Source organism: Centrocercus urophasianus, unplaced genomic scaffold (genome assembly GCF_019232065.1).
Source record: "Centrocercus urophasianus isolate 14NV4802_14NV808 unplaced genomic scaffold, USGS_Curo_1.0 seq_15, whole genome shotgun sequence".
Taxonomy (NCBI): domain Eukaryota; kingdom Metazoa; phylum Chordata; class Aves; order Galliformes; family Phasianidae; genus Centrocercus; species Centrocercus urophasianus.
In genome coordinates, this window is record NW_024884697.1 from 40,587,656 (window position 1) to 40,841,970 (window position 254,315).

At 35.4% G+C, this 254,315-nt stretch overlaps 4 protein-coding genes and 2 long non-coding RNA genes across 13 annotated transcripts in view; 3 read left to right on the forward strand and 3 right to left on the reverse strand.

The window, feature by feature from the left end:
• Positions 1-48,163: 48,163 nt before the first annotated feature.
• Positions 48,164-138,760, reverse strand: LOC122158846. Of its 2 annotated transcripts, none has more exons than XR_006168312.1 (3): positions 138,571-138,760; positions 73,046-73,206; positions 48,164-48,550 (listed from the first exon to the last, which is right to left on the reverse strand). It is a non-coding gene; the product is annotated as an uncharacterized LOC122158846 (long non-coding RNA). The 2 variants fall into 2 exon arrangements; XR_006168311.1 differs by having other exon boundaries at positions 48,164-48,988.
• Positions 138,761-146,826: 8,066 nt separating this feature from the next.
• CUNH12orf50 (chromosome unknown C12orf50 homolog) lies at positions 146,827-163,101 on the reverse strand (the record flags this gene model as incomplete). Its single annotated transcript, XM_042815878.1, has 11 exons — positions 146,827-149,587; positions 150,835-150,926; positions 152,852-153,055; positions 153,283-153,390; positions 153,788-153,892; positions 155,505-155,624; positions 155,917-156,036; positions 156,195-156,272; positions 157,587-157,763; positions 159,650-159,773; positions 162,988-163,101. Coding segments are annotated over 11 exons (1,281 nt in total), but the record flags the coding sequence as incomplete, so codon positions are not given.
• A 152-nt stretch (positions 163,102-163,253) lies between these two features.
• On the forward strand, positions 163,254-169,448 carry CUNH12orf29 (chromosome unknown C12orf29 homolog). The gene is made up of 7 exons (XM_042816311.1): positions 163,254-163,369; positions 164,561-164,678; positions 165,215-165,310; positions 165,667-165,783; positions 166,154-166,348; positions 167,785-167,954; positions 168,502-169,448. The coding sequence occupies exons 1-7, from the start codon at positions 163,280-163,282 to the stop codon at positions 168,688-168,690; spliced, it is 975 nt and encodes a 324-aa protein (XP_042672245.1). The 5' UTR covers positions 163,254-163,279; the 3' UTR covers positions 168,691-169,448.
• On the reverse strand, positions 169,446-221,421 carry CEP290 (centrosomal protein 290). Of its 5 annotated transcripts, none has more exons than XM_042816306.1 (55): positions 221,230-221,308; positions 220,390-220,459; positions 219,252-219,308; positions 218,558-218,680; positions 218,340-218,417; positions 217,546-217,615; positions 217,299-217,345; positions 216,775-216,918; positions 216,499-216,552; positions 215,471-215,623; positions 214,919-215,101; positions 214,484-214,573; positions 214,286-214,408; positions 211,655-211,778; positions 210,276-210,448; positions 209,015-209,177; positions 208,300-208,400; positions 208,128-208,215; positions 207,542-207,654; positions 206,341-206,425; positions 204,896-205,038; positions 204,224-204,388; positions 203,194-203,343; positions 202,333-202,448; positions 200,491-200,593; positions 199,281-199,511; positions 198,610-198,783; positions 197,861-197,972; positions 196,615-196,820; positions 194,521-194,672; positions 193,702-193,813; positions 192,510-192,965; positions 191,533-191,697; positions 191,199-191,306; positions 190,977-191,111; positions 190,179-190,445; positions 188,992-189,099; positions 188,255-188,454; positions 187,206-187,419; positions 186,863-187,000; positions 186,540-186,761; positions 185,864-185,980; positions 184,373-184,518; positions 183,294-183,449; positions 182,283-182,406; positions 179,883-180,017; positions 179,535-179,621; positions 177,772-177,936; positions 177,337-177,459; positions 176,801-176,973; positions 173,289-173,430; positions 171,650-171,723; positions 171,411-171,514; positions 170,481-170,587; positions 169,446-170,221 (listed from the first exon to the last, which is right to left on the reverse strand). In XM_042816306.1, exons 4-55 carry the CDS (start codon positions 218,657-218,659, stop codon positions 170,033-170,035), a joined length of 7,410 nt encoding a protein of 2,469 aa, XP_042672240.1. In that variant the 5' UTR covers positions 218,660-218,680; positions 219,252-219,308; positions 220,390-220,459; positions 221,230-221,308; the 3' UTR covers positions 169,446-170,032. The 5 variants fall into 5 exon arrangements, with proteins under 5 accessions (XP_042672240.1, XP_042672241.1, XP_042672243.1 ...); XM_042816307.1 differs by lacking the exon at positions 221,230-221,308 and adding an exon at positions 221,035-221,051; XM_042816309.1 differs by lacking the exons at positions 220,390-220,459; positions 221,230-221,308 and adding an exon at positions 221,364-221,421.
• On the forward strand, positions 177,308-217,069 carry LOC122159109. Of its 3 annotated transcripts, XR_006168385.1 has the most exons (6): positions 177,308-178,693; positions 181,095-181,181; positions 188,322-188,506; positions 210,420-210,556; positions 210,947-211,049; positions 216,859-217,069. It is a non-coding gene; the product is annotated as an uncharacterized LOC122159109 (long non-coding RNA). The 3 variants fall into 3 exon arrangements; XR_006168384.1 differs by lacking the exons at positions 210,947-211,049; positions 216,859-217,069 and having other exon boundaries at positions 210,420-210,684; XR_006168386.1 differs by lacking the exons at positions 188,322-188,506; positions 210,947-211,049; positions 216,859-217,069 and having other exon boundaries at positions 210,420-210,684.
• Positions 221,422-233,228: 11,807 nt separating the features above from the next.
• Positions 233,229-254,315, forward strand: part of TMTC3 (transmembrane O-mannosyltransferase targeting cadherins 3) — a 25,372-nt gene continuing 4,285 nt past the window's right edge. The window contains 11 exon segments of the mRNA XM_042815654.1: positions 233,229-233,429; positions 234,746-234,964; positions 238,928-239,027; positions 239,722-239,837; positions 241,431-241,603; positions 242,929-243,181; positions 247,860-248,008; positions 250,908-251,028; positions 251,684-251,795; positions 252,515-252,618; positions 253,725-253,894. Coding sequence (XP_042671588.1) covers positions 233,241-233,429; positions 234,746-234,964; positions 238,928-239,027; positions 239,722-239,837; positions 241,431-241,603; positions 242,929-243,181; positions 247,860-248,008; positions 250,908-251,028; positions 251,684-251,795; positions 252,515-252,618; positions 253,725-253,894 — 1,706 coding nt within the window. The 5' untranslated portion in view covers positions 233,229-233,240.

Below are 254,315 nucleotides of genomic sequence, written 5' to 3' on the forward strand. Positions count from 1 at the left end.
TTTTTTTTTTTTTTTTTTTTTTTTTTTTTTTTTTTTTTTTTTTTTTAGAAATAGCAAGACCACCTCCATTATTTCACTACCAATTCTTTTGTTAAAGTCCTGAAATATACCAGGGATAGAAAGACAACTGTGCTAGCTGTACAGCAGCAGCTCTGCAGTATTTTATGCTCACAGATAAGCTTAAAAACAGGCAATGAAGTCTACGTTTTGTCTATACAGCAATGATCATATATTGATGTGATAACTTATAAGGCGAATTACCATTCAGAATTAGTGAGATTTTAGTGAATGAAGTTAAAACTGGTCAGTCTTATTAGCAGTACCATCATAGTCATTTCTGATTTCCTGATACATGTATTTTTTGCAACTCCACAAACACTTATATAAGAAATGCTTAATAACCAAGTAAAATAAAGAGAAGATTCAGAGAGATTCACTGTGAGTTAGTCACAAATTATGCTACATTTATGAAAAATAGTTATTGCCAGAAAGGAACTAAGAAATGACAAGTATAATTAAAATCTTTGTTTTGAAGTGCATCTGCGAATGAATCTGGTGTGACAAGTGAATCCTATTAGGCAGCATATCTTCAAAATAAAGGCCAGAGAAAAATGACTGATTGCTAATTGTCAGGAAGACGGATGGTTTTGATTTATTTATCTTCTAAAAAATTTCCTTTCATGTCGTTTTTTCAGATGAAAATCCAAACTGTCTGAAGTCCACCCTCTGAGATATGACAGGGAACAGGAACAAACCTTGTCCAAGATTAATGTCTAGGTCATATTTGGATGTTTTCGGTTGTTGTAAAAAGATCGTAGACCAAATGATCTAGAAATAGAGAAAGAGCTAATAAACCTGTATAATTTATATATGTGTAGCCCAGGTGTACTTTATTACAGTGAATGTAGCCATACTCAAACACTCAAGAATAAAGTCACTTTAAAACCTCATTTTGTTGTTTGATCGAGATATGTAGGGCAAAATATGCCTGCACCCTCTGTGTTATGCTGCTCATGTTTTAAGCATTCTGAGAATGTCAGAAAAAAGAAAAGGCAGAATTTTTCGTTGGTCTATAGACTTGAAAGTCCCACTGAAACTGAAAATACTTTTCTGTATTCAAGTGATATTACATAGAAATGTAGGCTCGATCTCTTCAATATCTTTTATCAACAGCAGAAGGATAGAGTGCACCCTCAGCAAGTTTGCAGATGACACCAAGCTGACTGTTGCAGTTGATATTACAGAAGCAAGGGATGTTATCAAATGGAATTTGGACAAGATTGAGAGGTGGGCCCACGAGAAATTTACCAGAGAGAATACTATCTGAAGCCCTGACTATAAACTTCAGAGCTCAGTAGAATTTTATTAAGGTGGTAGGATGAGTCTCCAACTAAGAAACCAATCAGATGTCATGTATATCCCCTCCAGCCCACACTCAATCTTCCATTTCTGGATGTCATGTTGGATATACATAAATGCTATGTACAGACTAAGATGGCCTTACTTCACAAGATAGATTTTCAGTGCTCCAGTAGTAGATAAGTTCTTAATAAGTTTGTGCATTACACAGCATTAATTTTCTTGTATAAGTCTAGGTAATATTGTATTCTAGTATGTATTTGTTGAAGTAATGACTGTCACGTATACTGTTCTCTGCATTACTAATAGTTCTTTATTTATACTCTCATGTAAATCATTTTCAACTTAATTTCTGAGACTGTATGAAGTATAGTGTTAAAGGATTGTCATGCAGACATTTTTAAGGTGACTGAATTCTACTGCTGTTTTTTTTTTTTCTTAGTTTAAGAAAAAAAAAATCTGAAAAGAGTGGTGATTAATAATACATTCTTATCTCTAAATAAAAGCAGGCATATTGGAACAGAAACAAGCAACATAATTTAGAAAAGGAATTTCTTTTCAAGGAATTGATGTATGCTGTGCACATACTCATTTCTGCCCAAAGCCATAGGATGAAAGACTGAGTTAAATTTGACCTATTTAGCTAAGCCTCCCCCCTGTCTTAAAAATAAAAAAATAAAAAAAATCACTTTTTCAAAGCAAAACTCCTTGAGGAAAAAGATTATATAGTTTCCTCCACACAAAACCCTCCATTGCTTTTCAATATGCCTTACTTTCATTAGAAATCATCATCACTTTTTCCAATATTTTACCTGATTTACTTTCTACTTTCCTTGAGAAACTAAATACGATGTAAAGAACTATCTATGTGTATATATATATATATATGCCAATAAAAAAAAATAAATAGTTATCAAGAGTACTTAGAAAAAAACACAAAAGAATTACAAAAAAAGCTGTATAGCAGAACTGTATAATCAAGCAAAACCTATTTTATCCCCTATTTCTGGTTACAAGATAACATATCTCGGCGAGGAAAACTTGAAAGGAATAATTTAATTGTTCTTTATACCCCCAAGAACATAAGAAATGCCATATTATGAGGGACGAGTTGGAATTTTGTATTAGATGCTATTGGTCTTCAAGAAAAGATGAAGAAGTATATACTGAGAGCACAAATACATTATTTTCAGAAGCAGTATCTACACTAGTGAACACAACAAATGAAGTAGAAGACTAGCTGTCCAGCATTCATTTATTCAGACTTCAAAAAAGCAATCTTAGGTTTGATATGGATTGTTCAAAGCCTACAGCTTTTAAAATAAAAACGCTGCTGCAGAACGTTTTAAACAGAGTACTGATAAATGAGAGATAGGTAAAATAGTCTCAACTAACAAATTTTAAACATAAAAAAAAATGATACTGTGAAGTATTTTTACATTTGACAGGATTTTTTTTTTTTTTTATAAGTGAATTATAAATGCACCATCAATATTAAGTAACTGGGACGCTAACTTGAAGTATGAATAGTGCCAATGATTAGATTCAACAGTTTACTACGTATTTTTCCCAGAGAGTAATAACAGTGCTAATCCCTTGTAACAAAATAAATGAGTTTGATATCAATGTTAAAGTCTTCATTCCTGTATGCTATACTATCACACAGTTTTCCTGGAAATATAGACGTATGCCACAGGCTTTACTTGGCTTCTCGTTGCTTTTCTTCATCTATTTATTAAATTGTATAAATTAAAACAGCAATGCCTGCAATAATCTCATCTATATACGTAAAGATATAAGCTCAGAAAACAAAAATCATAATAACTAAACTCTGTCAGGCTATTTTCCAAATTACTGAAGAGAAAAAATTACTTATTCACTTACAATTTTCAAGTCAGAATGTTATAGCATCATCATAAATCTAGAAGAAAATTGACATTTTCTTAAAACATATTGTGTCCAGAGAAGACTTATGACTTCTTCAGTAACTCATAAGAAATTATATATACTTCGCATGCATCTATGTACATTTATACACACAAAGCCCCTAACTTGTTCTGTCTTTTACAGCAGTTAGTAAAAATATAACTACATAGTTCTCAAGGAATTGCTAGTAAGGATTCAGAAGGAAGTATTAGTAAATTCATAAGGCTAGTCAATCTGACTAAGACTACCGTCTGATCTGTGTATCTGTATTTGCTACAATCCAGCTCGCGTTACATGGTTCAGATTTTTCTTGTTCACAGCAGAACATACTATTTTTCTTTCTGTAGGACTATCATATGGCTGAATCTGTTCGTCTTTCCAGTAAAGTGAATAAGACTATTTATTTTAATTTCAACCATGCTGAATGGGCCAGAACATCTCTCTTTTTGTGCTATAAAACGTCAGCAGAGCTGTAATCTGTGCTCAGAGCTATTGTCATTACATCTGATAGCAATGTGTATGTTCTATTATGCTAACAATTAGAAATGCACCAAAACAAGGCCTGTAAATAAGTCTAATTGCAAGAAATTTTATAGCACTTTTTTTAATTCAATGTACACATACCACACAAAATTTAACAAATTTACATTTCATGAAATGATTCACAGAAATGTAAATGAATACACACCTATAAAATTGTTTTCTTACTCTTTACACATAAAAGTTTATTCCTATTCATTTCTCACTCAAGTCTTACCAGCCAGTGATACTTAAAAGGAAAGATTATGAAAAAAAGGGGAGAGGGACTTTGCATTACCTTCTAGAAGTCAGCAGTCTTTGGAAAGATCAGAAAAAAATAAGCATCCAGAACTGAAGATCTTCCATTTCAAAAGATTATGCGCTTAGTAAAAGCCCTTCTATTTAACACAGAAGGATGTTTCAGACATACTACAGCTATCACATAGTTACGCCTGTTTTCCCTTTACCTTATCACACCCTGCTGTTATAAACATGAAACCAAATGATACTTGCACCCATCTTCGCTTTTTGGTGTGCAAACATTGTACTTATAATTTTTTTGGTGTTGTTGTACAACTCCAATTCTGCAATACTTAAGAGTCTATCTGAACTTCCATTAGAATCCTTTGGTATATATTACATTATTGTAGTTATGCCTTAATTGAGGAGAAATCATTTAAATGAGGGTAAATTGATTCAGATCAAACCATGGATTTTTGCCATTAGTGCTAGAGCACCTCCCACACACAAATAGCTTGAGCCATCTTGTGATGGGCAGGGTATCATTTGGAATTTTAAATATAAACTGAACAGTGAAGAAAAGCACATGATTCGAAGTGGATACAGCACATATCACGCATATGTTATGCAATTCTTCTCAATAAAACTGAAAATCTTTACTGTTGGAAGTGCAGTAATTTAACAAATTTTAATTAGCAGACCAGTGATTTACCAGTGATCTAAAAAAAAAAAAAAAAGAAAAAAAATCGCCCACCCCTGCACAATTTACATAGTATCCAGCCTACTCCTTAAAAGACAACTTTCCCAATGAAGAAACTTTAACCGTTTGAATTCTAATTTGGTTAGCTACCTATAGGTCTGAATAATTTACCAAACACTTGAATGACGTGAAATTGCTAAATGACTTCAAAATTATCATCTGTCTGAGAACACAGATCACATTTGCCAAAAATCTCGATGATATATGCGTCTCTCTCTGTCAGTGCTAATACATTCAGGGACTTAACAGACCCCTCTGAGTCTACATTGCCTTCTTTTTAGGCTTGAGAAACTTCACAACAAAGAGTAGACAGACTCTGGGGATGGGTCACTCCACAAGCCTTACAGAGCACAGATAGAAAAGTACCCCATCAGTTATATAACACTGCATTATTTTTTCACATAATCCAGTGTATGTGATTTCATGAATTTATCAAGAGTTATTTTCTTGCTTAAAAATTTGATTATAAGCCCCCCCCCCTTTTTTTTTTTTTTTTAAATGTTTGAAGTATTCAAATCACCTTTATCACAGACTCAACATCTCAAAGCACGCTGAAAATAATACCCACATAATAATAAATAACACACACAGAAATGACAAGATTTTTCTTCTGTTTCAATGCTCACAGTTTTAGCATGGATACAAACCAAGTTGTACAATCAATGAACATACAGATGATACAGTATATCCAAGAACTTAGCTTATGTAGTTATTATACTAGAGCAGAAAAGAAGGACACTTACCCCATCCTGGGCCCTCACAGGAAACTCCAGTAGAGCAGATCTCCAGAAGAGATCCTTCCCCACTGGTAGTCGGCTCCTAAATGGGTCTAAGAGAGGTGGAGCCAGGCTCCACCCCTTCCAGCAGCACAGGTGAATTACCTTCACCTGTGCTCCCATGACTGACCCATTGCTTGCCTCAGGTGATCAATCAGAGGTTCAGGCCATGATTCAGCAGTCCCCATACACAAGTATAAATGTAATACCAATATTTCTTCATGTCTCTAAAGTCAAATCTTTTGGAGTACTTAGACTACATTCTAATCTAATCTAATTCTAGTCCTCTTTCACTCACATATACATAAAATTGCTAAATGTACTCTTTATGATGGATAATAAGTTCCATGTTGCAGAAACAGTAAGATATACAACTTTTTCTGACTTATCTATGCAATGTGTTGAATCTTTTCTCATTCATAATAACATAATTGTGTAGCAGTCTAATTGCGTGCATCAGAATGAAAAATAAAATTTTATCTAAAAAGGGACCTCTACTTCTAGGAAGAGTGATAAGCAGAGTTAAAAATAAAATACAAAGTGAAATAAAAATGACCTTGACAGAAGTATTAATATCTAATAATGTAGGAACAAAGAACTAAAAATTATTTAGCATCAATCTAACAAATTTCAAAATGCATCCACTACGTATACCTAAGAGAGGAGTTAGTCTTCAAGTGAAGCCTTCCCACTTAGAGTTTTGCAAAATAAAATGGAAAAATAAATGCTCTAATTTCAACACTTTTGAATTACTGTATAATTAGGTAATATGCAAAAAAACTAACAATACCTTCATTATTTCATCATCATATTTTTTTTTTTTTGCATCTAAACAGCATGAATTATGTAAAAACATTCAGTGCAGAATGAACATCTTACTGCCAAAATAACCTACTACATCACTGTTTGAAAGACAAAGATGTCTGCAAATGCAACAGCATAGCCCAGTTAATTTATCTCTGAAACTGTAAAGTTGTTTCAGTGGCCAAGAGTCACTCCATGTAAAAAGAAATTACAGCATTCTTTCTTTTCTTTTTGACAAGTAATACTCTATGGTGTCATGCTTCTCAGTAGATCACTAGAACTGGTGCTTTTTTGTCCTTTAAAATTCACCACTCTCAAGAATGTCTTGAGACAACAAGATTGGTTTTATGCATATCTAAATCTGCAATTTTTATGACGAGAGATTTAATCTACAAGTAAAATATTTAATCCAGAAAAAAATTGAAATTATGTACCAAGCAAACATTGAAGTATCTTGAAAACACTTTTTTTTTTTTTTTTTTAACATTTTTATTTTATTCATTCAATTTAGAAGGATGAGAATAAGTAGCAAGGAGTGAGGCAAAGAACATGGACAGTACTTGGGTGTCAGACGCAACTAAAAGTCAGTGATGTCAGGTATTAAAGAAACTGGCAGACCTACAGGATTAAAAGCCAAATTTCTGAAGAGGCAATGGGATGAAATGATTTCATCAGAAAAAAAATATAAATCTTTCTCCCCTGCATACTTACTAATCCTGGAGAGGACTTAAAATTCCATGCTGTTTAGGGCAGTGTTCTGTATTCACAAAACATAACAGCTCCAGACTGTCTAGTGTCAGTATATGACTAAAACTTTGCTTTTCATGCAGAAGCATCAATTTCTGTTCCTCATCATAAAACACTATTTTTTTTTTTTTGCACTAGATTCCTTCCAGTTTTCCATTCTGAAGCAGTGAGTTTATTTAGGGATAAAGAAGCCCTAGTACCAGCAGTGGAAAAGGAGAAAGCACTTATAGCTACAGTTGGACATGCACCAGCGACAAAAAATAGAGAGCTGCTCAAACTGATTCAGTCCATGCTGAAGTCATTTTAACTGTGGTAGTCAAAATACTATAAAATTTAAGAAAAAGTTGATGCTTCCTTTGTTAGTGGAAGGTGTGGGTTGGACTTGTTCTCTAGAGGTCCTTTCTAATCCCTGCAGTTCTGTGATTCTGTGAATTCATATCACATATTACTGAAATTCAAGGAAAGCCATTGATTTCTGGGTCAAAGTCCACTTAAATAGTATGAACTTTGAGTGTTCACATGCAAGTCTAAAAACATCTATTACATCTGTATCACAGAAAGATATGTATTTTCTTTATAGACAGAGATACCTATTCAGAAGAAGAAAAAAGAATTGCAGAATTGTGGAGATTATAAGACCTCTCTGGGGACAGTGTAGTGCAGCACCCCTGCTTGAAGCTGGGTTACCTGGAACAAGTTGCTATGTTTAGTGTATGTGACAAGGTTTTGTTAACAGGTATAAGACACCAAGAGCTGTCCAGCATCAAATCAGAGCCTGCTCCAGTTGCCCCAGCAACAACAACATGGAGAGAGGAGTAACAGAAAAAGCCCTGCTGACACCAAGATCAGTGCAGAAGGAAGGCTGGAGGCACTCCAGGCATGGAGCAGATGTTCCCTGCAGCCTACAGAGGAGAAAGCTGCCTCCCTCATGTTGTAGTACATCAGAGCACATGTGTTAGCTGCAGAGAATGGAGAACCCTAGGCCAGGACAAATGAATGCAACATAAAGGAAGCTGAAGACTGTGACAAGCCCATGAAGGAGCAAGCACTGTCAGGAACTGCGGGAAGAACCCACAATGGTCTGGGAAAAGAAGTGGAAGACAGATCAGTGGAGTTACATGGATTGATTACAGCCCCCATTACTCCTTTCCTCCATGTCGCTATAGAAGTGGTTGAAGAAGAAAACAGATGGAAGGAAGGTGTTTGCAGTTTGCTTTTAGTTCTCAGTAATCTGCTGCTTTAATTGGCAATGAAATTATTGTTTTTCGAGAAGATTTAGTTTTGGCTGTGACAGTAATTGGTGAAAGATTTTCCTGTCTATATATTAGTCAAGTCATTTTATCATATTTCCCCCCCTCTCTCACTCAGTCACATTCAGCAGCAAGCATACATTTCCCCTTCTTTTTGCTATTCATGTACTTCTGTGGTCTCTTCTTGTTGCTCTTCACATACCTTTCCAGATTTAACTCCAGGTCGGCCATGGCTTTCCTATTCCCACACCTTCCATGCTCCATCCCGTCACAACCATTTTAGTCAGAGCTAAAATGAATTCCACATTCCTGAAACAATCCTTCCTATAAGTAGTAAGTCCAGTAGAACCTGTCTCCTTGTTTGATCCTCAGTCAGTACTAGGAAGCTGTCATCAGTGTACTCCTAGAACTTCCTGAGTACCTCATGCTATGGTGAGTTGTCTTTCTGGTGGAGAGCAGCACTGATAGGAATCTTTGGCTGAAGCTGGAATTTTAACTTTGGCTGTTGCTACGGTTTTAGATCTCAGTCAGTACCTTTCCATGGATTAAAAGATGGGTAACTATTTTGACTAGACATTCTGGTAAAATTTTGATGCTGAGGACAAATATGAACAGTGGAATAGATAGCTGTGTTACAGAGTGCATCACACATTCCTGCAATTTTTAACGTGCCAGTGATCCTTAATATATGGTATGTAGGTCACCCCAAAAGTAACAGCTCCTATTTACTTCATTAAAACTGCAACAACAGCACAGTAATTCTATTTGATAGAGCAAGTCTTCAGCTTCAAAACACATTTTTACCATGGTCACCTCCATTAGCTGTGCATTTCCACCACTAGTGAACAAAAGCCTGCAAGTTGTGCTTGTAAAAATCTGTACCAGGTGAGGTGACCCACTGTCTCTGCACCACTATCATCCATCACTGTGGTCACATTCATTGTTCTGCCTCCATCAATGTTCAGAGGGTTACGAATGAATGTCAAGAGGTGCCATTTTCTCCACAGGGAGAAATTCAAGACACACCTGTGCTTCATACTCACTTTCACAAATGACACCATTTTTTCCCTCTGCTGCCATCTGTTGTACAGAAACAAAACGTAAAGCAATACTGATGCAAAGGTTCAGCTCCAACTGCCATACCACTAACAACTGCCTCTTAACTGCCAGTGTAATAAAGAAGGAGGCATTACTCTCAGAGCAGCCCTAGTATTCATGATACTTTCAATTAAAAAAAAAAAAAAAAAAAAAAAAAAGCCCTCAATTTTCTGCCAAAAGTACTGAAAAGATTAATAAATATTTTACTGCCTGACTCACGCTGCCAGGAACAAACTTTAATGAATTATATTTTAATGCTGTAATCCAAGCATTAAGCTGTCAAACATGATTAATAGAGTTGCATTCTAATAAATTAAAAATAACTCTATAAGGGAAGAGGATTTTGTTCATCATTACTATGACAGTGGTGTGATAAGAGTATTGCATCATCAAATATTTTGCTATAGTACAAGTTCTGAAGAATTATGGAGAAAGTGGACCTTATGGAAATGTATTTGAATTACATACTTTTTAGAAGTAGCTATAACAATGACTACTGCATTAGTATTGCCACTTTAATAGTACGGAGTAGAAAATGATATCAGCATTAAGATCATGAAGAGCTACTTATTGAACAAAATACCAAATTTAGGATCAAACTGAACTGTGTTAAAGTTATTTCAAGAAAATTAAAATATTTAATTCTTGTTTCAGCATGAAAACCAGTTTGATCTGACCATTTCCACAATTATTTCGTTCAGTTAATGAATCAAAAAAATCCTTTAGCCTTGTTTTGGTGGTTCTTGTCATACTTCATTGGTCTTTGGGAGACTAAATAGTATAATTACCTGGAGAGAATAATATACCATCAAACTCAAATAAAAGTTCTCAAACTAACACATATATTTATATACACATATTAACACATAGAATGTATATTAACAAAGAACTCTTATGCCTTACAGAAGCATTTACGGATACGTGACATGATACATATTGTCCAAGTTATTTTCCTTTTCTTCACTAATAGACACTTCAGAAAGATCTAAGAAAAGGCAAGCTACATTCCATCTCTATGTCCATAATTATTTCCACAGTATTAATCAAATATTGATGCTTTATTTATGGTTCTTAGGAAGAATGGAAGCATAGGAGTGAGATTTTGGAGTATTTCATCATACAAAAGTAAAAGATTTTGCCCAGGTTGGAAATCTGACTTCAGATTTGTTCAAGATACACTTGAGCAAATTCTGCTCATATGAGAGTTGCTAATACTCATCTCCCATGCACTTATGCATAATTTGGTGCTCTGGTATGAATCATCTTGCCATGAGACACATTGGCATAGAAAACAGGTATAGACTTATGCACACATACAGACACATGAATTTTAAATTCTATTCACTTAATCTATAAGTAATGTAATCCTAATTTACTTACCAGTGAAAGATAACACTTGTTATTCTACTAAAGAGCACAGTGATAAAATGAAATGAAATGACTTTTTCCCCTTGAGAAGTTGAGGAAAGTCCTGTTAAAAATAACTAACATTATTGTTTCTGCAACCATTAATGAAAAATAATATAAATAGAGATAAATCTTTGATTAAAGTAGTTCATTTAGAAATGTATTTCTATTTTTTCAAAAGCACCAAGGTCTGAACCAAACTCATTGGGTTAGATTTTTCCTGTACATTATTATAATTAGCAAGCCCACAAACTACTTGTAGAATATACTTTATATTTAAAAAAACAAACAAACAAACAAACAATGCCACAAAGACTCTTTGTGAAATTTAACAATGAACTGGGCATCCATTTGTCTTTAGAATCATAGAATCATAGAATCACCAAGGTTGGAAAAGACCTAAAAGATCACCCAGTCCAACCGTTCACCTATTCCCAATAGCTCCCACTAAACCATGTCCCTCAACACAACATCCAGCCTTTCCTTGAACACCCCCAGGCTCGGTGACTCCACCACCTCCCTGGGCAGTCCGTTCCAGTGCCTGACCACCCTTTCTGAAAAGTAATACTTCCTCATGTCCAGCCTGAATCTCCCCTGCCGTAGCTTGAAGCCATTCCCCCTGGTCCTATCACTAATGACACGAGAGAAGAGGCCGACCCCCAGCTCACTACAACCTCCCTTCAGGAAGTTATAGAGAGCAATGAGGTCTCCCCTGAGCCTCCTCTTCTCCAGGCTGAACATTCCCAGCTCCTTCAGCCTCTCCTCATATGGCCTGTGTTCCAGACCCCTCACCAGCTTTGTTGCCCTCCTTTGAACATGTTCCAGAGCCTCAATATCTTTCTTGCAGTGAGGGGCCCAAAACTGGACACAGTACTTGAGGTGCGGCCTCACCAGTGCTGAATACAAGGGAACAATCACCTCTCTGCTCCTGCTTGCAACACTGTTTCTGATACAAGCCAGGATGCCATTGGCCTTCTTGGCCACCTGGGCACACTGTCGGCTCATATTCAGCCGAGCATCAATCAATACCCCCAGGTCCATTTCCTCTATGCAGTCCTCCAGCCACACCGCCCCAAGCCTGTAGCGTCGCCTGGGGTTGTTGCGGCTGAAGTGCAGGACCCGGCATTTGGCCTTGTTGAAACTCATCCCATTGGCTTCAGCCCAGCTCTCCAGCCTGTCCAGATCCCTCTGTAGGGCCTCGCTACCCCCAGGCAGATCCACACTTCCAGCCAATTTGGTGTCATCTGCAAACTTACTGAGGGTGCACTCGATGCCCTCATCGAGGTCATCAATAAAGATATTGAAGAGGACAGGCCCCAGCACCGACCCCTGGGGAACACCACTCACGACCGGTCGCCAGCTGGATTTGACTCCATTTACCACCACTCTCTGTGCCCGGCCCTCCAACCAGCTCCTTACTCAGCCAAGAGTGTATCCATCCAAGCCTCTGGATGCCAGCTTCTGCAGGAGAATGCTGTGGGAGACAGTGTCAAAGGCTTTGCTGAAGTCTAGGTAGACCACATCAACAGCCTTTCCCTCATCCACCAGATGGGTCACTAGATCATAGAAGGAGATCAGGTTGGTCAAGCAGGACCTGCCCTTCATGAACCCATGCTGGCTAGGCCTGATCCCCCGGTCACCCCACACATGCCGCATGATCTCCCTCAAGACGATCTGCTCCATAACCTTCCCTGGCACCGAGGTCAGGCTAACAGGCCTGTAGTTCCCCGGATCCTCCTTACGACCTTTCTTATAAATGGGAGTCACATTGGCAAGCCTCCAGTCATCTGGGACCTCACCGGTCAACAAGGAGCGTTGACAGATGATGGAAAGCGGCTCGGCTATCACCTCCGCCAGTTCCCTCAGCACTCTTGGGTGGATCTCATCTGGCCCCATCGACTTGTGGCAGTCCAGTTGGAGCAGTAGGTCTCTGACTGTTTCCTCCAGAATCACAGGGGGGTTAGTGTGCTCCCCAGCCGAGATTACCAGGTCAGAGAGAGGAGTATCCTGAGGATAACTGGTCTGACTTTTAAAGACAGACGTAAAGAAGGCATTCAGAACCTCTGCCTTTTCCTTATCCTCAGTAGTCACATTCCCAGCCTCATCCAGCAAAGAGTGGATATTCTCCTTTGTCCTCCTCTTACTGTTAATGTATTTATAAGAGTTTTTTATTCCTTTTCACGCCAGTGGCTAGGTTAAATTCAAGCTGGGCTTTTGCCTTTCTGATTTCACCTCTACACATCCTAACAACTTCCTTGTATTCATTTTGAGTGGCCTGTCCCTCTTTCCACAGGCGGTAGATTCTCTTTTTCTCCCGGAGCCTCAGGAATAGTTCCCTATTCATCCACACCGGTCTTCTTCCCCGCTGGCTCATTTTGCAGCTCAGGGGGACTGCCTGCTCCTGCGCCCTTAAGACTTCCTTCTTGAAGAGCAACCAGCTCTCTTGGACCCCTTTACTCGCTAAGACTGAATGCCAGGGGACTCCCCCTATTAGTCCCTTGAACAATTCAAAGTCCGCCCTCCTGAAGTCCAAGGTAGCAGTTTTACTATTCCCCCTCCAGGCTCCACCATGAATCACGAAGTCTATCATTTCATGATCACTCTGCCCAAGACAGCCTCCAACCTCCACATCTCCCACCAAACCTTCCCTGTTTGTGAACAGCAGGTCTAGTGGGGCAGTTCCTCTCGTGGGCGAGAACAAGGAAGGAGTAAATGTTTGGACTTAGGAGAAGATAACAAATAATTATTTGGCCTTAGTTACCATGTAACAAGTGCTTGAATTTAAAATTGGTGAGGACAGAAGGAAAACTGCCACAAAAGCTTCAAATCTAGATATAGTGAGAGCAGAATTCAGGCTGCTCAGGGATCTAGTTATTAAGTTCTCTAGGGAAGCTGCTTTTGAAGGTATAAGGATCCACCAATATTGGTTGCTCTTTAAGTATCACCTCATAGGAGCACAAGAGCAGGCAATTCCAAAGTGTCAAGCAGATGAGGCAGAAGGTTGGCTTAGCTGAACAGGGATCTTAACTAATCTAGAGCTTAGGCAGAAAAAGAAAGCATATAGCCACTGGAAGAAAGATCAGGTGCTACAGAAAGACTACAGGAATGCTATTAACCTTTGTAAGGAAAAAAGGTATTCAAACACCAGTTTAAGCTGTGACCTACAGCTCCCCTACAGTATTGTTGGAAGGAACAGGAAGGTGATGTTTTTCTTAATTTCCTTATGTGACCATGTTACCCATTTAGTTGACCAAGGGAAGCCACTGCATGTTATCTCCTTGAATTTTGAAGCTTTCAATACTATTTCTCACAACATCCTTTTTGACAAAACATCCAGCATATGATGATACGAAAATGGGTAATGGGTGAGCAATTGGCTGCTGGGTCAAGCCCAAAGGATTATAGTAATTGGGGTTACATTGAGGTTGGTTGTCAGTCACTAGTGGTGTTCCCCCAGGGCTCTATTTTAGGGTTAATTCTCTTTAATATTTTCATAAATGACTTGGATGTAAGACTAGAAGGAGTTTTGAGCAAGTTTGCTGATGATAACGAATTAGGATGAGCTGCCAACTTCATTGAGGGTAGAGAGGCCTTGCAGAGAGATTTAGACAAATTAAAAGATCTAGAGAAGCATCAACTCAATGAAGTTTTACAAAAGAAAGTGTAAGATTCTGCATCTGGGAAAGGGCAGTCCTAGCTATACACACATACTGAGGGATGAGATGCAGCAGAGCAGCCCTGCTGAAACAGATTTGGAGGCTTTGATAGGTGGCAAGTTGAACATGAGGAAACAGTGTGCCCAGGAGTCAGGAAAGCCAATCATATCCTAAGGAACATCACGTACTGCATTGCTAGCCAGTCAAGGGAAGTTACTGTCCTACTCTACACTCCACTAGTGTGGTTTCACCTCAAATATTGTGTGCAGTTTGGTGCACAACAGTACAAAAAGGGCATAAAATTACTAAAGGGCGTTCAAAGGAGGGCTACAAAGACAGTGAAGGGTTGGAGGGAAAGACATATGAGGAGCAGCTGAAGTGCCTTGATTTCTTCTGCTTGGAGAAGAGGAGAGTGAGAAAAGACACATCGTATGTTGGGAGTGACCCACGTACAAGTTTTGTCTCTCTGTTTTTTTGTCATCCTGTACGAGTAAAGACAGTACCAAATATAGTAGAAGTAGGACCTCTATGCCTTCAATGAATATAAAAGGTGTCCAAGAGGGCCAATGGCATCCTGGCCTGCATTAGAAACAGTGTGGCCAGCAGGAGCAGGGAGGTGATCGTCCCCCTCTGCTCAGCACTGCTGAGGCTGCATCTTGAGTACTGTGTTCAGTTTTGGGCCCCTCAGTACAGGAAAGATGTTGAGGTCCTGGAGCGTGTTCAGAGAAGGGCAACAAAACTGGTGAGGGGTCTGGAGCACAAGTCTTATGAGGAGTGGCTGAGGGAGCTGGGATTGTTCAGTCTGGAGAAGAGGAGGCTCAGGGGAGACCTCATTGCACTCTAGAACTTCCTGAAGGGAGGTTGTGATGAAGAGGGATTTGGCCTCATCTCCCAGGCAACGAGAAGGGCACGGGGCAATGGCCGCAAGTTGTATCAGAGGAGGTTTAGATTGGACATAAGAAAGAACTTTTTTTCTCAGAGTGTGGTCAAGCACTGGAATGGCTGCCCAGGGAGGTGGTGGAGTCGCCGTCCCTGGCAGTGTTCAAGAGGCGTCTGGATGATGTGCTGTGTGATATGGTTTAGTGCTTGTGGTGGCAATGGTGATGAGGAGACTAGATGATCTTATAGGTCGTTTCCAACCTTATGATTCTATGATTCTATGAAAAGCATTGTACCATTTTCTTACCCTTCACCTCACTTCTGCTAAGTCTTTGACTACTGGATATGACATCCCAGAAAAAAACAGGATGGAAATCAGATCCAGTCCTGTACTTCTACATCTAGGCTACATGTGTGCTAGATATCTTAACTTCCATGGAGACCACTCACATCAGCAGACACTGGATAGCTCATCAGTTGTGTAACAATATTTTTGAAGCCATGCAGTGTTTGATGTATGATAAGCAAAACAGAAAATATCTACTTTCCTCTTTGGCAAGGCAAGATCTCTGGGGACACTACAGCATCCAAGATGAGGTGAATTACCTTCTGCCTCCACTTATCAGATCTTCACTGATAAGTGCTGATATTTAGGAACCACATAGAAATAGATACATGTAAATACTTGAGCAAACAAACCTGACATACCAGCTAAATTGAACTGTAGATGTTAACAATAGTTAAAGAGTCTGAAAAATTTTGTTTTCAGACAACATAGTATCTGATTAACTCATCATTGAGGGGTAAACATCATACAAAAGGCAGCCAAAGATACATAGGATACTTTTTAGATTGCTGAATATTACTGAATAAATAAACAAATAAACAAATAATTAAAAGCATTTTAGTACACTGAACTAGTTAGTTGTATTTTTTCTTACCTCTTATACAGGAAGTTTTAAACAGAGCCAAACTACTCAAATTATAATAGAATCATAGAATGCTAGGTTGTGATATTAAAACTTTCATATATTCTTTTCTTTTTTTTTTAAAACGAAGCCTAGTTACTGAACTCTTTACAAGCAAAAATGTATAATATATGTTAATTTCTAAGTATGTTGATCTTGAAATATAATTAGGCATTACTGTAGAGCATTACAGAGCTTAGGGATTTTAAAGAAAGTGTAAATATTTTGAAACTGTTTCCTTCATAGATAAAAGCTCCTACTAAGGATAAGATATAGAAGACATAAAATATTTGTATGCAGTAGAGAGAGCTAATATAACAATCACATATCTACCACTATCTAAAGGTGAAATTAACTGTCATAAAACAGACACACATACACAAAAAAATCAGTATATAACAAACAAACATTTATTTCAGAGGCCCAAAGTTGGAAGACTTTTTTTCTCCATTTAGAAATCCAGCGGGCTTTAGGAAATGAACTGAACATGCAGAACTGAAATCTCTTCTTCATCTTAAGAAGTTTTAAGTAAATGTCTTATCTTTCTAGTGAAAAATAAAAATTGCAGGAAATAGAGCAGTATTGACAGTATTGACAGTATTGACAGTGTCTATGTAACAGCAATGTTAAATCTAGTAAGTATAACTCCTATGTTCATCTGTATCATCTGACTTTCTGGATTTAGTTACTTTTAGCAATTTTAAGAACCAAGATCTCACTGTTTTAGTCTTCATCTTCACCTTTTCATGTCTGTAAAATGTAATTTCTGTAACAGTATGTGAAAGCTTTCAATTTCCAATTATTCTACCTGTCATACTCTGAAAAAAATAAATCTATTATGATCAAGATGGTAGATACATTTCCTGAAATCAAAGAGAATATTTCAATATTTTTTCTTCACCTACCTGAAGGGATTTGACAAGTATTCCATTTTAGAATCAAAATAAAAAATCTTGGTTCCAAGAGAAAGTATGAACTCACTGTTGAAATTAAATCTAATTTAAATATAAAGCAATTACAAACAAACAAATAAATAAATAAAGATATGCTGTTCCACCAACGACTTTCTGTGTAACCTTAGTGAAATTGGACAACAAAGTACCCAGTAAAGTAAAACATGTATGACTGGAACTTAAACAAGAAGCATGGAAGCTGTAATGGTCAATGATTTATATTTTACTTTATAAGTCAATGAAATATTTGTGTACAGCATCTTGCAAAACATATCGTAAGAGGAAATAAATATTTGTAAACTTTCTGAGATACTAGAAATGTGTGAGAATTATGAATAGTACATAAAAAACTGGACTATTATTGAAACTAAAATGGGAAAGCTTCTGAAAAGATCATATTGTTTGAATTCATTTGAAGATCTAACTACAGCTTGTCAGCTTGAGAGAGGAGATGGAGTTTACGATAGAAATAAGGATCTGTAAATTCTTATTTTAGGATTTACAAAAACTGAAAAAAACTGAGCAATTATCAAACTATTCAAAACAGTATGTTACTGCAGTGCACTTAAATGCTTGGATGAAAGAGAAGAAAGGATAAGAACCATGCTTCATGACATGTAGCATCATTCATCTCTCTATGGAAAGGAAGATATCCAGCATTAACAAATAACAGGATAAGAAAAAAAGAAAAAGCATTATTTTTTTATTTTTGAAAATATGTACATTGAATATGAAAAGATATTCCAAGTAACAAGTTGCTAGTTTTTGGTAGCATTTCAAAAGTCCAACAGTTGACTTCCACAATGAAAAACTGCATGCCTATTATGTTAGACCATTACTTCAAAGTCAACTGAACTCTGCAGAGTATATGCTATTTCACGAAGAAATCAGAGACAGGTAAAATTCTCCTTTCCTCTATATCTTAAGAAAAAAGAAAAATCAACTAAAACTGATAAATTGTAATTGTTAAGGCAATTATTTTAACAGATTTTCAACTGATATCTGGAACAGATTCTATTGAACAGGAAATACAGCTGAATGGGCCAAGGACTGCACCTTTAAGAAAAAGTTTTACAATATTTAGGAATTTGAAAAAGACTACAAACTATATTTTGTAAATCAGCTCGCCTTAGTGATAAACTTCTTCCATGGTCTATCGTAGAGCAGGGGTTTTGAAGGCTAGTATGCTAAGTAACAAATCCTGGGCTGAAGTGTGTTCAACATTTTTTAGAACTTATTAGAGAAACAGAGCATTACAAAATTCAGTAAAGACTGGCATGGTTGTCCTGAATGCATTTTGGAGCAGCAGTCAGCACTGAGATCAGCCTGATAGGTTGGGCCAACACATAGGAGCTGGGACAAAGAATTCAGCAGTCCTTTCAGGAAGCACATTATGGAAGGGAGAGGAAAGAATACTGGCATGCTCCTGCAGTTCTTACAGAATCTTCCTTCAGTGATCAAAATCTCACTAGCTAATACTTCCAGCATAAGAACAATGTTATAAAGAATAACAAGAATAAACATTTATAGCTCATAATAGCACTGCAGAACTCAAATCTACCAAGTAATCAGGCAACACAGTGATGAGCCTTACTGAGAACATCTGTGAAGAGTTAAGTTAACCTTTAGAACCAACTTCCTCATTCCACAGAAGAACATTTCTGTGTCATGATGCTAGCAATCATGAATGGAGCAAAGATCTGTATTTTGAAATTAGACGTCTGTATATTATAGATTTATTTTCCACTCTTTTTCCTTGTGGAAACAGTAAATATAACTCAATGTTATTTAATAAAGCAATGGAATTGCTTTGAATAGAAAAGAATATTGCAGCTTCATAGTAGTTGACTGGAAAAATTCTTGTTTGCGAGTTAGAAAAGCCTACAAAATAAATACTTATAACACTAGTACATGGATAATAAACAATAAAAACTACAGTTACTGCTAAACACCCATAATAATTGCTAGCATGTTGCATAATATCATGGAATAAAGATGATTTTCCAGGATAAGGAGAACTTTTGTTACCCACAAAGGACATTTGAAGCTATATATAATGAGATTAAGTTAAAAATGAAAGAGCATGATTTATTTTTATTTCTTAAGCTGGACAACATAGCTCCGAATTATGCTGCTGTGTTTTTTTTTGTGTGTGTGTGTTTTGTTTTGTTTTATGTTTGTTTGTTTGTTTGTTTGTTTTTAACTAAAAAGACATAAAGGCTCTATCTAACAAGTTCCTGCTTGTAGCCAGGACTGTAATTTAGTGCTGCAAAGAGAAAGACATAAAAAAGAAAAATAATTAGAGCTAACAATATTGAAACCTAGCTGTGTGTGCCTTGTTTACTTCAAAGAAATTGTGAATCATCACAGTAAAGAGGGGGAGAAAAGAGATTACAGTCTGCCATTGTTCTATTGGGTGACAGCATTCTAGTCTGGAAAAATGTTACTATTATTCAAGCAAATTTGACAACAGGAAAATCAGGCTATAACCCTTTCTCTCAGTAACAGATACGTGTGCCATCACAGGATCATAACCATACTCACATTAACAAAAAATGTATTTCTGATTCATAAATTCAAAGATCACTATAAAATGTTTTTATTTTGGGAAGCACCTTGAACTACATTTCTTCTGAAAGTATTTTGAAACAGAAATGTTGTGCTTCAAATGTCTTTTGAAAAATTGTGATTTTTTTCTACTACTTAATTTTCTAAGTCTTTTAAACTCCTGAAAAAGTCTCTCATGTCCAGATAATATATTAGTGAGAAAACATAATAAATCTGTAATTAACAACAGCATCAGAAGAAAAGAAAGGCCAAGACAATGAAATGGAATGTTTTCTTTCTCAGAGTTTTGATTATCTGCACTGAGAAGCAGCAGATGCTGGGGCTCCTATTTTCACTTCAACTTAAAAATGATTATCCCTTACAGCTCCACCTCCTTTGGAGACAGGAAGAATTTGCAATTCAGAATGCTATCCAATCTATTTTGCATCACGCCATGAAATGAAAGATGCTGAATACGATCAACTAGCGTACGAGGAGGACTACATCTTGTAAAGAGGATTTTAAGCAGACAGAAAACTAAGTGAAAAGAGATTGAGCATTTTAGAGTTGCATAGGTCAGCTGCAGAAGAGTAGGACATCCAAGAAAAGAGGGATGAAGAGAGAATTTAAAAAGAGAGAGAAAATCCACACATCTCAAAATCTTCAAAACTTCCTGCTTACCTTTTCTTTCTAGAAACCTGTTTTCCTGAATCCCTGAATATCACTTGTAGCCTTCTTTTATCCCCAGACAAGCTTTTATCTGTTTCTAATAGAAAATCTTATCTAATCTAAACAAATTAATACGAGTCATGAAAATACACATTGTTTCCATTATCATATTCTCTAAAATGTGAAGAAGGACCAGAATAACGTTCAGAGGAGCAGTGTATCATGTGCACCTGTGCTCGTGATCTGATGTGTGTGATACTAGACAATCGTTGTGGATTTTAGTATCATTTTGCCTGTTTAGAATGAAGATACTTGGGGCAGAGGCTATTGCTAATGTTCGAAAAGCAAGCAAACTGAGAAATGGAATATACTCAGATGACTTTTTTTTGTTGTTTTAATATTATGTGCTACAAGCTTTTATTCATATATCTCTATGCTATCAGCTTCTAATACTACATATTTCTATTCACAACATTAATGGGAAATATAAAAGAAATTAGAGAAATATTAACCTAATTGCAGTAAGTTTAATTATGTACTTCAAGGCATCAGAAGTGCCTAAGACAAAACATTTGTATCTAATAATATATTTCTTAAAATATAAAGAAGCGATGTCTGGAAAAGAAAAAAATAGAAAAAAACCACAAGTGAACCAATATTAAAAACATAGTTTGACTTTCCTGGCAAAAAAAGAAAGGCCAATTTCTACAAGTTTTGTTAAATATTTCCATATACTTTTGATTTAATTGGATTTTGAAAATCTTGCATATAGCATTAGAGAAATATGCTAAAACATTTTGATTGACATTTCATTTCCTTAGCTGTTTTCTGCATAGTCTTCTTAGATCAGTAGGTCAATCTAAGTCAGTCCTAACGGGCCCAATACATTACAAATAGTCTTTGAAATTATTACAGAACAGACTTTAAATAGTTTTATGTGATAACTTATGCTTGCATTTCACAGAAACACAGAATCGTAGGGGTTGGAAGGGACCTCCAGAGATCATTGATTAGAACCCCCCTGCTAAAGCAGGTTCCCTACAGCAGGTCGCACAGGTAGGCATCCAGGTGGGTCTTGAACATCTCCAAAGAAGGAGACTCCACGACCTCCCTGGGCAGCCTGTTCCAGTGCTCCGTCACCCTCACTGTAAAGAAGTTCTTGCGCACATTGGTGCAGAACTTCCTATGCTGCAGTTTCCGGCCGTTTCCCCTTGTCCTGTCTCCACACACTGCTGAAAAGAGTCTGGCCTCGCCATTCTGCCCCCCACACCTTAGATATTTATAGACCTGGATCAGGTCCCCTCTCAGTCTTCTTTTCTCAAGGCTGAACAGATCCAGTTCACTCAGCCTTTCTTCATCGGAGAGATGCTCCAGGCCCTTCACCATCTTTGTGGCCCTCCGCTGGACTCTTTCCAGGAGATCCCTGTCTTTTTTGTACTGGGGAGCCCAGAACTGGACACAGTACTCCAGATGAGGCCTTACCAGAGCAGAGTAGTGGGGGAGGATCACTTCCCTTGACCTGCTGGCCACACTCTTTTTAATACACCCCAGAATGCCATTGGCCTTTTTGGCCACAAGGGCACACTGCTGGCTCATGGCCAACCTGTCATCCACCAGGACACCCAGGTCCCTCTCTGCAGAGCTCCTCTCCAGCAGCTCATCTCCCAACCTGTACCGGCACATGCAATTATTCCTCCCTAGATGTAAGACTCTGCATTTGTTTTTGTTAAAAGCAAGTTTTTTGTCCATAAATACCAAGGATACTTTACAAAGAATCGTTTTTTTTTCTTCCTGATTCTGTTATATGTTTCAGTCGTCTAATTATATTATATAATTTAATGAACAAACTGCATATTTTAGTAATCAACCAGTACACACCTATGATTACGCACCTATGATTTTTTTTTATTTTACTATTTAAGAACTTAGATGTTTTATTGATTGAGTTGTACAGTTAACTGATACAGTGCATACTGATACAATGATCTTTGTTTACTTTAGATATTAATTAGATTAAAAATGCTGTAATTTTTGACAGTTTGTCTGGCAGTCCAAAGCATTCTATGCTGTGTTGCCAAGGTACTTGTTCCCCTGCAAGATGGCTCAAAAGCAGCTCAGGAAAAGGTTTTCTACTTTTTTTTTTTTGTGATCACAATCTTGTCGACCTTTTCCCCAAGTATCTGAATAAGTATAAATTAAACAAAGTGTTATGAGAAACCATGACACTAACTGTTACCTGTAAAGAGAGAACGGAAGCAGTTATCTGCACAATTTCCCTGGAATGGTAATGTAACAAGGGGTCTTTTTAAGAACAGGTTTATAAATTGACTTTTCTCTGGGCATTTGCATATATTAAATACTTAGAAGATGCTGAAAGGAGAACTAGGAGAAAGATCAACTCCATATTACTAATTAAACATATTAAGACAGAAGGAACTGAAAAGTTTTTGAAGTACCATCTTCATGAAATTGCTGACTGGCTTCTCCCACGAAGGAAAAGGATACTTAGCATCTTCAAAAATAATTTTAAAAAAAGTATTACTGTCCTACAAATTCGGAAGTAGATAGGAAAGTATGGGCCAAGAAGAAGGCTAGGGAAAAGCATCTTTCCCATGAAGGATCAGAAGAACTCATTGCAGGGAAGATTAATAAGAGACTCCAGGAAAAATTCTGGAGTAACTTGTAGAGTTACTAAGGTATAGTTTAGAAGATGAAAATATTAGGGCAAAAAAGAGGATTTTGTGTTGGGATTTTAAGATTACTTTTTTGGAGTGAATGACTTTACACAATAGAGTTTTAACTCCAAATGTTTCTGATCATGTGCTGGAAGAAACGTTAATGAAAATGTTGCAGCTATTTTTTTGCCATACAACACTCATAATGATGGGTTAAATGGAAATTACATTCTGTAATTCTGCATCTTAGTTTATAGTCCTTGAATTATATAATTTGAATCCTACTTTCTTATAATATATTTCAAACTATTGATTTACCATGCTTTGGGTAGTATGCTTATGGAAATAGCTGCACTTTATTTCTACTACTGCTGAGCTGCTACAGTTAATTTGTTGTTTCTGTACAAAATGTTTCTGTACAAAACATTTCTACTCACACACACACTTATATGTGTATATCTAGCTCAAAAGAATCACGTAGGTACTTTTTTGCATTTAAACTCTCCATCATTCTTGACACAGTATTTCTGTGCTTTTATAACAGCTTTGTCAGAGTCCAAAAATACATTGCCAGTGCCCATTAGGCAAGAAACATTCCTGTTCACTTTGTTATTCAGTAGGTTAAAATTTAATCTATTACTATCTATTACCATAACACTAAAAAGAATGTTGAGCAAGTTACTCTGTGTGAATAAAGTATTGGAATCAGGCCCTATGGGAAAGCTCGGATTTAATGGTTATATGCATAAGATTGATACACTTCCTTACACATAGAATTCAAGAGAATAGGATCTAGGCTGGTAGTTTCTGAAGTGGTACTTCAGTTGAAGTAAAACAGAAAGTGGCATCTCTTTTATGATCCCTACATTTGCTCTCATGGGAGGAAATCTTATTTTTGAGGTAAATATTCTTTAATTCAGTTGGACAGTTAAAAACTCAGTTATTAATCTCTGCTCATAATAATCTGCAAATGTGTAAGAGAAAAGGAAAACCATTCTTTAATTTCTTTACTTCTTTATAATCAAGTATTATTTTGAAATTTTAAGATATAAATATTTTTAAATTAATTATTTTCAAAGAAACAGTTTGGTGACAAGAGTAACCTGTAGCACTAGGCATAGAAATTGGAAATGGAAATTGAAGAAATTAAATTTGTTTAAAGTTCCACTATTGGGTTTTGCATACAGAGGAAGATTCTTTTCTATAAAAGAACTGAGAACTCTATCATACTTATCAAACTTGTGGAAATGAGGTGATATTGACTATTCAATACAGGGGAGTTGGATTTGATGGCCCCCAGAGGTCTCTTCCAACTCTAAAGATGCTATGAATCTATGATATTATGATTATGTAACTGACCATGAGTCATTATACATCTGTAGGAAACAGTCCTTTATTCAGCATAGGTCTTCCATTAGCACACATGTAAATATGCCTTTACATTATTTCAATTTTAAATCTTTTTGTATGAAGTCATCACTCTCTTTCCCGTTTTGTTGCCCTATTGTAAGAAGAACTGATAAAAGAGGCCAAATATTTCCTTATAAAGATTTCATTAAGAACTACTTTTGATATACAAGCCTGTTCTGCTCTAGCATTTGGCTAGTCAAAATTAATGGAAAAAAGCACTGTCTGGAGGAAAAAAGAGAATTTTAAGAATACCTCCGAATCCTAATAATACATTCTGGGGAAAAAAATAATAATAAATTAAATGCTCTAAAAATAGAGGTCTCTATTTACTAAGTCAAAGAAGGTACCGCCACTTGTTTAAGCATTGACAGAATTATTTATTTTCTAGTTATTACACAGTGGTGATTCAGAAATAATTCTAATATCCTTATGGAAGAGGAAAGAAAGCATCTGTGCTGTATTTTTATACTGAAGTCACATAATGATTAGTGAATACAAAGTTCAGATCAAAATAACAGTGAAGGACAGGAGGTATGCTAGATCATCACTCTTCTTTCATTTTACATTATAGGTATTTTCTGAATAAGTTTCAATTAAATAAAGGTAAGGATAAATTAAATGTGTTTAACAATGCATGATAATCACATAAAACTACTGGTTTTATGCATTTTTAGTTTTATATATTTGTTTTGTATCATAAAAGCAAAAATCTTGACTATAGTAAGGAATCTCCTGTAATTAAAAATGAAAGAGTTTGGGGTTATGTTTTTTATTGATGCAACTTTGATAAGTTGAAGTTACAAAAGACAAGGGCTCTTATTCTATGATTATTTTACTTTCTTATATCCACTTTTAAAAATTGCAGTTTCATTCAAATATGAATGACTTTGCTAGGACAATAACAAGTATAATTGAAAACTCAAAGAGCAATATGAGAAGCTCAATTAAGAGACAGTTTTAAACTGCCCTGTATAAACAAGATCTATTTCCTATTTACTTTTCATTTATATGCAAAGAAAGAAAGGGAAGGACTGTTATCAAAGACTGTTCCAACTTGTGATATTATCTATCTCAGCTGGAATTGCAAGAATCAAAGAAGAACGCATACATTTTGACATAAAAAAGCTACTAATTGCAAAGTATCCAACTGTTTTGTCTACTTTGACTGCATGTAATATACTAATTCACATTTGTTTATAGATGGAAATCAGCAATTATATAAACTGCTCCGAGACGAATGATATGCAGTCTCCTCTTAAATAACCTTTCCTTTCCAATGTTTCAGTTTTTTTATATCTGAACCAGTGAGTAAGGTTCGTGAAAAACGTTTAATGTAGATAAAGAGGACACAACATTTAGACATTACCTCAAAATGAAAAAGGCTTTTATCCAATATTATAGATGAGTTTTCAGTTACGGCATATTACAGATATTGCACATCACTATAAACTATCTCTTTAAACCTTTCTAAAATTGAATATATAATAGAAAGATATCAAAAACTATTGTCCATTTTAGTATCATTAAAATTATTGCTCATCATTCCAGTAGGTACACACTGAAAAAGCATGCTATACAAAGAAATTCCTGGAGAAACAAAACTAACTGGTCTAATTTCTTCCCAGCTGCTAGAGAAAAGGGATCGTCTTCCAGGCTCAGCTTGGAATATTATTATTTTGCTCCATAGTTAAATAAATATTCCAGTGTTAGCAAGAAACCATATGGCAATAAGTTATATGAGTCTTGAATCAGACTTACCTTTGATAAATTATAAACACCCATGAGCTTCCAGTCAGAAGGCTGATGATGACGTGCTCCTGAGAAGCTGTTTCTAGCCCACAGTTCTCTCTCCACTGATGTGCCAGTACTTCACAGTAACTACAATGCCATGACCAAGCATAGCCTCAGTCAGTGCAATCAATGATAATAGAATATAATATCTAAGCCCGATCTAATTGTACATAGCATTTTATTTTTTTTTTAATGGCAACTCAGTATGATTGAATACTTTCCTTGATGGCTTAAGCTACAGAATACTCAAAGATGAAAAAAAAAAAAACCAGTTTCCAGACCATTGCAGCCACACTAAGATGGGCAGCAACTCATCTCATTCTATCTTTGACTTAAGATCTGTAGCACATTAACAAGGGTGTTCAACAAAACCTCTGCAGTCATGAGGTAAGTCAACTATGAAAATACCTTGTGTTTATGTTAGCAGCAATAAATGTTAAAATCACAAGATTCTTGGAAAACTTGCAGGCACATCATTTTGCCAAAAGATACCCTACAATGACTCAAAATCTGTAAAACATAGATGAGCTGAGATAATGAGGGAATTATTGAATGCTAATACCATCACTTCTCACAATGTCTCAATTCTAGAGCAAGTAATAAATATGAATAGTAATATATATATGTGTATGTTTTTAAACAAACAAAAATCAGAATGATGTAATTTAAAATATATTTATAAGTAAATCTCTTTTATTCTTACCCTGTGGCTCCCCATTTACCCTTTCCTTATTTGTATATCATATGTTTTTTACTACCTTCCAGACCTTCTTTATGTAATTCCTAAAAAAACCTGAAGATTCAGGCATGCTCATAAATAAAGATAGTTAGGGATTCAAATTGATTTTTACACAGACACACACAAATAAATAAACTTAAAAACTGTTCAGTTGTGTAAATAAACGAAAAACACATCATTCATGAAGACCTGGGAAAATAAAGGAAAAGTCATGAAAAAAAAGATTAATTCTAAACCAAAGAACAAATGGTTGTCTTTCTCATCTCATTGCTATTTTTGGTTATTCACAACTCAGTACAGAGTCTGCATTTCCTAACAGGTTCTTGAATAGGAAAAAAACCTCCTTCATGAAGCCCTTTGTCTTAACTTTTCAGATTTAGAGATTTATTAATTTCCTATGCCCTGATCTTCAAAATTGTAAAATAAATATTTGACATTTGGTTAGTAAAGAAAATGTCTAGACAATACAATATGCAACATTATGACCATTCCATGGCTTGAGCATCCTAGTCCTTACATGTTTTATATAATCAAATTCAGAATGTCCTGAGGGATCTGTGGAGTTTATTCTTTGGGAAAACTTCCAAATTCTTTATCACAGCAGAAAAATTGTAAATGGCATGGGAAACAAGAAATACTTTTCCCCTAGAAGTCACATCTCCTCCAGTGGTTGGGGTTGAAGTGTGAGCCTTCTATTATTACTATTGTATGTGATTTAAAAGGAAAGCATTTATCACTCTGAGTAATATTATTTCATCAGTGGAGGTTAAAGGAGCACTTCTGTAGGGTACTGCATGCATTTGGAATGAGGTTGCCTAATAGCACTATAAGAAGCCTCTAAATTGTTTATTTTCCAAAAAATACAGATAGTTACGACATCAGCTTCATGTATGAAAAGAGAACTATAATCTTGTTAGTAAGATTGAACCTATGTGTAACTGAAAGGAAAGGAAGGAAAGATGATAGAAGCTACAATGAAGGGACAATAATTCTAACATAGTTAATATAAGCAACTTATGACTTTTATATTGTACTACAATGATCTGTACCCAACCCTGAAACCCATCATTTTCTTCCCAGTATTCAGACCCCTGGTCCTGTATCATGACTTTTTTCTTTTTTCTGTTGGGCACTTTCTGAGAAACAGAAGAGTGAAAGAGTATTTTGTAAGCTGTCTGTGGTAAGGTCTTTTTATTCTTTATTAGCATATTATCTGACGTATTGGGCCTCTTGCCTATGAATACAAGTTTGTAGATGTTATGTCTGTAGAATACTGAGTAAAAGAGGAACTGATAACTTTGTAGTTACTTCAATTTCAATTCTAGTGATTTTTGATCTCCTGCATTTTTTCCTTCTTGCATGAGGGAAGATATCTAAGCCATAGAACAAACAATCCCATAATAACCTTCGTTGAGAGCCATTTTGAGCACAGTCAACATTAAAATATATTAAACACTTTACCGAAACTCATTGTGGTGGCTTTCAAGTTCTTTCTTAGTTTTCTTGAGACGTGAATCTCTTTGGGGTAAAACAGGAACTATGTGCGTTATCAAGACACATTTATGAGATGTAAGAGTTGTCCAGATAGAAATAATTCATTCAATAGTTTATAAACTCACTCCTCAAAATGTTTATATGTAGCAATTAGCCTTATGAATTAGTATATTTTTACAGTATCCAAAGAATGTCTGGAGAAATAAATGCAACTTGAAGCATTTACTTATAAAAATCTGTCTTTGTAGACATTTATAAAACACTGAAAGTGAATCCATAATACCAACATGTATTTATCCTCACACAAGAAAATGATTGCTTGTCCCTTGAAAGACATACAATCATTTCAGATTCTATTTCAGCAACCTCCTTTAAAATTTTGAGTCCTAATCCAAAATTCAGAACTCTTTTCTAGAGACACATATGTGTGGGAATATTAATGGTTTTGTTTTCTTTTTTTTATTATTATTTTTTAATAAAAATAAGGTCCTGTATTTAATCTTATTCTCTGTTTTTCATACAGATCCCTGTATTAGGTCTATTCTATTAGATGTGCAATAAAAATAATTTAAATTGAGTGTTTTCAAATCACAGATATTTAAAAATTCCAAAATGAATGCTTCATTGAAATTGTTGTTGATTCAGTATTCTATAACTTGCATATGAGAACAGCTATAAAGAACACTATGTTCATCTTTCCTCTCTTAGTATTATTATTATGAAGATGTTTTAGAGATATTTTATGATGCTGCATATTTTATGATAAAATTTAAAGACTAACACACAGAAGGTTTATCCAGTATATTACATTTTGTTCTGTAAAATGCAGTTAGAAAAGCTGCAGTGGAATATGTTAAATACAGAGTCAAAGATCTAGGTTATCCTGCTACACCTTCTGATTTTGTTAGTAGTATGGCACTGAAACAAAGTACATTCAGAACAGTTTTACTACTTTAGGCAGTTTAACCATGAAGTTGTTTTCAGGTTAGCTTCTGTCTATAGACTAGAAACGAGTGAAGTACTTGAAGAAACATTAAAAAAAAAATTCCAAAGCCAGAAAAATACAAATTAATACAAAAAAATACAAATCTGGAGTAATCTCCATATAGATTTAGAATGCTGCAGGTTTGTGTGAAGAGTTAATGTACTTGCTTCAGAAACATGCATCATAAAATATGAATAAAGTAAGTGAAATAGTTTGGGTTCAGTATTGCATAGGGAAACATTGTTATTATTAGTCACAATTTTTTTAAAAAAAATCAGGACATTTAAACTGAAATGATTGTTTGCAACAATAATTTTAGATAGTGCTCTTCTGGGAAACCATCCAAAGGATATGTATTAGATGAAAGAGTCTGCAAGCACACTAAAAGGAGACAAAAACTGCAGCACTTAATGCAAAAAAAAAAAAAAAATCCCTGAAACTAGAATCAGTATATAGCTGCAGTTACAAAAGGACAAAATATTCTGTTAACAGGACTGAAATGCATGAAGAGACATTAAAACCAAATAAAATTTTGTTGAAAATAACCTCCTCCAACTTGTAAACACTAAAACAGACAACTGAAAACAACATGAAGATCTTGCTTTCCTTCAAACATATGCCTTCAATAACACAGTACTAGACAAGGCCACTAAAATCAAACAAAGGTCTGAATTAACTTTGTCAGACAGATACTGTTGTTACAGTAATTTCTATAATGGAAACCATATGAAAATAAATATTTTCTAATTTCATGGCTGCAGAAAAAATGATTTTACAATAGTATAAATGATATTTATTTCAAAAAAAAAAAAATTGTGAAAATGTTACTCTAACAGTCATTGATGTTTAAGGAGTTCTGTTTTTGAATATTTAAAATTAATGAAATACTGATTGAGAACAAACAAAATTTTCTGACAGCAAGATTTCAGAATAATCTATCAACTAAAGGTAAAATCATAATGATCTTTCTTTCCAGTCTAGTTTTAGTAAAAGTTATAAAAATATAACGAGAAAAATAAGCAACTTTGTAGATACACTTACCAAGCATCCTCTTTTTGATCCCTACTGTATTTAAATGAGGTGTGTATTACTTATGCCTACTCCTGAGTTAGGACATATATTGCTTTGATATATTTCACCCTATTATAGACTTCTTAATATTCTATTGCACTCTTCTGTAAACACATACATTCTTCATGTTCTTCAAAAAACAGTCATTCCAACCATGTACACACCTTCCATGAGCTTTCCCCAAGGCCATATATTCCATTTTGCAACACATTTGGTACGGATTCTATAGGGAATTTTATTACTATTCTGAGATAGTAGAATAAATTTGTTTAAGGAAGGAGGAACTCACATTTCAGATAGTTTTTGAGTTACCTACCACTCCTAAGAGGCTTTTCTTGCCCTATCTTGCTGGAGTATTTACAGAGAATGTCTGAAAAAAAAAAAGCCTGGAGGACTCCATAGTATCAGAAGGCCACCACAAAACAATGAGTAGTATCAGAGAACATCTTCATCAGACTAATTTTGATAGCTCCTGGAAAGCTATTGCAACATATTGTTACTCCCTGAAGCTTCTCAATTTCCAGGAGAACAGTTATCCCTTAAAAAAGTATACTAGATGGGTTGACATGGTTTATTGTCGATAAATCCATGCAGTGTACTTTAATTATCAAATTATGCCATAGAGTCATTCAAAATTCAAAATAATTTTTATTGATTGAAGTCAAGGTTTAAAATGCACAGGAGTTCTAAATCTCCACTCCAACCACTTATATTGCTTGCACATAGACTGACTACAAATTGCTTACAGACAGGCTAGAAGTCAAAGTTCTTGACAATAGTATTCTTAGGATGTTCTGATAGAATTCACAAATACAGGTTAAATATCTTTAAAAATACACAAAATTACTGACATTGGCAATTAAAATGGAGAGTTATTATACTTGGAATAAGTATAAATACATATATAATATTATATATATTATATTACATGTATAGTATTATGTATGTGTATATAAATATTGGAAACAATATAACAGTTATGGCTAGTTGGAGATCTTGTTGGAGACACAGATCTACTGAAAAGAGTAGCAGAGAGCCATGAAGATGGTGAAGAAAGTGGAGCATCTCTCCAGTGAGGAAAGACTAAGAGAGCTAGAAATATTTAGCTCAGGGGAGAGACAAGAACAAAATATTCTGAACAGTTATTCTGAGTAATGCAGTCCCTTGACACACAAGCTTCAGATAAAAGCATTTGTTACTCTGCTACAATTTCCATTAATAGTTAAATGATATTATTCATTCAAATGCAGGAGTTAAAATTCTTATTTTGTTATGAAATTTTATTAATAGATAAGGTTATTAGTGCAGGTTGGCCTTTGAACCCTTTTACAATTTGGGAAATAGAAGTGCTGTTGGGTTTGAAGGATTTAGCTGCCATCACATATAAATGATAGGGGGGGAATATTAGACAAGTCACTTAATGTCCATTGATATGATTTGTATTTAGTCAAAAATACTGTTTCTATACTCAGTCTGCTAATTCCTTGGATTTTTACTTAATCTCCTATTCTATTTCATTGATTTGGAAATCAATGATAGATTCGTAACACTAAGCTAGAGAGTAGGTGCATACTTATGAAATACGTGCTTTCAAACAGATGGTTTGTTTATCTCATTCTCAGAATTCCCTATTCCCTATTCTAGGAATGAGTGACCAGTCTTCTTAAAATCTAATCATTAAAAAAATGACCAAATATTTTTAGTACATCACATTTCTTCAAAGAAAGGTCAAGAAACTTCCTGTAGTTTCTTTTTTGTTTGATTATTTCTGTCATACTTATCCAAAACTTATTTTCTGTTAATAGGTAACATAGTCTTTTACTATCTAACCTCCTTCCTAAAAGTTTCTTTTATCCCACACACTGACAATTACAGGACAAGATTTCCATATCTCAAAGGCATTATTTTCAAGTCTCAAACACGGTATAATATTTCTGAAAGACTCAGGCATTGCAATTTCAGATGGAAAATCATCACAAATGATATAAAACAATGTTCAAAATTGTGCCTAAAATTAATGCACCATAGTGCTGTGACTTAGACAGTAGAATTGGATAAAAAATAATGAAATTGTCAGAAGAGCAATATTTAAAGCAACAAAGAAAATGAAACTTTTAAAAAGAAGTAACCATATAAGAACACATTGGAGAAATTCACTTGTAAAAACGAAAAGGAAGCACTTGTCAATTAATCAGTGGTTGGCTACAAAATCAAGTCTTGTATGGAGATTTTAGGAGACAAAATTTTGTTGTTATTATACTGAGTTCACATATCTAGGCTGTAGAATGGTTTCTCTATGTGACAGAATATTTTTTGGATGTAATACTTCTCGAACAAAAATACAGAGGCGCTGGCTGTCATCAGAAACATTTTCTCAGGCAGCTCAGAGTAATTGTATTTTGTGACTGTCAAAACAACAAAAGCAACTGCTTTTTATTTATAATGAAAAACTAAAGTAACAAGTGGCATGGATTAGCTTTTTCAAATCTGTCCACTAAATCAAATGAATATGATTTAAATTTCAAATCCTGACCAGTAATTACAAAAGACTCCATGATGGTTCAGTTTGTCCTTTTTGCTTGCCTTGGCAAGCAAAGAGTAGTTAGTTTCAGTCCTTTGGTTGGATTCCAGTTTAGCAATTAATTGGTTTCCGTCCACTTAAGTAATCTTAGAAGCTTCAGGAGGATGTCACTCCTCCCTTGTTCCCTAAATGTAACATATTGCCACTTTCTACTGTTCAAATACCAAAATCATTTTATCCCAAGGCCACGTTTGAGTAAAGAGAAGGAGTTCTTAAAGAAATTGCTTTACAGAGAGTGCTTGGGGATTTCTTTTGAAGACAATGTTCTAGACATTGTATATGAAATTGTTATCTTTTGAAAATAGAAAGGCATTTTGATAAACTTCTTGTTAGGTATGTTCCAGCTGTCTGATAAAATATTTTTTCTTGCTTATTAAATGTAAGAAAACGTAAGTATGGCAAAATTTAAATTATTATTATTTCTAACGTTGCTTAATTGTCTTTTCTCTTTACAAAATCATAAGCTAATAGAAATACAGATGAACATTATTTCACCTGAAAACATTTGTTTCTGGAAAGCATTGCCAGATTTTGGTCAGTTATGAGAAAGGAATCTCTGGACATCACTAATCTGAGGATGATTTAAAGTTTGGTGAAGGAAATTGAAATGAACATCAAAACAGACATTCAATGAAATTTTATTTTCTTTTTCTCCTTTCTATGGCTTCTTTTGGAACTTCAAGAATCCTGTCCTACACTGAGATAAGTTGCCTTCTAGATGCCAAATGCTAAACATCTCAAAGTATTCCCAATATTGAAAAATGAATTATATTCTTTTCATCAATGGGAAGAGCATCTTTTATTACTAGGGCATCTTGAAACATATTTCTCAAGAGCACGAAGTTCAATAAACAAAAAATATATTTTCACAGGTCAGTGGGACTCAGACTCAGTTACTTGAGCATTGCAATCAACTCCTTTCTCACTTTGAGTCTTTCCTACTACTTTTTCCCAGAAAAGTTCCAAAACAGTTAGCTATAGTCTAGTCTGAGTTTATAGGACATAACTCAATTTTCACCCAGCGAAACCATGTAACCATGTAGAATTCAAAATTAGGCTTGTGAGGAAAAGGATCATTACCTTCTAGCACAACGTTTGTTCACAGTGGCAAGGTTCCAGGATTTTGATTACTTGAGCTATTTGCCACTGTGTAGTATTTGCAAATTTTCTTTGGTTTCTGAACTAATATTTCTGTGCGGAAACCACACAATTCCAAACCTTCACATCGAATCAGGTAAGCACTGACTTTAGTTAGGGCAAGCCGTGGCCAATAAGCCAGTGGTGTTGCAGCATGAAACACCTTGATGTCTCAGTAGGTCTAAGTTTCAATGACTAAAACTCAAGAGTAAGATTAGATTTTCACCAAATGAAAGTATAATCAGGATAGCAAACAGGCTGCATTATGAAGAGTGTTGCCCAATATGTTGAGGGAGCTGATCTTTCCCCTGTATTAAGTACTACTGACGCTGCAACTGGATTACTGTATTAATTTCTGAACTTCACAGATCAGTACAGAAGTGGAGATACTGCAAAGGGCCATGAAAACGGTGAAAGACCAGAAATATTTTTCCAGTGAGGAAAGAAAGAGAGAGTTGTTTAGCATAGACAACAGGGGCTCAGGGGAACACTCTCAATCTTTATAAATACCTGGAGGGAGGGTGCAAGGAGGATGCAGACAGGCTCTTTCTAGTGTCTTCCTATGACAGGGCTAGAGGCAATGAGCACAAACTGAAGTAAAAGATATCCTGTCTGAATATCAGGAGGTGTTTCTTTACTGTGTGGGTAACAGCGCACTGCCACAGACTGCCCAGAAAAGTTGGGGAACCTCCTCCTTGAAGATCATCAAAAGTTGCCTGGACATGAGCCTGAGCAACCTGTTTTGTGGGGATGGCCTCCAGAGCTCCCTATCAACCTTAGGTATTCTGTGATTCTGTGTAAAATTACATGTTGCTTAAAAATACTGTATACCTTCCCCTTTTGATATTTCAAGAAACTCATCACTAGATTTCTTCAAACATTGCTTATACAATTTTTATGGGACTCAGAAAACATTTCTAAAACTTATAAAATTATTAGACGCATTATATATCTCAATGTAATCAACACCAATACCATATTGTAGCCAATCTCAAATACAACATGAGGAAATGCACCTGAAAATATATTTTCAATTGTTCTGAACACTTACCTTTATTAATAGTAATAAAAAATGCTATTCAGATTCCTGTAGCTTTAATGTTAATCCATAGAACTCCTGTTGGGTACTAGCTACATTACTATTTAATGACATTAAAACACAAAGGAATGCTCCTTGTAAATTATACAGAGGTAAATTCTTCTCTCTCCCACATTTCTTTTTACTCATTATGTACAATGCTCTTTCATCCTTATCTCTTTCCCTTTTCTGTTAGTCAGTTTTCATTTCTCACTTTTTCAGTACAAAATTGTTTCAAGTTATTTCTTTTTCCTTTATGTTCTCAAACACTTGACAGAAAGAAAGAGCTGAGCTACATGTTTGTTCATCTGAAATATGACATTTTATTTTTAGAAAGTGGAATCGTTGCTCTTTTTTATAGTCTTAAATGCTTTTAGACACAAACTTTAATTGGTTCTTGGCACATATTCAACTTAATAACCTATATAAAATGAATGAAAGACTAGTGTTACAATTTCCACGCAACTTCATCTCCTTTTCTTTGCCACATATTGAAACATCTCAGAATGCATACATATTTCTGTACTATCCACAAGATTCTTTAAATCATCTTTTTTTTTTTTTTAATGCTGAGATATACTCATTTCATCCAAGAACACCTTTCTATTAGTTTTAATCCCACTATTAAACATTTGAAAAACAACTCAGACAATACTCTCTCATGCAATGTTATCAAACAAAACAGATGTCCACCCAGTCTTCTCTACTCAAAAGGCATTTTTCTTGTTCAGCTGATCCTCCTTTCTACCTATTTTCCACACTGTTTCCCCAGGGTTCTGCTCAGCTGAATATTTTTATCACACAAACTTTACATGGTCTTTTCTGTTTTTGTACCAAGATAGGAATCAAATAAGGTATGTATGTGCTGAGCAGTGGATGTAATGCAAAACAGATACCACAACGGAAGGTTTATGATGGGTGAGACCTTCTGCTGCATGAGCTAATAGGGAAGAAGAATGTGTTCAGACAAGCAGAGAAGATAAAATACATCAGATTTGTTCAAGGATGAAGTGGTACCAAATGACTTTGCATTAACAGAATTGAAGCTGCTGAGAATGAAGTAGAGTGATTGGGCAAAGGAACCAAACCAGAGGAGATTAAAGACATTTTTACCAAGAAAAAATAAAAATCAAGAGGATTTTTTTTTTTTTTAGAGTCTCATCTACAAACCTCACTGAATTTGACATTTAAGAAGAATTACTAAAACCCATGTCTTCATTTTCACTATATGATCATTCTCATATCTTTAGGAAGATTAAGTAGAAACTTGGACTACATGTTTATACCAAATATTACCACTTTTTTTTTTTTTTTTTCCTAAGTATTACCACCTTGATATTCAGTGTATTTTATATAAACTGTACAGTTAAAAAAAGAAACAATTGACCTGGTTTGTTTTGATATGTCATTAAAGCTGACAGGTTCATTAACATGCTTTATCCTTAACAATACCAAAGTTCAACAGCTGAAACTCATTGTGATTCTGTTCTGAATTTGCTTCTGCAAGGTCTGCGAAAGCTCTGTCCCTTCTGCTAGATGGCTTCATACCAAACAAAAGTCAGTGGGGTTTTTTGTTTGTTTTTTTGTTTGTTTGCTTGTTTGGCTAATTTCAGTATGTGCTACAGAGTTGGATTTACTAACTCAGTGCCACATTAGAATAGTAGCATAGCTGTTTCATTTGTGATTGATTCAAAGCTTGCTTGTGTCTGTGTAGGTGAAAACTTAATGACAGCACACATATAGGCTAAAGGCTATGAAAACTGCAAGTATCCCTTTCAAAGTAGCTAAGTCTTCTGCCTTCATCCACAATTTGTAATATTTAATTTTTTTCTGCATCCTGGGAGGTCAACTAAAATTAAACTTTTCATAGTGTTTCATAGAACAGGCCAACATAAGATATGCCAAATAATAATGCTAAGAGAAATATAGTCAAAGGAAGTGACAATATCATAGGAGATTTCTTTGGCTAGAAATACATAAGGTCAGTAAAATCTCAGACAAATTAAAAAAAAAGAAAAAGAAAAATCTACCTTGGCTGCAGAATAAAAGTTTGATAAAACTGCTGTATTTACATTGCTACTGTCTAACATGTATATTCAGATACTGATTTTTGATGTTTGAAATGTATTCCTCTAATCTGACTACATATCAAAGTTGAAATCTCAACCTGTATGTATAAATTGTACATTTAATGTAGTCTGGAAAAATGAAATAAACCTTGTGCATTTGTACTTCTTAAAACAATTGAAAATTTAGACGTAAAGTTTTCTTTTTCAATTTTCACAGTCGCTGTAATGCATACATTGACATGTGCACCATGTGGTGTTAGTATAGCTTGCTGCATTTCTAAGATTTCCAATACATTTATTTTAAACATACATTTTTTCTGAAACACTTAAGTTGTTCTGGGACATACTTCATGAACATCTCTTCAGCTTCAGAATGAAAAGAGAAGACAAGTCAACAGTTTTTAAAATATCCATGTATCTTTTCAGATTTAATTTGGGTGAGGGGAATAGTGATCTATTTTTAGCTGCCTCTTAGAGCTAAGATCACATATCAGGGTACTATGCAGATGGAAAAGCTTTGCCATCAGTGCTTCTCTTTTGGCCAGTGTAACTACTGTGAGAAAGCTTATTTGGCTGGGGGGAAAAAAAGGAAGAAATTAAAAAAGAAAATGTGATTCTAAAACTTATAGCTGAAAAGATAACTGTGGAAACTTTTTGAATATAACAGATCTGAAAGAGGAGAGATTTTCAATGGCAGATCTTTCTCGAAAGGCTTCTTGGTTAAACACCTTAGAAAACAAATTAAGTAAGAATCTTAAAAAGAGAGTGTTATAACCTGATATTGTTTCTCTGTAAACAATTAAGTAAAAAACAAAGATTTCTAACTAACAATAGATGCGTTACTGTCGCTGGTAAAAAATACAGATAACAGGAACTTTTGTTCCCCAGCCACTGAATCTTTTTCACTTGACAGAGTGATTAACTCTGCGAAGTCCTTTTTAGTGTGGTGGAAAATGTTTATAACTCAGTTGAATCTTAGTAAAAAAAAAAATTATCTCAATTTTTAGTTTATTCTGAAGTAAAATGCAGATGCTCTTTAGATGAAGAGAGTCCAGAGATACCTTTCTATCTGTTCTATGTGAGGCTATACATGTGGTACATGTTGACTTTTCCTAGGAGCACTAGAAAGGATTTCACCTCTACATTCAGAAACATGCCATCTCTTGAGCAGCACCAGTACCTTTACATTGAAAGCAGGAGCATACATTCTGATGTTTTTTCCTCTGCATTTGAGAGTATAAGAACCATTATGAGTGCCAGTTTGGGTTGTCATCACCAAGTTTTCCTGAGTTTCCTAAGCCAGAGGCAATGAAAGATAATCCCTATTCTTGTTCTTAATTATAAGAAAGGCTAAGACGGACTCCAATAATCTTTCTTTCCAATGCAGTCCTCTCAATATCTCCCTCTGTAGATTGTCTTTACTGCTATAAGATCCTCAGATTGGCCCAAAGTATTAGCTCCATGACCTCAGTATCCTAAAGAAGATGTTTTGTTAAGTTCCCTTACAAATCTGCTCCACAGCCAGCTTAAATGCAGTGCAGTCTTGTTTATTCTAAGCAACAGAAGCATTAGTTATGGCAGTTACTGATTATCTACAATACATGCTGTAATGAAAGTGAGTGGAAAGAATAAAACACCACATGGTTCAATTAACGCAGCAGCAGAAGCAGAGAGCCTCTGTCCTGAGATCAAAGAAGTGGAATAGTAAAAGGAATTATCCTCATAAAAAAGCTGGGAGACTCTTCTGAAGAAATTACAGCCAAAAAGTTAATGATAGGACCATTAAGACTGGTGAAGTTGCCAAACATCTTATCCAATCTTGCAAAACAAAACAAAACAAAACTATAAAAGCGAATGAAGTGGGTTTTTACAATATTTCAGCTGAAAACAAATGGGTCATGGTAATAGCAAAATTTAACTGAAGAATCTAGCTGTAAGTATCAAAGAAGATTTATGTTTTGGATTTTAAATCTTATTTATTCTGTATTAAATTTTGTTAAATTTTCTGCTGGGATAGAGGCTTCATCCAAAGATAATTTCAGCATGCTTGGGGTCAAAAGATTCACTATTAAATTACTATTAAATTAAAATGGACATATTTTGAGAAGATTTCCATGGCTATCCATAATACTTCACTCACAAATTCTTGGACATTGCCTTTGGCTCATACTGGACTAAGAGAAGCACTTGGTTATACTCAGTCATGGCTTCAGAGATTACTTAGAGATTTGCTTAATTATACGACTTGATTAAGAAATAAAACTTTTATCTGCACTGATTCAAGTGTGCTCTCAATTGTCATCATGACTGTGCATCTGCATCAATGGTGCTTCCTTTCCACCATTTGTTTTCAACAGTGCCAATAAATGAACTGGATTTCTACCTGATATTTGCTCATAGATTTAGCAATATTGTATCGTTTTCATAGCATGACTTACTACAGGACTTGCAGTAAAAAATAACTGTATTCCTCATATGTAATTTGAGCTACTTCTCTCAGTTTTGGGGTTTTTTTGGAAAGAGATCTTTTCCTAATTTTAGTCTTTTGACCTGTAATGAAAGTAACACTGAGTCAATAGTTTTAAATGGTGAAAAATCTAACGGAGTCAAACCAATATGCATCATTCAGGAAAAAGCATGAATGAAATAGCTTGACAATGCCTGATAAAATATTTGAATGTTACATTTTAACATCTCCACCATAAATGTGTCAGCTCAAACTAAAAATGCATTATATAATGCTACACTGGAAGCACAGCAAAACTGAATCCATCTTCATTTTTATTGTCCAAATGTGCAATTAAGCCCTGCTGATGTGGTAAATGTAAAGCTGTTTTGTTGCTTCAATGTGAGGTTGATTATTACATGGAAAATGCCTAGTTTGAGTTTAAATGTGAAATCAAACTGATTAGCATATAATTAGAGATAAATAAGCAGGCTCATATAAAAATCTAACCTCATGCTAGCATTGTCTGTTCAGTTAAGCAGGTCTCAAACTGAGCTTTCCATTTATAAACTTAAATTGGACTTAGAAAGCTGAAAATTGCTCTGTCTCCTGGCTTTTCAGTGATATGATTCAACATATTTTATACTCTGTCATTGTATACTGACATTTAGAACAGTGAATACCAATATGAGAAAGTCTGCTGAACTTTACATTTGTAATTCAGGTTAAAGCCTTTTGTCTAGTGGTATAAGAAGAAATGATGACTTAATGGATAAAATACTAACCTTTCTAAGCCCATTTTTTCATCAATAATCCCACGAGAAGGGGATATTGTCCTCAACCCTATAGAAGAAAGACACTTCATTCCATATAATCAACAATTGTTATTCAAAGAAGACAAGGAACGTTTACATAACGTGCCTGTAGGACTACACTAAAGGAACATAATACTTTATTGTGTCATATATTTTTCTCAACTATAAACTTAAGTGTGTGGGGAACAAGAAAAAAAAAAAAAAAAAAAAAACAGGAAGATTTTAAACTCCAAAAGTAATGTCTCCTGTACTATTGCATTGGCTCACATCATCAGAGGCAGATGTTTGTGATATGGCAGTAGAAGATGAACTTTCCTGTCAATATTCTGTTTCATTTTGTGCCCATGTGACAGATGGCAGCAGAGGGTCAGTCTTACAACATGACATCTGATATGGAAGTGCTTGTGAAGAAATAGTGTGTCAATGAATTCCTCCACACATCAAAAATAGTACCCACTGACATTCACTGATACTTGCTGAATATTTATGGAGCTGAAACAGTGGATATGAGCACAATGAGGTGGTGGGTGGGGTGTTTCAGAAGTGGTGACAGTGGCATGAAATACAAGCCACATTTTGGAAGACCAGGCAGAATTTTACAACCACAGCATGCAAGCTCTTGTTCATTGCTGGTGAAAATTCACAGTGGTGGAAATTCATAGTGGTGGTGACAATGTTGAAAAATAGTGTTTTGTAGCTGAGAATTTGCTCTGTCAAACAATGTTGTTGTGCTCTTGTGCTGTTGTTTCCACGGAAGTAAATAGGAGGCATTTCTTTCAGATCAACCTACGTTTTTATGAATTTGGAAGACACAAGTAAAAGTGACCATGAAAGTTGCTTTTTTTTACAATATCTAAACAGCATGAAAATTACTTTATTTCAAACCAAAATGTAAAATATAATTGCTGATTCTTAGTTGGGTCCCATGAGAATTGAAGAACCTATACAGTGCCTTTATAAACCTACAAATGGGCAAGTGGGTCATTCAATATTTTAACACAACTACTATAACTGCTTACAATAAATGAATAATTTTTATTATACTAATAACTAGGAAATTCACTAAGCTGTTCAAATTTTTCCTTGAAGAATCTACATACTATATACTTAGTCATAATCAAACACCTTTCTTGAAAATTGAGTTGAAATTTCCATGAAAAAAATAAGAATTATAAGGAACTTGCAGAAATTTCTCTGCAAGAATTATACATGAGAAACTAAAAAAAAGAAAAAGGATTTCACAAATGAAAATAAGCCTTAAGACTGATATAAACTGAAGATCCTTTGCCAAAAAGATTTTATATCCAACACAGATTTCACCCAAATGGTTCTTGTTTTGCAACAGATTATTCTGCATCTGCATAAAACATTTATCCCTTAGTGCCCCAAAAGATTTTCCCAGAGAAGTTATGAAGATTGCATCCTTAGATATTTTAAACATTATGAAGTCATTCCTTTCTGCCTAAGTTATCCTGTCTTCTTATGAGGAGGGCAATTTAAAATAGTAAGTAAATGAATATATTTTTTAAAAAGGTACATGTCTTGTGCCTAGAATTTGAAAGTTATCTATCAAAATGCTTGGACTCAACATTTTCAGAATAAGCAAGATTTTTCATTAATATTTCTATTAGACTGTAAATAATTTTTATAGATCATTATTGGCTGGGAAAAACAAAAAAACCTACTCAATTATCTCCCAATATTTAAAACATACATGTAAAATGAACCACACACACACACATGTCATAAGGAGTTTAACATTTATTTTTCATTTGATAATTGCTTTCCAGCATAGTGAAGTACCTGACAACTTCTTGCTTTATAATCTAGAAAACATTGTGTTGGTGCTGTCTATCATAATTGGGCAGACTGACCTTTTAAGCCGGCTAAAAAGGCCAAACAAGCCAGATTCACTTCAGTATCCTCTAAAATGACAGTGAGTTGCCTGTGAGATCTCTTATATTAGCCTACATTTAAACAGAGAAATGCTGGCCTTTCAGTAGTTTTCATAGTAAGAAAAAGACAAACATTCCCTCACCTTCCAATTATTCAAAGCTGAAGACTTCACAAGATCTGCATAAATTCAGGTCTATGTAGCAAATAATAGGGCAATAAAAGGACTTTATTCAGGACATAGTGCAGGCAGGGGAAGCTAGTGAATCAATCAGAGTAAGATCCAATTGCCATAGGCACACTCATACTTTTCTCTATGAATTTTTGTAAACATTTTTTTTTTCCCCCGAAAAAATGTCAGTATTTTATAAAAATACGAGAGAATATACAAAAATATTTTTCTGTACTCTGAAGATACTGTTGAGGAATTTCTTAGTACAGAAACACTTTTTGAATCATAACTGAATTTAAAATGTCTGAATGACTTATAATGACTTACGCAATGGTATTATAAAAAATGAACTCTGGATACGGAGAGGATAAGAAAATTCAAAAAAAATCTTTTCCACAAAACTAAGGAGAGATTGTTTCTATCTTTTCAGAAAATACAGATAATAATGTTTATACCTGTAGCTGCTGTAAATGCAGAAGTGATAACAGATTGCTGGAAAAAGTGGATGAATATGACTTTAAAGTCAGATAGAGTATCCTTCCTGAATTCTGTCCAGGATTCCATTCCATTTCTTTCTAGGTTTTGTAGAGAAATGCAAATGGAGGCCCAAGGAATTGGGAAATAAGAAATAGTTGCAGTTTCAAACCACTAAAACTAACAGCTTGGAGAAACAAACAAACAAACAAACAAACAGACAGACAGACAAATAAATAGCCTATTTATAGAATGAAATGAAATAAGAAAAGTATCCCTTTGTGAAAGTGTTGTTTGTTTCTTGCTCACTGCAAAATTTTCAGAAAAGGGCAGGTAACACCAAGGGAAAAAGCTGTCATGTCTGAAACTCATGAAAATAATCTCATCGGGAGAAAGTCAGAAAATAACAGCAGACTACTTTGTGACATTTTGCTCACTACCTTCAAAGATAATTTAGATTCCATAGGACCCTTTTGTAGTAGAAAATGCTGTGCAACACAAAAGGAAAACCCAGCAGAAGGCCTGTATTTGAAAGGGCAGAGGATGTCTGTATCATGGTGAAAAATAATCTAGGATAAGTCTGAAGAGTACTATTATAAAATTAGCGTATAGCCATGCTCAACCTAACAATTCCTGCTGAGCTCAGTGTGGTTGCAGAATCCTGACTATAGGGCTAACAAGCTTGATGCTAGAGCATCCACTCAGTTATCAGATGTTCATATGACTAAAATGTTATTTAGATTTCTTCTAGACAAACCCCTAAAATACAAATATAATTATCTATTTATTTCTTTTGCAAGTAGAGCTAAAAAACAGAGATTCCACTTGCACAGCTTCTGAGAATCTTCAAAATGAAATATATTTCCTAGTATCTAATAATTATGTGTGTTTTAAAATATTCTGTTGCAGCTGTGGATGAGGTGTTGATGCTAAAAGGAAAAAATGCTAAATTTTTTTGCTAATTTTTAAGTGCTTACTTTTACTGCTTACTTTTACCTTAGCAATTAATTCGTTAGTGAAGCATTTGATGGAAGGTGGTTCTGTTTTGTTTCGCTTTTTTTTTTCCCTATAACTTTCATTTTAACCAGTATTTATCCTATTAGCTAGTTATTACTACATAGATACTGCATAACATTTTTTTCCTCATAATGTGTACCTTAAAATTTCAGATTTTTATTTAATAAGAATAACTGACCTCAGAAGGACATAGTATTTGCTGTCAAATGCAATGAAATTGAGTATCTACACACTCAGTAATAGTTTCTCCATTTCAGCTGCATCAGATACAAGAAACGGTATAAGTGATTTCAAAATTGGTTAATTCAAGGCCCTTCTCTCTCAGTTTTGAAATCTATTTCTATTTCCTCATCAGGGAAAAGATAAAGCAATTCAAGCTGAGCTGGTATTCTAATTATACTTCAGTGCAGTAACAGATTTAGCTAAAGTTGGAAAATAAATTTCAAAAGCTTTAAAATAATTTCTAAGAAGTGCTGCTGTATGTCATCTGTTATACAGCTTGTTTGTTTTACTTGAAAAATATGGAGTGATAATAAAAGAATAAATTACAGTTAAGGACTCATTTCTTATTTCAGTGAAAAGTGATTACTTGTCACAAGTGGTTTTGAGACCTCTCTCTCCCCAACCCACCAACAGTTTTCTGTTTCAAGAGAATACATTCTGACAGGATACAGAGCTCAAAAGATTGTGTTTTGGTGGAGTTCTGTTGTGTTTCAGTCATTATTGAAGTGAGAAAAAGCAAAACAAACATATTGTTGTCATGTCTATTTTTCATCAGTTATTTCAGAATCCCAGAACTGAAACCAGATGTGCTTTGATTTTCTTCTTCAAGTCCTGTTTGAAAAGGCCGAATAATATAGCTGTAAAATGCTTGTCTCTACTATGTTGTAGTCAAAAGCTTAACAAAAGTCAGCAATCTTATGACACTCATGACATCTGAGTAATTGCTGCAGACTTTAGGAAAGCACTTGCAGTATTTTCATATTCTTAAAAAATAAAAATAAAAATAGTCTATTCCTGAAGCAATTCCATGCCACTCATTATTTCACAGCCTTTGATATCATGTCCTTACATTCATATGCAGAGTACAAAGAAGTGAAGCAGTGATAGTCTTCATAGCAATTAACTACAGTGCATTGTGCTATTAATCTGCTTGAAAATGTGCGACCTCTGTCCATGTATTTACACGCAGTTATGTTTGGAGTTAAATTACTTAAATCTGGGGTGCAAGTATAATTTTCAACCACACAAGTATAAAGACAAACTAGGTGTTATAGTTTTTTATGGATTTCCAAAAGACATTTGACAGAGGAAACTAATGAATACTAGCACATTTGAAGAATAGAGATCCTTGCATACCTAAATAACTTGTATAAAGACAGGAAACAGGTGACAGGAGTATATTTTACTCTCTTCATAATCGGTCAAGAAATGTCATCAGAAGAGCTCTGTTGAAGTCTTAGCTGTGATCTCTACTAATCCACATAGCCCAGAGTAACAACAAAACATGTAGCTATCTTACATTAAAGTCAAAGGCAGACTTTGAAGACTTGTAGTAAGACATTGCTAGATAGTCTCAGCAAGAAAATGTCATATGAAGCTCTATGTAGACATACATAAAGTGACACATATGAAATAATCATGGCTTCACATATTATCTTCATGGCAGACATTGAAATGACTGTTATTAAGCAAGGACAAGTTTGCAGCAGGGCAAATTGAAGTAGACACTTCTGTGAAACTAGCAGCTCCATAGCAGAAGCCCATTTATAACATTTCATTTTAATATTTATTTGAGTTCGAACAAAGAGTCAAAGAGAATCTTCATCTTCTACTGTAAAGATCCATGAGTTCCTCACACTTTGAAGCAGTTATTCTCCTTCGTTTACGAAAATGATATAGTATAATTAGATGTAACTTTTTTTAAAAAGAGCAATAAAGATGATCAGTGGTACAGAACAGTATCAATACACCAAAATAGGTGGTCAAGGACTTCGCATCTTTGAAAAATGATGATTTACAGTGGATGTGATAGAGAACTAGAAATCACATAAAGCATGATGAGGGTGAGTTAAAACTGCCTGCTTTTGTGTACTCCAACAACTAAAAGCAGTCAAGTAAAGTCAGTTGGAGTAAATCTCAGTGTAAACAGAGGACATGCTTCATAGAATAGGTTGAAAAACAGAAAAACCCTTTAGCAAATAGGACATTAGTCTCAGTCAGTGCTCACTCAAGGACCATCTTTACTAAATAGTTTTCAGTTCTTTTAATTACACATGTTCAAATATTTAAAAAGCCAAACAACCAAACAAACAAACAAACAAAAAAACAGACTAGTATTTATAGGAAACAATGTAATTTTATTCTTCTTTGATCCTTCACCAGGGCATCAGGGAAAGTTTAGGGATTGTTCATTACAGAAAGAGACATAATTAAAGGGTGTAAACAGAAGCCAGAGGGTTCTAGAACCAAAAATCAGAAAAGAACATCAAAAGTCATTCTACTATATTTATCATCACTGTAAAAATATAGATTTTTTTTTCCCTAGTGGACTTTGGAAAAGTAGGCAGAATGTTATGTACTGAACTACCTCCTGTGGGAGGAAATCATATTGGATAGGAAAGAATTTAGTGTCAGAAGTTTTGAGGGAAAAGAAAATCGGACTTTGTGTACTATATATTTCAGAGACAATTGGAATACAATTTTCAAAAAGGATTTGGGGAATAATTTTATTTCAAGTTGTTTTTTGTTTGGTTGGATTTTTTTATTTGGTTGTTTTAATTTACTGTACTACTATTCTGTGCTGGAGCCCTTAATGTAACTACATCTAGAGTTGTATTTTCTTATATTTTCTTTCTTATAATTCTCTCTTTTTTTGAAAGGGTTTTCAAGGAATACTGATGCACATGAAACATGAGGGAATGGGTGAGTAACACAGACATAACTGAAAAATTTATGTCTTTGTTTCCTTCTGCTAAATCATTTTATGTATCTCAGTAGAGTGGTACATTTACCTTTTCATGCATAAAAGTGTATCCCATCATATTCCTTCATTCAAACATATTTATTAAAACATTACAGGCAGCTGCTACACAATAAAGACTAGAAATTTCTATTTTGTTTTCTGCTTACCATACTTTCAAGATTTCTACAGAGACAGGTATAATTTATGACTTCCCGTGCAGCTTAGGCAGGAGATCGGTTCCAAACAGATTAGCACTGTCAAAATTTCAACTATCTATTTATGCTTAGCAGCAGAAAATTAGATATCTGTGTGACTTTGCTAGAAGAAATTTACGTGCTCAAGGAATCGAGCTGCTTTCACAGTAGACAAGGATTCCGAAGGTCTGTATTTTAGATGTTATTTAAATCTTCTTATAAATCTAGACATAATGTTACACTGCCACAGTGCCACTAAGATTACAGAATAAAAATATATCAATCCAAAACTTCCCTCATCTTCAAAATACTAAACAAACTGCACATCTAAATATGAAAGTGTATATCAGCAAAGTTTTTAAAAAGCAATAAATTGGTATCGCTGGCAATGTATGCTATAGTACTGTTTTGCTCCAATTTATAGGAGGGAGAGGAGGTTCTTTTATTACCTATATACTGCCTCGCTCCAATTTATAGGAGGGAGATGAGGTTCTTTAATATCTGTATACCCGGTGTGAGATTAAGAAACAACGGTTCATATGTTGTTGCATCCAGTTTATTACTAAGACCTAATCAGGGAGACGGGGAAGGGAAGGAGTGCGATAGAAAAGATGGAAAAGAAGCAGGAGTTGCGTAAAGCGGGGAGAGTCACCAGCAGGATCCAGCAGCGGTCCCATTGCACGGTGTTTGAAGGTCCCAGGCAGACGCAGCAGAAGACGGGGAGCAGCAGCGTGGCCGGCCTTGGGCAGCAGGCAGGTAGACAAAGAAGTCGAGGAGCCAATTCTTGAAGCAGCAACAGCGGTCAGGCAGCAGGCTCAGGAGAGTTCGACAGTATGCAGGAATCACCTCAATCTTCAGGAATCCCTCTTCTTCTTCATGAGGAATCTGTTGTCAGAACCCTCCGTTCTTCATGAGGAATCTGTTGTCAGAACCCTCCATTCTTCATGAGGAAATTTCTGGCCATAATTTTCTTTAAGATGAGTAACCTTCTCATCAGAAAATAAATAAATAGATAGGTAGGGAGGTAGACAGATAAAAATAAATCTACAAATAAATTTATTATAAAATAAGAAACCCTTATAAAAGTCAGATGTGCACTGAGTAAAATAAACTATAAATATAAATGTCCGCAAGTCAATCTTCCCTTGTTCCCTTGACCTACATTATTTGCAGTTGTTTCACTTAATCTTAATTCTCAGTTCAACAACTTTAAAGATTATCTGACTTGCAATAAAATCTACCCAATTTTCTCTTTCTCCCTGTAGCTGGAAAACTTTCCTGGATCTTCTCCCTTGATTTCTCAGGAGTGTCTCCTCACTTTCAGTGATTCTTAGAGCCTCTAAGATGACCTTATTTCCTCCTCTAGGACCCTCTCATGTTTCAGAGTAGTGGCTGTCTCATTGAAGTAGCCATCTCCCTTGTCTCTGGAATATATAAGCACACCAACAACCATCATTACTGTTGTTATTAAACAAACAGAACATATTTCAGAGGAACAGCAAGAACAAAGATATGTCATACTAATTGCAATTAGCAAAACACAAAGACTAACTATGAAGAAGTAAAATTTATAGCATTCTTAGAAATAGTCTGAAAAAGGGAGGGAATAAAGTAAATGGATTTTCAGCTTAATCTACAGATGTTCAGATATGATGAAATGTTTCAAGTTTCATCAATTAATAAGCCCTAAGAGGAACCACTTAACTTACTTAAATGGATAAGTGATAGAGATCTTAAATTTTTTACAATCCAAATTGCTTCTTATTGTATCTCCATTTAGATATATATGTTCTATGCATATGGATATCTTATCTTGCAAAGTGCTGAATTCAGCTCAGAAACCAGTCCTGTAAACCTTATGCAACAGTTCCTCCATCAGCTTGTTAACTTTTCATAATTCCTGACTGCTATCCAGTTGTTGTAAGCAAGTCAATCCACTGGCTTTTAAAATTAAAGCAAGTAACACTGCAAGTGTTTTCTAAATCTGCTATGCATGTTTTAATTTTCTTAGCCTGAATTCCTAACAGGTGATGATCTGTGGTAAACTGAACATGTGCATTTTATAAATTCTCTACAGAGACAGAAGGTATCAAAAGCAAATGACTGAGTTTTAGACTTTTCAGTAAGTAATTCTAATGCCACTGAGGTCAGTACAACAACTTATTTTTTGATAAATATACGCATTGTTAACTGGTATTATGCAACACCCAGTATGATGCAGACATCCATTTGTTAAAACTCTGAATAATTCTAGTCTCCAGATCTACAATCCTATTAACTTTCTTCTTTATTCTAAAATACACATAAAATGGAAGAAAAGCAGCTTGGGAATGATTGGGCTAGATTTCATGTGTCATGTAATACTTCTATGACTAACTCCTCATGTTTGGATTGGCAAGAAATACATTAGCTTAGCTTTATTTTGATTAACACTGTCATCTAACCAAATGGCAAGAAAGTCAGGATGTAAATGTGGAAATACAGTATGAAATATGAAATCAGATAACAGTTTCCTGGAGGTAGACTCTGCGCAATCAGAAAACAAAACCTCCAAATAATTAACCTCTGCATCATATTAATTCCAATCTCTTCTTCTCCCAGCTTTTCTTCCTTCATTCTTGCCAAAATTTGATTCTTTTGATAGAAGAATGTAGGGTAGTACATTAAATAATCTGATATTTCCTAATATATAATTATTCTAAACAATTCTTAGCGACATTTCCAGCAATAAATGTGGCTTTATACACAGCAGAATTGTAATGTTCAAGACAGACTCTGATGCTTCTGAAACCTTCAGAGAAACAGAGGAACAGGAAAGAGCAGTTTAATTACTCTTAACGATAAGCCAGACATTTAGTTAACCAAGAGTATTACTTTCTCAGAATTCAAATAAATATAATATCACAGCTCTTTAACATTTCAATTCAGTTGTCAACAAAAAGCCTTATAAAAATATTAAATTTATTTTGACATTCATCCTGGACAGAAATAACAGTCCTTATATATCTGGGAGTTTGGTACAATTGATTGATATGTGTAACAGGTAATAAGGATCTCATATTACTGCCAAGAAAAGGCAATATATTTCTCTCACCTTTGGTTTTTTCATGCTTATTTTGGATTTTAAAAGTTCAAATTAATGACTACATAAGACCAGAAATGATTACAACAGTTCATTTTGATACAATAAGTACTATTGGTTAAAAGGACTGCTCTATCTTAATGCTATGTCTTCTCCAATGACTGGTATTTTTTGCCTCATAATCAGCAATGTACAGAGAAGGTACACTTTGGTGAAGTAGAATAAATGTCATCGCTTCTTATCATATACAACGTTTAAAAAGTAATGTCAGCACTAAATCATAACCTTGTTGAAAGGATTGCAGTTGGAACATATGTTGCATCAAACTTGTAATTTTTTTATTTGATATGGCAGTTACAATGACTAGAAAAACGGGCTTGAAAATGAACTGCTTTATGAACACAAACTGTGACTAAAATACATTTCATTTCACACAGAGATATCAATGTTCATGACAGATTTTCAAAAGTTTAAGTGAATAGAGTATTAAATACTGAGATTGAAAATATATCATTTTAATTTTCACAGCATCGACATTTTTTTCAAATCATTTATTCAGTGTGTTGATATACTTAAAAAATGGAAGCTACATTACAATCAAATTTAATATATTTGGAAAAGAAATATATGCTATTTATTCATAAATAACTCTATTTTCCACAGAGATAAAAAACTTGAACATTTTGTTTTCTTGGCTAGTGGCTATTCTTGCATTTCTGATTATCATGTGAGAAATTTTATCTTCCTACAGAAATATTTAAATAATTATAAAACTAACTCTCACAGAAATGTGTACAGATAACAATAGTCACAAAAACCTGCTAAGGGTTAGGGTACAGAAGGAGGAACTTTCACAGTTCTGAATTTACAAAACATTAAGAAATTCAAAGCATCTGATTTACTTCAGAGGTTCATTATATTATTTTTCTATTACATTTTTTTAATTAAAAAATAATCATTTGCACCTACACTTTTGTTATTTTAAAAGAAAAGTAGCATAGCCAATTAGCACTTGCAGTTTTTCCATAAGGTTTAAGAAAATGGACACATTGATATTTCTAAGTGTGATAGAAATTCTGTTCTGGATAGTCTGGGATTGAGAATACCTACAAGAGGATTGGTGCTGAGAATATTTTGAACTGCTAGAATGCCTAAGTCTAAGTTCTTAGCTTGTGCCCAACAAATCAATTTTAACACAAAGATTTAAACAAATGGTAAAACTCATTTACTAAATAAATTTTTTAATTGTAGCAAGTTTTATATATTGAAACATATTTTCCCACACAGTCCTTTTTTTTTTTAGTTTTATATGCTTTATAATAGAGCGTTGTGATTGTAACATAGGGAGGTGGTGAATTCTTCTGTGGTGATTAAATGTATTGAATATTCCACTCATTAAATTCTTGAATTTTTTCATATACAGTTAGTGAACTAAAATTTAAAAACACACCAGGTTACAGGGTAAGAAATGTCTCTATGTTAATGTCATGTAGAGGTTACGGTTTAATTACTACTATAAACGTAGTGGGAATGGAATACAATGGAATGGAATGGAATATAGGTAACCTGGGAGGAATATGAGATATTTTCCAAGGAGCTAGGGATCAAGTTAGGAAAGCTGAACCTAGACACTCATGGGAAACAAAAAAGAGCTTCTATAAGGACATCAGTGACAAAAGGAAGACAAGATAAAATGTGGTTCCTCTTCTTAAAGAAATAGAAAACCTGGTTACCCTACACTAAAAAGTCTGAGATTTTGCCCCAATGTTTACTTGCATCACAGGCCTTTAGGCCCCAGAGTCTACACTGGGTGGCTGTAACAAAGAAGATAAACTTTCAGTAGAAGATCACGTCAGGCAAAACTTGAGCAAACTGGATATTCACTAGTCCGTTTGCAACGATAGGATACAGCCACAAGTACTGAGGGAGCAGGCAGATGTGATTACAGGACTGCCCTCTCAATTGTGGCAACTGGTTAAAGTGCTTGAAGACTGGAGAAAAGCAAATGTCACTCCTATTTTCAAAAAGAGCAAGAAGGAGGACCCAGGGAACTACAAGCTGGTCAGCCTCACCTCAACTGAAGAGATGGAAGCCAATTTTAGGCACAGAAAAGAGAAGAAAATCATCAAAAGTACTGTCTTTCATAAGATCTGAGAGATTAGCTGTTAAAGTATGGGTTGGATGAGCTAACTAGTGAAGTGAGTTGAAAATTGTCTGAACAGTCAGAACCAGAGGGAGGTAAATGGTATATGTTGACTGAGAGTTGACTTAGAGTGACTACTGGATTATCCCAGAGGTTAATACTGGATCCATTTCTGTTTTAACATCTGCATTAATAGTCTGGACAGTGGGGTATAGTGCACTCTCAGTAAATCTGCCAGTGATAGGACAGAGGGGAGTAGCTGACTCACCAAAGGGCTGTACTGCCTTCCAGAGTAATACTGACAGTCTGGAGAGGTGGGATGACAAAAATCTCAAAGAGTTCATCGAGAAGTGCACAGTGTACTCGGTGAGGAAAACTCCAAGCACTACTAAATGTCCACCCAGCTGGAAATCATCTTTACAGAAAAGAACCTGTGATCCTGGTAGACACCAACATGAATCAGCAATGTGCTCTTGCCACTAAGAATTCTGACTGCATTATGAAAAGTATCACTAGCAGGTAAGGAAAGGTGACCCTTGCCCACTACTCAGCATTGGTGAGGCTGTACCTTGAGTGACTGTGTGCAGCTCTGGGCTGCCAGTATGAGATTGAACATACTGGAAAGAGTCCAACAGAGGGCCACCAAGATGATCAAGGTGCACCACTCTTGAGAGGAGAGGCTGAGAACTGGGGCTGTTCAGATTAGAGGATGGAAGGCTCAGGGGGAATCTTATCAATCTGTATAAATATCTAAAGGGAGGATACAAAGATAATGGAGACATGCTATTTTCATTGGCATCCTGTGCCAGGACAAGAGGCAATGAGCTCAACCTGCAACAGAGAAGGCTCCTTATAAAGCCTGAAAGAAGAGAATTGGCCTCAACACTAAGAGAAATATATATGCATATATATATGTTAGAAACTGAAGAAATAACTAAGAACTGCTAGAAACCAAGCTAAATTAGGCATTTCAGAGCACTCAAAAGAGATTGAGATTAGTACCTCAGTCACAAAATAAACATTTAAAAAAACCACAAAAACAACTGTGATTTCTATGCAGAGAGGATGTTCGTAAGCAAGATATTATGAAAGCAGTTACATTACAACGTTGTTGATCAGATTAGATAGATTTAACCAAATCCAGGCTGATAAAAGATTAATACCCCTTATTCTCTCCAAGGTTCCCCAGATTGTTTTCCTATTTTGAGCACAACACATTTTTAGGTAAATTTCACATGTACTCCAGACTACACTAGCAATCTTTGCATGGTCAGATTCCATTGAAGTGTAATAACTTTAAGTGTAATTCTTTTCTGACTAGAATGGCATTTTCAGAACAAGCCAGTTACAGTGAAATGAAAATTAGTGGCTCAATAACAGGGAAAGTTGACAATGTAGCAAACAGCTTCTTGTTCAGCACTTCAAATCAGCAGTCAGATAAAAAATTTTCAAGAACAAATACAATACTGCAGAGAGTCAGAAAAATATACTTTTGTGGTATATTTTCATTTTTCATTGCTTTTAGATTGAATGCAGAGCATTGTTGATACCTTTGATATACAAACTAATTCTGGCCATCTAGTGGGTTCCCCTTTCAATTTTGTGCTTAGCAGGAAAAAGAACCAGAGCACCACCAGCACATATTGTCGATCATTCCCAACTGTGAAAACACATCTTTTTTGCTGCTTACTACTGGTTCAGCATTTCTCAATCTGCATGACTCCCAGCAATATCTGTCAGTCAAAACAAAAGCATAATTCAAAAGAACACAGTTAGTAGAAGAGTTGGTTCCTATTCATCAACATTGATTTTGCACCAGCTTCCTTTGGAGACATTAGTATAATCCAGTCAAAAAGAGGAAGCACTGTGAGAACTGCTAGATAAAGCATAAATATTGAAATGTAAGGTATTCACTGGAAACTTCTGACTACAGAAAGAAGGCAAACCAAGGATGTCTTCATAAGGAGCTAAAGGATTATCCTTTAGTTCTTCCAAAATTAGTCACCAGTTCTAAACAAACACATTTAATGACATTTTTATGCTGAAATTAGAATCAGACCAAAACTTTCAACTTAATGAGGAAACTAAGTTTGAATAGGCTTAGGATTTAAAATGAATTTGTAATTTGCTTCGCAACTCAATAATTCCCTCTATCTCCTGTTCTGACACATCATTAAAATAAACTCCACTCGAACTGGAAGAAACATCTAGGTTTGTAAAAATGTTAATTTCTGTATATGTATGTGATTTCTTACAAAAGCTTTGTATTCTTGGCTTAGATTTGCATTTATTTTCCACTGTACCTGCTCCCCATGAATTTTAAAGCTTTAAATAATGTCATTGATTCCTCAGCCAGCTGATATAATGCTGCCTGTGCTATTGGCAGTCAAAATTACTCTGTTCAAATATTCATTTTTGTCATATCATTTTCTAGAGGTATCATCCAGAGAAAAAAAAGGCCTGTGCTTCACTTGAGGCACAAAGAAAGTCAGTATGAAAGAAAATTTTCATTATTTTGTTCTTTGTCCAATTCCACTAAACAAATTATTACTTAGCACCTGAGCATTTCAGAAGCGGTGTGAACAACATTTTAGCAGGCAGAGAGTGATTATAACAGATGGCATCAACATAGCCAACCTATCGACAATTTATCTTTACCGTCGAAGCTTCCCAAAGTCAAAAATTCCAGCTGAGAAGAGGCAAGAAGCTTTATACTCAGCAAATACACAGTAGTAGTTAAAAATGAAGTAAAAAGTAAACCTGGACTCATTTTTTTTAAATATCTTTTAGAGTTGTTTAAATGCAGAGGACTCTGTCAAATGAAACAATACTAATGAAAAGCAGCTTTGCTTGCCTTGATAAAATTGACTGTATAAATCCACAAATATTGACATTTTTCTTAATATTTTAGGAACATGCAAAGATTCCAAAATTGTTAGAATGTATATTTTTCAAATCCTAAATCAATGTATGAATGAAACTTGATTTTATTTTGTCTTGAACTGAAAATAGAAGTTCTCTAAATGGATGGGGAACCTAAATATTCCGTATAACATGTAAGATAGGCATCTTTATACCCACTATAGTTAGGGGTAAACTCAGAATAGATACATATTTTATTGTCCACTGAATAGCTAATGCCTATCAAGCAATTAATTCCATCTGAAATATTAATATAATTTTTAATCAATATACCTCTTAACAAAAACAGGTGAAGGAGATAAGAGTTATTTTCTCCCTTTAAAACATGACACTTTTTATCACTACACTGAGATACTACTTGAATTCACACTATGAGAAAAGAAATAATTTTATATTTGAAGTTTACAGAGCAAAAAAAAAGGCATTATTATATAAAAAAATAAAATATTTGAAAAGTTAAGTGGCAACTGTAATATTCATTTAACAACATAATCTCTTTCCTAAAACAAACAAACAAATTCCTCAGATTGATGCCACATTATTATTCAAAGACTGCATTAGAGCTGTACCCCTCATAAAGTTAGCTCTTTAAAATAAATCCCACAAAACTCTCTGTAAGAGTTCACATTTTCAAAACATAAAATATTATGAAAACAAATTAATAAATAATGAAAACTATCAGGAAAAATTTTTTTAGTCCATGGTTCGAGGTAGAATTAAAATTGCTAAATAGGTTTTCTGCACCTAATTTTTTTTCATGTTTTATCAGTTATTTCAACTAAACCTGTTTTAATTTCATAGACAATTAAGCAGAATGACCAACATTAACATCTTTTGTGTCTTCCTCTTGAAAATAATCAAATTATATCTCCAAAAAATATAGATGTAATTACTGTTATTCAGTGAATTAGCAGGAGAGATTTGCAAAACAGTATTCTACTCTGCAGCCAAGAATATAATGATATCTCTCTGTTTCAGATCAATAGACTATTTGAAAATGATCACAAAGACCTACCTGCCAAAAAAAATCCAAAACGTAGCTCTTTTTAATATAAACAAGAAAACTAAAATTAATGAGAATGTCAATAAGGAGTAGATTACATAAAGTAAGCTTACACTGTTTCCGTAAAACAGCTCAATTCACACTTTGATTATAATCACCTTATTTCACAAGTAAGCCCTCCCAAGAAATTCTATCTTTGACATAAAGACATTATTTCTAAAATAATTCTACCAGTTCTCATTTGTTATCACTGGAAGTAAAAATAGTTGTGTGCATTTAAAAAAAGTTTGATTACTTTTTAGCACTTATTACACCAACGTAGATTCACAAATCAGACCATTTGATTAACTTCTTCTAAAATACTGTTTATTTTAAATGACTCCTTTAAGCACTACTTCTTCAACTGGAGGTATACTGCTACCAAACCAAAATTTGTCATATTCACCTCCCAGAAAATGTTCTTGTCATCCTATTTTTAATAGCACTACATTGTCATTAAGGCAAAAGGAAAGTGCTTATTTTTAGCAGAGTATTTTACTTCCAACCTGAAGAAACAGGAGAGCCACTTATTTGTAAACTATCACTAAGTTTAAATCCATCAATAAACTCTAGAAATATAGGTGCCATGTTATATATTTTGTTATTATAAAATCACAGAATTCTTTTGTAAACTTGCAAATGATTACAATTTATTGCACAACTTTCAGTAGCTCCCAGATACGCTAAATCCTAACATACCTATTTTAAGGCACGTTAAAAAAGAAAAAGAATCAAATGTTAACTTGTCTGGCCTAGCAAATTCATTCATAGGTTTATTCTAGCGAGCTTCTTCCCCTTTAACTATCTCAATAAAAAACTACCATATATTTCAGTGTCAATATGTCAGCTCAAGACCTTGGTTACTGTGACTTTCTATACTACATAACATGTAGGTTGTTCTTATTATCATATGCCTCTGAAAAAGAAGCTTAATCTGCCAAATCTATCTCTGAGCTTTGCAATGACATTATGACAATGCACTGCTATTAGAACAACTTGTCATAAAGCAACAGTATCTGCTAACTGAATGGTAATTTGTACAAGAATAACCCTGTGTGTCACAGACCATTTCTGAGGGAGCAGTGAAAGCGCATAATGGAGAAAGACGTTATATTCTGATAACATTTTTCATTCCTCACAGTTTCCCTTTCTTTTACACTTCTTCCGCATGAGCAAATTTAGATTGAATCAACAATTCCCAATTAACACAGAGAGAGATTTATAGAAATGCTTTTTTAAGGAGTTCGTAATAGCATGTAAGTATAAGCAACAAAGACTTCACAGATTACTGCTTCCCAAGCAGTGCAGGAGGGGCCCACGGTGTCCCCCTGCAGCCTGTGGGTGCCATGTGGAGCAGATATCCACGTAGAATTAGTGGACAAGGAGGGAGGGGAAAGTGCTTATAATTCTCATTCTCTAATCTGTTATTAGAAGGCAATAAATTGCATTCATCTCCCTTTATATTAGGTCTGTTTTACTAGAGTCAGTAATTGGTGACTAATCTCCCTGCCCTTTTCTCAACCCAAGAGTCTTTTTTCGTTGTATTTTCATGTCACTCCTGCTCCTTTGAGGAGGGAGACAGAGAGCAGTGTGGTGGTCCTCAGTTTCCACTAATGTTAAAACATCACATATATATGAAATAAGAATGTCAGAGGCCTTTTAACCCTTCTGGTCCTCCAAACATTTCTTTAGTGTTGCTCACATTATCCACTGTATCAGAAACAGATAATTAACAGGGCATATTTTCTGAAACTAAGTTTAAACAGATAGTAGATAACTGTTCCTAGCTTGACGTTGCTGAATGCTCAAGTGTGGGATGAGAGAGATTCAGAATATATTATCTGGCTCTTTTTGACTCCTAATACTCTTGACATGAAACAAAATCTGTTTTCTTGACTAGCATTTGTTCCCTTGTAGTTCTCCCAGATAAAGAGCATGTGAGCAGAATTCAGGCTAAAATTTTTTTGTTGTATAAGAGAGGGAAATAGGGAGAATATAACTTTAGTTGACTGCTTAGAAGTGTAGTTATTAAAGTGTTTTGCAATTTGGAAAGAAATTGAGCTTATACCTTCTAAATATGGATTACCATTCAGAGACTACAATTTTAGAAAAACAAATGGCTACAAAAGAAAAAAAAAAAAAAACCCAAACACAAACAACAACAAAAATATAAGAAAACAAAACATAAACAGAAAAAAAAAAAAACCACCCAAAAAACAACCAACAGCAAACCTTTTTTTATCTTCACATACACTAAATTTCCAAATTCCAAAATTTTAACCATATGTTCTCCTTTAATGGAAGCTCACTATGGCCAGCTCAAAATCTCTTCTAAATCTTTTCACTTAGATGATTTTTGATGTACATAAAACTATTTTAGACACTAAAAATTCTGTAGTCACTTCATTCAGAAGGAAGATCTTATATTAGATAACAGGCTCAGATTAAAATAAAATTGATTTAGAAGTATATTTGTATTCTATTACTCTCATCCACTGCAAAAATTATTGAGATAAAAGCAAATCATTGCTGATTCTTAATGTATTTTATAAAACCATTCAGTAATAAGATGCACTGAAGCATTTATTTAAATTAGGCAAATATTTTGACAGCCCATTCTTTCATTAGACTGAATTCAGTCTCAAATCACATAGTCTTCTCATCCTTCCATAAACCCTTCTCTCCTACCTATGATCTCTAATTCTGGTTATCTGTCTTCACTAATGCTTAATTCAAATCAAAATTCAGAAAGGGATAAGAAGGGTTAGTCTACACAGGTGGACACAGATATTCACACTCTTCCAGCTAGGCAGATTGAAACTAAGTGCAGCTCAGAAGCTATGCAGCTGTGGTAGCACTATTCTTGAGTTAATCATATGCTACCTCTCAGCAGGAGAATGACAGTCTATCTTACAACTGGAGAATAAATGAAAAAGACTTCTTTTGCCTAACAAAAGAACCAGTGAGACAGAGTATGGTCTGCTATCTCTAAACATACTGGGGGGTAAATGTTAGAAAGGAATACAGGCTTTATAAACTGAAGGACACTGTTGGCACAAGAGCAAGTGACTAAAAACTCACTATGAATAAGTTCAAGCTGTGAATCAAAATACTTTTATCCAGCAGAAGATGTACATTTTGATCAGCCTTCCAGCAGTGCTACCCACTAATAGTTTTTCCAGTTTTCTCATGGGAATTCACAAGTTTATGAAAGAGCCTATGAATTACGTACCCAGCATTACAGTGGTTGGACTGAATGATTTCCAGTTCTTTGTTCTCATATGCAACTGGTGTGTGTGAGAATAAATATTTCTGCATTATCCTATGCTTTTTTTTTATGTTGTCCTACATCTAGCATACCTTCTTATTTTCATATCGGGGATCTATTTTAGTGCATAGACTACTATCTGAAAAGATATTCCTAGTAATGTAGTTCAAATGTATTCATCCCCTTCCTGTCAAAATGGTTGTCCCAGATTTTCTAGTCTTAACTCATTCTGGTTACCTATGCAATTTGAAAAATCTTGTAGCTATTCTTAACTTTAAAGTGTGCCATTCAATGTCGCTAACAGTGCACTGCTGCAGTTTGCATCACTTTTAAATAACCAGAACATTATTTAAGCCATGCACTGATTAGGCAGGTTCAATTGCACTCGTATTTAAAGCAAATATGAGAAAAAAACTTCTAATAATCAAACTCTTGACTACAAAATCAATGCACTGTTTAATAAAATGGATTACTTTCAAAGAAATACTGATGTCTGCATACAAATACTCCTGAAAATTTGGGATCCTTCATCTTTATTTGATAGTTAAAGAGATCCTACTAGAAGATGAAACTTGCCATTTATATGATTTTTCTGTCTGAGTAAATGGAAATACTTACAAAGGATAGCTTTAGCCAAGAGAAATGGTTCCCACAGAGACATTTTACAGGTAGAAAAAGAGAAAACTTTTTCAAAGACAAATTTAGATCAGGAGACTAACTTGGGTTTCCTGAAATGCCCTTTGAAGATATCTGACCCAGAAACAGTGGAAAATCATTAGGACTGGACACAATACATTGAATCATCCCTGAATTAAAAAAAAAATCAAACCCCTCCCACAGTGCTAATCCAACTTAGATCTTTGAATATTATTTTTCCTTCACCTGCTACTAGATCTGGCATTTTCTGACCTACAATGTAATTAAAGTGCCATAGATTTTAATTTTTTTTAAAGCCTTCTTCAGATCTTATCAGTTGGACCAGTGCCAAGTCCAATACCAAGACCCAAGCTATTTCCCCTTGAGGTATGAAGCTTCCATTGGGCAGAAAATCCTTTGTACAGAGACAAGAAGACAGCAGGTTCTGAAAATTGGAAAGAGTTGTACAGTACAAACTCTGCTTCGAAAGTAACGCCTTCTCTTTTCTTATGTTGCCAACAACATCAGAGGAAGATGTTGGTGCTATGGCAGTTGAGATTGAACCCTGCCACTGATATTCCATTACATTTTGTTCCTATTGACAGATTGCACCAGAGTAGTCTGACAAAATGACATCTGTTATAGAAGTGTTTGCGGACCAAAGCCGTGTCACTGAGTTCCTCCATGCAAAAAAAAAAAAAAAACCCACCCACTGACATTCACTGACATTTGTTGAACATTCATGGAGACCTAAGAGAGGATGTGAGCACAGTGAGGTGGGTGCTGAGTTTCAGTAGTGGTGACAGCAAAATGAAAGACATGTTCCACATGACCATGCAGATTTTTTACAAGTATGGTATGCAGGCTCTTGTTCATCAGTGGTGAAAATGCATAGCTAATGGTGATGTCTATGTTAAGAAACAGTGTTTTACAGCTGTCAATTTTCTCTATCAAATACTGTATCCGCTGCATTTATTTCCATGGAAATAAATAGGAGGCATTACTTTCAGAGTAACCTATGTAGAAGCACTGTTTATAATGCAGACAAACAAAGGATGACCTATTATTTTCTTCAAATAAAAAAGGATATTAACAAGAAACATTCTCTGCAGATATTATTTTCTTTTTTTCTCCTAATTTCTCTCGTTTTCTGAAAGAAGTCACTTTGAAAACCATGTCAAACGAAACTTGTATATTGGTGCTCTTTGTAAATATCTTTAAGAATTTCATTTTAAAGGAAAAAAATCTTCTCACAATTCAAATAATATAAAGCAGCTGTTAATGTTTTACTGATAAATTGCCAAGGTCAATCTGTTAGACAGGGTATATCTAGTCATGTTTAGAGGTGTGAAAAAAGGTTTTAAATCATAATTTTGCCTCAAGTTGGAATTTACTTTCCATAATTATTTTGATTTTTCTCATTTGCTCTAATGTGTGCTACCATCCTGAGGGGTATTCAGGCTGTATGAATTGATTTTCCACTGGTAATAGCCATGAACACAATGCTTTGTAGCTCAATAAAGAAGTAGAATACCTTTCACTGCATAAAGAAAGTCAAGATTTTTTGTTGTCGAAATATATAATTCTTACCTGTGAAACTTTTTATAATAATAATAAATAATAGTAATAATATAGATTAATAAAATAATTATATAATGAGTCTCCTCTTCTCCAGACTGAACAATCCCAGCTCCCTCAGCCTCTCCTCATAAGATTTGTGCTCCAGACCCCCCATCAGTTTCATTGCTCTTCTCTGGACATGCTCCAGAGCCTCAATGTCTTTCTTGTAGTGAGGGGCCCAAAACTGAACACAGTACTCGAGGTGCGGCCTCACCAGTGCTGAGTAGAGGGGGACGATCACCTCCCTGCTCCTGCTGAGATGCAGATATTCTAAGCTATCATGTAAAGCTACTTAGCATGATATAATATGGTTAAATTAAATAGAATATAAATAGATGAATCTTCAATTGCATTTAAAATGTAAAATATTGGCTGTATCTTGGACACAATTTAGACTGTCTTCTTCGGAGCAGAGTACCTGAACTCTGTCTTTCTTGGATTAATTTGGAGTAAGAGTACTCAAAATTGTAATCTAAACTAGAGGCTGATAAAATTTCAGAAAAACAATAGAAAGAGAAATACAAAATACAAATGAAAATAAAAATTTCATCAATAAAAAGGACATCAACAATTATTCATTTTAATAATTTATGTCCATTTGGCATTTTTTCCAAACAGGTTTTAATTAGAATGTTACTTCAGAGATTATACATATTACAACAACAGGAAAGACAATCTACACACTGTTCTTCCTTCTGCTCCCCTACAAAAAAAAAAGTAGCCATAAAAGCTATTATTTTCCCTACTGATTTGGAGCAACAGAGCTCCATTTTGGTTCTCTTTCTCATGATTCTCGTGGCCAGAGCTCACTGTACAGATTCAGTCTACTTCAGGTACTGATTTTTGGGTTAATGATCAGCTTAGCAGACCATAATAAAACCCTTATCAGAAAAGTGGTAGTTGATTTTGGCCTCTGATGAAGCACGGTTTCACAGAAATGGAAGTTCATTAATTATTAATATGAGGAGCTAGATGGAAGTTAATACTATTTAAGGAACACTGATAGAGAATGGTCATTGTACTTTTCTGAAAGACTAAAGGTCAATAATTAAAGAAAGATTAATTCAATTAATAATGTAATTCTAATTCAAAACACAATGATACAGTTAGCATATATTAAGTTTTCAGCACTAAACATCAACATATTCACTAATACATCTGAGGCATTTTGAAAATATGTAAGTAAAATGTAAAAGATACATTTAAAGGAATTGTTCCTCAGATCTTTACCAATAACGTTGTGTCTTTTCATCACAGTACCCTACCTCTGCCTGTACATACTAATAGGAACAAGGTGTGTTCACAAAACCATGATGAAGTAAATTTAGCATGAGATCTACACAGATGACACCAAACTTGCAGAAAGTGTTGATGTGTCTGGGGATAGAAAGACCCCACAAAGTGATCTGGACAGGCTAGATAGCTGGGTTGAGGCCAACAGGATGAAGTTCAGCAAGACCAAGTGCCAGGTTCTGCACTTTGGCCACAACAACCCCAGGCAATGCTACAGGCTTGAGGCAGAGTTGCTGGAAGACTGTAGAGGAAACAGACTTGGCAGTATTGATTGATGCTTGACTGAACACGAGCCAGCAGTGTGCCCAGGTGGTGAGGGCCAACAGCCAGCAGGAGCAGAAAAGTGATCTTCCTCTGTACTCACACCTGGTGACGCCACACCTCCAGTACTGTATTCAGTTTTAAGCCTCTCACTACAAGAAAGACATTGAGGCCCTAGAAGGTGTCCAGAGAAGGGCACAAAATCTAGCTGGGGATCTGGAGAACAAACCTTATGAGGAGCAGCTGAGGGAGCTGGGATTATTTTGTTGGGAGAAGAGGAAGTTTGGGAGATACTTTTTTGCTCTCTACAACTACCTGAAGGGAGGTTGTGGTTAGCTTCATTCTCCATGTAACTAGTGATAGAACTAGAGGGAATGGCTTTAAGTTGCATTAGGGGGGATTCAGGTTGGACTTTGGGTAATACTTCTCTGAGAGAGTGATCAGGTGCTGGAACAGGCTGAGCAAAGTAGTGGTGGAGTCATAAACCCTGGAAGTATTCAATAAAAATTTAGATGTTGCACTGAGGGATGTGGTTCAGTGGGAAATATTGGTGATGGGTGGATGTTGAGCTGGATGATCTTGGAGGACTTTTCAACCTTGGTGATCTATGATTCTATGATTCCATGATTTGTACACAAAAGCTACATTATTTCTGCCTGAGTGATCTTCTCGTTCTGACTAAAGCTAAGTTAATTGGGTCTTATTTTGTCTTTTTAGTGAGACACTTGACACCATAGACAGCACTTCCAACTATTGACTGTGGGCAACACCTCTTCATGATACTGCTGTTGATTGCATCAGAAGAGATACAAATTTATTCTCATCCAGGTATTGTGCACAGCTTAGAATTACTGATTTTTTACAGTAATTACTTTATAGTGTTTAGATGAAGAAGAGAGTGTAATTCTGACATTCTTGCATTCATTCTATGTGCGCAATCATGTTTCTCCTAATTAACATAGAAAATCATTCTGTTCTTTTCTCTGTGCTGAGTTGTTTTCAAAAGAATTATGCTGCTAATCTCTCAGTCACTCAGTCTATCCTAAATTTCAGTGGCATTTACAAAATCTGTTCTACTTTTTCCTGGAGAGATGCATGAATCAAGGACTCCAGAAGAGTGGCCAAGCTGCTAACTAGCTCACTAAGAACGCCTGAAGTCATGATTGTGCCACTGGATAGTAACCTGCTGAATTGTCACCATTTTTATATGAATTCCCCAATACAAAAATATTGCAAAGTCTGAAGGGACAAAAGTAACTGCTGAACTCAGCATCTGCTGAATTCACTTTAAAGGATTTGAGTGAAGGACAAAGCACAGTGTACACTGAACAACATAGTGGGTATATTCTCATCCAAAAATACCTAAATTAATTGTTGGTGAATCATGTATATGACAAGAAAATGCATTCTCCAGTTTTGTGAGCAGGATCTTGAATTGCATGAATTGAGACCAGACAGCATTTTTTCTCAACAACAACAACAATAAATAAAAGCCAGGTAGAAAAATGACTTAAATGATATGTTAACTACACTAGAAGCATCTGAATTTGGATTTCAGTTTATAGATAGATGTTTACTATGAAGATCTGAACGAGCTACTTAGCTGGGTTCTGTTTTTGTCTAGCACCATATTTGAAGTAGCTAACAGTATATTTATTAATCTGGTTCTTCAAAATCTGACGGTTTTCTTGAATTAATCAAAAAAGCGATTTTTTAATAAACAAAAACGCAGAAGACAGAGCCCTTAGAGCTGACTTACAACAAAAAATTGGGCCTCAAGGATGTTTTTCCTTGTTTTAAAGCTGCCTGCGCTTTCAGGTAATAAAATTAGATTTGAGTCATGAACATAGAGAGAGTTGATTTGTTGGCTGTTCTGACTGACAACATTAGTCTAATTCCATTACTGAGGCATTTCTTTAGGGACAGAATAGGTACCAACATATTACAGAAGGCTTATTAACGGAATGTGTTGTGTCACCAATGTCAGTTACCACTTTTTATAATTCCTGAGATGTGTGATTATTTTGACTGTCTTTAAATTAATAACATGCTGTTTGTCAGCTTGATGGACTCTCAATTAGCATAAGACTCCCAAAGAATTTCACTACTCTTCAGTGAAATTATGATACCTTAATTAATAAGGAAACTTGGCATTATTTCCATCAAACAATTTAAAAAAACTGATATATTCTGATTTTCGAAGTAATTTTAGGATTCATTTGTTCTTCATGGCAACACATGCATATGCAAATGTAATTTCTTCCCCTCTAAATCTTGTTGTAGATGCAAATTATGATTGAAAACCACAATAAAAGTGCACAAGTTTACATGAAATGTGGGTACTGACTTCTAGAAAATATTTCCTTTGACCTAAATGTTTAAAGTGATTTTGGTACAGATAGTGACAATGTCCTGTTTGCTTTTTAAGGCAAGTTCGAGGAGCTGGTATGTTCATTAAGGGAGTGAAATGGCTGTAAACCATCAGTATGCACCAAAGTTGAATCCTTTATATTTAATTTTCATGACACATACACTAGACTGTATCACATTTATGTTTTAGAAAATATGTTAGTTCTCCCTAATAAACAAAGAGAACAAATAATCATGTCGGTAATACTTTTAATGACTGATTTGGATGCTTTTGTGCCCATGTCTGTATATCCAATAACAACAACAGTCACATCATTTTTGTAGAAGACACAGTGCACAGATTTCTCCAGTTCTTTGGGAAAACTGTTCATGCGTTTGTTTGCTTTTAATGTGGAACACCATAATCAACTTGATCTATGTTTGGATTACACTCTGCTATAAAAATATCTAACAGATGTGGATTCTACTGGCTAAGTCAAGGGTAGTTCTTCCCTGCAAGATATTTATGCACACAGTCCTCTGCAGAGAAGATGCACAACTCGAAATACCACCCCCAAATGGAGTGTCCAAATAAGCAGACAACACTAAGGTGAGGCTTTGGTTGGCAGAAAGGAGAATATGTTTCAGTCTTTCCCTAGTGTTATCTAATGAGTAATTTGGAAGTTTGGGATTGTGTTATATAAAAGTCTGAAAATACACAATAGACACGTTATAAACTATAGAAAAAAATGGACATTTGTTGACATGGCAGTGCTTAGAAAAAACAGTGAGCATAATACATAGAGATATGCCACTGTTGGACAAGAGTCATTCAGTTTAAAAACAAAATAGCTAGAGATCACTGTTTTATTTAAGTACATATCTACAAATACTCAATTTACATATATAAATTTATTCTTATAACTGTCTTTGTGTTCTTTTTTGTTGTTGTTTTGGTTTAAAAATAAACACAAGAAAATATAAAAAATGTATGTATTTTTTTCTGATTACACAGTACTGATGAAGCATAGAGTACGGGAGTACTGTATCATCTGCTGCAATGCATCCTAGGCTACTAAATACCTTTTCTTCTAAACACGATCTTTTTCCAAACATGCACCTGCTGTGTCTTTAAAGCTAATTTAAAGTTACTTTCATTAACTCCTGTGATTAATTCATAGGGAGTTGCATTCACGTAATTATGAAAAAATTGGATGAGTTTGCTACAGCACTGTAAAGTCACTGCTCAGGAGATCATTCGAGAAATTATTAAAGATGACTGATGCATGTAGAAGGTACTGAACAGAAGAGGTGTATGTAGTTGTTTTGTGACAAGGAAAATCAGGCATTGAATACATCTGTCTCCTGTTTAAATTTTAATTTTCCTTGAAAATTGCCCATCATTCTTATAGAAAACAATCTCTTTAAATTTGTGATGTAAAGCAGAAGCGCTGTATATATTTTTTTAAGAAACCAAATTAATAAAATGTTGTTTATCAAGCATATTCATTTTATTCCAACATTCTATCAATATAAATTCTTGTGTGTGAAAGCTAGAGCATATAAGATTTTATATTTGAATACTGGCTAATGTTAAACCAACTTCCACATTATCTGCAAGCGTAGGACTACAATGACCACTGAAGTCACAATAAAGCATAAGCTAAAAAGAAAGTTATGGACATTCATTTTCTTGACATTCCTCAGGCAGACCCTTAGGTCTAGTTACAGGTTTTGTGCTTAAAAAGGCGAAGGAATTTCGTGCTCAGCCAATGAGCCAGATGTGGTTTACAGTGCATCAAAGGAGGCATTTCAAGAAAGGTAGCAGGTAATATTTAGAAAGAGTAATGGAGCTAACAGTCCTTCGTGTGTTTAGATTGGGAACATGCCTTTAATACAGTCTTTCCATTTCTCTTCCAAACAATACAAATTGATTTGCCCTTCATTCAGGTCAGCCATTAAGCTGCAAACACTGTCACCAAATCTGTAAGGATCGCAGTGCCCCAGAAGATAGTATTTTTCACAAAATTATGTTAACATATTGGAGAACATTATGTGCAGTTAAAATCAAGATTCATGTTGGTTTTTACAAAATTCTATAGTCTTTTTAATTATCATCTCTCCAGTTCTATTACATTTCAAAAAGCAAATCAAGACAAAACCCTATGATGTATCCTCAGACTCTTTCAATATTTTAAAAAACTTTGGTCATCTAGCATTTTGAAGTATATTTACATATATTTACTATGCTAAAGTTCTTAAGTACACCACAGAGACCACTCCTATGTGAAGAGGTTGCAGCTAAAAATTTCTAGCACCAATTGCAGGTTTTCCACAAAGCACAGGTGTTCCTTCACTGTCCTGAAATATTCAGAGTCCCTTGATCTTACCTACAAACTTGCTACTGCTGCTATGCTATAATTTCCCACACACTGCAAAAATGCCAGTAGTATACACGCAAGAGGGTAATATGCTTTGGAAAGGTACCCAGTGGATCCATCACTCTCACTTATTGGTATTTCAACCTCGAAAAAGGACATGAAGTAATGCGGAATAGATTTACCTTCATTTTATAACCTAAGGGTTTGTGTAATAGTTTAATAGCAGGTTGCTTGAGCTTTTTGCTTACTTCTGGAGAGATAGGTAACTACCACTTTTTCCTCCTCAAATAGCTCTACTTTTTTTTACTTGGTTTATCTACTAGTGAAAGTTTACATCTAGGTGGTTAAATCCTCTAGTCTTTGCTCAGGTAAAATTAATGTCAACTTCATTATGGTTATTTAAATGTCCTTAGCAGAAATTCAACATAATATAAATGTATCTGTTCATACATAAATGTTTTTGTTGCATTTCTTCTACATTTAACAATATAATTCTGCTCATAGAAGGTTTCAGTGTGACTACATAAGGAATGATGTACCATTGGCAGAAAATACAGGTAGAATGTAGTTAGAGTTCATCATAAAACCACAAAGTGATTGAATCCTTAGTGTTGGAAGAGACCTTTAAAGGTCATGTAGTCCAACTCCCCTGCAATGAACAAGAACATCCACAGCCTCGCCTTGAAAGTGTCAGGGGATGGGTCATCCACATCTCTGGGTGACCTGTTCCAGTGTCTCACCACTCTAAGAGATTTTCCTTATATCTAAGTTTCTACTTCATTCTACATTATGTTCTCATTATGTTCTACCTCACTTCTACTAGAAGTAGAATCTTACCTCTACTAGCCTATTTAATGGCTGCAGATTGTTCTCTAAGATGTCTGCTGTTGTGTACCAAAGATAATATGAAACACATATTTCCCTCCTAGGTTATACACGAGAATGTTGTGGGCTATTTTTCTGAAAAAAACTGTATAATGTAAATTACCCAGTATAAACCACAAAAACTTACATAAACTAATTTAATATATTCTAAAGCAATTGACTCATTTTAGCTATGGAAAAAGGCATATCTATAGGACAAAAAATCTGCACAAAGGTGTAAATGATTGAACTGTTTCAGAGCTGTAGTTGCACTGAGAGACCTCTGAGATGCTTACAGCCCCTGCTTCCCTCAATGCATAGGCCGACCACTTGCAATCCTTGAAATTCGTATTGTTTCTGTTCTAATACTAAAAAAATCTGTTCACTCATTTGATAGATCTTCTTGACCTTTCTTCTCAGGGGCTAACTAAAATTCTATTTTTACTGAAAATCCTCCAGTATTTGAGATCTTAGATAATCTGTGTTGAAAAGTAAATTAATGTGATTATCTGGAAAGATATTGCTCTTTTCCTAACCCGGTGTAAAGCTACCCTCTAGCAACTTCAAAGAAATTGTGGAAGGAAAAGAGAGCTATATTATACTTTTTTAAAAAAATCTCCTGTGTGTGAAAGTTTAGCAAATTGATGACATTGAATTTCATTCTTACTGTTTTATATGGTTTGAAACTGACTTACATTGGAAAAGAAAAAAAAAAAAAAACAAAAGAAAAAAAAGAAAAAAAAAAAAGAGAAGCAATTGATATAATTAGAAGCTTATGTGCTTCATAATCTCTACCACAGGTAACAAGCTAAAATGTGCTGCTTTGAAGCTCAGAAGAAAACCTGCTTGTAGCTTCCCCTGCTTATCTTTTGGTGTCCATTACACTGTACTTTGAGGGGTGAAAATGATTAACTGTCAGAAATCTTGGTATAAGAAAGAACATAATTATGAGTAAACTTTACCACATATACAAATTTTGAATGGAGAATATGTTTATTTTTCTGACGACAGAGAAAAAAAAGATATTACATAGAAGAGGAAAGATCAGCTGGATTCAGTCGAACCCATAGAATGTCAGCTTGTCAAAACTCTGTGTTTGTTGAAAAAGACAGAATGAGAATAGCAGAAATTGCTGACATTGCCATCCAAGTAACTGAAAGAATAAACAATTTTGTCCATTCTTATCTTATTTTCCTGTGTTCCTTACACTTTGTGTTAGAGCTGCTGCCTTGAGAGCAGTCAATCATAATTTTCCCAGGGCATTTTTATAGACACAACAGCCAAGTACACCGGTAACAGTACTAAAGTTAATTTTGTTTCAGTCAATTTAGGAATGCTGCCACACTAGATTAGACCATTTATCCATTTAATCTGGCAGCATGCTTGTAGCAAAGGGCAGCATCTACTGCAGTAAAGAATAGTCTCATTTTGCAAAAAGCCAAGTGTAAATTACTGTATTTACATGGGAAACAATTCTTCCCTTACCAACTCAATAACTACCCTCTGTCTAAAAGAATGAGATTTTAATATCTTACTCACAAACTTTGTAGTTTTTCATCAAGGAAAGCAAATTCAAGTTCATTATTTGATACAATAATGAAATAATAATAAACAATTTTCATCATTTGAAACTATGAAAGTAAATATTATGTTAATGGCAGATACATTCATTCTAGGTACTCCCATCTCTGAGGCAGATGGATTGGAATCTACCATAGTTTTATTATCCTATAAATAAGAAAAAGTGAACACGTAAAGTCATGCAAGTCAGATTTGAATAGGTTTGTTGGAAAGAATTCCCTAAGATGCATAGAATATATTTTTCTGACTATAGAACCTTCATATTTTACATGTTTGAGATAAAATATCTGATTGTCTAAGGCATAAAAAATAATATCATATAAATCATTAAAAAAAATCTGTAACTTATTTTTTTGTCCAAAAAATACCTTAGAATTTCTCCTAAAACATGTATGACTACCTAAGAATCATTAAATTACAGTAGCTTTCTCAAATTTAGTGTAGATAACGTGTTTTATATAGTGTCAAAAATATTCTTTCAAAATATTTTCCACATTCTAATATAAGTTCAGGTATTTGCATACAAACATTAAAATGTCTGTAGCAGTAGACATGATACAAAATTTTTGAAAAATATCTCAAATGCATTGTGTTTCTCTAACTGTTCTTGTCAACTTTTGAAATTGCAAAGCTTTTGAAAGGATAGATATGGCTTTACCTGACAGGTTCATATCATTATAATGACCCTGAAGAAATGCGTTGAGCTTTTTTCTGCCCTGTTATCAACCCATGCCAAATTTCTCTTTGACTTCTTCTGTTATCTTTCTCCTTATTGAACTACTACCTCATATTTTTTTTACTGCATTTAGGAAGTTAACCTTTACTGCTTCTAATTATTTTGCAGTGAAGTACAGTATTTGAAGTAATGTGGGTAATCACAACACTCATTTATTTTAAAGGATGTTATTAGTGTAACTGACCTTTGAACTCGCATGCTGGATATTTGCGAATTCATTACCAAAGTAATTTGGCTTTTCAAAAAGCTACCAGCAGCATTCAAATATTAAAAAAAAATTACTGTAGTGATCTGACCAGTTTGTTTTAAGATGAAAATTTGTAAGAAAAACTAGGATGGCAGTCACAGCTTAATAAGCAGCATGCTTCTTGCTGTTTTCCTTCCTTTCTGTTCTACTAATACTTTTCAATTCCTTTCTGATAGACAGCTTGCTTCTCATTTCTATGCTTGCCAAGTCAGAATGACACTTTTTCATAAACTGGAGATTTAAACTCCATTATTATTCTGCATTAAGCTGCTGCAGCATGCCAGTCAAGCATTACGATTTTTTTTCAGTCCAGCTGTGCTGAACTAGAAGTAGATATGAAGTAATTGACCTTGATGTTCACTGAATTGTACAACGCTTTGCTACCTACTGTTTTGTGCCACTCACTTCACTTCATGCATCTTCACAAGTCGTGACCTTTATAGTGGATATTACTCTCCAACATAGACAAAAACCACCTTTACAAAAGTAAAACATTAACTATGATCAGCACAGCATTTTGTCAACAGAGAGGCCAAGCAAATCTGCAATACTAAGGTTAGAGATTCCAGATGAGAATCTTCCAACAGAGGCACAGAAAAAAAAGAATTCTTTTATGAAAATAAACACTTGAAAATCTCCAGTGGACTAGTTAATCCTTCCTGTTCTTTCAGAAAGATATGGTGCTTTCTTTTGTAGTTGGTCAAAAATACGCATACTGAATTTACACACACAGTGAAAGATAAAAATAAAAAGCAAAGAACACAGAAAAGAGTAGACTTCCACTGGACAATTCTATAAAATTACCACAGAAATTTAAATTGGCCTTAGAGCATTGCTAATCTCAATAATATATTTAAAAAAAAAATTAATTTTTTATTAAATAAACCCAACAACTTACACATTTATTTTAATCCTACCAAATGGAATAACACCAGAAACTAAAAAAGAAATACTTTTCTATTTATTATTCCTCTTTAATTTCCTGACAGCTGCAATATGACATAAGTTATCAACAGATAATCTTTCTGAAGATACTACATTAATTTAAAAACTTACCTGAGTTGCACACTGTACATCTGTGTGCAGGTGTTCCAGCTCTGTGCAGAGGGCTGCAGGGGCCTGGGAGAAGATGCTTTCACTTCTTATTTCTCATCATTCCTGTCTATTTTAATTGGCAATCGATGAAGTTAATTTTCCACAAGTCAAATCTGTTTTACCTGTTGATGGTAACTGGTGAGTGATCTCCACATATTTATCTCAATCCAGCAGTTTTTCATAGTATTTGCTCCCCTGTCATGCTGTCTTAGAGAGGGTAAAGAAGTTGCTAAGTGAGCATCTGTCACCTGAAGTACATCCCTGTTTGACCAGAGACACTACATTACTTGGACAAATAAGTGAGAACAAGATGCTCGTTATTTAGATAAAACTTCAGTCCACAGTCAGATGTAAAAACACCTCCTTCTCTAAGATAACTGAAAGCATTATAAATAAAAACCCTTCTATTTTTAGGCTGATCTTACTCTTAGTATTTTTCATGTATTTTTCCATTTTTATTGTACTATTTATGCATTCATGGTATAAACTGTGACAAACAACTCTACAGCTCAATCTTTCTTTCACTTTTCATATCCTTTCTAGTTTTTAATGTTCTTTTCTCTAATCCTTATGCATTTGGATAGTCTTTATGACTTAATTTCCTATTACTTTGAGATGATAATCAGTTCACAGTACTGCTTCTGCCTTTTTATTGCCAGTGTGAAGTACAAACAGAATGGCTCCCTGGCACCAGAATGTCACTGAAAATTTCCCAGCGAGGTGGTGGAGTTGCCATCCCTTGTAGAGCTTGAAGTGTCTGTATGAGGAGTTACAAGATATGGTTTAGTAGCTTGTGGTCACAATAGTAATGGGAGGACAGTTGGACTAGACGATCTTGTAGGTCCTTTCCAACTCTGTGATTCTATGATTATATAAATGTTACTGATTTTTTTTCTTTCCTCTTTTTTTTCCTTTTTCCTTTTTTTTTTTTTTTCCCTTTTTCCCCTCCCCTCACCTCCCCTCCGTTCTTCTCTCCTTTCCTTAGAAAAACTAAAGTTATAGACTTTCCCAAAACAACAGGGTTGTGGCATTCCTTCAAATAGGACAAGATTATTGATTACTTATAAGTAGCCAATCAATTAGAACTAGTCTATTTGAGCTATGTAAACAAATGTAGCGAGGGAACCAGTACAAAGTGTATTATGATCATAGAATCATAGAATGGCTTGGGTTGGAAAGGATCATAAAGTTCCACCCCCCTGCTGCAGACAGGGCTGCCAACCTCCATGTCTAATACTAGACCAGGCTACCAGGGCCCCATCCAACCTGGCCTTGAACACCTCCATGGATGGAGCAAGTACAACATCTCTGGACAGCTGTTCCAGCACCAATTAACAAGATTGTTATGGTAATAACAGAGGTAACAAGTATATATTCCTGCTTACTTTAGGTGACTGGACATCCAGCTCTTATTTCTTTGTTTGCTTGTTTGTTTATTTTCAGCTGCTTAGTATAAGCCATATGTTTTAGAAATCTTCCTGACTACTACCAGAAGGAAAGCAAAAACATAACAAAGGATTCTTTCTTAAGGCCCCTCAACAAACAAGCAATATAATTGAAAACAAAAACGAAGCACAAAACAATCAAACAAATAAAAAGAAATATATAAGACCAGCATGGAATATCATTTGTAATTTGGGGTAGAGAGCCTCGAGCATAGATCTACTAGAATGAGGCAAAAGGACCTGGATATAATGTGGTAGGTTATTCTGTCTCCAAAGTCCATCAAATCCTAATACTTACAAGGCAATATTTATTGCACAGAATACCCTGAACTGCCTTGCCTTGGACTACATTTGAAAAGGAGTAAGGCAGATAATTAAACTATTCCTTCTAAAAATCTGTTTCACAGATGTTCTCATGGAAAGACACCGTCCATTTCTCAGTTCACCTAGAGACAACATCTCTTTTTAGAAAGATTCCATAAAATCTAGGACTCTGAAATACTTTTGCAAAAGTGAAGCACATAATTCAATTTATTTATAAGGCTCTAGTCTATAATCCTACGCATGTAAACAGAAGGCTTAGTAGGAATTAATAGTTTTATTAACATAAGAAATCCTTTGCTAATTATTGTTATCATTCTTTTGAAACAGTAATACGTTATTTTTAATCAATCAGCTGAGAAATGTGCTTTCTGAACAAGCAATAATTTTACAAGATGCCTCTATTAATTCATCTGGATTTGTTCCTCATCCCATTATCAAATTCATTCTCTCCTTGAGGCACTCATGTACTCAAACTCACATTCACAAATAGAAGCTATGGCCAAGCAAATTATGGAGACATTCTGAGAAAGATATATGTGATTCCAAAACTGTTTGGCAGCAAATTAATTCACTATTTTATTAGTAAAATCTGTATTTTTAAAATAGCATGAGCACACTAGCACCTGACTAATCAGAAGTATTTAAGAGGTAAAAGATCAATTCAGTTGCAAGAGAAAAGATGTTACAACAAGCAGTCTACTTCCTACTTTATTGTTGTCATAGCAAACCTTTTATACCCAATGAATTAATGGGATAATTGCTACTACCTTCTGAAATTCTGTATGGAACATCTAGAGTGATTAGATATGTTTTGTAAAAAAGATGCAAACCTATGAATATGTACTAATCTGAAAAAAAAGCGTTTTTACATATGAAAGGTCCCTATATTTCTTATGCTAAGAAATATCTTTATCAATTAAAAGAAATTTAGAAGATCATCATCCAGTGGCCTGTTAATAGAATATTTTGTTTCATATAATAGAACAGAAAAGAGTACAATCTGAGAAAACATATATTACCAATTTTTTTCAATTATACAAGTGTCCCAGCATAAACTCAATCTTAACTTTGCTTTGGCAAGTTAGAACATGTTGTTCATTTTCAGGATATGAAGGAATGTGGTCTCAAAACCAAAGCAGGGAGACTAGAAAAGGGAGATGATGAGGATTCTGATTAATCACCATATCCTCATGCTGTTATCTTTTTTCTTAATTTAATGGAAGTAGAATTGCTTACCTCAAAGAATGTGTCATGAGCCTTACTTAATAAATGTTAATAAAATGTTTAGAGACTCAGAAAAGTTCTATTCAAATGCCAAATGTTATAATAAATAGTATTTTTCATTTTTATGTGGAGCATTGTATTCAAAAACGAATTTCTTTACAGTACACTGGCATATCTAATTTCTAGACTAATAGTATTCTATATGGAATTCATCAGTGTTCCACAGAACAAAACAAGACATTATTCTTTTTCCATCAAAGTATTTCAATATTTTTACAATAATTTTGACAAGGCACAGAGGGTTAGAAAGATAACATACTTGACCATCTCCCTTTTATCATTTACCACATGGCAGATTTATCTACTCTGAATAAACAAAACTGACATTCACAAAGAATACAGAGATGAAAATAAATGAGCTTGAAGTAAGCTGCTGCACAGAATAATAATATGCCTTCCAAAGGATCCTAATCTTTAAAATCAGAGTATTAATTAAATAAAGAAGCTGCATCTTAACAGAGCTGCGCTCATTTAAAATGAAAACACTAAAACAACCTACTAATAATAGTCAAAAAGATGTCTGTCATGTCTAAACGTGTGAAGTACACGGCATCACGTGCTTCATAATATATTTTCCCCGTGGTCCATACTAGGTCTGGTCTTATTCAACATCTTCATCAATTACCTGGATACAAGGATAGAATGCATCCTCTGCAAAGCTGGGGTGCAAAGATCAAAGGAGTGACTGACATACCAGAGGGCAGTGATGCCAGTCAGTGAGACCTGGGCTGGCCGTAGAGTTGGGTGGAAGGAAACATCATGAGGTTACTAGGTATGAGTATTTACAGACCACATGAAGTAAGCTTAAAAAATAAAGTTGTCTTGAGGTAGGAAAAACACCGTAATTACAACTGATCTTGCTGTTTCTCAGAACGTATCAATGTACTTGCCAAGAATGCTTCCTGAAGTCACCGAAGCAGCTGCAACAGAATGAGACTCCTTCAGGGCAACACAAGCAAGTAGGAGTCACACAAACGTATGAGTAAATCAAGCAGATTCTCAGAGATGGGATAACTGTGGATGCACTTAGGCAACAGCTTAGGGGATAAAGAAAGGCCAGTAAGGGGTACTTTGTAGGATTATCATGCTATCCAACTAAAACCCTTTGTTTTCTTAAAAAACTTTAATTTGCCATGACAAGTTTTGACATATAAAGATGAGTTAATGGCAACAGGAAGTGTCTTTTTTCTTCTGCAAAAGTTGTTTCACCAGCTTGAGACAAGACCCAGGTGATATTAATTAATAAGGAGTAAGGTAGTTCCTTTTCTTCAATTTAAAATAGTCTCTTTCACAGTTCTGCAATCAAACAATGAAGATCACAGCTGTTTCCTAAAGGAAAAAATGTAAAAGACAGAGCAGAAGTAACTGTTGAATTATTCCTGAAAAGCAGTTAATAGGGGCTGCTTGGAGAGAAGCAGGAATGCAGAGCACTGAAACAGAAGTTGAAGGCCTACTTCTACGTAAGAAATATTTCTTCTGTAAATCACCCTGTTACTCACAGATGCAATGAAACCTTTCTCATATTCTCTACACTTCCAGAGTTTGAAATATTGCCTCAGAATTTTCTGAACAAGTTTAAAGTAGAGAATGTTCTCTTCCCAGAACAAATACGTCATCCTATGTTAGTAAATATTGTCTAGTGTTTTTAACCTCCTGTGTGATTCAGTGTGCTATGGATCATGCCTTCAGTCAGCCTGGACAATACCTCTATTGAATTTGCCTGCAGAATACCCACAGAATACCTTGGAAGGCAAAGTTTGTAAGAAGAAGGAATGTTTCTCATGAATATATGTGATTTCTTTTTTTTTTCCTGTGCAACAGATAAGTTTCAAGTGCTCAACCCTCCCTCTATTTGTATCCCTACAGTCCTATAATAAAGTATTGCTACTGTTACTAAAACGTAAGAAGCTTTGTGCAGAATTTGAGGCCTAAGGACTGAGGTTCAAAAAGCTTGTTTTGTTGGAACTTTTATTGTACTGCCTGACCATTAGGCAATCTTTTAGGCATGAAGTTGACAGGTGCTGCACATGGGACAGACTAATGCCAGAAACAGATACAGAGCTGGAGAAAAGTGGTTGGAGAGCAGCTCAGCAGAAAGGGATCTGGAGGTGCACGTTCAGCAGGCTTATCATGAGCCAGTGGTGCCCTGGTAGCCAAGAGGGCAATCTGCATTTTGGGGTGCATTAAGCACAGTATAATCAGCTAGTCAAGAGGTGACTCTCCCATTATATTTAGCATTGGCTGTTCTGTTATGTTCTGTAAGAGGAGGCTGAAGACAAACGCTTGAGTTATCAAGTTCGGAGAGAAGAAGGCTGAGAGGCAACCTCATGCTCACTACAGCTTCCTGAGGGGGGAAACTGGAAGTGAGGTGCCAGTCTCTTCTCTCTGGTAACCAATGGAATGATGTGAGAGGATGTGAGAGCGACACAAAGCTGTGCCAGGGGAGGGTCAGACTGAACATAAAGAAAAATTTATTTACTGTAAGGGTGATCAAATACTGGAACAGGCCTCCTAGAGAGGTGTTTGATGTCACATGCCTGTCAGTGTTCAAGAGGCATTTGAATAATGCCCTCATCAATACATTTTAATCTCTGGTTAGGACTAAAGTGGTCAGGCAGTTGGATGTCATGATCAGCTCTTGACTTTTTATGTAAGATGTGTTTTCTCTTTGCCCATAAACAAGATGTTGAGGATAGCCCATTCAGTGTAGAATTTTTGATACTTTTTATGTCTGCTGAATCTTATTCCTTACTGACAATTTCCTAGACAAATGATCACACTAGTACTGTATCATGATAGCCTCCTGGGTAGGGTTTTATAAACAAGCTGCTAGAGTAACTCATAAACAAAAAAAACATCTATCCCATCTGAGAGAAACCAAAAGTAGACCATTTCCATGAGAAGATAATTCCCCAAACCCAGAATGATGTCAAAGGATGACAGAGAGTTCAGTCTTTAATCATAGGTACAAATCTATGAGAATTCAGCAGTTCCACGTCATTTTGTGTGGTCAGATTTGTTGGGTACTATGTCTCTCAAATTGCACATGAAGATTTACACAACTAAATGCCTCTTCTGACTAGTCAGCAAAACAGTTATTGCCTCAAGGCAAAACTGCCATGATACATGATCTTCAAGAGACCTATATCCTTCTGTAAAGGCTGGATATGGAAGGCATAACTCAAAGACATTTAAAACAGCATTAGGCACTGATGCAAAAAATGCTGAATCCTGTCCTGGATGAATGCCCTAAATTTAAGCTGAATAGGTCTTTAGACACAACTCATATTTAGACACCTAAATATCTTATTCTTTGAGAAAATTTCATCCACTGAAAAGATTGTTTATTTAAACAAACAAATAAAAAGTTTGATTTTTTTAATCTCATTTGGAACTTCTGTTATTTGAAGAATAATTAATCTCTCTGCTCATTCCTATCCAAAGATGCATGTTTATGTAACAGATAGCAATTCATATTAAAATATGATTGACATATCTACCTGTGAAAAACCATAAAAATATACTTGAAGAAGAACCCTAATGAGATAGCTTCATTTTCAGACGCATTTCTACAGACAACATTTTAAGTAATCTGGAGTAAATGTGAAAGCAATATTCCAACAACAAAACCAAAGGTATTTTCAAGGGAAACATCCAAATAAATCCCAAAACAAACAGTGAAGAAACAGGCACATATTGCATAAAAGCATTTCTTGATACGAAAGTCTTCTACTGAATAAATATTTGCTATAAAAATCACTCACTGGAGAAAAAAACTGTGCTACAGAACTCGGGGTAGGAATGAGTAATAATTACATTGAACACGTAGGTACATTTTGGAAAACATTTCCAAGTCTTTTTAAGCTTGTACGGTCTGTTCAACACAACTCCAAATCTGTAAAATGCACTTTATGATCAGTACTGCTGCCATCCAGAAGGAATGTTTTTCTGGTTTAAACAGGAGAAGGATCAGAACTGTTTTAGTGGTGAGGGACATGGTGATTCATTTGCCCTATGCAGTGATGCATTCATCCGCCTACTTATTTAGTTACACAAGCTTAATAGAGCTTTACACGAGAATTGTAATGTTTTGGAATCTACAGTAGAGGGCACAATAAATATGACTGTAATACTGTCACTGGTACTAAGAAAGCAGTACATTTCCAGAAACACACTTCTACCTGGAAACTAATTGCAAACAATGCAGGAACAAAATCTTACAGATTACGAAGGAGTTTCTGAAGTCCCATTCAAAACAAAGGTTAAAAGCAGAGAAAAAGCAGATGATATTGTACACAAGATAAAAGTGAAACAGAATATTATTCTTCAATCAAAACACATAACCAGAATATGAAGGTTATAACCCTACCTGATTTTGTGCATAAATAGTATATAGAATCAGATTTTAATGTTTTTCCTTCATTTGAGGAGAATGTGCTGATACATAATAAAATAGGCCAAATTTATGTTTATGGTCTGTTACTTACCTGTAGAGGCACTGATGGCTGATAACAGACTTGCTCTCAGAAGTACTGGTAACTATGATTTTCATAGCAAAAGTGTATATGTACATATGAAAGGTGTAAGATTTGAATATATTTAAGGAGCTCAACTTTGTATATGTTTTCAAAGGTACCACAGTAAAGAAATTCAGTCAAATTAGAAACAGAGATCATTCATGTCAAAGATTTCCACATACTGGCTAGCAGGAATAAGCACAAAAACACGTTTTCTTTCTCCACTTCTGCCAAAGCCAAAAGGCTAAGAAGGGAATGATTACAGAACAGGAACTGGACCTTGGATTCCTGCCTCCTGCCTTCCAAAGAATAATGTATCTAGAGCATCTCTCCACTCCACATAGGAAGAACTGATGCAGCAGCATTAAACCAGAACAAAAGTAGATGTGAATCCCACCCTAAAGCTTAATACACTGACATCATTTAAGTTACTTAGAAATATACCCTTCATGTACTAATGAACATGATATTTTTTGTGCCTTCCAAAAAGCAGCATGGACTCCAGGTCAAGTTCAACAGTTGAACAAAATGTGAAAAAATTAAAATAAAATAATAATAATAATAATAAATTAAATTAAAGATCTTCAGAGGGAAGAAAAAAATACCACACAACATACTTTATCATATCATGTTGAGTTTTTACATTAAATGTTTGGAAACCATCCAAAGACATATGGACGTAGACTATTTGCTCTCTCTTTTTTGGGTGTGCACAACTCAGTGACAATATAGCAGTGACAACAAGCATCCAGTCTCAGTGTATGTCAAAAATCGTCAAGTGTTTTAACTTTTTGCAGAAATGTTATGATTTAAGATGTTGTCTTGTTCTGTGGTAAAATAATTTTTAAAATTAACTCTGGTCAAATTCTGATCTTCCTGTGTCACTGGGAGTCTGCATAAAAACCTTTTAAAAGTATTTAAACTTTTAACTCAGAGTTTTTCATTGGAGGAATGATTATTGCATAGAGTGAATTGCAGAATAAAATTTCTCCCATTCATCAGTCATAACATTTCAGTTGAAAAAGCAACAACAAAAAATGAATATCTCATGTAGTCTGATGTCTTGCTATGGCTAATAAAACAGCATACAGCGCTATGAATGGTTTTGAAACCTAGAAATCCATCAATTACTTCATGCCTCTAATTGTAGTAAACAAGCATATTTGTGCTAAGCCTTTAATTGTAAACATGTTAAAATTAATAAGCTTTCCTCCTCTGAAGGGTTTTACCTTTCACCCTTTTCCTTAACATTTTAGTTACTTATGTAATTTAATATTTTATTCTAGGTGCTCACAGCACATTAGTATTCTTATTAATGAAAAGATAAATAAAAAACTAGAAAGGCCTACTCGATTTCAAAATCACAACAATTTTGACTATTACAGTCAGATCTCATTAGCTGCAAGGATAATAGAAGTCTAGCAGCAAGACAAGACCTGACTGTTTAAGAATCTTTAGATGACTGTCACGCTTCTAATTATCTTCAGTAGTCTGAAGTTTGAAAAAAAAAAAAAAACCACTGGGATTTCAGCCTCCAAGACTGGTTGCTATGCTTAGATGTTTATTTTTCCTTTTAATCAAGTTATTGACATTACTAAATTAAAAATAAAACTTGAGATAAAATGTAATTTAGAAATGTCTACTTCCTTCATTTAAGTATTTTTCCAGTTAAAGATAAATTTTTATGTACATTCAAAAACGTTGTGTTTTAAATTTACAGAACTCTCAGTAGCAAACTAAATATTAGGAAAGCTGTACATTTAATCAGTTCATTTTTACATTTTTCTAGTGAACTCTCTGACAAGGTGAGATCATATCCCATTTTATTTATGTAAGTTGGTGACTTTAAGAAACGGCACCCCTTCTAAGGTAAATGTTTCATTTCATCGGGAAGAGAAATAAATATTGATTGAAAAATTTTACATTCAAAATATTAGAAATAATCTATTACAATTCAACATTAATTTAGTTTAATATTTATTTTAACATAACTTCTCTTTTTAAAAGAATCCTATGTGATAACCTGAGTCATTGTTCTGTTACATATTATGCCAAAAAGCTGAAAAAATCAATTTTGTAGGAACTTTCAACATTTCATATTTTTTAATGTCTTCTGTGGAACACACATTACAAAAGCATTTTGTAAAATGATTGGCATGAAAATAAAACAATTTCCAATGGAAATGAAAACTCTCACATATATATTGTTACTGAAATAATAAGATGGTATAAAATTAAATGAGAAATGTTGTCAATTCTTTCTATTCATTGTTTTTTAAATTTCATTAATTAATTCAATATTCATTAATTTTTAAAATTTTTATCTGACATAATCACAATCAATTTTATTTCCTGCGAAATAATCTGAATGTGGCAAAACATCTCAAGAGAACTTCCCTATCAGCTCTAGTGCAGCATCAGCAGGATCCTGAAAGTAAACCAGAGATCTGCTCTGTACTTTAAAACACTGATTTTATATTTTAGTACAATTTGGACTCAAGGCATTCTGGCAAATTGAAGAAAGAAGGTTTGCAGTGTGAAAAAGGACAAAAATGGCTATGGAATTAAACACTGCTGGGGAGATAGGAGACCAAGATCTCCCAGGCCCCAGCATAGCACCCATCCAAGTCTCTTTACCTGGTTTTCTTGGATCATCACAAATGGCACTGAGTGTCACCTTTCTTTTTAATTTGAAAGGCAAATATTAACAGCTCATTTATTTTCAGTGGCCTTTATTTCCCCGGATGAATTAAGCTGCCTATCTGCCCTCCACACTGAACTCTTACATTCACCAAAGCTCCCCAGCCACAAGCTACCTCATCTAGGCTGCTATTAAAACTAATAACAATCATTTGAGTGCTGATGTACAAACAGTATATTATCAAGAACTGACACTTTGTTTCTAAGCTTAGCACCTTTTTATTTATGCATATGTCATCCAAGTTCATTAATTTTCTTATGAAAAAAGCATTAATAAAATGATACAGTTAAGAGAATAAATTGGTATCAACTACTTAAAAAAAAACCTATACAAAAGGGCAAATTAAAATGACTTAAGGGGTTACTTGAATAAAAGTGTACTTTATTATTAATATTTTATAACATGATACATAAATCATTATAGAAAAGACAGCACTGGCAGTTAACTCGGAGGATGTAGGAAAGGTTAAAGCCTTGATAAGTAATGAATGAGGAAAAGAAAAACTTTGCTTTGGTAAGGTAGGGTATTATAGAATGACAGTTTTTTCATAGAATAGATTTATTAACACCTTCAAGCAAAATTTTACTAAGGATCTTACTCATTAAAGGTGAAAAACGGACTCACGCTGTCATCATCTGCTGTTTCTACAGTTTCCAATAGAACAGATTTTTCTTAGACCAAGGTTTTGCCACGAGTATGTCTGCAAGTGAAATGGAGCTCATAATTTAATTCTCCAAGAATTCCTTCCCCTTTAATTTCCTACCCCACCTCAAAAAGAAAATAATGATTAAAATAGATCAAGATTTCCATAGAGTATTGAAAAAGAAATACAAAATCATTATGCACTGTTCATTCTTCTTCCAGGCCCACTCTTTTGAATAATGAACATTTGTTTAGTAGATAAGGGCTCATTAAAAAAAACATAGGACTTTTTTTCAAGATGGTGTGATGTCAAAGCCGACGGAAAGAGAAAATTTTGATATTTTTTAAAAGCTCAGAATGCTGCAAGTCTTGGTGTTTAAATAATAAAAATAAAAAGGAACAAGAGAAAACAGCAGCTTTGGAACTGTGGCTTACATTTGCAAAATGTACTCTTGAGTAGTATCTGTGTGCTATATTAAATTATTTTTAATACCACATTTTCTTCTTTACTTTAAATTTACTTTAAATTACTTTAAAATTGTTCAGTATCAGTGAATTACACCACTTGAGTTTTACAAGCTTACTTAAGATTATATACCCTAAAACATCATTAGTCATTAGGAATGAAAAGAAAAAAAAAAAAAAAAAAACACATGCGAAATGAAATTTACCTATGCAGTTCTGAGAAAAAGAAGAATATTATTTTCTATTATAGCTATTTTATAAATATTCACATAGGATATTATAAAGCCTTTTTAGGCCTCATTTTTGCTCATTTGGAATACTAACACTCCCATATTCAATGTACACAGCTGATGTTAATACAATCAAAACAGTATCAAAATACTATTCAGTCATATAAAGAGTTGGAATGAAAAAAACTAATCAAATATCTACTAGTTTCATGAAGTAAGTGACATCAATAACTGACCATCATAACCAAGACCAAATTTTTATCAATAAGCACTGGAAAGATATTTTAAATAAGTTAGCTGAGGAACTCATGGTGCATGAATAAATACGGAGCATCATAAGGCATTTGATGAACTTACATTGACATTGGAGGCAGAAAGTGACTGAATGGGTGCTGGAGCTGGAGTGCGTATAGGCCAGACAGGCTGACAAAGACATACAGCCCTCCCTTTTTAAACTGAGTGCTGAGCATTATAGTGGAGAATAGCCAAACAGAGATGTCATACTTGAATTATTTACTGCAAAATAATCAGTATCTAGCATACTTCTCTGCATAGAACAACAAAGCAAAAAGAACATTCAAGCCTCTTCTGAAAAGGCTTACACGGGATTTGTGTTGAAGAGTTTTATTTTATAGGAACCCTTCAGCACTCATCATGTCAAAGAAATGCACAACTCAGAAAAAGGAGAGTGGCTGAAAAACAATATTTAACTTTAATATTAACTTTAATATTTTTTGGGTCAATTATTAGATATTGTCTTGTTTATATTTAAGAACAAATGACCTCCCTATAGACTACTAGATCAATACAGATACAACACAATACTTCCTGAGGCTTAGAAAGGACTTACATTTTTAAAAAAAGTGTAAATATTGAAATAATTTCAAACATAGCGAGGAAAAGATTCTATTGATGAAAATAATTGAATGAAAAATACAGTGTTCAGTAAATATACTTCTAAGAGATGCAAGGGTCTGTGTTGGACAAAAACATGCTACAGAGCTCACTTTCACATCTTTAAGATCCAGAAAATATTATTTGCTAGGTCTCTTTGACAGTTTTATACTGATCTTTTACCCACTCCTGTATCTTCCCTCCATCAGTTACGTGAAATGTCATGTAAGCACCTAAGCACCATGAAATGCATCTAAGCACCTGCAATCCAGGAAAAATATTTCCCAGCTGCAGATGCTCTCCGAGAGCTTGCTCTCTAACTCACATTGCTGGTCTTACTGGCATAAGGTTACCTTAATCACTCTCTGCCCTACGATAGAGATGATCTTTAGCCCATATTTTTGCCTAGCTCTCTACCCCACCATTTGGATCAGCATATCAATACACTTATTTTCAAGAACTTCAGTTTGGTCTCTATTCTGTATTCTAGTTTTGGTCTTCCTTACCTTAAGGAACATATGCTTTCTGTTGTCAGCCAGCTATAGCTGTTGTTTCTGGGTTACACTGTGTTATACATTTATTCACATTACTGCTGAGCAAACAGAAACACAGAATCTTTATTTAATACCGGAAATTCAACAAACACATTGGAATCCAAAGCAGAAAAAGTATAAGCTAGAAGGTGTAATACAAAGCATCCAGCCATTATGATCCTTTTATCTTTGAAAATAAAAATAGAAATGGGACAGAAAAATATTTCAGTGTATTTTGTTGTTGACACTTATTGTGCTGTATATGGCAGGGACAATCTTACTGAACAGAACAAAGTTGATGATTTCACTAACTTGTGTTGTTTTGCAAATACATGACCAAAGTGTGAATTGAGTGTGAATTAGTTTTCAAGTGCAAGTTAGCACATAGTAAAATATTAAGGTTTCCAAGGTTGATTTTGAGAGTTTTTCAATAGAGATTTATAATCACTTTCCACTCTTGGTGAACAGTTCAGAGGAATACCTAAATAGTTCCGTGCTTAATTAGATTGTCAGGAAATTTCTGGCAGACAACATAGTTCAATAGGTGATGAAGGAAAGGACACGTATAAGCAGATCATTTGATTAAATATTAATATTGAAAATATTCTAAGTACAGAACTGCAATGCTGCTGTAAAATCTTGATGAGAGAGCACAGACAATATCTCTTCATCCAAGTCTTGCATCATCATCTGCAAAGGCATAACTGCCCACATGTAAGCTAAAAATTTACATCATACTTGGTATTGCAAGTCAGTGAAGCTGCTTTCCTTCTCCCTCTCCCTCTTCCTTCTTCCAGAAGCATGAGAGAAGCCAATTTTATTTCTCAGCTCCATGAATTCCATTCCCTTGGCTACTTGGGTCTGCACAACCTGAGACTGAACCAACAGTGCTCTTCAAGGTGAATGCACTACATAGAAGCTATCAGTGAACAGATAAGCTCAAGCACAGTCACAGAAATATAAAGGCACTTGAGGAGCCCTTACATAATTTCACTTTTCTTTAAATTTTTATCCATACAGGCATTAAACTGAAAGAAAATAAGAGAAAAAAAAATACTAAAATAGAATATATAGTAAAATACTGTAAAAAAAACAAGATATTAAAATCACCCGTATTTTTTTTTGCCATTGTTAAAGAAATCGTTCTGAAAAATGTCATTTTCTGAGAGGTTCTTTTTTCCTCTTCTCCCTGACTCAACTGTCTCTAAAGATATTTCCATCTACCATTTAAAGTTTGTACAAAAAAAAAAAGTATATTAGTTATTTACTATGAAAATCAGTATTCTGAGTGATCAGCTGATTCAGTTTAGTAGCTGAAGAAACATAATACAGAGACCTTCAAAACTGAAGGCTTTTTTTGTGAAATCAACTGAAATAATTGTTTTTAAGCAAAGCTCTTTGCAGAGAGACACATTAGGCTTTTCAGCTGAGATGCATTAATATTTTAGTCAAGCCTTTCATGGCATTTAGTGTAGCATCTATAATGCAGCATATCAGAAGTAGTCTGACTCTCTTAGGATCATAATTATTTCTGAAATTTTAAAACCTGGTAGAATATGGGTAACCGCAGTAATTATAGGCCAATTTTCTTAATTAATGCAGTCTGCAAAACATTCACACAACTAGTAGAAAAAATGATTAGAACTGACTCCTAGCAAAATTAATTCATAAAAAACTGACACTGAAACAATAACATAAAGCTCTTTGACCTCATTAATGACATTTGCAATGAAAGTAATGAGATGATAGGTACTGTATCAACTACAACAAAAGGAACAACATTCAAGCTTTAATAGTGTAATATTATTTGCCAGCATAAAATCAGAATGCAACGGAAGAAAGAAAACTGAATTTTTTGAAAAATAATTTCCTAATTAGGTTAAGCTGCTACTGATATCAAGGATAAACTCCAGCACCATAAAATTCTGTCACTTTTGGTTTATTTTTGGACTCCTTTCCAGTCATTATTAACGTGACGTTTAAGAGCAGGATGACAAAAAATTCTGAAGGGAATTAAAAATGAGGAAGACTTATAATTTTACATTGCAACACAAAAAAAGATTATAGCTGTTGAGGCAATCCTAGAAAAAGCCAAAAATCAGTGATACATCTAGTGTAGACATTAGTTGCACTCTATTGCATTTCACACAGTTATGCTTGCACAAACCGACTATAAAGTGAGATCAAAATGCAAAATACTGTAATCTGGAACCACTAAAATACAACCTTGTAGTCCTAGACCACGAAATTCAATCTGTTAGTATTCTGCCAGCAAAGCTTAGAGACATTTAGGGATGAGACTCCAGTCTTAAACTGTAACTTAGGGTCTTGGACAACCACGTTCTGATATGTACAGAGTTCTAGATGCCTGCTTAGGCCAAGAGGAAATTTCCAAGCTGCCAGGGAATACAGGACTTCTGACAAAGCTGTCTTCAGAGCTGTGCTCCTATGAGTGCAATACTGCTTTTGAAAGTGATTAGCTCATTTCAGCTTATGTCCAATCAACAACATAGGTTAAAAAAAGTCCATTTCTTATTTGCCAGAACTTGATCATTTAAGCTAAATGGATATGAGACACAGCTATACATGATTTAGTACCAATCTTCAAGACCCAACTGCCCACCTGGGAGTTGTATAATCCTATATAATAACAGACCATATATACATACTGAAATCCAACTTACCATGTCTACTTATGCCCACACATCAACTACTGAATCAGCATCAAACTAATATTGTCTGTTTGTTGCAATCATATGTACATAATTTCATTCATTTCAATGCTTTCCAAAAACATTACAGACAGATATGATAAAAAAAAACACCACCTTCCCAGGCAACATGGAATTTAAAGAACTCTTCGATCCCATTAAAAAATAAAGATAGAAAAAAGGAAATCCTACTACAAATCCTGCAGGATCACAAAACAAGTTGTCTTGCTATCTTAGTGCATTTTGTTAGGTAGTTTTTTTTGTGTGTGTGTGTATAAAATGTGACTGTTAGAAACAGCTATGGGCTGGTAAACGTAAGATATTCCTGCAAAGGCAGAATAATAGCAATATCAAAACAAATAGTTAAATATGCATAATAAATAAATATAATTCACAAATACAATATGAATAACCTCTTATTCTTGAGTGCATAATGCATGAATTAAACATTAAAAATGTACCCAATAAATTTCATCTGATATAGAGCCTTTACCTCTTCTTTACAAAATAATATCCATAAGTTTGAAAACTTTATCTGAGAAAAAGTTACATCAGTGTCTTGCTTTTTTCTAATTGCTAGAACTCAAGCACTGTGACTATTCAATTATCCAAGGTAAAAGAGAAGTTATAAAAATGTTGGATACATCTATATCCTGCCACAGTATCAAGGAAGGTTAGCTGTAGAGGACATTCAAGCTATTGCAGCTCTACCTAATTTCTGACGAGGACAAATCTATTATTAGGGAAAGGCAACAGAAAAGTATTCCCCACAGAATAGTTTTCCCATGTTGCTCTGTAACAGAGCTGTTATAGAGGCATGGCTATAGCCGCTCTGCATTTCATGGGCCAGTTATAAGATTTTTTTCTCTTTTCAAGAGCCAATTTGTTCTGTATTACAAATACAACAATTCCCATCCAATTGCATTTGGAAAACAGGCATATAGCATCTCCATATACCAAAATACAAATATGACATCAAAATGCTTTACCTAGCTTTCCAAAATAGCTTATTAATTGATCTGTTACTGCTAAAAATAAAAGACATGCAGGGTAAAAGGGGAAGGGGTGTTTGGCTCTCCATGTGAAGATAGAGCTATTTTCCCTACATACATTCATCATCTACTTCTTGCACTTTTATATTGAGAAAACCTTCATTCTTACCTGGTTAGTGGGGAGAAAAAAAAAAAAAAAAAAAAAAAAAAAAAAAAAAATTTTCCTTCTTGTAACACACAACTTGCCTTTTTTGTTGGTTTGTTTTCATTATTTGCACAGCATTAGTTAATGTCATCTGCATTTGTTTTCTATCTGGAAATCCCACCTACGTAAGTTCTGAGAACTCATCCAGATGTATGAGTTATCCATACAGCACTTACTGCATCACTAATAGCATCAAACTTTTCGCCACTGTCTGTCAGTGATCCAGAAACATCCAATCTACAAAAACAGTAGCTGTAGGATATCAAGGATATGTCTGACATTTTCTGAAAATGCTGAATGTAATGGCCATAAACTGTGTAGTACAGTTATTATGTATACACAGCAAGACTGATATTGCAAGGAAGAATCAGAATCTCTCAATCAGAACAAAGAGCATGTTATGATCTAGGAGATAATCAATACGTGGCAGCCCTATTCATACATAATTTATTTGGAAAGCCTGAGGTAGATATAGTCAATCTCCTGCAATTTTCCATTTGTAATGATTCTTCATTCAGTGCTAACATACAGATGTTTTTGGTTCAAATTATAAGAGCATAGCTCTTATAATGATGGGAGTATAGGTAATAACATGAGGCACTACCATTATGATCTACAATTGTAAACTATTAAGCTAGATTGGTAGAATTATTTTTTTGTCTGTAGAACTGGAATAGATTTACTTGTATTCCCCAACATCATTTAATATCGTGGAAAGGGCATTACATGGAAAAGGTATTGTCCTTTCAACTTTAGCATTCAACTATTAAGTCTGGACACTATCTTCGGCAAGGCATAAGAACTGTTTCCCAATATTTGAAAAAAAGCAAAGTTAAAATAAAAAAAATATATATATGTGCAATCAGTATTTATATTTTCATTACAATCAATAGATCTAAATAAGATCAAAGCCTTGAGAAATTATTAAGTAAACTAAACACAGAGGAAGTAAAGGGAAATCAGTCCAGATCTATCTAATCCAGTGCTATTTGCTTTCACTTGTTCCCTGTATGCTGCCAGCTCTGATCTCCTGGAAATAAAGATCGAGTTGTTTCTGTGCTCACTGACTCCAATGTACTATGCAAACAGGTTAGCAAGCATATTTAAACAATTGCTTAAAAGAGTATTAATAAATAAATATCCTTATGCAATAAGATAATGCCTTTGATATTTCTCAGGCTTGTCAAATCATTTTGACAGCATGTCATGCCCTGTTACACTGGCATATTAGGTAAGGCTGAATGGCAAAATAAGAATGCCCAGGTCAATTAGTTTGGCCCAAGTGCCTTGGGGACTTTCAGTATTAAGCCAGTTCTAACAGACTGTACTCTAAATAAGAATGAAGACCACATTATTAGTTGTGTGCAACCACAGGGGGCGCTTATATTTCATACAAATTAAAATTTATTTTCAAGGGTACTAGCTTTGCCTAATCTAATACCAAAGTTTTATTAAGCATTTCAGGCCTTTCAACGTACATGAATCACAGGCTGAGTAAATTAATTTCCATGATGATTTTTTTTTCTATTACTGAGGCCCTCATAAAATAATTAAAAGTAAAGCTCAGCCTAGTCATGGAACAGAAAACTCAAAATGTGTTTCAAAAAGGTTTGAATTAGAAAGGTTTGAGGAGATGAGAAGACAGATAAAACAAACTGAAGATCTACCAACAAAAACTGAATTCTAGCCGTCTGCAGGATGTTTACATAATGCTTTGAAAGTATTTACTGTGTTAATTCCTTTCCTAGTTTTTTTCTCCTCAATTAGTCTGAAAAAACATAAGCTGCCTTTATTTCTCAGTAGTTTTCAGTAATATTTGACAAACATGGCCAATAGCAGGATTGTCTCTTTTTCTATGCCCAGTGGGTGGTTCAAGAACAATTCAGTTAAGTGGAAGGTTGTTGCTAGCGGCATAGACCAGAACTACATGCCAATACCAGGCAATCTAAAATCAAGAACATGACTACTCATCCTCATAGCCTTTCTGATTTCTGCCTTTTATAACTGTGAATTCCCAATCAAACCATTTGCTTTTTCTATTTTTTTTTATTATTTTATAAACTATGCACGTACATTGGAATACCAATAATCTGATAGTTTCGACTTCTGAAACATAAAGTATGTGACAAATCCCCAAAAAACGTGTACAAGTGGAGATAATGAACTCTGAAAGCTTGTCTTATTAACATTCAGATCACACTTTCAAACAATCTGCAGAGCTTAACGAATGCACAAAGATCCAAATGTCAATGGATATAAAGAGAAATTGTATTTATATATAAGTAGAATTAGCTTTTCATCTAAGAACCGACTGAGATGATTTGAAGATGAATCACTAGCAACAGCAAGCTAGAGTAAAATGAGAGAATGAACAAATAATCATTTTCAAGACTAATGACACAAGAACAATGACATAATTTCACAAGTTTTAATGCTTATAATAAGTAAAATGATCAATTTCCTTACAGTTAATATGTATTTCTTTATGAATTAATACAAGCAACATCCCCAAAATTTAGTAAAAATTATGCTGATGGTGTTGCTTAGAGATGTTTGTACATTTAATGAAATGTACAGATGCATTGTTCTCTGGTTAATTATTTTGAAATCATTTTCTCTATTTCCAGGTTGGGAAATACACTGAGATATCATGTAAACAGTGGTCTCCATGTGACAGGCATCTTAGAATCACAGAATCATAGAATAGTCTGAGTTGTAATGGACCTTTAAGATCATCTAGTTACAAGCCCCATGCCATAGGCAGGGACACATCCCTCTAGACCTTAAGTATTTTTGGAACAATTTGTATATTTGTATTCTAGAAAACACGTACATCTGTTCTAGAGTTCCAAAAGACTTTTTCAAAAAAAAAAAAAAAAAAAAAAAAAAAAAAGAATCTGAAAACCTACACATGAATATTGATTTATTATAGAGGAAAAATTGTTGAGAATTTATCACAAACATAAATGGATACTTGTTCAGAGTAGTGTATGAGAATAAATATCAGGGTGTGTCATAGTTCTGGCCCAGTTCAGCCTAGTTCTCTGACTAATGGGGCAGTGGGGACCCATGGTCACATGCCCCAGGAAAGGGAGAAGGAGAATGGGGGAGGGGAGATGGGCCTGAGAAACAGAACAGCAGCAACAAGCTAAAAGAGGAAACTAATTTTCTAAATACTAAATATGATAACTAAATATTATAACACAGTGTGATACAATGTAATTGGAATTGATGCTAATAAACCAAATAAAATGAGTGAATGTCCAGAACCAAAGGCCTTACTCTAATGCTGTAAGTTAAACAGCTAGGAAGCACACAGTGCAGTGACAAACCCAAAGAAGAAAAGGTAATTCTGTGACTCCCAAGCAGTTTTATCTTTCCCTCACAACAGAAGACAAGAACAGAACAATGAAGTCTTCTGGGAGCTGCAGTTCTTCATTTCTACTGGAACTATCAACAAACTACAAAACTGGAGCCTTCAAGGCAGGGCTATGCTCTATCCTCACATCTCCCAGCTTGTATTAATTGCGGGAGTTGAGATATCCTTCCAATACGGAGAGAAAGATGTTTGGGAAACCATGTCAAAGGCCTTACTGAACTTCAAATAGATGACATCAGTGGCTCTTCCCTTCTCCACTGACATAGTTACACTGTCACAGAAGGCCAGTAGGCTGGTCAGACAAGAGGTGCCTCTAATGAAGTAATTCTGGTTGTCTCACATCACCTCTCTTTCTCTTCTTTGTGCCTTAGAATCTGCTCCATGATCTTCCCTAGCAGAGATATGAGGCTGCCTACCTGTGCAGCCTGCTGTAGGGACCCTGTTTTGGCAGGGGGGTTGGACTCCATGACCTCCAGAGGTTCCTTCCAAGCCGTACAACTCTGTGATTCTGTGACAGGTTGGTAGTTCACTGTATTGTCCTTTCTCTCTTCTAAAAAATAGGTATGATATTGATTTTTTTTTTATTCCAGTCACCAAGGACTTCACCTGACTGCCATGATTTTTCAAATATTATCGAGAGTAGCTTTGAATCTGCATAGTACACTCCCTCAGGAAGCTCAGTAGCAATAGCTATTGAGTTAAATTAAGCATTGATGAGATTGTCACACAGGTTCTCTCAGTCAAACTCACTTCTATAAAAACCATTTCTGATAACCAATATCTCCTATCCAGAGAAGTCAACTTAACTTTTTAAAGATCTCTTACAGAATCAGTCTTCCTATCTCATTTTTCCTTTCTATAAGAGATCATACCTATAATGATATAGTAATTATTTCCTTCAGGTTAAACTGAAGAGAGGATTAAAATTCAGCAAACACCTTGAATACATTGCTGAACTGGACCTCCAGATTAGCCTGCTATCAGGTATTGCACATAACTCATGACAGCCATTCACATTCTTTCCTGACAATTGCTGACAGTTCAGCATTCTGAAATATCAGGCATGACAGCAATGTCCAGTATATACCTTCATTTCAGTGGTAACAACAGACAGAATTTCAAGATCAATTACATGTCTGTCACAACAGAAACATATACCTATTAAGATATATAATGAGCTTCCACTGCTGTAATGACTTTCAAATGTTGAATGTTAACATTGCCTGAGATACTTTCCCAAGCATATTGCAACAACTGCAATTGTCTTCAATATTTGCAAATAAGAACGATCACAAAATTGTCACTTTTTCATAACAGCTTACAATGTGAAAGTTGATAGTGTCCTTCGTTTTTGCAACAAAAGTGACCTAGCATTTAAAATAATGATTAATTTAATGCCATTAATTAATAATATTTTCAGCTATAGCTATACAGATTAAATTTGCAGCATATTATTCATAGTGTAATGGTAAATACAATAATATTTTAAAAATTCAGAGCCAGTGTTTTCACTTCTTTCTCAACTTGATTACACGAAACAAAATCAACTGTTTCTCTCCACATTCTTATAGTAGGAATTAACTCCAATATGGGATAGATCCACTTGAAAATCCAGATATTTTTCATAAACATCTGAGTTGGTTTATGGCAAGTTCTGTTTTATACACTCTCTCCACTCAAATCCAACTGGAAATTAGATATCAAATTGAACAGCTGACACAGAAGAGGGAGATCTCTTACTCTCCCTAGCACAGACCTCAGTCCTTCCTGCAACAGTTACAGATACATGCAATGTCAGATATATTCACCACCACTCTGAAAGACAGTAGCAGAATCTGAAGCTCAAAATAAATAAATAAATAAATAAATAGTTCTAATAATACCAAGCTAGAACCTACAATACCAAAACTGTCAGCGTTTGCCTTTTGGCTCTGCACATGGGCACACAGAGATCCCCCTTTTCACACTGAATATTCTAAGAGCTGGAGTCTCTTGCATCTTCACAGAATTCCTTGTTCTCTAAGTTTATAATTTAGGTTATTAATTGTATCTTCTACTCTGTGTACAGTCTTAATTGACATGGAGATTTGTAGCAACTGGGAGAATTTCTCTTAATGTCTAGTCAAACAGGAAAGGCATAAGGCTGCTGCTCCTGTCTTCTGGGGTTTTCCATTTTAGGAATTACCACCAATACTTCCCTAGTAACTCTACTTTTTACTTAAATATGGTGTAGGCTTAAAAACAAACAAAAAAAACCAACATAAATAGTGCTCTGCATAACTAGTCTGCTGCCACAAATGACAGTTGGGAAATTCTGTATGTTTCAACTTAAAATCTTGAAAAAAAGTGAAAAAATAAAGCACAGAAAGGTGGCATAAAATACAATCCAGGTCTCTTCTGGTCCCTTTGGTCAAAATCTGACAGATCTAGTAGATTGTGAATGCTTCTAAAAATCTCACATTCTGTAGCGTTCTTTACCAAATATGTGATTATTTGCTGCTGTAACAGCTCTTCTGTAGGGCTCTGAAGCAAAAATAAAAACCATTCAGCCATCTGAATACCTTGGTAGGAAAACCACCTGACAGTTAATACTTGAAAGAAGAGACAAATTAACTTAATCTTGAAGCCATATGAGTATGTGAGACTTCGGGCTGAAAACACACAATTGTTACTGTTGCAATATTTCTACCCTAGAAAAAGAAGTACAGATATCAAGACAGTGGGGAAAAAAAAGCCAACACAACAACTACGCAAGTAAAAGTGACTAATAAGGTGCCTTGAAGAGATATAAGTAATCCTGTTCAGTGGGGGTTGGATGCTTTGCTATTCATAGTCCACAGTATTTCTTTGACAGTAGTTGCCAATGTCATTATTTCAAAGAAATGACTGTAGCTCCCTCTCTTCTTAAACACCATGGTGTGAGCTCTTATCCAGAAATCTACCAACGAGATGCTCCTGCAGAGCTCCATATCACAAGTGTGTCACATCAGGTAATAAGCCATTTCTTAAGCCCTGCAATACAAAGACCTCCTGGAAACATCTGGGCTTCCCAGTACTTGCTAATCTACCATTGTTGAACCTACTCAGCAAACAGTTGAAAAAAGAAAGAATTATTAGTTCTACTATTATTAAATCTACTACACTTATTATAATTAAGACATATTATTAAGTCTAGTAGACTTAACAATACAAAGATGACTAAACAAACAAAAGATCAGACTATTAAGGAATAAGTATTTCTCCCTGAAGAACATTTATGAAAAAAAAACACATATGAAGTACACGTTCAAATGGTAAGACATGGAAAGATGTTTTGTAGTTTGTCAAATATTTTGTTTGCAAGGATATCCTAATGATTAGCAATGGAGAAAAACACTCCCCAGAGAAGAAAGTATCAAAGCAGAAGGAAACAGAAGAATTATAGAGTACAGGGTAATTTCAAAAATTTCACCTTTGCAAACTTTTTTTGCACATAAAAAGACAGAATATTTTGTGTGGTGAAACATGCCCTGTTTCATAAATTCCTTCTGACATGGAGAGTAAATAGTCCAAAAACAATCTCTTACCAATAGTATTTAGAATGCTATGAATGTGCTGACCTAAGGTTTTTTGCGTTCTTGAATATCATTTAGGAGAGTTCATCATTGAATATTGTTTTAATTTTCCCTCATTCTGCAGTGGTGATACCTAGGTATACAGTTGCCACAATTTATAAGACTGAAAGTTAACATAAAAGCTAGCTGAGGCAGCAAAACTATCAGGGGTTTATTTCACCCTTTTAAAGTCTCTGAAATTATGGAAAATAAGATGGGAAAATAAAAACCTTGTGTTTTTTCACTGCAGTTCTGCACAATTGTTCATGACATATATATAAACAGCAATAAAGCTACAGCAAATTTATTTTCAGAGACCTACAACAATCATCAATCAATGTCCTACCGATGCATAAAGGCTGAGGCTGACACTTAGCTTCATAAAATTCTCACTGAAGTATAAACTCTTTGTTATGCATTAAGTTTTGATCTTTGCAGAAGTTGAATATGAAAGTAATATTGCTCCACATTACAGCCACCGTGGCAGACAACTTGAAATCAAAGATGTAGAGTAGATTTTCTCTTCTTCAGACAACAATTTTTTGGTGTCAAGTTATGGCTAGCATCCTACTTCAAATACATCACTTGAGCATTTTTATGATAGAAAATTAAGTACATATTTTTCCATCTTTTCTGTTTGTCTAAATTTATTAATACATGAGTTATTCTATGACTTAAATCACAATACGAAATGCTTACTTACTGAGGCAGCTATTTTTCTTTGATACTAGAATTTAAAATGTAAGGCAACTTGCTTGCAGACGCACAGCTGGCATTTCTACTCAAGACTTGTAAATACATTCAAGGAATCTGCTGTAAAACATGGGTTTATGTTTTTGACCTTATCACAACAATATAAAAATCAAGGCAAATAGAAACTGCATGTCGTGCAATACATAGACATACATTCTTAATTCATCTCTATAATAATGGGTCAGCTAAATCTTCTCACCCAGCCTACCAGTTTCTTGACATGATACGCCAGTTCAGCCTGCATAAGATGTACAGCTTTAGATTACAGGAAGATTAGAAAAGGAATCTTTACTTCATTAAGTAATGAGACTACTTTTCTGGCCTCTTTGCCACAAATAACTACATGGAGTAAATTACTACAAGAGTAGCTTTTTTCCAGAGGAAGCGTTATTGCAAGTAGCCTAAGACATCTTTTCAAGGAGAAATTGTAAGTTATCTGAATCTTCATAACATTCTACATTCTCTCATCTCAGGCAGTGCAAGGAATCTTTATGTTTTTATGTATTTTTTGGTCCAAGATTTGAAGTACTGATCAAGTCAGTATTTTCTTAAGAATACTATGTTGATAACAATTTCTATATAACCAGGTCTAAATTCATTGAGGATTCACTCAGATGATCACTGGGATTTTTATTTATTTATTTTTAATTTTTCAAATGGAGTTCTTACTCTGGAAACAATTCAGTATTGCCATATATGTAGGTAGAAAACTAAAACCTTATGAAAAATTGTTTTTTCCTTTTCCTCGTGAGGATAAGAATTATTTTTGTAATAATTAAAAAAAGGCTTCCCACATTAAAAAAAAAATATATATATATGTGCTGACTTTCTTCTCTGAGCTTTCTCAATTCTGTACGCATAAAGAACTTGTTCTGTAAAGAAAATATCAAGGTACTAGTTGTGAACAACAAGTGGCAGTCATCAATGACAAATCCTCCAAATCAAAATTTTGTCCTAGGTAGGCAAATGCGCCTGTTTTGTTAGTTTGGTTTTTTTTTTTTTTTTTTTTGCTCTACTACATTTTCTAGAAAATGAGAGAAAAAAAGGATTTTGTATATCAATCTATCTGTAAAACAGTAAAGCAAGATGATAACTTGTGAAGCATTCTTGAAAATGTTAAACAAATCAAACAGAACTTTTTTAATCCTAAGGCATATTTGCATCAAGAAATAATGTTAAAAAAATATTTGCATTTATATTTTCATTTCACCAGAATGTATATTTTAAATACATGGTAGATTTCTACTTTATAACCATTTTCAAAATTAATTTTTCAAAGAACCAAAGCAAATCTATAATGAATAATTCTATATATGAAATAGATGATGTTAAAGATATATTTAAATAGAACTGAGAATCAGTTGCACTTCATACATGGTTTCACACCACTTTTTGTAGGGAGTATAATCAGTATAATTTTAGTTACATTTGGATGCTTAAATCATTAAAAATAGCATGTAAACATCAAAAAGATAAAATTTATACTACACTGAAATATGGTACTGACGGAATACATAAGTCAGCAGCAGCAGCAATTTTTCAGGTAATAAGAAAGGGTTTTGAAGATTAAACCTTGAAATTGGGCAATACCACATTTGTTTTTTAAGAAGGGAAGAAAGGATGACATAGGGAACTGTGAAACTGTCAGCCTTACATCTGGGATGGGGAAGATCATAGAGCAGATCCTCCTGGAAGCTATACTAAGGCACATATAGAGGGGGGTGGAATATAAGACAACCAGTGTAACTTCACCAAGGGCAGGTCCTACCTGACCAACTTAGTGGCCTTCTGTGATGCATCAATGGACAACAGAAGAACCACTGATAGCATCAATCTGGACCTTGGTAAGGTCTTTGACATAGACCCTCATAACATCCTTCCTTTCAAATTGGAATGATATAGTTTTGGTGGGTAGACTGTATGATAAACAAGGAATAGGTTGCAAGATCATAACCAGAGAGTGGTGGTCAATTTATCAAAGCCCAAACGGGGATCAGCGATGAGTGGGGCCCTTCAGGGTTAGCACTGGAACCAATGCTCTTTAACACAACAGTGGATGCTAGTAAGTTTTCAGATAGTAAGCTGTGTGGTACAGTCAATATGCCTGAGGGATGGAATACCCAAGGAATGGGATGCCATTCAGAGAGCTCTACACAGGCTTGAGCAGGGGGCTCAGGGGAATTTCATGTGGTTCAACAAAAACAAGTGCAAAGTCTTGCATCTGGGTTATGACAACTCACACTATCAACACAAGCTGGGGAACACAGCCCTGTTGAAAAGGACACACAAGTCAATGTTAAGCAGGACATGAGCCAGTAATTTGCCCTTGCAGCCCAAAAAGCCAACCACATCCTGGGCTGCATCCAAAGAATAATGGTCAGAAGTTCAGTGGATGTAATCCTGCACCTCTACTGTGTGCTTAGTGAGACCCCACCTGGAGTACTGTGTTCAGATGTGGAGTTTGCAGTATAGGAGATATACAGAACTGGTGGAGCACTTCCAGAGGGAGGCCACAAAAATAATGCAAGGGATGGAACACCCTCTTGCAAGGACAGGCTGAGATAGTCGTGGTGTTCAGCCCAGAGAAGAGAAGGGTCTAATGAGATCTGACAGCAGCCTTTTGGAATCTAAAGGGGAAAGAACACGATACACTCTTCAGCAGGGCCAGTTGTGATAGGACAAGGGCAAATGGTTTCAAACTAGAACAGTGGAAATTTAGAATAGATATAAGAAAAAAGTTGTGTTTTTTTTTTTTTTTTTTTTTTTTTGTGATAAGGGTAATGAAGCGCTGACACAGGTTGCCCAGAGAGGTGGTAGGTGTCCCATCCTTGGAGACATTCAAGGTCAGGCTGGACAGGGCTCTGAGCAACCTGATCTAGCTGTAGGCAGGTCCCATTCATTGCAGAGGAGTTGGACCAGATGACCTTTGAATGTTCCTTCCAATGCAAATGATTCTATAAGTTTGAGAGCAAAAATAAGGATATTAATTTTTCTAAAGGTAAGAGATGAGTATTCAAACACATCTTGCATTTCATGAAATTGAGTTTTTATACTTAGTATAAATTACACAAATTTTCTCACAGTATTCCACATATCACATTGACAAACTGCACATTCTCTCACTGTTTAAGAATGAACGTGCCTATTTGGGCCAAAAGATTGATAAGAAATATTTTGTTTTCCTTAAAACATGAACATTCTTTGGAAATTTCAGAACAGGTTTAGGCCTGTTTGACCCCAACACTGACAATTTACCCAAAGGATAACCAGGAGTCATTGAAGATAATACTCCTCCTCCTGATGATAGGCCTCCTGGAGACAGTAACTGTCAACCCACACCTGTGCTTGAGTCAAAACATCAGGTCTGAGCAGTCAGGATCTGAAATATGGCAGGGAAGAAAATTTTAGCCTGCCTACCACTTAGAGTCAATTTAAACTTGACTTGACCTATCTCATCAACTCAGCAGGTATCAGCTGTTTGGCCAGCTGATTCCCTCACAACATATCCCATTTTATTTTGCAGTACTGTTGTTACATTAGTGCAAGTCAGTATTGCTGGCGTCCTTTATATCTGACAGAGCAGATAGAATTCAGGAATTATGCCTTAAAAACGCATCTGTAATGTGTAAAAAATGCTCATATATAACTGATTATGTTGAAGTTGCCTACAGTACTGCTTTGTTAGCATGCTTTAATTAATGTTATTTTGAGTTCTGAAGTAAAATTCTTAGAACTCCTTGACAGAGACAAATACCCTGACCTCAAACTTATTTTTTGTTGGAGGTAGCATTCTACATCCCAGACTTTTCTTTACAGAGAGCTGGAATTCATTACAGCACTGGTGAACTATTCTGGGAATAACAGAACCAAGATAGTGGTCTTCTATAGATACATGTCTCACAGTGACTTCTTTAATGTATAAAATGATCCAACATTTTTATAGCTGAAATATTCACAGTATCTCACATATCATACTCAGTAAGAAGAAAAAAATCACTGAGATCTCTCTTATCTATTTTCACAGGGCTTGGGGATACTCCCACTATTCAGAAAGATCTGTGATATTACATAAACAAGTGAATGTCATTAATCTCAGTCTAAAAAAATCCTCTTGCTATGATACACAGGCCCGATGCTTTAAGAAATAGCACTTTCAGAAATTCAGAAAGCTCCACCTGAAAAAAAAAAAAAATGTGCAAAGTAGTGATCATGCTGGATTGGAAAAACACTATATGTTAAAAGCGAAGCCAAATTAGAACCATGCAATGAGAAAAAAAATGTAGCAATGTTGATGAGTACAAATCAGGAGGTATAAATTTTACAAACTGAATTGGTAGGGCAGGCAAAGCAATGGTAGAAAAAAAAAAAAATCAGAGAAACCATATAACAGCGTGAGGAGAGTATTTTGAATGTACATTAAAAATAAGAGGCAAAACTGATTAAAAAAAATACATATTTCTCATAAAGAAAGCAGATAAAACCAGGAAACACTATTTCTATTATATGCTGGGAAGAAGATGAAGGGAAAGCCAAATCATCTATTATTGAGTCATTAAAAAAAAAAAAAAGAAAAAGACTACACAAAAATATTTCATCACCATAGCCCAAGCCAGGATCAGCTACATATATAAAATGCCTACATGATTCTGGACACTTCTTCCTGTACTTCACAACTAAAATTAAATTTTCAGCATTTTTGTCTTTGTAAAATACTAGCTTATGGTCTAAGTATCCTTAAAAAATAACACAATTAATTTATCTGAATACTTCTTACTTTCTTACTTCTGGACGCAGAGACCATTTTGCCTGTTTAAATAGAAATAAATAGAAACTGCTTAATCCAGTGTGTATTTATTTGGCTTGTATTTATAAAATTTCAGTAAAATGAGCATTATACATAAAATTACTATAATATGTGGACTGGGACAATTATTACACATTATCCTGCTATAATATGTAGACTGGGATAATTATTACAGCTTTCCTTTCTGTGCCATCTGGAGGTCATCTTTCTCAATATTTTTCTAAGAAATATTTCTCCAGTAAGCTAATTTACATTATCTGTAATGCTTTTACAACTATAGCTCTCAGCAACAGTTAATCTTATTATGGGTATTTCATGTCACAATCTCTGTAGAATAAGATCTGCAGTGACCCTGAAACTACAGAGTTTAAGAGAAGTAACATTGACAGTGGAATTACAATCCTGAACTTCAGAAAATCAAACTGTAGTCTCTTCAAGGCCCTGATTAGCAGCTCCCCACATGAAACTACCTCAGAAGACAAAGTGGCACAAGAGAGCTAGCTGATTTTCAAGGACAGGCTTCTCAGAGCACAGAGACTGTCCTTTCCAGTGTGCAGGAAGGAAAACATGGATAAACACAGAGCTCTTGCTTAAATGTAGAACAGAAATACATAGAAAGCAGACCCAGTACAAAGACACTGCCTACACATCTAGGCATGGAGCTAGGAAAGCCAAACTTCAGCTGGAAGTAATAGTAATAAGACAACTATAAAAGCAAAACAATGGGTGTACTGCAGTAGCAAAAGAAGAGCTAAGAGCAATGTCAAAGAATTCAGTACTATTTAATCTATTTGGACATGCTCACATTCAACATAACAGATAGAATGCATCCAAGAGTGTTGGAGGAGCTGGGCAATGTAACTGCAAGTCCACTTTCTACCACCTTTAAAAGGTGACAGTAAAGAGAGGTTCCTATTATTGGAAAGAACTAAAGACCACAACCATCTTCAAGATAAATAAAAATGGTAATCCATCTTAGGTCAGACAGAGGTTGGTCTGTAGGAATTCTATGGAAGAAATTTTCCTAAATGCCATTTCTTAACACATGAAAGACAAAGTGGCTGAGTAGCCACTGTGAATACGTATAGCCAGTACGTGCACCTCATGCCTGATCAATTTCATGTTTTCTGTGACAGAGTTGTGCGCAAACTCCACTTACAACCAGTAAGTACAAGGGTCCCTCAGGCATCAGTACTGGGACATTAACAATTAACTTGTTCATTGATAAACTAGAAGATAGGACAGGGGACATTTTTACACAGTTTGCATTTCACAAAGTAGGAAACCAGTACATTGTAGAGCAGAGCTGCACTTTGGAGCAATTTGAACAGGCTGGAGAAATATGTTGACCAGAACCTCAAACACTGAATTCAATCAAGCCTGAAGTGCAGCAGATGGCAGGGGCTACTCCCTGCAATGTTATAAAATGGAGGTTGACTGAAACTTATATTTTGATAATTACCACAATCAATAGAAGTTCACAACAGCATTGTAGCTAAGAACATAACTCTGTTGGAAATGCAATCCAGTTTGTTGTACCCTTTTATACAGGACAAATTCTTATTGGTGCCAATTGCTTTGGAAATTCAAAAGTACTACTTGAATAACTTAATATTGATCTAGATTTCTGGAAGTTATTTGTCTGCTACTCTATGAAGTGAGAACAGTGCTTCTGAGTATTTTAAATTCTGTTACATTAAATAGTTTGCTGCAGTTGAATTTTTAATTCAGTATACTAAGTCATACTTCTTGTTAAATACTAATCACACTTAAGATTGTAAATGGAAAGGTTATCCAATCTGGAGGAGACAGTCCTCTCAAACAGATCATAATTTGAATTTGACATGGCAAGAGGAGAATATTAAAAGAAAGAAAAACCAAGATTGGAAGGAAAGATGATCCTCAAAACAAAGGTAGAAGGTGCTTTCTGTTAATTTTATGTTTTACTAATTTGGCATATTCCTAGCACGTTTAGAAACATGTAGCAGCATTACCATCACAAATTCTACTTTCTTCTACCAGTGAAATTCTATTTCCTGATGTATTTTTAAGTTAGTGAAAGCTTTACTTTTTTTCTATGATTGGTGTAATAAGTTTTCAAAGGTGGTATTTGCAAAATTATACATGTAGAAGAAGATAGATGCATTAGCAAATGTCTAGTAGAAAAGTATTCTCTATTCACTTCATTGCTCTAAGCCGTTGGCAGAATTATGTAAGAATGTAGTAGCCCAGATGTCACTTCCCAGATGACAGGATCATCTAAATTCAGTGGAAGTTTAATAGGCAGCAGTGAGAGGAATTATTCTGCATTTAAGCTTGTATAGCTGGCAGCTGTACAAAGCGATATTTAGAAATGAATGGTAGCTTTAAGGAAAAGTTAACATGAAGGAAAAAAAAGATTGTATGTGGATTCTAGGCAGCGTATGGGTTCAACATCCACAAGTAACTTAGAGGAAAATCTAGAGGAAGCTAAAAGCCTATAGGATTTTTATAATGTTACTCTCCCTAAAGTTTATGTGTTTTAGGAGAAATTCAGTAGGCTAACTGATAGGAGTTAAGCATGTAATTCTCTGCAGAGTCTTCTAGAAACATACCCTATGATTCTTCTGGTATTAATTATTCCAGTTCTTTCCCAATAAAATGTAAAAAAAAACATGTCAGCATTTCTGAACACTGATGGAAGAAGTAATTTAGATTGCTCTATCACTAGCAAGGCTGAGTTACTCGCACATAAAACACTCATCCAAGTGTTAGTCATCCTACACATCTCTGATGGAATTTCTGCCTGTTAAAATTCAGATTATTTGCCTTTGCATAAGACTAGTTTATCTTACAGTCTGGCATCACAAGTGCAAATATTGGCTAAATTGTTCACCCTTTACGTGCTTATCACTAATGTTATTTCATAAACTGTTGAATACAAAACCTTAACCTCCAGGTCAAAATAGAGCTGACAATTGAGATTGTTTTATCAACTGAAACGTGTGCATGTACACACGCGTATGCAAAGTGAATGAAGTATTTTACAAGAAATGAACTATGTTTAAGCAACCATTTTTGTAAAAACTGCAAGCATAAGCATATTTTTTGCATTAAATATATACAAACCTATCAGGCAGATTATTGCCCTAAGCCAGCTCCCGGCCAGACACCTCCGATTGTACCTAACATCATGCAGCACCCAAGCTAATAAACCCACTGTGTGCATACGAATAAGAGCAGGCTGACTTGCAGTAGAGCCAGACTGATCTTGTTCTATTTCTGGGAAATAATTTTATAGGTTAAGAGAGAAGATGCTGTGTTCAAAAACAGTGACAACTTCTAACATGTATTGAACTCTATCTCCTCAAAATACCAAAGATTGCACACAGGTTAATGTTGTGTAAACGACATGCTGCACGGAAATCAAGAAACTGGGACAACATGGAAGACTATCACTTAAGAGGGTCACCACATGAAAACAAGAAGAGCTGGAAAGTAAATTTTCACAAGTATAGTTATGTGTAGAGAAGATAGAAAAAAAAAAAAAAAAAAAAAACACCTGAGATCTCTTTGCATTAAAGCATCATATTTAAATATAAAGGCTTCATCAAGTTACAATATTCTACTACTTCCCTACATACAAACATCTTCATAGGATATTATAATGTATACTTCAGTTCCAACATTCACCTTTACAGATAGGACTTGAATTTGTTTCTCTTTTTACTTCAAAATGTTATCATAATAAGCCTCAAATTGTTTTTTTTTTTTTTTTTTTTGGTTGTTTTTGTTTTTGTTTTTGTTTTTTTTCAAATAATGAAAAGGTACACACTACTCTGGACCCACTGAACTTATGGCTTTTCTGTCTCCTGTTCTCCTCTTCTACTGTGATCTGTTGAACAAGAGCAACAATTGAAGCAGTTATAACTCAAGGTGAAGACCAAGTTTCAGTACACAGTATTTGGGAATCTCTTGTTTATCTCAGTTGTTTTCATCCTGCATATGATTCTATGAACTTTGTACTGATGATACACATCTCTATAAACATATACACATGAAGAAGAGAAAAATATATGACTGGCCAATGCACCATGGTTTTGAAGTACAAGCTTATATTACCTACAAACTGCATTTGCTTCTCAATATACTTGTAATTTCTTTAAAGAATAATTGAATACATTTTTTTTAAAAAGTTAATATTCAAAATTAGACTCAACTGTGGAGATAATTGAATGACTAAGTTACTCCATTTAACTAATTTCTGTAACCTCAAATTTGTTCTTCTATATAAAAAACTGGTGCATCTCTTGAAACTCTTCATTTTTCCTTCTTAAAGAATGGCACTTCCCATTTTGTTTACTTTTCCTAAACTTTTTTCAAGTTTAGTATTCCAGTCACTGCAGCTCTCTCAACCTCTAAATGTTAGAATGAATTGCAGAAAAAAGAAATTCACAAAACCCTGAAAACTAAGTTAATTTATATAAACTAATTTACATAATTCATAGGGGAAAATGTTCTTTATTAGCTTCTTTATTGGGAGAAGAAATGCCTCATTAATTTTAAACATCAATCTGAAAATGCTATCCATGTCAGATAGAATAATGACTGACATTACAGAGTACAACAAACTGCACAGAAAATACAGTCATTCATTATTCACTATCATGTGAATTTACATTCCTGTGTGCAAAAATACATGCTTATTGGTATTATTAAAGCTTTGAAAACCTTATATTAACCATTGTGTACATAAGGAGAGAAATGAGGGAGAACTGGGATTCAGAAACTCTTACAAGTATGCATAAAATACGGATTTTCATATATCTTTAAAGTAATTGGTGCTGTCATGTCATTGCTCTCCTTTGGTCCACACACTCTAGTCATAGAATACTAAATCTCAACAATTGCTTTTAGAGTAGATATTACTAATCTAACGGCAAGACTCTAGACCCACTTATTTCCTCTTAAATACGGACACAGACTTCATAATATTATCTGATGTATGTTGTTCTGGTAGAATGGCAATTCATTCTTTTATCATTATCATTTTGCCACGTTCTGATTACTCCATGAATAAGATTAAATGTTTGCAATCAGCTTAACTCAAAACCAGTTCAGTGGTTTTAGTAAACTTGCAATGTAGGATTTTAGTGGATACACTAATCGATATTGAACAAGCAGCGATTCTTTTTTTTTTTTTTTTTTTCCTCTATTTAACAGCAAGTTACTATCATTGGGCTAGTACCTACCCATAGGTACTAGCATATAGCCCATAACATTGGGCTAGGTAAAATCAAAATCAATCAGAATATGAAGTTCTCACTGGCACCATTTATAACAATACAGGACTCTTTCCTATCAGCTAGCATTTATTTCAGAAGTAAACCAGATCATTACTTTACAGAGAGCAATCTGGTTGGTCAGGTTTGATTTACCCTTGGGCAAGTGGGAATAATTTTAAACTGAAGGAAAAGAGATTCAGAGTAGATGTCAGGAAGAAGTTGTTCACTAAGAGGGTGGTGAAGTGCCAGAACAGGCTGCTCAGAGAGGACTCTTCACCCCTGGAGGTGTCCAATGCCAGGCTAGGTGGGGTCCCAGGCACCCTGATCTAATGCCTGATCCTGCAGCTGGAAACCCTGCCCAGTGAAGGGGGATTGGCACATGATGACATGTAAAGTCTCTGCTAACCCAAGACACTATGATTTTTGACATCATTTTCTTGTCTATGGAAATTACTCATATGTGACTGCAATGCTACTCGATATTACTTTTACCAACCTGTTATCTACCTTTCCCATGTAATTTCTAAAATCTGGTCACTTCAGAGGTACATACTTTCCCCAACATACACAGCATAGGAATATCAGGAAGATCCTGACTGCACTTCTGATAAACAGTTTAAATAGCTAACTGATTGAAAGGAAGGTGTGAAATCAAAAATATTTTCATAACATATACAGATGTCAGCTAGGCAAGCTGTTTTGCAGATATCATCTATGTAAATGGATATATCAAAAAGAAAGAAAAAGAAAGGCTTTCAACATATCTGTAAAAGTACACCCCCACAACACCTTCTTGCAGTCCCTTTGGAGACTTGCTTAGCTTATCTAACATTAGAAGTCACACTGTGTTACTTGATTTATTACAAGTTAAGTAGAAGGCAAAAAATATCAGAGGATTAAAAAACAATTGGAATCTTGCATATGTGAAAACAGTAATTCTCAGAAAAATAAAAAAATAACAAAAAGTAAAATAAGGTTTAAGGAAAAAAATGAAATAATGTTTTGAGAGTTATTTTGAAGCCTCTCCAACAGCCATGTTAAATTTACTATTCATGAAGTATGAGTCCTTTTTTTTTTGTCTTGACTCAAATTTATAAATTTATACATAAAAATAATAAAGACATCAGCCAACAATTCAATTTACATGAAGAAAGATCACACATGAAAAGATTTCTAACTACTGATAACTTGTAAAATGTTAGCAGATCAGTACTCCTTCTCTGTTGCTCTATCAAGGCTCATTATCACTTTTTGATAAATATAGCCTTTAATATCTAACAGCTAAGGTCTGTTCAAATAAACTTTTACTCTTGCTACTGATCTCTCATGCAAGTAAAACCTGCTACCAGGCTATGTAATGTACATAAGTTTGAGGGGAAAAAAAAAAAAAAGAAATGTATCTGGACATACAATAAGAGAAGGGGAACAAAAAGGATTCAGAGGAAAGTTTATATTTAAACATTCACATTCATCCATCTCATAATAGGCAGGAACATTCCTCAGTTCATCAGTATTTTCTCTGTATTGGAAGACTCAGAACCAGGTGCATTATTCTATAAGTGAGACCCAACAACTCCAATTACATGCAATGGCATTTCCCATAATGAAGAAGAGTGTAGCATGTTTTTATAGTATCAAAGAAATTTTAGAAGTCAAGCAAACATCTGGTATTCAGAAATAAACCTCCTCTTTCTCACTCCTAAAGGACTCACAACTTATAAGAATGTATTCTATATTAATTACTTCTTTCAATATCACAGTGCTGACACCACAGGCATTCCTCTAGTGCCCAAATTCACAACAACAGACAGCAACAGTTATTGCAATAATTGCATATGGAATACACATCAGCAACTCTAAATGGATATAAAGCACTGCATTTCACAATTCACAATTTAGTATGTACTTTGAACTCATTTCACAGGAATTGGAGCATCTCTTAAATAATGAAATTAGTAGGTTACACAAATTCTGTTACAATACATTCACTACCCAGTGAACATAAGCGACAAAAGTGAAAGCAATTCTTGCTCAACTTTCTTTTCTCACGTTTCGACTTTCTGATACGTTAAAGTAAAAATAACATATGGCATATTCTACAAATATCTTGATATTCAGCTTATGATGAAGCAAGTACAGAAATCTCCAAGCTGAAAAGACTTTTTAAATAAGTGAAATGCTTTTTATCAAAACTAAAACTTACAAGAAAATGAACCTTGGCAACTATATTTAACTACTGGAGTCTAAACATGTTAAAGCAAATCATCCAAATTTCTAATGACATCAGCGCTTAAAAAAAGATAAATAACCACAAATCAACTTTTCAGTCACTTATGAAAAAGAAAATAGATCTCAGATCGAGATACGATACAGATCGAGATATGATACAGATCGAGATATGATATAGTAATAGGAATGGGAGGGTGGTTGGACTAGATGATCTTGCTGGTCGTTTCCAACCTTGTGATTCTGTGATTCAACTACACTAAAGTAAAAAAGTTAAAAAATAAAACTTTGAAACTAAAAATTACCTCAGCTCTCCTTTGAAATCAAATCCCCCAAGGAAGACTATATAAGTGATCGGCTCACATACAGAAGTTTATTGTGGAGAAAAAAAAAAAATTCCCAGATTAAATCTACTTCACATTAGTAGTGAACTACTTCACATAAATCTCTTGTTCAAATTTGCTGAAATGTTTTAAGAAGCATTAGAAAAGAGAGAATGACAGAAAGAGATAAAAGAATGAAATAGAAGCAGAGAGGCAATGGAGAGTAAGGGAGAGAGGGAGGCAGCTTGGGAGACTGATGACGAAGAAACGGCTGAGAGAAAACTAGCTAAGCTGTGGTGATAGACACACATGGGTCATGGCTGGGACTGTATCCATGCATACACACTCTTGTCCCATGCAGTTAATTATACACGCCAAGGGAATTGTTGAAAAACAGAAGCCTAGAGAAACTGCGCAATCTTTAAACTACACAACAAGAAAACTACTTCCTATTTGTGATAAACAATCATCTCTGCTAAAAGTAATGAGGCAGTTAATTAAGCTGGATTCAAACACTAGAATAAACTGATAGCAAATGATTTATTGGGCTTTTGTGTGGCAAAATAAATCTTCTACCAGAAAATACCAGAAAAAGGACTTAAGGGATGATCTCTGAGTGCAGCAGCCACCCTATGATAGATCGGAGCCAGCTCCAGCTCCTCCAAAGGATTCCACCACTGTCAGAGCTGAGCCATGAGTGATGCTAGATATGCTCTGGGAGAGCAGATTTAAGAGAAGGAGTAACTGCTGCACTTCAACAGCTGGGAGAGAGGAGGTAAAAAAACAAATGTGAGAGAAACAGCTCTGCAGCCACCAAGGTCAGTGCTGGAAGAGGGCAGGAAGAGCTCCAGGCACAGAGCAAGGGCTCCCTGAAGCCCAGGAGAGGCCCCTGGTGGAGCAGGATGTCCCCCCGCAGCCCATGGGCACCACACGGAGCAGATCTCCATGTGCAGCCATGGAGGAGACCATGATGCAGCAGTGGATTGAGGCCTGAAAGAGCCACAGCTGATTAAGAGCTCCCACAGGGGTACCCTGGGCCCAAACTGCAACTTGAGGGGAGGACACTGCAGTGGGGCAGGAGAGCAGTGGGAGCTGCTGCCAATGGGCACTGGTGCAGAGCACTGCCTGAAGGGTGGGCCCTTGTAAGAGGTTATTCTTTTACATAGTCTCAAAGCTTGCTGGGAACACAGATGGACAAGTCCAAGCGAGTCCTGGGCAAGGGCTGCAAAATCCTTTGTCTGAGGGACATAGATGGACAAGGCCAGAGGCAATGAGGGAGAGAGAGAAGCAGCAGATTAGTGGCTAGGAAGCAGTCTTTTGTGTGAGCTTATCTCAAGGAAGATGGCCACCTCAGGAGGTGCTGCACATGACTCTTACCCAAGCACCCAGGAATCCCACGCTGGCAGAAGAAAGATAAAAAGGGGACCTACAATAACATCATGAGGTTAGGTTTTCTGGCAACAGATTCCTCACGAAGAAGAGGAAGTTTCTGGCATAAGAAGCCTCATGACCTGCCTCTCCCCCTCCTGGACTTGCTGTGCGCTCTGCCAGCATACTGAAGAAGAACAAAGATGTCCGCCATCAGATTCCTTACTATGGAATTCCTGCATACTGACGGATTCTGCTAGGTCTGCTACCTGAGTCCTGCTGCTTCCTCCCAGATTGGCTCTGCGACTTCTTCCTGCTACCTGTGTGTTGCCCAAGGCCAGCTACACTGCTGCTGCTCTCCCCCTCCTGCTTTTGCCTCAGACCTTCAAAACGGCACGCAACAGGAGCTCTGCTGGATCCTGGTGGTGACTGCTTTACGCAATTCTTGCTTATTTCCGATCTTTTCTATCACCATCCTTCCCTTCCCCATCACCCTAATTCATAATAGTCACCATCCTTTCCTTTCCCATCTCCCTTAAAAGGATTTATAATAAACTGATCAGAGCAATTTGAACTGTTGTTTCTTAATCTCACACCGGGTATACAGATACTAAAAAGAACCTCCTCTCCCTCCTATAAATTGAAGACAGCTGTGTGCAACAGACCTGTGATGGGGCTGTGCTTAGAGAGCTTCAGCCTGTGGGAAGCCCACACAGGGGTCACTTCATGAAGGACAGCATCCCATGGGAGGGACACCACACTGGGTAGAGAGTGACCATGAAGGAGCAGCAGAGATGGACAGAGTTGGGGACTGACTGCAATCACCATTCCCTTGAACCACTCAGTGGATCTGGAAAAAGGTGACTGAAAGAAATGTGGTTTTAGTTTGCTTAATTTCTCACTGCTCTGCTTTATGAATAGGCAATAAATTATATTGATTGCCTTGTGCTGAGTCCATTTTGCCTATAAAGGTAATTAGTGGACATGGTTTTATAATTTTTGGTTGTTGGTATTCTACATCATAACATCATGTAGTGCACTGGGACTTAAAGTGTTAATGCTCAAGTTCCATGTACCTGTCTGGAAGAGAACTACATACCCCAGGGGGCTTCACAGTCAGAGAGGGAGATGTAACCCCTGGCAAGGTCACCTGATGCTTCCATCTCCCTGCTGCTCAACTGGACCGCACATCTCACCTCAGTATTATGGTGAGGCCTTTTCACCTATCCACCAGCCTGTAAACCATTGACAGGAGATCCCTCAGATCTCAATCCACATAACTCTCCTTTAGACTTGTATTTTCTCCCAGTACCAGAGACAGATGTGTGAGAGAGCTGCATGGTGATGCTGACTTATCTCTCAGTGTTAATTCACCATATGTACAGTATGAGCGGCTTCTGAAACTGGCAATTTTCGCTTTCTATAAGGCTCAAATGGATTAAGAGAGTCCAATTGGACACCCCTGCTTAGTGTCAGCACAAATACTCTCTAAGCTAGCAAAAGAAACAGTTAATTTGGTGAGCACTTCGGAGAAATAACATATACAGTGTCCAACAACATATCCAATATTTAAGGACAAACAAAACTATCATAAATGCTCAGAAAACAAAGATTAGAGAATAATACAATGGTTTGGGTTGGAAGGAACCTTTAAGATCGTGTAGTTCTAGCCCTTGCTATAGGCAGGGATGCTTCCTTCTAGAATAGATTGCTCAAAGCCACATCCAGCCTGACCTGAATTCTTCCAGGGAAGGAGCATTCACAAAGAAATCACAAATATATTCTTTGTAAAGGATATAAATCTTTTTAGTGTTTGGTTTCTAAAATATACTGTAGAAAGGTTATGCTTTCAGGTAGACAAAACTACTGTGCTTCTTAATCAAACTGTTAGCACAGCTGAGTATGAACTTTGCTAAATAAATATGACAAACTCCTTGCTAAAAAAAGTATATATAATCTTAAAAAAAAAAAAGCGATTAAGGCAGCATGAAGAGAGGCTTTTTCACATAGTCATACTTGTCTGTTGCTTAAAATACACTAATTTGTAGCTCCCTTAAAATGCAAGAACTAATTTGGTGAATTACATTACTGCAAGTACTAGACAGTACAGATAATCACTCCATGGTGATGTGTTTGTTATGAGATAATTCTAATTCCTCTCTTGTGGAATATGATTAACCATGTTTCAAGTTCTCCCTGAAGACAGCAACCTAAGATACGTCCTCCATTGCTGCAAACTTGAGCCAGGTCATTACTCACTAAATACCTTAAATAGTACCATTCATCCTCGAGGAGGAAACATACACCACTAACATAAATAAATACTTATAAATCTTGTGCAGGATTTGTTGTACCGTGCAAAGTAAGAATTGCCAGAATTTAAAAAGAAGTGCCAGTATAACGATTATATTAGCTACTGTTCAACATTCCTTCAGAATATCCTAGCAATTGTAAGGTTTAACAAAGATGGAGAATCAAAACATCTTCAGGAAGATCAGTTCATCACCATTTTTTTTTTACTGCTTTCCTTCCATCTGAGTGTTATCTCACTGTTACCTTGTAGACCCTATTTACAAGATTTTCTTTCCAAAGATAGTTCCCTGCTTTTGAAGTCCAAAAACCAATGTTGTCAAAACTCGCAATGGGACTTCTTCAGCTCCTCAAGTCTTTCTGTTTACTTAAGACATGCAATAGTTTTAGCCTAGTTAGGAGCTTCACAGAGTGGTCAAAGAGTTTTAAAATACTCCTAGCCATTCTGAAGTCCAGAAGCAGAAAGCGCTGAATAATCCCACCAAAACCGCTTCAGAGATTTCTCAGTTGGTCCACATTCCTTCCAGGCTATCTAATTAAGTTGATCCTGAGAATTTCATCATCCAGTCCAACTGGCTCCATAGCCAAGCTAATTTATAAGCCTTTGTCTTGGACCTTTCAGGATGTTTTTGATCCAACATTGTTTCTCCCCTGAAATGCTTAACTGCATGTCAGTAGCCATGTAATAAAGCCCAGAACTTTTTCCAGATGTTTTCAAACAAATTGGAAAAGAAATCCTTCATTAACCTTTACCTCCTCATTTTCAGAAAGTAGATTTCTATTTTGGATTTATTTTTCTCTCCCTTTCTAAATGGATATTTATTTTCCAGATTGTTTGCCCTTACTCCACATTACCATTAGTTTCCGTAGCTTCTTCAGAAGTGACAGTTCCCAGAAAGTTTTACTTAAATCAGAAATGCTCTTTTATTGGTTATATTATAGGTTAAACTACCTCTGAAGGAGAAATTACAAAATTAAATCTTACAAATATATAAAGATAAAAACATAAAAATTAAAAAATATTTCATGGACTTCCAAACTAGCTGTAAGGATTCAATCACCAAAAGTGACATTTCATCCAAAAAAATTATAATATTACAAAGAGTACTGTTGAGAATTAAAAAACACAACTGTATAATAAAATTAGAAGTTACAATTTCTTTCATCAATTTTATAGGATTCACTGTTGACAGACATATTCTAAGGTTTTTGGTATATTTCCCTTACCAGCTCTCTTGTAGCTTCCATAAAAATATATCTGGATATATATATATATGTGTATATATATATATATATATATATATATACACACACATACATACATATATATATAATTACATGCTTATGAAAGGCTTAGAAGCAATTACAAAGTTACCACATGAACAGATTTTTATATAGAAAATCTCATATCACAACACAGTGAACACGAAGTGAAAAAGTGAAAAGAAATACAGCATGCAAAGTATAGTACAGTAATAACAGATGTTAAAAAAGTTACAAAATGTAATCAAAGCTACGCAAGCAAATGTAACTCTAACATGTGCTACAACAGTATATTTATGCAACTGATATTGAGCAAATGCATGTTTTCACAGTAACTTTGTAGACAGCTTGATTTTGGCACTGACTCGTAGAATTCTGAAATTTGGTAGTACTTCAGAAAAAAGATAAAATGATACCATCAGGCATAATTGGACCAGAAATAAACTTACCTACTCAGCTGGCAAAGTCATGAACAGCTGAGTTCAACAGCAATTTTTTTTAATTTTTATTTTATTTTTTTTTTTTTAATGCTTATACTTCATTCTTGACTCCAGAGAGGATTCATTAAATAGAACATGAAGCAGTGTCTAACAGCTGGTTATAACTAATGGAAAGTGGAGGGAAATGGAATGAAGTTTTAAAAAAGGGTTTCATTAGTCATAAAGTACAGAACCTCACACATGGCTGAGCTGCAAATGAGCAACCAAGAAATGAGGGCTGACAAATTTTACAGTTCTGCCCACTTTTTGTTAGGAAAAATGTGGAGTTCTATTAATGGATCTTTAGGAGCTGAGAACTTGGTTTACTCTTTAAACTTGTCTTTGCATATAAGGGTTGCAGTTTGAGAAAGTACAGACAAGATAGTTGGTCTTCCTTCTCCAACAGAAGTTTTCTTTCATTACCATCATAGATAACTTTTTTTTTTTTAACCTAGAAGTAATAGTTCAATCTTGCATTTTGATCACTGTTTTCATTATTAGACAGATTCAAAACCGAACAATAATAGTTATGCACAGAATAAGAAGCAATCTGTTAGCTGACTGAAGGTGCTTTAGGTGCTAATAAATATTTTCCTATGATAAAATGCAATGGTATATTGATTAAGAGATGTTCTGAATGAAATAGAAATATTTTTTTTAAGAAATTAGGAAACTCAGGTAGTTTCCTGTAAGCATGCTTTTTGCAAATATTTCTATCCCCCCTTCTGTGGTGGATTTCCACTTCTCATTTTCCAGAATTCTTTGGAACATTGTACAAATATCAGGACAAGGAGAGATTTGTTAGCTACTAAAGCAATATGCCTGCCATACATTGAAAAGAAAAGAAAGCTATAACACACCATGTGTTGAGGCTTTATCATTGACTATCTCTTATGAACAACAGCATATCCCTAGATCAAGAAAACAACAAAGAGCCTTGCCACTTTTAAAAACTGAAATGTTTCTGCTCAGATATCAAAGTTGCATTTCTTTTTCTTTCAGGTTCCAGCTCCACAGAAGCCAAAGTTACTTGCTTATCTTTACTTAATGCATGATCCAGTAAAACAGCCCCTGCATGGAATTCAAATCAGGCTGGCAGGAATACTCAGAAGTCAGACAAAAGTAATATAAAATACTAACAGAGTAAAACTCTGAAGTGAAACTAAGAGCAGAAATAATCAAGGACCAGAATTGAAAACAGTGATTTCTTCTGTTCCCCTTACAGTACAGATATTACATCCTTAGGATGCTAAATGCTTGTTTTACTGTTGGATTGTTTTGGCACTGCTGACAAATTTGTTACATAATTTTCTCTGTTGGAAGGATTGTCTCAGGACAGCTACTGAGATCCAAAGGTGAGTTGTATGAAGGGAAATGAACCAGCAAAAAGGCAGAGTCGGAAGAAGTAACTGTTTACAAGGTCTCATGATAGCCTGAGAAGTTGTTGTGGAAGGGCTGCATGAGCATTGTTCCCCTGAGCTGCCCTCACTCCACATTATAATTAAGCTGCAAGAGCTGCAGCAATACTACCATGTGCTGCTCATCCCTTCCTTTCTCATTTTCTCATTCTTAAAGATGCAAGATCTTATAGTAGAACAGTCCAGTACTAATTTGATGAAAATAGAGAAAATTCACTTTGTAGATAAGTTGCCACTCTGTGCAATGAGAAAAAAAAAAAAAATTGTAAGGAAAGTTACTCTTAGCTCTTCACAAATTACAGAATGTAGGGTAGAGAATGAAGAACAGCCTTATTGGAGACTGCAGTCAAGCTCTCAACATATATACACAGTCTAAGGCAATATTTAGTACAATATGTTTGGATGTAATCTGACTCCTATTTTTATCTCAGTCAGATCCATTACACAAGAAATCACATTCATGAATTCCCTGTTATGCTTCAAGAGGATCAGAGAAACAGGGAATACCAACTAAAAGGTAGCAGTGAAGTAATAATAAAGTAAAAGTCATACTTCAGCATCAGGAGGGAAATCAGCTCACTTGCATTCCCAAGATAAGATGCAGCTTCCTTTAAGGACTTAACATGCAGGTCAGTGGTCACCCAAAGAACAAAGTCTACAAAAAATGAAATGAAATGTAATAAAGGTTTTCAATTCTAAAATACTCAACTATAAGATATACTCAGGGAGATAGGTTATAGCGTGAAACCCAACGCAAACTCTTCAGGAGAAGACACTTGTCTAGAAAGAGTTCATGTAGGATAAGAAATTTTTCTCTCAAAATTTTTTATATAATATGGGGAAACAGAACAGATTTTAAACAAATAGTTTTAGCTGCTAACACTAGAATTTTGTCACATTTACCACATGCTGACATTTCCATAGAACAGAAACGTGCAGCCTGGGGGGCGCATGCAGCCCAGCTCAGTTTGCACTGCATCCCATGCCTCCTGCTGCTGTATCATCATGGGGAGGGAAACGACATGGGGCAGTGCTAACAAATAATATGGCACTGTGCCTAATTTTCAAGAAAATATGTCAGCTTCCAAAGATTACAATTTGAAAAGACATTATATGCAGAAACGTGCTGCCAAACTCAGTGCCTTTCAAGGAATGCTTTGTAAAGGCAAAATAGCAGAACTGTAAAAAAAAAAAAATATTTTCTTGAGGTGAGATTTCTTAGGATTTTTTCTTGAGTTTTTTTTTTTAAGAAGTTAAAGCTCAAACTATTTATAAAAGCCAGTTATTTGATACCAAATCTGATTGCAAAACAATAAAAACATCATTTCCTGATGGTGAGTTTGTTAAGCAGTATATGGAAAGCAAAGCAGATATAATGTGTTGCAATTTAAAATAAAACATTTTCCCAAAACCATTTTGACTCAAACTACAGCCAGATGAACTGAAGAAATAGCAGAAGTGATCGGGGAAAAAAAAAATAAAAAAGAGGAGATTAATACTGCTGATTTCAAATTTTATGATGCCACAGATATGGCTCAACTTGCCACTTTCATTAGAAGTACTGATAATGAATGCTATATCACTGGTGCCCCTGAAAGAAATTTCTTGAGTTGTATTAGCAGTAAAAAAAATAATAATAATAAAAAAATAAAAAAAATCATATTATAAAACAAGTACTTACAATACAAAAATTGTTTTACATCACAAAAATACAAACAATTTTCTTTAATGTCTGTCAGCAAATCTGGCACAGCTACTGATGGTGCCCTGGTGGTGGTTGGTAAAAAAGAAAAAAAGAGGAACTTAAAATTAACAGAAAATGATGCAATTACCACCAGTAACTTACATTTGACAAAATATTTCCACATCAGACATCAAGAAGTTTGTTGAATCAAGTTCAACAAGACTAAGTGCCAAAACCCTCACTTTGCTCACAACCACCCCAGGCAATGCTACAGGCTTGAGGCAGAGTGGCTGCAAGACCTACAAGTATTGATCGATGTTTGGCTGAATGTGAGCCAGCAGCGTATCCAGGTCAAGATAGCTAGCACATCCGGGCTCGTATTGGAAATAGTACAGCCAGCAGGAGCAGGGAAGTGATCTTCCTCTGTACTCAGTCCTGGCGAGGCCACACCTCAAATACTGTGTTTAGGTCCCTCACTACAAGGACACTGAAGTCCTGGAACACGTTCAGAGAAGGGCACCAAAGCTGGTGGGGGATCTGGAGCACAAGTCTTGCAAGGAGTGGCTGAGGGAACTGAGATTGTTGAGTCTGGAGAAGAGGAAGTTCAGGGAAGGGAGATTGTGGTGAGGTGGGAGTCTGCTTCTTTTCCCATGTAACTTGAAATAGGACTAAAAATGAAAAATTTGTGCCAGAATGTGAAGATTAAAAACGGCTCACAGACTTAGCATTTTTGGTCAATTTGACTGCTCATTTAAATGTATTAAACATGTGTATTCAAGGTGAAAATCACTTTATCTGTGCTTTATTTCAGACAGAAACAGTGTTTGAAATGAAACTTAAATGATGGCAAGTTAAAGCAAATAATTTCATGCATTTTGATACACTGGCTGAACACAGTCCGTGAAGAGTGAAAAACATGCAACCATGCTTTACATTTTGATACAGGAATTCAAGAATAATTCAACTCAAAAATTTGGCCATGTTTTTATATCAGACTTTCATACACCCTATCTTATCAGAGAAAAATATCCCTCACTTCACACCTTATACCTATTATCACTTTTAGGTGGTATATACACTTGTGAAAAATTGTGAAGGATGAAGCACGTGAAGAGCACTGTTTCACCAAACAAATCTGACAAACACCTCAAGAACTCACTAGGAACAGTAACTGCTGCCATCAAACCAGCCTGATGCATTTGTCTCACAAAAATAAGGTCAAATATCCAACTAGTTTTATGGCTTTTTAAAAAAATTAATACAGGAAAAAAACCTACATTAAAAATAAGTTATTTTACTTCTATTAAGTTTATTATATATTTTATATGGGGGCCTGAGGCAGTTCTCGTTCACTCAGTGAGGTCCAGGCAAGACAAAAGGCTGGACAACCGCACTGTAGCACAAAATATCATGATACACAATATCTACTAATGTAGATATTGGCACATGCAAGTTTGACACACTCATACATATTCATCACTTAGTTTGTTACCCCTCACTGAAGTGGTTAAGTAATCTTATGGATATCGAATACTTAACAAGAAATGTTAATGCACCATTAAATAACAGAGTTGTTGAACTGTTATTTTTTCCTCATGATTATTCCAATTTCATTTTCCTCTCTCCTGGCCACAGGCAGACAGTAGAATGCATGATTGTAGAATAATCTTCAAGAACTTTAAGTTTTTAGTGCAAATATTTAGAAAGCTATGTTCCATGATTTTAATGATTTGTATTTTAAGCAAACAGTGGAAAAAATACAAGTACAGATGCAGGAGTCATTTTTTTTCTTCTTATAAGGCTAGCTGCAGGATGGAGTGGGAGATTAAGTGTAAGCAATAAATACGTTTTAAAAGTCTCTTGTACTGGGGATTCTCATTCTACAAAGCTTCACACCAGTCTATCTGGAGGGGGTAATTTTAGAAGTCAGAGAAAGTAAACAAGCTATCTTTGCCCTTGAGATAAGAAAAATTCTTCCAGAGATTTCTCTGCATTGGGCCACAGTTGCGCTACAGTTGGATTAAAAATTTCAAGCCATGTTTGAGCGCACTCAGTCTACTTCCAAACAAAATGAAAAATTGAAATAGTAATACTTAGTTCATTCATTCTTTATAAATACCTAAGACATGTGATTTTTGGACATGAATGTAAACAACTCACTAGAAGGTGAGAGGTCTTATCAATTTTCCTATCAAATTCTTCTGTTTCTTTCACAGCAGAAAAATACGTCAGAGAAACAACCCCAAACCACAAAATTGCATTATCATCGAATGGCTTGAGTTGGAAGGGACCTCAGGGATCATCAAGCTTCAACTCCCGTGCCCCAAGCAGGGCAACCAAACTCCAGATTTGGTACTAGATCAGGTTGCCCAAGGCACCGTCCAAGCTGGCCTCAAACACCTCCAGGGACAGGACATCCAGGGCAGACTGTTCCAACACCACACTGCTGTTGGCAAAGAACTTCCCCCTAGCTTCTAATCCATACCTTCCCTCACTGAGCTTAAAACCATTCCCCATTACAAGAAATATTACATGCAGCATTCACTATAATGATCATCTGTCTTTTCCAGTTATGCAATTGATTATTTTTCTCTCTAAGAATGGCTAATAACAGTTAGTTTGCATAAATGATTGAAACTCAGGTAATTATTTCTACTGCTCACTATTATTTTCTGAACTATCCGGCTGTTAAGTATTTTGCACAGTTCAGAAGGAAATGCAAAGTAAAAAAAAAAAAATATATCTTCTGCCTCTTCATTCCACGTGCCTCAAGGCTACATACAGGTGTGACAAGGCATGCTTTGCATTTCCCCCTCCTGACGTTTTCATTTCTCTCATACACTGTGAGTTAGAGGATAAAAGTCACTAAATTGATATATCAAGATCTCCCACATTTCTGAATCTTTTCAGAAAGAAGTAATTTCCTGAAAGATAATCTCTAAGCTGCCTGTCACAGTCCTAGCACAAAGCAAGTATTTTTTCCTTGAATGAAAATCTTTAAAACATCTTTAAAAAAAATGCACAAGCAGGTTCAGGGAAATTATATTAACTTTCACACTTAGTCCCAGATAAATTTATAGTCTACAAGAACAATATTCAAGCTAAACAACCATTATGTTCAGGTTTACTTCTGTATAGTTCTGTCCAATTTTCCTGTATTTATGGAAGGGGAAAAGCCATTGACCTTTAAAAATATGGGCTAACAATGTTTGTTGAAGTAGGAAAAGAGCATTCTGTGTACCTGGAATTAACTATTTTTAATTTTCTTCTTTGTAATGCACCTTTTTTTTATTATTTGTTTGTTTAAGGTGTAATAGAGAAAGAGGTGAAAAGTCAAAAGTCAGGTAAGTTTCAAACACAATTAGCAGTCTATTCTGCATCTGGAAATCTGATTGGTTTCACAGTGATTATGGGTACTAGCACTTACATACAATGACATTTACCCCCAAATAAAATGTGGCCATTTCTTTCTCTCAAATTTCTCATCTTATGGTTCAGTAGGACTTCTTCATTCCCTTCCTAGCTCTAACTTACAAAAGTCATGTTATAACGTGGTATCAAGTATGGGTTATAACATAAATAAGGCTTCTTGGAAAGATTTCTGACTACCTATATATATATATATAGGTATATATAATATATATATATTTTCAAATTATTTGATTGTATTAGTCTTTTAAAAGTAAAATTCCTGTGGTTGCAGGGGCACCTAGTGGCGAGCTGCACTTACATGTAAAAAGTAACTGATCATTTGCCATCAGAAATTTGTGTTCTTTTACAGATAACTCTATTGATTCCATAGCAAACATTCAACTGTGTAAGATGAAAATTTTAACTAAACAACATAAAGAAACAGCAATTGAATACAGTAATTGAACATAATGCGCTAGTAATTCCACTGCCACAGACCCACTCCAACTCAAACCTCACCTTTATTTACAGGAGCTGAAAAGCAGACTCTGGCAATGAAACTTTTTATCCTGTTTGCCCTGTCAGAGCCCAATACTCTCTCAACAAGTTGTAACTCGAAGCATTCTACATTTATACCTTAGAAACAATTCCCTCACTTTAAAGTGTAAGCTTCTCTTGTCAACAGAGAATACTGCGGGTTTTATGGATTTCTTCTGTTCAAACTATATCTGCAGTTTTCCACTAATCCATCTTGCTGAAGTCTTACCCTCTGATCTTATTGCCCAGATCCTTCTGCCAATTTTCGCTTTCCTTATTTGTGCCTAGGGCACTTATAAAGAAATACATCCAGGTCTTCATCAAGAACGCAGTCTGGCTAAGCACTAGTTCTACTGAGCAAAATTCCAGAGAGGCAGCATATATGAATTCCTTACTTGCTGTTCCCAGAATGCCTAACACTAATTTCTGTCCTGCAGATTACCTGAGGGAACATTGAGATTCAAAAACACTCACACTCCGATTACCAATATTCTACCAACATCTCTACAGCTGATCAGACACTTCATGATCCACTCACACCATCAGAGCACTGATTAATCAATCAATACCAGATTGACTAATTTTTGTGGGCTTTTGTTTAAGTGGTTTGTTTTGTTGGTTTATTTTTCCTGTTTTGTTGCTGTTTTGCTTAGTTTACCTAAATACATCCAGCAGCAAGTAGTATGCCTATTCCAGCTCCACTGAGCCATACAGATCCTAAGTGCAGTCTTGAAGTCTGGTAATATGCACTTCAGTTGTTCTCTAAGGAACCAGAGAAATAAAAGAAACGCAGATTTCTCTATAGCAGTACAGCACAGTTTCATCATGTTTTGGACCATTAAAGACAAGATCAAGCTCAAAATTTAAATTCTGACAGATCCCAATCATTTGATGCTGCACTACCACCTCCTGGGTCCACTTGTAAAAGCCAGAGTCTTCCCCAGGATTTGGTAATTCACACCAAGCAGACGTGGAGCTCTGAAAAATCAACTTGCTCCTTATAGACAGGAAGAAACACCCAGTAGGAGCACTCATCTGAGCAGACTAATTGTACTATCCTCAATTACTTCATGTGGCTCAGCACTAACATCATTTTGCGTAACTGTTATCAGCTGGATCTCATCAACAGCTATATAGAAAGTTCCCTGAATTCACTGCAGAAAGCAGACAGGAATCCCTTGTTCATATGCATGAGAAACTCTGTTCAACTATGTTGTTCCTTCACAAATTTCTCTCCACATGAAATTGCATGTTGTCACATCTTCCTTAAGCCTGTTTTTTTTTCAAACAAATCTTTGCATCAGAGAGCTAGTACCTTTTATCTCTTAATGGGAATAGTTGACTCTTTTGTTCAAGTTATTCTATCCAAACTGACTCTTACAATTTTAATGAAGCAATATGTAGTGGCTATAAAACAAGAACTGAACTGCCATTTGAATCTCTCACAGTGAATTGCAGCCTCATCTGGGATCCTTGTGGAAAAACTAACTACGTTCAAGACTACTTACAATCACTAAGTCTACATTAGGATCTCTTAGTTGAATAAATTTATTAATGTAAAAACCACAGGAAAATATTGGTCAATGGGACAACTTGATTTTTTCTGCTCATACAGCTCTAAGGTAATATTTCCCACGCATGGATGAAATAACTAAGATATGCTCAAGCAGAAAGGGATATCTGTAAGTGTACACGATCAAATATTCATGTGAATAGTTTTGTTCCCTTTCTAATATAGACCTCTCACAACCTTATTTCTGGTAATTAAACATGTTTTATTGTATTGCTATTGTAATGGTGAAGAGATAAAATTTTTGTCGAAAGTGACCCGAAAAGTATTTACAATACAATTTATGCATTAGAATTACCTCTTCCATGGATTATTTGTATCAAAGGTGGTGTCCTTTCCCTCACAGAAAGATTATTTCTATCTACAGTGGTGCAAGAAATGTGAACATTTGCATTTAACAGCTAGGCAATTTGTTGAGAAAGATACTGTGAGGAACAGTAACAAAAATCTTGTAAAAGCCTGGAAATACATCTACCACCTTCCCTTTGTTCACCAAGCAAGTTCACCATCAAAAAAGATCACAATTGCTAAAGTAGGACTTCTCCTTGATAAACCCATACTGACTGGCACAGAATAGGTTGCCCAAGGAAGCTGTGGATGCCCCATTTTTGGAGGCATTCAAGGTCAGGTTGGATTGGGCCCTGGACAAACTGCTCTAGTGGGTGGCAATCCTGCCCAACAGCAGGGGATTGGAACAAGATGACCTTAAGGTCTCCTTCTAAACTAAGCCATTCTGATTTTATTATATGCTGACTAAGCAGTTGCCACTGTCTTTCATCATATTTAATGTTTTCACATCACGATTGTCATCTTATGCATCCTCTTTGTACCACCCTATTATAGCATTTCCATTATTACAGTGGAAGATACCTACACAAGGCTTCTCTTGCACATCTCCCCACTCCCCCCTTCTGCCCTCCCCATCATATTTTTAGATTGTTTTACTTAACACGATTTTCAAAATGTCATGATGTTAACCACTCTTCCACCATACACCATACCCATGAGAAAGGTGGCATCCTGGCACCCCCAGCACCTTTGTTTACCATCCTTGCAGCAAGCCTATGAAATGTTTAATGTATCAAGGCTGTCATGAGAGGTCAGGGATTCAACCTCTTCCACCTTTTTTTTTTATGCTTCTAGTTGGACCAGCTGAGTACACTCACAAGTTTTGCTTTTGCTCCATCACTTAGTATCAAGCAAGCCAGCCAACTGGTGCCAGACAATCTAATTCACTTTCCTTATATATTTTAATTGCACTTTGTGAAAAACATATGGTTGTCTTCATTCTGCTAGTGGGCTTCTAGCTGCAGATTATATATATATTTTTCTAGTTTTGAAGAAGCGCTTAGGATTGCCATTCTCTTGCCCAGGTCTAATCTTACTAGCTTTCTTTCAATATGTGATCAATACCTAAAACAACAGGAATAGGCTGACCTGAGGTGTTACACACATTCACCAATATCCCAGTGCAAACTGTCTAGTTGCCTGCTAGTCATTAAATTACTGCCTTTATCCTCACCTGGGCATGGTGAGGCTTCATGTCTTTACAAGGGTACTGCTAGACCTATTCACTTCCCTTTCATGCAGACTCAAGAGGCAGGCACAAAGCAATCCTTTAGTGTTACCTTTATCAAGCTTCCCAACCACTCTTCCAAGTGCAGGCCTGCTACAAAAAAAAAAAATATATCAAAAACTTTCTCTATTCTCAGGATCAAAAACCTCCCTACACTTTCATGTGGTCCAAAATAAGATTTTCTTTCTGCCCTTTCTGAGCAGAATAGCTGTGCAGACTGCCCTATTAGCTATATTCTCACCATCATTCAGCTATTGATTTTTACCATTGCCAGACCAAGCTTTGTGTTTCCCCTTAGAGGACTGATTAACTCAGAGGCAGGGAGCCTAGTTTCAGCTATCAATCATCTTACCAAAACTTCTGCCAAAAAATCATCATGCTTTTGCCATTTAAATTAATTATAATTTAACTGTTAGCATAATTAACAGTGCAAGAAACCAATGCATAGAAGGAATGACATTTCAGATTTCATACTTTCCCTTCTGGACTGTGGTAAACATAGCTCACAAATAGCCTAACCCATGAAAAAATTGTATTTCAGACCAACATAGCCAACTCTTGAGGAGTGAACTATGGGATCTTAAACGTTGACGGTTTCCTCAGGATTCAGAGGCCAGCCTCCAGATTCTCGTTTCCCCTTTCCCACCAGCACATACCTTTTCTCTTAAGCAAATATGCAAAGTCCTTCAGCTTATAAATCTGTCTGCCTGTCTTCTTTCTGCAGTTTTCTTTCTGCTACTGTGCATGCGTGGAAAAAAAAATTCTTGGATTTAAAATATAGAGAGCAGTTACGCAAAAATTGAAAATTATTTCAGAGAAGTAGGAAATGTGAACTAAGATGCCTCTCATTTAAGCATTTTCTGGTAGGATAGGAAGAAACATCACAGATAACTGTACAGTCAACAGTATAGCATAGGTGGGGAAAATGAAAACTAAAAATAACACTGCTGCAAGCAAGTTTTTAGTGAAGGCAGACCAATAAAGAATTGTGAAACTGGCACTGGCCTGTTTTATTGAAAGAAAATTGGCAATACTGGGTTGTGCAAAAAGCATGCTCACAGTTAGCAGAACCTACAGTCAGTCATGAAAAGGGAATGTATGTATTTGACAGAAGTTGATGCTTCTAATTTCTTTTATTTCCTTTTTTTTTCCCCCTTACCTCTTTGTGTGAAACTTAGACTGCCAGAGGGATAGTTACGGGGTTGCAAATGAAAACAACTGAACAGGAGTTGCCTAAAGAATATTAACAGTTTAAGACTCTTCCTTACTAAAGTTCCATTTGAAGACTGCTTGCTACTTCAGTATTGAGAAGTATGTCCTTAGAAAAGTTTTTTTAATTGGTCAATGCAGAAGCACAAATGATTGAAAAGGTACATTTTGTATCCTTTGCTAATCAAGTTGTCAGTCTGTTGCATATCTTCTCAGTAGAGTGAACAGGGCTTCCCTAAAGATACACAGAAATGTTTGAATTTGTTGTCTTCTTAGGTAAAAACACTAGTGCTAGCAAAAGCTTTTTCAGAAGGTAAGGTTAGATCACTAGCCATTTATTTTATTAAAGACTTTATGAATTATTTACAACACAAGAAGTTTCAGTTAAGGTAATGGACCTCACTGCTGTCAGCCACTGCAAGGGATCTCAGCAGCATCAGTTTAGTATTCCTAGATATTTACAGGGCTAGCATGAGTCAGTTGAGCTGACCCACATAAATTCTGCGGAATCTGAGCACAAAAACACAGTTGACTGAGGACAGAAAATTCGCCACTCTGACTCCACTAAAGCAGCAGTCATTCTTACAGAGTTACCAGTAGTTCTCAGGAGCTTTGATTTACAGGTACCTAATATTTTTCAGTGGAGATGAAAGCATCAGGTTATTAAAGATGGCAAATTGAAACCAACAGGCAGTTGTCTTCCTTTATATGTTGCCTGTGATATGCTTTGAACCTAGTCTGTGACCGCAGTTAGTAAGCACTCCTGGTACCTGAACAAAAAGCCATGGATTCTTTCTCAGTACAATAGTTTGTATATCTAAGATATGCTAAAGAGATTGAACCTCTAAACTGATGTGATTATAGCTAACATCGATAGGGAATAAGCAAAGTTCTTCATTTGTTAGATGCAAAGATGAAATGGGGCAAGCACTTTTCAAAATAGTCAATATTACTGATGACCTTTTTTCCCCCCAAGATGTATTGAAATAATACTTAGGGATTAAAAAAAAAAAAAGTCTTTCTGCTTCTGCATTCAGTCTTACAGCTGTTTTATAAGAAGTCATATATCCACACAAATTTTAAAGGGAAAAGGCAGAGGGAGCAGAGGTGGTTTGTTTTCTTATTTCAGTAGCATCTAGCAATTCACTGAGCTATTTTTTATGCACCGGACTTCTCAGACCACGTCAAAAAAGACTGTAGACAACTCATTTTTTATTTAGAAAATGTACACTTAATGCCCTTAGCATCTGAAGTTTATGTCTGAATCAAATTTTCTATAGTGCCAGCTTCGGTTTCATTTCATTTTGAATCTGGCAGAAAAGAAGTCACAGAGGGGAAAACAACAGAACTCCACATTCTTTGTTTATGTCCTTTCCCCTCACCGCAGTTGAAGCAGACTATGAATTAATTATGAGTCCATATGAAGCCGATACCTTGGTGACTGAGGTTTTTATATGTTTTGATGTTTTATTACAATATTATATTCAGTGATTGTATTTTCCTTGTTTCTGCTCACATTCAAAGTTGCAAAGATCTATATGCATATGTTTTTCATTTTTTTCTAAGCAGATAAGTTATCTGAATGTAGTTAATTTTAGTGCTAAATATGTTCTTTTGGTACATATTCAAGCAGTTGCTCAGGGGAAAAAAAAAATAAAGATTTAATACCGAAGGGGAATACTGAATAGCTTATTTAGTTCTAAGAATCGCTATTCCCCTGCAGCTCCAAATGAGCTATGGGAATTAATATTTTCTTTATCTCTGGAAATAAATACAGACCTGTGACATTAATTATGGATGTGTCTTTATGGAAAGTATGGATCAAAAGGATTTATACACAAATAATTATACAGCAAATGTATTCAGCACTTGTCCCAGAAAGAGATGAAAATCACATTATAACCTCACAAAAAGCAGTAAATAATTAGAAGGTCATTCTTATAAAGGAACATGAATCATTGAATAAACGATCATGGTACCAAAACATTTGTTGCAATACAGTCAAATACCAGAGGACTTTGTCCAAGAAATATCCTAAGGATGTAACCTGGAAAAGTCTACTAAAAAAAAAAAAAAAATGCCAAAAAGTTTTGACAGCCTCATAAGTAACTGTCTCACAATGTTCTCCAAAGCACCTTCTAGAATGGAGTCCTAAAAGACCTTTAAAAATGAATACTGAGTGTATGTGGGAAGTTGAGTCATGTTCCTGCAACAACACCGAGCAAGTGTTTGAATTGTCTATCATGTCTAATATAAGCAGTTCCTCATATGTGGACACTGATACTGCAACTCTGCACAACAGCTCAGCTGATACAGCACAGCTATTGCAGCTAAGCTGAGAGAAAGTCTGTAAGCTAAAACCACTCCAGATAATGAAAGGAAAAAACCTATTTTTTGAGATAGCGAGTGGTTCAAGGATTCAAGAGGAAAAATTCTGACATCAAAAGGCATAAAGCTCTTAAGCTGTGTATATCCTCTTTTCATTGTGCATGGTAAAAGACCTCAAACAAAACTGACCCAGGGAGCTGGGTTATAGACAGCCTCCCACTGCATACAGTGCAGGACTTCAAGGCTTGAGAAGTCTTTGGACTTGATAAAAATTAAGTGCAAAATTTGATAGCCTGTCACAGTGAGGAGCTAAGACCACATGATTTAGTCTCCCCTTTTGAGCTTAGCTTCATGAATGTAAGGCTCTCTCAAGGAAAGCATGGCTCTGATTTTTAAAGAAAGGCACTATTATCAATAGAATGCCTTGATGAAAACAGCTGCATCTTGCCCAGGCTGGCAAGGACCTTGTAAACAGAGGGCTTGGAATAGCTTCATGAATAGCTGGCAAATCAGTACAGGACTGTGCTTCAGAGGTGTGAAAGAACACTACACTGCAGAGTGCCCTAAATGTCTGAAATGAGGGAGGTTTTTAAACCACACTTAAAGTATTCTTGCACATCATTTTACAAAAGCAGAAAGAGCATGTCAGAAGATTTAGCTCAAATAAGACATAGACTAGCAAAAGTTGACGTGGCCTCCATATGGTGGTAGATCAAAGAGGTCAAAATGCTTAATATTCCTGGGGAAAAAAAAAAACTTCCTCATTAAGGTACTTAATTTCTTCAAGAAGGAGCTCTGAAGGTATACAAATAAGCCATCTATAAATCTCAAACTTGTTTGAATTCAAAAAGAGTCTTAGGAATAGGCTAGATAAACTCTCACATGAAAGTATTTACAGAACTGCCAATGTTGTTGGGATTGAAGAGTAATGAGCACAGTGACTCAAGAGTAAAAATATTAATATGGAGGGGAAAAAAAAAGCAGAGATTAAGGTAACACTGAGAAGAGTTAGTCTGATTAACCTGATTCCTCCTCACCTGATGGTGAGCTGCTGGAGAGGCAGACACTGCTCTCACTGGACCTGGCAGTTATATTAGTGCCTAGCCCCCAGCTCATTAGTCTTACCTGTCTGCTGTGCACAGTCCCCAATAAGCAATTGATGCGTCCTACTAATTGTCCATTTCCTGCTTTCAGAGACTGCGAAATGTGAAAGATTCCAAGACAGCTGTAAATAGAACCACCAGAGTGCCCTACCCTCTTGACTGTAACTTATTTTCTCTCTCTTGAGTTAATCCTTAAATTATCTTAAAAGAAAAGGAAATAATAGGAAGTGGCAAATACAGCTTTATTTCAACTGCAAGCTAAGATGAAGGCAGCATCATGTTGGTAATACTTTCTCCTTCTTCAGACATACTTCAAGTGATTAGGTCATATCTGTCTTTTTCAAGGCTACTGGAAAGAGTTAAGCCACCAGGATAAGATTCTGCTTTCTGAATTTTAAGCAGAAAGAGCAGTATCTTTTGTCAGAAGTCAGTCTGACTTCAGCCCCAAAGCATCACGGAGGAAACACATTAGATGCTGTACCTACTGTATTCCACTAGCTCTAGGTAGCTTCCAGATAAACTTGTTTTGATTAATTCTCTCAAGCTGTAGTTCTCCCAGTATACCAGAAAGAACTTAATCAGCCTCTATGATCTCTGGAGATAATTCCCCTACAGTTTAGGATCTGTAGCAAGTAGAATTATGGACGCATGCAGGATTGGATCTAAGATATCTTCTGAGGTAGAACAACTGATTTGTTTTGCTAATTTCAAGACAAGCCATCAACTCCAGGAGAAATGTACATAGCATATTTTAAAAATCCATGTAAATTAAAAATATGTTGAGCCTAATTAAAAATCCTCTTGCTTCAAACTTCAAAACCATGAAAGCAAAATGAAAAAGTAGTCAAATTCTTTATTCCATGGAAATTTTAAATATTTATCGCATATTGGTAGGACTGAGTCACTTGGGAAGTCATTAATTAATTAGCAGAAATGCATGATCTCTTTTGAATATCAAAGGCTTCTAATAATTACAAATCCACATCAGTTCAAGTCATGAAGGCTTTAAACATTATGGGAGGTGAAAACAAGCTAAGAAGTTGAGAACTATAGAATTTATAACAATTGAACCAGATGTATTTTGATCTAGTATTGCTCGATAAGGAGAGTAATACCATAAATATGATACCATCGATTATCTGGTGCTCTCTGCAGTTAACAGACCAGCTTTCACAGCTTTATTATCTATAACCAGGCCTACAGGATGGTTACACTATCAATGGTATACACTTCAGATATTACTAAAAGGACTTCAAAGCAAGTGAGCTAACAGATAGCATCAGAAAGTAAACTTACTTTTTAATTGTATACAAAAATATTAAGATTTCTGTAGTACTATTTTACACAAGTAAATGAATAAAAAACAAAGAACCAAGGACAAACGCTCAAGAAAACCCCTTTCTCTTCCTCCACAATGCTCTGATGGAAGAGAAAACACAAAGCTCTCATCATGTATTCATGAGAAAATCAAATTGTTTCAATGGGAATGTCAATGCTGCCTATTTATAAGGAATTTAAATCAGATTGTATTAATTAAACCCTAAGTCTGACTGTTGTCTGCAAGGACACACGAGAACAATCTTAAAAAAAAAAAAAACATTCTATGCAAAAAGCATTTCTGCTCTTAATTCATTAGGTCACTCCATAAACGTTGCAAAATCTTTGGTTGCAGTTTATGAAGCAGGTATTTCCATAAAGAAATGCAAAAAGAAAACATTGGAGTAGAAAATATTATCCAAGCTTCAATGATTTTATTACAGATAATTGAGCCTAAGTTCTATTATTCTCCCATAGGTAGCAGACAGAACAAATTGCAAAAACTAAAGCACTGTCAAGTATGGTAATTCTTAGACAATACAGCAATTATAAATATCCTGACAAGCTGTAAAGGCAGAAATCTATAATACATAATGATGTACACCAACAGAAGGCAAACGGATGGTGAAAAATGAAGAGAATGAGCTACTCAGAGGGTGCAAAGGATTCCTTGAATATACTAGTGACAAATCTAGCATTCCCTACTTCATTCTACACGTGCAGTGCCAGTACAGTAACCACAATAAGAGTCAACATAGTTTAATTAAATCTTTATGCTGGATTTTGTTTTGTTTTAGCTAGGTGATTGCCAATTCATATTTAATGAAAGTTAAGTAATCCCAATATCCTTATGTTAATAGATTGCTCAAACATAGTCACATTCCTAGTATCAATAATGCAGATAACCGGTAGGAAAAAGAAAAAGCTGTTTATGAAGAGTAGAAGATACCCCCAACCCAGCTTCTTTTGCAGTCTTACTACAGAAACTTGAGTAGCACCAGACTGCAGAATCTAGGAGCTGTTAAGAACTGGTCGCATTACTTGCTCTAAGTATATGAAATCCATTCCTTTTAAGGTTGACCTGAAGAACTTTGAGATTAAGAGCATGCTACAAGTAGTCTAATTTGAAAACTGTATCACTCTCAGCCCTCCATTCTCCCAGGTTAGGAAAAAGAGTCCCAGTTCTATGACTGCATAAGGAAATCACACAGAAAGATCTCTTCTCTGGTTTGACCCTCCTTCCCCTTTCCCAAAATCCATCAGTCAAGGCATCATCCCACAGAAGACATCAAAATTCCATGTTCCTTGGCTTTTCTTATGTTTTTGTATTACTTAGACTTTTTTCCCCCCAAGACATCCCACAGCATGAACTATCAGACCTCTGAAATGGTATATAATGCATGTAATAAAATCAGTGTTTTTATCTTTAATCTGCCTATTCAACAAACCTGAGGCATCAGATATACTCAGTCTGCAGTAAAGACTCTCCAGAAAACTTTCTACTTGCTGCCCTATCCTGTAAGCACTGCAATCAATGCTACAGTCAGAGTGCCCAAGAAGAAAAAAAAATAGATGGAAAACGAGAAAGGAAATGGTAGCAGTTGCCTAATATTGCAGTGAATTAAGGAAGTGCAGAAGTCTGGGCATTTATTCTAGCCTCAATAATTGAGTCTGTCATTTTACTCTGGTCCAAAAATCCTCTTCACTCAAAACATACCTTGCTGCAAAATTCTGCAACAGTACCTTATTTCTTCCCTTGCAAGAGTGGTGAAAGCATTTATTGCCCTTGTTCCATTAGATGCAGGGAGGTTATACTACTAAGAATTTATCTGTATTCTTTCAAGAAAGAAATTGCAAGGTGTTAATAAATAGATATGTTGCACCTTACTCAACCCTGATTAGCTAGGAAGTGAATGCAATTAATTGCAAAGGGACTGCTCCAAAAGTAATGTCTGCTATATTATTATATTTACTTATACCAGAAACAGGTAGTGACAGTATGGAAGTAGAGGCGGAATTTCGTGGCTAACATTCAATTAAATTTTGTTGCCATGCAAAAGATAGCTGCAAAGGGGCAGTCTGAGAGGAAAAAGTCAGTCAAAACAGCAGCCCATGGAGTGGCAACACATGAATTCTCTACCAATTAAAAATTTCAGCACACAGTCCTCAGGAGGTAACAGGACATGCACTGTCTTTTAGGATAGGAAAGGGGTGATCCTCCTGGATTTCCCAGAACCCAGACAAGCCATCAACTCTGACTGATGCACTACAACACTGACTAAGAGACAGAACAGAGAAGATAACTTTTCCCTTGCAGCACGATAATGTCAGGCTCCATACTATTTTGAAGATCATGGAGCACACTGCCACAGTCCTAAAAAATACCCACTATATAGTCCAGATATGGCACCTTGTGACTTCCATCTGCTTGGACTAAAGAAAGACTGACTGCTTGAATGACATCTCCCTAGCAACAACACCATCATAGCAGTAGTTAAGCAGCTGTTGTAGTTTCCATGGAAATAAAGAGAGGGCATAACTTTCAGAGCAACCTACACAAACTAAGCCTATGCCAGATACCATGTATCTCTTCAGAAGAATAGAGAACTAAGGAAAAGCAGATGGTGGGGAAAAAAAAAATAAATAAAAAAAAATCAATCTCGGACATAGCTGCAAGCAGCTGACTTTGGTTCTTGAGGAGAAGCACAGTCCATGCCCTATTGTAGAACATAATTTATAGAAACAAAGTAGAAAAGGCTTCCAGCAACAATGCATTTAACAGCATTTATCAGCAATCTCATCTCCTCCACCGGCTTCTTTCTGAAGAGAAATTCACTCTGTTGTAATTAATTCCTGTCTCACAGGAATAGGTGGACAGTACCTACCAGGTGCAATGTGACTTAAATCCTCGTCTGTATCTGTCTGTATTGTACAAAAGCAGCTGTATTGTTTTGATTACCATTTCACTAACTAGTGCCTGTTTTCTCCACTCCAACAGATTTAGACTTCTATCAATCTGCATTTCACAAAGGCAGCTCAAAGAGCCATTTTTAATTTTTCTTCTTCCCCCATAATTCACAAGTGAACAATTCCCAGTGCTTTTTTTTTTTTGCCCTCAGTGTATATTACGCAATGAAAACTGAACTAATAATCTTCTTAGACTCTGAAGTTTAATAATAACATTCTGCTCATGAGTGATTCATGCTGAGAAAAAAGCTTAAACACAAAATTAATATAATTATAAAGATTGCCTATGAGACCCCAGGAGGAAGAACCATTCAAGGCCAGAGAGTTTAACCTTATAAAAGATATAACAAAAGCACAGGAGGAAAAAAAAAAAAAAAAAGTCAGGCAAAACCAAGGCAGGCCAGCCACAGGAGAAATATCTTGATTGCAGTTGAACAGTTTCATTTTGCCAAAGGAAAAACGATTTGTTTCATTGTTTTTTTTTAGAAGTACTAACACAACAGTGACAGCAGCTATTATGAAGGGTTGAGCAAAGCACAATAGTACTCTTTTCCTCTGCTTCTGTATAGACTACTAAGTATAGTGGGAGGGGGGAGAGGGGGGAAGACTTTGATCACTACTTAATAACTCAAGTGAAGTAATGATAATAGCAGTGTTTACTTTAAGGCCCAGAAGTGTAAATAAAGCTACCTTATGTTCTATTTTACAGCTGTATCCTACAATTTGCTCTAGTTTATAATCTTCTTTATGGAAGAAACCAACTCCCAAAAGAAATCTCATACAAGCCTCGCATTTTCACTTCTATCGTGTGCAAAATAATGTTTTGTCTGCCAAGAAACTTGAAGAACAGAAGTAGAACAAGAGTAGAAAAAAAGAAGTTCCTATAAATCCTATAGAAAGAATTGGTTGCCAACTATAAGGTTTCATTGTACTTTTTTATTCCTCTCCCCTAACCCCAGTCTGAGGATGCATTTCCAGAATTTTTTATTTTTTTTTTTAAAAACAAACCTTGAGTTTTTCCTTCTGCTCTCATTCCACCTTTTCACTTTCCCACATATAAAAGCTGCTTCTAGGATATAAGTTGCCACCATAAGCTTCTAGTTGAAGGGCTGAGGCCACAAAGTAACTTGTTTACATCAATTTCTCAACACTATGTTTTTTTTTAGTTCATGTCTTATTTTCCTACAATTCTTTCACCATTGATACTAATTCCATATACCCCAGGTATTTATCAATTTATTGTTTTTATGCTTTCCCACACTTCCATTTTCCTGATTTATCTCCATAAACCTCTAGATTCATAGCTCACTTTAGCTAAGAGAGAAGGAATATTTCATACTTGCTTCTAATAAGAAAAACAACTTAAATGGACTGAAAAAACACCTTGAGGCAATCAAGACATACATGGGGTAAGTAAGTAATAGTGAACTGGGGTGAATGACCACAGTAGCCTCTATTAGAACAAGAACCTGAAGCATGTTATGTGATAACACTGTACTAATGAGATCCCTCTCAGTTCTCTCCAGGCCAAACAGTTCCAAGTCTCTCAGTCTTTGCTCACACAGAAGATGTTTCAGGTCTCCAACCATCCCTAGGGTCCTAGTCTGCAGGAGATTATACTGATACCTCACTTCTTTCAGCTAGGGTGAACAACACTGCATCATGCCCCTACGCTCCTCCCCAGCCTGTACCTGGGAGAGCAGCTGTAAGTTACCCCAGCATTATATCCTGCCTAGAGCTTCCTTATGTAATAACTATACACAGTCCAGAGAAAACTCTCCAAATCAAAACAGCTATCATCTCCAACGACCTCTAAAAAGGTTTAGCACTTTTAGCACATCTGCTTAGAAATGAAAGCCTTCAGAAGGGAGAAACTAAATAGCAAAAAACACTATCTTACTCATCTGCTAGTCCTATGAAGCAATATAACTATTTCTGACAAGTGCTTTACAATACCAATGATCATACTTAAAAAAAATTTGACTTACTCAGCTAGCGATGAAGCTCTCTAACTGTAAGACACTCCTTCTCAGGGAATAGCCTTCATCCAGAAAGCATTCCCTTTCTGGAAGCTAGCTCTTAAATGGTCCTAGAGAAGGTTGGACCCAGGATCAGCTGGGAAGCACAGGTAAATTGTTTGCACATGTGCTTCCTGGGCCAGCGATCCCCTTCACCAGGTGCTCAATTATCAGTTCAGACTGTGATAACAGTTCCCCTACACCATCTGTAACAGAACTGTGGCTTTGCAGGGGAGATTTACACTTAAAACTCTCTTTAGCTGGATAAAAGAAAGAAAATGCAGTACTTTAACATTGCACATGTTATATCTTCCCTCCTGCAATCCCAGACAGTGGAGAGGCTGAGTACAATTCTATTACTTCTTATGCTTCATTAACAAGGTAATTTGCTAAGCTATATCTCAGCGACCCTGATTGCAAGTCCTGTGTTTGCTAAGGTGCCGTTAATAAATTAATCAGAAGAGTGAAGTTTACACAGGAGTCACAGAGAAGTTAATTTGATTCCTCCTCATATTCAGTATTGATCATTTCTTAGAAAAGAAAAATAAAACCAGAAATTTGATGCTCCTTCTGGAGGCCTAGCTGTGTTTTTAGTGTTACTGTCTCAGAAGAGCAATATTTAGTAGGTTGACCACTAACATTAGGGGATTATGCATAGGTAGCTCTCAGCTGTACGTTAGCATCCCTTTCAGAGCAGTATTTAGCAGGGCGTACATTGCCTCTCCTTCAGGAGGAAACACTGCTTCTGACACTGCCTTTAATCACACTGGCATGCTCTCTCCTGGATGGTACTCATCCAGGAAGTAGCTGAAGGACAAATAGGAAATACAGCTTTTGTTGCTATCAAGCTAAAAATATATGCAAAAGAGTCAGTCCCACTTTAATGCTCTAGTAGCTGACAATTTTTTTTATGAATAAGTGCTGGCAAGACAGATCGAGTAGGGAACTCAACAGAAGACAGCTGCTTAATCTGCCGGAAAAAATGAATCTGGTTTAATCCATGTTGTGTGTTCTACAAGCAGCAAACAGCCATAGTGCAGAACCTGAGGGGCTAAACTGATCTCTCAGCAATTGCCTTCCATAGAAAATATTAATACGTTAAATAGAACCATAGAATTAAGGTTGGTAAAGATCTCTTAGATCACTGAGTCCAACCATCCACCTACCACCAGTGATGCCAATTAAACCATGTCCCTCAGTGCCACATCTAAATGTTTCTTGAACACCTCTAGGGATGGTTACTCCCTGGGCAGCCAATTTCAGTGCCTGACCACTCTTCTAGGAAAGGAATTTCTTCTAATATCCACATTGAGCCTCCCCTGCTGCAACTTAAGCTGATTCCCTCTCATCCTAAATCTAGGTTGTATATCCACGTAGAAATCTTTCTGTTCTGAGCACTCTAATATTAAACCCCTTTGTTTCACGATGCATTTGGATCTGAGAGACAGAATGTCTCAGGAGCAGAAGCAAGCAACTACATGCTAGGGCAGCATGGATGTTTATACATTTTGTTTGACACATGCACACAGGCAGACACTTAGATAATCCTAGTAAACAGCAAGCAGAAACTCCCTAAACAAGTGCAATATGAACCCTAGTAAGCTAAACCTGAAGCTCCCTTAAGCAAGCACAACATTACTTACCAACCCTTGAGAGATGGACAAAGCTCTGAGTAGAAGGAACACACCTTCGGATTCGGTAGGTAGTGTCAGCAGGGTGTCCTGTGCTTCGAAGTGCACTTTCCTCTAAAATCCACTACAGATTCCCTCCTACTTCTCTCCAGGATATGCAGGGGTGTTTCCACTTGCACACTGTGTCCGCATGGCCAGTATGTGATGCAGAGCCCAAGTGGAACACGTGCCTGCAAGCAAGCTCAACTATCTGCAAAACAAGATAACTGCCAAGGTCAACTCCCCACCAAAACAAGACAAACAGCTCTAGCTGCAAATACTGCTTTCCTTAAAACAGTCATGTGGCCCATGGTTCTAGTCACAAAGCCATCCAATTATGTTCCCAGAATCCTTTGTTCCAATGCAAGATCATCCTTTGGTCAGAACTTTTAGGTCCCTGACATATCAGTTTATTCTTTTTCCTTCTATAGTAAAAAACTTTTAAAACCATTACTGCATCTTATAATGTTGGTTTTTTTTCCTCACCCTTTGTGTGTGTGGGTTTTGTACTCGTGTTTAGAGTCAGCCTTTAGAAATGGAAGTTTTAAGTGAAGCTCATAGATGTATTTATAGAAACGTAATTAGCAACTTAAATGAAGGAAGTTACCTTGCCAAGTCTCATCCTTAGCTGTACAGCTGACCAATTGCATACCAGAGAGAATTTCTTCATACGTTATACAGTCTGCAATAAAACCTCAGCTTCTGAGGCATAGGTCTTTGAGAAACAAAGGGCCTCCTCTCTTCTGCTTCCTTTCTGCTTCTCTGGTGACTCAGAACCAGACTCTAGCGTAATTACTAGAGACTCAGAGGGTCGCACTGCTGCTGAGGAAACACATGGCTCTGTGGGGAAGGCATTATCTGTCCCTGATGGCTGCAGTGTGCTCACACAGTCCCAGACCAAATATCAAGCTGTGATCCTATGGGGGAAGCCTGATTGCAGGAACACTGCCTGTCTGCCTGCCTTGCAGGGCTCAGAAAACAGAGATAATGATGGGCATTGGCAAGAATAATCTGACCTACTAATGGGAGTAGGTCTCCAAATTACCTGCCACCACAGGGGGAAAAAGGACCTGGATGCTTCTCTGAAAAAAATCAATAATAGCCTCTGCTCAAGGCACAGCATTGATCAAAAGAGCAAACAGAATGTTAGAATGCAAACGGAACGATGTTGAAAATGATATTGAAAGTGAACTCCATCATATCAATCAGAAAGCTTCCTCTGAACCACTGTTCTGTGCTGATCACTTCATCAAAAAAGAATGTATCACAGGGTTTAGAGAGAAAGCAAAAAGGAAGAAATGCTTGGGAAAACATCAATTATGTGAGGAATGGAATTACTGGGACAGGTCAGCTTCAAGAGGTACTATTTAGGGTGCCATGAATAATACATTCAGTAAATTGAATTTAGGGTAGCAGGGAATTTTATAACCACCTGGTTTAGTAGAAAAAGTAAATTTGTCAAAACAGAAATATTCTGCGGATATGTACTATTTCAGAAAATGACTTCAAAGAAGTCACAGCCAAAGGCTTCTGCCTGTCAGGGACTTTTCTCCCATAGGAAACATGAGTGACTTTCTCCAAGCACACTAGGATAAAGATTTTCAGATCTGTGTCATGGATCATTTCAGAACAGAAAGCAAAAATTTAGTTCAAAATCCCAGAGCAAAGCCGTACTGGGGATGACCAAAAATTTGAAACCCAAGGCTCTGGGAGCTTTGGATCCAATAACACTGCGCTATAAAGCTGGAAAAGCATGAGCAGAACTGGAATTTACATTGTACTGAATGACTGTCATGGGGACAATTATGTGTCCCCCATACGTGGGGCAGGTGAAAGGACACAAGTTCACACGGCCTGCTGCCCTGATGCTAAAGGTCTGTGGGACAAATTTCCTTCGGGAATACTTGGGAATGTGTCTTCCCCAGAATGCTCCAATAAGTAGAATTGTGGCAGCATGATTATAGCTTTCTACACCTTAATTTTAAGAACTCTCTATTTTAACCTTAAATCAAAGCAAATTTTCATTTCTTTGATAATAATCTGTGGAAAGTCCTAGAATTCAAGGAAATACAGGAAAAGTGGCATTACAAGATTCATAGGAACTGTGTTAGGAATTATAGTGTCACATACATGACAAGGGGACAAGAGGGGATGATATTACACTTTTACAAAATGAAATATTGGAACATAACCTTTTTGAAATGTCATAATTTTTAAAGGAGTAAAAATACCAATTATCTGTTTTCAGTGTAGTTACCTTTTTTTAGAACATGAAAGAACTTGAAACCTGATTTTGAATTCATTTAGTATACGAAATAAAATGAAAAAGAAAAAAAGCTATAAAGCTCATTGTTTCAATCATACTAGGTGAGAGGAAGATATATCTAGAAAGAACACAAAAATCAATCACTTCAAGCCACGAGATCACCACTAAATGAAGAAACTTTCCAATGCAATTACTCTTTATATCTTTGCTTTGGAAATGCCTACAGTTCCTCCAAAGCTACCTGTTCTCAATACTCGAGGAATCTGGTTATGGGGATATCTGGATTGTTAGATTCCCTGAAGAAGGAATGTCTTCAGCCATCTTACCCTATGCATGTAGGGACTGGGAAAAATTGCAAACATTGTCATTTCCATGGAAAGGGAAGTACAGGTCACAAATTTACAGTACAGACAGCTCAATTAATCCAGTCACGTGGCATGTGGAAAAACAGTTCCTTTAGCAACAGCTAAACAACTTACATTTAAATTATATATATATGTATATGTATGAACACAAATGTACATACAGGAGAATTTATTTTCAGGGCATGAATTCTTTGTGATTGTTTGCCTGATATTTACACTAGAATGAAGAGGTGGTTTTTTTCTACAACAGCTCTGATGAAAGTTGTATATCATAGAATCGTAGAATCACCAAGTTTGGAAATCACCTTTAAGGCCATCTAGTCCACATTTACATACCACCAGTATTTCCCCACTTAACTATGTCCCTTAGTACCACGTCTAAACATTTCTTGAACATTTCCAGAGTTGGTGACTCCAACACCTCTTTTGGTACCTATTCCACCACCTTGCCAGTCTTTCAGAGGTTTCTCATATTATTGAACCTGAACCTCTTCTAGCACAAGTTTCTTCATTTAGGCTATTCCCACTCATCCTATTGGTATTTATGCAGGAGAAGAGGCTAACTCTCACGTCACCACAACCTCTTTTTGTGTAGTTGCAGAGAGTATACTCTCCTTGAATTACCTGTCACTTCTTCTATTGGAGGTACACTTTCTTTTTCTCCTGGAGTATCAGCAAAAGTTGTCTGTTCATCCACATCAGTTTTCTTCCCCTTCTGCTCATCTTATAGCACAGGGGAACAACCCACTCCTGTGCCTTCAAGACTTCCTTCTTGAGGAATTACTAGCATTTCTGGATTATTTTATCCTTCAGGACTGAATCCCAAGGGACTCTCCTACCAGCATCCTGAACAGTTCAAAATGTGCTCTCTGGCAGTCAAAGGTAGCAGTCTTGCTGATCCCCCTCCTGACTTCACCAAACACAGAGAACTATTCATGGTTCTATTCATGAAATTTCATGGTCACTCTGTCTAAGATGTCTCCCAGCCTCTACATCTCCCACCAGTTCTTCTCTGTTTGTAAACAGAGGTCTAGCAGGGCACCTCCTCTGGTAGGATCTCTTCCCAGCTACATCAGAAAGTTGTCTTCCATCATTCTAGAAACCTAAAATCTTCAAGAGGTGAATGATATAATCTGATTTGTTAAAAACTATTTCCATTTTGCCTCCAACAAAAAGTGTTGCCAGTCTGTTAGAGTACACCTTATGCGCTGCCGTTTCTTGGTTTTAAACTGTGCTAGTGTGTACTGTCCTGGGGATTATAAAATAATGGCCTTTACACCAGCTTTTTCCAAAACACCAAATGTCAGATCAGTCATGCTTCAATCAGGGGATGAGAATCTGCTGTGAGTCCCTGAAGTGTGTCTGTTCAAAGTAATGCAGTGCACTCAAGGGCAAATAAAACAATAGGAAATCAGAAGAGTTCAACTACTGTGGCTATTTATTCTGCAGCAACTTCAGTCCTAGCCATGGTGATAGTCTTCTAATGCTTTAAATCAAACAGCCGGTATCTGTGGCCTTGAGGTAAGAAATGTTCAACATCTGTCAGTTTCCAGACTTGAAACATTGCAGCAACCCTTCCTGTCAGTGCACCATGAATCTCAGTGCTACTGTCATGTGCTGTTTTCACTAAGGAACACGACTGTCACTTCACAAAACACTGAACTAAGAGAAAATTTTAAGTAACTTGCAAAATAATGTGGTTATAGTATTTTAGAATTCCACAAAACAGCAGCCATAACCTTTCATTTTTTTAACAGTCTAAAACTACTTTTGACATCTGGCCGTGGCATGAGAAGTTGTATCACAGTTTACTTCAGTAGGCCGCCTGTCCAAGCTGTATCTGCCTTGTGTGCCATTTGGCCAGTGAGAAAGAAATAATGATGCAAACGTAAGTGGGAATAAACTGAATATCAAACCACCCAAAGCATTTAATTTCTAAATGTTCATAGGCTGGCACTTTGGAGCACAAGCTATTCAGTGCTTCTCTCTTTTATTGCTAACCAGGTGCTCCCTGTGCCAAGAGAACAAAGTTTTTGGTTGAAAGTAGCCAACTGAAATAGCTGGCACAAGGCACTTCTTATCTGTTTACCATTTTCATCTATTTACAAATGACTGTCACATCTCTCTGATTGTTGTTGCTCCTTCAGTTCTGTATCTTATATGTCCAGTTGGCAAATTTGACTTCACAAAAGTCTTGCTGGATTTTACATCTTCATTCACTCCAGGAGGAATAACAGTTTGGAAGGCCACGGTGGATACTGTAATGAAAATCTGGGAAACCACTGAGTTCTCTGCTGTGCTTAGTCAAAGCACACTTGAATTTTAAAATATGAATAATTTTGATGAAGTCAATGGAATTGCAGTCAGTCATGTCAGAGTATGCTTTGCCTGATGCATGCTCCTCTACAACATTCTCGTCTTCAAAATCTGTTCTTCAGGATTCCCCTGCAGTGCAGGAGGAGCTGTGAAGATGAAAGAAGCACTTCTTTCCTCACAGTGGAAATTCATTAATAAACCTTCACAATGGATGAACAGCAGCAATCTTTGAAGATACTGCTTTTGTCCACGGGGAGCAAAATGTGTCAGAAAAAATAAACAAAAAATAAAAAAGCATAGAATTATACGTGTAATCTGAAAAGAAGAGTCAAAATTTATAGGAATTAACTTTCTAAATAACTGAAATATTCTGTTGCTCAGAAAATCTGCCCACTAGCAACTACAGGAGTGGAATAACCCTATGAGTCTTACCTGTGTGTATGCTCTTTGCTGATTGCTGCTACCACAGCCTGTGTCTTGATCCATTGCAAACTGGCTGTGGCAGTACACTTTCATTTCAGGCTTGACATATTTCCTGATCTAATTTTTGTTTAGTGTGAGCTGAAACGTGCTCTGAGACAAGAAAACTGACTTTTTTAGTAGGAAGGAAGAGGAACTGTAGTCTTGGCCTCATTTTGGATAAAACTTGATTTGGAACTATTTGCAGCATTAATTTCACTTTGGAATGCAAATGAACACACAGGCATTCTTTTGTATGAAGTTATTTCGAGTTATATTTACCATCAGGTTGTATGAACATCTATTTTATTTAATTTTTTATTGTTATTACTTTATCTTTGCCTGCATGACCGTCAGGAGATGTAGGGCTAAAGAAAGCATCCATGTTTACAGGAACATTATCATCTCACAACATTTTGCAAATTCTGCTCTTTACTTTTGCCTAACTACCTTTTTCTTAAGAAACTGGAGATAGAAGAAGCAGCAGAACTTCTGTATTTTAAGCACAAGAGCTTTACTCTCACTACCTCTATACCACAATAGTGTTCTTCTGTCATTATTTTCATCTCGAAAGAAAAACAGTATGTGAAAAGCAAAGGCATTTAATTTCTCCTTCTGAGATTCCTCAATTTCATATTCACTAAACAGAGAATGAATGAATAGGTTTTGTTATCAGTTTTCCAGTTATCTGCAGCTTTACCAATCTCCATTTCTTGGAGGTATTATAGTTTAAGCTCCATTTTCCACATATTCCTTCACTGACCTCGAGGTGTGGTCCATATCACAGCTGTCTCAATACAAAAGTTAATACTACTCAGATGCAATTCTTTTCCTTCCAATGCTTTTCTCTTTTCTTTGTAGTAACAACAACAAAACTTTCTGGAGCAAGTCCAAGAGTTCAGGTTAAGATAAAGAAGCAGCACTATGAAAGTTCTGTGGCGCTGCTGTGAGATGCCAGCAGGCCATAAGGACTTCCAGGAGCACTGGCAGAAGGTGGAAGCCTGGGAAGAATCGGCAGAGGGTTTTAGATGCTGAATCAGACTGAAAGTGGACACCCCAGAGTGTATAGTTCAGAAGTCTTTTGGACAGTTTTGAAGCAGCTGTTAACAACGAAACTTTCTGTCTCCTACTTTTCCTACATCCACGATTGCATTTTGTTCCTGTAGGCAAAACCTAGGCAAACTTTGCTACCCGCTCGAATTTATTTGAGCATAACTTGTCAATTAGGACAGCTCTGAGTAGTCACAGATGGTTTGCTTATTGCTCTTTATGCCCTCAGCTGTCCCATAATAGGTGGGATAAATCTTTTAAAGACAAAAAATAAAAGTTCATAATAACAGTGGGAATCGATATTGAGCACAAAATATCTAAAAGGTTTCCAGATTAGAAAGGTTAAAGTAGATTCTCAATTTCAGAACAGAACATTTTCCTTGGAAAGACTGTTTCCTTGAGATGGCTGTCCAGTCTGGGACGTAACAGAAATGCCTCTTGGAAAGTGTGTAAGATAAGGCAACAGCACAGTAACATCATGTCACTTCAAGGCTGAAAAATATAGGTATTTAGTTGTTTTGAATATAGGCTGCTGTACCCTGAGTTGGCCACTGGGCCATAATGAACCTACGGGGCACATTAATGGTAAGTTAAAGCTGTTGCAGAACCCTGTAAAGAGGCTGAGCTCTGGAAGGCTGGAATCAAACTCACTGTAATGAAGGTCCAGTCGTGTTCATAGTCTGAGCCTATTCCTGGGTCTGTACTGACCCCTAGTGACTACAACTCTAATTAAATAATTTACAGAGCCTCCATATATAATTATTTTTACATAAAGTGCTGCTGTACAAAGCAGCTTTTGTTGAAAGGTGTCTCCATTAGGAGGAAATTATTAAATTTTTTCTTTTTAAGCAGTGTCTACAGGAAGAAAAATTTTACTCTGTTCTTATTTTACAATAACCCATTTTTATTCTCACACGTGTGCTGACTTGAGACATATTTTGATATATTAATAAATGAACAGCTTATTTGTTATTATCACTGCTGCTATGATCCTGGGAGTCAGTGGTTTTAATTCATCTGCATAAGTTTATTCTTGAATGCAGACTCAGCCTGGAAACCTTGCAAACTTTTAATAAAATACAGATGGCATCGCTGTTAATCTGTTTACTGTCTAACATGCTTCACCTACACTACATATCTGATGTGCTTTTAGAAGTACCATCTGGAAAAACATTAGCATATTTTTACATGTATAAAGTGACAGCAACAGATCATTTCTTTTCCCTGAGCCTTTCAACTCAGCAGCAGATTAGGTTGAAGCATGCATGGTATGGCAAGTTCAATTCTCCTTTAGCAGCCCTCTGTGTCTGATCTTTAGCATGTTACAGAAGATCTTATTTTCAAGTATTATCAGTTTAAGTCAGTGTGGGGGTTTTGCCATGCGTGTGAAAACACAGAAATCTGCTATTGAGGCCTCACTGCATGAAGTGTTGAATGCCCTCAATTTCCTTTAAGCACAGACATGCGCCCACTCAGGTTTGCTGCACTGCAGATCACTCAATTCTCAACGAACAGGGATCTGCTGGTTACGGAGTAGGGAGCAGAAACTGAAGAGAGCAAGGTGTTTTATTGATTTCAGCTACACAGATCTCTGCAAATAACTTTAGATGTGAAAGATTAGTTCATAAAGGCACACTCTCACGCTTGTCAGCTCTCTGCAGTCAAACCTCAGTGGAATTTATTTTAGTCTAATTAATTACAGCGCTGTTATTGGCAAAGTAAATATTATAGATAAAACTCCATACACAATTCATTTTTATTAGATGCATTTATTTCATACTTTATACAAACACCGCATTTTAAACATACTATAGTAACAAAGCTATATATTAAAGCACAGTCTCTGCTCCAGCTGGCTCACCATTAGACTCCTCTAACCTGTCTGTCTTTTGGTCACTGGCTGTTTCTACATCCACTAAAAGAAAACGGGGTTAAGACTCATTTCCTTTTGTGTTATCTCAGAACTATAATAAATACACAGATGAGCACTGCTCTATTGGTTTAAATACGATTAAGTGAGAGAATCAAGAGGAATATTTATGTTTTCAGATGTCATAATGATTTCTCAGATTTCACCATATATATTTGGCTGGAAATACATACAGTAATAAACCAAGTTACTTCCCATTTACTGTTTGATAAACTTGGAGACTGGGAGCTCACTTTGTTATTGCTTCAAATCCAAATTATGTCAGCCATAATGATGTTTTTTCCACACCATTCAGTGCTCCCAACACGTTTCATTAAGTATGAATTTACCAGGGAAGTCTAAAAATGCTGCAATGTCTACTCTGTCATTACCCAACGCTGAAACACTGGGCAGAATAGAAATTCTATCCCCATCTGCTCTTTCTGGTAATTTTGGGTAAGTTTCTGGCAAACAGATTGTTACTAATTATAATAACACCTCAGAATTCCACTTTTTGTACATCAATAAGGAAAATCAATAGTCTTAACACCTGAGCAAGCAAACAGTATTAACTGTACTAGAAAATAAAATTGTTAAGGTATAGTATGAACTTTGCTATTCTCAAAACCAAACAAAAAATAAAAATATGAAATTGCAAAAGTTAAATATTGAAATCCTTTTTTACTAAATGAAAAAAAAAAAAAAGAGAGAGAGAATAGCCCAGAATAATAATTGAGCCCTGCTCAATTCAGTGTCCTGTTAAATATAATACTGTAAACTACAGAGAGATTGAACAATCACTAAATGTAAGATTTACATTTAGATAGCAGAGAAAAAATGAGAACAAAAGTATTTTTCAAGGTTTTAAAAAATATCTGGGCAGAATAGCCCTCCAAATCAAGATTTTAAGATGCCTCAGGCAGACAACATACAAAACATTGCTGCAAGGCACTGTGTGTACAATTTGAAAATCCAGGATTTCATTAGAGAGAGGGAGACATTTTCAGTATGCTTAGGAATTGATTTTAAAAAGATGTTTCGTGTCTTTTACATTTTCAGCATTTCAACTAAAATAGGCAACTTATTTTCAGTTCAGGAAAGCAGTGCTCAACTGCAATAATTAGTTATTGCAGTTGCAATAATTGCAAAAAAAATATTGCAACTGCAATAATTACAGCATTTTTAACATTCATATTATTTAAAATTACATTTCTAAAAGCTATAAAAGTTTTGCCACTACCCTGTTTTTGCAAGATATTTTCAATAAAGTATGACGACATTTCTCATATTACAATACAGTAATTTTAACTAGAAGGCACCCTAGAAGGCATCCAGTATAATTTCAGTTGTTCAGTCAAAATGATGTTGCAAGGAAACAAAATGCTTTTATATTCACACCTGTGGCTGCCACTGGACCACAGTGCTCTACAAAAAAGTTTGAAGGGCTCTACTCCAAAACTATGTTCTAAGAATGACCAAGGGTCATGTAAATTCCAAAAAAATTTAAAAAAGGAAAAATGTTTGAGACAAAGAAATAATTTCATATATTTGTAACTATTCAGTACTAGGCACATCCATTGGCTACTGACCAGTATTCTATGTGTAACAGATAATTCCTTTCCTGGCCCCCTTTTTCTTAACTCCCTTTGAAACACATCTCTTCCTGTTACATGGCACACAGTTATGCAATTTTCAGTATTCAAAGGTATTTTGACTTTTTGAGTGCATTTGTCTTTATCTTCTAAAGATCCTCTTTTGGGCTCTTCTTCCTGCTTACATTTGCCTTCTGATGTGGCAGTCAATGTATTTTCACACATTGCCCTTTAATGTTTGACATACTGAACTAAGCATAGAATGAAGGTGATCAAACCCCATTCTCTTCATTTACAGGTAAGAAACCAAATTGATACATTGTACAGAACAACAACAACGATCACTGAAATGAAGAAAAGATGTTATAACAAATTTATGTCCTCTAGGGAAATATCAGTAAGCTGTTGTTCATTACAAACATTTAGACAGTTTGGTTCTTCAGGAAGCAATATTAAAGTCTCTGTCCTTATCAAATCTTTAATACATTTGTTTAAAATATGTGTAGAAACATATTTCAGTTAATTCTTGCAAAAATGGTGAAATATCAAGGTTGTTATCACAGCAACACAGACACCTTCTAGAATGCATCAGTATTGCTGCTTACATTCAAAGTCCTATGAAACTGCCAAGTACAACTAATAAAATCTATTCATATTAATAATTATGCATTAAAGCATCTGTCTGACAAAACAGACCGGATCTTCTTAGGATCTTTCACTATCAGTCTTCCAGTATATAGCCAAAGTCTGCAAAAAACTCATTTCAACTGCCAAATTTTCAAAGCAGTTTAAATTTTGTGAGCAGGCTGAAGATCTTTCTAGGTGCACATACAGAACATACTTTTAATATACATTTTGAATGTTTTTGAATGTTAGAGTGTATTTCCTGCATCTTATTTTATCATTTTTGTGTCCAGTTGTGACTTTCCTTTTAAATTTAAATTTTTTCTTCAAAGTTCAAGTACTGGCTTCATATCTTTCTGCTGCAAATGAATCATTCTCCTTTTTTCTTCATCTCCATTTCTGCTTGGTTCTGTGGTCAAAATAGACATACTGAGCATTTTGTGTATAATTTGAGTGAAACTGTATGCTCTGACAAAGAAATTTAAGAATTAAACTTTCAATAATCATAGAAGCAGTAGAAAATATTTCATACTAATAAAATCAATCCATTTTCAAACTGTTGCATTCTTTTTCCACCTAAACCTTTCAAAGCAGATGTTTGAGAACTATGTAGTACTAGCATGAAGTAGCCAGACATGGCAGCAAGCCTAGATGACATAGGTAGGTGGTTTCAAGTGCTTTGCTTCTTCTATATGTTGCCTAAAGAGAACGTTGCATCTCTGACTGGAACCTAAACAGCGTTAACACTGAACTCCCCTGAGTGAAGTCACCCAAATGCTAACAACCAGGCCACCTGGAGAGCTTTGAAAGACAAGACTGCAAAACTGCACTTTTGTGACCCACTTTAGACTAATCTCCTACAACTGGTTTGTAACCATTCCAAGGACCAGTGGTTGCTCAGAAAAAAAATAATGTTAACGATCGTCTTCTATAGAATACAGCAATGAAAGAATTTGTCCAAGACAGGGCAGTGTTCAGCAGGTCTTCAACAACTTATTTCTTCTCATTTTCAGAGAAGTACTTTCTCACCAAACTACAAGGTAAAGCTTTCAAGAACTGAGAGGTTGCTTTGCTCTTCCACATTTTTTAACCATGCAGTTGCCGAGTGAAATCCCTATTAGACTGGGGAACAGATGGGAGATAACAAGGAAATGTCTTTCTTGAATGAAGTACAGAATTATTTGGGGGAAAGGAAATACAAGTTCTAATCCCTGCGCTCAAGACAGATGTAAAATGTATTAAAGGTTCTTAGGGTATATTCTGAGTTTTTAGGTAGCTTGATTCCACTTACAGCTGTTACTGGTACTTAACGTGCACTCAAATAGGGAGAGAAATAGACTGTCCACATATACAGTCTCTCCTGCTTTCTCCAGCGCTAGTAGCCAAAACTCACTTCATGTATCTCCTCACTTAAAAAGCAGGTACATACTTTGTTTTCATATCAGCAACATTATAGACAGTTAGAAATCATGAGCTAGATATAGACAAAATTATATGTTCACAAATGAAACTACTAACTATTCTTTCAGAATATTCAGTGCTGCTTACAATCTTGCAATCTTTGCCTGGGGAAGTTTTAAAAGATTTTAAGAGACACGTTTTCTCAATGAGGAGAACAAAAACACTGAATTACAAATATTCCTACAACAAATCTACCTGACTGGTTGTTTTAAACTTAGAGAATGTCTTCGCATGCGGATTTCTTTTCCGCCAAGTTGGTGCATTGTAAGATCCTGAAGAATACTTGTCTGCAGAAGGAAAAATAAAAAATGATCTCTTAATTTCAGCCACATTTTCAGGAAAAGATTATCTCAGTCTGCTATGTGATTTAAAAGTAACATTTAGTGAAGTATCAATTGACGGATCAGATGAATCATACATCACCCCTGAAATTCAAGCTATTATTAAATATAGACTTTACATTTGGTACATTAAAACATTTGTAAGCTTTCACCATTTCCACGATGCTCACAGATTCTTCAGAATCAATGTTTCTGTACTGAAAATCCTTCAGAAGAGTCAATTGCTTTTAGAATAAAGAAATCCATAACCCAACATACTCTTTTATCTCTGCCTGTAAAAGCATTAGGTGCAATATGTTAATGAATAATCATTCTGTATGAAATTTGGTTAAAAATACTTTTTTACTGATACCCTTACTTTCTTTTAACTCCAGGTTAATTTAATTAATTCCAACAAGTAAACACATAATAATTCTGTTTTCCAGTTTACATGCAGCATCTAAGTACCATAGTTTTCAGTTTGGGTACAAAATCTTTCATTTGTGTCAATCAGAATTTCTGGTTCCAAACCCAATGGCTCAGGTAGTCTTCAAAGAAAAGGTACTGAAAATCGTGATAGTTCTTTGTATGACAAAAACTCTGGACAAAATTTCTTTGAAATGCTCTATCCCTTTTCTAGACTGGAAATTTGGTAACATATATATTTTCCATTAAGAACATTCAGTCTGCTATTCTTATATAAACCTCTTCAGATTTGAACAAAACAAATGCTCAAACAAACAAACAAAAAAAAAACCCACCAAACTGTTAGTCCCTAAGACTAAACAATGATGTTGAGATTGATTTCATTTACATTTTTTCATCTAAAAACAATAATCTGTCAAGGGATGTTCCTTTTATTGGAAATAAAGACAGGAAGGCACCAAAAAACGGAGATCCAACTTAAAGATAAACAAAACTGGCAATGTATTATTTTGCTATTATTTAAATTATTTATCACTCTATTTGTCACTGAAGTGACATACAAAAAACCCCACAATTATCAAAATATTGATGAAGACTGGAAATAAAACCGAAATTATGTTACTATATTGTGTGAAGCTGAATCAGAAAGTTAAAAATAAGTGAAAGATATGAAATTAATTACATCTGAAAGAGCCAAAAAGTAAAATGTGAGATTCTAAACCCCACTCTAAGCTTCTTGTAAAATTCATGACATGGTAGGTATTATCAAGAAGACAGATGGCAGAAAGATGAAGGAGAACTTTACTCTGAAAGAACAGCAGGGAGAATGAATTTGGTCCTCCAGTCCCTATAGACCACATGAGAACATAATAATGTATATCACAAAAGTTCAGAGCAAAATTAAATTGGTAACAGATGTTTGAATAAGGTCCAAGACTTTGTTTATTCTGGAAGAAAAATAATCGTAAATAATGAAAAATAATCATAAATCATACGTAAAATGAAATACTAGTTGCAAAGACAAAGACAAAAAAATAAAAGGTCATTCCTTCATCCCCTGCCAGGAGAAATGGTACAAGAAATATTTCTTGAGAGGAAACTAAAATTCTACTGGAAAACAACTCCTACTACTATTACTATTGACATCTAGAGTAGGGCGATAAATTAAAGTGGAATATTATGAGGTCTACTAAACATTATGTTTCAAAAGAAAGAAAGGAAAAATAAGTGGGAATCAGCAGAGAGTTTAAGTGTGTTTTATCTCTGCCTATGGATACTACCACAATTTAATTATGAAAATTATGCCGGATTAAATTTACTCTTGCCCACATTTAGTACCTAAATAGGTACTCTTATTTAGATATAAAAGCCTAAATATTCACCTGCAATGACAAACATGAAAGCAGCAGAATGCAGTCAGGTATTTTAAGAGTCATTTTAAGAATTCTGTGCAAGCAGGAACTCACCTGTATATCCATTAAACTTTGGTTCCTGTGTGACTCTGGTATTACGGTAGAAAACATACGCTGACCTTCGAGGTTCTGCAGAATTGAAGTAAGTGTTTCTTTCAGTCTGTCTCACAGAATGAATAGAAGAAGCAGTTTCATCATCCCTCCTCTGATAATTTCGTTGGTAATTTGTTGTAACTTTTGAGTATGAAGTGGGAATTCCTAAAATTGGAAAAACAAATTTATACAGTAATGTGATATTGCTCAAAATTTGACATATTAGAGAAAAATGAAGGCTGGAAGACAAAATTAAAAAAATATTCTGTACAGATAATCCTCTCAAAATATAGGTTGTCCATGTGCAACACAAAGAATAGAACGAGGTAGTACTAAATTACCTAATAGTTTAGTTTATTGAAATGGATAAGCCTGCTGTTTTCTAAAAATACCTTTGCCTGTTCCTGTATTAGGTGAGTTTCTTTGCTCCTCAGAAATCCATTTCTTTTTCTTTACTCCCTTGAAGTGGTATTTCCTCACCTGGTCAGAGCTGTTTGTTGCTGAAGGATTTAAACAGCACAGATTTACTTTTCAAAAAGCACACCTTTTCTTCCCAACAAATGCTGTGATGTGTTGAAAACCTAATCTCACTCTTCATACACGGGTCTCCATAGGTAAAGAACATTCTTTTGCTCTTTAACTATTTTGCAAGAATAGTCACACAAAATAAAAACAAAAGTTGCTACATTTCCACAGTTGCCCAGTTCAAGGTCTCAAAATCTGAATAGGAAGCTCAAACTTCAACAACAACAAAGTCCAACAGTACTTTGAACGAGTACAATTACTTTGATTGATTCTGTCTCAGAATGTTCCTCATTAAGAATCAGAAAATCTTCAGTAATACTGTAAAAAATAGAATGTCATGTAAAAATCAGAAAATATACAATAATTAAGTACCTTTTATATTTGAATATTTTGCAGTTGGTGTTTTTTCAAAAGGTTGTGCCTCCCTTCTTTGTCCATTAACATACTTATTTCTCCGTGCCGCAAAATAATCACCTCCTACAGAAAATGAAGAAAAGCTGAAGAAAATAATGCATACTAAAGAACATACAGAAAAATTAAATGTGAACAATTTTTATAATTACATTTTCACTGAAATTAATTAAAAAAAATGCACAAAATATAATAAAACCAAATAGACAATTCCTTAAGGCCCCCTCAAGCCCTCCCCCTTCCTCCTCAGCCCCCCCCCAAAAAGATAAACATTAAAAGTTTTAAATACACATGGGTATAATTTAATTACAGAATTGCTTCTCACTGGTAGCTTTTTACTAGTGACAGTCAAAATCACCTAAAAGAAAGCCATGTACTACACATGACATAAGTCATAGTAAAAGAAATAGGTGGATGAGAAGCTGAACACCAGCCAGCAGTGTGAACTGGCAGCCTGGAAGGCCAACTATATCCTGAGCTGCATTAAAAAAGGGATGACCAGCAGAGAGAGAGAGAGAGAGAGAGGTGATTTTCCCCTCTCCTCAGCTCTTGTGAGGCCCCATCTGGAGCCTCCAGAACAAGAAAGATGCAGAGTGCTTGGAATGGGTCCAGAGGAGGACACCTAAGATGATCAAGGGCTGAAGCAGGTTGAGGGAACTGGGTTTGTTTAGCTTGGAGAAGAGGCGGCTCTGGGGAGACCTCATTGTGGCCTTCCAATACCTGAAGGGAGCATATAAACAGGAGGAGGAATGGCTATTTATGAGGGTGGATAGTGAGAGGACAAAGGAGAATGGTTTTAAACTGAGACAGGGGAGATTTAGGTTAGATATTAGGAGTTTATCAGGTTAGATATTAGGAAGTTTTAGATATTAGGAGTTTATTAGGTTAGATATTAGGAAGTTTTTCACACAGAGGGTGTTGAAGCACTGGCACAGGTTGCCCAAGGAGGCTGTGGATGCCCCATCCCTGGAGGCGTTCACAGCCAGGCTGGATGTGGCTCTGGGCAGCCTGGTTTAGTGGTTAGTGACCCTGCACACAGCAGGGGGTTGAAACTGGATGATCATTGTGCTCCTTTTCAATCTAGGCCATTCTATGATTTTATGATAATATGTAAGATACATTTATACTGTTTCATACTTGTCTGAAGATAGAACATGCACACCCCCTTGCTCAAAGCTAGACCAAGCATCCCTACCATGATAATGAATTATTTTGCACTGACAAACTAAGAGGAGAAAAAGGAATAATACAGTAATTCTTACTATTTGTACCAGTATTTAATATTTATGAAGAAAAAGGAGCAAATACTGGTAAGTAAACATACACAGATTGCCCTGAAAGTAATGTCTCTTGTAGTCATTCCTACACTTACTTTGTTAACTTCACAAGCCGCTTCTTTGTCCAAAATAAAAGGGAAAAAGTCAAATGTAATCAGCATGAAGGCTTTTTATATTTACTATAATCTTAAAACAAATGGAATCATAAATGGTACTTACAATCTTTACAATTAATGGTCTAGTATTAGGAGGAGTGCACATAACATGAGTAATAAGAAAAAGAGCTATGTATTTCAATTATTATTTTATATTTAAGAAGTGAAGTTTATTGCAGGCATAATGATTTATGGCAGCTCTCTTTACTAGATGATGTTCAGTACCGAGAAGCCAATGTTAATTACCTTCATTTTCATAGGATTTATCATGTGTTCTGCTAATACACTGCACTGATACTTTCCTTCCTGAAGTCTCTCTCTCTCTTTCCACATTATTAAATTTTGTAGGAATTGTATTACTGTCACCTGGAAAGGCAAAGAAAGAATATTTTAGCTCCCTGTGTATAAGCATAATAAATGAAAATGTCATTCTCTTCCTTCCATCTTCTATTTCATCTATGAATTAGTAATTAGCTCAAAGCAATTTCCTTTAACTTCTTGCTTTATATTCTTCTTTCTCTTTTATTACACATTTTGACAGTGCATGATGCAATTAAGCTCTGATGTATATAACATGTGAGTTTCCTAAGGAAATGCTATGATACTCAGGTTAACCTGAGCCATGGTAAGTTTTGCCCACAAAGATAAAAATACCTACCTTTCCACAAATCATGCTCTATGGTTTGCTTTGGTAATTGTTCATTTTCCAAAGATAGAGATGGAGATACCATTTCTGTTGACTGGTGTTCCTGAGGGTAATGAATCCTGTAATATTCTCCTAAACATATTCCCAAAAGAGGAAAAAATCATATTATTACATTATATATAATATATATTATAAATTATATTATTAAATTATATTATTAGATTATTACATATTTTTGTTATTAGTTGTATATTTATTATATGTTCAAAAAAGATCACTAATTTCGTTACCAGATTTATAGCACATTTCCTTTATTGCTCTTTCCTCTTCAATGTCTTCAGCAGTCTTTTCCAACAAATCAGAAATATCTGTAGGCAGATTTTAGAAAGATTACTAGTTATCTTCTCGTGCTGTACAAAGACCCTTCATGTTTCTTAATTATCTAATAACATAATGAATTTCATTTTTGTCATGATTATTCTAAAATGTTATGTTTTCCCAAGTGCAATGGAGCATCAGCTACAGCACCTATTAAAACACAATTTTTGTTGACTTGAAGTGATTTAAAATCATTTTCAGTATTCATTTGCAAAACATTTGTTTATTCACAAGGAAATCCCAATGAACATGTCATCTGGGACTTCTGGTCACAGAGCTTCTGCCCAGTGTTCTTAACCTGTAACATCTGCTGGCACAGCTGGTGAAGTGAGTGTTCCTTATCTTTCTCAGTTAAGATTAATAAGACTTATCTCTTAAGTGAGACACATCCAATTGCTTAAATTCAGGTGTGGAGTGTTTTTTATTTAATATATGTTCTTTGAAATATATATGTGTGTGTAAACCAGTGAAGCATATTGCATGAACTCTCTTTACTAGATTTAATAACTTTTTTGTAATAAAGTGAGGCCGGCCACTGGATTTCAGCCAGTTTAATAAATCAAATTGAACAAATGACTTGAGCTGAAGGCACACAACTATCTTTTGTAAAGAAACCTTCACTGATGATTGTGTACAGCTCTAACTCCTGTTCAGAAATCTGTTTCCCATAAAAAGAAGTACCTCCTAAATATGCAATTTTTACAGCATAGGTAACCCATAACATGAGATAATCCCAAAGAAAGAAAATACTTGGAGCTGTACAGATCAAAAATATTTTGTTCACCATGAAAATAAATTGTTTCCTGACCTGCTACTGTAAAGCCCTACTGAACATTTCTCAGTACTAACTGGTGGCAGTGCTGGCTAACATTAAGCCACACAGCAAATGCTCAGTCAACACATTTGTCAACACAAATACTAGCGAGAAGAGGAAGATATTATGCGTTTCTAAATGAGAAAATGCCAACTAATCAGACCACCCTCAAACTGAGAAGTTGTATGTTACATTATAGTATTTGGCAGACATCTGAATATTTTAAATTCTAATTGGTGAAAAATTGAATATATGAGTTATATCTGCATCAAAATACAAAACTAGATGCTTCACAGGAGTTAGAAAATACTGGTTTAGTCATGCATCTGGTGACTAACATTTCTGTTGGAAAACAATTTCAAAAACTTGTCAACAACTCTATCCTAAGAGCATTAATGGCTGTGAGAATAAATCAGTCATGAACTACATTGCAAAAGGTGAAAAACATCCACTCTACTTCCTTGATAGAAAAAAAAGAAAATTTGTTTACTATTCTTGTTGTCTTCATCCTCCTCTTCCTCCTCCTCTTCGTCATCCTCATCATGGCTGAGGTCTACAATCACTGGAGGGTGAATTGGTCTTAAAAAAGCCTCCTGAATTTTGAGCGACTCTTGACTATGGGCTGAATTCAAAATTCCTTCTTGGCCTTCCTGTTGAAATACAGTATCTGCAGAAAAGAACGTGATACTGATTTTTTCAGGAGGGAATTGCAATATGAAATCCAGGTTCAGACCAACAGGTAAACTTTTGAAATAAATATCATATTTAAAGTATCTGCAAATAGATTAATTGTGCCTTTTAGCAAGTATCTTCTTCAGAGTCAGGCAAAAGAGCACCTTCCAAACACAGAAAGAATGAAAATGTATGCATACTAGCTCCTCTGAAGGAAAAGATGGCATTCTGCTGACTATAGTCTTTTGAAAAGAGAAGCATTTTAATCATTCTATGCTGTTTTAAAAAGTCTGTATATCTCTTCCTGCTAGTAGATAAACAAATCTAAGTAACTTTCTCTCTTCCAGTCTCTTCATAGATAGTTTACAACATAGGGAAATATATGATTAGTAATATCTTGGTTGAAGTCAATGATTCTAGGACTCGTCTTATAGAAATATATTAAGCATGTTAAACAGCAGGCAGGTCTGTATTGCTCCACAGGGCATCAGTTTTGAAGAATTTAGCACCGTTAAGCACTAAGCCAAATCAAACTTTAACAAGATTTTTAAGTCTTGAAAAAAATAAACATAGTTTTAGTACTTGCAGTGTTACTGTGAGCACCCAAATTGTGGAGTTACACACATTCCATAAAATAAAATAGGTCCATTTTCTAATTCTGATTTTGGGGGCATTACTCCTAGAAAGGGTGCCTTATGCACAGTGTCTTTGGGCATCCTGACTAGTTCATACCGTACCCAAAAGTGTACTTAAGTTTACAATAGCTCTAGCTGGCCGAGGCTGATGTTGTGAATGTGGAAACTGCACTAAAAGCAGTATGGAAACTCATACAAACATCACTATTGCTGCCCGTGGGGATCCATGTGGGGCACTGCCTGAAGGGTGGAACTTGGGGTATGGAGCTGTGTTACAGCAGTGCTTGGAGAGCTGCAGCCTGTGGGAAGGCCATGTGGGATCAGTTCAGGAAGGATGGCATCTCACTGGAGTGACCCCACGCTGGGCAAAGAGTGATCATAAGGGAGCAGCGGAGACAAAGCATTAAGGATGGACTGCAATCCCCTACCCCCCATTCCCTTGTGCTGCTTCAGGGGAGGAGGTAGAAGAGAGTGGACAGAGGGGAAGGTGGTGTTAATTTGCTTTGCTTTTAGTTTCTCTTTTCTCTAATCTGTAGTAGTTGGAAATAAACTACATTAATCATTTCTTCAGATAAAATGGATAATTTCAGATGCTTTCTTAGAAAATTACTGGGTTTGTCTACATGTATGAACTTAATATATGAAAATGATAGTGCAGAAAGTGTACTGCACACAACTGCAATCCATTGGTGATATTCATTGTGAAACAGTTGAGAGTCAACTATTACATTCTGGAGAAGGAAAATATTTTAATACTTTAGTCCCTGAATGATGCTCTACAGTGAGGTCAGAAAAGACCCTATCAATTCAGAAGCTAAAAGATTAATTATTTCTATAAAACAAAATCTTCAGACTAAATCTGAATTGTGTTTTCTATTTACTGCAAAGAAGGATGACTTACCATCTACTACTCCAAAAATACAGCACAGATGAAAAGTTAGTGTAAAATTTGTACTCCAGAAATCTTAACAGTCTAAATTGCCATTTCCTAATTTATCTTTTATGTAGTGAGTGGCTATGAAGATTTGTAACATTCCTCTGCATAAATTAATATAGAAACCCATCCATATACCAATACAATTCCTTCATTCACTTTGAACTTGACGGGATAGCCAGTCACGCCTGATTTATTTGCAGTGGTGCATATCTTGATGTTAACGTGCACTATGTAAGTGGAAGTTTAAGGATATTTTCAAATATTTACTTATTTTACTAGACAAATTGTTGAGAAAATACTTTTACTTACTGCTACTAGGTGGTAGAAAAAGTCCATTTATAGTACGAGGTTTGCTATGATGGAAGATGCAACTGATCCTCACACAGCCTAATGGCTGCGTTTCCCAGAAACACAAGATGTTGTTGTAGTTTTGCTGTGAGACAAAACATTTTCAGACATTGTAAATGTAAGAATACACGTGGGCTATACTGACTAACACACACTGTACTGCAAGGAATAGATGAGTAACATTTAGGAGGACCATACAGCGGTCTGCTAAAATGTTTAAAGTTATCAGTACTTAAGCCAAATGATACAGGACTGTTGCCAGATAAGAATAGAGTAAATCTGTCTACGTACTCTCCTGCAACATACTCCACTGCAGGCATTTTATGAGATGTTGGGAAGAAAAAAAATATTTTTATTGTATAGCATGTTTATTTAATTTATGTGTGCCTGAGCTTCCTCTTCTACAGAATGGGATAATCAGACCTATCTCAAATGAAATCTGCTGTATAAGTGCAAATCTCACTCATAGACTCTCTTAAAAGACATGGAGTTGTGGAAAAATAAGGACAACAAAACTCAAAAACATAAAGATGCCTTAAAAAATGGAAAATGTACTAATTTAAGAATTTTTAATCCTTGTACAGACTCATCAGACATGGATTACTAAACAAATGAATAAAACTCTTTTGTTTAATTTCCTATTCAAAAACACTTTGGCACAAGAAAGCCACTTTTGACTTCAGACTAAAATCGTTTTTGAAGGAACTCACTCCCTTCTCTACCTTTGTGTAAACACCTCCCTTGTCTACATGATGTACACAAGGTATCACGGCTAAGAGGTTTTTCACAGTGACAGAATCTTCACTAGAAATCCTAATGAGGAGAAGGATTCTGAGGCTTAGACATACTAAATTCCTATATACGATGTATTAGTGGCTGTTTTAAGTGTGAGTCTCCTCCAATAAAACTTCTTTTCATTAATGGAAGAGACCATAGAGCAGCCAAGAATAAAAATACTATAATGAAAAATATTTACAAGTTACCAAAAATGTTCAGGATTTGATGTTCTGAGTCTATTACTATCATTACACTGCCTATGCCATCTGCCAGTTGGTTTTTCATATGACACACAGAAGCTTAATGGGAAAAAGAAATTATTGACATTGTTTCATTTAGTTATTTAATTATTGCTGCTTCACTTCTACATACAATCACAATGCTGGGATTATACTGATTAAGATTTTTCCAGATTATGTCTGTGTACATAGTGCACAATTAGCACATTTCCAATGAAAGTCCCTTTCTTTAGTCAAAATTCTGTTATCCGCCTTATTAAAGTTTTTTGATTCTAGCATTGTCTCTGATCATACAATTCACTTTTTCCTATAACCTGAGCTATCATTCTCCAGCACATCTCAAGGAAACTCATAATTACAAATAGGCATGTGCTCAAGAACAACACTCTGAAGATGGGAAAATCAAGTTTATATTTGGGATACGAACTATATGCCAGCTGAGAGTTGCAAACAGCAGACAACCAGCTATTTCTTAAAGAATTTGTCTATTTTTTTTTAAGGAAAACAAAGACTTTAAATTGCCTGAATTCTCTCCAAAATAAATTGGAATATTCCCATCTGCTTTGGGGAAATAAGTTTCATTCAGCTACAAACATTAGCAGCTGAAGGGGCAGAATCAAGGAGCAGCATCTCAACACCACATTGCTTTTGGAATTCAGTCAATACAGCTGGTTCATGCACTGAGACATGCTGGGATTTGGAGCCAAAGCCTGCCTCCAAAGCATTAATACCTAAAACACTAATGCTCAAATAAATACAATAACCAGGAACTCTGTATCTAGCCCTGGATTTTTACCAGTTGGAAAGTAAATATTTCTTTAAAGGACAAAACCCATTATGAATGGCTTCAATTTCTATAACAGGCTTTAAAGAAATTCAGGTAGTCAGTGTAAGTGGAAATTATAAACATGGTCTATTCATTTAATATAACATTGACAGATAAAGAGAGATAAACTTCTTTGCTTCCTGAGTATCTGAGCCCTAGTCACAGGAATAATTAGGACAATTTGCCCTTCTCACTTCTGAAAAATGAGACAATTGATTTACACATACTGCCATGATAAAGACATAGCAACTTTTAACGTTAGGTAATAAATCTCCATCTAAATATGCATGTATCAAAGAATTCAAGGACGCTGACCACTCCAAAATCTATTGCATTTACCTGTACGTATGGAGAATAAAAGTAGCAGTTATTCCCACCTTCAGCCATTTTCACTTCTTATGCATCTACTCTACTCGTTTTATTCAGGCAGAGCATACATTAAAACATAAAAGCTATCCCTGTACAGGGAAATCTTAATTTTATCCTGAAAACAGTAGTTTTCTTTAAAAATTGAGTTTTCAGAAATTCAACTCTGCTTCTGTTTTGAAACAAAACTCCAACTGACAGTGTAGCTAAAACTAAGTACAGCAGAGCTAAGGAGCCAGGTTTGCTAACTGTCAAAGATGGTGGCTAGAATGTTACGTTTCCACGGCTTCCACTGCTCCTCTAGATCCTGTGACATCATCAGATGACATCACGCAGCGTTTCAGGCTTGGACATCTTCCTTATTTTCACTGAATTAAGCATGAAAAATTGAACCTTTTCTAAGAGTTTATTGTATACTCCTTTCAAAATTTCTTCTTGCAAAGTTTCTTCTTTCAAAAAGTTTGACGTAAAAAGGAACGGACCCATCTGGCACAGTTTAAATCATACCCAACTTCTCACTGCAGAAGCTGTGGTCTTCAAAACAAATCTTTGATATAACAAATACAAATCTTACCCCTAAAATCCTTGTACACAATGTTTTTCTTACCGTATCTCTCTTTGGACTGAGACACTTGCTTCTTCCTGTCAGTACGCTCTAAGGTGCTGACTGCTGATGTTGTTTATGTTAATTGCTTTCTGTTGCTCCCATGATGTCCACTGCCACAGCTAAAGCAGAGAGAACAGCTTATACCTGTGTTACCAATTAACCCCTCCATTCTCATCCTGTCCTGGGTTGCCATGATTTTGCTCGAAAGTGCTGGCTAGGCTCAATGTGGGCAGGAAAAGCAAGAGCTTTAACAGAGGAACGACATTTAAAGGGCTCTAGGAGTTAGGCACACTTTCCACCTGAACTCAGCACTCAGGAAAGTTAAGAAAATTAAGGAGAACAGATTAAGAGAATGAATAACGAACGATCAGTGGGCAGGAGGGTGCACTGAAACAAACAGTTACAGCTGCCAGGAACTACCCTAACTGACAGCGCAGAGAACCCGGGCAACGAAAGGAGGCGGCCGTCCCTCCCCAGGCACAACCTGACACCGAGAAGCCTCCGCTCCTTGAGGACACCGCTTCCATGCCCGCGCAGAGGCGGAGTGAAGGCCGTCGAGCGAGATCAGCCGCTGAAGTAACAGCCAACGGCTTTCGCCTCAGCCCCAGCGCGTGCCCCGTCCCGGCGGGACACTCCCGCCCGCCGCGAGAGGCGGCCTCGCTCTGCATTGGGGCTCCTGCCGGGCGCAGCCGGACTACGTCTCCCATGGCTCAGCGCGGTGCGGGCGCGCTTCCGGCCGGGCGCGGGGCCGGCGGCGCGATCGGGTCGGCAGGGCCATGAGCCGCAGGGGTGCGGTGCAGCGCAAGGTGCCGTGCTTGTTCGTGACCGAGGTGAAGGAGGAGCCGTCGGCCAAGCGGGAGCGCCAGGTGACCGCGGCGGCGCGGGTCGCGGGAGGCGCTGTGCTCGGTGGGCCGAGGCCGGGAGTCGGCGGCAGCGGAGGTGTCGCCTAAGTGGACCCGGCCCGGCTGCAGGGGAGCGCCCGGGGGGCGAGGGCGAAATGTCAGAGGCGGTAGCATCCGTCTGTGCGGCTGTAGGCTTCCACTTTCTGCTGTCCGGTTAGAGTGAAAAACCTGTGCGCTGCGTGGTGAGGTGGGATCCGTCTGTGGTTTTTTTTTTCTCCCTTTGCTGACTGATTAAGGAGTGGAAAAAAAGAGAGTAATGCCAATGCATCAGTAACTGCGCCCTATAATGGTCGTGTTAGGGCCGTACCCTAAATTGCTGTTCCTTCATATGAAAAAGCAGATGGGATTAGGTGTGTGAGCAAGGATAGCACTGGGGCTGTGGCTGCTAGGAAAGAAAGGCATTGCTGGTAGGAAAACTGACTGATGTTTTCTTCGCTATCTGAAAATATTGTCTTTGTATGTTGTTTATGTTACGGTTACAGGTAGGATTAATGGAATATTTGAGGGAGAGCACATGGCAACCTGTCAGTATTGAAAGGAAGTGTATGGAAAAGGGGGAGACCGACTTTTTTTACGTGGTCTGATAGCGATAGGACATGGGGAACCACTTTAAAGTAAAGAGGGGAGACTTAGGTTAGATGACAGGGGGAACATCTTTCCTCAGAGGGTGGTGAGGTGCTGGAACAGGCTGCTCAGAAAGCTGTGGGTGCCCTGTCCCTGCAGGTGTTGATGGCCAGGCTGGAAGCAGCCCTGGGCGGCCTCATCCAGTGGGTGGTGTCACTGCCTGCCACAGGGGATTGGAACTACATGGTCTTTAAGGTCCCTTCTAACCCAATTCTGTTGCATTAGACTGGAACCTGCATAGATAACGTGCCCCATTTAAAGTGGGAGGCAAAGTAATCTCAAAATACTAATCAAGAATGGAAAGGAGGGTCAGAGTTTACAAACCGTTTCCTTTTTTTTTTTTTTGTCTTACAGCATTTATTTTTCAAACTTGTTTTGCAGAAACGACTATTCATTTTGATAGTATTAGAAATCAACAATATAGCATATAGTATTGGATTTATAGAGGCCAGTGGTATGAAGCAAGAATGTATGAGAACATTGCAGTAATGTAGCAGTGATTAGGATTTAAAATACCTGTCTTCTTTTCAGCCGTTTAAAGTTTTGGCAACTGAAACCCTAAATGAAAAGGCATTAGAGGCAGATATATACAATGCAGTTCCTACTGAAAAGGTGGATGGAACCTGCTGTTACGTAACTACCTACAAAGGTAATAAGGGAGATCGATATACAAGTTTTTCATGCTGACTAGTAGCCTGTTTTAGTTGTAATACTAAAGTAATAGTTACTATAAGTATATTAAAGTGTCCGTAAAATTGTTGGAGATTTTACTCTCTGATACATATGAAGTATAGTTTAAGTTAACTTGCCTCATTTAAAAAGTTATTAGTTGTGGATATACTTTGCATGCTAGAGTTTATGTAGAGGATGTTTGATTTCCTTGAGTAGGGTCAAAATGGTGGAGGTTGGGAGAAAATTAGAAGATTGGTTTATTGCATCGCTGGGGTTCTTGTCCCGAAATTGCAAGAAAATTTTGTGTTAAACTAGACAAAATTCTACAAGTAGATTTCCAGATTTGTATACAATAACTAATTTGTTAATTAAAGCAGTCCTTTGGATGTAAAATTTTTGTAGTGACAAATAAGCAACAGTTTCATGCTTGAACTTTTATGCAGTTGATTTCTGTACTGAGCAGGGTATGACTACATAAGTAAACCACTGTTTTTATAACTTTGGGATCTGTAGGGCAACCATACCTATGGGCCAGGCTGGACAGAAGACCCAACAAACAAGCTGAAAAAAGGTTCAAACGATTCTTATATTCAGTAGAAGATTGTAAAGGTCAGTAAAGATTTTTTTTTCTGCAGGAAAATGCATCTCATCTGATGCAGGAAGTGTCACTTATCCACCTCCATTTTTTTTCATGTCACTCCTCTTCTTCTCTTGTCCTAGTTTAAATATATTATAGGCTATTTGGGTAGCTGTTTCTTAATCTTAACTAGTTAAAGGCTAATATGTTTCTTTAAACCTCATGATTCTCGACTGAAAATCAAGCATTGGTGCTTTTACAAAGTAATGTGCACTAATGTCTTTCAAATAAGGTTTAGATCACAGTATTTTAATGCTCACATTGACAGAGGATTAAAATGTAATTCCAACAGTTTGCCAAATTCTAAACGCTGCATTTATATGTCTAGAATTTATTTGGAATGTTGAAGAGGATTTCAAGCCTGTTCCAGATACCTGGATCCCAGCCAAGGAAATAGAATTCTCTAATGGCAATCCTTTGCCTGACGAAAACGGACACATGCCAGGTACACGTGGTAAAATGGTGAAAAAATACTGTTTTGAAGTGAATCAGAATTATTAAAAATAGTAGCTAGCACATATAGAAAACAATCCAAATATTATTTGTTCATTATCCAGAAAGGCTTTGTTCTGACATACTGAAAATAATTACAGTTTGTCTTCAGCTGAAGTTCTGTATGCTCATGCTAGAAAATTGCCATGTATGTATTCTTGTATTTCTTAGAGATCTAACTGTTTCTCTAGTTACTCTGTTTTTAGCAAAGGTAACTGTTGTGGCTTTTCATTGTTGTTTTGGTCTGGTTTTAATGCATATACAGTTTTAATTGGCATTTGATAAATTCAGATACTTTGGTAAAATGGAATGTTTTGTCATAGGTTGGGTGCCCGTGGAGAAAAACAGTAAGCAGTATTGCTGGCACTCGTCTGTTGTAAATTATGAGGCTGAAATGGCACTTGTATTGAAACACCATGCTGACCCCGGGCTTTTGGAAATTAGACCAGTATCACTGTCAGAACTTCTAGAACAAACACTGGAGCTTATTGGGACAAATATTAATGCAAATCCATATGGTAAGTTTGTATGGATAAAATATTTTATTCAGTGATGTTTTAGCTGGAAAGGCATTAATTTTGTTTGTTGTTTTTTGTTTTTTTTTTTTCTCTCTCTAAATAGAAGAAAGGAAAAGGCATGTTTAAATATGTAACACTTATTAGGAAGGAAAGGAAGGGCTAGCTCAAAGAATACTCTAAGGTTGGTACCTAAAATGCACTCAGCTTAGAACGTAAAATTGCTACAAGTTTGTGTGTTAAACCTCTGTCTGCCTGCATGTTCTTCAGGAGCTAATATGAAAATGCTTTGCTGTAGCTTTTCAACAAAGAGCAGCAGTTTTTATTCATGCAAAGAACCATAAAAATTTCTGCATAAAGGTAACTGTGATTTTAAAAAATATATGCCTATTATATATATCTATTTATAGGAAACAGTTTATGCCATACCTAAAACTGAGGTTTCTGCTATACTGATGCAGAGCTCTGTGACGTCTGAAAAATGGCTGTGCTTTCTCAGTAGTCAAGGCACAGGTTTTAACTAATCCTTACTGCAATTTTCAGACAGTTAAGGAGTACATTTTTAATGAGAATTTCCCAGAAAAAAAAAATACACTAACTGGAAAAGTTGTTTTAAATGTCAGTTTAAAAAATATTTCAAGGTTGTTTGAAGGTGCTTCTTTCCTTGATGCTGCTTAGTTTATTAAAATAGAAAATTTTATTCACCCTTAGATTTTTTTAGTCCCTAGAATTAGTCATGAGTTCCACTTTTAAAATAGTTAAATATTATGAGTCTCTTCTTAAGGAAATGTAATTTTAAAGCTAAATTTTGACTGTTATTTCTCCCTTTCAAAGCTTGTTAACAGAAAACACACTTCAGCATGAGCACAAACAAGAATTTTATCTTCCTTGCTTGGCTGCAAGGGTAATTGCCAAGGAAGGACAGGAAAAATGGTACATGGTCTGAGCATTATGTTAGAATTTAAACAAATGGCAACAACTTTTTTTTTGTAGTTTTAGTCTTAGTTTTCAGTGTAAATCTTTGGTCACTAAAGAGGCAATGCTTCTTTTCTTTTACTAAACAGCCTTGCCTAAGTGTTATTGCACATTCATTAGAAAATAAGCAATTTCACAAACTAAGATATTTGTGATATGGATTGATCTGAAGCATGAAGAATTCAGTCGCTCTGTGGTTACTGAGGAGGTGAACATGAGCATGAAACTGAACACTGTAACATCTGAGGCATGTTAACTTATGTTCTGTAAATAAAAGTTGCATGAGGAAAAGATAGCTACATTTGATATTTATGTGTAATTGGTCTTTTAAAGACAGTATATTGCTGCGGAGTCTAATAGAGATCTGCCTTTATAGAGCACTTTTTAGATGTCTATAATAAAAGTGAGGTAAAGTGAGGTTAAAACACATAACTGCAGAAAGATTTTTGTTCCTTTTAACATAGGATTGGGAAGCAAAAAGCATCCTGTACATCTTCTGGTACCACATGGAGCATTTGAAATTAAGAATCCACCTACTTTGAAACGAAGTGACATAGTGTCGTGGTTTGAAGGCTGCTGTGAGGGTAAAGTTGAAGGAATTGTTTGGCACTGCCGTGATGGATGTTTAATCAAGGTAAATAGATAGATAGATGTGTAGAAAGCTCTATAATAATTTGTAGTAGCTGAGGCATTGTGGCTTATCATTCACTTTTTACCTTGCTTTTCAAATTCTTTCTTACTTGGTTACAGTAGAATTAAGCAAGCCACTGCATTCAGTACAGCTGATGGTTTAATATATTTCTTTATTATCTACATTGTTAATAGTAATTGAGAATATAAAATAATTTTCCTGTCTACGCAGGATTTGGTCAACATTTTAAAACTTTATTTAAAAAAGTTCACTTCTTGTAATGTTGACTTAGAGAATAAGGATTGTTGATGTAATCTTTTATTAATTAGCAAGTTAATTTTTATTTCTGATGCTTCAGAGGACACAGTGGTTCCTGTTTGCTTTTTGTGCTTCACTTAGTCATATTATTCTAACAGATAATTAATAAATGTTTATCAGAATTGATCTAGTACAGAGAATCCTAGAACTGAATCCTCCTTCCCCCTCAAATTGGGAACTCTCAGGCTGCTATATCAAAATCTCTAAATGGATCTATTTCTTCTTATTTTAGCTCCATCGCCATCACCTTGGTTTACGCTGGCCACTTGCAGAGACATACCTGAATTCTCAGCCTGTTGTTATTTCTTTCAATAGAAATGACTATGACTGTGATTTTGGACCAAAGAGTTTGTTTCATCAGTTTTCAAAACTAGACGGTCAAAGATTTGACAGTCTCAAAGATATCAAGTTTGATGATTGAAGTTACTTCTCTATTTTAAGTCAGTAGCTCTATGTGCTGCATTCCGCTTTCTTCTATCACAGAACTCCCTTCCAAAAAGGAATCTTCCTGCTTGAAGAGTAAGCTCTGTACTGTATAGTTTGAAGTTTTTCTTAAATGATTTATTGTAAGTAGTGACGTATGTGACATCCAGAACAGAATCTAGCTTCAAGCATGTTTATTTTTATTTTTGAAAAATCCTTAACTTGTTCACCCATTTCTGGATCTGCTAATGGTTAAACAGCACGTTGTCTAACTAACTGGCTGATCCTAGCAGCTTAATTAATGAATGCAATCAACTGTGAAAGTTCCCTAGGATGCGCTTTTCTAAATATAATTACTGTGACACAACAACATGTAGAACTCAGATTCAGGATCTAGTTTTTTATCAATGAAGAATAGATTTCTGGTAGCACCAGAATTAGGTCTGAAGTGTGATGATTTCTTAAAATGTTTGTATCTTTCTTGGGTGAAAACATTTTATGGTATTATTCAACTGATAAGCTGCAGCATTATGCTAGTACCTGAAAAACTAATTAATCTACATCCTAAATCTACTTCCACTATTTTTGTTTGAAGATCAGAGGAAGTAAAAGGAAGCATACTCATTCTGTCTTGAAGATTCTTAGTGAGAGATTTGACTTCATAGTACCCATTTTAAGACTGCATCTAAATTTATGAAGCACATATTAAGTATTTGAAAAAAGATGGCACAAATAATAAAGTCAGAATGCATAGTGGTTTGAGTGGCCTTTTATTTGTGCTACAAAAGTTTACATCTATATGTATAAAGTATACAGAATGAAAAAATTCACATGGTAACTGTACATTTATCTACAAAAATACTGCTAGTTTGGCTGATGTACTGCAAGAATGTTTTCCATTCTTTATTCTTGAATTTTCTATAATTGAGGTAAAAATAATTAACATTGTAAGAACAGAGATGACCACAACACTGTCTACTGTTGAGATGCAAGACAGAATAAATTACAGTATTGTTGATCTGGAATTTACCATATGTAAGGTGCTTTCAGAGTTTCTGAACTTCTGGTTAGAGTTGAGAACTCAGACTTCTCCTTAAAAACATGTATTACTGCAATTAGTTTTCTGAATAATATTGCAGAGTAGATGGGGGAGGTAAAACTGGTTTTTATTTTGACTGGTGTATGTAAATATTGACCACAATACATTGACTTAATCAATTGAGCAAGCTGTGAATTTCAGTATTTTTATTTTATTTTTTAACCTGGAATGACAGACAAATCAGCATTATGTAGCTGCCCCAGAATTTATTTTCCTTGTCAGTGCTGAGGAAACTAAATGCCTAATCAACGGAAGTATTGGCTGGGCTATCCACTTGCATGCCAAACTCTTCAGACAGCTTCTTTAATCTTTCTTCTAAAATAATATTTTTTTTTAATTCTTCATTATAGTTGTATTTCAGATCTTCAATTTCTTCAAAAAAGGAAGGATTGAAGTTTTCCAGTTCTTTTCTCAACTTTTTTGTTTCTTCCTATTGCAAAGAACAAAGGGATAACCAGAACTTAGGGAATACTTGTCATCAACAGCTTTTCTGCCTTTCTCTTCAGAGAACATATGTTCTACTACAGACAAATCTACTCAGGAAGAGAAAATTCATTAACAAAATCAGTTTCATAGGCGCAGTGGTGAGAAATTGACTTGTTTTAGTGTTATTTGGGATATTAAATAGGTTCTTCTAGCTGACTATAGTTGTGCTCATTATCTTGCCAAAGATCATCTCTGCAACTCACCTGTAGCTGCTCTTTCTCCAACTCAGAGGCTTTCAGCTGTGCCTGGAGGTCAGCTACTTCTGTCATTAAGTTATCATTTTTATCCTTCTTTGAAACTTCACTATTTCCTGCAAAAAGTATTGACTTGATAGGAAATTTCAGGTAAGTATAATCAATTACATGAATAAATTTGTTACAATAATACTTCAGCTGTTTCAACTGTAAAGAGAAGCAGTGTGTAAACTCAGTTGTGATCAACAGCCACCAAAATTTCAAATCATCCTGGCTATTCTTATGTTCTTCCACAAGTTAGGTAATGGTGTATAATTCTTGTTATTGAAGGCAGTATTCAAATGACCAGTCTATTAGCACGTTTCTGAAAAATATATGTGCAGTTTCTCTGATACAGAAAATTTGGAAAAGAGAATTTAAGGATCTTATTAATTATATTCACGATTCAAGAATGTGTTGGTTTTGTTTTGTTGGTTTTTTTTTCTTTTGGCAGTATGCTGCTCTACAGCACTCCTTGCTTTTACTGTGGCTTTTTCTGACAGCTGCTAATCTTAAATCATCCACAGGGCTGGTATCCTGAAATAGACACTTGTTTTCTGGCAGCCTGGAACCCAAGGCAAGAGGATTAAGGAGGAGGGTTTCAATGAATGACTGAAGTCTTACAAGCACTATTTGAGTTTTATAAAGCATGAAATTCACTTCTTAGAAAGGGAAATCTTGCAAAGATTCCAGCCTCTTCCTCAAAGTAACTTTTACTAGTACTTCCTTATAACTATCAAACATCAGGGACCTTAATTTGCTCCAGTTTATGGCACATTGGCATTAATAGAACAACAGAAATATTTGGATTATATTATCATTTTGCACACATATTAAGTAAAAATACTTTTAGGCCCAGGCTACACAAAAATCTTTATTTTAGATATTGGAAATGATTACCAGCTGCAGGACCCTCACTGGTGTACACGTGTATCTGGTGCTTATAGTCTTCTATCTGGCGTGCTAATTCTGCTTTTTCTTCCTTTAATTCGCTATTAGTTAATCTGGAATATAAAAGAATTTTAAAATAATTTTAAAAGTATTAACATGTTTTGAAATAAGTAACACATAATTAAAAACTGCAGTGGCTTTTTGTTGATCATTCTCATTTCATATATGTTGGCTGAGGAATATAGTACCTTAAAAGCTGAAGCTCCCTGATGAGGCCTTGCTCTGTCCTTGCACCTTCAGGAAGGTGGCTGAGATGCTCAATCTTGAAAGAAAAGTTAAACAAACAAGCAAAGTCAGTCTTGAGAGCAGTATCCACAGATAGTGTATTTCACATGGAGTTAGTGACTTCTCCTTGGCATAGTTTAATGAAATGAAAGAAAATGACACTAATATACTAATGGTTTAACCAAGTACTAGGTGATCACAGAGGGTGGAGGAAAAAAAAAGTAATAACCAACAACCAGTTTCTTCAAAGTTTCTAATTACCTGCAGTCCTCTTAAAGCTAAGCTGCACTGCATATTTCATGAAGGTTGGAAAAAAAAGTTTTGAAAAGAATGCTAGGAACATAAATTGAGACATCAGAATAAAGTATAGATATACACTAAAGGTAATGACATGTTTGTTTGCATACATAGGTGTCTCAAGTTTCTTTGTGTCATTTGAAATGCAAGTAACTGCAATTAAAACTGAAATTAATGTACACTTGTCATGGACACTGATTAGAAATGATCTGCAGTCATAAACTAGAAGCAGAGAGGGAGTTAGCCTGTAGATGTACCTTTCAGTAGAAGATACAAGAGCAAAAATTTAAAGTCTTTTAAATTAGATTTTTTTTTTTAGAGTGATCATTTATGAACTCTTGTAAGGCTACTGTTAGGTATAGATTTTGGTTCTAACTCTTTGACAGTAGATCTCTGTTTCTTTGAAGTGGAATGAATGTTGACCACATCCCTTCATTTGCATTTGAGACAAAACAAACCTGAAATTGTGTTGCCTCAGAGTAATGTCACATAATAAAATAATTTTCTCTTAATTTTGCTATTGGTAAGAAGGATCCAACAGTTCAGGAGAGGCTTGTTCATGTTAATAGTGCTGACTTTAAACCAGAAGGAGAAAAGCAAACATAGACAAAGCTTAAAGTAATTATTTTGCAAAACTCCATTCCACGTCCTTTTTCTATTTATTGAACGCATTTACTTGGTTAGATAATGTCTGACTTATGTGCATTCAGCACTTTACTCTGAGAACTGCCAGGGCGAGATGTTCAGGGAAGAAAACCATGCACTTCTTAATAAACAAGAAGATGGAAGCTAAGGTTAATCCAGGTACACAGACATAGGCCTACATCTCTGGCATACTTGAAAGTCAAAATCTGATCCATTTTTTCAAGTGTTCCTTAGTCAAATTCAGTAACTCTTCCATGTGTGAAGTATATTTGTAAGAACTTATTGTAAAGGCTGTGTAGTATGATGCCATATTGGAAAGAAACACAAAAATCCTCTGTAAAATGGAAAAGTCAGTCTCCCAAAAAGACTTGTAGAAAGAAGAAAGTTCCTGTAGGAAAATTACTTTGCTGAACAAGCTAGAATGATTTTAAGAAATATATGAAGAAATACTATTTCCTGTAAGAAGGGGAAGGCATCTATATGTATTGGTAAGTGGTAATCCTTATTAATCATCAAAAATATTTAAATGTACAATTACGGCAACTAAAACTGAAAATAATTAAAAACAGAGAGAAAAATAAACTGTCAGTATGGACATCAGAAGGAAATTAAAATTAATCAATGTATTCTTAGACTCATCTGGCTTAGATTTTTACTCACTTGTTCTTTTAGATCCTGTAAGTTTTTATCAGCATTGTGTTCACGTTCTGTTGCCTCCTGAAGCAGCCGTTTAAGGTCAGTAATGCTTTGGGTTTTTTTAGCAATATCCATTTCCAGTTCCTTCATCTTTGCTTCATGCATCCTGGTATTACAATTATTATGGTTATTAATATTTAAAGAGGAAAAGATAAGAGAAAATACAAAAAAATAAAAATCAGGATATTCTCAAAGCAGGTAAGGTGTTGTAAAAGACACCCTAAAATATGTTAGGAGCAGAGGCCTTCAAATAATCACTGATCTTATTTAATAAGTGAGTGAGCTGAATTAAGCATAATGAAACATTTTAGTATTTTTTTAGATTTTAGAATAAAGGTTCTTCCAAATGTTCTACCATTGCTGACCTTACACGTTTATACTCTGACAAGGAGTTACAGGAATCCTGTATGGTTCTGCATGTATACACCGGGCTATTTCTTGCTAAACCATGCATGTCTCTTGCTGTGTTAAGTTGGATGATGCATTTCTCAGGTCTGTCTTCATTGTGATTTAACAATTAATGGAAAATAAATCAATGTAGTACAAAGAAAAAAAAAAAGCTTAATACAGGTGCAGGAGATGCAGACTGAACAGAAAAAGTGTTTACAAAGTGTTCTACGAGAAATGATGTTCTGTCTTGGAGTCTGAGCAGGAATCCATTTTGCTTTGAGCCTGCTACAAAAATATTTTTATAGAAATACGGAAATGTTGATTGCAAGACATCGCTAGAGATATCTATTCCAGTCTTCCTGCTGAAGAGGCTTTTCAGATGTGGATTCTAATCTCTTCCTACATGCCAAACAGTAAAATCCCAACGATCATGTAGGTGATGCCCAAGGACTTTTTATTACCATTTACCTCTGGAAAATATGTTGGTGAGGTGGACTGCATGATAAAGTGCTCCAGTGAGCTTTTCTAGGTTGGTACTATTTATTTATTTCAAAATGTTGTTAGTCTTAAACCATGTTAAACCAAATAAAAAGTTTTTATTCACACCATTTGAAATGATCAAGTATAATTAATCATGATGCTATATTTATATACATAGGTTTCTCTGAAAGTAATGCTTCCAGTTTATTTCTGTGGAAAGTAGAGCGCTTTCCAACAGTAATGCTATATGACTCTGCTCTACAAAACTATATTTCAACATAGTCACCAGTATTAGCTGTGCATTTTTTCTGCCAGTGATGAACAAAAGCCTGCATGGTATGCTTGTACAAATCTGTACCAGCGGAGGTGACCCACTTCACTACTGCTAAAATGCACCACCCACTGCCTCACTATGCAGTGAGCATGTTCACCAAGCGTCGATGAATGGGAATGGGTGCAACTTTTTCCACGCAGAGGAATTCAGTTACATGCCTTTGCTTCATATGCACTCCCTATACCAGATGCTGTTCCTCTGCTGCCGTTTCATGGCAACAAAATGCAAGACTGTGGGCCAGAAGGTTCAGTTTCTACTTCCATAACACCACTCTTTGCCACCGGTGTCTTGAGTCAACATAATGAAATAGGAGGCATTACTTTTGGAGCAGCTCTCATGCATACATGTGTGTATACATACAGACATTACTGTACACAACTACGTACATCAACTAAAAAGAAGTTAGTACAAATGTTTTTCAAAAAGGTGAATAATTAAAAGAGAAACTTTATTCAAACATTAAGCTGGTAACGTAAGGCCTTAAGGGTCTACACCTTCAACACACATTCTTCTTCCTCCTGTGGCTGGCAGCCAGTGTTCCCCTCTTCCTCGCACTAAATATAACAGTCATCTGACCTTGCATGTAGACATTTTACCTCACTATGTAGTTAGGCAGAAGGAGAAAATAAAGGAACAGCTTTCTAAAGTCTCAGTGAAGTGAAATGGTTCAGCTGTGTGTCAGAGAAGCTCTACAATTCTGCCAAGGGATCCCACAGGAATACAAGGCTAGAGAGACTGAAGTTCAACAACAAGCTGACCTTGTCTGAAATCAGACAGCTGTCTCTCTTGTATGGTTAATTTTCTGCCCTTACAAGGTTGCTGCCAGAGCTAGAAACTATCTGCAAAAAGTTTATCTATCTCTGTTTGTAAACACTGAAGGTATTTTTGCAGCCTGAACTTACTATGACATCATGTAGAAGCCCAGGGCTAAGTATTTTTCCACAAAAACCTGCTCTGTGCCCTGCCTCTGCAGGATAGATGCTGTTTCTTTCTCCCACTTGCATACGCACTATTTCAATTTCTTATTCTTTGATTTGCCAAGTACAGGAGGTGATACCCAATTAAAAACTTTTCCCTCAAAGAGGGATAAAATTATTCATTCTCCATTTTCACATGTATCTCATATCAGTATTCTGTATCAATCTGTTCATCATTAAACATGCAAGTGAGACACGTGAATATTATCTTTGCATGCAGCTCATTCGTGAAAGCAGGTGTTAACAGTAATGTTTTTGGACTGGCAATGCTTTTGGGGGTGATTGCTCACTAAAATAACTGCTGTAAGCAAACCACAAAACAGTTCAAAGCAACATGCTTCTATCAAAGAAATGAATGCCATTAAAAGTTGCTCTGTTTGCTGAGTTAAGATCTCCAGTCTGTATAAGTAGCTTATCATAGAAAAAGCATCGGAACTATCTCCAGAAGGAGCAATAAAATAATAATGCATGTCTAACTTGTAGAGCAGAAATTGGTGTCATAAAACTGCTTTGTTTAGTGTGTGCCACACTGTGATGTAAGTAGTACCTCAGTTTCAGAACAATGGGTAGATAAGAGCGATTAGTAAAGAGTTGTAGATATTCACTATTATTACCAACAGTAATTTTTTATGATGATTTTCAAAGTTTGAATTTTATCTACAAAGCTAGGAAAGGGTGATTCCACACTTCTTTTTACATTGGAAAACATGATCCAGTTTTCCCTTCTACTACAAATAACAGGACTACCAGGCTGACTACATTTCAGGGCCTTCAGAACACCTGCGTGTACTTGTCCCAAAGAACACAGAAATCCCAGTGGGCTTACAAACAACCTCTGCACAGCCACATGGTTATATGTAGATATACAAATGCAACTAGGAAAATGAAGGTTCCGGGCCTCTATCTTCCCTCCCCTCCCCCCCCCCTCCCCTCCCCACCACCACTCATATTGATATCCTTTTGCTAAGATACTAAAGTCTGTGTTTTTTATGTTCAGCAAAAATGCTGAATACACATTCAGTATGTTTAAGAAGCAAGGAACACAAAATCGTTCCTCTGTCAAAGCTATCCTGGAGTCTAAAGGTGATCTGAAGAAGGGAGAACACATCTTCTCTACAAAACCAGCTAACAAGGCCAGCGCTTAAGGATAGTAGATCTCTGGTGAATTTTTGTACTGATTCTACAGACTAATAGAGTCAGACAATAAGCACTGTCTGAGGAAAGAAAAGTTATGAAAATATAAATCTGTATTTTTTGATAATATTTGAGAACTGAAGAATAATTTTAATCCATACCTTGCTACAGCAACCGATTTCCAGATTTTCCTGTCAGTTTCATCAAGCTGAGAGCCTGTGTTTTCAGCCAAATTTAGCCTCTTCATGGCTTCCTTCAGCTGTACAGTTAATTTCTCATTTAATATCTCCAAATTGTTCTTTGCTATTCGTAGCTTCTCTCCACTGTCAGCTTCCTGTTTTTCAATAAAAAAAAAAGTTGCATGATACTTAACCTTATATGTAACACTGCATTACCTAAAAATGTGGTGAGACAGAGCTGACAGTGTATCATAGATACATGTATCAGACCGCTAGCTTCCAAATTCTGTCTCAGCCTGTTTCTTAGATGTATCCCCTCCACATGAAATTTAAAGTTCTGTAATGGCAATAGCAATTCTTAGAAAAATATCCACCACATTGACCATTTTAAAAAGAAAAAAGATACACAGCACAACAAGTAGCTAATGGAAATAAATTATCATAAATCAGATAATATATAAATAAATATCATCATATATAATCATAATATAAACAAATAATCACTGCAATGATCATACCTTTTTCAGCTCTTTACGTAGCCTCTCATTTTCAGTAATGACTTTTTCCATTCCTTTGGTTTTAGATTCGTAATGCATACTCAGCTGGCCCCCAAGATCAAGTTTCATTTTTTTCATTTCAGACTGAATAGTAAATAGTTTGTTAAAACATATTTACATTACTTCAAATTTCCTTTTTTGAAGCACAGTTACAGTCACTGAATATAACTGACAGTTACAGTACAGACTGCAGACTGAACATTTCATCACATATTTAAATTTATCTTAACATACAAATTATCTTTACATAAATCATGCAGTACTTATGCTAAAATGAAATTTTAGTTCTGGCCACTTTTGTACTAGTCAACATCAACAACAGGCTTGCTGTTCAATTTTCCTACTAATTTGTATATGAACTCCTATTTGAATATACTATTTAAGATAAATCAGTACCTTTAGCCTCTCATTTTCCTGTTCAAGACCAAGTAATTTCTCATTAGAAACCACAGCTGGAGCTTTTTTCAGATCTTCATTTTCTCTTTGGACTCTCTCTACCACCTTTTTCATCAAACCAATAGTTTTTTCCAATTCCGGGACTGTCTTTCCACTTCTGCCAGCCTGTGCAGAAGAAAAAGAAAAGACACAACACAACCTTCTAAAATACTTCAATTCTTATTTTTATGGCATATTTTCCATTTTATCATATTCATTATAAAGTTGTTAAAGTTTAGCGTCATTTGTATCCTCAAGATTCTTGCATACTTAACTTTCCAAAAGATCATTCACCTCCACAGTCAAATTATCAGCTCCCTCAACTTGTTACCTAAAAAAGCTGCAGTTAAATCTCAAAATTTTATGTATTTTATAAAATAAAATGAAACATTATAAGGATAAATCAAAGTAGTAGGTTTTATTTTGCTGTTAGGTTTTTTTTGTTTAGTTGGTTTTGATTTTTTATTTTTTTAATTGTTTTTCTTGTAGAGCGGTTTCCTGATCCAACTGACTGTGCAACTGCTTGAATACTAACACTATCTAAAGGGGAAATAAGTAGTGACCTCCTGTGAGCTTAAAGGACTAAAAAAGGGCTTTATTTTTATTATTTTTTTTAAAGCAACCATACTTCTACAAATTAAAGTGGCAAAAGAAATACAGCTTAAAGCATATGTAAGTTTAAAAAAAAAAAAAAAGGCGATCCACAACTATTTTCTCTATTTTTCTTCAACCATTCTATTTATGAGGTAGAAAAGTACTTAAAGAGTGTTCAAATTCCTTAATTTATTTATATTCTTTGCAGCAATGGATTTCCTCAGCAATAACAATTTAAAAATGCTGCTGTTTCCAATTTTGGGGCCAGAAGTACCTCTTCTCCATAGAGGTAAGAACCACAGTAGAGCAGAAAAAGGAGAAGATTTTAGGAGCCCTATATAAACATACACAGTGAGGCAAGTTTTGGAAGTGAAAATTACTTCTTTCTTCTCAAAAAGCTCTGAAGAGATTAAAAGCTTTGTGGCTGTACACAGCAGAACCAGAAAAACCCCTAACAGATCTTTGTGTCTGAAAAGGAAGTTTCAGAATTTGCTGCCTCCTCAAAATCTTTGAATGAAGCAGTTTTACAGACTGAACTGCCTTATCCAAAAGCTACAAGCGCCTAAGATACAATTCTTTCCAGGTACCCCAAAGCAGAATTCATTCTCCTTGTATAATTCAAGGCACTTGCTTAATTCTGCTTCACACAAATAAATTTGAGAAGTCAGCAAAAGGAAAGGCACTCAGCATTACTGAAGTCTTTTTTCCTGTAACTTTTCAAATTTTCCAAAAGCAGCTGACAATGGCTAACATAAAATGTGTGCAGTCTTGCATAATAAAACACCTTCACTAACAAGTTACATTAACATCTGCATCAAATAAAAAAAGCTTTTATAAATGTAGTTTTTATTACAAAGGCAGTAACTCCTCTTTTTGGTACAAACATGATTCTGAAAACAGGTTTAATGCAAATGACAAAACAAAGCTTCAATACTGCAAATATTTAATATAGTAGCTCTATTCATTCTAATGGTCCTAATGACTGAATTTTATTAATTTGTTGTAATACTTCAATGGTAAAATAAACAAGAACATTCACTGTTTGCTTTCAATTCATTCAAAATAATTTACCTTAAATAAAATATTTTTTCATATAATGTAACTGTGATGAAAAATGTTGCAGTACTCACCCCTCTAACACTGCTTAGTTTTCTTTCAACATCGACTTTCTCCTTTTTGAGAAGTTCACACATTTCTTTTAAGTCACTTACTTGGTCCTAATAGAACAAAGTAATAAGGAACTTATTTATTTAGATTTAAGTTTGAGATTAAGAAACAAAGTTACAGTTGGTTTTATTAAAAAAAAACAAAAAAAACAATTTCCCATTACAGTGAAATTTTTAATATTTTCTACCAAGCTTTCTTTTATCTTACATAAGAACATGAGGAACACAGAAAATATACAAACATCAGTTTCTTTGTACAAAATCCACTAACCTGTGCCAGGTTAAAGGGGACAAATGGTAAAGAGATGTTACCTTTAGTCTTGGCAAATCTCTGTTGGCTTGCTCTAGCTGGAATCTTAGCTCAACGTTTTCAGACGATAATCTTAAATTTTCCTTTAGAACCTCTTGCTCTCTTCGATATTGATCATCTGATCCTACTCCTGAGGTCTTCAGAAAACAGGAAAAAATAATTATTATTAAATCATAGGACACTATTTGCTGCACCAGTTGTAGCTGATAACAGATGATTAGTATTTTGCACAGAAAAAAAAAAAATCAAAACAAAATGTTTACCATCTTTTTTGGAATTTTTTCATCACAGACATTTTGTGGCATATAACTGATCAGAGTTGTATCACCAACGACCAAGATCTAACCGATTTTGTCTTAGGGACATGGTTTAGTGGGGCATGGTGACAATGCACTGACAGTTGGAGTAGGCGATCTTACAGGTCCTTTCCAACCTTGATGATTATATGATTCTGAGATTCTAACTATTTTTCTTGTATTTTCTAAACTTGATTAGCCTTTACAAAAAGCTTACAAATGAGCATAAACTCATAAAAAAACCCTGCCAAACAACAATTAACTATCAAACTATTGGTTACAAATGAACTTTTGTCTTTTCTAAGACACAAAAGGTGCTGAGTATAGTAAACTGCTGAGACACTACCTGGGAACAAAATCTAATTTTAAGAACATATTCTGATATGTTTATTAAATACTTCATATAGCATAAGAATTTAAATGAGGTCAAATAGATCACTGAACAAATAAGTTCCTATATTTTAAGACTTTACCCACAGAGGCTATAACATAAAAAGTATTTTGCATGCCAATTGCAAGTGTAGGTATATGAAAAATTATTAGCTAATATTAGTGAAGATGAAATGTTTTTGACGATACAATAATCTGTAGGTTTTATTTATGTAATTATGGAATTAACCATGTGAACCATTAATGCACTGTTAAGATAATATGAAAAAAGTACTGTTTCAGTACAGGACATTTTTTCTAAAGGTATGTAATATCACACTATAAGTCTCTAAAGAATGATCATTGGGCTGCATGCATCATTATGATTATTTGTAAGCTTTTTGCATCAAAACTATAGAATTGACAACTTAGCTATGAACTGACATAGAAATGAATTGTGAAAGTGTAAGATTTGCTTTTATGAATTATTTGATAATGACTTTAATATCAGTGCAGACCATTCAAAACTATTCTATGTCACTTCTACAGAAAAAATGCAAGAGGATTGCTACAGTATCCAACCTCAGGCATTTCACAGGGTTTTGGGGTTGTTTCAACTCCCTCTGTATCACTTAGGTAAGTTTCACATTTATTCTCCGCGGTGTGTTGATTAATTTCTTTGATTCTTTGTCCTTCATCATCATTAACTTGATTAGAAGGTTCTCCTGAATAAAAGTGATTGCAGCTCCTTCTGTCAGGATAAAGCTCTTGTACACTTTCTTCTTCATCAGCATTTGATTGCTTGCATATTTCTTGCTTTCTGTCCTCCTCTTCAAATTCCTCATTAGTTTTTCTATTCTCAGGCTGGGCTACATCTTCTTCTTTATTACTGCAATTCTCTTCACCATCTTCAGCTGTACTGTTGCTTTTCAATCCTTCCCGAGAAATATCTGCATCTTCGCACTTTTCATTATCTTCAGGACGCTGCTGCTCAGGACTGACTTCTGTGCCTGCATCCCTGGTAGCCTCATGGCTTTCATTATGCACAAAGGAACTTTGTATGCTTGCTTCCTCATCTATTTCATTGTTATCAGAAGTGCTAAGATTAGTCTGATGTTTGATTTCATCCCTATTTGAAACAGATTTCTTTGGAAGGTAATTCAAACGCTTCTTTTTATTGACACTGACAGGAAGAGACTCATTCAGTTCAGTTTGATAATATGCACTCTAATTCAAGTTGAGACATGAAGCATGCAAGAAAAGCAGAAGACAGTAAAACAAAAGAAGAAATAAAGAAACAGACTGTACTGTTGAATCTATGTCCTGAAGAATTAAGAAAATGTAGTAACTCAATATTCACAATACAGTTAACTTTGTACAAATCAAAGCAGAACAGACCACATCTAATGTAACAAAAGCAGCTAAAAATCTCCTCAAACTCTGCGTGCCGCATTTTTCAATCAACATGGTGAATAAAGTAGTCACTCAGTTGCAGACTCACATTTTTGACAATATATATCCCTTATTTCTCCACTATAGGAAATGGAGTATTTCAGCTTCTACCATTTTAGCAGAACTCAGAAACTAGTTCTTTTTTTCTCTACAAGAAATTTCATATTCTGTTTTTGAACAATGATTATTTGAAATAAAATTTCCCAAATGATATAGAATAGTAACAGATAATAAATATTTTTGTTAAGTAGGTGCAGTGATGATAGAGTCATATTATTAACTTACCGAGGGCCTAGAATATGTCTCTCTTGAACACTGTCTCTGCAATTCATGAAGCTTTTCCTGAAGGTATTGATTTTTTAAATGTAATTCTTCTACAACAGAATCCCGTGGAATTGCTTGCTGTGTTCTACATCCAAAAATGAATCAAGCCAAAATAAAAAATGGCTATTAATACAGAACAGCATACCTTTATGTAAAACAAATGTGAGCTTCTGGCTTCTGGATTACTGGACTGAAACTTCTAATTTTAATGAACTAGTCATACTAAATCAATGTTATCCATACACACTACTTCAGCCAATCTCCATGAATCAAAAGTACCTATTTTGGGAAAAGGAATCTGCTCTTTTAAGATGTGTACACCTTCTATTACTGAGGTACACTATGCACTGCAATAATGGATATAATGATTAGGAACAGACTCCATAACTACAACATCTAAGTTCCAGAATCTTTCATCAACTTGAAATTATTACAACTTCACTTAAAAGGAGTCATATATTTTTAAACTGTTTCACTTTTAAAATAACGAAACAAAGTTGTATAATCTCTGTACATGCACAATTGCTTCCTGGAAACTTTAAGTTTGCTGCTCACAGACTCATAGAGCTCTTGCAACCTGGTCGGTTTTTTTGTGTTGTTTTGGTTTGGTTTTTTTTCTTTTCTTTTCCTTTTTTTTTTTTTTTGCTAATTGTATCACTACTGTATCACAAAACTAATGGATCTTTACACAGATCTTTTCTCATTTTGATGAGAAAAACTTCTTTACGAAAGTGTTGTTAAGCACTGCAATAGGCTCCCCAGGGACATGGTTGAGTCACCATCCCTGCATCTGTTTAAAATCCATTTGGATGTGGTGCTCAGGGACATGATTTAGCAGAGGGTTGTTAGAGGTAGGGTAGTATGGTTACACTGTGTTTAGACTCCATGATCTATGAGGTCTTTTCCAACCTGAGCAATTCTATGATACTATGATTTCATATTTTTTACAGATTTTCTTGAAATGCCTCTCACCTCATGTGAGCAACTTCATTTTCTAAACTTAAATTCCGTTTCCTTAGTTCATCCAGTTCTTTTTCAGACTCTGAAACTCTTACTCCAACAACACGGTCAACAGTAACACCAGTATTTTTCAGTTTCTTCTGAAGAGTACTTTTCTCTTTTTCAGTCCTGGAAGATGCAATAAAATAGAAGCTAAAACTTTATTTGCATTTGCTGACTTGCTTTCTTTGGGAGAAAATTTATTTCCTACCTGAAATCTTGTAATTTATTTTGTCACTGTACTGCACCACTCTTTTCTTTAGTTAAAGTTACCATACAAATAGTGACAGCTTTACACAAATAAATAAATAAATAAATAAATCACAAATACTGGAAAAAATAGCAACTGTGAAGTTAGCAGCACTCTAGTCACAAGCCATTTGTTGTTCTTGCCTGTGTTTTGTCTTAAATTCCTGAGAGATTTGCTCTAACCTCAGACAAATGCCATTTTGAAGCAATTCCAATCAACAATCTAACAGTTACAACTACCATCATCATTTGGAGATCATCACCAACCATCATCACTGCAATCCTGCCATTACTGTACTGAAGTAAACTTAACTTTCATGGAAGCCATACAAATGTCGTTGGTTTTTTTGTTACCTTTTGTTTAAAAAAAAGTTTGTCTCATCATGCTAGAACTGTCAGTACTGCAGTAGCATAACACAACAGTGGCACACCACCCACTCTAATAGTCTGATTCAATAACACTGAGGTAAGATTCAGTCCGTTTCGCTGAAACTTTTACTTGTTTCAGGGAAAGAACAGAACATCACATACAAGAAGCATAATAAGGCACATAAATGAGTTTTATTCATAGACAGTTAATTCTATAGGTGTAGAAGAAAAGAAACTTTGTGGTTTTTTTCCGCAAGTGAAAGGATACTAAAGGAGTGGCCTGCTGCCTGAAAATTAAACAATTATTTTAATCTCAATAGCAATATCAAATGTAGGCATCCATCTTGTAATGAACTGGTATGATTATGTGGCAAAAATATTTGGATTTCTCTCATGCCATCACTTTGTAGAAGAATGTATGAAAAACAACTCACTTGGAATAAAGTTCCTTCAGTGTGGTTAACTGTTTAGCTAACGTATCGGTTTCCTTTTCCTTGTCTTTAAGTTTGTTCCGCATCCCTTCCATTCTGATTTGCCATTTTTTACTTTCTTCCCATCTAATTATTTCCTCTTTCGAGGTCTGTGAAGCGCATACACAAATTATGTATTTCTTTTCAAACTGTTTTCTTAAAGGAAACAAACACATTGGAAAACCATGCACAGCATATTTTACATTTTAAAATTTGAAACGTCAAGCCATAATTAGTAAAAATCAGTCCAAGCTGGATACTCTAAACTTGCTGCAGTAACTGGCATAAAACTGATGCAATTTAATGTCATATTATCAAATTCATCTTCACATTTTAATGTTCACTTAGAAGAAAAATAAAGTGACAGATTAAAAAAAAAAATTAGACATGCTTGTGATATATATCCTTTTAATTTAAATTACAGGCTTGTAAATAAGTTTGTAAAATTAAAGAAAAAGAAGGGCTTTTCTATGCCAATTTTCAGGATAGTTATCTGTTTCCTTGCAGCTCACCAGGAGGTTTTACGTCCTGCTGCAAAGCTGTCCATTTCTGTACTTTCTTACTATACTTTCTTACAGTTAAAATTAAGTGCTTCTAAAACACACATCAATTAAGACCTGTATGAATGTGATCACAAACGACTACTGAAAAATCATCCTGTAAACAACTGTTTTATTGTCTCGCTGGATGTTTCTTTTCCTTCATTTCATCCCTGTACTTTCTGTCCTGTCTTCACGCTAAAGTTACAGTTACTAAAAGACAGACAGAAAGTAAATTCTTGGGAAAAAGGAAAAAAAAAAGTTTGTGAAAAATGTCTTTAAACACTAAGCAGTAAGTATATAAAAAATCTCAAACTAACTGGAAGCATAACTTTAGTCTTGAAATCATACTTAATATCATAAAGAGTATGAATGATTACTGTGACAAGCCAGTATTTAGTTACTGAAATGGAAAAATAACAAGCAGAAAAACAAACAATGGTAAAATGAACACATCTCCAGAACATCATAACTTCCTGGAAGTGGAAACTGCTTTTGTGAGGAATAACCACTTAGATACATAATCACTTCCCACTTTTTGCTCTTCAAGTACTTCACATTTTTATCACTGCACTGATTTTGTAAATGAGCATTTAACTTCACTTACTTAATCAATTTCACTGCTACCTATAAAATCTTAGTTTTCTACAACCTGGGGACTTTTAATTCCACAAAAAAAAGGGCAGGAAAGCATTAAAATACAAGCACTTTGTACTAAGCAACAAACAGTAACTGTTGTTACTTTTGTTACTGTTTTTATTCCACGGGGAATACAAAAGTGACTGACATGAAACTGCTTTTGATTTGATCAAGTTTGGCTGTTTCACGGTTGTTTTAGGAGGCAGAGGAAAAAGCCGAACTGCCTACCTTTAGGATGATATCTTTCAAAGCCACAGTATTTGTATTTATCACATACCTTGTCTTCTTTTATACTTTTTTTTTCTATTTCTTCACACTTCTTCTCAAGTTCATTTTCCAATTTTTTAACTTTCTTCTGAAGTTCATCAACCAGATTTTGCTCACCAGCTCTGTTCTGGAAGATTACAAACTCTCAACTTAAAGTTTAGTGACCACTACCTAAGTATTTTTCTCTCCACCAAAAATAAAGTTTTGAATTCCAATTGGTAGAAGTAGCTTACAACCTAAATGATACTTTAAAAATTATCTTTACTTCAACAATTAATTCAACAATTCATTCAACAAATGCATTCTAAACTTAATTCAGTAGTAAGTAGTTGATTTCAAAAACAAAGTTGAGACAGTTATACTTCCGAACAGAGAAGCGAGGGCAGACAGGAAGATCAAATTCAAGCTAGCCATCCGTAGCAGCTTTAAAAGTGGCAATTCATCTCTTCAGAGTCTTAAATTTGTTACAAAGAAAAAGTAATTTTTAGCCTGTTCAATGTATTTGAGACATACTTCCAGCAGGAGAAACTAATAGCTTATGTGTAACCCAGCTGATAGCAATCATATAGTTTTAAACTGAGTGTTGGTCTCAATGCCTGTCAAAGGTAGTTAATCCTCCATCAAGCCAGCCCATCTAGTATAAAAGTGTGGCCAAGATGAAATACAGTTTTAAAAATGTCTTCTACCTGAATACCACTGGTTAGCCTCCTGGTCCGTTTCTTCAGTTCTTCATTTTCCATTTCAATTTCATTTTTTTCTCTCATCATTTTAGTAAGTGCCTTTTGTTTCCTCTGAAGTTCTTGGTTCAGTTCATCCCTTTCATCTAACAAAGCACTCTCCCTGTTTTTACTTAGTTTAAGGTTATCTTTAAGTTTTGAAATCTGATTATTTAGTTCCTCTATCTGAGTCTAGAGGAAAAACAAAACAAAACAAAACAAAACATAAAAAAAACCATCAAGATATACCAGATACATAATAATACAATACAAAGATATTACCTTGTACTCACCATGAGCCTCTTTGTTTCTCTGTCGACAATCTCCTGAACGTTCATATATGCCTCTTTTTGTGATGCTGCAGAAATTATCTGCTGTTCAGCATTAGCAGTCATTTCTGCTCGAAGTACCAAAAGTGCTTTACTCAAAGCCTGAAAATAAAAAATGCAAGTTCTAATACCAGAAGAAGCTGCTCATATTAACATCAGCAAATAACAAAATGCAACTGTATTTTATGTTAAATTATGCAATGATTTTTCATCTCTTGCTGTAGCATACATAAAATTCTTAAACATTAAGCCACTTTAAGCATTAATTTTTATTTAAGACCTAGATATGTTATTTTTGTTGACTGACTTTCTGCTGCTTCTCTTTTAGGGTTAACTGGTTCTTCAGCTGTTCCACTAGGCTCTTCATTATTGCTGTAGGTGCTCTCTTATTTGCTTCTTTTTGAGCCTCTAGCTCAGCTTTTACATTGGCTAATTCCTTCTCCATGTGAGACAACACTTTCTTTAATCCATTTGCTTCATCTTTCAGTAGTTCCACATCAACTGTGTGCTTTTCTTGAAGCCTAATGTAAAATAAGCATTAATAAGGCACATTGCTTAATTATTAGCTAGCAAACTCCAAATAAAACAACAATGTTGTATTTTGTGTTGTCAAAACAAATTATTGTACAAACACAGAATGGGCTGGGTTGAATGGCAGATCCAAGCTCATCTATTTCCAACCCACTTGTCATGGGTAGGGACACCTCCCACTGGGTCAGGTTGCCCAAGGCCCCAGCCAATCTGGCTTTTCATGCATCTAGAGATGGGCATCCACCCTCTGGGCAACCTGTTCCAGTGTCTTACCATCTCATGAGTAAAGAAATGGTTAAAAAAAAAAAAAAAAAAAAAAAAAAAAAGGAAAAAGGCCATCTTAGATAAGAGTGTCTCCACTTAATTATTCAAGAACAATTGACAGATCAATCTGGAACAGTGTTCTAGTTTAATTCCTGTTCTTGACTGCTAAGAAAACCACCAACCTTTTTTCTTTTTAACAAGTCTTAAATTTTCATGTATTTAAACTTGTCAGGCAGCAAGTTCAAATGAGTGGTAGAGAGTGCAAGGTAAGTATCACAATAGCTTAAAGACAACTCTCATATCAAGAGTAATTAAATACTTTGTTTTTGATTGGATGGCACAAAGTTTATAACTGAAATACATTTTCTCAAGCCACATTTTTCAATATCAGCCTTAATGAAGATTTTTAAAGCAAAAATAGTTTACATTTACCAACCATAACTCTTACATTTTTTTTTTCAGCTAAACCCAAATATCAGCTAAAATACGCTCAATTCCACTTCAGTAACAGCAATGCATAGTGACCAACAGTGACTTAATGTTGACAGTCTAAAAACTTACTGGGTTCTGATAGTCTCAAACTCTTTGATTTTCATTATAGTAATCTGTTTTTGTTTCTCCAAATCAGATGATGTTTTCTTTAATTTACCAACAAGTGAAGCAAGAGAATTGTCCTGTTCTACTACAGTTTGCTCCATTTCAGCTAAACGGAGGAAATGTTTGTTGCTGTTAAGTGATAAAGAAGGATCTTCCATTAACTCCTGTAAAACAGAATAAATGTGTGTGATAAACATCTTACGCTTTAAATCAAAGGTTAGTGATGCATTTTAAATTCAGTTCTAACCAAACATTAGTATCTAGCATGTTTATCTACTGAGATACAATTCCTATGCTACTTTGAAAAGAACTTTGCATGTAGAAAAATCTACAGAATAACCAATTACATATGGCTGTCACCTTATCATCAATTATCAAAGGAAAATCTACATTGAAATGGAATTAATGCAACTGACTGAAAAGAATAAAGAAAAAATAAGCCTCCCTTCTTCCCTTTTAAGTCAATAGATTAGAATAAGAACAATGATGTTACAGTCTAAAGCAGAAACTTTGTGTTTTACACTTGTCCTCTAATTCATCAGTGTCAAATTCAAGAATTTCTGAAGTTCTTTCTGTATTGACCATCTATTTATTTTTCATCATCATTATTACTTAATTTTGACTATAAAACTGTTCTTTTGAGTAACCAGTTTCAAAATATAGGAACAACTTCACTAATCCCACAAATACACATAACTCACCAAAGCAGTCTGTTTCAATTTATTAAGAGAATTCTCAGTACACAAATCTAACTTCTGGTGTAGAACTCTGATGTCTTCTTCGTGTTTCTTTGCCATTTCCTCTTGTTTCTGTTAGTTAAAAATAAAAATGTCATTCTACTGATGCACATGGAACTGAAGTACCCTCCACATAGATTCTTCAGTTATTGCTCAGTATTGTACCTCAATTTTTCCTCCAGTTCTTCTGTTTTACACAAGACTTCTCATCTTGTTAATGACCATACCTTTTTTTTCCCCCTCTTCTCAGCACTTATTACTAGAAAAAAACGGACTACTGCAGTTTTAAAATATATTGTAAGTAGTGTACTGCAAAAGAACAGGAGCAAGAAAGCAAACACCAAAAGCTGTTTGTGCTCCTTGCCAACTGTGTCTCTCTATGTGTAGTGATATTCATACTATATAGTTTCCAGGGCTGCTTACTTTAGACTAGCTTTAATGTGATCCTATGGGTTGAATGTCTACTAGCAGACAGAGCATAGTAGGTTCATTCTTAAGACTGCATCTTCTGTTTTATTTCCTATCCTAGAACTTGATCTTTCTCAGATAAAATAACTATATACGTTAACTAAGCAATGATGCTTCAGATGTGTGCTTCTGATCCAAACACACTAAAACAGATGTATCTTTAGTCTTGAAATATCTCCTAAACACAAGGTTTATTAATGTAAAATACACTTTAAGAATCTGGAAGTTATAGGGTTTGCTTTAAGAAGACAATAATATGCTTTAACACAAGGTTTATACTTTAAAAGTATATTTTAAATGCCAGCATATTTAAGAAGTATGTTTTCCATAAATGCTTTTCTTTCATATACCTTCCAAATTTACTACAAGATGCAGTCCACAGATCACTGTTGCAAATACTTGAAAAGCCTCTGGAATAAGAGTCCACTTCTCACAGCAAATTTTTATTATCTTCCTTTCATACTAATTTAATTCCTAGACATACACCATATACATAAACCTCTTGACTAAGCAAACCTACTATTTAAAGAAGTTGATAAATTATACATGAATTTTCTACAGAAAAAGAAAGAAACAAAACAAGTAACTGTATTCTCTTCTGAGACAAAAAAAAATTTTTTTCCACTACCAGTGAGAACAAAAACCTTACAAATGGAAAAAAAGTTTATGCAAGACATAAATACCTCTCTTGCTTTCGCAAGCAGATCTTGGTATTTTTTTAACATTTCCTCCTTCTGATTTAATCGTACTTGCATATTTGCAATAGTTTGATGAGCAATTTTTATTGCATGGTGGTACTCTGGATCATCTTCTTTTTTGCATAATTCAGCTATTATTTTCTCTTTTTCTGACATTGAAGGTAACCGAAGTCTAAGTTCATTTATAATTTTGTCCTTGGATAAAACATTTTGTTCAGCTTTCCACAGAGCAGCTTCCTTTTCTTTTAATTTCTACAACAGAAAGCAATTATTGCATTCACAGAACTCAAGTGCTGCAAAAAAAGAGCTTACATTTTAAAAAATCTAACAAGATTTGTCTAAATGGGTTTTCAATCTAAAGGCTTTCTGTATTTAATTTTGGCTGTATGGAATTACTATTAGATCAAGAAAGTCCCAGGGTATTTTCTGCTTACATACTTATGCAACCACTTTGTATTATCAAAACTAATGTGATGTTTTTGAGACTAGTAAACTGAATGTTGTACAAGAACATCCTACCCTAGTAAAGACATAATCTAAACAAATTAAAAATGTTCCCCAATAATCTGTCCCTACTGAAAGAACTATGTAACTACAAATAAATATATTATCTACATTTTTTCCGAGTTAAAATATTTCTAAGGGAGTCAACACATTTGATGGACATTCATAAAAGGTATTTGTTAGAGAAATATAATACAGAAATACAGTACAATACAATACAATTCAATAACATAGAAATATAACCATTATCCTTTATATGGTATGTTATGGTTTAATTACCTCCTCTAGTGATTTGCAGGTTGCCCTTGTTTCCACAATTATTTGAACATGCTCCTGAATCTTCCTCAAAGCCAGCTCAAGTTGTTGTGGGAGGGGCAAACTAGGGTCTGGAACCGATCCTGCTGCCTCTTCACACTGTACAGAAAAATTTGTATTCATATTATACAATAGCTCTGAAAAATGTGCTTTTTAGTTTGCTTGTAGTTAATTCAGTGCACATACCTTCAGAGCAGTACTAAGTATTTCATTCTGTTGCTGATCATATACGTCTAATTGGCGCTGCAATTCTAATTCCCTCTGGTCCCATGCCATTTGCCTTTCTTCATGAAACTGTAACAAATGTTTGATAAAAGCATTTTGTTTATTAAGGGCAATGGAGAATTTATAACCAACTTAAACAGAAAAAAAAAAATAAAGCGCTATTCTAATAGCCCATTTGCTATTAAAAAGCATTACAGAACCATGATACAAACATGTTACAAATCTTACTACCAAGAATCACTTCAAAATCACTTAAAGAATATTCTGTTTTTCTATAGAATGCAGAAATGCATACCTTGTTCTGCTGCACAACTTCTTCTTCCAAATTATTGATTGTGCATTCGTACTCTGAAATTATGTTTTGCAAATACTTCATCTCTTCCTTTTGCTTGACTAATTCTCGATTGAGTTTAAGTTCCTGCAGATGGAGTTCCTCCATCTTCATATGCCATTCTATTACCTAATAATGAAAGATAAACAGTATTATCATCTACCAAGCCCACAAGCCACCTAGATGCAGTTACACTCTAGCTTTGAGGAAAGGCAGCACTTATCTAAGCAAGGGAAATATTCTGCCTTTTTAAGTTTCTTCCTTTGAATGAGGCAGCATGATAAGATTATGAACAGCAAAAAGAATTATGAAAAGCACAGAAGACAATTGGATAGGCAAAATGTTTCACCCATGCTGACAAAGACCTCTCTCTAAATAATTTTCAAATGACCTAACCAACTACGCAGGGATTTGGAAGAGAAGTGAGAATGCCTTATTCAAATTGCAAAGCAGTATTTTTACAATAGCAAAATATGGCTAAGTAGAATTATATGGGTATAATAACATTTCTGAGCATACTTCCCTTGGATCTATTTAGAAGTTGGGAATTTGTAGCAAAGATTTCAGTACAAGCTCAAGTAACAGAATTTCAGAATATTACTCTGTATTTAATTTAGTGCATAATTTAATTTAATTCATAATTTAATTGAATTTAATGCAATTTAATGCAACTGTAAGACCCTATTTCCTATGCCACTTCATTAGAAAAAGAAAATTAGTAACTCTGACTGCACTGACTTTTACACAGCAAATAACTAATCATGTTGCTACTTTTTTAAAATAGGAAAAGCAATAATGACAGCTGTCTTATTCTGACACAGTACATTTTGAGATCTTGAAGCTCTACATTAAACAGAGGTTCAGGAAACACACTGAAATGAAATTTAGCATAAATGCTAAATTAGATTCGGATTACTATTCAAAGCTGTAAGAAGGCAAACCTTTTGAGCTCCTCTCGTATCCTTCAATGCAGTTAATAATTCTTCCAAACTTTTCAGCTTCAGCTCCACTTCCAGTGCTCTGTTTTCTGCATTTCGACGGTCCTGCTGGGCATGCTGGACTTCTTCTAGGATTTTCAGTTTGTCACTCTGTAGCTGAATCATTGTCCTTGAGAATTTTTCTTGTTGTGCTAAAGGTAGAGCCCCACTAAACTGTCTCCGCAAAGACTGAACTGTCTGTTGTAGATGTTTTGCTCTATTCCTTCCTTCCAGTCGGGCAAAATATAAGGCATGCTCTCTGTCATCAAGCTTCTGCTCTAAATGTAGATTGTGGATTTCCACCTTCTTTAGTTTCAATTTTAGAGTCTCCAACTTGCCTATAGCAATGGATTCACTGTCTTGAAGGGCTATGATACGCTGATGCAGTTTTGCGATAACTGCTTTTTCATCAGACTGTGCCTAAGAACAAAATTATAGATCAAAATTATCTGCAAGTATGTTAATGCAGTGTATTAATGCAGCTATTACCTTTTGTATTTTATATATTGCATGATTTTTATTCCACAGATACAAGTCTCTAAAAAGAACTTCTTATTTTTCCAATCTTATTAATACAGCTATATGTTTGAAGTAGACCTTTTCAGATACCAAGCTGAAAAACTGTTTCCTTCCAAAATACCAGGGAGTAGGGAAGAAAAGCAAACCCAACCATACCAAATATAATAACATAAAAGCCGGCAGAAGTGTTATATCCAGGGATTGAAACCATTCTAGAAGATGGAGACAATCCCAGAAATTGTTTTAGCTAGTAACTGAACAAGATAACAAGCTTTATCTTCAGCTTCACAAGTCAAAGCCTGTCTCATAAAAATAAAAACATAAAAAAAACCACTACCAACATTCTTGATTTTCTGTTTAAAAATTGACCCTTATTAATTATATAGGAATATATCTAAATAAATAGAAATAAGCTCAAGATCTTTTTTTTTTTTAGCTGTACAACTAGAAATGGAAAAAAATATATACATAATTATGAAAGTAAGTACACAAAATTACTGAAAGGGTATGAACAAAGGATTGGTTTGGTAAGATCCTTCTGAAATACTTTTATAGGTTTCTCATTTACTGTAAATTTATTTCATTTCTTCCCTGCCCCGAGAAAAAAAAATTATAATAAACATTAATATTGCTGTACCTGATAGTCTAAAACTTGCATTCTAAGAGATTCCACTTCCTTCTCTTTGCATTGCTGCCGTGCCTCTAGAGCTTCAACTTGCATTTTTGCAATATCAGACAGTTCTCTCAACCTTACAGGAAAAACAAGAGCATTGTGTTGCTTCAAACTACCTAATAACTTGTTAAGCTTTTCTACACTGAACATGCTAAGAAAATATACTTATTTTGTACCTTCATATCAAATATTTGAAGTTTTCTTTTTCTTTTCAGCACTCTTCTTTACTGCTCAGCAATCTTGTTAGAAAAATTCTTTTGTATTGCTTCTCACCTTTTATGATGGATTTTTCCTGTAAGTTTCCTACCAGTTATCTTCTCAAAGAAAACAAAGTCATGCTTTTTCCTTTAAGTACCTCTCTCCTTTTCTGTCTCTCCCAGTTCAAGATGTAAATGCGCAACAGGATTCATTTTCTATTCCATTCTCTGCTTCCCCAAGTCTAATGCCCCATTTTCAGCATCAGAATCACTGCACATATCCACAGACTTTGCTAATTTGGGGATATAGCAGGATTATATTATTTGTTATGGATGGTTGTGGCACAGAAACAGGAAAAAACCTTACTAATTTGTTTAAACATGCTAGCAATTAATATTTTAGGACACACTTATGATTATCTATCCAGGCCAGCATTTAATTCCTTGTTCAAATCACAATGAGTGAAAAAAAAAATCAAACATTGAAAAGTGTTACATGCAAGTATTTGAGCCAGTACAGTTGTTTTGTTTTTTTTTTTGCACAAATCCAAACACTGCATTATGTATTTGTTACCTCAGCACTTACTTTGATACTTCAATCTTGAGCTCCATCTCACGCTTCTCTAGGTCCATGATTTGTCGTCTGTCTGCATCACTCACTGCCTTACTTACACTATTTGACAGTTCATCTCTTAATTCCTGTTCCACTTTCTGTGCCTCAAGATTGATTTTGGTGAGCTTAAAAAAAGAAGCAAAAAAAGAGAACGATATTGTAAGCACACAACTGATCCCAAACCTGCAAAGAAAACACAGTGCCCAAAGTAACTTTTTAAAGTCATTACAAAACACTGTTCAGCCATTTTTAAAGAGTAGTTTATTTTCTCTCTGCTTAAACATATTTTTGTTCAAATGCATTGCATGCAGTTAGGGGAGATATACAGATCAGCATGGAACAGATTTCTAAATTAAACCCTATTTTAATTAGTGAATTTTCTTAAAATCATTCCAGCAAAGATCTTGCTTTAAAAATTTAAAAAAAAAAAAAAAATAGTAAAACTATAAACTCTTTAGCAAATGAACTGTTTTACTTATATATTTAATTTACTGTCCAGCATATTAGGATTGATAACAGGAATACTGGAATAACTGTCCAGTTTCCTAATACCGTATTTGTTTTGTTCTTTTTTAAAAACACCTTTATCAAGCAACCTGATTGTTAAATATCAAGTAAACAGAGTATCACATTCAAAGAGCATTAGGAAAAGATGGGACACACGAAAAGCATTACGGACACACGAACCTTAGGAATTAATTTACCAAATACAGTTCTGGCAGATTAATTTGATACAAGTCATCAATAAAATAATAAGCACAAGTCTTACAAAGACTGGCTGATGGAACTGGGACTTCTGTCTGGAGAAGAGGAGGCTCAAGGAAGACCTTATCTTTCCTTATAGCTATCTGAAAGGAGGTTGTGGCAAGGTGACAATCTGACACTTCTCCAGCGTAACTAGTGATAGGACTAGAGGGAATGGCCTCAAGTTGCACCAAGGGGAGGTTCAAGTTGGATAGTACGAAAAATTTATCTCTGAAAGAGTGGTCAAGCACTAAACAGGCTCCCTATGAAGGTAGTTGAATCACCATCACTGGAAGTGTTCAAGAAATGTTTAGATGTTGCACTGAGGGACATGGTTTAGTGGGAAAATATTGGTGGTAGATGGACAGTTGGACTAGGTGATCTTGGAGGTCTCTTCCACCTTGGTGATTCTATGTTTAAGAAAATAATTAATTTCCTAAACAAACAAAACTGTTTGGTATATCTTATTATCTGGATTTCATATATTTGAGGCAGTACTCTGAAAAAATATCAAACTACTCAAATAGAGGTTCTTATGGGAACTGTGAAAAGGGTAAGAAAATAAGGTCACACTGAAAGAGATTTATGAGTTTAGAATGTGAAGATTTCCTATTCTCAAAGTGATTGCGCAGTTTTCATTAATTACCTGAGAAAATGCCTGAGCTATTAATGAAATAGGAGAAATTATTCCATCACAAGAGACTCTAAGAATATCAGAAAAATTAGAATTTAAAGAACTGAATGAAGTCTCCTACTATTAAAATAATGAATTTATAAAACAAGCTTCACAAAGAAATACTGCGGACAAAAAAATCCAGCAAGATTAAAACTCATGTAACAAGTAATTGTAAGGATCATCAGCTTCAACAGCACATTACTTCTATGCCTGTATTACAGAAAATTCTTGGTATGTCACATAAGAACAAAGTCTGCAAAAGAATCATGACATTCACTTACAAGGCCCTAACAATTGAAATCATCATTAATAAGGGGAAAATTAGCAGAAAAGATTGTATGAATTAGCCATAAGAAACAGGTGAAGAATAGGCTTCTTCCTGTGACTCTCCTGATAAACTAGAAAACTATGTCAAGTTGCTCATCATGTGTTTTATAGAGAACAAATGTTATTTGAAATAAACTGTCAGTATTTATTTTTTTAATAAAAAAAATTCAGTCATGCAAATTTGCAGCTCATAAAAGGCATCTGTATTTTGCATCATAAATTGGTCAATCAAAATGATACATAGCTGAGTAATCCTTTTCAAAAAACTCAAGTATATGCTTCTAATACATGTCAAATTATGTTGTTAATTCTGAACACACCTCAGCAAACTTTGTTTCCAATTCGAAATTGCGTTCTTCTACTTGCTTTAAAGTATTTCTTAAATGTTCGTACATATGTTGAGAATGTTCTGCTCTCTGTCTTTCATTTAGTTCCTTCATTTCCAACATGGCAATTTTCTTAGAAATTGATGAAATCTCACTGTTGGTTATTGCTTTCGTTGCCTTGTCCACGGCATTGTCATCCCCTATATTAAAAAATATTTACATTATAGAATACACAGGCTGATTCAACTATGAAAATTACTTACACCTTGAAGGAGTCTCCCTTTATCCTTGTTATATAAACTTTATCTAAACATACACTACATTAGATGGCAGAAAAATGTTTTACTGAGAGAGTGGTGAGGTGATGGAACAGGTTGCCTAGAGAGGTTTTGGATGTCCCATCCCTGGAGGTGTTTAAGATCAGGTTGGATGGGGTCCTGATACTGGGTACTGTTAGTACTGGTCTAGTACTAACGTAGCAGCTGGCAACATTGCCTGTGTTAGGTAGGTTGGAATCTGATGATCCTTGAGGTCCTTTCCAACCCAAGCCACTCTGTGATTCTATATTGTTTTTTAAACTGGAGGCTCACCTATTTAAAAAGTATTGCCTTATTACATTTTTAAAATATCCGATCAGAATAAAATATTATTATCCATTTTAAATGTGTATCTGCAACTGTGGTTAGAGAATTAACAACTGCTTTCAGTGTTTACTTTGTTTTTCTTCAGCTGGTAAATCTTCAAGAAATTTAATCAAAAATCTTTGAAAGAAAAATAACTGAATGAGTTCTTCTTGAATAATAACATATGTAAAATATAAATAAGAAGAAAAAACATTTTGTTTCAGAACATGAATCCAAGAAAAAGAGATCATTTTATGACCACCAATGAAGTACTTTGACTGACAACTGAGTTAGAGAAAAATAAAAAACTAAATTCAGTAGACATAGCTTTGCAAGTTCTGGCTTTTAAACCCTTGACCCAGCAATCTAAAAGTCAATGCAAAATAGCTTCCAGAGGAAGAAAACAATCTTGGTTTTGGTAGAATAGGTAAGTAAAAAGAAAACAAACAAAAGAAAAAAAAAAATCACACACAAATTACTTGAAAAAATTAAGACTATTAATGCAAGATACAAAATAATTTTGACTTTTTTCTTAAAAGAGACACATGAATTTTAAAACATCGTAAAATACAACTTTTACACAGAACCATTTGTTTTTCATGTTGCTCCGTACTTACCCAGCTTAGTCATTTGTTCCCAAGCCTGTTCTAGGGTATGAAGTTTCTCTTTTGTGATTTCCAGTTCTTTATTCAAGAAATTTATCTGTGCTTTTAAGGATTCATTTTCATGCTACATGACAGAAAATTTGCAACATAACAGCAAACGATTACACTTTAGCAGACTAGACGTTTATTATCTACAAAATCTTAACACATTTTACGTAAGTACAACAAATTTTTGTTTTGGAACAAGAATAGTTGCCTCATAAGCTTTTTCTGTTGAATTTTACTATCAAACTACTACTACCATGAATATTTAGCATCACAGTCACTTTGTTTCCTAGATTTCTTCGTCTAATTCTAGATTGTCCAAGTTTGTCATACTAAGCATATCATTTCCAGCAGGAAGAGGAGAAGTACTTCTGGAGGATATTTCATTTTACACCTAAGTACAGGTTTGATTGATCAAAAACAATACCAGCAACAAATTAAAGAAGAAGCTTTTAAGCGTGGATTGAAAGCTGGGACTTCTCATATTTCTTAATACACTGACAAATTACCAGTAAACAAATTAAAATTTGATAGCAACAATTAGACTTGCTCCAACATCGCATAGTCATCATAGAAATGTTTTAGTGTTAGGACTTCCAATGCCACAGAAGACAAGTTCTGTCTTTCTATTAACCCAGCAGAAAAAAAAATGCAGAATGAAAGTACAGTGAGGTGTCGTTTTGAACCTTAAGGCTCAAAGGTAACACAGACTTTACCTCCATGTGTTCCATGTTTGTTGTCCGCTGGACGAGCAAATTATCTTTTTGTAACATATCTCTGTATTTAGCAGTTAATGCATTATACTGCTTATTAGCCAGTTCTAGTTCAGACAGTGGGACACTACCATCCAACACTTTTTGTAGAGCTGCAATCTTAAAGCTAGCCATTTCCTATGAAAATAATTAATATAATGGGTTAATGAGATTTACTAGATAAAAACTACTTCAAAGAAAAAGAGAATAATAGTTATTATAATGTTAGAATACAATACTGTTTTAACTTACTACATTAATATACATCTTTATGCACTGTTTCCAACAAACACTGACAAAATTTTGCTGGTACTGAACTGTCCAGATGATTCTATCATTAGTTACCTCTACATCATAACACACTTGCAAAAACATCCTTTATAAAGATGAGTTAATGCAGGTGCTATCAACCTGAAGGGCCAAGAAGTGTGATATGATTTCATATGAGACTTTCAATATAAAGAACTTATTGAAGCTATTTCAGAAGAAGAAAACAGATCTCATATTATAAATACAAAGAATGCTTTGACAAAACAGCATTGAGCAAGCACTTACATAAAGCATTCAACAAACTAGTACTGCTCAAGTTTTTTAAAAAAGTATATTTACTGCCTAATTGTAACAGAAAAATATACCTTAAATCGTTGCAAATGTCCAATCTTCATTTCAACTGCAGTCTCCATATGTGTAATTTCACTCTTCAATTTCTCATTTTCTTTTCTAAGATGTCGTTCTATCTCAAGTAGGGTGGTATATTGCCTTGTTAATGACCTTTCATTAACGCGTAAAACAGTTATTTTTCTAGTATTTTCTGCAAGCCATTTTTTTGTTTCATCAGGATCCAGCTCAAGTGCACTGAGTAATTTCTGTAAAAATATATTTTTTTTAACAAGAATCTTGTACAGAAATATGGTAGAATTCAAATCCATTGATGTTGACAAGTTTCCTTTGTCAAAATACATTTTCTAGGCTAATTTTCATAATTCCATTAAACTGAAACAATTTAGTTTTGTAATAAAATATACATGCAGACTAAATGCATGCATAAACATACAAGGAAAGAAAAAATCTAAATCTTCAAAGCCATTAATTTCTGAAGAATAGTTTCCAAACTTAGAATAAAAATAATTCTCTACATACTCATCAGTTTTCATTCTTTTACTAACCTTATGTTTCTAATCATAACAAAATGTTTTTGAATCATCTTCTAGACTAAATAAAACAAACACTAATAATGACCTGCTTTGAGACCCATATTTAAGAACTAAGATCTGTAAAGTAACCACATGATCTCTGCGCTCTCATAGGTACATTCATGTGTGCACGTTTGTATGCATACATAAATCCTGGAGAGGTTGTGGAAAGAAACAATAGTGACTCAGGTCACAGTAGACACTCGAGCATCAGCTTTACTGTTGTACACATCAGTCAAGAAGACAGGGAAAAGGAACTGGAGCTGTAAAAATCCCAGATTTCTCTGACCCTAACGAAGAAGAGTAGTCCTTCTTGTGGCTCCTGGAAGCCTAAAGCAATTCAAAAATCTAGTTCTTTAACAACTAGCATGCTTTCTGCTTTTTTGGCCTACAGTAAAATGCTGTAGGTGTCTTCACAATAATAGTATAGTTTACTTTTTGTATTCTTGATATTGATTGCACAGTTCCCTGACAGATAATTACATTTCAATAATAAATAAATAATTTCCCTTCTGATTAGATTTGAATTGAGCAGATTTTCCCTGTGCAACATTTTGCTCTTCTAATAAATTGTAGTACTGTTTTATAATCACTCTTTATTAGCTTCTACTTATTAATATGTTTTTAAAGAGGAAGCAACAAAAGTACTTACAGAGTATTCCTTTATTTTTGTAGCATCTTGCTCTTTTTGCTCCTCCAGCTTTTTCTTTTCCTCTTTCATTTCTTCTGATTCTTTCTGCCAGTTTTCCTTTTCTCTAAAACAGTAATCAAATACATTCATTCAGAATCATGAAGCACTTGGAGATTTTCAAAACTGTATCTAAGCCAGCAACACTGAAATACTGCAAACCAAGATTATTATCTTTTTAAAGCAATAATGTAATTTTTTAAAGGTGTTATAAATTACAGGTGGATAACTGAAAACTTATCTCCTCTGAGCTGCAGCAAGATTAACAATTTCCCTTAGGAAATAGGCAAAATTAAACTTGGACTCAATCCTCATATCCAAGATCAGCATCAGAGGTCCAAATTATATTAAAAAAAAAAAAAGGCAAGCAATGGCTGTAACATTAACTCAAATTTTCAACAGTCTTGCAAGTCTTTCCTTCCATAGCATTCATTTTGTTTCAGGTGCACAGACATCATCATTTCCCACTCCAGCTTTTCTATGTCAGTTAAAAAAATAAAAACATAAAATCATTAAGCCTTGCGGTGGCCCAAATTACTCCCCTCTATTAAAGCATCTCCTCCCCTTACTTCAACCTGTAACTCATTTAGAGAAGGAGCCTCGAATTATCACAGAATCATAGAACTGTAGGGGCTGAAAGGGACCTCTAGAGATCATGTCATCTAGTCCAACCCCTCTGCCACAGGTCAAGTTGCACAGCTAGGCGTCAAGGCAATTCTTGAATATCTCCAGAGAAGTGTCTCCACAACCTCTCTGGGCACCATCCTTACTGTGGCCCACCACACTTATTGTGAAGAAGTTCTTAGCACTTTAGTGTGGAAATTCCTATGCTTCAATTTCTGGCCATTTCCCCTTGTCCTGTCGCCACACATTGCTGGAGTCTGGCTTTGTTGCTTTGTCGCCCTCACCTTAGTACTTATAGACATTGATCAGATCTCCTCTCGATCTTCTTTTTTCAAGGCTGAACAGAGCCAGGTTCCTCAATCTTTTCTCATAACAGAGGAGCTCCAGGCCCTTTATCGTCTTCATGGCTGGACTCTTTCAAAGAAACCCCTGTCTTTTTTGTACCAGGGAGCCCAGAACTGGACACAATACTCCAGATGAGGACTCAGCAGAGGGTGCTTTTTAATGCACCTCCAGGACACACTGCTGGCTCATGGCCAACCAACTAACTCAGTGAACAAACAGAAGCTCGTACAAGATGAAACACTATTTTTCCAAAAGTCAACCAGTCACTGCTATTCCAATCCCAAAACAGAAAGGATACAACACATACAACTAGAAATCTGTTAGCAACCCAAATCAGCAGATTGACCCTTAAGCTTTTAGCAAATTAGGGTCCTTTGATTTTAAGAAGAACTTTATAGAATTAGATTCAACTAAACATAGGAAAGAATTGATTCAAACAAGCAGAAAGGACTGAAGATCTGAAATCCTGAAAGAGAAATGTCTGACTCTCTTTGGATAACCATTTTATGTATTTTTTTCTCCCTCAGAGAAACTGCTAGGACTGTATGCAATGTGAAAGCCAGTAACACAAGATTCTAATAAATATCAGAAATCAGATGCAAAAAGTACAATGCAGTTATCATTTTAGATTATGCAGAAAAAGATACGGTAGAAGAAGTTTTATGTAAGAGTTCTCTCAGTTTTTTCAGGACTAAAGAATATACAGGACGTCCGGCTACAAGATCAGCAGCATTTCTGACAGTAATCAAAGAACCATTCCAGTGTAGCTGTAAATTTTGACTCAAAATTATTAAACATGTACATATTTGAACTGAAGAATTCAGAGAAGAACAATACCTTTGATATTCTTTATAAAGCAAGCCTTGTTGGTGACGAATTACTGCAAATTTTCGTTTGTAGTCCTCTACTGCATCTTCTAATTGTTTAAGTAACTGTTCTTTATTTTCCAGTTCCTAAAGATTATTTTCCAAATAAAAAGAAAATTGAAGGCATTATTACAAACTTTAAACATAAAAACATAATTAGTCATAATTACAGTTTTTCCTTTCACTTTTTATGATAGATACTAACATGAATTCTGTGAACTGCATATATGAAATGTCTTTCTGTAGAAGCAACAGGTGAAAAAGGAAGTCCAATAAATAATATCATATGTATTACCAGGTACAAAACTGTTCTGTTGATGTTGTTAGTATTTCGCTCACAAAGAATACCAATTGAAAATATACATGGAGAGCCATGCTCTTCTCACACTCCTAAATAAATGTTTATTTTATCTTACACCGTTAAGAAATATTCTCGTAAGAATAGTAAAACAACAAGTTATTTTTACTCTGTTCTTTGAAGAGTTACAGGGATTCCACGTTCAGATACAGCTGTGAAGTCCAGAAAGCAGTGAGACAATTTCTCATACAGTAAAACTGCTGAATTGTAAAGTAGATTTTTAGATCAAAATTCAGATTTTAAACACAAGAAATCCAAACTGTTGCCAAATACACAATTACAATCTTTTGTGTTTACAGCACAGCAAAACTTCTACAGCTTAAAAAAACCCCAAAAACCAGAACTGTCCAAAGAGCTTCCAGATGTCAAACTTCAAAACAATTTTGGAGACTTTTCTTATGTCTATGCATGACATGGTAGTAGATTTTGGAGGAATGAGCTATACGACTCAATATCAAGGGGTAAATACATTACCTGTATTAGATGTATTAAGTATTCATTCAAAGAATTAATCATATTAACACTTGAAGGAACCATCCCTTCTGGAAGATTCACTGTTTTGAAGATAACACTGGCACATTCTGATTGACGTAATATGCAAATTTCATTATTCAGCTGTGCAATCTTAAGAAAAGAAAAAACAATAAAGTAACATTTTTTATTCCATTAAAAATATCCAACAAATGGAGAACATGTTGGCTTCCCAATATTTTTAAGTCAGTTGTTATTAACTATGTAATTCAGTTCCACTTACATTCTAAAGCATTCCTAGAAAGCAAACTTAAAAATAATGTGATTCCATATATTATTAAATGCACAGTATCTTGAGCTAAATGAGTCAATGACTCCAAAAATCAGAGCAGATTTTAACTTTTTAAAAGATAAAGTTTAGGATAGAATTATTGTGTGGTTATCTGATGTAAACAAATCTTTCTTTCTAAACAAGTCTTCGCTCTTTCATTTCTTAAAGGCTCTCCAGTTCTCTGTCTAACAGTACACAAAACATTATTCTAGAACATTAGTTGCAGGGAAATCTTTTTGCATTACAAAAGCTATCCTCAACGGCAAACTTAAATTTGTCTTCTTCTAAGATATAATTCCTTTACTCCTTCCTGACCTGGAATTCAGAAGAATATTGTGTACAAAAAAATGACACAGAAGAATCATTTTAGAGCATTATTCACCATTTTTAGAATACTTAATCAGTTTTGGCTTTTTGAAGAAAGCAATTTGTAAGCATTTTTTGATACAGCTCTTTCCAAGAGAAAGCCAGCCACTCTTTGTGTTTCAAGATCATAGGGTTATTCCAAGGCCAAAATAACATTATGAACAGTAACATTTGAATTTAAAATGTTTTGAATTCATAAATTCAATCAATATTTATTTAATTACATTGCTTACATTACCTAATTTCAGCAACTTACACATTGTGTGCTTTTGTTCTAAATGATCACAACAGTCATTTCTCGAGCAAAAAATAAATCATTCAACATAAACTGTATACCTTTTCATTTGCTTTTGCCAGCTGATTAGAGTAATTTGTTGACTCCTTCTGAGTCTGTTTCAGTTCCTGTCTTAATTCTTCATTTCTTCCTGTAAGCTGATCAACTTGAGCTTTCAAGTGCACATTAGCATCAAAGATTCCCTCTGTGTTCTTTGACTCAATAGCCTAGCATAGCAAAAACATTTAATTCACACAACAGAGAAGTAGAGAAAAGAATAGAAAAACAGACATGTTAACTTTTTAAAATCCGCTCATCTTTTTGCTGATGATAAATGTACCACATACTATGATACAAATGATCATATTTTCCTATAAAAATACTAATTTTTCAGTACGATGATTAAATAATGTTTTGACATTTCCTGTAGACCCTGCATAGATGTAATACATGCAAATTAACTTTTATCTTAAGCTTTATGTCTAGGACAGTAAACTCATCCAAGTCAGTGTCATGCTATCTGATCAACTTTATTTATTTATTTATTTATTTATTCATTGCTATCTCTTTTTGTTCTTTTTTTATTTATTTATTTTTACAGAGAAGTCACATCATGCAATCCCACTTTTACTTGTAAAGAAGTATATACCAGCCACTATTTATTTATACAATAATCGAAGATAAACCTATAGCCTAAAATCATATAAAGAGAAATAGTAAGAGAGTGAGCTTACATTAACTAAACGATCCAAACTAGGGATTATTAAGGCTGTTTCTCCTCCCTTTACACTAGGATCCTTTTGCATTTCCTTCACAGCTTGCAATATTTCTTTCATTCCTTGTTCAAGTTGTTTATTCTCTTCCGATAATTCTTTTACTGCAATAAATATTGTTAATGTGTCTATAAGCACTATAACATGATTTATTTACTGAAACGTTTCATATAACCTTCATATTACATATACAGAAATCTAGCTCAGAAGATTTTTGCTGGAGAAATACCAAAAAAACAATAGAGAAAATCCTGTATGAGAAGACATCTGACTTTACTGAGCTTTTCAGTATTCCATGTTTCCTGAAACTTTCTAAAGCTTTTGGTAGCCTGTCTGATCAATTCTCACAGATTCAGAAACATAGCTATCTTGGAAATATTTGTGTGTAACAATGATGAATAGAGGGATTGCTTGAATTCTTGGTACAGACTGGTAAAACAGAACATTTAAATTCTTTGGGTATAATAAGGACTTTCAAATCACACAGTTTTCCTACCACTATTTGTCTCTCAAGTGAAATTCCAGAGTTTCTAGTATGGAAGAAGAAGTTTAGAAATATTAAATAAATACACAGATATACAGATATACAGATAGATACACGGAAAAACACAAAAAAATCTTGAGGAGATTCTCTGCATCTTGAAAATATGCCTGACTGTCCACAAAATTGAGAAGTGAACTGCAAAATGTGAAACAGTTTGAGTAGTGTCACCAAGTCTATTTTGAAAAGCCAAAACAAATCTTTAGAATTCAAACTCTCTAGGAAACATTAAGATCCTTGTACAGATAAATTAGCATTGTTTCTATTTCTGAGTCTGCACACAATTCAGATAGCACACGTGTACACAAGTAGAAACTGGATTTAATTTCCCAAAGATTTCTTGGAGAAGGAATGCATAATTAAGCAAGAAAAATGCACATTCACTTTAAATAAGATCTCTCACAGTCTTCAAGATTTTCCTAGGTCCAGTTCTTAAGAAGAAGAGAATCTTGTTCAATGCATTTCATATGAATAAACTATGTTTCTTGTATTACCACTGGTTTAATTTAAAATTAAAAATATACATGCGCATTATTAACAGACAATGCACACATATATAAATATAAACACAATTTTTTTGTTTTAAAATTGCATTAAGGACAATCCAAAGAAATTCTAATTTGACAAATGCTATTTATATTTGCAAACACTGTGCTAACATCTGGATCAATTCAGAAACCTAATTTCCGTAAAATGCTATCAAAATAATTGCATTAAAAAATTGTATGTACGTTGCAAATTCAATCATTGTGAAAGATACCAAACTAAACTGCATTTAAAAGAAACTGCAAAGGTGAATAAACAAACAAGTAACTGCAGGTATCTGATAACACTGTACTTTTAAGAATATATTGTTCCAACTTACATTTAGATTGAAATTTGACTATTACAGTCCTGTTCTTTTCCAAATCTCTCTCTCTATCTCTCAACTCATTTTCAAGATACTCATTCTAAAGAAACAAAAAAAGAATTAAAAACTGCAAATTAGGAATATTAGCAGTAAAATTCTAATTAAGACTCTGCAGTTACAAAATGCTAAGTGAGTATGAAACATTTGAAAATATTCTAATCCACTACATTCAACAGTGAAATTATACAGTATATGAACCAAAATGAAATGTTACATCATGGACAGCTATTAAAGAAATAGTCTGGCTATAATAAAACCATCAAGAAAAGCTACTTAAACTATAAATAAAATTTATATAAATATCCTTTCTCTGTTTTGTTTTTTAATTTTAAAAAACCTACAATCTACTACTACCTCCTCTGCTTGGCTTCTGTATTATTCAAGCTGTAATTCTGCATAACCACTTAGCACATTCTTAACCAATAAATTTCTGGACAGCTGGTCATTCTAAAAGAACAGGCCAAGAAGTGGCCTTAAACAAAAATCTTCGTTGCTAGTTTGGTCTGAATTAGAAGTTACACACTCCCTTGTTTCTGTAATTTTGATTATTTACTTCTGAGGCCTGCCACATTCTATGATATGCAGAAAATAAACGTGTATAGTCTGATATTGAGTCTGTTGATATTTCTCTCATCTCTATATTACCTAATATCCCTGATGTCAATGTAAACTGTAGTTCTGGTGATAGAAAAAGTTCTCTTATGCTAAGAGTTTCTGAATTACAACTGTCATTAATAACTTGCAACTTTGTCACATGTTTTGAATTTAAATGAAGCAAAGAAGTATTTTTAGCTTTTTTTTTCCCAAGTGATTTAAATTCCCAAGCATGCCAGAAGTTCTTCAAGGTAGATTTTCCACAGCCTCACTCTTTTCAGCTATATCTTTCACGTAGTTCAAAAAGCTAACTGATGCTATTCTATCTGCAAGCGTGTTTCTCATTTCCATGTTATATGTGTTGCTAGCCTATACTCACAGAAAATAAAAAATGTTAATTAGTATTCAAATAAAAGTTTTTAAAAAATAGTAATTTGGCATTTTATAAAAGTAGTTAGTCAAAGATTTTAGAAAATATTTAAACAGACGTTTACAATCTAACACTATTGTTCTATGAAACAGATACATAGTAAATGCTTATGAGCTTGCTTTATAAACCTACCTTTGCCTTTACTTCGGCAATATTATGGGTGTTCAAGAAATCAAATTCTCTCTTACTCATTTGCTTCTGTTCAATGAAGTTGTCTGTTATCTGCACATCACCAGCCTCCAGTGCTAATTGCAAATAAATGTACGAGAAATGAATGACTATGATTTTTTTATTTTTTTTTTTGGTCTTCAAACAAGTAAATATATTCCAGTTAGTAGATCAGAGTTCTATTTTTCTGTCTGCAGAGTAAGGAGCTGCAAACCTTTCCATTCAAACGGATTATATTTGCTTAGACAGCAAAGAGTAGAAATTTTTAAGATTTCTGAAATGTATTCATTATGAAGATGTACTGGAAATCATGGTGAGATAATCTATACATAAGAAGTGCAAACCAGTGACAGTGATGCATTACTAGTCAACAAGTCGAAAATCTATTGGGCTATAAGACCGCAGAAACATAAAACCGCTCCCGTCATCTTACAGATTCAGAGAAAAGTATTTTACCTTTTAATTTAATCTACACTATAAATTGAACAGAGCTGCATTATTTCTATAGACAATGTTCCCACAAGACAGTTTGTAACAAAAAATGTCCTACCTGTCGTGGCAACTTTTCTTCCTTTCTCCTGAGCCAATTTACGAACCTGCTTTTTCAGTTCAATTCTTTCCTCTTCTAGTCTTTCGATCTGCATATTATTAAAAATCAGTACTTCGTTCTGTTCACAGTATTATAATGCAGTAGTTACATAAAAATATTATTTATCACTTACCTCTTTCAAAAGAATCTGGTTTTCAGATCTATACTGCTGCTGTTTCAGTGTTTTGCTGTTTCTGAATTCATTTAAATCAATCATTGCCTTTGGCTCAAGACCTGAAACACAGTACACACATATAATGTGTAATCATTCATTAAGAAGGAACATTAATGTTAATGGTCATTAGTAGATAGCCCATTTAAATAATAATATAATCAGTCAGGGAGAATAAAAAAATAGTAAATTGATGGGTAAATATATACGTATTTCCACACATTATGCTCTGCGTAAAAATAACAGAAGAAATCACAATTTTGCTTCAATTGCTCAAAAAACTGCCATAAAATACCACCCAAAATTCTCTGTACTTACGTTTTGATATCCCCATAAAAAAATAAGCCTGCCCAATTTTTTCCTATTTTTCAATCTAGAATTACAATTTCAATATGTTTTGATTTCTAAATACTAAATTATGAAGCCAATAAATCATCTACAGTCAAGAAAGAATCAAAACTTAAAAGGCAATGCAAAAGTCTCCTCCTTTCTTCAGCCAAAGGAGTCTGTAACATAAATTTAGAAGGATACATTCATTCATTTTTTCCTAACTAAAGCTACTTGCAACTATTAGCAAAATCATGTAAGTATTTCGAAGTAATTACCTGGTATAGTAAAGAAAGTCCATGACATTCTTACACAATCAGTAATTGAAAATGTAATAAATACAACGTACCTAAGCGCTCTCTAAGCTCTTCATTTTCATCAAGAAAATCATTTATTTTAAGTTCAAGTTTATTGATTTCCTTAATTAACATTTCAATCTCGTGATCTCGTATTTTGATTTGCTTTTTTAAATCCTTTATTTCAGCAATAGCCTCTTCCAAACCATACACTCCCTGTAAAAATCCAAATGGGAATTATAAACAAAGCCTCCAACAGAGCTCAGAGAAAAAATTACAAATCTGTTTCATTGTTACAAAGTTAATGACCCTATTTGAAAATAAAACAAGAAGAAACTGCTGTGATTCAGAACTCATGCTAACAATCATAAGAGACCTGTGATAAGCAAAACAAGGACAATAGCCAAGTGATCACGTGAGTTCATCCTCTTGATGGCCTGATTCAGTGTCCACTAAAGTAAATGCTGACCATAGCATATGGCAAATTTCTAACTGCAGTGCCTATTTCTTTCATGCAAACATTTTCAGGAAAACATGCCACAGTACCTGTGATTCTTCATCACTGCATTAAAGGATAGCAAAACTTTCAATTTTGAAATTTTCAAATATCTTTGAAATTAATTCCTCAGGCATATAAATTTGACCAAAAGTGCTAATTGTCAAAGTAATTTTTGAGGAACCTGATTTTTATGTACATATATATATTACTTACATCAAATATTAACTACTTAACAAGAAAATGTTTTTCAGTTATTATCACTCTTCTACACTGTGATTACTACAGTATGCTGTCAAATAAAAGCAAATCCTACAAATCTGTCCTCTAATTACAGAGCCTGCACATTTCGAAACTGAATCCACTTATCATAGGATTCTTTGAAGATTCCATCTTGACTGTGATCAAAAACAGCCAGCACAGCTTCACCAAGGGCAGATCATGCCTGAACAATCTGGCTGTCTTCTATAATGGAGTGATGGTATCAGAGGACAAAGATCAAATGATGTCATCATTCTATGACCTAATAAAATTTCTAATAAAATTTTAATTTTATTAATTAAAATTAAAGTTCAATAGGTTTCACTCACAGTCAGCCTGTGTTCATATGTTAATACTGTCAATTTGAAAACGTTTTTATGTACAGTTAACAAACTGCATACAATTAATGAGCAGTAAGGTTATTATAAAAGGAAGAAAATAGCATTGGAAGACATTCATTTAATTTCTAATTTCAAACACAATCAATAAAACGCAAAGAGAAAATGATTTGCTAAAACTATGATGAAATATTCTGTCCAATTGAACCAACTGTTTACCAGTTCGTAGTCTTTCATTCGTTTCAGAGCCTCAACAAGTTCTTTGTCCTTTTCTTTAGCATCTGCTTCTGCTAGTTCTGCTGATTTCTCAGCCTCCTTAGTTCTCTCTTCTAGCAGTTTTAATTTTTCTTGCATTTCTCCTAGGCGATTCTGCTGAGCAAGAGTTGAGAGACCTGGAAAGAAAAACAATTACCTGGTGACAATTCAGTTAGAAATTCTACCTAAGAAATACTTCAGATAATGTTATAAAGGAGATCTTCATTACCCGTTCTTTTAAGCAAGTAAAGCTACATATTAGAGCATTTTTTTTTCCAATCGTTCCTTAAAACAGCCCTTATAAGAAGTATGCATATAAGAGACATCAGAATTTATTTTGAATTGTATGTAATTAATCACTTGCAGGTCTTTACAGAGGTGAGTTCTTGTATATTGCACTCTAACCTATAAAGACTAAAAGGTTTAATTTTATAAAGATTATAAAATAAAAATATTTTATTAAAGATAAATAAAATAAAAATATTATTTATTTTTTGATGTTACCTCCAAAACCCACTGAAGTTCTGTGAAGAAATTTAAACCATACTTGCATGTATGATAAATGGAAATGAACAAAAAAAAGAAGACATAAATTTTACTTAAATATTTCAATTTTTTTTTATATATTTCTGAAGAATACACCTCCCCTAAGAAGACAGTCTGAGAGAGCTGGGGCTGTTCAGCCTGGAGAAGAGAAGGCTCCAAAGACACCTGATAGCTGCCTTTCATTACCTACAGGTAATGTAGAAAGAAGAAAACAGACAGGAGTCTGTTGTGATAGACAAGGGGAAATGGTTTCAAACTGAATAAGGGAAGATTCAGAGTGGATATAAGGAAAAGGATTTTTCACAATAAGGGTGGTAAGGCACTGGGATGAACTGCCCAAAGAGATGGTGAATGCCCCATTCCTGAAGACATTCAAGGGCAGGATGGATGAGGTTCTGAGCAATCTGATCTAGCTGTAGCTGTCCCTGCTCACTGCAGGTGAATTGGACCAGATACCATTAAAGGACCCTTCTGACTCAAGAAATTCCATGATTGTATAATTTTAATTTAATTTGTTGGTATGTTTCTTCTGTGGTGCTTTGATTAGCAAAGCCATACTTTTAACATGTTAAAATCTTCAGTGTTAGAGACCATAAGGAAAGTAGAATGAGTGCAGAGACTTTTAAAACTTTCTCCCAGAGTAAGTGATCTATCTATAGCTGTCTTTGTTCACTGCATGGGAATTGTAAAGACGACTTCTAAACGTCCCTTTGAACTGAAATGATTCTATGATTCTATAACATTTATTCCTTCTTAATTTCCTTTTAATATATCTTAAAATAACATGCTCAGCTTACCTTTATCTTTTTGGAGATCATTTTTTAATTCTTCAATAAGAAATGCATTTTGTTCCATTTCTTTGGTATACTGTTCGACTTGCTCTGTAAGCAGTCTTATCTGAGCATCTCGCTCTTGCACACCCTACAAAAAAAAACACACACAAAAAAATTGAAGAAGTTCTTTACTGGCCATCTTACTCTTGCACACTCAAAAAAAAAAAAAAAAAAAAAAAAAAGAGAAGCTCTATTAAATAAATTCGTCTTTACTGACACAGAAACTACTTGTACAGAACATCACATTTCTTCAAAAGTACATGATAAATGAAAAGCAACTATGACAAAAAAAAAAAATTACACAACAAGCATATATACTATACTTACAGCATAGAGTTCAGATATTAGCTAGAAGCAGCATATTTAAAGGCAAAGCAAGGAGAACAAAAGAAAGAGTGAAAGTAAAGCATTTGAATAACACAAACACACAGAGGCACTATTTTATCAATTTTACACAGAACAGCTCTCTAAGAGTTAAGAAGCCGGTGCACGATAAAAAGTTTTAGACCAAACAGATTTCTTACTACCTCCTCATTAACGGGTGGTAGGAACTGAGAGTTATATATTCAAGATTGGGAAGACTAACAATCCATCATACGTAACACCTAATTTGAAGGCTAACTTTCAACCAATCATTGACAACTTTTAATACTTCAAACCAAATCTTGCTTAACATGCATACGTATATACATCGGTAGACATGGATTGTAAAACTGTCCATTACCATTATTTCTATGCTTTTACACGAACTTCAGAAATATCACAGAAACCTCAGTTTTATTTCTGGTGTCATTAAAGCAAAAAAGAAAAGGAAAAAAAAAACCAACAAAGAGACTTGGAAAAAAAATTACAGAAAATAATTATATAATATAAAAATTTCAAGAGTTGCTTACCTTACTTAACACCAAATTTATGAAAAACAAAATTTCAAGGTTTCTTAGAGGAAAAATATATCACATGTTAAGAAACTAAACATAACCCTTTAAAATGTGCATATACACTGAACTACAACAAGCTTACTCCATTTTGAGTTACAACACAATGTATTAAGTTTAGTTTTTAAATACTGTCTTTAAAATACGTTTATTCCCACAAGCTGTTCAAAATAGCATAGTGACTGTTGTCCAAAAATCAAATTCTACAGCCATCTGATCAGTTAGAAATAGACTGTTTGACTGCATATCAAAGATTTCTTCAGCTGCTTTCACCTGATTATCAGAGGATGAGTTTTAGAGGTTGAGAAGATGATGTTTTTTTAATTTTCTACTGAGAAGCTATCAGTTCCCAGTCCTGTAAGACTGCATAATTATACCTCATCAAACTATTCAGTCTACAAAGGCCCATAACATACATTCCAGAATTCCTAATTGGAAGTGAGATTATTTTGAATGTTTTAAAGTTTGTCAAGAACACTGAGAAATCCAAAATCATAATGAATTATCTAATTTTAGATTAATAAAAGAGATACTTAAATTCAGCTAGCTTTCACAAGCTGAACCACAGACTTTAACAACAAGGCACCAGAGAAAAACAACAGGAACAGAGAAGATAAAATCCCTAGGGAAGGTTTCTTCCTTGACAGATTTAGAAGATAAACTCAACTACAATTTATCAACACTAAATTCTGGATGCTCAGATGTTAAAACAATCTTTCTGCGAATAGTTAGAAAAGATAAATATTAAAGTAATAGAACTGACTATCAAAAGCCCAATCCATACAGAAAAAGACAATTCCTTTGTGCAGATTAAGCTAATTTTGTGGTGGAATAAATCAATCTGCCTCATAATTCTCAAACATGAATAGCACAATATTCTGGTACTTGCAAACTATGAAAGACTAAACTATTTGGTCAGTAGTTTACCTATTGAATGGTCGCACGTATCTGAACCTTTCTTTTTTTTTGGCTCAAGAAAAAAGCTTTCTGAGGCATTTTTTCTGATAAGACTGACTTATCTAGGAGGTGAGCGGTGGGTGTTGCTGTGTGGCAATCAACATCATCTCTTTGTGGACAATTTTACACTTGAAAGATCAGGAGAGTTTACTGGAGGAAGACCTGGCTTGTAAGCAAGTAACTCCTGGTACAGGAGATTGGGGAATGATAACATTGTATCCTGTGAAAACATGATACATGCGGGAGCCTCCCTGGTCTCTTATCAGCTGATTTAAGTTTGCAAGGCCTGGAACAAAAGAGTTCCTGCTGAGATCCCAAAGCCAGAAGCCTTCACCCCAAGAAGAACTGACTCGACCACAATGGACTTACAAATAAGTTTGTACCTTCAATGTTAGCAGTCTTCATCAACACAACCCCTAACAACCCATCACTACTGAAAATCAACGTCTGAACTACGAGCAACTCGGGAATCCTGATGGTGACTCTCTGTCTTGCTTTCTACGAAGACTCCTTGCTTTTATTTCCTATCTCTTTTCAGTCATCTATCTTCCCTTCCCCATCTCCTTAAGAAACTAGGATTTGTAATAAACTGGTCAGGCTAACATTTGACCTGTTGTGTCATAATCTTGCCATTGGGTACACATATATTACTCCCTTCTATAATTGGAGGAAGACAGCATGCAATTTATCACATAGACTATACCTGCTGAAGGGCCAGTATACTGTTTCTGTTTACATCAAGTCGGGCCATTTTCATTTCCTCTTTCATGTTAAATAACATTTGTTGATATTCTATGAGTTCATTGTCTTTCGAAGCCAAGATTTTCTGAAAAGGTAAATAAAATACCATCAGAATGCTTGAAGTAATCCTTAAAATAATAAAAAAGGGTATTAAAAGTACCTTCCATTCTTCAACTTTTGCATTTATAGCTGCCATGAGAGGATCATCTTCCTCATTCTTTGCTTTCAGCTGGTCTGAAAGCTCCTGAACCTAAAAATGTAATTTGGATCAATTTGTCATTAAAAAAAAAATGCTTTACTTAAAAAACACATATGTACAAATACACAACACCAAACACATACAACTCAGTGGAACAGCATTAAAGAAGAAAGTGGCTCTAAGAACACGGTTTGACTAAAACTGTATGAAAGTATTTTGCAATCTGCAATCAAGTTTAAATATTTGCATCACGTTTAAAGATCATATTATTTCCAGAAAGTGTTATTTCAGCAGAGCACATGTTTTTAACTGGATATACTGAATGTTTTTTAAATTAAGCTAAAATGTGACAGTGCAATATAAAACAAATTCAGTAATATAAACGTTAGTTCTTACTTGAAATTTGTACTGTTCATTCTCCTTTCTTAACTGATCCATAACAATATCAGATTGTTGCACAATTAGTTTCATTTTATTATATTCATCAGTCATCTTCTCCATTTCTTGTACTGATTCCTCAAGATTCTTCCTCATTTCTTGGTTCTGAATGTCTAATTTCTCATTAGTTTCAGTCAAATTCTGCAAAATTTAAGAATCCGCTGCTTTTAAGAAGTGCGCGTCTTAGATACCTGAATAATCAGAAACTGAAAGCTACCTTAAATACAATACTTTAAAGTATAAATTACCCCACAATAGAGTATTTCACTTCTGGTTCCTCAAATTCAACAAATCCTATGGGCTAAGCACTAAACATCTCTCAGTGTCAGTAACTTCATTAAACTTCCTTTCTTCAAACATTTACAGATAGAAAATGTATATACATCACAGAACCCAACTGCATTAAAAATTCCCTTAATCCATGCGATTTGGCCTGTTATTTGGCATAGCTTTTGTGAAAAACACATTGTCAGTAACAGTCTAATAAATACTCAACAGCATCCATTTTACCTGAATTTCATCCAAATACTGGACAAGCTCAAAGTTCTTTTTGGACAACTGAGATCTGTAATCAGAATCATCTCCTCTTCGTGATAGGACTGTTTCTTTATGGGAATCTATTTGCCTCTGATAGTCAACTACGTCCTGACGCAATTGTTCATTCTGCAGAGAAAGCAATCCAAAAATGAATCTATCTTGAAGGGCTGAAAACAAAGTTGTTTTTCTAGCAAGCTAACACAAAGGGCTAAGACAGTCAAATCCATCTAAATTTCTACAGTTTGCTTTTGAAAATTTAAATGCCTCACCTTTCTCTTTATTTGTTTTTTCTTCTGATTAAAAAGAAGAGAACAAGAGCAAGAGAACAAAGCGTGAAAAATATTAGAAAGCACCTTTGCTTTATACAGACTAAGTAGGAATCAACATAAAAGTAAAACAAAGTAGAATTCTCTATATACCCATGCATGTGTATATGTACATACACACATAGATAAAAAGGCCTAAGGAATGATTTTCAAGCTTGTACCAGAACATTAATTTTACATTAATTTTACCTATTGGAAGATTACAGATTTTAAAGGTATAAAAACAACTACAAAATTGTCTTAAAAGAATGATTCAAGAAGAAATTTAGTAGTAGTGAATGTTAACTCTTATTTTTCTGTAAACTACTGACTTTAAAAAAACAAATAAACAAACAAACAAAAAACTACTTAGCAAAAGCAGCAAGCATACACTGAATCCTCACTGCTATCCATCTAAGACTTTTGTCAATAGCATTTAAGAAAAATACTAGAAAACACTAAAAACTCAAATAACCAAAGTCCAAATAAAATTAATTTTAGGACTGCAAATTCAAGCATAGATCCTGATCTCAAGTAGATCTATGATAAATATGTAAAAACTGATTAAAATCTTTTAACCTCTTCATATCAGAATCTAGAAAATGCTCTAGAATGTAATTAAATACCATATCATGTAAAAAAATTATATAGAAAACTAAAAATGTAAAACCTAATTAGCAGTCATTCTTTACTAACCTCTCTCCTTAATTTGATGTTCTCGTTTTCTGCGTCTTCATTTCGAAGAGCAAGCTAGAATAAGATAATAAAACCTTTATTGTGTATACAATTACATATATATATACATACAAATATATAAAGCTAACATCACAGATTATGAAAGCAAAATCCAGAAACAAAGCAGTGAGTCTGTTCCATCACTGGTTTTTATTCCAGAAGCTCTTTTCAGAATGTCAAACTTTTAAACATTGTTTCTCAACTGCTCTAGAGATACCAAACTGAAGCCCTTCTTACCTGTTCATTCACTTTCTTCTCTTTTTCCAGTTCCTTCTCTATGTCTATTAATTGTCTCTCCTTCTGTTCTACTTGTTTCTCCAGTCGGCGGATCTCATCACGCAAAAAACGGGTATCACGACCACCAGCTGAACTCTGTGCCATCTTGAGAATATAGAAGTGACATAACAAACTGTTCCTCAAAATAGAAATGCATTGAAAAAGAAAAAAAAAGGATGCTACAGCTAATATTCAGGAAACGCAACAGAAAGGCCTCACTAGCTTCTTTCAACAACAACAAAATAAAATAAAATAAATGGGGCTTACCAAAATACATTTCATTGTATATACAGTTATTTGCAAAAATAAGGCTGGTGAATACTCAAAACCCAATTAAAAAAGCGTTAACTAAAATTCAAGGCTGTTATATCTCTTTAACTGGTTAAAATTGTAGTGTTTAAAAACAAAACAAAAGACATTATAAACTGCCCCCCCGCCCACCAGCATTCTATAAACTAAAACCATTTTAAAATGTTTAAAATTACCTGTAATTCACTTTCCAACTTCATAATCTTTGTTTTAAATAGATTTTCTGTTAAAATAGAACAGATACAGTGAATTACTCATGAGTGTACACCAAGCAACAATGATGAACTCAAGCCCTTAAATATCTGGCATTACTGAAGCAATTGACTACAGATAATTTCCTAAATTTAAAGAAACAACAAACAAACAAACCTAACAAATAAATTTAACAAACCCTCTATGAAGAGCATAATAAGATTTGCTTACCACATTTGGCTTGCTCTTCCCCAGCTTTTTCAACTTCTTCCAGCGCCAGCTCTACTTCTTGAGCTTTCATCTGAAAAAACAATCACAGTAAGCAAAGGAAGAGGATTTACTACTAATGCAAACTAAGAGGGTGTCCCACAGATCTCAAGTTTAGGATTATGAAAACATTTGCAAAATAACATCATATTGTTCTTCCAAAAAAAAAAAAAAAGAAACCTATTTTTTTCCCTTTTCTATTTTTTTCAATTTAGAACTTCAGATTGTTGAAATATTTTCTTTAGCGATTTATTACAACGAAGCTGTCCAAACATTCAAAAGCACACAGCTGAAAATAAGAAATGGGGAAAAAACTTCTCTAAAAACAACGTGCTGAGCTGTGCAGGTCTTATTTCTTGTTTTCAGTTTGTTTATGAATGTGACACTGTGACAGACTTATAGGATCAGTTTTAGGGTAGTTTCTTCCATTCACATAGACACTTTTGAAGCTACTCCAAAATATCAACCCACCACAGCAACTTTGCTTGAAGTTAAAACCATCATTAATAACTCACTACATGTAATTCATTTCTGAGATATTTGTTTGCATTTTCTGCATTTAAAACTAAGATTCCCTAACCACATAACAATGCTTGTCCTATTCACTTCACTTCCCTCTGATGAAATGATCTCAGGAGTAAGCAGCATGTTCAATGCACGAGAAAAAAGAAGAAGAAAAAAAAAGAGTAATCATTCATAAATTTTAAAAAGCAAATGCATCTAGAAAATTGGAGAAAGTGAGAATTACAAATACAAACCTTCATGAGTGACTGAGTAATTTTAAATAGATGCATCAATTGTTCAGGAGTTTCATTTTTCAAGTCTTTCCCATCAACCTGAAGAGACAATAGTGTTTTTATACAGTATCACTGAAATTCACAAAATAAATAATTTATGCATGAGAAAGAGCAAAAACAGGTTAGGGAAGAACACACAGCAATAGTTGTACTGCACGTTCCACTTTCCCCTTGAGTACCTTGGACAGAGTCTCAAACAATGTGTCTGCTACTTCTTCTTGACGAGGCAGAGCATCTGGATCTACTCTCATAAGCTTCTTCCAATCTAGAATGGGTGCCATATTGATTTTATATTATATTTCCTGAAACAAAAGATAGAAGTAACAATTGTCAGACATCGTTGCTGCCAATCAATCAAACAATTTAAAGGAGGCTGGGCAGTGAAGCAAAAAATTATTTTAATAACTGTATGGGTTTTCTAGTACTAATTAATTTTCTGTTCATATTTCAGCATATTGTAAACAAGATGACAGTAAAACTATTTCTTTGCACAAAATACTTACACACATTTGTTCATACACAATCAAAGAATTTAAAATTCAAACGTTGAATATCTGGACACAAGAGAAGCTTCAATTTCCCCTTCCAAATTTCCTTTGGTTCTTCTTAAATTCTACTGCCCTTTGAAATAACCCTTGTAAGATAAAACCTCCATAAAATCACAAAATCCCTATCTATTATATTTAAACAATGAACGCTTTCACTTGATGCTATGTATTCACTTCTTTGTAGTCATCTGTAGGATACTAAACTCTTGTATTAAGCATCCTTTCCTGTTGACTAGAATAACTGAATTCATAAAGGACAGCAGGCCATCCAGTAACTGACAAAAACCTTATGTAAATTAATGCTAATCTTTGTTCTAAAGCTTACTTGCTGGTTGCTGTGGGTCACAATGACTTCTCATACACCCAGAAGACAATACAGTACCTGAAAAAGAAAGAATTGATTGAAAACTCTGGATTATTATGTTTTTTGCTGAGAGTGGTGAGGTGCTAGAACAAGCTGCCAAGAGTGGTTGTGGATGTTTCATCCCTGGAGGGGTTAAAGGTCAGGTTGGATGGGGCCCTGGGGAATCTGATCAAGTACCTGATCTAGCGGTTTGCAACCTTGCCTGTGGCAAGGGGGTTGGAACTTGATGATCCTTGAGGCCATTCTATATTCTATGATCCATAATGTTTTCTGGAGCTATCTATGGCCTATATTGTCAATACTTACAAAATTAGATTCTACTAAATTTTTAAAAAACGTCATTAGATCTTATATATATCACACTACATTATTGAAACAACATAAATGGTTAAGAAAATTAAGAAAGAAATAAAAATAAGCTGGATATTTAATTCAGTATTATCTGATAAACTAATGATATAATGGGGATACATATTATCTGGGAAAAAAAAATCAAGTTCAGTAAATATACGTAACAAAGATTTATTATAAAGCATATTTCAAGATCACTTCCCTCATTCAACAGTCATCATTTAAAGACTCAAAAACTAAAATTTCCTTCCTGAATGAAAGGCGGAACAGGTATTACATTCCCATTGCCTGAGCGATCTGAAAGAACAGTTCTAAATCTTTGAAATCCAGCCTTATTCCTAACAGAGGACTAAAATCACCATTTTGTCATCTTCTTTAAATATGTGAAGTCCTTCAGAGCATTGGGCAGGTCTTCAACATTTGTTAAATATTTAAGGGAATGAGCACTCTATACAGTCCTGGTATACTCTATACAGATCTGGTAATGATGAAATATCTACTTCTTTTGCTTTTCTGCTTCCTTATAAATGACAATGGAAAACACAAGAAAATCACAAGCAGGCACGTAAGTGATTTTGGCATTCTCACCACTTCAGTTAATCTGATGCTACTTGATTTCAAGATCCTCGTGTTTTTTTTAACATTTTAAATTTTTTATTAAAAAATTCCATGTATAAAACATGGATGTAAAATGACTGTTAATCAGAACTATTCTGAGAGAAAATTCACAACTTTACTACTTTCCTACCTTCCTTCATTTCTCTTTTTCTCTTCCTGACTTATAGAATAACTTCTTTAAGAAAGTTTCACGCCTGTATCTATGGGGAGAGAGAGATGTATATAAATAAAATAGTCTTTATTACTGGGACATCACCTCTGCTAAGCCATAGGCAGCACAAACTAAGTATACAGTATGTTCTATTGTAGATATGTATTTAAAGTACAATAAAAGCTATATTTCTTCTTCATAAAATGTAGCTGATCTCTTCCCCTCAGCAGAATACATGCTTTTACTTGGCAGGTGATCCATGTAGTGATACAGATTTCATCACAGTGAAATCAAGCACCACGACCAACAGCAGTTCCTCTTCCATAAAGATGCGACTAATGGCTAACCGAATCATATATATGTACTCGAGTGCCACTAAATACCAGGAAATAGCACAGGCACGTGGGAGATGTGCTTTGCTGCACTATCCCTACAGAACACTATGTGTGAATTACAAAACCACAACTAAAATAGGATCTTGCACAGGGCTCCTTTTTCGTTCCGATTGATACACCCTGGTCCTGACATGGACATGACCGCAATCTTTCCAGGATGCTGCTGTAAGACAGCTCTGCCTCCATTTCACCACTGTTAAATTAGCAAATCGCCTTATTTCGCATCCACCTTCGTAAGGGGGCACAGCTGAAGCCTCAGCTGCACAGAGGCAGCGGTGTGCGGTGTAACCATCCGAGGGCACCGCTCGGACGCTCCCGCCTGGCACCAGAGGTCCCCGCCCGCGTTGCGGCTCCCCCAGCCGCCCCCTGCGAGGACCGCTCTCCTCAGAGCAGCTCCGTCGCCGCTCGCCGCCCCCGACCTCACCGCTCCTCCGGAACGGTGATGGCGGCAGAGGCCGCTGCTAGGCGACGCCATCAAACTCTCCCGCCGGTTCCGTTCTGAGGAAGCCGGGTAGGCGTAGGGGAGGAGAAAACCGACGCTTCCGCAGTACTACGAACCGCGCAAGGTGCAGCGGATTTTCACGGGCACAGACCCACAGAGCAGGGAGCGGCGCAGGGAGCGGTGCAGATGACGGCCGCTCACCGCAGGCGCGGGTTAGAGCCGCCGCCCCGCACTCCGGCGGCGGACTGCAAATCCCAGCATGCCGTGCGGCCCTCCAGGACCACAGCTCCCGGCGTGCCTTGGCGCCCGTGGCCTCGAGCGGGGCGTTCTCCCGGCAGCCTCCGCCGGCAGGAGGGGCGATAGCGCTCAGGGGAGGGTCTGCGCATGCGTAGTGAGGTGGAGGCGCCGGCGCGAGCTCTGGGCAGCGACGAGAGCGCTCCCGCGGCGGGCTCAGGTAGGGCGGGCTGCGGTGGCGGCGAGTCGTAGGCCGGCACTCCGCTGACGGAATCTGGGGGCCGGGCTCGGCGGAGCCGCTATCGCGGCCGTGTTCCGCGGGGATGAGTTGTTTCTGTTGCTGAGGTGCGGCCTCGGTATTGGCTGCGCTTCCATGCCCCTGTTCGGCCCGCTTCCTTCCTCACAGCCCCCTCCCTGCCTCACCCTCCCGTCGCCCCCCGCTGCCCCAACCCGGCCCCGTGCCCTTGCGCTGCGGGCTGCGCGCTCCTTATCAGGAGTCCTCCTGGCTGCGCCTGCGGTACTGCCGGCATGTGTAATGCGCTTACCTGTACGTCCTGTGTGTGTAAGTATCGGTAGTCGGCCCCAAGGGGCGGTTTTCAGGGCGGCACGGGAAGGGTTCGCATCTGTCCTGCCCGCATCGGTCGGGTGCTGCTGGCAAGCGAGGAATCTGAGCATGGGTAGCCCAGAAAGTTTGGGAGCTTCGTCTAGGCATGAACATATCTTCTCAAGTTGGGAAAAAATCCGGCTCCCACTTGATGTGTGCTTTCTTTTACACTTTCTTAACCAAAAGACAAGGGCAATAATCTTTTGCATTTGCTTTTTTTTTTTTTCTTTGCTGCTTTATTCATGTTTGCTATCTCTTTATCGGTGTAGATATTTAATGAGGGCTGACAAGACGCAAGATGTTTGGCACGCCTGGTAGTTACGTAACTCGTTGCAGCCATGTCATAAGTCTTAACTCTTGATTGAAGGTAAAGACTTTATCTCTCAGCTTGGGGTTGGTCAGTTACAGCTCTGTGTTGGGTAAGAGAATACCCTTTGTGGTTAGGAAAGGGAATGAGAGGCTGGATTGTATTTCTAGGATGGAAACTGTTGCTAAAAAGTAAAGTTATTCATGATTGAATGTAAAAAATAGAAGGAAAAAAAACAACAAGAAAAAAAAAGTTCTTGGTAGGAGTTACTTTTTAGGTGGGGCAGGTGATATACAGAGTATAAAGCTGCCTTGCTGTATGATGAGCTTCTGGGAAACAGATCTTTATCCCTGTGTCATTTAGAGACTAAAGTAGTTCATTGATGATGTTGGGGCAATCCCAAGCAAAGTTACGGGCTGGGCCAGAATAAACTGAGAGCATCCATGAGGAGAACGGTTTTGGTGCATTTGCTGATGAAAAACTTGTTGTGAGCTGGCAGTCTACACTTGGAGCCCAAAAAACCTACTATATCTTGAGTTAAATCAAAAGAAGGATGGCTAGCAAGGTAAGGGTGATGATTGTCCCCTTCTGAGGCCTCACCTGAAATACTGCATCCAGGCCTGGAGCTCCTGGCACAAGAGCATGGAGCTGTTACGATGATTCCAGAGGAGGCCACAAGGGTGATCAGAGGACTGGAGCACCGCTACAAAGAGAGACAGAGAGAGAATGGGGTTATTCAGCTTAGAGAAAAGAAGGTTCCAGGGAAACCTTACAGGAGTCTTCTGATATTTAAAGGAGGCCAGTGGGAAAACTAGAAACAAAATCTTTGTCCAGGAGTGCAGTGCTGTAGTGATAGGACAAGGAGTAATGTCTTTGAACTAAAAGAAGGTTAATTTAAATTTAATGAAATAATTCTTTACCGTGAAGGTGATGAGGCACTGGAACAGATCGCCTTATCCTTGGAGATATTCAAAGCTAGGCTGGATTGGGCTCGGAGCAACAGTTCAGCGGGAGGTGTCCCTGCCAACAGGGAAGCTAGAAATGGATGGTCTTTAAGGACCCTTCTAAACCAAACCATTCTATAATTCTATCATAGGATACTTCTAAATAGGAACACATAAAGATATATATTTATTTGTTTGTTAGCTTTTAATTCTCTTCATGTTAGCAATCTGGTAATGTACTTGACTTTTTGGAAGTTTTGTTGTGGTCTTCTGTTACAACACCAGAATACATAATGGTTGATTTTGTAACCACATCTGGATTTGTAATTATTTTGTGCAGCTGATGGAGAAGATTGATGTGGAACTAAAGCAGATTTTGAGGTAGACGTGATAACTGAAAATGAAATGAGTGGGGAAAAAGATGAAATATTAGTCATACAAAAAATGACAATGTTTAAAATACAGAATGTCTTGGAACAAGTGAAGTAATATTTCTTTTGTTCTGCCCCAACTTGTAAACGTGTGATGAAGTTTATATAAGCAATTTCCCTTTTGATGAGAACACACTCTTACGGCTCTGGAGCCAGAAAATATTTTAGCTCCTTATTACACAGCTTGACCTATCCTGATGGAAGAGATCAGCATCCATATTAAGCCATGTTTCTGATATCAGTATGTTATTTCAAAAGCCTTGTGCAGAAACTGCATTATGAAAATTCAAATGGAACATCGTTCCAGAATGAAAGCAAATAGAAGTCATCATACACAGACCAGGCATACTAAATAAGAATGTGCATAGCAGAGTCTTTTCAGCGTATGCCGCCCATGTAGCTTTTGTTCACATGTTCTTTGGAGTTAATGAATGTGCAGTTTCTACTGTTTATATTTCTGGAACACAGGCTATTGACCACTTTGAGCTTTATTTTAGAGATGCTATTTTCCCATCACTATTCTATGAAAAACAAGTAATGTTTTTTAGCATAAATATGAAGTGTATTATTTTGTTATTGTTTGAATGAATAGCTTGGTAGCCCCTCCCCACCCCCAGAAAAAAGGAGTGGGGAGGGAGGGAAAAGAAAGATAAGTCTTACTGGAGTCTTTGTTCCTAGTATTTTATTATTTTAAGTTATATATTATTCTACCTCAGTATTTCAGTTATTTGTATTTCATCTAACTGTTGAAACAAACTGAAAATAAACCACGAGCTAAGACTATATCTCTTATCCATGTTTAAATTGCTTTATACTTTGATCCTCATTTGTATCAGAATAACCTGAAGTATCCAATCATTGATTTAACTAATTGGTTGCCAACAAGCTCCTCACTCTGCCCTGTGGGAAAATCCTTCCTCTGGCATTGAGCACGTGTCAGAACTGTAATTTCTCATCTCCTCATCTAGTTGATACTTCATAGGTTTGCTGAGAGAAGGTTGGGGGCACTTTTCTTCCTAGGGAATGAAAAGTACTTCAGATTAGACGTATTCCTCTTAATGTTGTACTGTTTGCAGGAGGTTACTACATTAAAACATCACTTGCATTTGTTCTGCTCTTGGGCTTTATCAAGAGGAAAGGGACTGTAGGTGTATTTTGAATTTGTCCTGAGTTTCTATTACTGTTTGTCTTCTCCTGTATATGATCCAAGCCCAGTCATGAAAACCTCGATTGTCTAAGGTGGTTAAAACGAGTTCTACTTTGGAGGGATATTTTTAAGATAAGATGAATTTTGGAAGGAAACAGTGGAAAAGAAATCATGATATCTTTCCATTATTAAACATGGATATCAAGTTAGAAAAAAATCTTAGATTTAGTCAAATAAAAATACTGAAAGTGAAGGTAAGTAGGTAAGACAAGTGAGGGCAGTATTGGAACCTCAGGTACTAAATTAAGTTTTAAAGCAGCAAAACTACTTGCTTTAGATAGTAACTTTGCAGTTGTGACAGCTGTTGGAGATGATTTTAATGAATGTACTTATTCCTGGCAATTTCATAGGAAATGGTGAGGAGGGTTAGGTGGATTGTATAGGCTTTTTTATATATGGAAGTACCGCAGCTTTAAAATTTTCTTTTTGTTCCTTCCAAAAGAAAAAAAAGATGACTTAGTGTTTCTTTGTAGTAGACATAACGAAAAAAGACATAGTTATTAATACACTTCAGGGGATAAAACAAGTAAATACCATTACCCAATAGAAGTAAAGTTTGGAATGTATGTTTAAGTTCTTAAAATTAGGCATAGGATTTGTATGATAAACATATTGGCTTCTGAAATTCCTGTTGATGTAATGTGTCAAATAAAATATTACTTAGCTGATAGGTAATGATGGAGCAGTATATCTAGTGTATCAGATGGAGCTGCATATCTAGGGACTGCAGTGGCACTCTTGCCTAAATACATCTTAGTTCATAGGCTTAGAAGGTAGTTTCTTCACTTTCAAATTTCCAAAGTGAGGATGCGAAGCATCTCAGTTTGGTTTTCGTGTGCATTGCATGAACACATTGATATTTTGCTGTGTGCTATCCTCATCTGTCTGTAGTGTCATGGACTTTGTACTGACTGGGTAGAAACATCTTGTTCTCCTACTTCTCTAAAAGTATTTTGGCTTTTGTATATCTTACTATAGTTTGTAATTCTTGAAAAGGACTGAATAAGCTTGTAAAGGATTCTCAGCAAATTGGAGGAATGTTGCATGCCTTATAAGCCAAGCCTGCTAGAGTGCTCTGGTTCTTGTTTGTCCTTTTCGCTTTACATCTCTGTACATGCATGAAAATAAGCACAGTAGAAGACACATTTTTCTACGCCATACAGCTTGAGAAAATTAGACTAATAAGCAGGTATTGTGCACAGCTTTGGCATTCTATTTTTCCATAATTAGCTCTCATGATCATGAAGTATAACTTGCTGCTTATTGTTTGCATCCGTATATTTTTCCTGACATGTTTGGATATTACTGCAGATTAAAACATTCAGCAGAAATCTTTGAAATTAGGCATTTGTCAGTCCTCTTTTCGTACAGTCAAGTGGGGACTGTGTGGCTGTTCTTAGATCATGAATTGATAGTTGTACAGCCCAAAGGCTGATTGGGGTATCAGGTGTACAGCTGTGGAAGTAAAAGGTGAGTGAGGTTAAAAACAGCCCCTGAAGGGACAGTCAGTCTGTTTACATACATTGGACCAGTCAGTAGTGTGGTTTTTCTGTTATGGTTTAACCTGGCAGGCAGCTCAGCACAGAATCACAGAGTCAAAAAATGGCTCAGGTTGGAAGCGACCTCAAGCATCACGAGTCTCCAACCCCCCTGCTACAGGCAGGGCCACCGACCTTTCCATTTAATACTAGACCAGGCTGCCCAGGACCCCATCAGCCTGGCCATGAATACCTCTAGAGACATCCACAACCTCTCTGCACAGCCTGTTCCAGCTCCTCACCACTCTCATAGTAAAGAAAGCATCACACAGCTCGCTCCTCTCACTCATCCCATAAAGGGGAATCTGAGCTGATACAAAGACTATAGGATGGAAAAGGAAGGGGAAAATAGTAATAATGATAAAAGTAGTAATAAAAAAATAGTAATATATTATATAAAGTGGTGATGTATGATGCAGTCAGTCATCACCTGCTGACCCAGACACATCAAACCCATGGCACAGATAGCACTGTGGTCTGGCCCAGCCCTTAAAGCACACCCGTTGTTCGGCAGCAGCCAAACGTCAGTGTGCTATTAACACTGCCTGAGCTGAAACCAGGGCACAGGGAGGCAAGTGTGGTGCTAACTCAAGTTATGGCAAATAATTGTGTGCATTTTGATTCACTGACTAAACAGAGTCAAGTGAACATGATGCCTTGCTTTCCATTTTGTTCAAACAGAACAAAATGAGTTGCACTAATGTTTCAGATGTTCAACTGAAAAATCTGACCATATCTCTTTACTTTTATGGGCCCCATCTTAGCAGAGAAAAACATTCCTTGCTTTGCAGTTGTGCCTTATTCATGTAATCAATTTTTGGTGGTGCATATCAGATAGTGAATAACTGTTTTTCAAGGATAAAATATAGGAACAAAAGAATGTCATGAAAAATCTGACAAACTCACTGAGAATTACAGCTACCAGCCTGATATGCTATTTTCACAAAAACAAAGCCAGATATTCCACTAGTTCTGTATTTTTGTTGCTTTTTTCTGTTTCAATAAAAAATGTTGAAGATTAAGTTTAATTTTAAAGCATGGTGTCAGAGGTGGATGTTGGTGGTATGTCAGTAGAGGTTGAATAATCACACCAATATTCCATTACATTTTCTTGCCATATAACGAATGGCAGCAGGGGGGCACTGACAAAATGGTGTCTGATGTGAAAGTGTGTAAGAAGTAAAAGCATGCCACTGAATTCCTCTGTGCAGAAAAAAGGGCACCCATTGGCATTCATTGATGTTTGCTGAAAGTTTGTGGAGCCCAAGCAGTGAATGTGAGCGTGGTGAGGTTGCGGATGGTGCATTTCAGTAATAGCAACAGTGAAGGCAAGTCATATGTCACACATTCATGCGGCTTTTTACAAGTGTAACATGCAGATTCTTGTTCATTGCTGATGAAAATCCATAGCTAGTGTTGGTGACTATGTTGAAAAATAGGTTTTTGTAGCTAGAGTTTGCTTTATCAAATACTGCTACTGTGCTCTTTGTAGCTGTTGTAGTTTCTATGGAAACAAATAGGAGGTATTACTTTTGGAGCAACCTATGTGCATTATAATAGTAGTAGAAGTTAGAAAGTAGGTGTGAATCAAGAAGAAATGGAGAATTCATTATTTTTATTTGATTGTAATTTTAATTTTTTTCTGAATATAAATTATTTTCTGTCTTTGTGTGGATGTGAATAGTAAACCTTAGCCACTCTCTTGTGCTCTAGAAACTCATTAAGGTAGTAAAGGAATACATAAGAAAAGTAAAATATACTTTATTCTGTTGCTTAATGAATAAATCAAATTTGCTTGTTGAAATATGTGTCACATTTCAAGAAAGAGAAAAAATATTTCAAATACTTGTTGATGTTACTGCAGCAACAGTGTGTCTCCTCCATTGGTGCAAATTATTGAGTGCAACATGCTGGCTCTTGTTTGTAGCTGGGAAAAATGAATAGTTAATGGTGATGACTATGTTGGAAAATAGTCTTTGCTAAATGAGATCTTTATCAAGTAGCGTTGTCATACTCTTTATATCTGTTATAGTTTACATGGAAATGAATAGGAGGCATCACTTTTGGAGCAACCTTTGTGTATGCTGCCCAAGATAATTTCTGTTTTGCTCAATGTGTCCCAGGCAAGCCAAAAGGTTGGACTCTCATGTCAGCTGACTGATATCCAGCTAGTTTCAAGCAGCAGCAGCTCCTCCCTGAGCCAGCTTCCCTGGTTTTATTTTTCAGCACGGCAGGATATGGTATGGGACATCCCTTTGGCCAGTTAGGGTCAGTTGTCCTGTTTCTTTTCCCTTCCAGCTCCTTGAGTCCCCCCCTTAATTCTCCCCGTCTGCTCTCAGCTGGCAGGGCAGCACGATAAGCTGAAATGTCCTTGACTTAGTGTAAGCAGTGCTCAACAGAGACTAAAATGTCAGTATGCTAGTGCTCTCAATGTTATTCTCATCCTGAACCCAAAGCACAGCACCACACCAGCTACAAGGAAGAAAATTAATTCTATCCCAACTGAAAGCCAGGGTATTCTCCCTCACAGCAAGCCTTTATTAACAAACAAGTTGCTGAACAGCATGTTTTACAGATATTTATCAATACTCCATCACTGAAAATGGTAAAATACTAACACTTGCAAGACCATACTTGGGTTTCTTCCAAATTTAAACATGCCTGTTGAGTGAGAAAGGGAAAGTATCTTACCATGACTCACTTTAGCAGCCCGGTCATATCAAGGCTTCAGCAACCTCGTGCACATCTGCTATCCATGAGTTTCTTTGTCATGTGTACTCCATATATGGCTTCTTACTTTCTAATGTAACAACAGATTAATTGGTATGGAGAATGTTGGCTGCCAGATAGTAATTACTATTTTCTTCTGAGATTAATGGCAGATTTGCTTTTGTCTCACTTACAAGTACAGTTGAACTCTCATAAGCCTCACTCAGTTTTAGTCTTACATTTTCAACTCATTGCGTATTCAGAGCTTGGTGATGGGCCCAGTTGTAGAGTAGATAAAAGTAGCATTTCTGATGTGAAGTCCTTTCTTTCCTTGTCATGCTAAACTAAAGAACCACAGAAACATCTTTTCCATAGTTACACTTTAATTCAGCAGGAACATTACACTACCCTATAGACAGACCAGATGTAAAAAGTAATTTCCCTGATTTGTTTTCTAGCACAGATCCCAAGAAAATAAGACCCTGGAATGTCAGAGTGCAAGTGAGCAGATATTAAGAATCTGCGCTGCATTTTTTTTTTCATTTTTTCATCGCCTTGCTTTTCCCATTTTTCTCTCACCTTCCCTATAAGATGGAAAATGGGGGATTCTTCCAGATTTGTTATGTGTTCTTCACTGCTAAATGTGCTTCTGCACACTGCAAAAGTTTGAGGCTACCAGGCTAGCAGCAGCTCAAGCACTGCTTTGTGTGACTATCTGGAGCATAGGAAGTTCCGCACAAATGTGCACAAGAACTTCTTTACGCTGAGGGTGACAGAGCACTGGAACAGGCTGCCCAGGGAGGTCGTGGAGTCTCCTTCTCTGGAGATGTTCAAGACTCACCTTGACGCCTACATTTGTGACCTGGTTTAGGGAACCTGCTTTGGCAGGGGGGTTGGTCTCGGTGATCTCTAGAGGTCCCTTCCAGCCCCTACAATTCTGTGATTCTGTGACCTGTTGCTAAAATGTATTTTGTGGTGTTTACTTCTTACGGTGAATTTAGTAAGTTAAGAATTGTCTGTGGATCAAATAGTTGTTTTGAAGGAACAAACTTAGCACATAGTTGCATTGGTGACATTTGAAACGTGCAGAGGTAGGGAAGGACAAGTGACATATAAGAAAATTCTGATTTAAAATTATTTGTAGACTTATCTTTCTGGTGATGGGAAAGTCACTTGAGGCTTGGGATGCAGCTAAAATCTTAAGCTCTCTGTGCCTAAGATTTCTCTTACGTCCAGATGAAAACAGCATTATTTTCTCTATAGTTTGCATGCAGGTCAATGTAGCAGTCAGGAGCAGTGTGATCAGTAGTGGTGTAAAATTAGAGTGAGTTCTTGCTGGAAGAAATAATAGAAGTTCAGAACAAAAATGAAAGATTTTAAAAGCACCAGAACTGCCTAAGATTAAGGCATGAGTAAAATAGTTGTGTTAACATATTCTGTGTACAGAAAAGTAGAAACCTTCAAAAAGTAGTTGAGTTCGCAGTCGACTGGATGAACTCATTCCTTTGGACAGAGATTGCTTAAGAATCGATCTCATTTTCTTTCCAGTTCAGTAGCATTATGTATTTCTGAACTAAGAATGTTTAAGAATTACCTGTTTGACTCTTTGAGATTCAAAGTAGTATCTACAAAGGCTTGCTGCTCCAACCAGACAGTAGACTTATACTGCTAATAAACAAAGAAGTTTCAGATCACTAAAAACAGCTCACCTAGAGATGCATTTTCTTAATATTGAATTTAAATAATTCTTAATATTGAATTTAAATAATTCTTAATGTTGGTTCTGCATGGCAGTATTACTTTGTCCCTTAATTTTTGAAACATCATATTTCATAAACGTAGGCCTATATGTATACTTCCATTCACAATTACTCTCTGGGCTCTCCATCCAGCCAGTTTTTTTTATCCAGTGAAGAGTACACCTGCTCCAGACATGAGCTGCAAGTCTCATCAGGAGAATACCATGGCAGAGGTATTTGGCTTTGCTGAAGTCTAGATAGACTACATCCACAGCCTTTCTCTCATCCACCAGGCGAGTCAATCATAGAGGGAGATCAGGTTGATCGAGCAGGACCTACCTTTCATGAACCCATGCTGGGTAGGTGTGATCCCGATTGTTTTTCATGTGCTGTGTGATCACATTCAAGATGATCTGTTCCATAGCCTTCTCTGATACCATGGTCAAGCAGTCAAGCCTGTAGTGCCCAGATCCTCTCCTTCCAACCCTTATGGGCAATGTGAATGGGCATCACATTGGCAAATCTCCAGTCATCTGGGATCACCCTGTTTCACCAGAACTGCTGATGGATGACATAAAGTGGCTTAGCAATCACTTTTGCCAGCTCCATCAGTACCCTCAAATGGATCTCATCTGCCCTTATGGACTTGTGACTATGAGTGGAGTCACAATCACTAACAGTTTCCTCCTAAATTGTGGAGATTTTATTCTGCTCCCTCACTCTGTCTTCCAGCTCAGGGAGCTGAGTACCCCAAAGATAACTGTTCTTACTGTTGAAGTTAGAAACAAAGAAGGCATAGAGTACCTCACCTTTTCTTCTTTGTGGCAGTGTTCCCTACTGCAGCCAGTAAAGGGTGGAGATTCTCCTTGGCTCTCCTTAATGTATTTGTAACAACACTTTTGCTTACCTATTACAATGGTGACAAGATTAAGTTCTAGCTGGACTCTTGCTGTTCTAATTTTCCCTCTGCATATTCTAGCAACATCCTTCTATTCTTCTTGAGCTGTCTACTCCTTCCAAAGATGGTAAACTTTTTTTTTTTTTTTTTTTTCCTGGAGTCTCAGCAAAAGCTTGCTGTTTGGGCAGGCAGTCTTCTTTCATGCTGTCTTGTCTTACAGGATGCAGGGTCAGCCTGCTCCTGCATCTTTAAGATTTCCTTCTTGAGGGATGTCCAACCTTTTGGAGCCCTTTGCCCTGCAGGACTGTCTCCTAAGGGACTCTCCCACCCAATGTCTGTCCTCTGGAACTCCAAGATAGCAATTTTGCTGACCCCCCTTTTCTGTCTTCACCAAGAATAGAGATCTGTCATTTTGTGGTTGCTGTGCCCAAGAATATTATTTTCAAACAACCCGATAAATGATGCTTTCAACTTTTGACCTGACCACCTATGTATTATGTATGAAATAGTCATAATATTACTATTAATAACATTACTATTTAATAATTTCAAGGGATTAGGAAGTTTATGCAAGATGAGATAAGATTCACTTCTAATGTTTTCTTTTTACGTGCTATTTTTCTTTAAGACAGAACTCTCATGAACATTCATTGAAATCTGGGAAGTTGGTACAGTTGAGGAAAAAATGACTTTTTCATGAGCTTCTACAGAATATGCAAAAGAGCTAAGTGAGATCTTCAATGGTAAGTTTAACTTCTGTTATTATTACAGTTACTCTGTACCAGTTCTTGAATGCCTTTATTTATTACTCTCTACAGGTTTCCCGTCCTTCAGAATGTTTGCAGTATGTTATTTTAATTGCATTTGAAACTTTTTATTAGAAACAACTTTTAAACTAAAAATGCGAATCATTAATGCATTGTCTGCCCTTCTGATAATGTAAGCCATCAGCATGTTAATTTATTCAGGGTTCTAGAGTGCCTAATTTTTAGTTCTCCAGTTTGCAACATTCACTTCAGTTGCACAGCTTTTTGCTGTAAATTATGTCCCAAGTCATCTCCAGTTTTAGGTCTTAGTAGTAGAACGTGAAATGCAGTAGTATCAATGTGAAATACAAGTATCCCGTTTGTGTGAGGGCTTTTTAGGTTGGTGGGTTAGCTCTTTAATGAAAATATTTATTTTAAACACTGAATTAGATAAAATGAATAAGACTTGAGGAAAAAAAATGTGTTAGTGCTTTTTAGGTGAATAACATCGTTAACTTATAAAATATGGAAAGTATTAATTTGATTTTATTTATCAAGTATAGTGTTTATTCAGTGAAATTGCCCATTTATCTGTCTGAATATTGCAGCTTTTGTCCATGAAAGATCTTAGAGAAGATGGCTGAAATAAGCCTGAAGGAAGTGGCTCTAATAGTTGGTGTGGTGGCAGCCTGCTACTGGAACAGTCTCTTTTGTGGCTTTGTTTTTGATGATGTTTCAGCAATTTTGGACAACAAAGATTTGCACCCTTCTACTCCATTAAAAAATCTGTTTCAGAATGACTTCTGGGGGACTCCGATGTCTGAGGTAAACTGTCCGTGGAACTTTTAGAGGAAATAGGGGGAAAAAAAATACAGACAATTTTTACACTTTTTTCCCTAATGTGGTTTTAACCACACTAAAACAGTTGGGTGGAATTTGATGATGTTTGTATTTTGAACTATTGGATTAGGAGTAGATATCTCTTGTAATTTTTCCTTTCAGTAAAAGAGCTCATAAGAAAATATTTCAGTTTTCTGTGCTACCTAATTTTAGTACAGAAATTAGACAAATTTGACAGTTTTCCCTTCTCCCACATACACATTGACTTAGAATAGTATTTATTTCTAGTGTCTGTCTGGAAGGAAAGATAACACTGAAACAACAAATCTAGGATTTGGAGAATAGGGATTTAATCTATTATGTTCATTTGAGTAAGGATACTGATATGGATTGAGAGTTTTTGGTTGGTAGTCTATGTTGAGTCACTACATTTTTATTTGAAAAGCTGCACTGGCATTAAAGTTGTCAATAAACTGTCATTAAGCAGCAGTACCAGAAGGGTTTACATAAAATTTGGAAAGTCACACATGATACCATTGATGGACACATGAGGAAAAGAAAAAAAAAAAGACTGTCATACTTGTTCTGCCTAAAAGACTTTCCACCTTGTAATCTTCACCTTTTCATGTCTGTAATATACATCAATTTTATTATGAAATAATAATTGCTGGATCTACAAATAGGCTTTGATATGTAGTTTTTGTATAAGGAAAGCTTCCAGACTTTTTCAGACACCCAATCCTGTAGTCATTCAGAGTACATGGGCTCCTAAATTCCAGATCTGATTTTGCACTTAGAAAGCAAACAAAGGTCTGATGAAACTTAGCACAACTCAGATTAATTTGAATGTTTGTGACTTTTAAATTATGTTTCACATCTTGTGCAGTTTCAGTGTTTTTCATATTTATGTGCAATTTCACATTTCATATGTGCACATTGGCTGGTACACATATTAAGAATATGTAGGTAATACATTTATCTGAGTGCACCAGAATTTTTATTTTCTAAAATATGAAATGTGAGATTGATCAAAGCACCTGAATAATACATTGGAACTGTGGGGAAGATGGAAAAAATAATTAGAGTTAACTTCTCTGTTTCGACAGCTGTATTTTCAATTTAGTTTTCATTTCATTCACTGTACTTCATTGTTAGTATTACTAATTTTCATGTCTTTATTTTTAAGGTAGATGTCAGAATAGTGGGGGGGAAATCCTGAGATCACAGATTTTTAACAAGATATTTTGGAATAAATGTACTGTTATAAAATGGTTGTGACTCATTTTTTTATTTCCTTTCAGGAGCGGAGTCATAAATCTTACCGACCCCTCACAGTTCTCACATTTCGCTTTAACTACTTGTTCAGCGAGTTAAATGCAGTTTCTTATCACTTCCTAAATCTCGTCTTTCACGGGGTGGTCTGTGTAGTCTTCCTCAAGGTCTGTAAGCTTTTCTTGGACAACCAGAGCAGCATAGTTGCATCCCTGCTCTTTGCAGTGCACCCAATACATACTGAAGCGGTAGGTAAACCTGCTACGTGCTTGATTTGTTCAAACTGCAGTTTTTAAGCTTAGATATTGCATTTTGTGTAAATGGTTATATACAGTAAATCCAAAAGGTGTGTGGTTTTTTTTTTTTCTATATACTGTTTACTCAGCTATTTGTGAATTGTTATAGAGATGACCAACCTTAATGCTCTGAGTTGTTTGACGTTCATGCAGCTAATGAGAAATAAGTAAAGAAACATTCAATTAGCTATAAAATAATTTGAGACTCTTCTGTGACCATTTCACTTTTATTATGATGACTGCTTTAGCTCGCATAATATTTGTGTTTTGTGATGTAGTGTTTTACAAGTACTATCAGTACCTTTCAATTCATTTTCATGAGTTCAGTTCATTTGCTAAGCTACTTATGGCTAATCACAGAGCCTGTTCTACTTTTTTTTTAATGTCAGTATATCCTGCTAGTAAGACTCTTACTAGTATTGTTACTGCTATACTACATTTAACTTAGTTTAGCTTTGTTTGCATGAACATCAGAACGAAGAAATACATATGCCTCTTATTTACCTTTCCATTGATTCTATGGGAGTGTTTCTCTGCAGTGGAAAGCAGTATTTATACAAACTGCCTGATTCTATGCTATTTGATGTTTAACCAGTCTTCTAGCAATATTTTGAAGTAAATCTTCATGTGATTAATCAAGTTTCCAGGAGAAACCGTGATAAAGCAGATACATAAAATTTTCTGTTGTTCCTTCCGTATCGTGTAGGTTGGCTCACCTAGATTTCACTTCACGTTCGTTGCAAAGCCTATTCAAAAACTCTTTTTTCTCTTATGTTGTTACATAGTTTTCAGAAAATTGTAAGCATTAGAAGCACAGAATCATTAAGGTTGGAAATGACCTCTAAGATCGAGTCCAACTGTTCACCCATCACCACCGTACCCATCACCATTCACAGGTGCAGATACCATTTTGGGTTCCAGATTGGACAGCCTGTAATTCTTGAATGAATTTCTCTAGAGCACAGGGAAGGAAATTTGTCCTTTGTGGCTTTCCTTCTTGTTGAGGAGTGAATATCTCATAAAGATAATAATCCTGTAACTTTTATATCATAGAAGTAATGTAGAGACCTTTTCTTGGCCCTGTTGGACACAGCTTGCCGTTTTTGAACACAGGTTCCTACTTCTGGACATATCCATCCAGAGTTCTAATCTTTCTTTCTTGTTAAGTCAGAAATCTCTTTCCGTAGAAATTCAGAAAACTACATCTATGTATTTCAAGCAAATTTTTATAGAAAATAAGTTCAGAATGTTTATAATTGGCTGCTATCTGAGCTATTGTTATGTCCTTTCTGTAAGAAAATGAATGCATGTTTAAAATTGCAGAAGTTAAATTTCTAAAAAAATGCATTATTGGGGAAAACAAGGGTTAGATAATGTGTTAGTTCTGCTTGCTTTTCTGTTTCTTTGAAAAAAACATGCTTAAGTTTCAAAGTTTGGCTTTGCTTATTTGTAGTAAATGTGATAGCATCTTTATAGGAGCATTAGCAAGTTGCTAGTGACTTAGGTTACTGATTTGTGTTTGTGTAATTCTTTTTTCACTTCTTTCATTGTATGATTCTATGAATCCATTAGTTTATTTTGCTTGAATTATCAGATTCTTTTTGAGATAACAGTAACACAGTTAACTGCTCTTAATACCTTGCGATAGAATTACCAAAGAGTTGCGTAAGGCCTGTGAAACCATGCAAGCTTATTCTTTAATGCAATGTATTATGAAGCCATAAAGTACAGTTGAAGCAAAATAATGTAGTAATGCGTGCAGTATTTGATGTTAGCCACATGAGGGCACTTTAACACTGCACAATTACTAGAACTTTGTCCTGTACTTAAAACCTTTATATACTCTTGAGATTCCGCTGCTGTTGTGTATGTAGGTACTCAACAGAAAAATAGTTTATTTCTCCCCACATTTAAATTTAAGCTTTCTGATTTTGAGACATACTGTATTTTATTCTTTCTAGTGTTTGCATGGAGAATGCCATGTAACGCACAACTAAGAAAAGATTCTTGTATTTGAAAGTTGTAGTTTGTGCATAAGGAAATGAGGTAATAACTGACTGTGTTTTAGAATCTTAGACTTGGGTGTAAAGTGACTTACTCAGACTTTAATAAGAACTCTAGAAAGGTTGCAGTCCTAGTTTTCATATCATTCAATAGTACTTCTTGTTTCAAATATCTTGTTGGATATTTGAAATGTATCTGAAATTAATTCCTTCAATTTAGTCTTATTGTTTTACAAAAGAGTTTGAAATAGGAGATATAATACATGCAATATCAAACCTTTACCTGTCTGTTGAGAAAGGGATTTGTCTTGGAAAATCTAATGGAACAGCATAGAGAGGAAAAAAAATTCTGCTTGACTTGAGAGAGGAAGTGGGCTGTTGAGAAAGTAATATATCATTTTTGAGTAAAAATGAATGAAAAATGCCATCCATCTCACTTGTCTCTGAGTTCCAGTTCAGACATTCTACCTAGCTTGTGTCAGTTCAGGCCAGAAGCATTTTGACCACCCACTGAGCTCAAGGGATGTCAAGTAACCTTGTAAATGCTGGAGTCTTCTCTTCATAAGTCAACTTTGTATCCAGAAATAGTCTCTCTTTTTGTTGGGATTGTGGAGGCACACCAGCAAACTTGCTTTACCTATGATCTCCTTCAACAGATCTAAATTCTACTTCATGCTGGACAATTTTGTGGTGCAGACCAAGAGTCTTTGAAACATCTGAGACCAAACAGTTTTGAAACAAGTACCTTTGTACTACCCAAAATGTTAACACAGTTACTGATGCCATACCAGTTTTGAAATATGCTTTGTGACTGCATGTTTCAGTGAGTCCTTTGGTAAATTTAAACTTGGTGAACTGTACTGCCAATGGAAGCAACAGAGAATTATTTCGAAGTCAGTTCTGAATGTTTGTTTTTTTAACACCATGACCTTGGATATTGAATTACTTTCTCATTAATGCTGTGCTGGATCAATCGTGCTTGACCAGGAATGTACCTAGCTATAAAAATTTCTAGCACAATCTGGATGGCCGAGAGTCACATTTGAGCATCATCGTAATTACATGGTGAGCTATGAGGTTTTTGTAGCCAAATTTGCCTGTCTACCTTGTTATAGTACGCTGCTTTCAACTTGTTTGCTCAAAAAGAACCCAAGAGTAATCAGACACATTACAGGCAGTCCTAAATGATACTATAGTTAGAACAGTGGCTACTACAGTAGATACTAATGTAGTGCTTCTCCACATTTTTGTAGAATCCTTTTCTCTGTGTCCAACTACTGAGAGAGGGCAGTACCTGTAATGTTAATATTGCCAGCAAAATTATCATTCAAAAAATTGCCAAACCTGTAGTAAAGCCTGAGCCGTTCTTTACCTTCACTACTCAGTTTGACATCAGTGTACAGATAACTTTGTAGCATCACTTAGGTGAGTGCTTCTTTCAGATTCAGCTCCATTTATTCAGCTTAAAAAGGCATGGATAAAAATAACAATTGTAGTTTCTGTATGTCACTGTTTGCAGGGTGTGTATGTAAGTGAATGTGACAAGATCTTTCTTCCAATTTTTGTTGATGAAAGCCAGTTTATTTGAAGTATTACTTCAAATAAAGTAATTATTCTACTCAAATTCTGCCTCAAGTGCTATTTGTGGCTGGTATTATTGAAGATAAGACTATAGCATTTCTCAATTATCTCATTTATGGTGGTACTTAAAAGCGGTGGTACATCGGGTGTCTGAAGGATGCCTATATCGTAGTGTTTATTTTTCAGTTGTGATTGAACTGAAAGGAGTCTTGATCTTATTAAACTTCTAGTTTACAGATTGTGTTTATTCATATCCCAATAATATTGGCATGCACTAGTCTAATACTAGAAGCCAACTAGAATTTGTTTTTTTTTCTTCTTTCTCTTTTAGGTAACTGGAGTTGTGGGCAGAGCAGAGCTTTTATCATCTATCTTTTTTCTAGCTGCATTTTTATCATACACTAAATCTAAAGGACCAGATAATACCATAGGTAAATGACCTCCAAATATGTGTATCTTAATTTCTGTATTAGTGATAAAGAGCTCTTAAAATGGCAATGCACATATGCTGGTTATTAAGCAAATATCAAAGAATGTCCCAAAAGCCATCAACCCCGTAATATCCCTGTAGCAGTACTTCCAGTCACAAATTGCGTTTTATTTTCTTCAAGACTAAAGCATTTTTTAAAATGTTTTGTTAAACCTTGAGTTCTCTAATGACAGAGATTCTTGTACTAACTCCATTGAATGCAGGTGGAAGTATTCTTAGATCCTTCAGTTGGTCCCAAGTAAGCTGCAGAGTTTCAGTAGAGGTGTAGGAGGCTTATCACTTTTCCAGAGTCAGTTTGACCTTGTGAAAATTTATGACTGCCTTTAAAACATACATTTGAAAAGTTATCCTGGTAAGTTAGGAAAGATTGTTTTTTTTCTTTCTTATCAGGAGATCCAACCTTTGCCTTTTAATTAGTTCTTTCAGTTTAAGGGAGGCGGTTTTAAAACTGGTAACTTGTAAATAATTTTCTGTAGAATAAGACTGGGAATGTTGCCTTGAGTAACAACTGACATGTTGGGTAAATTTATAGAGAATGTTCAAACATAAAGAATCAGTCTTCATCTCTCAGGTTAACTTACTAAGTTTTTTGTTGTAATATGAAACATTTTCAATTGTGTCTTCTTGATTTGCAGTGTGGACTCCCATTGCATTGACTGTGTTTCTAGTAGCTGTTGCAACACTGTGTAAAGAACAAGGAATTACAGTGGTGGGGATATGCTGTGTCTATGAAGTATTTATTGCTCAAGGGGTAAGATGCAGTTGAAATTCAGATTCTTCTCAAGAATTCTGTAAAAAGACATTGAAGACATAGAAGCATAATATTTCATCACTGATTTTGTCAGCTCAAGCTAATTCTGTAGTTACATTAAAATCTTCAGATGTTCTTTTTGACTTAATTGATGTTTAAAATACATTCATCATGGACAGGGATTCTTAGCCTTCTAAGTTGTCTTTTACATAGGAAACATATATTACTGAATTACTTGAGGAAAGAATCCCATATCTGTATGAAAACCTCATGTTTTAGTTTATTAAGGCTTGCAAAGACTTGTGTAAGTCTTGATTAAAGTATTGAGGTGCATACAGATGGAGATTTGGTTTTTAAATCCTTTAACTAAAGGATTTAAAGTAGAGAACATACATTCTGAGGATATTATTCATAAGAAACTCATGAAGTGCTAGATGTTTTGGAGTATGTTGTTTGAATCAGTATTACTTTAATGAAATTTGTTGCTTTAAGAATTACTTCAGTTTCTAATCTAAAGGCTTCATGCTGAGCATTGCTAAGTCCATACATTAACTTTTCTTTAGAGAAACATTTTTCCTTTAGTGAAAGACTTACTGACTTTTTAATAGTCAACTCATAGGCAGTTAAAAATATATATAAATAATGCAAGAAAATATTTTGAATGTACTATTCCTTAATTATTTAAATTATGAATTGTTATTTTGTAAAAGGTGAAAGATTGTCTACCTTAGCATGCTCAAGGCTAAAATTACACATACTTGTGATTGAAGAAATCTGTGTTTGCAGCTATTTGGCTTTAGGTGTCAAGTGAATAAGCGTGTCAATTTCAAACTGAATTTCTAAAGGAATGATCTGTATGTGTCCATACTTTTCACGCCTCTACTTTTCAGAGTAACTTTTTATCTAAATCTAATTTTTTAAAATTTTTTAACAAGTTTGTGCAAGTCAGTTGAGTAGAATAGATAAAATGTAAACAAAGTCTTCTGCTGAGAGTGTAAGTATCAATGTCTGTACTTCAGTTAGACAGTGTATGTGAAGCCATAAGTTGTCCCTAGTACAAGAAATGAAGGCACAGGCAAAGAAGTTGGTGCACTGGGAAGAAATCAGGTTACATAATGTTCAAGATTGTAACACTCAAGAGTCAGGGACAGGTAGGTTAGTGCAATAGAGGAGTAAAATTGAAAGCCATGGCTGATCAGAAATAAGGTATTTCTACTGTACCTGGATATTTTGTTCATTGGACAAATTTTCAAAGGGGCTAATAATTAAAAAAAAAAAAAGTAAAATTTATTTCATGGTCATACTTTGTTTTAGGAATTCTGTGCTTGAGGATGGAACACTTTTTCATCTGTCAGTACAAAATAGAGTATTAAAGGAATGTGAGTTCTGCGGTGATAGTGCTAGTAATAATACTTAGGTAGAATTGTTTTTATTAGAATGGTGCACTTGGGAGTGGGGCATGTGGAAAACAGAAACATGAATTAAGTATTTGAAGCATGCTTTTACAGAAAAACAAGTCAAAAAAAAGATGAAATACCTTTTATTTACCTAAGTTAATGAATACACTGATTAAAAACACCTTTTCCTTTGCAGTATACCTTGCCAGTTCTGTGGGATACAGCTGTTCAGATTCTTCGAGGAAAGGGCAGTATTCCTTTCTCCATGCTCCAAACACTGTTGAAGCTCATAGTCCTAATGTTTAGTACACTGCTTCTTGTTGTTGTCAGAGTCCAGGTTATCCAGTCTCAACTTCCAGTGTTTACAAGGTAATGGAAAGTGTCTTGCTTACGGGTACTACTGATACGTAAGATGTAACTTAATGATATTTGAATAAAACGGTCAAAGATGCATTTACCTAAGGTGTCTAAAAAGATGTTTAAAAAAAAACAAAAACCTTTTGGTTGCTAATTAGCTCTAATGATGTAGAAATTAAGTTTCATTATGGATTTTTTTTTCTTTTTTGACTTCGTGTCTGAAACTTGTCTGAGACTTTTGACAAGTATTTCCTTGTCTACATATGATTAATTGTTTTGTTTTCTATGGAGAACATGTGTATCTTCAGGTACAGAATCTAGGATAAATGTATATGAATACTGGTAGAACAGAAAAACTGTAATTTACTGTGAAAATGTGAAATAGTATAAAAGTGTAATGTTTTTCCTTGATAGAACTTTCAAAAACTTTTAAAATGATAAACGGAGCAACTCTCAAGAAGAGGGCTGTAAATCATTGTTTGTTGAAACAATCAATCAACAAACATTTGTTTCCTTAAGCAATCATTCAGTTTGTTAAAACAGAACGATTACATTCCTAAACATTCCCAATTCTTAAAGTGTTTCAGAGAAGGCTCTGTCCTGCAATGCTAAGATGCAATGTCATGCATGAGTCACCAGGGTACACACTTTACAAATGCAGGAAGATTAGAGCAAGAGCTGTTGTGCAAAGGCTGCTCTGTAACTAATACCTTCTACTTTATTATGTTGGCTCACAATATCAGACGCAGATGTTGGTAGTATGGCAGTAGACGCTGAATCTTCCCGCCAATATTTTGCTACGTTTTGTTGCCATGTGACAGATGGCAGCAGAGAGGGAGTGTGATAAAATGGCATCTGACGTGGAAGTGCATAAATGCAAAGGTGTCATTGAATTCCTCCATGCAGAAGAAATGGTACCCATTGGCACTTGCTGAATTTTTATGGAGATAGACAGTAGATGTGAGCACAGTGAAGCAGTGGTGACAACAGTGTGAAAGACAAGCCACTTCCAGATGTCAATGCGCAACTGTCACACCACAAAATGAAGAGTGTCTTGATCAGCTCATCCATGCAAATCTGATGGTAGCTATGATTTTGAAAAACTGTGTTCTGTGGCTGAGAATTGTCTCTGTCAAACAGTGTTATTGTGCTATTTGTACCTGTTGTAGTTTCCACAGAAATAAATAGGAGACATTACTTTCAGAGTGACCTAAGTACGAAGCTGTAATTGGCCGTTCTAGCTGTGATCTAGAGTTGCTTGCTTCTGGTCTTAAAATCAATGAAGATCATTATTTGCTTTCATTAAAAGCTCATTTTTCTCCTTTATTTTTCTTTAGGTTTGATAACCCAGCTGCTGTAAGTCCATCTCCAGCAAGGCAGCTGACTTTCAACTACCTCCTCCCTGTAAATGCTTGGCTTCTTCTCAACCCCTCAGAATTATGCTGTGACTGGACAATGGGAACTATCCCACTTGTGGAGTCTTTGTTAGACATCAGAAATGTTGCCACCCTTACGTTCTTTTGCTTTCTGGGATCTTTGACTGTCTTCAGTCTCCGATATCCTGGGGATTCCTCCAAGACTGTATTGATGGTATGATTGATGCATTTGTATTTTTTTATCCTTCTTCTCCCTGAATGTAACTGGCTTAGGATGTTTCATCACCTACCTAATCTTTGGTGACACTATTATGTATCTTCTTCTGGACTAGAGTGAACATGTAAGAGAAGAGAAAAATTGTTATAGCAGTTAACCCTTTGAATTGTAATTAAGTATGTGTCAGGGATGAGATGGGGTAAAATAAACAAGAATAAATATGGCTATTTTTTATTTGCCAACTGTATTATGGCTGTTTTGAAATATTCAGAAGTTGGCTAGAAAACTAGAGTTTTCAGCATTAATAAAAGCACTCTTCTTTAGTCTGTTTTCTAAATGAAAACTAGATTTGTCAACCTAAAAATTCACTTCCTTTTTTTTTTTTTTTTGGTAATATATGATCTTGGAATTGAAACGGATTCTCAGGAAAGAGTATTTTGGAGGAAATGGAGCAAATGAAAAATATTTTTCATCTAAGAAGTAAAGGTTTTGGTTGCTGCTACTGCAGAATCTCATAAGATGAATGATTAGCTGATAGCGTGTTCTTTATTTATGTTTTAAGTCAGTGATGCAATTATGCTTGCAGATCTGCACGCATAATCTAAGCTTGCCTTAGTAGAAATGTGCTTTTTTTTAATATGTAACTAGCCAACAGAAGTCTCAAATGGGTGGGAATATTTATGCACAATTAAACAGTAAGAATTTCTCTGCTAATCAGCAGACTTCAGACAAACTTTAATTCATGTCATGACCTAACACAGTTCTAATATAATAATAAGGTCTTCTGAGATCGTTAAGTAAAGCCTGTGAACTACAGTGAGGCTTAAGATAGTATAATCACTATTTAACAAAAGTTCTTTTCATAGATATGTGTGTTGTGTATATGATCTTCTGTGTGATGTTGATTTTCTCTGGAATATCTAAGTGCCTTAAAGCTAATTTCTTAGGAATTGAGATATAAAATATTAAAAATTATTTTTTATAACTTTGAACAACACTGTGAGGTGAAAGCCATGTTGTCTTACAATTAACCATTAATATCCTGATGTATACAGGATATTCTGTTACAAGGTTTCTTCACTGTGGCTTGTCTGTTTTACATATTAGAGAGTTGTAATACCATCTTTAAAATGAAAAAATTGAATCTTTCACAGTTTATAGCAGTTTTCCAGATAGCTATGTTGGAATACAGGTTGGTTTTTTTTTGGTTTTTTTTTTTGTGTTTCTTTGTTTGTTTGTTTTGCTTTTCTTAGGGTTTGTTTTTCAGGTTTTTGTTTGCTTTTAGAAAGCATTTTTCCACACTCAGTTCTTAGTATTTCCAATACAAGCTTGACTTTGACTGCTAGCCAAAATAAATTATTGCCCTGACAGGTGTAAGTTCTGTGTGTTGTCTGCATGGATTGCTCCTAACATAAAGGTGCTTTCAACACATCACAATTGAAAGTGTGACTGTTCATACTGTTTATTTTGAACTCTTAATGAGTCTGACTCCAATGGAATTATAAAGGGCTTTGTAAAGAACTTTACCAGTCTCTAGCACATTTTGGCTCTTCCATTAGCCCCCTGTAACTCTCAGGTCTGATACTGAAGCCTAAGGTAGATTCACAAGTGACTTTGTTTTATGAGATTGAAAACAGTACAACTTCAAGCCTCCTGGAAAAATAGACATGTTTATTTTTACTTTGCGTATAATCAATGAATATATAGATATTATAATTTAGAAATGTACAAGAAAGTTAAGCTAAACAGGTTACCATGCTAAAGAAGAATGGATGGAAAGCTTATCCTGGTCCTTGGCTTGCTGAGAAGACTCCAACAGGAGCAATTTCCAAAAGAGATCCTTCCCCAGTGGTAGTCAGTTCTCAGATGGGGTCTAGGAGAGGTGGAGCCAGGCTCCAGCCCTTTCCATAGCACAGGTGAATTGCCTTAACCTGTGCTCCTAGGGCTGACTCATTGCTCACCTCAGGTAGTCAGTCAGAGGTTCGGGCTGTGATTCAGCAGTTCCCATACACTGCAAATAAAATGCAGAGGAGACAGAACCAAAATATGAGAGAGATCCAAAATACAAGACAGAAGGGAGACTTCAAGCATGGCTTAGTATGTGTTTCCGTATTTGCTGGGTATGGATGTGGGTGTTGTACTTCTTGTGAGACAAGAAGACGAGACAGAAGAATGGATTCCTCCTCCTACTTCTGCGAGTGACAGTGGACATCCCACAGTTCCTTACAAGTATTCTCACAGGATGAACTAAGAAGAAATGTGGAAGTTGAAGGACCCATTTTCAGCCATAATCTATTTAAAACCAGTTATGTCCATGAAGAATAACTTTGGTAAGTTGATGCATTCTATTTTACTTTGTCATGTTTTTATTTTTGCAGTAAGTCCTAAAATTGCCTTTTCGAAATAACAGAACTGCAACAGTTCTAAACAGATAAATTGGTTCTTTGAAGTAGCTAATTTACTTTTTCAACTGATAACATTAAACTAACAACAAAAAAAAATAGAATTGTGTATAGCAAATCAGAACTCATGCTTTGGCATGTTAATGACATTATGCTGCTTGAAATAATTGATTATTTTGACATTAATGAAGGACGTGAATAGAAACAAAATTCTCTTAAGCAACTGAAGTATTTTATACTCGCTGTTTGCTCAGTCCCTGTGAACAGTCAGATGAGTTACTGTCAGAGTGAGTGACCTTTTAAAATAAGTTGCAGTATAAATATTGAAAATATTTAGTACTAAAAATAGCACAGATCTAGAATTACTTTGGTGTCTTCTCACTAGGTTCCAGAATCAAGCTGTGATGGCTTTTATTTTTGATGTGAAGTATTTTGGGTATACACTTGCCTTTGTTAGCTACCAGAATTTTAATAAAGCTTATCTCTTGATAAATGCTTAGTGTTCCTAATAAAGATGCTTTATTATTATCCTTCTTCATGTCTCTCTTATGTTTAGATCTGTACTCAATCAAAAAACTTCTTGGCTTTTTACTGTGCAAATGTCAAGAGCAGAGAGAGTATCTTCAGGCTTCTCAGAGAAAGTCTTTAGAACTTTTAAGTGACGTAACAGCCAAGACATCAGTACTTCTAAATTCTTTGATACTTGATTCTGTGCTTACATTTAAGTCTTTGAAATATTTCCTTGTGAACAGTAATCTGGCGGTTCACTTATTCATCATAGTTTATGGTCATATTTCAGAGTTTGTCATGTGCTTTGTGCTTTCTGCACACTCTAAATGTTTCTTTCTCTTCTAGGTTTTTCAGTTGCCTTGACTGGGACTTCTTTTTTTTTTTTTTTTTTTTTTTTTCAACTGAACCTCTGCACCTGCTGAAAGACTGATAAAGAGAGTGAATGAAAAGAAGACATTTTTATCTACTGGAGCTTTGAGCCTGTCACTTACGAAATTGTATTTGAAGGACAGTATACTAAGGAGAGACAAAGGGACTGAAAGAGAATTTCAGTAAAACATTGTGTAACATGTTGCCATCAGAAAAATTTAAAAAGAACAGACCATGCAAAAACCTTGTTACTTAGGGATGATTCTTTTTATTACGTGTCTAGATTGTAAGCACTCAGTGCTACCAGGCACTTGCTGTGTGAGCTGCAGAATCCTTCCCACTGGAAAACAGTGGATTTCACTGTTCTGCTGTATACTTGTTAACCCTGGGGCTTTGAGATCAATGTCCTTACTGTATTAAAAAAAAATAATAATAATTAAAAAATAGCAATAATGGAAAAACTACCTTCTTAAAATCTTCAGAGATGACTTCTTCAAATCAGTGTTTTAAAATGAGTTAATTTGTTTAAAAAAATGTATGAGTCTTATAGATTGTGCAGTGTACTGCATTGTGAATGGCTTGTATTTAAAAAGTCTGCAAAACAGCAGCACTTTTTTTTGCTTCCAAGTATGCTTGGAAGATGCTTTCTGTTGATTTTCTTTTGTACAAGTTTGCAAATTACAAATTTCTAGAAAATTCAAGATTTTATTAAAAGTAGTACTCAGTTTATGCAGGGGTTTGGATTTTTTGGTTTTGTTATTTGTAACTTGGATGCCATGTATTTAGAAATAACTACTTAAACCTTCTGATGATATCAGAGATTGTAAAGCTCTTAGTCACTCAGAACTTAAAGCAAAAGGTTGTATCCTTTGAAACAGATGGTTTTCTATCTGTACTCAATCTAAGAGCTACAGTTAAGGAAGTTGGTGAGTTCATTATCATTTTAGATATTTTTGTGTGCCTGTAGTGTGGTGTCTTAACATAGATGTTAATTCAGTGGTTGATTCTGGTTTTTATTATTCATATTTTTAAGAGAAACTAAAAATTTATTTCATTGTAAAAATAAGTGCTTTTTTTACACTGTAAGTTGGTATAAAATTTTTATTGTTATGGAAGATAATGTCCAAGATTGTAGGACTGCCATGTTTTTGTATGTGTAACTTATTAAAATCCTGTTTTGTGCTTGATCATTTCATGTTAGTGTTTGTCATACAGCTGCTCTTTTCTGCAGTATGGAAAACCAAATACGTTTGTTGATTGTTAAATAAGGAGTGTCATTTGCAAGTTCTATGTTTCCATTTTCAGAATGGTCTCAATGTAAAACAGATCTGGTTATCAGTACAGTGTGTCACAACCCAGTCTTGCTTACTAATTCATTTGTATTTCCTTTCTAGGCACTCTGCTTAATAGTGCTGCCATTCATTCCTGCATCAAATCTGTTTTTTCCTGTTGGATTTGTAGTAGCAGAACGAGTGTTGTATGTTCCTAGCATGGGATTCTGCATCTTAGTAGCACATGGATGGAAGAAATTATCAAATAAAAGGTATGGTAGGTATATCCATAACTTGTTTAACTCATCTCTCTTTGTTTAATAAAGGATAAACCTATTTATGACTGCTAGCTCTCCCTGTAGATCTTTTAGTGGTGTTATTACATTACAACTCTTGTACTGTGTCCAGTTTTTATTATTGAATGTGGAGTAGTGACAGCTTGGCTGTTGTGTGAACAGATGACAAGAAGGAACTTAGGAGACCAGTGGATATTTTCATTTATAAGCACACATGCATCATCATCAACATTGCTTTCAGAACAGTAGATTAGCTGTTTTCCCTGTAGAAGAGTTTAGTGCTGCTTTAAGGGATAGCCATTTATTAGGAAAAACGCTTCTACATCAGCAGGTACCTTTGATTAAATTTGTCCATGTGCATGTTGGATGTGCAGTCAGAAGCTTGACATCTTAAGTTACTCATCCAGTTAAGTACTTAAAATTAAGTATTTAAAAATTAACTGTGTTGAGCTTAGTGCTACAAAGAAGGTACACTAGAAGTTACTTTTTGCTGTTCTATTTGAATTCCATGGTATCGTAACTGGTAACTTCATGATCTTTTCAGTCGGTGCTACATTCTTATTTGTGAAGTAAAAGTGATGTACAGCTTGTAAGATGAAAGGATAATGTATTTAATTCAGTTATTCAACTTAGTTTTGAGATTTTTAGGTCAAAATCTTAAAATCTTTGCTGAAGATCAGAACTTCTGATAGAAGTATGCAGCCTACTGTGAAATTTTCATGACTTGATTAAGCAGACATTATCATGACATCATGGCCTTTAATCTTTTTTTTTTTTAGTATGTTTTTAGTTTAGTGGATAGCAGCTTGCCATGGTTGGTCAGACCATTTTTGCCGAATAGTGATTTTTGTAATGATTTGGAAGTAGTAAGTTTAAAATTTGTTAGAGGTTGGATTTGGAGAGTGAGACAGATTTTAAGAAAAGTTTTCAGAAAATGAGATTTTTGTATTTTTATTTTAGTAGATAAACCAAATTAATAGAAGTACAGGATGAGTTTAAGGATCTTAGAAAGTGCACCTTAGTGCACTGATCCTTTGCCTTTTAAAAAGAATAGTCTTGATACTAAATGCTGAGATTCCTCTCCAGCACAAGGCATTGTTACTTTTCTGAGGGCTTTAGAAGGTTAATTTGAAAGAAAATACATATTTTAAATACTTCTGGCACCAAACATTCTAGAACGCAAGCTACACATTGCTGTGAAATGGATTGCCTAGTTATCTCATCTCTTTTATGTGAAGAAACATGATACTCTTTCTGAAATCATTTTTAAGGATTAAGCAAAAGCATTCTAGACTAAATTCAATTTATACCTCAATTAAAGGTGTTTACTGACTAAAGTTTAGGTACTGCATGTGTATATCAGTCTGCAGCGCATGAAAATATCTTATTTACTGATAAAACATTCAGAGTTCAAGTTCTAAGAATGAATATCAGAGCTGTTCAGTATTTGTTTGACTAAAGAATGTTTTAGAAAAGCATATTTTTGAATGTATCTCCAGTTTTCTGCTGTCTTCTACATTGATCTGTGAATGCTTCTTCCTGACATGAATGCTTTAACCTTGTTACCCCAGTGCTTGCTTGGAGAACTGGAAGGCAGCAGTCTATGTTGTCTGCTGTCTTTAGATGTGAGACCTTGCAGGATGACTTGTGTTAATTGGCACTGCCAAAGCTGACAGCTGGATAAGGAAAAATCCGTGATACCCTGTGGGAGTGAGGAGAAAGTATTATCACAATCCCAGTATGATGCAAAAAAAAAATAAAGTGATGTGACAGAAAACAAGGATCCAGGAGAGGACAGGCAGGGAGGAAAATTAGGCAGCAGTGTGGCTTACTGCAAAAATACAGGCAGTCAGTGCTCTAAAAAGTCTTCCGATGTGGAAAAGGCTCCTTACTTCAGAAACAAGATTGGGGAAAATAGCTTTCTTATGAGCCTGGTGAAGATATGGAGTAGTGCATGCATCAGTTCTTGCTAATTGCTTTGCTTAAATGTTGAAATACCTCTCATAATTCTGCTGTTCTACATATTAATTCATTTAAAAAACAAAATAGCAGTACAACCAAGCACTGTCCTGATCAAATGTATGGCTTTTTGTATGTGAGGGGAAGTCTTGTTTTTTATCAAGCCTCTGTGAAGTACATAGGTCTGTGAACAACTTTTGCAAAGACCAAGAAATAGTTGGAAAGGCTGAATAACAGAAATGTTTGCTTGAGAGTGAGGTTTTTAATGATTGTTAATAAAGTGATGTTCTTAATTGGAGGAAGGCTAGGTAGGTATCTAGTATGTGTTTTCACAATTAGATCCATCTGATCTGTCTGTTAAAATTTAGTTCATGTTAAACCAAATGATGTTTAAACTTCAGAAAATAAACAACAAAAACTAGATCTAGATGATAGTTGTTGATTGTCTGGTCAGAGTGGGATTTCTTCTCCTAGTAATTCAATAAATGTTTAGATGTTGTATTAAGGGACATGGTTTAGTAGGGAAATACTGGTGGTAGGTGGACAGTTGGACTGCATGGACTGGTCTTCTCCAACATTGACTCTATGACATTAACTATGATTCTGATTTGCAGTTTTCATAATAAAAAATAAGTTGTTAAAATACTAAATCTTTCTCCTTTTTGTTTGAGTTTTATTTGCTTATGGAATGTTGAACAGTCTCTAATAAGAAGTGTTTTATAGTGTGGAAAACATTAGTAATATGTTTAGTAAAGAACTTGTATGGATTATTAAATAGAAGAATGGGATAATATTTTATATTTTTTTCATTCCTCAGTTTATTTGGCTTCTAGCATAGAAGATGCTTCATTTAATACAAATTAGAATTGTTTGCGTGCTTTTAATAATTCTTTGTTTTGTTGCCTTTATTTAGTAGCATGCTAAGAAAAATTTCTTGGGTTTGTTTGGCTGTGGTACTGTTCACACATGCCTTGAAAACACTGCACAGAAACTGGGATTGGGAATCAGAGTACACACTGTTTATGTCAGCTTTAAAGGTATTGTATCTTAACTGAAAAGGATAAATGAAATTTTATGTTGATGTTCACGAAAACTGACAGTGCATGTTAAGAATGAAGAGAAATTATGCTTGTTCTGCCACTTTGATTTTTGTGGTGACAGTATCTAAATCAATTAGTTGCTTTTGGGAATGCTTTAAAAGCAGCGTGATTCATGTGCAAGAAACAGAAGATTTTTTTTCTTAATGTGCTATAAAAGTTGAATATATTTTCTTTATGCTAGCACAATATCCTTGAATACATAATCTACAAAATTTTTCCATAAAATAGTTTTTATTTTTTCCTAATGTTCATATGGCATGACAGTACAATTTGAACAACCATCTATTCATTTTTCCATGACAACTATAATGTATTTTAAAATTCTGCAGATTTTTAGGCACTAATAACTAAGGTAAATGTATGTTGAGCAACAAGTTAAATGCAATTGCTCTGTACGCAGTGTTATTCTTTACACGTAACAACTTCATTTGTTATTTGTTGTGTGTTTTTTCCAACCTTGAGATGTTGGACTAGATGATCTTAGATGACCAACCTTTCTGATTCTATGATTCTGTGTAGTTAGAAGAAAATCAAGCGTTGTGTAACTGAGACTCAATACATTATAAATTTATATATATATTATTGGTTTTAGGTAAATAAGAACAATGCAAAGCTATGGAACAATGTGGGGCATGCATTAGAAAATGAAAAGAATTTTGAAAGAGCTTTGCAGTTCTTCGTACAAGCCACTCAAGTACAGCCAGGTAAAAGCTTTGATTAAGTGCCACTGAATGGCTTTTCGCTTCTCCTAATGTTACATTAAACTCTGCTTCCTTAAAATGTTATGTTTTGCACCAGTTGAACAGCAAACCGTTTCCCTTACTTGATCCATAGTTTCTCAGTACAATAAAAGTTACTCTTAAGAGATAACGAATTCCCCTCCCCTCCCCCCCCCCCCAAAAAAAATTCAATAGAAGTTTCCATCTGTACAAAAATGAAGACTTTTCATGTAAAGCTATTAGTGAAGTTCATCCAAACAGAATGTCATCAAACCTATAATTCCTTTTGAAGCATATTTAGCTATTATTTAATTTCAATTTCCTCATTTAATGCTAAGGATAGGCAATCTATGATATATCAAAGTGCACATCTACTCTTTTTTCACACTGTTGCTAAAGAAGTTCTGGGTAGTACTGGACAACCTTTCCTTCTGAAAACCTTATAAATAACTTTAATGTGCTTTTACTATAGTGGAAAATTAAAGACGAACTACATCAAAGTATGACCTCTAATTTTTGGCCAAGTATAATACGTTTTTGGTTTATGGTTAAATTATGAAGTTAAAAAATAAATTAGAAGTGCTTTTTTTTTTTTTTTTCTGATCTTTATGCAGTACCTGTTCTTAATACTACTCTCAAAGCATAGATATTTTTTCACGTTACTGAGTGCATGAAAAATTAGAAGTTTCGCTCTTTTCTTCAAGATGACATTGGTGCTCACATGAATGTTGGAAGAACTTACAAAAACTTGAACAAAACTAAAGAAGCTGAGAAATCATACATGATTGCTAAATCATTGATGCCACAGGTAATTAGTAACATAATCAGCATGGGGGAGGAGGCAACTTTATCATACCTATATTCAATTTTCTTATTTATTGTTGAAGATATTTGTTGTTTTAAACCTTATTATTAAAGCTTAAATCTCTTAAATAAGGTCATATCGTGTGCTGTTTAAAAATACTAACTTAGACCTTCTTTGTTTAAAAAAAAAAAAGTTTTTATACTGTTCTGGATTTATTTTTTCTTAAATTGAGGAGAAAAAAAAAAAAAAAAAGCAAGTTAGAAATACAAACTTACAGTTTCTAATCACAGTTGTTTTGATTTTCACATCCAGCCAATACATTGATAATGTTTAGTGTTCAAACTCATAGGGGAAGGCTTAAATGCAGTGTTAAAGATGAGACAAGGCAGTTGAAGCAGCAGCAACAAAAAAGAACACCTTTGCTTCAACTTGCTTTTATAAACGTGTGCTCTGTTACCTTTACCATATGCCAGGTTGTATTTGTATCTAGCAACTGTTATGCATTTTAGCTGTTCAGGAGAGAAGGGGAGGAATATTTTGGAGGCAAAAGGCAAAAACAGTTAAGATCAAAATTAGACTTACAGGAAAATCATCGATCCCTTGAGCAGAGAATATGGCATTAAAATGTTTGCTGTCTGAAGACTTTAGTAAACAGTACTTCATTTAAAGTGCCATAGCATTTTCATATCTCATGAAAGTTTTTCATCTGCTGCACAGTGGCTGGTATTCCTTCCTTTCTTTCTCCCCCCCAGAAAAAGTGTTCTCATAGAATACCAGCTTAGTCTTTAAGAAATAATCTTGGTATGAGCGAGAACCTTTTACAAGGTCCTATTGGCTGTTAATGGCCATTTGCATGAGCCACATCACAGAGTAGCAGAGATCAGTTAACTGATAATGTCTATATCAAATTTAAGGTGATGTTGTATGTGCTTATAGAATTAAGGAGACATAGTGTGATGTTTGTATGATTTTTTTCTGGACTGAACAGTCTGACAAATGATCTCCACTGGTACCCTATAACAAATGAGGCAGACTGAAGTGTTAGATCTCTACTGGTTGTTTTTCGTGTTTTCATTCATTGGCATTTGGAAATATATTCTTTTTGACAGATTATTCCAGGTAAAAAATACGCAGCAAGAGTTGCTCCTAATCACCTGAATGTTTATATCAATCTTGCAAACTTAATTCGAGCAAATGAATCTCGCCTCGAAGAAGCAGATCAATTGTATCGACAAGCAATTAGTATGAGGCCAGATTTCAAGCAGGCTTACATCAGCAGGTATCTTTATTAATTTTAGAGATATGTATTCTTGATATTCTTGAATATACTTCTGTTTTATTTACAGTGCTAGGAACAGTATTTTGTTCATTTAAATTGAAAATGTTTTCAAACTAAAAGAGAAGATTTAGATTGGATATAAGGAAAAAGTTGTTTGTTTGTTTTTATTGAAGAAAGTGAAGCTCTGGAACCAGATATCCAGAGAGATGGTGGATGTCCCATCGTTGGGGACGTTTAAGGTCAGACTGAAGGGGGCTCTGAGTTGCCTGATCTAGCTGTAGCTGTCCCTGTTCATTGCGGGAGAATTGAACTAGGTGACGCTTAAGGCTCACTTCCAGCTCAAATGATTTTATGATTCTCTAAGATGCCTTGACAGTAGCTGTTCCAGAGCCTGTAATCAGGAGTCCTTGATGACTTCTGT

What these genes read in the sequence shown, in the direction of transcription:
- CEP290 (XM_042816309.1), bottom strand. Translation starts at nt 218,659, where the DNA reads ATGGCACCCATTCTAGATTGGAAGAAGCTTATGAGAGTAGATCCAGAT. An exon ending in TTTGAGACTATCAGAACCCA is followed by an intron (nt 187,420 to 188,254) that starts GTAAGTTTTTAG and finishes ATTTTACATTAG; the next exon opens with GCTTCAAGAAAAGCACACAG. An exon ending in GAGATTTGCCAAGACTAAAG is followed by an intron (nt 179,622 to 179,882) that starts GTAACATCTCTT and finishes TTGTTCTATTAG; the next exon opens with GACCAAGTAAGTGACTTAAA.
- CUNH12orf29 (XM_042816311.1), top strand. Translation starts at nt 163,280, where the DNA reads ATGAGCCGCAGGGGTGCGGTGCAGCGCAAGGTGCCGTGCTTGTTCGTG. An exon ending in CGGCCAAGCGGGAGCGCCAG is followed by an intron (nt 163,370 to 164,560) that starts GTGACCGCGGCG and finishes TCTTCTTTTCAG; the next exon opens with CCGTTTAAAGTTTTGGCAAC. An exon ending in GTGATGGATGTTTAATCAAG is followed by an intron (nt 167,955 to 168,501) that starts GTAAATAGATAG and finishes TTCTTATTTTAG; the next exon opens with CTCCATCGCCATCACCTTGG.